Raw genomic sequence first — 288,358 nt, forward strand, 5'->3', positions numbered from 1 at the left:
TAGTGTTTTTGTTTCGTTTTAATTTCACCTTAATGGCTTTCGGGACACGGGTCGATAGTCTGCGCTACCGTTTAATGAACGATTAATTTTAGTGGCACTATTAGGGTCGGTACAGACTTACGACTGTAACTTTCTGTTGACGTATGTTGGAGACGCGAGTCGATAGTCTACGCTACCGTTTAATGGACTTTAATTTTGGTGGCACTATTAGGGTCGATACTACGGTAGGCTAGACTTACTAACTTTCTGTTAGCATCTCGGGGACACGAGTATTTAGTCTGCTCTAGTAGTTTGATGGCTCTACGACTGAAATATTATATAGAGTGACAATGCTTAGACTTTACTAAGAATTAAAGTGAGACAGATTTATGTCTCTTAGTAGGTAGGTAAAGTGTGAGAAAATTCAAAGTCCCTACGCTCAATAGATCTCTAAAGTTCTTACTTAGGCTTATGACTCTAAAGTTACCTGCCGTTTAACGTTTAACGCTTGATCTTTTTTGAATGATTACTTTAGGCAACACTACCTTTATAGATAGACTAGCTTATGCTCGCGACTTGCGTCCGCATGTACTACATAAATTTCAAACTCCCATTTAACCCACTTAGGGGTGGAATTTCGAAAAATCCTTTCTTAGTGGAAACCCACTCTTTACACAGAACAAACCCTCCAAATTTCATATCTCTAGGATCAGCAGCTTAGGCTGTGCGTATATATATAAGTCAGTCAGTCAGTCAGAACTTTGAATTTTATACATACAGATAACTAATAATTAATTAATTATTAAACACACATGATACAAGGAACAACAGAAAGGTGTCTTACCTTTACCACTGTCAATTTTTCAGGGACTCAAGTCGATGGTCTGCTCTACACTAATTAATATTGTGTCTAGTCTAGTGTCTACGCTATATTTTAAAATAGTAGGTACGTGAATCCCGACGTGATCTCTACATGTTTTTTAATAGAGCAAGCTTTATCGAGACTAATCTTTAATTGGACTGTTTTGTGTATTACCATGCCCAAAAGATATTTATGTCATCATCATCATCATCATCATCATGATCAACCCATGACCGACAGACATGACGGACAGACAGACAGACAGACAGACAAACAGACAGACAGACAGACACAATTTCGCATTTATAATATCAAATATAGTCATCATCATCATGATCAACCCATCGCCGGCTCACTACAGAGCACAGGTTTCCCCTCAAAATGAGAAGGGTTTTTACCATAGTCTACCACGCTGGGCAAGTGCGGATTGACAGACTTCACACACCTTAACATTATGGAGAACATGCAGGTTTCCTTACGATGTTTTCCACCACATGGTTGCATTGTATTGAAAACCTCGACTTTATAATTTTTACTCAAGCATTTCATTTTGAAGCGTTTTATATCGGGTGTGTCTGGGCATACCTTTGTTAATTTTTCCATATCTTATTCGTTTCATGGACTTGGAACACAGATGATATGGAGTAGGCTTCTTCTTCTTCCTAGTATGTTCTTGATTTTTAAGGGGGAATTATAAAACGAACGAATAATAAAAACTTAGCGACTGATGATGACTTAATAACTTGATAACTTCACTTAACTTTGATTTGATGTTTTAATAACTTGAGCGGTAACTATGAATTTGACTAAGCGAAAAATTAAATAAACGCATTGTGCTCGGTGTGGCACTAAAATTAAATAAACTAACGATGAATATTGAATAATAATAGAATCCAGAATCCACAACGGACGGATGTCTTCTTGTCCAAAATTTGTCAGTGCTTAAAGACCCAAAGTCTTTGAACAGCGCGTGTTGCCAGTGATGGCATTTATGGATCTGAGACATGGTCGCTAACTATGAGCCTCATAAGAAAGCTCAAAGTCACTCAGCGGGCGATGGAGGGAAGAGAGCTATGCTTGGAGTTTCTCTACCGTGATCAAATCAGAAATGAGGAGATCCGTAGGAGAACTAGACCAATCGGTCATAGGTCCATACTTAGATAATATTATTTTACACGTTAAATAAAATTATGCAACTCTATGCACGCTTTTGTTATTTTACTAAAACCACTTTGTAAGTGGTCTGCGTCTTTTATTTGCGCGATCGACTTGTACTGATTTAAGTTCTGTCTCGGGTTCGATTCCCGGCGCGGCCTATCTACATACACAATTACTTCTATCTCTTTAATTGTTATTATTTGCATTGGAATAAAGCCTGTTTTTGTTTGTTTTATTCCTTTTGTTACTCGTTCATGTCGAGACGGATGCGTGGATTTTAATGAACAGTACGCGGCTGAAAGTGATGAACATCGGCCTTTTGAATGACATTTCAGGTTTGTAGAGCGTTGTCTCTCACTCGTACCCATATGACGTTTTGTCGGTCTCAACGACCGAGACAGTGCTTTACAAATCTGCTATCTCCTTCTAAAGATCGATGTTCATCACTTTTGGCTGCGTAATGTAAGTTTATATTGTCTTAAAAGCCGGTGCTAGCTTAGTGGTTAAAAAGTCGACTTCTCATTTGGGGGTCCGGGTTCGAACCCAGGCACGTACCTCTAACTTTACAGAGTTATGTGCGTTTTAAGCAATTAAATATCACTTGCTTTAACGGTGAAGGAAAACATCGTGAAGAAACCTACGTGCCTGAGAGTTCTCCATAATGTTCTCAAAGTTGTGTGAAGTCAGCCAATCCGCACTTGGCCAGCGTGGTAGACTATGGCCGAACCCCTTCTCATTCTGATAGGAGACCCGTGCTCTGTATCATATATAACTAACTATACCTAGTTATAATTTTTCTTTCTAACATTGTTCGTACCCAATGACGCGGGAAAAGGCTCGTCATGAATAAAATATCGGTTAAGTGTAAGTTGGACTTGCACAGGAAGGGTTCCGTACCATCGTACAAGAAATAAGAGTTTTATTTAGTTTCACGGCGGCAATTTTGAAATTATTAGTATTTGTTGTTATAGCGGCAATAGAAATACACATTCTGTGAAAATTTCAGGTCTATACCCACTCTCTACCTATTATGGTTCACGACATATAGCCCGCTGACAGACAGACGGACGGACGGATGGACAGTGGAGTGTTAGTGGGCCCCGTTGGCAATCTTCGCGTACGGAACCCAAGAAAGAATAAAAGTGGGTAGGTATCAAACAAAAATGTAGAGAAACAAAACAAAAGCGCGTCGAGGAAGCCGAAAACCACGAATTCTTATAACTCCTTCCCAGACCAAATTCAATTTGTGCCCTTTTGGGGGACGCAGGAATTTGTGGGTTTTTTGAAAAATGATCAATGACAGCTCCACAATGACGGAATGAGATCCTTTTTGGGGATTTTTTTCGTTTTCAAGGCTTGGACAGACAAAACGCGAGGCTGATACTACGTACCCAATGTGACTCTTAAAAGCATTTTATTTGACAAATATCTAGGTATATGGTACAACTAGCCGAAATATATAAACTACAATAATTTCAAACCCCTATTTCACCCCCTTGGGAGTCGAATTTTCAAAAATCCTTTCTTAACGGATGCCTACATCATAATAGCTATCTGCATGGCCAAATTTCAGCCCGATCCGTCCAGTAGTTTATGTTGTGCGTTGGTAGATCAGTCAGTCAGTCACCTTTTCCTTTTATATATTTAGAGTAAGTTTGAGAGCAGCTGGATTCAGGCGGCACAAGACCGGGGCATGTAGAAGTCCCTACAAGATACCTATGTCTAGCAGTGGACGTCTATCGGTTGTTGTTGATGATGATGATGATTGGTCATTTTATCTGGTGGGAGGCTTCGACCGTGGCTAGTTACTACCCTACCGGTAAAGCCGTGCCACCAAGCGATTTAGCGTTCCGTTTAATAAAAACTGCCATACCCCTTCCAGATTAGCCCACTTCTATCTTAGACTGTGATAATCACTTACCACCAGGTTAAATCGTAGTCAAGGGTTAACTTGTAAAAATCATGATGGTGTGGCCTTCTGGAGTTTCTTATGTTGACGATATCGTCGCGTTTTGTCTGACCAGGCCCTCTCAAAGCCGCCCTTTCGGGGCTGGAGCGAGGAGACAATGGGCCAAGGGTCAGTAACCTTGGATTATAAAATTTGGAGGTCTCGCGGCGTCAGTTATTAGTGGTTTATGGACCTTATGCTTTACGCGTTATTGCTGAGTAAATTAGGATACACGTTTCATATTATTTTTAAACGCAAAATTTTGGTATGTTGTCATCGTATATTTTTTTACTAAAGCGTAAAGAAATACCTTGAACATCCATACTTCCATACTATCTATAAGACTAATATTATAAATACGAAAGTGTGTCTGTCTGTCAGTCTGCTAGCTATTCACGGCCCAACAATTTAACCGATTTTGATGAAATTTGGTACAGACTTACACCCCGGGGAAGGACATAGCCTGACATGGGTTACTTTTTTTTCTCGGAAAATCAAAGTTTTCACGGGATTCTTAAAGGTTTAGGAGATGGCTTAGTTAAATACGCAACATATATTCATTAATGAAATATGAATGAAAATTTATATTAAAACATCTTGTAATTTTATTACTTTTATGAAAATCCTCATCAAGCCTGCAGGCTAAGCAGATGAGTTAGCTACGGCGGCCGGCAATGACAAAGGGGTACAGACGCACGGGGCGACGCACATTTTTTTTGTGTTGTTTCGAATTGACTATGCTGCGTAGGCCCTACTGGCCGCTACAGCGTCACCGGGGGGGTTGGCGAGCGCGAAGCTCCGCCTGGGTGTGAGCCCTAGGGCTCGAAGAAATAATTCGAGAGGTCGGGGGGCAACGTCCTCCTAAGGGCGCCTCCTGTGAGGCTCGGACCACGGCTTAGGATGACGTTGGGATGGCGGAGTTGTTGGACTACTGGTTAGTCCGTACGCCCCCGAGGCCGTGGCGTGAGTCCACGTCCGGGTGACGTTAGAAATCGGGGACCTCGTCTTCGCCGGCGAACACGCTGTGATAAGGTTGGATTGTGTAACGGGGCGACGCACAACAATGTTCCCTTATTTATAGGTTTGTAGTAAAATTACTCTTTTAGCGTTTAAACACACACGCTCACACACAGTCGCTCTTTTAGCGACTAAACACGTGAGTACAGCCGGGACAGATATTATTTAAAATTACTCTTCTTAATTTTATTATTCTTATGAAAATCCTCATCAAGCCTGCAGGCTAAGCAGATGAGTTAGCTAAGAACGCAATCTACGGCGGCCGGCAATGACAAAGGGGTACAGACGCACGGGGCGACGCACAACAATGTTCCCTTATTTATAAGTTAAATATATCGTACATCCGCGCGATCGCGATGCCTTCACCCATACATATGAATTTTATGAATCGAGCACAGAGGTGGCGTGGAGTCGATCTTAGCACGCACACGCTAAAACAAAAAAAAGTTTGAAAAGCTTTAATTATTTGCCTGTGCTGTTTGTTCAGTATTAGTTTTTCGCTGATCATTACCATCAATCAATCATCATTATCAACCAATAGATGCCAACTGCTGGACATAGGTTTCTGGTAGGAACTTCCACACACAACGGTCTTGCGCCGCCTGAATCCAGTGTAAATTCGTTTGATTGATGTCGTCTGTCCACCTAGTGGGAGGTCTTCCAACGCTACACTTTCTAGTGCAAGGTTGCCATTCCAGCACCTTGGGACCCCAACGTCTACCGGCTTTTTGAACTATGTGCTCTGCACATTGCCACTTCAGCTTTCCGATGACGTAGTCTCAGCAGGGGCTCTGAAAGTCTGGAATACAATACTCTGCTCAATGACCTAAGCAGAGTTTCTCATGTACAATGATCATGTCCCGTCCAGTAGGTAATCATCCAGAAAAATCTATCAAAAAAAATCAAAATATATTGCGAGGCTACTGTAAGGACCCCTATTTCCTTAAATTCCTCTCGAAGGGAATCGCGTGGTCTTAAGTTATAAATTGCGCGTATTGCCCTTTTTTGTAATACAAAAATTCTCCCAATATCTGCCGCTTTACCCCATATTAAGATTCCATAAGACATAATACTATGGAAATAAGCACAATAAGTATTTTTTTTTTTTTTTTTTTTTTTTTTTTTTTTTCATTTATTTGGATCACTAACAGCTAATTATATACATCAAATACAAATTTAACAATACAAAAGTTTTAAGATAATATGACGAGCTAATTAAAAGTAATCACCGCATGCGAATGTGTCAGGTAATTTTACTACTAAAAAAAGTTACTTAATTAAAAAATAATAATAATATAAATAATATAAATAAATAAACTCTAAACTAATAAACAAATGTAGGTAAGTATACTATCTTTGCGGTTTCCACGTCAATTAACTGCCGAATCTTTCTAACAGCGTAAGCGGTTTGGACACACTGGCACGCAGCGTTCGGCACTGGTTCGGAATGCATTTCCTACCGAGAAGAAACAGCATTATGCACTCGTAGTTATAAACCAGTACATATGTATACCTGGGACACGCAATCCAGCTAGGTAGGCCCAATTTTGAAAGAGAAGTTAACCGCCGAATCCAACTCGGCCGGGCAGCGTTCGGGAAGCATTGAGATATTGTCTTCTCGACCAAAATTCCTCAGTGCTTGAAGACCAAATTCTTCTAACAGTGCGTGTTGCCAGTGATGAAATATGGTCTATGGATCCGAGACATGGTTGCTAACTGTGGGCCTCATAAGAATGCTCAGAGTCACTCAGCGGGCGATGGAGAGAGCTATGCTTGGGGTTACTATTTTTAATAAGTATATATCAGAAAAAATGAAAAGAGCTAGAGTAATGGAAAAGTTAAGTTAAGTTAGAAAAAGTTTCAGGCTTATGCCTATTTTAGGTTCTTATAAGTCCAACGATTCTGCAAGAAAAAAAAACGTACGCACCTAATTTAAAATGATCTTCGTACGCATCGACTCGTTGGTTGCGCGTGCGCCGCGCTGCGGCGGGCCCGCGGCGACGTGCATCGATTTATGCCGATACTCGATAATTAAAAACAATCCGCCATATTGCTTTTTGTCTCTCCTTTTATTCCCGTTTTTGTACGTCCCTCATTTGATTGTCTTACTTTTGCTTGTTTTTTGGCTTTTTTTCGAAATGTAACTTAAAGGGCTCGTCGTTTTTGCATTACGCGGTTGTTCGCTCGTTCGTTTCGCATTGAGACGTTTTAATTTATAATTTTTATCGTTTACGGGACGATTGTGCTCTGGGCCCTCTCTCTTTGTCCCGAGTCCTCTTCCAACTATACTACCTATACTATATATACATATAGCGCTAACATATCGTTATTATGTTCTTTCCTCTTGCATTCCATTCTTTTGTTAATTTATTATTTATTATTAACTAGCTTATGCTCGCGACTTCGTCCGCGTGGACTACACAAATTTCAAACCCCTATTTCACAGCCTTAGGGGTTGAAATTACAAAAATCTTTTCGAAATTTCTTGGCGGATGCCTGCGTCATAATAGCTATCTGCATGCCAAATTTCAGCTCGATCAGTTAGTCTTTTCCTGTTATATATTTAGACTAGATGACCTGCCCCAGCTTCGCTTGAGTTGAATTTCTGAAAACCCGGGTTGCTATTCTAAGCTGAAAACCCTTTCATAGGTCTTAGGACGCAAATTTCTGGAATGCATCGGTTTGCAGTGTTGTGCACAGAGTTCGCAGTTAGTTAACATATAGATAGATATCTTTGTATTTCCTGACTTTCGTAATGGAAAATGAGTATTGAGCAATTTACGTAAGCAGTGCTTTTGTGCTTCTCCTGGGTTCAACTGTACCTACGTTGATATTATAATTACTCAATAAATTTCTTCAACTATTTTTAGACCACTTATCCTAGTCTTTAAGGCATGAATGGAATGAAAGGACAAAATTCGGATCTCCAAAGTCCATCACCCATCCAGTTACCGATTTGGGTCAACATCGACTGATATGCATAACTAGGGCACACGTGTCTCATTTAATGTGAGTAAATGATATTTTTAGGGTTCCGTATCTCTGAAAAAGGAACCCCTTCGTTGCCTGTCAACTCGCAGTTGACTGATTTTTAGGGTTCCGTACCTCAAAAGGAAAAACGGAACCCTTATAGGATCACTTTGTTGTCTGTCTGTCTGTCTCTGTCAAGAAACCTACAGGGTACTTCCCGTTGACCTAGAATCATGAAATTTGGCAGGTAGGTAGATCTTATAGCTGACATTTGGGGAAAAATCTGAAAACTGTGAATTTAGAGTTACATCACACAAAAAAAAATTAAATTGTGGTCATGAACTAATAATTAGTATTTTCAATTTTCGAAGTAAGTAACTATATCAATATGAAAGTTCTTCACTTGTGCATTCTAAAACAGATTTTTATTTATTTTTATGCGTCATAGTTTTTGAATTATCGTGCAAAATGTCGAAAAAATACGACTGTAGTACGGAACCCTCAGTGCGCGAGTCTGACTCGCACTTGGCCGGTTTTTATTATTATTTTATAGATATTGAATGTAGTTCATTGCTTATTTCTATTAGAAAATTACTTATTGACATTAACCTTTGAAGCTAAGAGTAATGGCCTCATTTGAAGAGTCAGATAACGAACTCTCATTGTGCTGGGGTCGATTTGAACCCAAAAAAATCAATGTTGACCCCAAACAAAGCGAAATTTTGCACTTTTTTAAATTTGGACACAAAAAGTAGAGTATAAAAAAACTCGGTCCAGGTGCGGTAAAAGGGTTAACATGGTGTTCTGTCTCACTTTAAGGCTGAGGTTACATTTAGACGCGACGCGATTTTACCCTTCACTACCCGTAATATAAATGCGAAAGTGTGTTTGTTTATTGATTTGTTGGTTTGTCCTTCAATCACGTCGATGCGGAGCAACGGATCGGATGAAAGTCTCCGGAATGCAAGCTATTTTCTGTAGCAATGTATGCTAGTAAAGGGATACAATTCCGAAAACCGTGAATTTGTGGTTACAACACGAAAAAAAACCGGCCAAGTGCGAGTCAGGCTCGCGCAATGAAGGTTCCGTACTACAGTCGTATTTTTTCGAAGTACGGTAGTAGTGTAGTACGGAACCCTCATTGCGCGAGCCTGACTCGCACTTGGCCGGTTTTTTTAAGTCCATTTTACTTTGACGTTATTTTGTTTCGACTCTCGAATACTATCAACGTTGGTGAGAAGTAAAATTTTATGCTAAGCGTTTGTTTACAATGAAACTATTTAAAGGAGCTGCGCTATCGCTACGCAAATCGCTTCCCAATGTAGCCACAGCCTTACCCCAAAACAATCTGCCATCCCGCTCTTTAGTTAACCCTTTAGTTTAGAAGGGTGTAGTTTTTTGGGTCAAATCTGGTATTTTCTCATTGATTCCTCACAATAATGAGATATTGTATTGTGTTGGAGTCCTTTGTGCGTTTTAAAGTTTAGAATTTTGTGCGCTTTAGATTTCGTGCGCGTGATTTAGTTGTGCAAATAAAAAGTCATTTGGTGAGTGCAGCTTTCGTAGTTTTTTTTTTTTGTTCTTCTTCTGGCGCTTTCGTAGTTTGACAGCCTTTATGGCACAGTTTGACAGCCTTTATGGCACAGTAGCTCAAAAAACAGATTTCATTTTATAAGCAAGACTTATACCTAAGTCCCGCAAAATTTCTATTGCGCTGAAACCATATCTCAATAACATCGAAAAGACGTCATTCTGACGTCAGTCGAAATAAAAATATACCATCAGCTCGAACCTCAGTCTAGTGCTGACGTCACTAAAATGGCGGCCACGCGCATTAGCAATTTGCGGGACTTATAACACATTTGATTCTTGATTGCATCAAAGAAAAATTGTCGACGTGGCATTTTAGTAAAATAGGGGGTTTGGCGCAGTATTCAAAAAATTTGGCTACAAAAAATCATTTTACCCTTTTTGATTATCAAAGCTGTTAGATTAGTGGCGTAAACTTTAAACAAAAGCTACGAGGGTTCCAAACGCGCCCAGTCTGAGAGCCCACAACAAATTCAGTCGGGTAGGAAGCGGGTAGGTATTCTTTTTACCTACCTAAGCTGTGATAGCCTGGTGATTAGGACGTCCGCCTTCTAATCGGAGGTCGGGGGTTCGATCCCGGGCACGCACCTCTAACTTTTCGGAGTTATGTGCGTTTTAATTAATTAAATATCACTTGCTTTAACGGTGAAGGAAAACATCGTGAGGAAACCTGCATGCCTGAGAGTTCTACATAATGTTCTTAAAGGTGTGTGATGTCTACCAATCCGCACATGGCCAGCATGGTAGACTATGGCCAAAACCCCTCTCACTCTGAGAGGAGACCCGTGCTCTGTAGTGAGCCGCCAATGGGTTGATCATGATGACGATGATAAATTACCTACTCAAGTCATAAGTCATAACCCACGGATGAAAATCTGTATAGTCTTAAACAAAAGGAAAACGAACAATAATTACAACAACTAGTTTACACAAACCTTTGCCTCCTACGCAAAAAAATAATAAACGTCAATTCGAATTACAAAATTAGGAAAGCGAGTGCGGAACGACTTAGTTTAGTCTCAGTCTCAGTGAAGTGAACATGACATGACCCTATTTTCTTCTAATATCATTGCATGACACGTTAAAAACCTTCGATTGTTCTTCTTCGAGCAGTCCGCATAACACCCACGGATCCTAAATAACAAACGAGAAAAAATATAATTAAATAGAATTGTAATTGTGTAATTTTGTATGCCCCGCCATCTTATAGACTAAGCGCCAGTGGGTAATTTTAAGGAGGCTCAGACTAATAATCAAGGAGAATTGTCAGACGCGTATACCTGAAAGGGACAAAACAATAAAACAAATCATACTTACGTATGAAAGGTTATGTTTCATAATTTGCGTTCGCAACAACTTTTACAGAACAGCAATGCACCATAAATGGCTTCTACACCCCTTCAATACTAAATTTAAAACAGAAAACTAAATGAAAACTCGTAATAATTGCAATAAATTACTATCACAGAGGTTTGTTGGACACAGATGACAAATGTGCCCAACAAAAAAGCTAAACTATGACAAAGACAAAAAACTGTGTTTTTGTCTTTATAATCTCTTCAGAGTTTTTCTATACACCAAGCTTGCTCTAACAAGGTACCTATTATTATTTTGACGCCAAGTCTCCTTGATTCTTAGTCTGAGTTCTTCGACCAGTCTGCTTAACACCCACGGATCCTAAATAACAAACGAGAAAAAATATAACTAATTAGAATTGTAATTGTGTAATATGCTGATTGCCCTGCCATCTAATAGACTAAGCCCTAGTGGGTAATTTTAAGGAGGCGTTTAGTGGTCGCTGGGAGAGAGGTTGCATTTCGAATGCAAAGCTCAATGTCAATAAAAAAACCGGCCAAGTGCGAGTCAGACTCGCGCACTGAGGGTTCCGTACCTACTACAATCGACATTTTGCACGATAAGTAAATCAAAAACTATTATGCTTAAAAATAAATAAAAATCTGTCTTAGAATGTAAGGTAAAGCCCTTTCATATGATACCCCACTTGATATAATTATGTAGTAATCTTATTTTTGAAAATTGAAAACACCAATATTGAATCGTTTTTGACTTTTCACTATCTCAGATTTTTATTTCAAAAATCAGTATTTTAACTTTTAGCCTTTTAGCCTAAATAGAATTTTAAAAAATAGGTTAGCCCCACCAACTCTCCAGCTATCTTAACATCTGTTATTGTCAACACACCTGAACGAAAAGCATACTCTGTCTCTGTCAACCGTACATAAAATGTGTAAGACTGAATAAGATGCAACGTGTGAATCAGTTTGGGCAAGATGTGGAAGTGACAAAAAACTCACGCTTCCTGTGTCTTTGGTATCATTTGAAAAACGAATCATATTTTCATAGTACATGCAAGTTTCGAAGATAAAATCTGTTTGATCAGGAAGGCGAAGGCGCCATTGTTTTGAGCCAATGAGGAATTTTCCAGGGCCCGTTCCTTAAAAGCCTGTTCATGCCCTTTTTATGATGAATAATATTAATTATAGGTACTTTGTAGTATCAAAACCAGGTTTTAAAAACAACAAGTGATATTTTTCACAGTGTTTTAAGTTTCTTAAAACGCTAAATACTCTCAGCTTTCTTTAGCACAAATTTCCTTCTTTCTTTTCAGTAACCTCTAGGAGCACTTAATTCCACAAAACATTAGACGCTTTTTTTAGGGTTCCGTATCTCAAAAGGAAAAGGGAACCCTTATAGGATCACTTCGTTGTCTGTCCGTCTATCGTGTCTGTCATATATTTTGTACCTAGGTACGTACGCAAGGATAATAACGATTTATCTAAATATTTTCCATTTACATTCTAGCTACGGAGTTTTGACGTATTCCATACAATGTCGACTTTTTAACAATTCGAAAATAGAACGTTTTTAACTTAACCCTTCCATATTTGACAAAAAAGAGTTTTTATATTTGGAACACGACGCGGACGGAATAAGAATTACGTTCTTTTGAAATTTTGAATTTAGAAACTGTTCTAAAATGGAAAGATGCATTTAAAAGTTCGAAACTTCGAAATATGGATAAACGAAAATAACGGAATCTCTCCGTTTATAATATATATAGATTTGGTTTTGTTTCTTTTTGTGTAGACGTCTAGGTACTTTGTACAGCGAAGATTAAGTAAGATAAGTGTGCCTAAGTAATTCGAATAGGTCAGTTAGGTTGCCTACGAGATTTCTAAATGTGTGCTATGGAAAGTCTATATTAGTAAATCAATGACAATATCCGTGATTTCTTTTTTTTATATATAAAAGGAAATGTTGACTGACTGAGTGACTGACTGTCTGACTGATCTATCAACGCACAGCTCAAACTATTGGACTGACCGGACTGAAATTTGGCATGCAGATAGCTATTATGATGTTACACATCCGCTAAGAAACGATTTTGAAATTTCAATCCTTAAAGATGTTAAACAGAAGCTTGAAATTTGTGTAGTCCAAACAGACGAAGTCGCGGGCATAAGCTAGTTATAGTGTAAACGCTTTTTCAAATGAAAGTTGTTGGCACCTTACAATTATTTAGTAGTTATATAGAAGCAGACGTTACTTTGCGGAAGTCCATGATATACAATGAACGAAAAAGCTTAATTGGCTATAATCCGCTGAAACAGTTCGAATCTGTATAGTGCAACATGCAGCATGTGAAATGCACCGCCCGCCCTCCCACTGCTAAACAAGCAGGAAAAAGCAGCCACCAAGCAAGCAATACGCACCACCACCACGCATTACCAGTCACAAATCCCAAAACACACAAAGGTGAGTGTGTTTCTCAAAATCTCTGGAACTTCTAAACCAATTTTGAAAATTCTTTTATCAGTAGAAAGCTACATTATTAGGCTATATCTTATTTTAAAAAAATAGAGATCCCTACGAAAATTGTAATAAGCTACCCATGCGAAGCCGGGGTGGGTTGCTAGTTGTTAACAAAACAAAGAAACTTACCAAGCCATAGTGTCAAATCAAGATCGGAAAAAATATCAGATGTCTCATGTCTGATACTTAAGTGATAATTATATATTAACCCCACTAACCCTTTCATTCTTCAAGGGAAAAGGGGTAATTTTGACAAAAAATGTCTACAGTGTAATATTTTGACAATAATGCCGAGTCATGTTACCGCCGCGGCCGGGTGCAGGAAAACGTGTCATAGTCATAAAACGACACTTTTTTTGCAAAAAAAAACACGATTAAAGATTTTATCACTTTGTGCTAATAATCGCTCTGCTTTATTCGTAACTAGATGATGCCCGCGACTTCGTTCGCGTGAATTTAGGTTTTCTTAAATCCCGTGGGAACTCTTTAATTTTCCGGGATAAAAAGTAGCCTATGTCCCTCCCCGGGATGTAAGCAATCTCTACCAAATTTCATCGAAATCGGTTAAACTGTTTACCACGCTGGCCATGTGCGGATTGACAGATTTGAGATTTCACACACATTTGAGTACATTATGGAGAACTCTCAGGCATGCAGGTTTCCTCACGAAGTGATATTTAATTACTTAAAAACGCATATGAAAAAGTTACAGGTGTTCGGGATCGAACCCCCGACCCCCGATTAGGAGGTCCTCCTAACCAGTAGGATATCACAGCTTATTAATTTAGGTCAATATACTTATTAGGTTTTAAGTAGTAGTCATTTTAATCATTAGACACCTAACTTTAGTTGAAAGGAAGTTCAGTAGTTGCGCCACAAAACCCAATTTCAACCAAGAATTTCATTCCAAATACGAAACCGTCACTAAAACACAGATGAAAAATATTTCAATAGCCCAAAACCTTGTGCTGACGAAAAATCTAATATAAAAAAACAAAATCACGAAATATTTCTAATTAAAGCACCCGAATCGAGGACGCGCAAAAATGCGGCGGCGGCCGTCCGTTATTAATTTTCAAAATTTAAACAAAACTGACATTTTTCTCCGTTCGACAAAGTTATGTCGACAAAAGCGCGGCAAACATTTCTGCGTTCCATTTTTGAAACCGCTCCGGCACTGTTGTAACGCGATTTCTTCTGAATGAGACAGCTGCGGATATAAAACAGAAAAATGTGGTTTTAGTTCTTATACTCGAACAATATTGAATAGGTTCTGCGAGAAATGTTGGATAAATATAATTATTATAATACTACATGATCTGATACCCGCGACTTCTTCCGCGTGGATTTTCAAAATCCCGTGGGAACTCTTTGATTTTCCGTAATAAAAAGTAGTCTATGTCACTCTCTAGGTATTTAATTAAATATAGGTAAACCCATGCCAAAAATCATGTCGATCTGTTGCTTCGTTGAGACGTGATTGAAGGACAAACCAACAAACAAACACACTTTCGCATTTATTAATATGGGTAGGTAGTGATAATATTGTAATAATAATGTTATTTATTGGTCGTACTTACAGAATTTTTAATTCAACAGAAATACCTATTATAATTAAAAATTGAACCCCCGACCTCCGATTAGAAGGCGGACGTCCTAACCACTAAGCTATCACAGCTGCTTTATATAAATGATCTCTATAATCGAAATAAATGGTTTTTACTTTTATTATTTATCTAAACAAAATCTATATCTATATCCTTACCTATAGACTAAGTATTATCTACAGAGGCATGTGTAGTGCTCAGACAAGCCGCCAAACGCTTACGAGCACGAATAAACCAATAGTAAGTGTTTTTTCTTTTTGTGTGGAAATAAAATAAAATAAATAAAATAATATACCTACATAGGTATATTTTTTTTCAAAAAGAACTGAAAGTCAAAAAGCCTGAGTATCTGTAGTGTACCGGTTCTCCCGTCAGACAGCCTGGCACTTGGCAGTCCGTATTTCCAAATACGAGGCGTTTTTGTTGCGCGTAATTTTCTCAAAATCCGTGCGCGCCGCCCGCTTAGTCGATGTGTAATTATGCCTATTTTGATGGAGCTCTTTTTCATCGCAGCACATTATTAAGGTTCGTCATACTCAACGCAACGCCGCGGCAACGTGTCGCGGCTCCTAGAAGTTGTAATACTGGCGCCGATTCTGTTATTTTTCTCCAAACATAGGTTAGAGTATCAGCATCCTTTTCTTTTTGATATTGCTAAAAAAGGACAGAACATGAATTTTACATTTAAATACTTTAAATTTTAGTGCACGTTACAAATTTAAACAATAGGCTAGCAACTGGCAGCTAAAGTCACGCGATTTGACAGCTCTAATTAATTTAAAATTGTCAAACTGTGTCTGTCTTTTTCATACTACATTAGTAAGAAGAGGATGCGAATACTCTAAAAATAAGGTGCACTCAGAATCAGTACCATTGTGATAATAAAATTATCTGGCGGAGCTTGCTCAGGGATTCTATAACTTAGTCTGAGATCTACTCGTAGGTATTTTGATTTTGCTCAGACTTTACTCCGTGTACACAATAACAATGCATTCAGGATGCTGATGAGGTTGCCAAGATTCTGCAGCACATTAAGGATGTTCGCCGAAGCCCGTGTAGACTGTTTTAACCATCTTTATAAAAGGAGGAGGTTCTCAATTCGTCAGTTTTTTTTTACACTGACTAGTTTGCGAAATAGGTGTGGATCCTTGTTCAGTCTGGTTCAGTTGCAATGGTATCTTGAAGACTACCACTATCTATCACTGTTGTACGATACACGTACTGGCAAATCGATTCTGCCATAGTTATCAGATGAATAGGTAATAAGGAATTAATCAGGTTTAAGTTAATATAGCTTTTTGTTGATCGAAATAAAACATGACGTGCAAGCTGCACTACATTTTGTTGCTTTGTAGAGTTGCTTTTTATTTAAACGTAATTGCGGAGTTGAGTTGTTGTGCACTCAGCCTCATTGTGACGTCCTGCGGCCTGCCATGCCGTCGCCGATGCGCGTCGCTGCGTTCAAGCGTTCCGTCTGTAAAAGCCTTTACTATATTATAAGCCTTTAATATATCATTGTATATATTTTTATGCCGAATCGCGTTGACGATTTGATTGCCCTAAACACGGCAAAAGTTTCGACGCTAAGCGTTTTTTATCGATTCCATTAAACGTTTTAGCGCAAATGGCTTGTTGCAGCACTTATGAGAATGACATTACCTGTTCTGTGGCACTTTTATTTTTAATGGTGGGAACGATGATATGAGTCCCGCAAATTTCTAATGCGCGTGGCCGCCATTTTAGTGACGTCAGCACTAGACTGAAGTTTCGAGCTGATGGTATATTTTACTCAAATATACGTCAAATGACGTCAAAATGACGTCATTTTGATGTTAATGAGACATGGTTCCAGCGCAATAGCAATTTGCGGGACTTATAAGCGACTTTTGAGCCAGTAGTGAGAAGTTGAAAATAGTCGGTAGAACTCTAGGTTTTTTTTTTTTTTTTTTTTTTTATTTGGGACAGTAAACAATTGCATATTAAAAGTTAAAACTAGGTACGACTTAAATCTAACAAAATTGATAAATATGTAATCCACTACACTATCCACAGCTTACTACAAACAACTAGGGCGACACAACATTAACAAACATATACAATACATACATATATATAATAATATAAAAATACAAGCAAACGACTAAACTATACATAAAAATTTAAACAACTAATCGCGCTAATAAAAACAAAAGTCTTATTTACAAAATAAGGGAGACATTCAATACAAAAATACATAATCATAACACTGTTCTACATAAGTGAATTGAAAAATTTTTAATCGTTTATTGTTTCTTTTTTCAAAACATCAATAATAGCCTTTTTATATCTACCTTCAGACAGGGCAAAAATGTCTACTTCGTCGAAGTTTTTGTTATAAGTGTCCACAAGTCGACGCATAGGTGAGCGTACTCCAGCATTGTTTCGGCAGAATTTAACCGTGAATAAATTATAAGAACGTACCTGTCGTCGATTTGCGTACTTGAGAACGTTAAGAGATAATTTACTAACCAAGTCAATACAATCAAATTTGTTGTGAAACAGACCATGCAACACCATTGCCTCAAGCTGCTTGCGCCTAGAATCAAGTTTTAGGAGATTGTATTTTTTGAGGAGTTTAATGTATGGCAGTTTAGAGCGATGGCATCTGTAATGCGTTGATCGAAGGAACTTCTTTTGGACACTCTCAAGCTGGTTTCTGTATTTATCATATAGAGGGTTCCAAATGCAACAGGCATACTCCAGCTGGGGTCTTATTAATGACTTGTATAAGTGAAGGTACGTAGATGGTCTTGAGAAGTCCCTCGTAGAGCGCATCACGAATCCATACAGACGGTAAGCATTATTGACGATTTTGTTTATGTGTTCATCCAGGTGCAATTTTGAGTCGAGTTGAATGCCGAGATCACGAAGCGAGGAGACTTTTAATAATTTTGCATTATTTAACGTATAAGAGAAATTAGTAGTATGTTTATTTTTGGTGAAGGTTATGGCATTGCATTTCGGGAGACTTAGATGTAGTTTATTGGTTTTACAGTAATCCGTGAAGCGGTGGAGGTCTTCTTGAAGCAGATTGCAGTCTGACTCATTGTTAATTTGTAAGAAGATTTTTAAATCATCCGCATATAACAAGAACCTCGAATGTTTAAAGCAGTGGTGTATGTCATTGATATAAAGTACAAAGAGTAACGGCCCTAGAATTGAACCCTGTGGCACGCCAGATGTTACAGATACACAGTCAGACTTAAAGCCGTTAACGACGACGCGTTGACTTCTACGTGAGATGTACGATGCGAACCACCGCAGGAGATTGCCGCGAATACCATTGAAGGCAATCTTTTGGAGCAATAATTCGTGGTCTACTTTGTCAAATGCTTTACAGAAGTCAGTGTAAATGACGTCAACTTGAATACTTCTATCTAGGCTTTCGAAAAGGTGGGTTGTGAATAATAGTAGATTGGTGACGGTTGATTTACCTTTGACGAAGCCGTGTTGTTCGGGGATTATAATGTTACGTAGAAGCGGGTATATTGCATTGTGTACTAGTCTTTCTAGAACCTTGGATAATATGCATAAAAGGGAAATGGGACGGTAGTTAGTAACATCATTTTTTGAACCACTTTTATGGATGGGCATTATATTGGCTTGTTTCCAAACACTGGGCACGATAGCTTCTTTAAGACATTTATTATAAATGAAGTGCACAGGCTTGCAGATGGTATTGCACGTATTTTTGAGGAAAAGCGCAGGAATGTTGTCGGAGCCTGGGCCTTTAGAAGCGTCCAGGGATTTTAATGCCCTGCGCACTTGTTCCAAGTCAAAACACAGATTGTCTAATAACAACTCGTTAGAGGAATCTCCATCCGGAGGAGACCATTTCTCAAAACATAGTGATGAGGGTTCGTACACGGACTGGAAGAATTCCGAAAACATATTACAGATGTCTTCCGGGTCGCGAGACTGCTTAGATTTGTACTTCATGTTGGAAGGAATCCCTGCATTACGCTTTCGATTGGAAATATATGTGAAGAAGTATTTAATGTTAGTGCACACGCTGTCCTCTACCGACTTGGTGTAGGCGGCAAAGCATTTAGCACACTGTATCCTGAACCTTTCCCTACAAGTAGAAAAAATTTCGTAGTCTGATACGTTGTTGTACTTTTTCCATTTAATCCACGCATTATTCTTGTTCTTATAGATGTGAATAAGTGATGGTGTAAACCAGATCGGGAATTTAGAACGAGTTATTTTAAGGGGAACGTGTAATTTTATTATCCTGTAAATTTGTTCATAAAAAGTTTCAAGTGTCTTTTCGACATTTTGATTAAGAAATAAGGACTCCCAAGGTATTGTTTCTAAGCTTTTGTTAATAACTTCAAAATTAGCCTGTCGGTAATTGTACCTGGGAGCATTATGTCGTGTGAGAGGAATATCCAACTCGGCTGTCCTTATTATAAGTGGTGGGTGGTGTACTGACTCACTCAGTAGATGAACATCGGGTTTATTGACGGTTAGGTTGCCTGGAAAACTCAAGATCTTTTGATTCCCGGTAAAGTAGGTTAGGATACCTTGGTAATTAATTTACCACCGGGTTAATGCGGGGGCTGAGCGGCTGTGCGGGGCGTATCCACCCCGATTGCCATCTCGACCTGTCGCGCAATATAGGCACTCACTAAGGAAGAATTTTTGAAATTCCGTCCGAGGTAGAAAAGGTGGTGCATTGTCTCTGTCGTTGCCACCGACAAAATGTCACACAAGTACGAGTGTCAAAGACAACGCTCTACGAAGCCGAAATCTCTTTCTAAAGGTCGATGTACCTACAATATTTCCTGCCGGCTACTGTATGAAAGTCCGTGATTTTTCAAGTTATCGGTTGAAAATGAAAGGAATATGTTTATAGGTAGGTATGTTTCATGATTTTTAGAAACCTCTTCCCTTCCCTTTTTCAAAAATCCCATTCGAGCGGAGCCGGGGTGGATCACTAATCAGTATCATCATCATCATCATGATCAACCCATTACCGGCTCACTACAGAGCACGGGTGTCCCCTCAGAATGAGAAGGGTTTTGGCCATAGTCTACCACGCTGGCCATGTGCGGATTGGTAGACTTCACACACCTTTGAGAACATTATGGAGAACTCTCAGGCATGCAGGTTTCCTCACGATGTTTTCCTTCACCGTTTAAGCAAGTGATATTTAATTAATTAAGACGCACATAACTCCGAAAAGTTAGAGGTGCGTGCCCGGGATCGAACTCCCGACCTCTGATTAGAAGGCGGACGTCCTAACCACTAGTCTATCACAGCTTTTTGATCAGTATAGTAAGTAATTAATATTTGTAGACCATAGAGCTGTATTTCGTCAAATCCAACTTAGAAAAGTTGATAAAATTTCGCACATTTTTAATATGATAATTTGTGATCTAACACTCAAACAGCACAGGGGTCCCGTATGACCCACCTGCGGCATCTCAGCGCTACACAAAGCCGGGGGCAGGCACAAAGGGCTCGACCCTTCGCCTCCGTGTCTATCCTATCGCTCACCAAAAAACTGACAAAAAACGGGAAAGATGCCCAAGGTGTCTCAATTTTTAACAAAAAAGTTTCGCCAAGGTTAAGACCCATGGGAAAGAGTTAGCGAGATCCCTTTTCCCGAAAGATGATATATTTCGCGTTTTTTAGGGTTCCGTACCTCAAAAGGAAAAAGGAACCCTTATTTGTACGCCGACATGGCTAATGTGCTGGACTGTTTCTTAGATTTAACATCTTATGTACCACATTATGCAAATAAAGAATTATTCTATTCTATTCTATTCTAGGATTGCTTTGTTGTCTGTCTGTCGTGTCTGTCAAGGGTACTTCCATGGATGGGTACTTCCCGTTGACCTATCATGAAATAATGATCTGATTTCTACATTCTAATCGAATTCGAATCTAATCATAAAATTGAGATTTGGGCTAGGCTAGGTCTAGGTCACAAGTAAAGGAAAAATCCGAAAACCGTGAATTTGTGGCTACATCCCGAAAAAAATAAAAGTGTGTTCACGAAAAAACAATTAGTTTATTATATCCCACGTAGGTAGATGGCGCCGTCATTAACTTGCAGTGTTGCACATAATCTTGCACGATGGTACGGACCCATTCGTGTGCGTGCGTCAGATTCGCACTTGGCCGGTTTTTTATTTTTGTATTAACTCGCGTAACTGTTTCGCGAGGGTATACCGTTTCTAAGCGTTTTAAGAATTACGAAATTCACCCCTTTTAGGAAGTAACAGATGATACGCCGTGAGATACTTTTTTTAACACACATTTGTGCGCTTGATTTATTACTGTTTGCAGTAATTTGAGACTTTTATAGACATTTTGTGCCGTTGTGTAGGATTTTTAAAACGATTTAATAACGGTTTTGCGCAAAATGTGTGGCATGGAACGTTTGATAAATTAATGTAAATAATATCTATAGACAGTTACTAGCTTATGCCCGCGACTTCGTCCACGTGGACTACACAAATTATAAACCCCCATTTAACACCATTAGGCTTGATCTTTAACTATGAGATTTTAACATGAGCATAATAAAATAATTATGTCATACTGCTAAAATATTAACTACAAAACTTCTTTATTGACACTTCAAAACTGACAGAGTTTCATACAAACTTCAAACCCCTATTTTACCCTTTTAGGGGTTGAATTTTAAAAAATCCTCTCTTAGCGGACGCCTACGTTATAATAGCTATCTGCATGCCGAATTTCAGCGTGACCTGTCCAGTAGTTTGAGCTGTGCGTTGATAGATCAGTCAGTCAGTCAGTCACCTTTTCCTTTTATATATATAGATTTACTCTTCCATTATTTTAGTTTATTACTATCCGCATATTATTATTACATAATATTGTAAATGCGAAAGTGTGTCTGTGCCAAATACCTTTTCAATTTAGGTACGCGATAGCTTGAGATGACAATCGGGATATGAGGAGGGGGGACGCCCCCCACACCCGCACGTCACCCGCACTATATATGCCATTATTATAATGGAAAGGTGTCACGACCCTCAGCAATGAGGAATACGACCATAATAAAGAGTTGTTACTGTAATATACCTACATTACTTACTTTATTATCTACTTAACTAGATTATGCTTGTAACCTCGTCCGAGTGGATTAAAGTTTTTTAATTAATTAATAACTATTTAAGTAATCTGTAAAACAAAATTGTAATCCTATTTGGCCTTATTTTCAGTCTGTTATTATGTAAAATTATATTGTATGTATCGCTGTTGATTGCAAATAAACGAATAAAATAAAAATAAAATAAAATAAAATTCTAAGTTTGGGAATTTTTTCGAGATTAAAAGTATCCTATGTCACTCTCCATGCAAAAAATCAAATCTATCCGTTGCTCCATTGCAACACAATTGAAGAAAAAACACACTTTCACATTTATAATATTATTAGTATGATGATATTTTATGTTTCAATTTATTTTTTCATCCAAAAGTTTCGATTATTACCGCGATGACGGACAGACGCTAGAAAGTATGTTTCCAATATAGACAAATTACTTAACCTTTTGTCCACCTATTACGGGTCCACACGACCGAGAGTTTTTGTATTTTTTTCTACACATTGCTGCGTTTTTTGCGTTTCTCCCAATCAAATACCATTGTCCACTTCACAATAGAGGTGTTCTTTTTCGACCGCCTTGGTCAGGGAAGAAAAAAGGTCATTGGGGTCAGAAGTCGCACGATACGCCATTGTGTGAGCAAATAAATTATTTATTGGCCCATTTTTTAGGACATGAGGGTCAAATTTATTCAATATTGCAAATAGTTAGGCTTGAATTCCAGGATTGTGTGTTTCTTAAGGAAATACGATATTGGTGTGACCGGGGGTCATTTTTGATTTGAAGAAAGGGTTAAGGAAGTCAAAGGTTTAGATGATTGGCGATTGAAAATACTTTTTTATTGTTCAGTGAAGTTTTACAGGAATAGAAATGCAATATTTGTGTGACCCTTGACTTTCGGCAAGAATTGTAAGTTATTGTCTAAAAAAATATTAATAAAACAATTACAAGTTATTTTGCTTTATTTAGATTTACTTCAAGACTGATGATGGCAAAAGCAAAAATTAAAATGTTTTTTGGATGGAGCTTTCATTTTAGTAGTAATAATATAATATTTTAATAACTGTGAATTAAAATAATAATGAGTACCTATCAAATACTTAAAAAAGAAATTTAACGAAAGGAAAAATTACCAAACAGCTGCAATTAAAATAGTTTTTCTCTTATTTCATAAAAATCTTAATTTGAATAAAAAACAAAACTTTTGTCTCTTCTTTGCGATTAATCGCGCATAATTTTTATAGAGCTAAAAAACCATATTTAATGTAGTTTAACCTTGGCATCTTGCATTCATCCCGCGGTCTCAGCCACCCCATTGATCGTAACCAGTACCATTTCCCACGAATCACCCCAATTTTAGGGTTATCTCGAGGATTACAAAGTTGATACGTTTAAAAGTGCATCTTTTTTTAAAATCTATTTTTTTGTTTTTTTTTTAAATGATAAAAGTATGTGACCCCATTTCCTGATGAGGTCTCGACATTGTGAACTAGACTTAACCCTGGGTGTTTTTGAAATTCGATCCAGTTTTTTTTAAATATTTTTGCTGGTTATGCCGTTGTCGGGTAAAATTTTCGCGTGAGAGTATGACTAAGTAGTATGTACTTACCTACTTATATATTTTTTGTATAGATGTTTTTTCACTTTTTTATCAAAATTATTCCCGCGACTTCATCCGCGTGATTTTAGGTTTTCAAAAATCCTGTAGGAACGTGTTAAAAGTCTATGTCCGTCTTTGGAATGTAAGCTACCTTCTGTATGAAATTCCACCAAAATAAAATTAGTTAAACCGATAAGTCGTGAAAATGTAGTAAAGCAAGTAGACAGACAGACACACTATCACATTTATAAAATTAATATGGATTGTCAGTTAGTAATCCGAAAATGTCTTTATTTTTTGTTAGGTACTACGAATTTATATTGTAACTACTTGATCCACCAGCTTTGCTCGGACGGAATCGCAAAAATTAAAACTAAAATAAATTAAATTCAATCTAAAACCTCATCGAGACCACCGCAACGACGCATTGTACCCAAGATGCTGGCAGCATCCCTTAGGATGGCCAAACTAATTCTTTGCCCAAGGTAAGTAGCCGGTCCCCGGTTGACTCGATAACCCTTTTTGAAATTTCCTCAAAAAAAGCTCGAGCCCCCGGGCCCCACAGCCCCAAGGTCTAAAACCCCATAAAACAATTCCATCTTCTAAATGTATAAAAGGAAAAGGTGACTGACTGACTGACTGACTGACTGATCTATTAACACACAGCTCACTGGACGGATCGGACTGAAATTTGGCATGCAGATAGCTATTATAACGTAGGCATCCGCTAAGAAAGGATTTTTGAAAATTCAACCCCTAAGGGGGTGAAATAGGGGTTTGAAGTTTGTGTAGTCCACGCGGGCGAAGTCGCGAGCATAAGCTAGTTATTTATAATGTAAAAGAAGCTAACCAACATTTTTTAAAGAAAATCATGTTTTTCTTGCACGCCTTGGAGACGACGCATCAGAAAAATTCCTTTTTAAATGAATTCCTTTATCAGTTATTAAGAATCCGATATAATTGCTTCAATATTAAACAACTAGTACCCGTTCGGTGACTTTGTTCCTTTTTTCCTCACCATATAAAGTATAATAAAGTGCTTTGTAATAAGTACGAGTTATTACATGAAATATTGAAAATATTTTTGTGTAAAAACTTTTGCTTACGAAGAAGATAATGATGGATGTTTCTTTGTTCGAATAATGGTACCTAAGTTTTAGGATTCACTTATTAGCTGTGGGTAGGTTATAGTACAATATAGAGTCGTATAAAAACCGGCCAAATGCGAGACGAACTGGTACATGAAGGGTTCCGTAATATTTTTGTGTAAAAACTTTTGCTTACGAAGAAGATAATGATGAATGTTTCTTTGTTCGAATAATGGTACGTTTTAGAATGTCACTTAAGTATTAGCTGTGGGTAGGTTATCATCATCGTCATCATGATTAACCCATCGCCGGCTCACTACAGAGCACGGTTCACCTCTCAGAGTGAGGAGGGTTTGGCCATAGTCTACCACGCTGGCCATGTGTGGACTGGTAGATTTCACACCTTTGAGAACATTATGGAGAACTCTCAGGCATGCAGGTTTCCTCACGATGTTTTCCTTCACCGTTAAAGCAAATGTTATTTATTTTAATTACATAAAACACAATTTAAGCTCCTAAGATTTAGAGGTGCATGCGCGGGATCAAACTCTGGACCTCCGATTAGGAGGCGAACGTCCTAACTACTAAGTCTGCCAATCCACTCTTGGCCAGGCCAGCGTGGTTCACGCAAAAAATACCTACTTAAGTAAATTTTTTAATGTTAAAATGATTCAAAACAGTTTCTTTGTAAAAAGCACTCCATACACGCCGAGCTAAAAATAATTTCCATCCGAGTTCCATCGTTTAATACAAAAATCGCAATAATTAACTTCGTTACAGGCCAATAAATTACAATACGAGAAAGAAATGCAACACGAGACGCACACTAGCGTAAGTATACAATACGCGCGTATTGATGCACACATTGGTATTTGCTGTGAGTGATTAGGGATGTACATAATGCATATCGAAATCTAATTGAAATCGATAAGTGTATCGACAAAATTAATAATGATTGCTAAATACCTCAAATGGGATATCCGCAAGGAATTACGATGTGAGGCGAAATAAGTAAAGATTCTCATTCCAAAAATACGATATCTGGATAAATGGTAGGTATATCGTTTTACAAAAATCGCAAAAATAGCTTTGTTACAGGCCAATAAATTACAATACGAGAAAGAAATGCAACACGGGACGCACACCAGCGTAGGTATAAAATACGTACGTATTGATGCACACATTGCTATTTGCTGCGAGTGATTAGGGATGTACCTACATAATTTATATCGAAATCTAATTGAAATCGATAAGTGTATCGACGAAATTGATAAGGATTGGTAAGTATCTCAAATGGGATATCAGCTTGGAATTAGGTACGATGTGAGGAAAAATAAGTAAAGATTTGCCGACCCGCACACCCCCGTACTTCACCCGCGCTCGCCTACACCGGGCTCGCGCGAGGGCTGTGCGGGTGTGCGGTTGCCTCTCAGCTTATTACTTGCCTAGCCCACAGATATACCAGATATGCAACTAGCGTGGCCCCCTCAGTCCCTCTCGCTCAAGCAGAGGTACTTACTTGTGAAATGTTATTCCGTCTATTTTACGTTCGCTTCGGCTATTGTAGCCTAGTATACTGCGACCCACCATTGCACAATAACTTCAAAAACAAAAAACAACAAAACGAATCAATTGTTTATTTACAATACTTGAGTCAACATAACCTCACTTCACGTTGTTTGCTAAAATCTCACGTACAAATACATTTTGGCAAACAAAAAAAAGTGGCCACGGTGATAAGGACAAAACATATCATTTTGTCACGTTCTAATAAGAGCTTAAATGTATATAGCTATCTCGCTCTAACAGTAAGTGTCACAATAGGGTTACTTCTAAAGGTATTTATTCTGAGGCCTACCCTATTGAAATCTCATGCACCGCGCACGCCACTTTATCGATCCTATTATATCATCGCATATCGATGTCACCGACCAAAGACATCTCTATAAGGTCCGATCACAAATACATTGATATGATTTATTGCCAGCTCTGACCACAAGTTGAGTGTAATGCACACATACACATTATTATGTAGACGATTGAAGTGAACTGTTGGCTTGGAAAGTGTTCTATAATTATTACAATATTAATGTTATGTCGAATTTATTTAGTAGTATTATACATAGATTATTGTAGTTTTTAACCTCAACTATCATCATCATCGTCACCCATCACCGGCTCACTACTGAGGACGGGTCTTGAGTAACAAACATCCAAACATCCACACTTTCACTTTTATACTTAATAAGTATTAGTAGGATGATCATTGTTTCATACAAATAACTTAATAGGTACAAGTAAATATTAAAAAATGATTTCTTTTAAAATCAAATTTTATACTTATTTCAAAAGACTTAACTAACTACCTACCTACTACCAAATTATTTTTTTTAGAAATTGAAATTAATTTCGCATTTCTAGTTCTTGATTAGTCGACATTTCAAATCCGACATGGAAATGGAACAAAGTTGAAATTTGATCAATGTATTTATCTAATTTTTTTTTTATAATTCTTAAAATTTGAATTTAATTTAATGTAATTCAAGTAAAAGTAATAAATACGGAGTAGGTAGGTACTACGGACAATTTGTTTAGTAGACTAAGTATACTTAAGATTAGAGTTTTAGAGATTTTAGATTTAGAAATTGCATTGTAAATTAAAAGCTATTTATAAAGCAGGTACCTACGAAAAGTAAATTAATTGCATTTAAACGAATAGATATCGATTATTTTCAACTTAAATAATACTTAATACTTATACCTATTTATAAAATTTATATTAAAAGCACTAAGTTATTTCAACACTATTTTTCTACGTTATTGTTCGTTTATTAATTGATAAAAATAGAATAAGTACCTACTTATCATAACATTATCGTGTATGCACTTATGTGCATATTTTGTAAGTGTACTAATTAAATAAAAAAACTCATTAGTCATTTTGGAAAACGACAGCCAAATAAAATGCAAAAAAAAGGTATTGTGCATGCCCGCTCGGTTGCGTCGCCACGCGAGACAATCCGGGACATTGTGCGGCGAGCAAAAATAAACCGGTGACATTTACACGCTAAACAGAATCAAACTACTGTACTCTGCAGTGTGTTCTACGAAACTTACATATTAGTTATATCATCATCATCATCATGATCATGATCAATCCATCGCCAGCTCATAACAGAGCACTGGTCTCCTCTCAGAGTAAAAAGGGTTTTGGCATAATCTACCACGGCACTTTGGCACAATCCAATTTAAAAAATTATAATTAAATATATATAATAAAAAATTAAATTAAATTATAAAGAGATAAAGTTTGTAAGATTAATGGCGTAATCTCTGGAACTTGTGACCCTATAGTGAAAATTATTTCACTAATAGATACCTAACTACCTACCTACTTTATCCCGAGTGCTAAGAGTAGGCCATTATAATATCACGCGTAGGAAGTTGCTGGAAAAGGTAAATGTTATACATGGAGAAATAAACAGAATCAAACTAGGTGCTGTGCATTCTACGAATCTAATTATCTAACTTCTTCAATAGGTAGGTATCTACATATTATATAAAATGATAAACAGCTTGATAGGTATAACATGCCTACAGTTAAAATCGCTGGGTCTAGAGATTTGAGTCTCCATATGTGGATTTTCTCTAAGGTAAATCCCCATAGAACTCTAGCAAGTAGAGTAGACGCTGACTGTAAAACGATTTTCAGAATCTCTACCCAAGCAAAGACAGTACGGATTGCTATTACCTATGCTTATCTAATAGTGCTCTTATTGTACCTACCTACTAGTGAATGCTCGTAATGCGCAGAAATTAGGTATAGTTCTTGCATTTCACGAAGGCCACTGACTCATGCTTGTGTTTAAGTCGTATCGGTAATGGTATACGTAAGGTACACTAAATGTGTGCGTTTGACAGCGCTTGCTTGCGACTGATTGGTCCGACATGCACGCACACTTACGCAATGACCATGTAAATGACGTTACCACAAGTAAAGTTCACTAGCCTTCGTGAATTGCAAGAACTGTACCAAGGAACGGAAACAAACTCTAGAAGATCGTAGTGAGAAATACGTGCTGTTAACATAATATTTTAGGTGCGTTTTCTATTACGTGCGGTTGATTTTCGTAGAATTAAAACAGAAATTCCTGAAATGGAGACCTTTAGGATTTTTGTCTACATAAAGCTATCTACTTATTACAAGTAGGTCTGTAGTGTACAATCACAACTCTAAATTCACATAGGTAATATTTTAGTAGGTTTTTTTTGGAATATGTAGCGAATTAAGTAGGTATTATTTATTAATATAGAATCATGTAGAGTCGTATACCTGTTTCCGGATTGTTTGAGTAATTTGTTATTTTTTAAAACTACCAAACAAATATTGAGTAAGTAGGTAGGTACCTATTAAAGAATATTCTTAATAAATTAACTCTTTCTTCTCGAAGTTATCAGCTTCAGCATATAGATTTACATGAACATTAAAAAATACATACGCATTGATATGTGAACCTCCTTCGGTATTTGTCGATGTAGGTTGTAGATGAAATTTTATATTCTCTTATTCGTATTAAATTCAACAATGATAAAGCTTATAAACATGTTTGAATTCATCTCGATTACATAAACAAACAAAAAACTATACACATCGACATAATTTTTTTCCAATCAAGCAATATTGAAAACATTGGTCGGTCGAAGGTCGCGGTGGTCCATTGCGCTCCAGATTCCATCTCGATGTGAGCATGAAACATCGTCCGACCTTACGGTTAACCCTAAACTAAACAACTAAGGACCCTTTCTTACGTTTTTTGGCGGAAAAAAACGCTCCGAGCGCCTCTTCTACCCGCTTCAGTATTCGTGCCCCAGCGGCTGCAACGAGCAGTCGCATACGATAACACGTAACTCATATTTTCGAACATACAGGAGCGCGGGAAAATTTGACAGCTGTCATACAAATCATAGATAACGTACTAAAGAAATATTGGGAAGATCGCTCTGACGATTCAATAGCAACGCGTTTCGAAGAATCGAATATTTTCAATAACACAAGCCTCTGTTTATATTATGATTCGATACAATTTAAGCGGCGGAGCATTGTTTTAAAATAATTTCGACATTGTCGGTTGAACGTATTGTGCTGATTGTTTAATAAATCCCTGGGATCGAATAAGTTTACATTTTTGTAAGTTATAAACATTTTAATTTCGCGTTGGAATCGTGCGTGGTTTTTATGAATGTTTTTGCGTGTCGCGCGGTGGTGGGGGAAGGGTGGGGCCTCCGCTGACTCGTCCCTCTCCTATCGAGTATTTTGATTTAGTTTCCAAGTCTTACGCGGTTGTGGCAATTTTTTCAGTCGCGTGTGTAAAGCGCGCGCGGCTGTGTCCTTTCCGTTAAGTTCCGAATTTTATTTCGCGTTCTTTTTTCCCAATTTTTCGCGCGCTCCTAGAGCGGGCGTTTAGAAACTTTTTTGTTCAGTTGTGCAAGTTTTAGTACAAACTTTTTTCGTTACAAACTGTGTGTGTTCGAGTTGTGTGATCGTAATTGGATTTTGTGACAAACGTTTGTGACACTGTGTGACTCTAATGTTTGTTTCTTCTTTCTTTTCAAGTTTGGATGTCATAGAATAAGGTAAGAAAAAAATTCTGGTTTCATGTTCACTATGAAAATATTTTTTGACGAAACTTTAAAAAATGTAGAACCTAGTAAGATAAATTTAGAGAACTACAAAGATGAAGCCTAAAAACTTTAACTCCATATTTAAGATTAGAGTTTTAAAAACTAGTAGGTACAGGTATCTGCCTAAATGCGTTTTGTCATTTATCTACCTATTTTTGTAGTTAAATACAGAGAAAATTATGAATCAATAAAGAATACTGGATTTGGAACTTTGCTAAATTAGTTGTAAAAACTTTTTAGCTCTAGGTAGGTATACCTTTCTTTTTTGATAAAGTCTCTTTGGTAGAGATAAGTTTTCTGATAATAATCTAATAAGTAGATGTAATAAAGATGGATTAGATTTTGCGTAAAGAATATGAAATATGGGTTACCCATCAGAAATCGTGTGTATCTGACAAAACAATCTAAAGAGCATTAGGGTCACAGGTCGTTTAGAGATCACGCTGGCACGGAATTCAATTTCAAATTGAAATGTGTTTCATAATTTTATTACCATCTTAATTCTCCTCAAAACGTTTCGCTAGAAAAATAAATTATTCCAAACGAAATAGCTTATTAACGAATTTTATTTCACATCAAGATAGTAATTATAATCCTTATAAACAGTTGATTACAAAGAAAAAATGCTTTTATTAACTTAAAAGTTTAATAAAATAATCTCAATAATTAAAAAATCATACTTAATTAATATTGAAATTTCCATCTCAACATGAAGTACCTATTATAATAATTTATGTTGAAAATTCATTTCAACATTAATTATACTAAAAGTGATGATTATAGATTTTCCGAAATTTTATTTCAATAGGTAACGTTGATTATATTACCTATAATACCTAACGTTATACATATAACTTGATTTAATTATAAAAATAAAGGATAAGCAACATTGTATTTAAATAAAGGATTAACAACATTTAGCTCAACGGGTAAAGGAGTGGACTGAAAACCGAAAAGTCGACGGTTCAAACCCCGCCCGTTGCATTATTTGTCGTACCTACCTACTCCTAGCACAAGCTTGACACTTAGTCGGAGCTTAGGTACTAGCAAAGGGAATATTAGTCATTTTAACATGGCTAATATTCTTTAAAAAAAAACATTTTAAACTAAAAAATTACCTATGTCAACTTTTGGTTTCTTCGTCGTCGCGTCGCTGGCTCTACATTCTACTGAAATAGGGCTATGTTTAGTAAAAACAATTAGTATTTATAGGCTTTATCAAACGTAATTTACTCATTAAATACTCATTAAGTACCTACCTACTCAATATGTACTTTGTACCTCTTATAGACAGAAAATTCGACGATACGTAGGACTAGGTATAGAGTAGGTACCTACCTACTGTTTCAAATATTTTATGTTGCATGAATAATAAATCAATAAATGAATAAATGAGATGTTTAGTTGTATAAGTAGGTAATTCAAAATATGAAAAACTAGTTCTATTACTAGGTATGTACAGTAGTTATTGTTTTATTCCTGGATATCTTTCTTTCTTTTTCCATTAGTAAATAATTAATATTAATTAATATTACAACTAGGTAATCTGTCAGAAATATTTTTAAATGAAGTCACTAAACTAGGTGTAATTACCTGTCAAGTGGTCTTACATTTAACGGTTTTCCCGTTTGTAATAATTACTACGTACAAACAAAACTAAAAAGCAAAAAACTTCCATACTCTCCGTAGTTTTTTTACATTAAGTAATATATTATATTAAAATGTTAGACTAAATCCATCTAAGATACCTTTCTAATGGAAGGCAATCACCGCTACCAATTTAGGTAGAGTAATTACAGAAAAAGCGTAATTAACACCGCAGGGCAGAAAGTCGAGCGAATAGCGTTAACAAAAATTAGTTTTTTTACTTGCAGAGTCAGGAATCATTTTTTAGTTAAGTAGGTAGGTATGGCTGGAAAAATATTTATTTTACATTAGTTTTCATTGTCAAATAGCTAAAAATAAATCTTGTACCTACTCGTAAGAGTAGGTTTGTATGTTCATGATAATCCATTCAATCCCTATTAACTATTTCGATAATTAAAAATGTATTCTATCTTTTAAATCAAAATTTAGTTTTCGTTAAAATAATTTAGGGAGTTAGTTTATTATGTTCCATTTTTGGAATAACATAAACAAATTTTACGATTAAAATTTAATTTTAAATACTAAAAAAGTTAAGAGGTAAAAAATTAGAGTTATCTAGAAAGTTTACATTTATGTTCTAGAACTTGATTGTTGAAATAGAATTGAAATTTTGACATGACAACTTTAAATAGTCAATTTACCTAAATACTTAAATCTAAGTTGAAATATTGACCAATCGAAACAACTAGGTACCTATCTATCCTACAAATCTGATATATTTTTACTCAAATCTACTGATGATTTCATTAGATTCCAGTAAACTTAGTAAACCACACTATTTTCCTCATGTTTTTGTAACATTTCATAAGGTTCTATTTATATAATTAAAGCGGATTTTTTACTCATGCTTTTAACAAAATTAAGGAAAACCCGAGTTAAGTAAACTTTTGGCGTTGCATCATTAGTGAGTTTTTTGTTGTGTTCTAACTTCTAGGTATGTTTTATGTAGAATCATCTGCGTTAACGTCGGCTACAATAGATTTTACTTTTGAATTCTTTTATAAGGTCAGTGGTTCTGATTTTGAGCACAACTAAATTTTAGAGTAGGAACTAAAGTTTAGGAGTACATCCTCTTTTTACTAATATAATATAAAAAAGGATAGACACAGTTTGACATTTTTAAATTTAATTTAGAGCTGTCAAACCTCGTTACTTTAGCTACCAGTCGCGAGCCTATTGTTTAAATTTGAAGAGCGCACTAAAATTTAGAGTCTTTAAATGTAAAATGCATGTTCCGTTCTTTTTTAGCATTATTGAAAAGAAAAAGATGCAGATACTCTAAATTTACTTTAGAGAAAGACAACAGAATCGGTGATACTGCATTAATCTTAACTTTATGATATTCGTGTCTGGTATTAATTTATACTAAAGTTAGTAGGTACATTCGTATAGGTGTTAGTAATGTTCTGGCTTTAACTTTAAATAGGTAAGTACCTTTTTTTTTTACGTTAAGTAGGTACATCTATTAGAAGGTGTAGATTAAAAAATCTTGTCAGTTGTCAGTAAAGATACTAGTTTGTCTTAAAAACTTCTAAAAAAACGTCTGCGATAGCATAATATCTATTTATCCGTATAAAGCCAGGGCGGGTCACTAGTAAATATTGTCTATGAAAATTGGCTAAAAATGAAGAAATACGTGTTTCAGGATTTTCAGAAGAAATTCCACACGAGTAAAGTAGGGGTGGGTCTGTTATTATTTACATTTGCATCAGCTTTTTAAAAAACAAAAAACTCAAATGTTAGCATTTAATATAAGCGCCGGCATACAATGAAAAATGCAAATTCCTAAAATTATGCATGCATGCAAACGCAAACGCATCGATTGGTCACGCCCAGCCGTTATCAGTAAAAAGAGCCGTCCTCGGAACAGTCGGAACTATCGTATAAGGTCATTCATTCAGTCATTTCAATAATCTTCAAATTCGATTCTTCTTTGATTTCCGTCAAAGGACTTCGACGGAGGAAATCAAAAATCGAAATATCAATGTTGAAATAATGAGAAATCAAGAATTTGAAATCAATGTTCTAAAATTGAAATAATTTCCACGCACATTTTTAATTTGTTATCTTTAATTTTTTTATTCTTCTAAGTACCTAGTAGTAAAGTTGTAACTAATTAGTTAGTTAGTATGATAATGATTTTGTACTATTTAAAGTTTAAATACCTAGTATAAACTGTTAAAAATTCCCCTACCTACTGACCTACTAAGAAATTAATTCTAGATACGTATTTAAAATTTAAATTTTATAAACCTATTACTTAAGAAAGTCTTTTGTCGTGATAATATGTCGGAAAAATACTCTTATACTTGTACCAACGCTTTGGAACAATAAATGATTTATTTATTATTATTATTTATTATTATTACCTATGAATTATTTTCTTTCTATCCGTCGTAGGTATAATATAAATATTTCGATCCTTTTCGAGACTAATACACATTATAGGCTTTTACGAATTAGACATAATAGGTAGTTAGTTAATTATTTTTATTTGAGTTAAGACTATAGAGTATATACCTTCCGAGTCCCGAGTCCCGATACTTAGTAGGAAGATGTCTTAACTTAACCACTAGACTATCACGGCTCTTACTATAAAACTAGCTTATGCTCGCGACATCGTCTGCGTGGACTACACAAATTTCAAACCTCTATTTCAGCCCCTAGAGCTTGAATTTTCGAAAATCTTTTCTTGCCTACGTCACAATAGCTATCTGCATGCCAAATTTCAGCCCGATCCGTCGAGTAGTTTGAGCTGTGCGTTGATAGATCAGTCAGTCAGTCAGTCACCTTTTCCTTTTATATATTTAGATAATAGTTATAAGTTTATTATTATTCATTCATGTATACAGTATTTATAGGAGGGAGTTAAAACGTTTCCCGGTTTGCATTGTTTTACGGAGAAGTATTTTTTTATTTATACAACAATCACGTTCGACTCACATTGATTGTTTGGAGCTGTGACGTCACCTCCGCCCGCCTGATAAGGCCGGCTTCCGGTCGAAATCCTGACCGAACCAGTGAACGAATGGCTTGCGACCTTATCCGATACGTACTTCGAGGCAATGGCAATGCTAGAGGGTTAGACTTTAACAAATCTAACCCTCTTTAAGGTAAAAAACTAGATATAAGTTAAGTTAAGGTTAGATTAGATTATTGTAAATCTTAATATATATTAAAGGAAAAGGTGACTGACTGATTGACTGACTGACTGATCTATCAACGCACAGCTCAAATTACTGGATGGATCGGGCTATTATGACGCAGGCATCCGCAAAGAAAGGAATTTTGAAAATTCAACCCCTAAGGGGGTGAAATAGGGATTTAAAATTTATGTAGTCCACGCGGACGAAGTCGCGAGCATAAGCTAGTTAGAGCTACAAATGTTGCAATTTACTTTTACTTTATTTACTTTTCATCCCAGGAAAATTCCCACAGGATTTTTAAAAACCTAAATCCACGCGTACGAAGTCGCGGGCATCAGCTAGTTATGTATATGTCCGTCTGCAGGAGGAAAGCTATATCTTTGACATACTTTCGCATGTATAATATTAAGTACCTAGTACGGATTTATTCACATAAATCCCAAAATCCATACTAATATTATAAATGCGAAAGTGTGCCTGTCTGTCTGTCTGCTAGCCTTTCACGGCCCGTCCGTTCGACCGATTTTGGCGAAATTTGGTACAGATATAGCTTGCATTCCGGGCTTCTACTTTTATTTCTGAAAATCAAAGATTTCCCAAAGGATTTTTAAAAACCTAAATCCGCGCGGACGAAGTCGCGGGCATCAATCATCTCGTACTTAATAATTCTGAGCACTTCAATTTCTATAGGTAGTAGTATTGCTATAGGTAGATATACTTATCCATTTTATACTATATCAATGGTGTTTAAGCATAATTTAAAAAGTTATGACCATAAACAATAGTTTTCAGCTTTATTGTTCCGAGGCAAAGGTCTTTGTTATACAGCCGCTATGATGCGACCATAAACATTTCGTACGACACGCCGCCATAATAAGTTACATGCCCAGGAGTAGACAGCGGTTTTTTTATGTTTCTGGTGAAGGCTTCGGTTGTGGCTAGTTACCATTACCACCCTACTGGGAAAAACGTGCCACCAAGCGATTTCGCGTTCCTGTACGATGTTGTGATAAGGGATTTATTGTGTTTAATTAAACTGCCTATCTACTCTTTACAGGCTAGCCCGCTACCATTTTATATACTGCATTGTCATTTACCATCAGATGATATGCCTTGAGAACTTGTTAACGCATAGTAATAAATCTGAAGCGTTAATCCCACATGCAGCAGTCAACACTTTTGAGTTCTGATATTTCACATTCCTTATGCACTACTTACCAAACAAAAACAAAGTAGTATAAGTATGTAAAATAGTTGCTAATTTGACTGCTGCGGTCAACAACTTTCGACTGTTCAATCATGCATTGGCAATAAATTACAGTGAACGTGGTGGAACCACGAAACTGAAAATAAAAAGGATCTTGAAAACGAAATTGATAAGGATGCTATTTCGCTTTTTGTGTAACATTTGATTTTAATCATTTGTGATTTATGTCATTAAACTTAACGGGTATTATAGGTAGAGGTGTCATATTATTTGACATCATAAAACCCATTAAGTACACGCATAGCCAATTTAAACGTCATAAATGAGACACGCCTAGTCACAGAAAGTTGAGACGTTGTACTTATGCAACCTTGGATGCCACACATAAATAAACAAATTTATGAACTAGCCCCATCCTCTATAATTTTTGACCCATTGGTCTGGTTTTTATCAGAAGGAAACTTGCATGTAGCGCATCCCCACTCGAAGGCTATTGATCTTTAACACGCCGCTAAAGGGACATCGACAATATTCAAATACTCTCACGGTGCTAACTGGAAACGTACGTGTATCATAATATTATATCTCCCAATTGTAATTCCAAATGGATTTCCAATAAAAAAACACATTTCCTAATTTACTCGGACTCGTGTAACTACGCGGTATTGTGGTCGAGGATATTTGAATATCATAATTTTGTGGTAGATTAGCCACTAAAAATCATAAGACTTTTGACCATATTATTTCCATGCTTTTACCTTCTTTTCGATTAAATAATGTCATGAAAAGAGTGGTCTATTTTTAAGTGAAACCATGTTCAACATTTTTCTTTTTAACTTTAATTTGTTTTAATTATATTATTATTTTATACTGACACCCATTTTATAGGTAGGTACATATTCAGTTTAAAGATTAGCTTGCCAAAGGATCCTAGTTTCTGAACCAGAAAAATTTGCTAATCAAAATCATTGTTTACGTTTAATTTTTTGTGTAAGATTACGATTTTGTCTCACCGATGAAAGGCCTGAACATGATTAATTTATTAAGCATCAATAAACGTATAGTTATAAGTAACTAATTCAATATTCGCTATAATATCTAAAACACTCGATGACGGAAACACGTCATTTTTATTAAAGCCTAATAATTTTTATCAAATTTGTGAAAATGTAACTCCTAAGGGAATAAAACATGGGTTTGAAATTTGTTTAGTCTAAGCAAATGAAATTGCGGGCATAAGCTAGTTATTGTATAACAGTCTTATATGGATTTCAAATTAAAAGCATTTAAAATTATTGCAGTGGTAGATTAATTACCAACAAACATCACTATACTAAGCATTTGATAAAATTTATAAGCATGGAAAAGAAATAGAAGTTCCTCCGAAATTTTTTGGCAACATCTCTAAAGTCGAAGTAAAATACCCGCTCTACCAATTAAACATCTTTGATTGTAACAGAACAATGGTATTGAGTATTGACTCATATCACGTGATTCATTCAAATACAAAAATGATTTCGATAAGTGTTCGATTTTCAAAGTACCTACTCACTCAATCCTTTGATGGAGGACGCTAAAACTTTATCGTCCGTGGAATTCCAATTTCAAATGTTTCCGCTTCAATTTTTTAGAAAAGTGGAGTCATAGACAATATATTTTATTTTTACTATTATGTATCCCATATGGATAGGCAAAGGTCAAAATCCTTACAGCCTCATCGGATGTTATCTTGTAATTTGATAGATTCATTTTCTAAAATGAATAGCACGTAGGTATTAGGTTTTAGGTTGATATCTTGTAACAGTTTTGTTTGTTTTCCTAGCCAAAAAAATATACGCATAGTATGTACGTATTCGTACAATATAGGTAGGTACCTAATATTCTTGTTAGAACTAAGCAAGTAAAAAATATAATCTTATTACTTATCGTACGTATAGTTATCTTACTTTAAAAATTGGAAATACTAATTATGTATTTGTTCATGACCAAAATTTTTTTTTATTTAATCACAAATTCACCGTTTTTGGATTAATTCCTTTACTTGTGCTATAAGACCTACCTACCCTACCACATTTCATGATTCTAGGTCAACTGGAAGTATCGTACTGGAAGTTCCGTAGAGTTGATTTATCACTCACTGACTGACTCGTCAATGGCCAGCTCAAAGCCATGGATCTAGAAAGCTGGAATTTTGCAACGTAGACAAGGAATATGGTCGGATTATCCGAAACTCTCGCGATAGAGAAACCGTGGCGGGTCAACTACACATAGGATAGACCCATTATTAAAGTACAATGCATAATGTTATGACAATAACACACTTTCATTCGTAAAACTGTGGTAATAATATTATGAAGCACTCTCCATTCAGCATACATTCCTGACTGAAAACCATCTAACATCTAACCATAACCCGATTCCACTAAAGCTAATCAACTCACATCAACTCCACACAATAAGAAGCTCCGCTATCTCAGAAGCACTGGCCCATAATAAGCCGTCCGTCCGTCTGTCACAGCTCAACCCCACAACCATATACAGATCATTAATTGTTGCTTACAATTGCAGATTGGCAATTTATTCAACTGATGTCTCCATTACCGGATAGGGAACTATTATTTTTGACATTTGATGCTAATTTCTCCTTATTATTGCGCCTTATATTAAAAATTTATAAATAGACGTTGCGCGCGCACCTTTAGAGATGAATTGGAATATTTATGGTATGTTCTTATTTCGAAATGTAATTAACGTTTTGTTGGTGTTCTTTTTTTGAAATACTAATGAAGTTATTAAAGGCTTCCTTTTTAGTATGTTACAATGTAGGTGTATTAAGTATGTGTTAAAATTGCATTTGCGAATTCCTGTACTATTTTAGGACTCTTATTTTACCATCGAAGGTGATATCAATGATACCAGCGGTCTGTGGTTATGACGTCGCCCTTTTATTTAGGGCGGTCCGGAGTTAGATCCCCGGGCACGCAACTTCTAATTTTTCGCAGTTAGGAGCGTTTACGTGAGGGTATTCTATAATACGGTAATTGACTTTGTCAAAAATATTTTTTTCTCAGTGATTATATAAGTAGAGGATCTTTCAAAGTACGTAAAATCCTCGTCCTTTGTTTTTACTGAAAAATCTGCAAGAAAAGGAAAATCTTTCAAGGACTTTCAGTAATTGTGAGATGACCCCCATTTGTATAGTTTGTAGTCTTACAGTAGTTTGGCCGAAACTAGCCAATAAACGAACGTACATACTAACAAAGAAACGTAGACTTAAAATCAGACCCCTTCTGCCTTGTGTAAGACTCCTTCTGCCGGTCAAAAAATTGGTTGCATTTGAATTTGTCGTCATAATAATTATTATCATAAACACTAAACGAACACATTGCGGAATCGTGCATCTTCTGACCTCTCGTTCACACACTGTACCCGTCTCATGTCCCACACATGCAATTGTCATTAACCAATTAGCAAGCAATTTTCACTCTTAACTTGTTTTGATAAGATCTACATTCGCTTAAAGAAATAAGATATACAAAATCCAGCTGCTATAACTTACGTTGTTGTAAAATGTATTTTAAGTTTAATGTATTAAGGTTTGAATTCGATTGTGTATGAATAATCAATGAGGCTCTTGGTTATGAAATGCGAAATGGATTATTTTTTCAAAAATGGAATTAAGAAGAGACAATAACGCTCATTGTATTTAAAGATGGCGGCTCGGAAGGGTTCAAATAAGAAATTATTAATAAGCACTGGTTTTTGATAATGTTGTTTTACAAGCTTTTGTCTGATTCGTTTGTTAAAATAACGATCTAAGGTCCCACTGCTAACAATATGGATTGACGGGTTACATCATAATTCCAAGATAGGTAAAGTGATGATTATACCCTACTTCAATTTCAAAAAGCACTAAATTTTCAAAAAAAAAATTTAAAGCAAATATTTTTTGACAGATAAGCAAATATATTTTTTTTATTGGAAAGCAATGATGATTTTACGGGTTGTTCCGTATTCATCCTATGAAGTCTCATCCCAAATATTTTTTTTTCTTAACTCAACCGATTTGTATTCCTTACTCATCCGATAGCAATTATATTTTGTTTGACTACATAGATAAGCGTTTAACTTTAAATAGATTTTTTTTCACCGATTAGCAAGTGATAGTTATTACCTATTTCAAATAAGCTTAACTTTATAGAAAACCCTTGATCTTTGATAATTGGCAAGAATCCACGCATTCTAATGTCGAACCACAAGGTCTACCTACGGCTATAGTCTAATACTTACTTCAAGAAAAAAAACTGGGTAAGTACAGTTTCGTACCTAATTCATCAATCACTAAAAATATTTCTAATAATATAAGTAAAGTAATTCAAACAGACCGCAAAACTATAAATATGCTAATAAATTATTTAAAAAAAACACGTCAAGTAACACTTAGATACAATAAAACAAGTAGACAAAATAACCTTCAAATTTTATCTAAAAATACAGAAACTTTTTAATTAAGCACCAAGGCTGTTTGGCGTTTACCAATAAAATGCATGTTTATTTCCGTTCTATTAGTTCAAACGTGGAACTACATGACAGTGGTCCTGCCTACGACGATTCGACCTCGATAGTGTTTAAATAAAAAACTTTATTTGGCAATAGACTATATTTTTATTTTTGACCAAGTTTTGACCCGAGCTATGAGAGCTAAGTTGTTAATGCAACAAACGAAAATTGAAATATCCATTAGACCAATGACCTGTGAAATTATTGTGAACAGTAAGGATTTAATTAAAAAAGTTTAAAAATCTCGACTATGGTTTGCACTGCATTTTTTCAGTCGGTACTTTAAGAGCTTTAATTTTTTTTAAATTTAATGTACCCAGTGACACTCGCAAATCGCACGATCAAGACGATAAAGACGTAGGTATCATTTATGAAAATCGGTTAAGCCGTTGAATGAAAAGTTACGAGCGGACATAGGGACGGACACAGGTCAAACACGTAAGTTCACATAACCCTCCTTTCGGGCTGCACCGCAGTCGGGTAAAAGTCACTCTCTGTGAAAAATCACCAGTGTGAAATCTCTGTGAAGAAAATAATTAATTTACTAAATGAAAATTATTTAAAAGTAGCAATAATACTCATGAAGTTTCTTGTGGGCCTCTGAGGGACGAATAGATTAAGGTGATCAGAATAAACGATTTTTCTTAAAATCGCGAAAGCGAAAACTAAAAAATCACATTCTGCGTAAAATCACCTGTGAAATCACTATGAAGAAAAAAATTCACAAAATGAAAATTATTTAAAAGTAGTGAATAATGCTCATCTAGATAGTTTCCCATGGGCCTCTGAGGGACGAATAGATTAAAGTGACGTGTCAAACTTCCAGAAAGCTGAGTTATAGTACGGTTGCTCGTAATTTAAATAGAACGATCCCTCAATTGGGGTTAATTCCCGTGTTTAAGGAATATGGTGGACTTTAATTACGCTCTGACGTGCGCTTGAGAAATAGAGAGAAAAATGTTCATATATAAATACAAAGTAATTTTTTTAAAGGCCTTAACATTTAATGTTCTGGATTCTAGTACTTTTACAGTGCATTACCTAAACTGAATTGAGAACATTATGGAAAACTCTCAGGCATGTCACGATGTTTTCCTTCACCGTTAAAGCAAGTGATATTTAATTGTTTAAAACGTAACTCCGAAAAGTTAGAACCCCAGACTTCCTAAAAAGAGAGGCCCAAGTCTTAACCACAGGCTATCTACTACTTTCTAATTTAAATTATCAAGTAAACTAGGCAACATTTTTTTTTGCAATACAAGCAATTTTGTTTATAGCTTGTAAGAAATTATTTGATTTTATGCAAATTGCTCCATCGTGTTTGAGAATTCGTTTTTTTTAAAGATCACTTATAATATTTAATTAGCGTGCTACTTTTACGTGTTAACGAAACACCTAAGTACGTAAGATTTAATGATTTGATTTGATATAAAATTATTACGAAATATTATTTTACATACATAATAAATAAAATTCAAAACCATTAACATTAGTTTGGTTTTTACATCTATCAGCTACTCCGAGCACTATTAATATTATCATGTCGGTGACGCGACCTAGAAGTATTTGCTCACCCTAAAATCGCACAACCGCCTAGAAAGTTTTCACTTCAAAAGTATTGATGGTTCTTATATTATACTAGCTTATGCTCGCGACTTCGTCCGTATGGACTACACAAATTTCAAACCCCTATTTCACCCCCTTAGGGGTTGAATTTCCAAAAATCCTTTCTTAGCGGATGCCTATGTCATAACAGATATCTGCATGCCAAATTTCAGCCCGATCTGTCCAGTAGTTTGCGCTGTGCGTTTAATATATTTAGATTAGTTTAGTTTTAATACATGTTTTGGTATTGCGAGCACTATAAACATTAGCATGTCGGTGACGCGAGCTTGAAGTTTTTACCCATCCCAAAATCGCCCAACGCACTTCAAAAAATATTTATGGTTCTTTCAATCAGTACCCTTATTAATGCGAAAGTGTGTTTGTTTGTTGGTTTGTTGGTTCATTGGTTTGCCCTTCAATCACGTCGCAACGGTGCAACGGATTAACGTGATTTTTTGCATGAGTATAGATAAAGACCTGGAGAGTGACATAGGCTACTTTTTATCCCGGAAAATCAAAGATTTCTCACGGGATTTTTAAAAACCCTAATTCCACGCGGATGAAGTCGCGGGCATCAGCTAGTGTATTAATATATTCATGGGGAGAACAAATCAATATTTAAATAACATCAATTAAGCGAGCCATGACGCGTACCTACTTTCAATTCGAGCCGGAAACTTCAAATTCTAACTACATAAAGAGCACGTTTGCTACTCACTTACTTGTTACTACTTACATCACTACACCACAGACTAAAAGAAAAGTATAGAGGCCTAACGCCAGAATATGAAAATGGCTGAGTGAAGCCGATTAGAAATACATAATCTAAATATATAAAAGGAAAAGGTGACTGACTGACTGACTGACTGATCTATCAACGCACAGCTCAAATTACTGGACCGATCGGGCTGAAATTTGGCATGCAGATAGCTATTGTGACGTTGGCATCCACTAAGAAAGGATTTTCGAAAATTCAACTCCTAAGGGGGTGAAGTAGGGGTTTGAAGTTTGTGTAGTCCACGCGGACGAAGTCGCGAGCATAAGCTAGTTCCATATAAAAATCCACACTAATAAAAGCGAAAGTATATTCCACGTTTTCTTTATATCTTCCTTCAAATATTTTAGGACACAAGATCAGAAGCGGTCAAGTAATTTGATATGAATATTCTCCTTGAAACTAATTATAGGTACATACATCTACTCACATTGTTGAAGTTAATAAAGTTTATGGACAAAACGTAGGTATTGTAGGTAAGTATTAATTCAGTAGAAAAGTTAGAGATGTCATAATCAAGCAAAAAAATGGCTTTGTATGTTTTAAACAGGAGCTGATCTTGTAACTTATTCCGACGTACCACACACTCTACAGGCTTCACTTTACACCGCGTTAGTCTCAACACTCCATCTATCATATCACATTAGTCTCCACACAAGACCCGTTCGAATGAACTTTTTACCGAATCGTGATCCGTCTTTTTGTGAAGGAACACATATTCAGATGTGTAATGACCAATCTCCGGGCGTCGAACAAAAAAAAAGAAAAAAGGCAGAGATCATTCGAGGCATTAATGCATCAGTTACTAAACCGTCAGAGGCATGCTCTTACGCATCCTTAACCCTCGTCGAATACAGTTAGTGAAACTTCGATCCCGTATTAGGTGGGGTATGTCATACCAAAGGTCATTAAATCTATACTAATCCATACTAATAAGTAAATAAAATTGAAGTCTGTAATTTCGAAATAACTACCAATAAGTATTTTAGAAGACCCTCTATTTAATAATCACTGCTAAATAATTTATTTTTGATGTACCTAGTCAAATACCCAATTGAATCACACGTTTCTAAAATTATTGCCTGTCTGTCTGTCTGTTTGGACGGGCTAATCTTCGGAACGCACACACAGTACACACGGAAATCTGCGAGATTTCTGAATCGATTTAAGTTTTTTTTTAATCGAAAGAGAAACTTTGCGACATTGTTCCATAAGTGTGTTCATACTTCATGGTCTTTTATGGTCCAAGTATGTAAAAGAAACGCTAACTGACTGATCTATCGACGCACAGCTCAAACTACTGGATGAATCAGGCTGTTTTGCAGTTAATGGTTTTAAAATGTGCACAAATTAATTTTTGATACTAAAATTAATTTGAAAATCCAAAAAAAACCACTACTGTTTCATAGTTTAAAGTTTTTACTGCTGTTGGTAGACCCCACTGACTTCCTATATTTTTAATGCGTTGGGTATTTTGGATACCAGTCATTTTACGCGCTAACGATGATATTATCTTGTTCACGCGAGCGCAGGGTTAACGCATCATAATAAGAGCAAGACGCTCCATTTTCGAATTACAAACGGGGAGCGTTCCATCATCCAGCACGGGGTTCATATTCAAATTTCTGTTTTGAAAATAGAACAGGAACTTTCGGAATTAGAACGTTGTTTTAGAAAACTCACGTTTTAAGATCCCCGAGTCATTTGAAACGTTCAGGAAATTAGACAAATGCCAATTCTTTATTTGAAGTTTTTTTAAATGACTTCTTTAATTACATATTCTTTTAATACATTTAATACGTTATTTGATTTGAGTTTATGTTATTGATACTGTATTCGAATTTCAAAAGTGGAGCAGACATACGAAGAACATGAACATCGTTGGAATTCGAATGTAGTTTTAAGAATTTTGCGTTGAGAAATTTAAAAAGCTCTCTTAGAATACTGAGTCATTTCGATCCGTTCAGGAAATTAGAGAAATTCCAATCTTACCTAGACCTACTTAGCGGTAATTGAGCCAAGTGGTTAAGACGTCAGTCTCCTATTCAGAGGGTCGGGAGTACGATACCGAGCACGCTTTTCTAACTTTTCGAGTTATTACGAAATCAAATATCACTTGCTTTAACGGTAAAGGAAAAAATAACGAGGAAATCTGAATGCCTGAGGGTTCTCCATAATCTTCTCAAAGGTGTGTGAAGTCTGCCCAACTGTACTTGGTCAGCGTGGTGGACTACGGACTAAACCCATCTCATTCTGAGAAGACACCCTCTGTAGTGGGTTGTTAATGGGTTGATGATGATGATGACTTATACCTACTTAATGTAGGATGCAATTTTTAAGATTATTTAGAAAGAAAAAGAAAAGACGTTTATTTATGCAATTGTGCCACACATTACAACTTAAAGCTAAGAGCTGGTTATTCCGGCGCTTCTTCCACCTGAGAGAATTTACTAACTAGTTGAATTTTCTAAAATCCTTTCTTAGCGGATGTCTACGCCATAATAGCTATCTGCATGCCAAATTTGAGCCCGATCCGTCCAGTAGTTTGAGCTGTGCGTTGATAGATTAGTCAGCCTTTTCCATTTTTTAAAGTAAAAAAACCAAATAATTTATTCAAAATAGATAATAAATTACACTGTTTGATCATCAGTTGTTGGATTCGTAAGATATCGTGGTGATAATTTTTACGCAAACTCAAAACTAAAGCTACCTACTTAAAGATTTTAATTTTAATTAATGTAAAAATATTTAAATTCAAATGGCTTTAATCTGTAGATTCAGTAGAGAATAATGTTTGAAATAAAATAATCTTTTCCGAACTCATAAAAATGCAACATCTCAACTAAAACATTCAATCAACTAAACAAACTGAACGGATTTGAATAAAGAATAAAATATGAGTGGAACGTAAACTCATAATGTTGGACGGAGCTAGTTTCGTTTCGGCGGAGATATGATCCCATTGATTGATGGGTGACCACGCCGAGGGGTCTTGGGTAGGGCTGTCAACTACTCAATCACAAAAAAATAATTAAAAATAATAATTTTCACCTTAAAATCTCGTAGTGTCTTAAAGTCTCCCGTCTCCTAAAAGTGTCACGATGTCTATCATTAAAGGTTTTCGACACTTTAAAAATATTAAATGACATGAAACGTTCGTAACACAGCCTACGAGTAAGTAGGTCCTTCCTTGTGCTATAGATTTAAACATTATTCCCGGGAATTAAATCTCGGAAAAAGTTAGAGTTGCGTACCTATCTAACTTGTTGGAGTTACTTGAGTAAGTACATGTTAAGCAATTAAACTATCACTTGTTTTATCGGTGAACGAAAATATCGTGAGGAAACCTGCATGTCTAAGAGATCCCCATAATGTTCTCAAAAGTGTGTGTGCCAATCGGCACTTGGTCAGCGTGGTGAACTATAAGCCCTTCACAATCTGAGGAGGAGACCCGTGCTCAGTAGTGTACCGACGGTGGGTTGAGTTGATGATTATTTTTTTCGACTCTACCAAAAACTGTATTCTTTGTGTTTAAAAGCACTTGCACTTGAAAATCTTTCGTTATATTACTAAAGATATTAGTAAAGAAAAAAAATTAATTCGTAAAATGGCTGAGGAGCAGCTGACAACCCTAATCACACATCCAACATCGGATGACCCGTGTTTAGTATCACTTTGATGTATCTCCAAGGGTCAAAGTAGAACGGTAATCGCTTGATCTAAGTGTGTTGACCCCGAGTGTGTGGTAGAATGTACCGATGTTTTGGACTTAATTAAAAATGTATAAAGAGTATTAAGTTTTATTTTTCTATACACATGCCTAAATGTCTCCAACTTAGTACCAACTCCAACTTACAACTGACCAGAAATATAAAAAAACCGGCCAAGTGCGAATCAGACTCGCGCAACGTAAGGTTCCGTAGTACAATCGTATTTTATCGACATTTTGCACGATAAATCAAAAACTACTTACTAGATCTCGTTCAAACCAATTTTCGTTGGAAGTTTGCATGCTAATGTACATCATATTTTTTTTTTTAGTTTCATCATTCTCTTATTTTCGAAGCAGGGGGGGGGGGGACGACGACGACGACACACATTTTACCACTTTGGAAGTGTCACTCGCGCAAACTGAATCACTTTAAAAAAAATTATATTAGAAACCTCAATATCATTTTTGAAGACCTATCCTTAGATACCCCACACATATGGGTTTGATGAAAAAAAAATTTTGAGTTTCAGTTCTAAGTATGGGGAACCCCAAAATTTATTGGTTTTTTTTCTATTTTTGTGTAAAAATCTTAATGCGGTTTACAGAATACATCTACTTACCAAGTTTCAACAGTATAGCTCGTATAGTTTCGGAAAAAAGTGGCTGTGACATACGGACGGGCAGACAGAGGGACAGACAGACAGACATGACGAATCTATAAGGGTTCCGTTTTTTGCCATTTGGCTACGGAACCCTAAAAACTTGCTCTGGGGGAGTACTTAGGCGTTTTAAGCAATAGGGTCTTGGACTGTACTAATAAAATGACGTGATTTTTTGTATAGCGGTAGTTTATTGGGGTTAGAATTCATTATTAAATATAATTTTTTTTACCATGAACGTCACGCTGTACGGAAGGCGAATAATGACGTCACAATCCGTAAACGACATTTTTTTTCAATTTTAAAGGCGTTTGAAGTTTGCCAATCGGCACTTGGCCAGCGCGGTGGATTGTGTCCCAAACCCTTTTCATTCGGAGAGGAGACCCGTACTCAGTTGTAAGTCGGCGATGGGTCGATGCTAATGATGACGCAAGAGAGAGCAAGAGACGTGTTGGCAAGGAACTTGTCGGCACGTCTATAGTCGGCGTAAAAGAATGTATTGCATGTCACGACCGCCCCCGTGTTTGTAAGAATATTTAATTTCCAATCAATGCGGGATTGATTGGTGATAAACTATCGATCGTTGTGAAATTTAATTCTAATCCCGTGTACTGTTTTTCGTGATCTTACAAAGATCTCGAAGTGTGCTATAATTATAACATTATTACATTGTTTGATAGTACCGATAATCACACTAATATTGTAAAGGCGTAAATTTGTTTGTAAGTGTATGTGGGTGTGTGTGTGTACGTTTGTTACTCTTTCAGGCAAAAACTACTGGACGTATTTGGCTGAAAGGAATTGAAATAGCTTTTACCCTGTAACTCTTTGATTTTCCGGGATAAAATCCCGGAAGATTTTCCGCCGGATTAAAAACCTATATCCACGCGGACGTAGTCCCGTGTCATCTAGCACTTAATATTTCTTTTAAACGTACCAATAAATCTATAAACTTATCAAAAAAAAAACTGATTTACTGACGCCTGCCAACAGTCCTGCTGTACGTACGTCATAATCCATCCCGATGTCTATGGTCCCGATCGTCCCGACTCCCGACATTCGATATTTGAATATGGAACGCCTTTATAATAGGAAGTTATGCCGTTTCGCTTTTCAAATGTCTCACTCTACTCGTATTATTTTGAATATGGAACGGCCGACGACGAGTATTTGTTTTTAAGATTTTTTTTCTGTTCTTCCGCAGTTTCATATTCGAATTTTGAAGTAGACTAATAGAGTATCACATTATTGTGGCATTGTTAAATAAGGGCACACGCCCACACACTGCTTCTAGCATCTATGATCCACGATTTGATCGGTTTTCCGAAGTTAGAAGCTTCGATTGAGATTTTATATATTTTTAACGACCGACGAGTTTTTTAGACATGTGTTTTTAATTTTCATTATTTCATATTCGATTTTATAATAATTATTTTACTGTTTACTTCATCATGATCAACCCATCGCTGGCTCACTACAGAGCACGGGTCTCCTCTCAGAGAGAAGGTTTTTGGCCATAGTCTGCCACGCTGGCCATGTGCGGATTGGTAGACTTCACACACCTTTGAGAACATTATGGATAACTCTCAGGCATGCAGGTTTCCTCACGATGTTTTCCTTCGCCGTTAAAGCAAGTGGTATTTAATTATTTAAAACGCAGATAACTGCTTACTTATACCTATTATATTCATCTCGAGTGACACTGGCAATAATTTTTTTGGAAAAACTGAATTTGGCGGCTGTAAGGCGGCATATTCAAATGTGATTTTTTTTCTTTTCACCTCGTTTCTGGGTCGGGCAGTCGTGTTTTTTTTTTTACACATGAAATATAGTTGGATGGAGGACATATTTTATCAAAGCGTACCTACAAACGTACATATTAATATAATTATCGATATATCGCTTTATCAGTAAAGTACGTACGATACGCGCAAGAATGCGTGCCACCCCGACCGCGTGGCACGCGCCGGCATACACAATGCCTGGTTACGCAACCACACGCGACCAGAATTCACCCGACGCGATTTCTCTCACCTTTCCTCGTCATTAGTCGTCACTGGTCGACAGTACAATAGGTAGGCTCAATTTATAGATAGTAAAATTTGTCTAGACACGTTTTTATGGTTTGTCAATTGAATTTTTTGACGTGCGAATTTTTTTACAATTTTTTTACAGACAAGTTATAGTGAACGGCCTGTAAGCGTTTACATGTTTGAAATGTACAATGTTTGTGAAGACTCCATTAGAGGTCAGACTAAGCTAAGACAATGCTCAATGAAAGGGGGAGGGGTAATTACCCCCACCACGCCACGCCCGCCATTGTACGTTAGTACTGACGTGACGATGCTATCGAACGAAAATATAAATAGGCAATTTTTAGGATTCCGTACGTCCGAATGAAAAAAATGAAACTAATGGGATCACTCGTGTGTCTGTATGTCACAACCGAATCTAGGTAGGTCCTAGACTGATTACAGTACGCGGCAGAAAATAATGTATATCGACCTTTAGAATGAGATTTCGGCTTTTTAGATTGTCTCGGTTTCAACGACAGAGACAATGCTCTAACAAAATCGCTATCTCTTTCTAAAGGTCGATGTACATTATTTTCTGCCGCGTACTGTAAATTGGTAGGTATAATACACATAGAAATAGATGGTTCTATGACCCAAACACAAAATAGTTCTAGTTATTTAGTAAAATCGATGAAAATGACCCGATACGGAGAACTCTCAGGCTGCGGGCTTCCTGACGACGACGTTTACAGCAAGTGATGAAGAGTTGGAGGTGCGTGCCCGGGATCGAACCTCGGATCTTCCGAATAGGAAGCTGAAGTCTTACCACTGAGCTATATAACCGTTTCTAAATAAATTTAGGTATTTTTTTTTGTATGTTTCGCTGGCAATCCTCCGACATGGTTATCGGAGACTGTATATCTTAACACGGCATTTTTTTTTACTTTTTCTTTTTTTTAAGCACGTATTGAAATTTCATCTTTTCTTTTTCTTTCAGAATTCTGTGAATTCCATACACTCGTATTTTTTGCAAGTGTGTGCGTACGGCTTCATACAATTTTCATATTATAACACAGGATTCTGCGTATAAAATCGCACGGTGAAAAATTGCAGTGCGAGCTTACCCTACGAATGCATTACGAATATTACGGTAAATCAATAAAATGTAAGACCGGAAAAAATACATATCGATTAAAATAAAGCATCGCTCAAGTATTTCTTCTAGTCTCTAGTTCTGTACGCATTTAAACATGAATCGATTGATTGATCGATATTAAGGCTCACTAATCTTAGTACGAGTAACTTTCGAATACGCAAGAAAAAACGTAAAGCATTCTAAAAGTTAAAACTACTCTTGAAGTATAATATGTTCAAAATAATTACACGCGCTATGAATTAGTGAAGGAACACACTTGAGACTTTTTGTCTTGTCGTATAACTTTTTTTTTTTTAATTTATTAACTAGCACTTGGCTGCAATCAGAACTGCTTTTATTTACGATAAATGTCAAAGCATAATATTATGTTGATAGCGGCTGATTTGAATTTCAAAGCATTCTAAGAGGTACCAACTCTTAATCGGTTTCAACGCAGCGTAGTTCTCCAAACATTTGCAGAAGTATAGCATAATAAATAAGTGGAAATAATATGATCGTCATCATTATAATATTATCCTGCAGCATCAGTTAGATATGAACACAGAAAAAAACACTCCGAATGGAGAACCTCCTCCTTTTTTGGAAGTCAGTTAAAAATATATTTTTACAAAGTTACCAGACTTTGTTTTCTACTAAGAGAATATTATGGAAAATAAATTTATCCGGCATATCGTCAAATTCAAACTGTGAGCAACTGTACACTGTCAAATTGTGGATAATGATATTGACGTAATGGTGATAATTAATTACATAAACATAAAACAGTTAAAGCTCGAGGTTTCCAAACGCGTTCTATTTATTATCACCGATAGTTACCGTTAGCTATAGAAGTTTTCGTCGTGAATTTGTCAAAGGAACCCGACAATTTTGTCGCTAGTGTGCACTGTGCTCTTAGGGTAAGGTAAAAAAGCACGCCCATCTATCTAACTTATCGCGCGCACTCAGAATTCTATTTTTAAAAGAAAACGCCACGTTCGATATTCGAAATGTAAAAATGATACATGATTGATTTTATTGCCTTTCCGAAATGATGTTTTGAAATGGTTCGTGTTTTTGTGTTGGCAATGCGTTATTCCGGGAATGATCCGGTCCGCTCGCGGTTCGCTTTTTGGGTTATTGGGAACGATGACAGATTTTATTGTCGACGTTATTTAGTTTTTGTTGTAAATCTTTTTTAGCAAAGAAACGTTTTAGATATGTAACAGTACTAGTACTAACTGATGCCTCTGACTTCGATCGTTCAGACTTTTTAAGATTCCGTATCTCTAGAAAAAAACCGGCCAAGTGCGAGTCAGGCTCGCACAACCAGGGTTCCGTAATACAGTCGTATTTTTCAACATTTTGCACGATAATTCAAAAACTATGATGCATAAAAATAAATAAAAATCTGTTTTAGAATGTACAAGTGAAGACCTTTCATATGATACCCCATTATTATTAGTTTATGACCACAATTTAATTTTTTTTGTGTAACGTAACCACAAATTCACGATTTTCAGATTTTCCCCCTAATGCCAGCTATAAGACCTACCTACCTGCCAAGTTTCATGATTCTAGATCAACGGGAAGGTGTAGGTGGTGTACACACCCTGTAGGTGTCTTGACAGACCGACAGACAACAAAGTAATCCTATAAGGGTTCCGTTTTTCCTTTTGAGGTACGGAACCCTAAAAAGAAGATCGACTCAATCGGGCATCGAACCCTATACCTTGGGAGGCCAGTTTACTCTACTAGGACTAATTAATGCTCCAAAACAAGAATCGTAAGTTAATTAACAACTAGATATCGAGAAATAAGCGTAAAAAAAGATGGCCGTATATGTATGTGTAGATTACCTAATTGCTTTATAAACTAGAGTCGATAAGTAGGTACCTATAGTACCCGACAGATCGAGATGGCAATCGGGGTGGGGACGCCCCGTATACCCGCACAGCTCCCGCGCTAACCCTGTGAAGGATAGCGCGGGTAACGTGTGGGTGTGCGCCCCCCCCCCCCCCCCCCCCGCTTCTTCATACCCCGATCGCCATCTCGACCTGTCGCGAACTATAATATATCTCTATATATAAAAATGAATCGCTAAATGTGTTGCCGATCGCAAATTTCGAGAACAGCTGAACTAATTCTCGCTAATTCCTTTTTATAATATTTCTTAAAGTACGAGGATGGTTCTTACGGAGAGAAAACTTAAAAAAAAATCCTGAAAAAGAATCGACTGTTTGGCGGTACGAAGTTCGCCAGGGCAGCTAGTGTATATAAATATACTACTAGTACATATATAAATATGAAGGTACACACTCATAGACTAAACGCTGAATTAATATTATAGTAAAACTGGATTTCTGTCGCTTGGTATATTTTAATAGTAATAAATTGTATTTATATTTATGTTTATATTTATATTTATATTTATGAACTCAGTATTTTTTCTCTTTCATTTGACATCCCACTCGATACAATAGCAAAAAAAAGAACCCCACTTTTTTGATGTAAAATCTGTCAGTTCGATTTTATTCGTATAAAATGTAACCTATGTCACCCTTTTATCAGCAAAACCACGTGTGGTGGTATGTGGTGGTGACGTGCGGGTGTCCGGGGCGCCCCCCCCGCCTCATACCCCGTTTGCAATCTCGACCTGTCGCGGCATATACTCAGAACGTGAAGACGTTTCAATATTTGGTCGTAAACTAAAAAATATAATTATATTTAAGTACACAAAAACTACTTTGTTCGAACTCGATTTCGGAAACCAGAAAAACAACAAAAATCGAAATGGCAGCATCAATAAACCATTTCCCACAAGCTTATATTTATAGTTATATAAAATGACGCACACTTTACGATGTAGAAATAATCCAGATGCGTTATTGAGCAGGCCAGACGAGGGAAGAGTGTGCGTTTTTAGGGTTCCGTACCCCAAAAGGAGAAAAGGAAACCTTATAAGATCATTTGGTTGTCTGTCTGTGTCTATGAAAAAAAGGGGATCAAAATTTATAGGGTATACCTACTTACTTTCCGTTGACCTAGAATCATTAAGTTTAGCAGTAGCACTGTTTACACACGTAAAAGAAAAAATCCGAAAACCATATACCTATCCCAAAAAAAAGTGTGACACGATCAATTAATTAGTTTACTAAATCTCATTGAGATGGCGCTTTCGTCATTAACTTGCAGTTTTCTATCCATACTCCATACTAATATTATAAATGCGAAAGTGTGTCTGTCTGTCTGTGTTCTAGCCTTTCGCGGCTCATCCGTTCAACCGATTTTGACAAAATTTGGTACAGAGATAGCTTGCATACCGGGGAAGGACATAGGTTTTTATCCCGGAAAACCAAAGAGTTCCCTAGGGATTTTAAAAAACCTAAATACACGCGTACGAAGTCGCGCGCATCCTCTAGTTCTACATAAAAGTGTTAAGTATATTTTGTACGATGGTACGGAACACTTCGTGTGCGAGTCCGACTCTCATTTGACCGGTTTTTTTATGTGTTAACAATAAACCTGTAAATAAAATTGATTCTAGATAGGTACCTACTGTTTTACTTCTGTAGTTACGGAACACTCTGTGCGCGAGTCTGACACGCACTTGACCGATTTTTTATTTATTTTGTTTGTTTTCTCGAACGCTTATAAGTAAATTATGTCAGTCTGAACACGCCATCTAATAAAAACGTCTTTATCGACATAATCTGGGAATATTTTACAGCTGCCTTGATAACTTTTATTAATTAAATTTTATCGGAATAGGAACCTGCAATCTCTGCGCTGTTATTGGCTGAAAATGGCTGAAAGTTATGCTTAAACTTGGCTTTTTAAGAAAGTTTAAAGTTATTTAGCGGACGATGGAGAGGGACGATCACGATGGTTCTTCTCGGTAGAAACGGCATTCCGAACCAGTGGTAACTTATCTTGACGATTCAAAGCACTAATAATTGTAAAAATTTTCTTGAATAAAAATATATTCATCATCATCATAATCATCATCATCAACCGATAGACGTCCATTGCGAGACATATAGGTCTCTTGTAGGGACACGCCGGTCGGTCTTACGCCGCCTGAATTGAGCGGCTCCCTGCGACTTGTCTGATGTCGTACAGTCAACCAAATGGGGGTCTTCCAACGCTGCGCTATCCGGTGCAAAGTCGCCATACCAACACCTTGAGACCCCAACTCCATCGGTTTTCCGAACTATGTGCCCTGCCCATTGCCACTTCAGCTTCGCAACCCGTTGAGCTATATCGGTTACTCTAGTTCTCCTACAGATCTCCTCATTTCTGATCGTAGATCAACCATCACCAAGCATAGCTCTCTCCATCGCCCGCTGAGTGACCCTAAGCTTTCTTATGAGGCCCATTGTTAGCGACCATGTCTCGGATACATCAAAAATTCTATTTTATTCTATTCTAGAGCTATGCTCGGATTTTCTCTATAATTTACATGATCAAATCAGAACTTAGGAGTTTTGAAGCTGAACCGGAGTGATCGATATAGCTCGACGAATTACGAAGCTGTATGCAGAACAATGCAGAAAATTTGTAGCCTATGTCCGTCCTTGTGATTCAAGCTATCTCAGTTCCAGAAGTCAAAATCGGTTAAACGGATGGGTCGTGAAAAGCTAGCAGACAGACCGACACACTTTCGCTTTTATATAGGTAGGTACGGATTTTTAATTAGGTAATGGTACTGATTCTGAGCACAACCAAATTTTAGAGTATTCGCATCCTCTTCTTACTAATTTAATATGAAAATGACAGACGCAGTTTGACAGTTTTAAATTTAATTTTTAGATGGTAAAACCCGTGATTTTAGCGCACAGTCGCGAGCCCACTGTTTAAATTTGTAGCGTGCACTAAGATATAGTCTTTAAATGTACCTAAAGTTCATGTTCTGTCCTTTTTTAGCATTGTTAAAAAGATAAGGATGCTGACACTCTTAGTTTAGAGAAAGACAACGGAATCGGTGCCAATAACTTACTAACTAATAATTTATATCAATCAATTTATTTTCTTAGACATAGATATTATGTTTATTAGGCATACCTATGTCTAGATACAATTATACTTGGTTGTTTGTTAACAAAATGGAATCCATCCGCACGTCATAGCACGTCGAACATAATCTTTACGATCGTGGCGATGCATTGAAACAATCTCCCATATTTATGGAAGCTTTACTTGATTCCAGTAAACTCGCCACTCGCCGCTAACTGGAATCGCTTTATTTATCGAGCTTTCGATTGTAAACTTGCTGTTGGCAACAATTTTATGGATTTGTTTGTTTCGCTATTAAAAGTGTTAGGAATTTTAATGAGTCATAAATTAAGTATAATATTGACAAATTGATTAAAGAATTTGACAACTAGTCAAATCAGTAACTTTTATCAAACGTCAAATTAACTACAGTTTAAACTGTTGTCCTAGAGTCTTAATTTCTAGTATCTAAATTGTTTTGGTCCAAGTTGAAACACAAGATAAAATTTTATTTTATCCACATTTTCTGAATATAACAATTTGGAAAGATTGGAAACTCACTGCATTATTATCCCAAGAAACTCCTACCCTGATATGAATTAAGGGTGAAAGGGTCACGATTCTCAGCAAATAGGAATATGATAGAGTAATGATAATAATAAACACCTGTATTCTATATTTTAAGAAACTATGTACAGACCTAGATATTATGTTTCTACTACTTTGGTATGCTTATCAGTGATCACGAATACAATAGAATATAGTATAAGGATTAAGCAAGTAGATACATTAAGCCAGTAAAAATATAAGCTAGTAAGCTTCCACGTGTAAACGCAGCTTAACAGCGACAACCAGACCGGCAACAATTACATTTGCACACAATGAAGTGCAACAGAAAGAAAGTATAAGCTCTTCTAAAGTACACAAAGCGAAACAACGGGCGAAATATAAAGGCTTGGACGAACGTAGAGCGAGACGGCAGCGCCGCGCGATGTGGACTGCTATCACACTTCTTTGTATTAAATTTTCTTCGTCTTCTTCGAACATTGTGTTTTATTAGGGTTCCGTACCTCAAAAGGAAAAACAGAACCCTTATAGGATCACTTTGTTGTCTGTCTGTCAAGAAACCTACAGGGTAGGTACTTCCCGTTGACCTAGAACTATGAAATTTTGCAGGTAGGTAGGTCTTATAGCAGACATTAGGGGAACAATCTGAAAACTGTGAATTTGTATTAAGTACATCATAAGAAAAAACTAAAATGTGTTCATAAACAAATATTGCTATTTTCAATTTTCAAAGTAAGATTACTATACCAAGTGGGGTATCATATTATGAAAGAGCTTTGCTAGTACATTCTAAAACAGATTTTTATTTATTTTTAGGCATAATAGTTTTTGATTTATTGTGCAAAATGTCAATAAAATACGATTGTAGTACGGAACCCTGTGTGCGAGTCTGACTCGCACTTGGCGGGTTTTTTTTTTTTTAATTAAAATGGCGAGCAAATGAGCAGGCGGGTCACCTGATGTTCATGGGCGGCGGTAATCACTTAACATCAGGTGACGCGCCTGCTCGTTTGCTCGCTATCTCTATTTAAAAAAACACGTCTACATTCTGCCCCACAGCCCATAGATTCTGCGACAGACATGGCCTGCCCATGCCACACGCATTGTCACACATGTCAGTATCATCATCATGATCAACCCATCGCCGGCTCACTATTGAGAACAGGTCTCCTCTCAGAGTGAGAAGGGCTTAGTCCATAGTCCTCCACTCTGGCCAAGTGCGGATTGACTTCACACACCTTTGAGAACATTATCGAGAACTCTCAGGCATGTATAGGTTTTGTCATGATGTTTTCCTTCACCGTTAAAGCGAATGATATTTAATTGCCTAAAACGCATTTACGAAAAGTTAGGGGGAGTGCCTAGGATCGAACTCCCGACTTTTCGAATAGGAGGCGGAGATCTTAACCACTAGGCTATCACGGCTATAACCAGTAGGTATGCATTTAAGAATCTCATTGAAACATGCTCTTAATAGTAAAATCGCCTTTGCCAGTCAAGATTAGGCTATTATACCGTAACTCTTTGTATAAATATACAACATACATGGTCTATTGTACGGTATGCCGTTGGAACATGGAGATAGTTAGATACGTATCATTTACCAAAAATAATACGCAACGACCATTGATATACTTCACCTGAGACATCACTAACCATACTATAAAATATGCGGACGCATGTTTGTTTGTTGGTTTGTTGATTTGTCCTTCAATCACTTCGCAACGGAGCAACGGATTGACGTGATTTTTTACATGGGTATAGTTAAAGACCTGGAGAGTGACATAGGATACTTTTTATCCCGGAAAATCAATGAGTTCCCACGGGATTTTTGAATACCTTAAATCCACGCGAACGTCAAGTCGCGGGCATCAGCAATATTATAAATGTGGAAGTGTGTTTGTTTGTTGGTTTATTGATATGTCCTTCAATCACGTCGCAACGGAGCAACGGATCCACGTGATTTTTGCATAGGTATAGGTAAAGACCTAAAGAGTGACATAGGCTACTTTTTATCCCGAAAAATCAAAGAGTTCCCACGGCATTTTTAAAATCCTAAATGGACGAGTCGTGGTCAACAGCTAGGTACAATAATATGTTATCGCATGGAATCACTAAAAAATAACAAAAAATGTATATGTCCTTTATATCCTTTCTAAATTAATAATAAATAATCTTTATTTCCAAAAAAATATTTGTCACACGAAACTTATCAAATCAATCAATCAGCCTGTTTGCGTCCACTGCTGAACATAGGCCTTCCCAAGAGCACGCCACCACACACGATCCTCCGCCTTCCTCATCCACCCGAACCACACGAAACTTAAGCATGAATTAATTCAAAGTAAGATCTAGAGATTGTGTGTACTTAAAGAGTCGCGCTTTGCGGTCGCTTACCATAAATACTTTCCATACATTTCTATACAAAACAATGGGCAAATGTCGCCTCCCAAGTATAGCGTGTCGTGGTAGCGCGTCACAGTCACTGAGCTAGCGAAGTAAGTATCTTCGTTTCTTATATCAACAGCACATAATCCGACGTTCTTCATACGGGCTCAATCTTGTTGCGCAAGACTTTCCGCCTTCCGACAACTGAGGGATTATTTGTTAGTCATCGATCTCCAGCGACACCGCCATCCATTGTTCCCGTGACATTTGGACGAATTTATAAATAACACTATAAATTCTCACCTATACCCACTTATTTATACTACGAATAACAGTTTATAGTTTGTTGTATAGAAGCATGCGTTACCGGGTAAAAATCTTAATTCGTCAATCGCGGATTTAACACCTGCACAATTCGAATTAAATCCTGATTGAAGTCCGTAATCCAAGCCATAATCGGCCCGTTTAATCGCCATTAAAACTTAAAGGACGTCTTAAAATTCGTCGGTTGAATTCATCAAAAATAAGAAAATAATTAAGGCCTCCTACGCACTGGCGACCATAGACGCGGCCAGGCCGCCGCGGCTATGGTCGCCGGTGCGTAGGCAAGCGCGACATGTGGACGGCCGAAAAATTTGCAGTCGACTTCATTGGACTTTATTGGAGTAATCATTTGATGCTAAATCCCATAAACCTCTTCTATTTTCAACTTCAATTATGAACCTTTCCGTGTCGAAATTGGCCATTGTAAAATAATCACTCTGTAGCTAGCTACACGTCTGGTCGCCGCGGCCGATGCGGTAGCACTGATGAATTTTAATACAGAAGTGATGTTCTCGACGGCCACGATTGGTCGCTGGTCGCGTGGCATCAAATTGGACGCCGCGGCCAACGGTGGCCGCTGGTCGCTGGCCGCTAAGTGCGTAGGGGCTATAGCGATTGCCATATAAAGTCCAGAATTCACTGGCCGCCGCGGCCAGGTCGCGGCGACCATGGTCGCCAGTGCGTAGGAGGCCTAATACTCGCGGCCGGAACGCGAACCGCTGCGTTTAGACATTGTGTAAGAGCGAGTGAGAATTTAAAGAGGTTGTCGTCATCAAGCGATGTTAACTGCTGGATATATTATATGTACTAACTAGCTGATGTCCTCGACTTCGTCCGTGTGGAATTAGGTTTTTTAAAAATCCCGTGGGAACTCTTTGATTTTCCGGGATAAAAAGTAGCCTATGTCTTTCTCCAGGTCTTTATCTATACCTACCCATACAAAACATCACGTCAATCCGTTGCGCCGTTGCGACGTGATTGAAGGACAAACCAACAATCAAACACACTTTCGCATAATAGTATTTATTTATATTTATAATAAGGGTACTGATTGTATTTTTATTAGTTGTTGTAGTTTTTTTTTATTTTTATTAGTCTAATAGTTTTTTGTAAACACATTTTAGTGAAGTGACGTGTCGTGATGATCAACGCCTTCTGTCATAATTATTATAATCTCTCTTTGACCATTTTATAAAATCGACATATTTCTGACGCATCACGACGCAACATGACACGCTAGTATAATAATTATTGCTAATTATTTTTATTACTATTCCGGCATTACCGAGGTATTGTAGCGCGTCGGGCATGTTCGCCGACGCTGGAGTCCCGAACTACTGCGCCGTTATACGGAATAGAATTGCGGGTTTTTGGGAAACCGTCCGTAATTCTAATAATAAGATGATTAAAGTCGTCGCCCAGGCATTCCCTGACAATGTGTTTTACAAACACTGGCAAAGGATACACCAGATCCCTAACGTAAAATGACTATTCACTTTTTTAGATGACCTTAATTATTTGATATTAATTAATGTTTACACATATATTTTAGTTTTAATACTTTTAAAATATTCTGACTGAATTTAAACATGTTTTATATTACCTGCAATAAAATATTTTTATTTATTTATTACACTTGGTTTTGGTGGTTGGTTTTGCCAGCTAGCGATTCCTACCACGGGGTCTTGGAGCATTAGAGCGCGCACAGCAATAAAACGAGACGGCCGCAAATCGACAACAAAACACAGAAAAATATGAATTCCAATCGGAACGGCCGGGGAAACAAAAGATGGTGGATTTTAATGAAATGAAATAAAATATAAATTCCTTTGGGAAGCGAGAATTCTTACATTTTTAATTTGCGGCCGCGGCACGGGAATGATACTAAAAACGGGCGAATTCCAGATTCATAAACAAGTCCGCCACTCCTGATTGAGCCCCGTCGATTTTAACTAAGTGAATTAAATATTCATTTTTAGGGTTCCGTACCTCAAAAAGAAAAAGGAACCCATCACTTCGCTGTCTCTCTGCCTATCTGTCTGTCAATCAAGACGCATTTTCTCAGGAAGGCGGGAGTTAGCAAGTTGAAATTAATATGAAAAACTCAAGCCTACAATCTATTTTAGCTGTGAAAAATCAAACTTCTAAGTCAACGCAACAAAAAGTAATATGCCGCATATTTTGAGACAAGGGAAGGGAAAAGGACAAGGGAATCAAACCTATAGGTTACTTCCCGTTGATCCATGAGAGGAAAGAAGCAATGACTTATAGCACAAGTAAAGGGAAAATCCATAAACAATAGTATAAGTCCAGCAAATTGCTAATGCGCGTGGCCGCCATTTTAGTGACGTCAGCACTAGACTGAAGTTTTGAGCTGATGGTATAATTTATTGCGGCTGACGTCAAAATGACGTTATTTCGATGTTAATGAACCATGATTCTAGCGCAATAGTAATTTGCGGGACTAACACATTAAAATTTGCGATTACAAAACATACATATTTGCAGTTGGAGGCATTTCAAACAACAAAATAGTTACACGTCGTGTTTTTCCAAGGTACGGAACGGAACTCTCGGTGCGCGAGTCCGACTCGCACTTGACCAGTTTTTATTTTGTTCAGTTAGGCTTTGACTCTGTTAGATTTGGAGATTGCGAAAACGTTTCTTGTTGTTTAAATATTTTATGTTCTGACCGTATTAAATTATCTAATCTTAAGAATACATAATATAGCACGCGACAAGTCGAGATGGCAATCGGGGAGGGAACGCCCCGCACACCCGCACATCCCCCGCACTAACCCGGTGTGGGTGTTCGGGGCGTCCCCCCGCCTCATACCCCGACTGCCATCTCAACCTGTCGCGGACTATGCATTGCATAAAAATTAAATAATGGTTTGAGTTTGAGTTTACATCTAAATATAAAATAGGAAGAGGTGACTGACTGGCTGACCGATTGACTGACTGATCTATCAACGCACAGCTCAAACTACTGGACGGATCGGGCTGAAATTTGGCATGCAGATAGAACAAAATTCAACCCTTAAGGGGTTGAAATAGGGGTTTGAAATTGTGTAATCTACGCGGACGAAGTCGCGAGCATAAGCTAGTTTTAATATATGACCTTAGTCGTTCGTCATCTTTTTACCATTAGACCTCAAGGCGCCCTAGGTACGAGTTATACCGTGTTTCTGTAAGTACAGTCTTTAAATTAATTAACAACTTTAACTGAATATAATTAATTGTCAACAAAAACTTTATCATCGATGCCGATGGATGCCCACTTCTGGACACTGGTATCTTGTAGGAATTTCTACACTCCACAGTATTATGCCGCTTGTGTAATATTCGTACAGCGGCTTTCTGCGACTCGTTTTTTTAAAAATAAAAATGGCGAGCAAACGAGCAGGCGTATCACCTAATGTTAAGTGATTACCGTCCCCCATGAACATTAGCAGTACCAGAGGAACCACCTTTCAGGAATTTCTTGAATAACCCCATGTTGTAATGCCCAGCTGGTGTAGCTTCATTATATACCTAAAAATAATATTATTATATCAGTAAAATATTTTTCTAAATCGGATGATATGTTCCGGAGTTCTCCATACGTCCAAACTTTAGTAAGCCTTTATATAATTTTAAGAAATTAAACTCGTTCGACATAGCTCAACGGGTTGCGAAGCTGAAGTGGCAATGGGCAGGGCACATAGTTCGTACAACCGATAGACGTTGGGGTCCCAAGGTGCTGGAATGGCGACCTCGCACCGGAAGACGCAGCGTTGGAAGACCCCCCACTAGGTGGACGGACGACATTAGACGAGTCGCAGGGAGCCGCTCGATCCAGGCGGCGCAAGACCGTGGCGTGTGGAAGTCCCTACAAGAGACCTATGTCCAGCAGTGGATGTCTATTGGTTGATGATGATGATGATGAAACTCGTTCGCACAAGTTGGTTGGCAAAAACAGCCAGTTTTCTAAAAATGCCCAATCAACGTCCATCTGGGAATAAGCACGTAAACAGTGCATCGCGTCCGTGCCAACAACATACTGCCAAAACTGCAGATCACCTTTATTGTTCACGTCGCAATATCGTTCTTGAAAGACTACGTTACAAAGTTAGATTTTCGTATACGTGCCTAGATCACTATCACTAAGGCTGAAATCTATAGAGCGCACTTTGACTTTGCTTAAGATTGAGTTAAAACGAGACAGATTTATTTGAGAGATATAGCTCTGTCTTGTTTTAACTCTGTCTTAAGTCTAAGCAAAGTCAGTGTACCTACGCTCTATAGAGCTCACCCTAGGGCTGAGACTTGCCTTTGCTCCGACTCAGGATGAGATCTATAGAGCGCACTCTGACTTAGCTTAGACTTGAGACAGAGTTAAAACGAGACAGAGCTATATCTCTTACATAAATCTGTCTCGTTTTAACTCAAACTTAAGTCTGAGCAAAGTCAAAGTGCGCTCTATAAGATTCCTTATAGAGCCTTAGATCACAGTCTGAACTCAGAGCACTATATTATCGCTAACATAAATCCGTCTAGTCTCATTGTAGCTGATCTCAACCTAAGTCATCATCAGAATAAGAAGGGTTTAGCCATAGTCTATCACGCTGGCCAAGAGCGGATCGGCAGACTTCATACACCTTTGAGAACGTTATGGAGAACTCTCAGGCATGCCGGTTGCCTCATGATGTTTTCCTTTATCGATAAAGCAACTGAGTCAAAAAAGTTAGTGGTGCGAACCTCCGACTTCCCGAATAGAAAGCCGATGACAAAAACACTAGGAGAGAAAGGTATAGCAGGTACCTATTAAATCTTTAGAGATATCATTATCTTCATAGCTTCATTTTTGTCTCACGTAGGTAAGTATACGTCTTTTACCCATACTTTCTTCACTAAACTTTAAATAAATTAAATTTCAATTCAATTATAAAATAAAATTTAACAAAACAAAATGTCCTATATAAGTGACAATTTTAATTACGAATGCACAATGAAGCGAAATGACATAAAGATCGGCCATTAAGAATTCCTCAGCACGTCGTACCGGGACGTGAAATAGACGGATGCATTTTAAATATATCCGTCCACGTATCAAAAGTTATTTATCACTCGCGATAATTGCGAAGATAGATTTCGCGATTTGTCGTGCGGTGTCTTTTATATAGGACATTATTTTTGGCGCCCAACATCAATTGTTTGCTATCGGAATTTGTTCGTCTAGTTTGTAACGTTATTGACATACATTATAGGAATTTATTGTTTTAATATTGATTTTAATAATAAATAGGTAATGTTGTTACTATTGTTTTTTTATTCTAATGCAAATTAACCCTCGACTGCAAATGTTTTTTATAAAGGACATCATATTTTGTGGCGCTCAACATCAATTGTTCGGTATCGGAATTTGTTTGTCTATTTTGTAACGTTATTGACGTACATATAGGAATTTATTGTTTTAATGTTAATTTTAATAATAAATAGCTCCATTGTGGTCTAATGTTATTATTATTGTTTTTTATTCCAATACAAGTTAACCCTTGACTGCAAATGTACTTCGTAAAGGACATCAATTTTTGCGCTTAACATCAATTGCTTATATTATTATTATTACTATAGGAATTTGTTTGTCTAGTTTGTAACTTTATCGACGTACATATTAGAAGAATTTATTGCTTTAACGTCGATTTACTTCGGTTTAGGAATGTAGAAATAGTTTTTTATTCATTTACGTTTTCTGCACAGATTGTAGAACTTAGTTATGTCGTAACTGTATGCTTAAAAATTTAATTTGGAATACCATCATTGTTTCAATGAACTGAGTCAGCATTGTTTGTCTATAATTTGTTGTAACTGCATTTAAATGTAATTGTTGTAATAATTTGATAATGACTGTTTGTAGTCCAAATAATATTATAATTTTCTTAGTTTTCTTGCATTATTTTTGTGACTTTTATTTTGATTGTTTGTTTCATTAATTATTGATAATAAGATGATCTTTCACTCTCAATTAATTGATTAATAAGCAAATTCAAGGAAGCAATTATTGGTACGAAGAAGTTAAATTGGAAGTAGGGACTTTGCAGTTGAGTCACATTATAAGAATGATTCGATCACAACGAGAATTAAATCTATCTAAACAGTGTCGGCGGCTCGAAATAGGGCGCCTTTGCAATTATTTTAGTTCTGTCTTTCTGAAAATTGGCAGCGAGTACATCTTACAGAAAGGCATTCGGTTGAGAAACCAGTGACCAATCTAAGGAAACCCATCATTTGTATGCATTAGAACTGATGGATATCTCTCGATAAAGTGGACAGTTTGAAATGTGCAGACCAGTGTAATGTGGCCCTTGATACGACCTCGCGATTAAACAAATTTGTACCAAATGCAACTGAAGGATATGCCAACTTTAACTGGACGGTTGTATAAATAAAACCCTGTAATGTGAATAATAGACAAGTACGTGTGAAGTATTTGTGATTTATTTTTATTTTCCTATTTGCTTGTATGTTGAAGGATTTATAACGATGCAGTTAAAGGTTAGAGGTTTACACAAGTAGATATCTTCAAAGGCCCGTTATATCATCTAATTATTTAAAAAAAAATATAAACGTCCTTTCTTTAGGACAACATTTTTTAAGGTCTTTGTTACATAATATTAATTTTAGAAATTAGTCAGCCAAGGCGTTTCCAGTAAATAATTAAGCTTTTAATTGTTGCCTTTCATAATAATTATAATTATCTAAAATATCTAGAACAGTTGCGGTCGCCAAAATGATAATCTCTATTTGACACAATAACGCATTATGTTTAATGGGGACACTTAAAATAGTTACGCTCGAACGCCATTTTGTAATTCTTATTAAGAATCGTAAACAATTGAATACAAAAAAACAAACATCACGAGTTAATACAATTCCACAATTTAATACCATATTGAGCTCGCAGCGAAAAAACCGACCAACGCTGTCGCGGACTAAAAATTTACATTTGTAATCAGAACCATTAACGTCCACAATAAACTGCATTGACATGTGACCGAGTAGGATGGAGCTATCGCGAGAGAAAAAGATGGAGAGTTTTCTGACGTTCGCGACGGATACAATAGTCTCCGTGACTAAAGTGAAGACGTTTATCCATATGAACCGTTTAGTGAAATCGAACTGTAACATAACGGAATAGAATTCATATTCTAATTACAATTAAATATTGATAGGATAAATTGTGTTAAGCTATGTTGTCGGCGCGTGCACTCTTAGATAGAGACGTGTGTATATGGAAAGAAAGAGATGAAACGGTTTTCGTCAGTGTATTTCATTTCAATTATAGTGCGTTCGGATTTTATGCGTTTGCGAAAAATGCGCGGAGATTTATCGTTTCGCTTTCTGCGTAGTCTATTATCGCGTACGCATATTATCTTGCGAGTACATGTATATGCATGCAAGTTACATGTTGCGATGATATGCAAATGATTGTAATTTATTGATCCGTTCGTAATAACGCACGGCTCGACTGTGTTTTTGAAAATTAATGAGGCTCTCTCTTTGTTAAACTGTTTATGATTTCCTTGTAAGTTAAAAAGCCGGTGCGATTCGTTTCTGTTAAGTAAATTATGATACTACTTAAGAATCACGAGGATCGGTGATCAATTTCGTTTTTCGAAATAAATTAAGAACGACAACAGTTCATGCACATGCATAAAAATTTTAAATACGAATTATAAATTTATAATCAATATAGTGGAAGTTTGAATAATAGTTGTTAAATTATAACAACTATTATTCAAACTTCCACTAACTTAATATCTTATAACAATAAGATAGGTACACGTAGGACTTATAATTTGACTTTATTTTGTGATGACTTCATGAGCGTAGATTTAGGAGCAAAGCTATAGAGGATTTGGAAGTTTGTTGAAATAATAATTTTGAATGTCATGTTAAATCCAAATCCAATAATATTTCTAGTTAGAAACAAATAAGTACTTAGGTATATACTTCAATATCAGAAACATTTATCTCATAGGAACATAATTCCAATTTGTAAAAAACTAAAATATTCTAAACTTCAAATTTTAAACTAATCATAAAAGTCATAACAACAGACTTAATAATAACTAATCAAAATATATATAAAACAATAATCTTAGAACAAAAATTATAACAATAAAGTAATAACATAATACACTGCACAACAGGTGCGTGAGAATCCGAACACAAGTGAACACAAACGAACATAAACGAACACGTAAACCGAACACAACCAGTGCATATGAAATACGGGACACGCTCAGGTTAATTAATATTACTATTCTAAGTCCCGACGAAATATTGTTGTTATTTATGCGTCTGCATCCAATATGTGGAACAAAACGAGGAATGTCCAGACGTTGGTGCTTAAATGTCTTTTACGTAGGACATCTGTGTATTGTAGAGAAATGTGTTGTCCGTTTGTAATATTAATTCTATGATTCTTTTTTCAACAGGTACACTACATGCACTACATACTGAGTAATACAGTAAGATTTTTTTTGATTAAGATTGCTAACAAAAATTCAGGTAAAGTATTTGAAAAAGACAAAATCCGTTTAAACATAATTACCTATTATCTACGAGTAATTAAGTAGAAATTTTTACTAACTTATTTTTTTATTTAAAGCAGTTGTTTATCAAAATCATCATGAATAGATCTCTGGGATAGCCTAACTTTGTCTTTCTTGTGTTTGATATTACCCTACCATTTGTATTTCTATACATATATCAAATTAGATTCATTATAAAAAAATATTCCAACGGTGACTAATATTTCCTCATAATCAACCGATAGACGTCCACTGCTGGACATAGGTCTCTTGTAGGGACTTCTACACGCCACAATGTTGCGCGCCTGAATCTAGCGGCTACCTGGATTATATTATAATGATATGGATGATATTTATTTGATTGTATCTATTCAGAAGGATTGTATGAAATTATATAGGTTTTTTTATGTCTTCCCCATTTTACACAATCAGCAAAATATGTGATCCTTCTCCTTTGGTGAATATATTTAAAAAGACTGCCAAAAGCATATCTTTTCAGCTTTTCGATTCTTCTCAAAATTATAAAAGGGTGATATAATTTACAAACTGACTGAACTTATTAAATAAATAGGTAAAGCCAGGATTAAATGTGTGTTATAGAAACGTTATTTTCGACATTACAAACGCACTAGACGGCTGTCTAGCTATTTCCAGGCCACGTTTTGTTGTTTCACAAAATAATTCGCAATGTTACAACTCGCACACTTTTCAATGTGTCAAAAATTTTATAGAATAACAAAATAATGATTATAATTTATGATGTGAATGTGATATGCAAAGTGCGACCTCCCAAACGACCTCTACTAATTTTTACAAATAATTTCTAGTTACCAATATTTTTCTGATTTCAAGGTTAGTTAGTAATGAGCGAATACATACAAATGGATATTACGAAATAAGATTAAGAACTCTTTATGAAGATCTAAATTCGGGTAGGTTTTCATATTTCTGACGATAACGGATTAAATTGTGAAAAAGAAATTGTCAATAAAAAAATGTCCCTTAAAAAAGACAATGTGAAATTAAGCAATTTTTGATTAAAACCCGAAAGCATTTGAAGGTTTAAAATAGTGTACCTAAGTGATTATATTGTTTCAAATTTTACCTACCTCGTCCAATTTCGTCTTTTTAATGACTTTCAGATATTTCTCTGCATTAATTATTAAAAATTAAATTAAAAAATTCACTACGTTTATTAGATAGCTTAGTGGTAAGAGTTCGACCTTTTATTCGGGGAGGTCACGGGTTCGATCCCAGACCTCTATTTTTTAGAGTTATGTGCATTTTAAGCAATTAATTAATATCACTTGGTTTACCGGTGAAGAAACATCGCGAGGAAACCTGCATGCCTGAGAGATTTCCATAATGTTCTCAAAAAAGGGTGAAGTCTGCCAACTTTTTTGATTTTACGTCACTATAGCCTAATATTTGACATATCGTCGATTGAGGATCAAAGCCTCAATAGCTCAACGGGTAAATACTGAAAACCGAAAGGTTGACGGTTCACTATTGTCGTACCTACTCCTAGCACAAGCTTGACGCTTAGTTGGAGAGGAAAGGGGAATATAAGTCATTTAACATGGCTAGTAGGTATTCTTTAAAAAAAACCGAGAGTTCCCTCACTCTAGTTAACTCTGGCGACAGTCTTTCGTGTGTACCTACTTACTATCAGAGTGACGTTATTGGTGACACAGACTCAACAGTTATTCCGTTGCTTCATAATCTGGAATGCGTTTTAGATGACGATTCAAATGTCCCTAGAGTTTCGAATATCGAACCAAATGCGAACTACCTACTAACTTACGAAATTCCGTCGATTCGAAAGTACTTGTGAAAGTTTACTTGAATAAAAAATATTTATTATTATTATTATTAATTACCACCACCAATCCCCTCCACCAATCACCTCTAAGTAGATTATCACTAGCTGATGTCCACGACTTCATTCGCCTGGATTTGGGTTTTTAAAAATCACGTAGAAACTAAGGGGTGGTTCCGACATCAATGTTCACGGTAGTCTACTGCGACAGACAACAATATAGAAAAGTCTTTCGTGTGATAATGTACTATCAGAGACTCGGTGACGTTGTTCATGACACAGGCGCGGCAGACGTCTGGCTATTTGTAGCGTACGTTTTGTTGTTCCGAGACATAATTCGCGTGTTACATGTTCCTACGCGGTATTTTTATATTCCGTTACGTCACTATCCGGAATGCATTTTAGATGACGATTCAAATATACAGTTTTGAATTTCGAACTTAATTCGAACTACTAACTTTAGAAATAAATTAGAGACCATTCACCAATCACCTCTAGAACTTAGTAGATTATTACTAGCTGATGTCCACGACTTCATTCGTCTGGATTTAGGTTTTTAAAAATCCCGTAAAACCCTCTCTCTGTGACGTTGTTCATGACACAGGCGCGGCAGACGTGTGGTTGTATTTGTAGCGTACGTTCTGTTGTTCCGAGACATAATTCGCGTGTTACATGTTCCTACGCGGTATTTTTATATTCCGTGACGTCATAATCTGGAATGCGTTTTAGATGACGATTCAAATGTACCTACCTAGAGTTTCGAATTTCGAACTCAATTCGAACTGCTAACTTTAGAAATAAATTGGAGACCATTGATGTTAACTTTAGAATTTAGTAGAGTGTCACTAGCTGATGTCCACAACTTCATTCGCCTGGATTTGGGTTTTTAAAAATCCCGTGAAAACATTTTTATTTTCCGGGATAAAAGTTACCCCATGTTATTTTTCCTGCAAAAAATCACGTTAATCCATTGCTCTATTGCGACGACGTGATTGAAGGACAAACCAACAAATAAACAAACTTGCATTTACAATACGGGTAGTGATTCTGAACATGTTATTTGTATAAGGTTTCAATTATTTCTTATAACAAGTATAGTAAGTAACCATACTAACCCATGAAAAAAATTGCGTTGATCCGTTGCTCCGTCGCGACGTGATTGAAGGACAAACCAACAAATAAACACACTTGCATTTACAATACGGGTAGTGATTCTGAACATGTTACCTTGTTTAAGGTTTCAATTCTTTCTCATAACAAGTATTCCCCACAGTAATGGCGTCTTGCGCGTATAAGTAACCTCGTAAAAGTATAAGTAAAAGTGTAAGTAAAAGTAAAAGTGAAAAGTAAATGTGTAGGTAAGTAAAAGTGAAAGTAAAAGTAAAAGTAATAGTGTAAGTAAGCTCGTAAACGTATAAGTAAGTTAACCATACTTACCCATGAAAAAAATTGCGTCGATCCGTTGCTCCGTCGCGACGTGATTGAAGGACAAACCAACAAATAAACACACTTGCATTTACAATACGGGTAGTGATTCAGAATGTTATTTGTATAAGGTTTGTAATTATTTCTTATAACAAGTATTCCCCGCAGTAATGGCGTCTTGCTCGTATAAGTAAGTTCACAGTCACCATGAAAGGTTTACGAGCTACGACGGCGTTAACAATAAACAAGTGGGCAGTTATGTCGCTCTAAGTATTAGTAATGGTGGAAATGTTATTAACTATAAATGGTTTTCAGTTTTTTACCCGTGGTTACGCTAGTGTGAGAAACATTTGATAAAAAGTGTTGGTAGGTATATAATATTTTTTTAATCTAAATATATAAAAGGAAAAGGTGACTGACTGACTGATCTATCACCGCACAGCTCAATTTAGTATTATAATAAACTAGCTTATGCTCGCGACTTCGTCTGCGTGGACTACACAAATTTCAAAACCCTATTGCACCCCCTTAGGAGTTGAGTTTTCAAAAATCCTTTCTAAGCGGATGCCTACGTCATAATAGCTATCTACATGCCAAACAGCCCGATCCGTCCAGTAGTTTGAGCTGTGCTTTGATAGATCAGTCAGTCACCTTTTCCTTTTATATATATAGATTATATTTCAGTGCATTATTATTAATACAGAGCAGTGAAGAAATTGTAAGAAAAATCTACTCAAATAATTCAATTATGTGTTAAGTTAAACAATAATGCACTCAATATCATTTTACTTTAGGAGTTATATTTGTTTGAATGCTTGTGGCAGCTGTGTGCTTTCCTTAGCTTTTTTACTGGTGTGATCTAATACGTAATATTTTTAAAGGCTAGGAGATGGCGTTATATTTTAACTTTAAATTTTTCAGTAGTCATAAGACTAGTTAAGTGATTACTTATTATGAATCAATACTTTAGATTCAAAAGACGCGGTGAGCTGAAATGATTATTTGAAGTCATCAACCTAGCTACAGTAACTACATTTTTTAGGAAAAAAAATAGAAAGTTTTTTTGTATACTTATCAATTACTTACTTCGAAATATTACCTATATAATATGTAAGTTTTGACAGATTTAAAGTGATTTTGCTACAGCAATAAAATAGCATAGTTTTCGCAAAGCTAAAGACGAAATATCTAGAGTAGGTAAACAATGTAACAATCATAACTCTACCATATTTTGATCAACAACGTAAATTATAATAACAACTGATGAAATGCGTGTCAAAAAACACAAAACTGAGTTTCGAAGTCATGATAGTTGCCAAAAATTTGACGCTGATTATTTCATAAACAGTACCTACTTATTATTTCCCAAAAAACTTTCTTAGATCTCTCATAATCACTCGAGGAGACAAATCGAGAAAAAATCGTCGTGTTCAAGAAAACGTCTGAATTATTTGTTCTACATTTTAATGTCTGTGTAACTGCAGTGGGTTTCTATACTATACATTTAAAATTAAACAGAACTTACAGTTTAGTTTTTAAATGGCTGTGATAAACAGACAGACATACCGAAAGACAGACAAGTGAACTGGACAGAACTATTAGCGTTCTTTATACCTATGAGTTCGGAAACTAAAAAACCAAATTATAAACCGCAATAAAACTTTCAACCCCCATCTCTCGAACTATAATCGTAACAAGACTCTTCAAGTGAACATCCTGTAACACAACACATTCCAACATTCCCAACATTTCCTCATACATCGACGTATTACAACGGCACCCGTTCGCAACAATGTACACATAACAAGCAATGTATAGTCACATATTCGATATAGTTTGAACGTGACGTTTCAGCCCTTAAGGACATTAACCCTGCGTTTTTTCTTCGAAATGTATAGCTTCCTTTTTATCCCCGTACGGGTTTTATACGATTTTAATTGTGATGGTTTTCAGGGTTCCGTACCCGAAGGATGCCAACGGGATCCTATTACTAAGCTTCCGCTGTCCGTCCGTCGGTCCGTCTATCTGTCAATTCGCTATACCTCGTGAACCGTAATAGAAAGTTGAAATTTTCACAGAATGTGTATTTCTATTACCGCCATAACAACAAATAATAACATTTTTAATTGATGAAAATTAAAAAAAAAATTTATAGTGTTATTTCTTGTATGGATGGCACGGAACCCGTCGCGTGTGAGTGCGACTCGCACTTGACCGTTTTATTTGGTTTTTGTGTGCCTACGTCACCGTTGACAGGCGTTTTGATTAATCTCCCGCCGATTTGGAAGTTTTTGGGCCGTAATCGTAATAAATTGAAACAATTTGGAGATTTCACGTTTTGTCTTATAAATCGTATATCATACCTAAGTTATTGAAAACTTCTTTAGGCCCGTTGGGCGATTTTGGGTTGCGTAAAGTTATGTGCGTTTTAAGTAATTATTAGATTATATTTTTATGTTTTAATTATTAGATTATATTTTTATAATAAAATTATAAATTATATTTTTTGTAAATAAATTTTTTTTAGTGATAAGTTTTTTCTGTATCTATATACTATATATAGTTTTTTTTAAAGTAATTAAATATTACTTGATCATGATGATAATTACTACAATAATTTGATTATCCACAGCAAACACCACTTGTATTTCGTAGTTTAAAGTTTTCACTTCAGTCTATAGTCCCCACTGCCTGCCAGTTTTTTCTTTGTAGGTATTTTTGGTTTGTATTTTTATTTTTTTACTAGATGATGCCAGTGTCTTCGTCCGCGTGGATTTAGGTTTTTAAAAATACAACGGTTACTCTGATTTTTCGGAATAAAATCTAGCCTGTGTTAATTCAGGACATTAAGTTGTATCTATTCAAAATTTTATCCAAATCGGTTCTATCATTGTGGCGTAAATGAGTATCTAAACTTTCATATTTGTTACTTTCATATTTAAAAATGAAAATCCTATTACACGGAAAATTTCCTTAAGTATTTGTTAAGAATAAACACTATACACCTATTTGAAATTCAAGAAATCTCAAATGCAAAACCCACCTGCTAAATTAAAAACAACTAAAAAACATAAAAGCTAAAATTATGTAGATAAGGCAAGACACAAAAAAATATATATAAAATCTATAGCAAACAAATGTTTTTATTAAAACAAAGTAGCAACAAGCGAACAATAAGCAAGAAATCTAACTAACAAATAACACTTCATTCCAACAATCAAATCCAATCCCACTCTATATTTTTATGATAAAAATCAATTCGAAATAATGAAAGAACGCAACGTTTAAAACCCATAACTAAAAGAATAAAAACCCATTCAGAGTAGAGACGGCACGATTCGATCAATTTAAAAAAATAAAATTAGACGACGCCCGCATATAGAAATTGTAACCCTTTGTATACAAAAACACCTCCCCCTTCTAGGGCTGGCACATCAATGCAATGCTAAAAACATAGAGCCAACTTTTTCTTATTTTTCCATTTATTTTAATTATAATATTTCTATAGCAATTATAAGAATCAAAACTGTAAATAAAATTGAGGAAAGTTTCAAAATAAAATAGTTCATATAATTTTAGTTTATATTTTTTTGGGACGAATAAATATTAAGTTTTCACAGATTTTCTAAACAAAAACTGTCAATACCTCGGAATTATTATTTCTCAGATAAAAGTTATTGAACTATTGAAATATCAGTCCTTCACAACAAAACTAGAAAAGAAACAAATTAAACAATTTAACATCAACGTTCAAAGTTCGATTTTGTTCTTGCTAAAATTTGTAATCTCGACTTCCACTTAACCATTCTACAAAACATTAGTTTAAGTAAGAACTATTCTATAAACTATAGTATTAGGTTTGCTACTTTTAGTCAAAATACAACATACTATTTTCAATTGAAATATTCAATGTTTGTGCGTTAATGGTCAGCAAATATAAACAATGCTCAGACAAATAAACCAACAGACATTTACAATTTTAAAAATGGAAGAGATTAAAAAAACTTGCACTGGTGGCAACCCTACCCTCGCCCCAACTGAAAAATGTTCCAGAAATATTAAAATAGTCAAAAGAGTTAAAATTAAAAACGGGGGGGTAGTCACAAAAAACGTAATCCGTAAACTAACACAGCTGAGCGGATCCCACCAAATAACGAGTAGTTATATGTATTATAAATACTATCTGTCCCGGTTTACTCACGTGTGTAGTCGACGTTAGCCCGATTAGTTTCGGGTTCGAAACTAGTCGGGCTAACGTCGACTACACACGTGAGTAAGCCGGGACAGATAGTATTTATAATGGAAATCACTCACGGTAGTTTAAACGCTAAAATAGTTATATGTATATTTCAAGCGAACCAAGCGCTCTAAATCGCTTTTTTTATTCCATTACAAGTTAGCCCTTGACTGCGATCTCAATTCTCACCTGGTGGTAAGTGATGATACAGTCTAAGGTGGTAGAAAATAGAATGAATTCGAAACATAAATTTCTTACAAGTTACGTTATTTATTAGAGCGATTGCTATCGCTTCTAAAAATAATATACTGTAGTAGTTTATCTTAATTAAGTAAAATTCAAAAGTAAACAATGAAAATAAAAACTTTATTCTGAAACATGTGTTAGTAATTTTGGTTCAAGGTCATATGTTTATCAGTGGAATAGTTGCTTAAAAATTAAGAAATACTTAGGCAAGTAATTATAGCAACACACTTGACCTTTTTTGACATTGAAAACAAGATAAATACTTATCAATAAATACATTCTAAACACAGAGAATTCAACCTCATTCTATAGTATCTGTAGAGATAATGCAAAATCCAATTTATATTTTCATTGAAATTCTTAATCAAATAATTTCAAGGTAAAAAAAAGTATTCACCTATTATTGTAAACTCGATCCACGATACACGAACACACAACGAATTTTTTACGAATTCCAAATTCAAATTTCTTTGTGTCCAGTTACATTGATAACTCTTTGTATAGAAAAAGGCAAGGGAGCCAGCATGACGAACGCAATTTCAAAATGGTAGGGTTTCGCTTTACGTTCCAATTCCACAAAAATGAACTCGCGACGAGTGATTTGACGACTCGAACGGATTGTAAAATGGATGTGCTATGCAGTAACGTGCTAGCGATTAATTCTTTTTTTTTACCTATTTTTAACTGTTGAAAATATGCACGGGCGTGGCATATCAACGCGAGCGACGCTTGAGGCCTTAAGGCCAAAGGCCTTTCATACATTTCGGTACTCGCAAGAGACGAAACCGCAGTCGCATGCCAGTAGAATACATGTTCGCTACTCGAGTTTCGTAAATTATGCTACTAAAAACAAAGAATTCTTCTTGAACTGTCATGTCAAACTGCTGATCCGTCGCCATTTTTCCGAGATTCGAAGGAGACGCAACGCGCGGGCGACGACAAGGTGGGTATCGCGAGATTAGTAGCAGATACCGATACAGAAGTGTGCGAATCACCATACAAATGTATGTGAGATACTCCTCAGCGACTCATCTTCGAGACTCGCGTAGGATACTAGTTGTCTGTAAGTATCGTATTGTAAGAAGGGCCACACTCACAAGGCAGTTTGCAGAGAAACTCTCGACAACCTGGGCGGTCTACTTGACTTCTGCAACGAGCTTGGATGACTGGAGTGACGACTCCGGCGCACCTAACTGAACCTAACTTATACGTTACTATGGAAACGTTTAAGTGTGGAAACTAGCCTAGATAGAAGAAAGAAAAAACAGCCAAACAGACAACGAGGTAATCCTATAAGGGTTTTTTTCCTTTTGAGGTACGGAACTCTAAAGACTATTGAAAATAGGGACGTGTTTTAGGATGATTTTGAAACTATGCAGTTTATAAGATAGACTGTTCTGCCAAAATATTTCTAAACATGGAAACAAGAAAAAACTTGGATGAATAAGGACACCCGATTGGCTCAATCCCTAGTAATGTAAAAAATATGTATAATGGTGTTAATCAATATATATACTTATAATATATATATACTTATAATAAAACTGTAACAGGTCAAATTCTGTACATTGAAGATATTTTGAAAATTTTTTTTCGAGGGCACTCTATAATCGATACTGAACCCAAAACTGTAATTTTTTTCATTTTTGTCTGTCTGTCTGTCTGTCTGTCTATCTGTCTGTCTGTCTGTCTGTCTGTCTGTCTGTATCACGGCCGCGCATCACGCTGAAACTACTGAATGGATTCCAATGAAACTTGGTACGATTTGAGGTCATACTATGAGGAAGAATATAGGATACTTTTTATCCCGAAATTCAGCATGGTTCCCGTAGGAGAGGGGATGAAAGTTAAAATGTATACTGAGTTGTAATTCATTAACGCGTAGTCCGATTTCATTCATTCTTTTTTTGTTAGAAAGAGGATACTTTAAAAATTGTTCCGTAAATATTTCAAGGTCATTGGTTTTTAACCGACTGTCAAAAAGGAGGTGGTTCTTTTTTCTCCATCGATTTTTTCGAGGTTTCTGGACCGATTTGCAAAATTTTTTTTTAAATCAACAAAAAAAGTTTTCGTGGTGGTCACATAAAAATTCTGGATTCGACTCCTTAATCCTGATGCTGCAGGGTTACTGCCCGCCTGAGTTATCAAGATTCAGGAAATGTTCATAGTGAATTCATATTGTAGGTACCAAGCAACGACTTTATTCTCAGACTTCAAGTCTCAACTCCTCTACCCTGATGATGTAGGGTACAGCACTCCTAAACTATAATGTTTCAGGAACTGCGGATGATGCAAAATTATTTTAGGTACCAATCATAGGCTACATCATTGAACTTCGGATCCTCACTCCTCAATCCTGATGCTGCAAAGTACTGAAGTCCTAAATCGTGGGGATTTTAGAATTTCTGATAGTGAATTGATATTTAAAAAAAAATTTGAATCGACTGTTAGGCGGAACGAAGTTCGCCGGGTCAGCTAGTCTAAAGTAAAACTCATAATCTTGAAAAAGGAATGCTATTGCTATGATATGGTACTTCCTGTAGGTACTTATCTATTTTACCTTTATTAGGAAGGTCTCTGGATTATTTTACTAACTACCTAGCAATCTGCTGGAGCTTTAGCTGATACAGCTTTGTTTATAATGATCGTACCACCAGAATTAATACTATAAGTATGTTATACCTACACTCCAAACCACGCATTAAATGAAGAATTCCTTACTCAACCTAATCTTTACAAATGAACATTTCAAGTACAGCACACATACACGAACAAAATATTTTTATAATGAAAGAAGCACTCAAATCTAAAATTAACATGAGTGAAAACAGAGTTTGAAATGTTCCCATCCACTTGAAAGTGTTTTACTTTTAAGTAATTTCACTTGTGTACATAAAGGCATAAACCCCTCCGCACGCACACATCGCCGCCGCCGCAGATGTTGATTCCATAAAATAATATTTCATGTAAAGCACTAACCGCCCGACCGAGGGCGGAAGGATTGAGTTCTATTTTTAAATTTTTATATTTCAACAATTCACGGCGACCAGACTCTTTGTACCAGAACGATTTATTTACTTCCATTTCAATAAAAAAACGGTTTTCGTTTTGTCGTAATATTTTTGCTTTATCGCGCATCGCTAGTTCGACATTTGAAATTGGAACTAAATACGAAATTCCATTTATATATTTCCATTTCAATATTAATAATAATTGTTGCCTGCTCTTTAGGATATTGGAAATTGGAATTTCAATTTAATATAATTACTAAAATCTAAAATACATATTTTTATTATTTCTTTGCGTTTGACTTCCGAATTACTTATTAGTAGGCAATACAAAACTGGAATTCTGTTAATTGATGCAACATAATTATACATATTATATAGCTTTAATATTATTATGATTTGGATTCTTGTTTAATTCGTTATTTGTAAAATTACTCTTTCAATAAATTCACGGTAACCCGTCTCTTTGTATGAAAACGATTTATTTATTTCCATTTCAATAAAAAAGCTTGTCGCATATTTTCGCTTTATCGCGTAGGATCGCGACTTCGACATTCGAAATTGGAAGTAATTCGAATTTCAATTTCAATAATTAATTACGACACATTTTTTACATAACTATATTTTATTTTACTAAATATTGCGGAATTACTATTAATTCAATAGCGATGGTTGTCTAGTGGCTAAGACGTCGGTCTCCTATTGGAGAGGTCAGGGGTTCGATTCTGGGCACGCACTTCTAACTTTTTGAAGTTATGTGCGTTTTAAACAATTAAGTAGTTGATCACTTGCTTTTACGGTGAAGGAAATCTTCGTGAGGAAACACGATGAAACCTTCTACATAATGTTCTCAAGGGTGAGTGAAGTTTGCCAAGCCTCAGTTGGTCAGCGTGGTGGACTATGGCCTAAAGCCTGCTCATTCTGAGAGGAGACCCGTTCTCAGTAGTGTGCCGGCGATGGATGATGATGACCAATTCTAATTAAGTATATTCAAATTGAAAATGTTAAAATATTATACCTACAGTGCGACAAGGCTCTCTTGGCACTTGAATGACATTGACAGGGGGGCGTTGTTAGTGAACAAAGGGGGTGCAAAGGGGATACTTTAGTTAAGGGGCAACGTTAGTTCCGATTTTCACCACGCGCCAATATAGCCTTGTCGCACTGTATTATACCTACCTAGTACGCGATAGGTCGATATAGCAAACGGGGAGAGAACGCCCCGCATATCCGCACTGCCCCCGTGCTAATCCGGTGCGGGTGACGTGCGGGTGTGCGGGGTGTCCCCCCGTCTAATAGGTAGGTACTCCGATTGTAATCTCGACCAGTTGCGGATTATAGGTACCTATGTAGAGCTTACGTAAAATAGGTTTCTAAAATTTACTAATCAATTTGAAAGTAGTTCGGTAGCCACTAAACTTTATAAAATGTCAAATAAAGATTTGACCTCCAAAAACTATTGAGCTTTAATATTCCTCGAGATCATTCATCAATTAAAATGGAAGGGGACTCGTTATTAAAGAGAACAAAAAAAGGTTTTAGGGTCAGAGCACATGCGATACTTTTAACATAAATAATTTCCTACGAACTTTTTTGGTCCCGTAAATACAAAAATAAATTATTTCTCAGTTAAATAGAGCGTCTTTCAAAATATGTAAATTCCACATCCTTTGTTAGGTTTATGTGTGACAACCATTTTAAATTATCGATTAAACGAAAAGAAATAGAATTTCGCAAAAAAGTTAGTGATTTGAGTTGAGTGACTAGTGTTCAAATACCGTATTCAAGCGATCAAATCGCTGATCGCCGATCGTAAAGGTTGTGTGTGTGTTGACCCTAAGTCGCAGGCAAAGGTCTCGGGTTTAAAAAGCTTCGTTTCGAAGTAAAGAATGTTGTGTACAATCTCGGTTCAGACAAAAAAGTGACAACAGATAAAAAATAAAGCACAACACAACACGGCCCGGGAACAGATTATCAGCGCTAAAAGGGTTGCTCCCGCGCTCTCCTTCTTTTGTTGCTTCCAAATTCAAACTTCAAGCCCGTACAAGGAGCGTTCGAATGCGAATTCTATTTTTGAATATTCTACCGAGAATTTTTAATTAATGCCGCTCGACTGTGCCCGTATTTTTTAAAATTGGTATTCTGTTTTTAAATCGACTCCGATATTCAATTTTTTTCGCGTTCGATTCCCCCGTTCTTATTTTTTTATTTATGTTGTGCGATAATGACGTTTCGCTTTAAGTGCTTTATTTCGATTGGCGATTTTATTCCGATGTTCTCCTTGAAGGTCGGTAGTTTTAGTGATTAATGGACGCGATATGTGGAGTGCTTTTTAAACGAAATATTGAATTTAATGATGTTTTGTGGAACTCTCCGCGGATCCGTTTTTATTTTGCGCGTGGGCGGAATTCGATGCTCAATATCAATCGAGCAGGCAGTAGCACGTCTAGGAGTAGACAATAAGAGATATCAGTTGCATGAGAAATCACCTACGACATACCATGTATGGTCTACGTCCTTTACCTTTCTTGAGGGGGATGAATTGAGAACAACTCAGTAGCATGGGTCCCGTCGCCGTGTTCACGACTCATAACTAGGTCGAAATATCAGTAATTCAAAATCATCATATTAATCGTAGAATGTACCCGTTATTTATATTATAATATGTCGTTAAATCATAAAATAAGCCTTAAATAATTATTAGAGATAAACTAGCGCTCACATCTGATAAAAAAAAATTGGAATTAATTTTGGTTTGATTTGACAGTACATAAAATTCAAAGCACATTCTAACAAAGTTTAATATACTAATTGGTACCATACAGAATATACGTAAAGACTCTACACGAAAAAATAGGACAGTCCATCAATAATTCATTACACATACTACTGCCATATACTTCTTGACCTATTGATCCCATAATTTGGCAAAGAGAAGCATTGGTTATAACATCTCCCTTTCAAGTAATGTTGCTTTTTGACCAATCTCGATATTTCCACGTCTATGATAAAGACGTATTGCTCATAGATCGTTAGACTACGTTATTATGCGATGTTTCTCAAAATTTATTGACATTAATAAGAGAGTGCATATTGCGATAAAATTTTATACTTATTATATATCATCACATTCATCACAAAAGCTGTGATAGCCTAGAGGTTAGAACGTCCGCCTTCTAATCGGAGGTCGGCAATTCGATCCCGGGCACGCAGCTCTAACTTTTCGGAGTTATGTGCGTTTTAATTAATTGAATATCACTTGCTTTAACGGTGAAGGAAAACATCGTGAGGAAACCTGCATGCCTGAGAGTTCTCCATAATGTTCTCAAAGGTGTGTGAAGTCTACCAATCCGCTGGCCAGCGTGGTTGGCTAAAACGTCAAGGCTTCGACATCACTGGCAGGCGTCAAATTAGACGATAGGTAGCCCTATTTTTCTTTCTTTGTTTTCACGTCACCATAGCACACGAGTAGAGTCTACTCTGTGACCATAGTCCATATTCCAATATTTGACATAAAATCGTCGATTATGGATCATACCGAGAATTCCCTCACACTAGTTCACTCTGCTATATTGTTCGTTCATTGATGTCTATAATGGCTATCATAGAAGTGTCGATTATAATAGGTGTCATAATAAGAAGTCCCCATTCGAATCGGGGTCGACGACTTGCGTATGCCGGCGGCGTGCGATGCGTCAAGTGACCCCTTAATGCGACTTATTGGTTACTCATTGACACAGTATAATGACGCTGCACACTTAGCATCTGTATATACTGCTTTTTACGCACAATTTATATGAAGGAATTATTATGCTGTGCTATATTTTATATGAAGAAAATTTTATGCTGTGCAGTGCGACTTATTGGTTACTCATTGACACAGTATAATGACGCTGCATACTGAGCAATCTGTACATACTGCTTTTTACGCACAATTTATATGGAGAAATTCTTATGCTGTGCTATATTTGTATGAAGAAAATTTTATGCTGTGCTGTGACTTATTGGTTACTCATTGACACAGTATACTAACGCTTCATACTTAGTATCTTTATATACTGCTTTTTACGCACAATTTATGTGGAGAAAATTGTATGCTGTGCTTTGTTACTTATTGGTTACTCATTGACACAGTACAGTGACACTAATGGGGTAAAATAGGGATTTGTTTGTGAAGTCCACGCGAACGAAGTCACGGGAATAAGCTAGTCTCATATAATAATTATATTGTAGGTAAGAAAAAATAACGTTTGAAAATTTACACTTTTTTAAAAAACACGCAACACACTTTTTGTCTATGAAACAATAACTAAAAAAAAGCAAAAAAAATAACTCTATTCATCTCGTGTACAAGTACATTGTCTTGTCTGTCTCGTTATCGATTGAAACATCGTAAAATCGTAATGGCCGGCAGATATTACAAATAATTTATATGTTTCGTACACAAAAGTAGATATTAATAATAGGGTAACGTGTCTGATGCCCCTAGAGTGAGTTTGCACATCTCAAAAACTTTGATAGTTAAGGTGTCGTAACATAAAGTAAAATGGACCATAAAGACAGTTTGAGGAGAGACCGTGAGAGACTGAGCTTTGTGTTTCGTACTGCTATTTAAAAAAAATATTATATACTAGATGATGACTACGACTTCGTCCGCGTGGATTTAAGTTTTATAATCCCGTGGGAACTCTTTGATTTACCGTGATAAAAAGTGGCCTAGCTATGTCCTTCTCCGGGATGCCAGCTATCTCCGTACCAAATTTCGTTAAAATCAGTTGAACAAATGGGCCATGAAAAGCTAGAAGACAGACCGACACACTTTTGCATTTATAATTTTAGTATAAAATTTTTGTAAATTTATTAATTTATAAAACATTTTGGATACAATCTCGCGACAATTAGTTTGACTTTTGTATTGTGCATTGGGCAATTTTCAGATGAGTCATAAACTTCAAGGTTGCGTCACCGACATGCTAATGTTTAATAGTTCTTGGAGGGCCGATAGATGTAAAAACTAAACTTATGTTACTGGTCTTAAATAATAATAATTAAATCTTAATTTTTGTAGTAGATATAATTGATGTGAAAATTAAAAAAAAAAAAACAAATTATTTCGTAGTTTTAAGTTTTCAAGATTTTTTTAAATAAGTATTTTCATAATGCTTCGTAGATGTACCTAATGGAGGAACTCGACATCAAATTACGTTTTAGAAAACTTTAAAAGCTCGTACTAGATCACAGTAGGTACGCTTCCCAAAAAGCAATAGTAATCATTCGATCGTATAATAGCTTCACTTAATATTCCATTTTCAAAAATATTTGAATCGTCATGCTCGTTCCATTCCTTTGTATCGGCAATACGGCTGCTGTTGCGTCTATCAGATTTTAAATTTGGAATCGATTCCGATTGGGTTCGAATTCGAACTGAGAACGTACAATTTACAAAGAGATTTAACTAAACGATAGAATGGGAATTAGGAGCATCTTTATACTATGACGTATTTATAGTAAAACCATTAAGCGTTCTGTATTACATTGGACGAACATCCATACTAATATCTTAAATGCGATAGTGTGTCTGTCTGTATGCTGGCTTTTCATAGCCCATCCGCTCAACCTATTTTGACTAAATTTGGCACACAGATAGCTTGTAGTCCGGGGCATCTAAGGATTCATATTTCAAGTTTATAGCCTATTAAGTGGCTTAAACTAATTGATATTAATGGTTTGAGTCGCTGTCTTTTCTGCACTCTGTCACTTCAAATATAAAATGGTAGGTACGTATATCCAACCTATATCCTGCATTTAAGTATTACATACATTGCACAGGAATTCGATTTTCAAATTTGTATTTTTTTGTTTCCAGGTAACAAAATTCTAATCTCGTTTAGAAATTTGCGCCAGTCGAAGGTGCAACGGAAAGAAGCGAATCGTCACGAACTTTTCCGAGAAGACGTGAGTGATTACATTCTAATTGGAATAAAAGTTTTTAAACGGATATTTAAAAAAAAAACAGAATTACTTGTTCGAAATTCGAATTGTAGGATAATATGAAGTTTGTTTGAATAAACTTGATCGAAATAAAATAAAATATCTTATTATTAAAGCTTATTTTTTTTTCTTTGTAAGTAATAAATAAAATCGAACTTCTTCAAAGTATAGTAGGTACGTAAAAGTTCTGAAATTAAAAATTAGTACCTATCTCTTTCTAAAGGTTGATGTACAATATTTTCTGCCGCGTATAGTAAGTACCCGTGCTTCGAGATGTCTTCTTGTCCAAAATTCCTCAATGCTTGAAGACCAAAGTCTTCGAACAGTGCATGTGGCCAGTGCAGGTGACATATGGATCCCAGACATGGTCGCTAACTATGGGCCTCATATGAAAACTCAGAGTCACTCAGCGGGCGATGGAGTTGGTTTGGAGTTTCTCTACGTGATCAAATCAGAAATGAGGAGATCCGTAGGAGAACTAGAGTAACCGACATAGCTCAACCATCCATCGCTGAAGTGGCAATGGGCAACATAGTTCGTAAAACCGTTAGATGTTGGGGTCCCAAGGCGCTTGAATGGCGACCTCGCACCGGTAGACGCAGTGTTGGAAGATCGCCCACTAGGTGGACGGACGACATCAGACGAGTCGCAGGGAGCCGCTAGATTCAGGTGGCACAAGACCGTGGTGTGTGGAAGTCCCTACAAGAGACCTATGTCCAGCAGTGGACGTCTATCGGTTGATGATGATGATGACAGTAAGTACCTAGGTACATTTATAAAGTAAGTGAGCGAATACAATTTACTTACATAATATGTAGTTTCGTATAATACATTTTGTCCATACCTACTCTATAGTCTATACCCAGCCGGTCCCCACATGTAATTTTATTAGAGTCCCCCTTCAGAGTTTATTTTAAAAAATGGAAAGCTTCACATTCACGTAATAATTGATGGTGGAACTGGACTCACCCCTTTCATAATCCCATCGCTCTGAGGGACACGCACACATACGCACGGAAGAGATATTTGCGTATACGTACGATTATTTGATACCACTGCGTCTGTGTTTGACTCTAATTTTATTGTGCACTAGCTTATGCTCGCGACTTCGTCCGCGTGGACTACGCAAATTTCAAACCATTATTTCACCCCCTTGGGGGTTGAATTTTCAAAAACTCTTTCTTAGCGGATGCCTACGTCATAAATAGCTATCTGCATGCCAAATTTCAGCCTGATCCGTCCAGTAGTTTGAGTTGTGCGTTGTTATATCTCAAATGAAAATCTAAATAGGTATTTAAAAGGAAAAAGTAACTGACTGACTGACTGACTGAATGTCTGACTGACTGACTGACTGACTGACTGATCTATCAACGCACAGCTCAAACTACTGGACGGTTCTGGCTGAAATTTGGCAAGCAGATAGCTTTTTATGACGTAGGCATCCCCTAAGAAAGCGTTTTTGAAAATTCAACCCCTAGGGGGGTGAATTTTCAAAAAGGGGGGTTGGGGGGGGGTCTACACGTATGAAGTCGCGAGCATAATCTAGTAAAAATAAAAATTAATGTTGCATGAATAATACAGCATCAAACAACATCCGATTATAATTAAATTCCCAACCCAACACTTTTTCCAAAACGGTCCTGGATTATTCCGTTTCTTAGTACGTAAACGGAATCCGCATGTTTTCATTAATAAAAATCGGTCAAATTCGAGTTGGACTCGCAGACGAGTTCCGTACCATCGTACAAGATATCTCAAACTAGTATAATAAAAAAATTGCAATTTAATGCTGGACACCACCACCATCTTGTTATGATTTAATAAACTAATTATTTGGGGAATACAAATCTTTAATTTATTTTATGATGGAACCACAAAATTACGGTTTTTGGACTGTTTCCTTTAGTCTTGAGATATAACCCATTGCTACTTGCCAAACATGATTCCAAGGTGCTGGAATGGCGACCTCGCACCGGAAGACGCAGCGTTGGAAGACCCCCCACTAGATGGAAGGACGACATCAGACGTGTCGCAGGGAGCCGCTGGATCCAGGCGGCGCAAGACCGTGGCGTGTGGAAGTCCTTACAAGAGACCTATGTCCAGCAGTGGACGTCTATCGGTTGATAATGATGATGATGATGAAACATGATTCTAGATCAACGGGAAGTACCCTGTAGGTTTCTTGACAGAAACGACAAACAGACAACAAAGTGATCCTTAAAGGGGCTCCTTTTTTCCTTTTGAGGTACGGAACCCTATAAGCGGCGATAATCACATTGTTACCAAGTATCTCACGGAGCAATCATCTCGTATGAATGCGAGTTCGAAACTTTTTAACTCAAACTAAATATGGTATTCATAAAATCCCGAAGTTTTTCGTAGAAAAATATACACTGCCAATGTATCGCGAATCGAGTAAATATTCCTGTATTCTCAACTTGTTGATTCCGAATTCGAATATTCTGATCTCAATTTACAATAATCTTGTCTTTATTTTCATTGTATTTCGATCCTGATTTGAGAATCGTATCTCTAAGTACCTTCTAAAATAAGAATAACTAGGTACAGATAGAAAGAAAGAAGAGACGTATTACGTAAAGGCAGAATAGATCTATTTAAGAGGTATTTGTTTTCATTAGTATACTACCGTACTTAATTTTTTTAGGTTTAGCACATCTTAGCACAATTATTATAAAAATTTTAAAAAAGAATCCTGTAAAAAATAAATAATGTACTTAACCACAGTTGTCCTTTTGGAACTTACCTACAGGTTCGTTAAAGATGTCGGTTTTTGCTATAAAAGTAAAAAAAAATGCTTTCACAATCCCCATGATATTATATTCGTCCACTCGTTCCACATAAATAATGTTAATGCGTATATAAAAGGCGTTTTTCGAATGAATTTATATCCAAAAACGTTACCAAAAGGCCCCAGAAAGTGAGTTGTTCATAAATAATTCAGAACGTAAACTTGCCGATTCCGGAAAAATAAAACTTTTGAGATAGAGATGATCACAGGTAGCATCTGAAAAATCACGTGAAAAGCCTTTTTAAATTAACACTTGCTACTTTTCTTCAAAGTAGCCTGTGAAAAATCACAAAGTAAAGTCTCACAAAGTTTGTTTTTTTCCATTTAATCCCGGTTTGTTGATTAAATTCCATCGACCCGAGCTAGAACACTCGCATCGCTGCGTGTAAAAACAACTACTTAGTAGCCCTAATACAATAAAAATAATAATGTAGCATACCTACATTTTCCTTGAAAACCTACCTGCGAAATATCAGCGTTATTGATCTGATATATCTATTTGCTAAATTTATATTTATTTATTCATTTAATTGATATTAAATATTACTATATATTTACTAGTATATTTACTTTTATTATATTTTTATTATAGTATATTTATTATTAGTTAAATCAATTTAGCAAACGATTGTAAGTGTGAATATTGAAAAATCACTTTCCGTGAAAAAAAGACTGTGAAATCACTGTGAAAAAAATAATAATATCACGAAATGAAAATGATTTCAAAGTACCTACCTACCAATAATGCCCATCTCTGTTTTAAGATAAAACTTTTGGAACATCGAAAAATCGTTTTGAAATATCTCGTTCCGTATATGGGCGTCATTATAATCGAGTGACGAATCGATTTTCAAATTAAACCTCCTATTACTGGTACATCCATCTACATAATTATAAAACTGTTGCGTTACTGACAGGCTGACGGACAGCGAACAATGGAATCTTGAAATTTGTAGGAAAGGGTTTGAAACATGTTTGAAACATGTTTGAAACGGTTTGAAATACGATTGTTCTTTTTAGAACATAGACGTAAAGTTTTATTTTTAACCGATTTCCAAAAAGGAGGTGGTTCTCAATTCGGCCCGTTTTTTTTCGACTTTTTTTTTGAATAAATATTACTGTTCTCATATATACATAGATTTAACAATACCTACTTAGAAAAAAATAAACAAGTAGGTACATACTTATATAATACTAGCTTATGCTCGCGACTTCGTCCGCGTGGACTACACAAATTTCAAATTCCTATTTTACCGCCTTAGCGGTTGAATTTTCAAAAATCGTTTCTTAGCGGATGCCTACGTCATAATAGCTATTCTGCATGCCAAATTTCAGCCCGAACCGTCCAGTATTATTTAGATTCCTTTTATATATTTAGATTTACGTTAAATGAAAACTTATCACTAAAAATTAATATTTATAAACATATATAGGGCATTAGTGCCTAATACTACGTTAGTATCTACTATTATATCTGCTGTGCTAATACACTAGCGCTCTAGAATTAAATCCGGCAAGTGCGGGTGTTCGGGGTGTACCCTGCCTCATACCCCGATTGCCATCTCAACCTGTCGCGTACAGGCGTATCACCGTTGGAGTAAGTCGATAGCAACACCCAATCCCGAATACAATTATTAACGACAATTATCTATGATTAAAAAAAATATAGATAGGTTTTTATGAATACCAGCGCACAATGGCTACGAAGTGCAAGTCACTTCATACGAATTAGTTACCGACGCTTTGTTTCAGCTTTGGATCGGACAAAAACACGATTTTTAATATCAATACATTCTATTCATTTGGTATCGATATTCTTTATACAGGGTGGCTGATTTGGGAGCGGTCAGTGAAACAAAACCACAATTCACGCCAGTAGAGTACAACCTGTAACAAAACGTCGAGGCTTCAACATCACTGGTAGGCGTCAAATGTAGGAACATTAACCTACCTAAGAATCGCCAATTTTTCTTTGATTTCACCTCACCCATAGCCTAATATTTGACATAAAAATAAAATAAAAAATAAAAATATCGCCGATTCTCTCAACTCTAGTTCACTCTGAAAAAATATTATAAATGCAAAGTGTTTGTTTGTTGATTTGTCCTTCATTCACGCCGTAACGGAGTAACGGTTCGACCTGATTTTTTGCATGGATAAAGCTGCTAATGACCTGGCAAAATTTAGACAAATTAACAATTTTGACTATCAGTAAGCGTAAAATTTTATCGATTCTGAATAAATAATTTAAGTTTTGAGTTTGAGGCTGAGGTTTCTTTTCTTTTAGTTCGACGAAGTCGTGGGCATCAACTAGTTTCAGATAAATTTTAGTCTTACTGCCTTTTAATTTTCTAAAAATAATGCACGCTTTTCAACATGAAAATAGATAATTTTATTAAGGTTATTGACAAAATATGTTATTTTTTAACCAATCTCATAGCTAAAATGATTTTGGTAGGTATAATTTAAGGTTTTTTAAGTTTAATAGTCAACTTATTTTATAATGCATGCTTCTGTTATTAACGAGTTAAATTCCATAAAAGATTGTTAAAAATCTTAAAGCTTTGCAGAATACTATTTTCTCTAAAATCTATACCGTGGTTCAGTAAACTTATCGTCAAATCAAACCCTAATTTCACTCCTATGATCGCTCCCAAAATATCACCCTGTAGGTATAGTCAGTTTTCATCCATGCATGATATTAACTGCTAATACAAGAAATCGTTCATACAATTTTAGCCCTTTTAGCCATAATTTTAGTGCATATAATGGCTTGGTTAATTAATTAAAGTGTTGTAGGTTGTAAGCAGTTTGATTATTGTTGTGTAGGTACCTAACTGTAGTTGGGGTCTAATTAAGTACATAATAGTGAACATATCAGCACGTTTAAGAAATAAGTTGATTACGGCTAGTAATGCCCCTTCACTATATACCCACTTGCTTATGCTCGCGACTTCGTCCGCGTGGACTATATAAATTTCAAACTCCCATTTAACCCACTTAGGACTGGAATTTCGAAAAATCCTTTCTTAGTGGATACCTACTCTTTACAAAGAACACACCCTCCAAATTTCATGTCTCTAAGACCAGCGGTTTAGGCTGTGCGTTGATATATAAGTCAGTCAGGACTTTGAATTTTATATATAGAGGTAGTCGCCCACTGCTGGACATAGATCTCTTCTTATGGTGCGCTTACACGGGCAATTTTTAAGCGATTGTTGCTCAGCAATACGTATGGATCGATTCGGAGCAGTAAGTGGAGCAATTAAAAAAAAATATTATTTGACGATAAAATTGGGTCTTGTTTCACCCTTCTTCATATTAGGTATGTGCACTATATGAAGAGTCATAGTAGGTACTCGCTTATGCTCGCGACTACGTCCGCGTGGACTACACAAATTTCAAACCCCTATTTCACCCCTTCAAGAGTTGAATTTTCAAAAATCCCTTCTTAGCGGATGTCTACCTCATAATAGCTACCTGCATGCCAAATTTCAGCTCGATCCGTCCAGTAGTTTGAGCTATGCGTTGATAGATCAGTCAGTCAGTCAGTCATTCAGTCACCTTTTCCTTTTATATATTTAGATAATAGGTATGTAATCGCTGAGAAAGCTCAACCTTTTTCTTAAGATCTGAAAATCGTAACTCCGGTTATACAAACGAACTTGTGAACGAAACTCCGGAGTTACATGAAAACCGGAGCTCCGGAGTTTAAACCCTCATCATACTCATTGAGCTAATTCCGTCGAAGAATGGAAAGAATCTTTATAATATTAAAAGTAGTTTAAAATAACTGTGGCCCACTTTTAAAACTTAATATTCAATGGCCACAGCCTTACAACAATGGGCAGTAGGCAAACGTAGGATTATGCAAAAGCGACAAAATACATTTTTCGACCTATAATGGATCCTTGATACGCCGAAAACGGTATAGAAAGTCGTAATAACACATTATACGGTATACTTAATTTGTACAGGACGTGAGCGGGAATCGAACCTTGGTGCTGCATACTGATTGGCTTTGAATTTTCCAAATACTTTTGTATGGCTTCTAAAAACAATATGTAGGCACCATGGGTAGGCTTTTTCATGAAAGAAATGAAATATCTAGTGTAAAAATTATTAGAATCTAATGAAAATGATTTTTAAAACAGGCAATGATTTTTAAAGCTGCAGTGGACTCTCGAGTTATTTAAATTAACAGCTGTATATATAATTTATTATTGTTTATTTGAAGATTTAAATTTCCATAAAAATTCAAGATGAAATTTTAATTCTTCATAATTTTACATAGAATAAAATTGAATTTAGGTATTACATTGAATTAATTCTGAAGAATATTTATTCAAAAATTCTAAATTGAAATTGTATGACTTCAATTACTGATAGGATTTTTATTATGATAATCAATTCTTATCAGCAAGAAAAATGTTACCTATACTTATACCCATAAACGTCTATTCAGATAATAATTAAGTATTACGAATATAATGTATACTTAATTATAATTTTAGCATTTAAACTACCGTGAGTGATTTCCATTATAAATACTATCTGTCCCGGCTTACTCACGTGTGTAGTCGACGTTAGCCCGACTAGTTTCGAACCCATCCGGGGTCCTTTTTCAAGGGAGTCCGTCCGCGCACGCGCCGCGGTTTTGTCAAAACGTCGGGCTAACGTCGACTACACACGTGAGTAAGCCGGGACAGATAGTACTTAATTATAATATTATTTTATATCGTGTTTTTGATCTATGATATATTTACTTACCGATATTGACATTATGAATAATTCTGATAAATAAAATGGAATAATTAGAATCCTACGTTAATAGAAAAAAAGTTGTCGTAGGTGATATTTTACAAGACGGCAACCTTGAAAATACATTTTATAAAGTAAATCAATATTTACAAAGGCTAATTCCGTTGCGCAAGGGCACCCGTGACAAATTTAAAATTCCACTGACATTTCTATTTGGATCACGCGTGTAAAATGTCAGTGACTAATGCCACATACGGTAAAATATTAATTACTATCTGACGCCTGTGACTTTATCTGCTTATTATCGTATCGTAACCTTTGTTTAAGGGGACTCAGTTCAGTGCTTTCTTCATACAAACGTAGGAGGGAAATTACAACAATATTCGATATTGTACGCACAAAACTAAGAATTATTATATCGGCGACTATGTCGCTCAGTAAATCAACAAAACCTTTTAATAAAAACTAAAACACACAAAACCAGCACTCAAGCTAACTGGAAAGGAAAGGTCCAACAATTATATGGGCAGTAATTCTAGTAGCCATATTGCCCCATTGTGAAACTTCAATAAACGCGTAGCCCGCATATTAAAAACCATTGCATCGCTCGGACTAAACCGCCGGCGAAAACGGGAAACAATCGCCCAGCCATATTTGAAATCGGCGTTTGAATATGGAACTATTTAAAATTTCGAATCCGTTGCGTTATCGCCGCGACGTGCTGGCGTTTTCCGATTGTTCTTTTTTATATTTGAAATTGGAACGCTATGACAATATCCGTTTATGGGTATGGACGAATCTAGCGGAATTCCGCTCACGGTTGTATTGAAATATTGGTGAAGCGTCTTATTCGCACGGACTAAATGCTCAAGAGAATTTCCGCGCGCGGAAATCTGCTTTAATGCTTATGTTAACTTTGTTAAGTTTTTTATGGAACAAGTAAAGTTTTTTAAAGTCTATTACTCTTCTGTTGACTATCGTTTTCGTCTTCAATCGATAGTCTCCCCCCCCCCCCCCCCTCTTTCATTTTCAATTTTCTTCAGCGTGTGCATTGCAGTTCTTGCTATCCAGCCCATTATGTCAGGTAATCCCAGTGTAGGATGTAGTAAAACTAGATATCATCAAAAAACGTTAAATATATTATATGCAAAAGACGTGATATAAAAATCGGTAGCCGTAAAACATGGGTTTAGAATATTAAACAGGTTGTAGTGAATAATCATTGAATAGGTAGGTACTTAATATATGAATTTTCTAGGAAGTAAAAATATTTAACACTACAATAATTGACTAGGTACTTATTTACATGTAGGTACTTTAGTGAGTTTGAATTATATCATCATCATCATCATCATCATCATCAACTGATAGACGTCCACTAATGGACATAGGTCTCTTGTAGGGACTTCCACACGCCACAGTTTTGCGCCGCCTGAATCCAGCGGCTCCCTGCGACTCGTCTGATGTCGTCCGTCCACCTAGTGGGGGTCTTCCAACACTGCGTCTTCCGGTGCCAGGTCGCCATTCCTTGAGACCCCAACGTCTATCGGTTTTACGAACTATGTGCCCTGCCCATTGCCACTTCAGCTTCGCAACCCGTTGAGCTATGTCGGTTACTCTAGTTCTCCTACGGATCTCCTCGTTTCTGATTTGATCACTTAGATAAACTCCAAGCATAGCTCTCTCCATCGCCCGCTGAGTGACTGAGTGAATTATATAACTACATCTGAATGTTTTTTATAATTTTTTTAGTGTTTACCTACACTTCAAGGAAATTACTAAATAACTTTTAAGGTCAAGGCATCGGGCGCGAACCCAGAAGATACAGGTTCGATTCCTGCCGGTTAAGCAATTTTTGATATGTATTTAAAAATTATTTAGTACATCTGTATATTATAGTATTATAAAAGGAATAGGTGATTGACTGACTGATCTCTCAACGCAAAGTTCATACTAGTTACCGACGAATCGGGCTGTTTAGCATGCAGATTATGACGCAGACATTTGCTAAGAAAGGATTTTTAAAAATTCAACCCCTAAGGTGTTAAGAGCGTTAATGCGTTCCCACGGTTAGCATATTAAGGTATTTACCCGAGGTTCTTTGTTTGTTTACGTGAACGGACGTACCCAGTGCAGTGTAGTTTAACAAAACCATTTTGATCCTAAAGCAGTTTTGAAACGGATTATAAAAATTCAACAATAAATAGAAAAAATTGAAAGATGCGGACATACCTATTAAGTTACTTATAACATCATCGGTATTCATATAGGTAAACTAGCTTATGCTCGCGACTTCGTCCGCGTGGACTACAAAATTTCAAAACCCTATTTCACCCCCTTAGGAGTTGAATTTTCAAAAATCCTTTCTTAGCGGATGCCTACGTCATAATTGCTATCTGCATACCAAATTTCAGCCCGAGCCGTCCAGTAGTTTGAGCTGTGCGTTGATAGATCAGTCAGTCAGTCAGTCAGTCAGTCATCTTTTCCTTTTATATATATAGATATACGAGTAGATGATGCTTATCTAGAGACCTTATTTAGTGAGCCATGTAATTTGCTTGTAATTAGTTTCAGTGCAGATAACGGTATTGACGAAAAAGGTCCGGCAAATCAAGTGGCTTTTAGCGGTTTAGCCACACAATGTATGGAGTATCTTGTACAGTACGCGGCAGAAAATAATCATCAAAAAACATCGACCTTTAGAAAGAGATAGCGATTTTGTAGAGCACTGTCTCTGTCGTTGAGACCGACAAAACGTCACATAGGTGATATGAGTGACAGAGACAACGCTCTACCAAGCCGAAATCTCATTCTAAAGGTCAATGTACATTATTTTCTGCCGCGTACTGTGCAAGACACCCAATACCAATTTTGACCGACGAACTGCTGCACGTAGGATCTTGAAAAGATCTATATTTAAGTAAGGTTCAGTATTTTTAAGTATTCTGTGGTAAAACAAAATTCACGTAGTAAATTGATGTTACATGTATAATTTTACAATACCGTCTTCCTATAGAAGAATCAATATAAAAACCGTGCTCATGACAGCATAAACAATAATAATTGTCCCCATAAAACGGTAGACAATGGAAATTGAACTTTGTGCTTCTAGAAATAGGATTGCAATTTGCGTCGAGTCCACCCTATGGTACTTGGTACTCAAATTGGTGACTTCCTCGAGGATTTTTATTTTTATTGATAAAGCGACGGGACAACAATTGGTACAGATTTGGTCTTGAATTGACTTGAATCGGGAACGCCATTGTGAAATGTCTTTTACGTACTCGTAAGATGTGGGAGCTTGTACCTACTATCTGTTAACAGATTCTGTAATTGTTTGAATTTGATGTTAAACAAAACAAGAGTGAATAGGCATCTTCTAGGTAAACGCGTCCCATCTTAGGCCACATCATCACTTCCCATCAGGTGTGATTGTGGTAAAGCGTATACCTATAATGAATATATATATATATATATATTTACAAGATATATATATCTTGTAAATTTTTACTTTCTTACTAGCTGATACCCGCGACTTCGTCCGCGTAGTTTTAGGTCGTAGTTCTTTTTCGCACTTCTTTAATAAGAATTTTCAGTCTTTCAGATAGTGACGTTATGACTTAATTTTCGTAATTCATTATTTAGGGATTTAGGGTCGATTTTTTAATCGTCAAATAACTTATATCCGAGGAATGAATTTGAGGCTTAGACAGTTTTTGTATAGAAATAAAAGTAGACGATTGAAAAATCGGCCCTTAATCTAAATCTGGTTGTTTCACACTGAAATATCTTAGTAGAGTTTTTCTATGTACCTACTTTCTTATAAGAATTTGCAGAGTCATGACTTCGTCCGCGTGGACTACACAAATTTCAAACCCCTATTTTACCTCCTTAGGGGTAGAAGTTTCAAAAATACTTTCTTAGCTGATGTCTACGTCATAATAACTATCTACATTCTACATGCCAAATTTCAGCCCGATCCATCCAGTAGCCTGTGCGGTGTTAGATCGGTCAGTCAGTCAGTCAGTCAGTCAGCTTTTCCTTTTATATTATAAAACTAGATGATGCCCGCGACTTCGTACGCGTGGATTTAGGTTTTTTTAAAATCCCGTGGGAACTCTTCAATTTTCCGAGATAAAAAGTAGCCTTTGTCCTTCCCCGGGATGCAAGCTAACTCTGTACCACATTTCATCAAAATCGGTTGAACTATTGGGCCTTGAAAAGCTAGCAGACAGACAGACAGACACACTTTCGCATTTATAATATTAGTATGGATATAGACTACCTAGTGAAATAATGCTCTCTATATATTAATATGTGCCTACCTATTTCTATTACAGATTGATAATAGAAGCCCAAAATTTAGATGCGCGTCAGACTTCACCCCATTTTAGAATTTGCGTCAAAATTTCCACCGGACCCCGCGTCCACTTACGCAACCCTAACAAAAAATACTAAAAATAAAAAAAGGCGAAGGGGACTTTAAAATCGTTATTATAATCTCGGACGCCATTTTTGCCTACTACACTGGGGACGCGCCCTTCAATTTTAAATCTTTTTTCAAAAAACCCCTTTGATGTTTATGCATTTGGGCAATATCTCCCGCCCGGATAGATACGCGACATTTGGCCATTTCGAGGATTTTACAGATGCATATTTTAGATTAAAAACTTTAATGCCACTCGCTGTCCGCCCGTTCTTAATGGCTGTCTCTCCGTCACCCGCTCCATATAAACGTAAAAGTAAAATATGCTTTATTTTAGCGTTCAAACTATCGTGAGTGATTTCCATTATATACAATATCTGTCCCGGCTTTACACACGTGTTTAGTCAACGTTAGCGCTATGTACTTGCTTTACTGTACACCAAAACCAAAATAATAAAAATATAACAAAGATAGCATGTACAATAGGCAACCTTATCGCTAAAATAGCGATCTCTTACAGGCAACCTTAGGGTAGCGGATATTATAAAGATTAAAGAAAGCGGAAGTACATACATAGTTTCCATTCAAATCAAGTGAAATCAAATCAAATAATTTATTCAAAATAGGTAATAAATTACACTTTTTGATAAGTTTTTGAATTTGGTAAGTCATGAATGATACAATCTAAGATGGATGCGGGCTAACCTGGAAGGGGTATGGCAGTATTTATTAAACCCATACCCATATCGTAACGAAACGCTAAATCGCTTGGCGGCACAGCTTTGCCGGTAGGGTGGCTGCTATCATTTGAATAGGATCGGGTAGTAGTCGTACCTATTTAAATGAGAACCAAACTACGTTTGTCCGGAGCGCCCTACGAACAAACTTCTCTTAATGCCACTCGCTGTTCGCTCGTGCTTAAATTGCCCCGTCGACAATTTATATGATCACAATTAATCATTTTCACTTGTGTTGCACTCTCGAAAACTTCACGTCTCGATTGTACATTGGCTTAACTGTATCGTGTGTGTTCCTCGGACTGAAGCTTACAAATCTTACGAGTTACGATTGTAGGTACTAGTGATGGACATGATTGCTAATTTCAACTCCTTCGTTTGACGTCGTCAATCCATCTGGAGGGTGCGCTTTCCGACGCGAGGTCGCCATTGTAGCACCTTGAAACTAACAAACGTTTATCTGTTTTTCAAACCTTGCCCATTGACACTTTAGTTTCGCAACCCGCTGAGCTATGTCGGTTATTCTGGTTCTACGGATCTCCTCTACTGATTGTATATTTCAAATTAAAACTTAAATACGTCGTCGACAATTTATATGATCACAATAAATCATTTTCACTTGTGTTGCACGCTCAACAACTTCACGTCTGGACTGTACATTGTCTTAACCGTATCGTGTGTGTTCCTCAAACTGAAGCTTACAAATCTTGCAAATTACGAATGTAGGACATTTTTTTGTTTTGAAATGAAATGATTTATTTGTTTTATAAAGGTCTTTTTAAAATTGTGCCAGGGACCCTGAAGTAAGTTTGCAAAACCTGTATCGCAGGGTCCCCGCTCTCCCTCCTCCATCTGAATTTACATTACTAGACATCTTACCCATAAAAACCTGTGAGAAAGCTATGAGCTACATTATTTATAGCACCAGACGTTTTCTCTTTCTAACATGCAGCAATGCGAGTGGTATCGCTCGCGCGCTCTTTAGCTCGGGCTAATGACCGGGCGTATGCGAAATTTCAACAATAAAGCGGAATTAAATATAATAATTTTAAAACTTTTTGACCGTTGGCTTCGTGAATAGGTACTTACAGTCAACTTTAAGTAAAAGTCAAGAAAAGACTTTTCACGTGATTTTTCACATGCTACTTGTGAAATAGTCCGTCTTTAGTTACGAGTGTAGGTACTTGCTCCAGATATTGCTATAAGCTCGGATGCAAAGATGCCTCAACAATCGCCACTAACGCAGCCTCCTATTAATCAACTCATTTAAAAGACAAACAGCTCAAAAAGACGTCTGGGAAAACGTATCCAACGCATTCCGAATTCGAATGAATGTAAAAGGCGGGCGAGATTTGAAAAGAGAATGAGATTTGAAAATAGAACATGCCATTAGGAATGAATACAATGGTCTCATTGGTCGATTTGAAAAAGGAACAATTTGTTAAACGTCAAATATGAACTTTTTTATTTCCGTTGTAATGAAACGGCTCAGTGTGATGCCTAGTACCCCAGATATGGACATTATACAAATCACGCTAGATAAGGTGTGTGTCATGCAAAGTATATTGCATAAAATTTGAGGAAGGTCTTGCTCTATGTGTCAACTTTACTGTCATGTCAAAAGACGACCTTAGGCCTTATATCAGGGGTCTTACTGGGGTACTTTTGACATGACGACTGTCATAGAGCAAAAATGACAATTGCATTCTCTTTATGCATTAGTAACGACCCACCCCGGATTCTGATCACTAATTTTTTGAAAACAACAAACAAACCTACAAACCCCCCCCCCACAAACAAACTTACAAACTTTGCCTCTTTATAATATTAGTATAATAACAGCTTTATTTTTGTATCAATTCAGCGTACCGGGAATTAAAATTAACCCTATGTGTCAAAATATCTCATTACTACGTATAGGTCCGGGTACTTACGCTTACATAACGCTTACTATCTGCGCCAAAATGGCGAAAATAAAGTTGCTTCAAAAACAGATCGGCAATAGCAAGTCTAGCGTACGTTTTGCATTGTTAGAGATCAGTGCCTAGTACACATCTACGAGGTTTTTGTTGGATCACGGCGCTCGTTTTTCATTTGTTTTGTCCGTCCGTCCGCCGTACTTATTAATGTCAAAATTAAAATAGGAATCCGAGCAACGGCTCAGAATGCCAAAGGCGACAAGATTATGATGTTATTAAACTCGCCCAACCGCGAGAAACGTCCTAATTAATATACGTCGTACCTACGTGTACGTGCAAAAGAGTACGAGTAGGTGAACGCTCAGATATGAGCATAATAAGAAAACCAGTTAAGTGCGAGTTGCAATCGCACACGAAGAATTCCGTACCATCACATATTAAAAAAGCCGGCCAAGTGCGTGGCGGGCCACGCGCAGTGTATTGTTCCGTAGTCACAATTATTATAACTGACCTAGGATAGTGCTTTTATTTTATTTATGAAATATTGAGGATATTTTGAATCCCATGGTTTTTTCACGGTTCACTTCTACAAACGGGCCTACAAAGGACGATGGTAACTGAAGAAAGTCATAAAATCCATTTTGACTACATCAAAAATAAATTATTTCTCAGTGATTATTAAATAGAGGGTCTTCCAAAATACGTAAAATCCACGTCCTTTGTTAGTTTTAAGTGTAATAACCATATTAAATTATCGATTTAACTAAAAAAAGCTCGTCAAATGATTGTGACGTCACACACCGGTATTTCATAGAATCTCGCATACTAAGCGCGCGTTTTGACGTTTGATAGAAAGTTACTTACCTATTTGACTAGTTGTCAAATACCGTATTTCGGGTACGAACCCCTAAAAAGGTTGAAATAATAATAATTTACACATAATATTTTAACTAGGTATTAAAGATACAGAGATTGTGGGCTTCGAATTGTGTTTTTGCGTTCGCTGCCTACATAATTATAATTTTAATATTATCATTGTCTATTCTCTCATGCATTCAATTCTCTACTCGACAGACTTTCTATCTTCGAATCGTTTATCGGACGATCGCAAACACGAGCAATGACATGAAACTATCAATATTTCTAATAACGTTTAAAAACAAAGTATTAGTTTGGTATATACATGGTATATACGTAAGCGGCGGCCATATTAATCATTGGAACGAATTTCCGTGCGCCATGTCATATGGAGTTCGTTTATTAAAAATGTGACGTATCAAGATCAACATCTCATAGAATGAGATAACAATATACACAGGCTCGTAGAGAGAACGAGACGGATGTGTGCTGACATTTCAACGGGTCATCAACCCTACGAGCGTCCTTCTCTAACAAGAATTCGAATTTGATTTGAATTGTTCCAATTTTTTTTTTAAAATATTGACCCGTTCCGTTCGCTCCGGACTCCAGTGTGATCGTTTCTTTTTTTTTCAATTCTCATCGTATGGTTTATTAAAATTTATTTCGTCTACATATTGGGCTTCCGTTTGATGTTCTTAATGGTCTTGGTAATCCATAAAAGAGGAATAAATGGTTGTAAAATATCGTTCAGTAATTTTATATCTTTACAAAGATTGATAATAGCTCGCTTCTAACTAAACTAAAATCGCGCCGCTCAATCGCGTTTTGAGAATTGTACGTTTTTTTTTGTCCAACTGGTTTTGTATTAGTTAATGGCATAACTTTGAATATAATATTTTTAACTAAGTAGATGATACGGTCTACACGCAACTTCGTCCGCGTGGATTTAGATTTTTCAAAAGTCCCTGGGAAATATTTGATTTTCCGGGGTAAAATTAGCCTATTTCCGTATCCGGGAAGCAAGCTATCTTATTAAATAAAAGATGCCCGCGACTTTGTCCGCGTGGATTTAGAATTTAAAGAATCAGGTGGGAAGTTTTGATTTTCCGGTACCAAAAGTAGCCTTGTCTATGATATAATAAGCTGTATATTTGAAAACTTTTTTAAATAACAATTTTTTATATAAGTTTCCATTCCTATAAGTAGGTACATAACTTACCTACATTATAACCATTGATCAAAATTGGTTCGTATTACTGCAAAAAATATCTGCCTGCCTGCCTGACGGGGCTTTATGTTGTAGTATTGTAATATTATATAATATGTTATGATGTAAGACATGAATGCAAATAAATAAAGAATAATGAAAATTTAAGGGTTACCCCTTCTTAATGTTTTTGATGAAAAGTGCTCTACGAAGCTCTCCAAATAAGTTTGACAGTGGATAGGTATCAAGTTGAAACAAAAACGACTTGCAGCCTCCAAAGTCAACATTGGCTTTTTTATATTTATCTTCCTAATTCAAATTGCTTCCAAAATCTCAAAAAATGCATTGGAAAGATAAGGTAGGCAATGCCTTTATATCTCTATGGATTGCACGCTACTGGCGACATAATGAAACTTAAAATATTATTCTGTAAAGCATAAAGCCGTGCGCGCATTGACACAAAACGAAAATAAGGCTTACGTCGCATGCATTTAATTCATAGCCCCCTAAGCCCAAATTAAAATGCAAGAACACAAGTTCTGTTCGAAACAAAAGGTACAAAAATGTTAAGCATCGTATAGGAGAATCATAAGCGGTCATAACTGGTTATTCCGATCCATTTATGGCGATGTAATCCTATTGTAGGATACTGCCTATAATATGTACGTGTGCGTATGTTGTAGAGAGATATTTGATTTAGTTATTTTAATTATGAGCCTAGTTTTGTCATGATTGTCGTGTCAATCGATGACCAATAGAATCTCAACTTCTAAACATTTCGACTAACTTCAATTTGCTTGATATCGTCTGTTCACTAAGCGGGGGTCTGATCAAATAGTAAAAAGCACCGTCAAGGTCTGCATCTGTACGTACAGTACGCGGCAGAAAATAATGTACCTAAATCAGCCTTTAGAATGACATTTCGGCTTTGTAGAGAGTTGTCTCTGTCACTCATACCTATATGACGTTTTGTCGTATGAAAAAAATATTTTAGGAAGTCCATCGAATCAATGGATTGATCATCTTACTGTAACATATTATTCACATAAGTATAAAATGTGTTCAATCGTTAATTTCATCTGTAATGGGAGTTGAGATCTTTGCTAGCAAAAAATCGATGTTTCTTGGAAACAGAGCCTCATAAGTTAAGGACGTCTCATTCTTACAATTCTTCAGACAATTATAGATCAAGCTCTGCATGACAAAAATCCCAATGAAAAAATTATTTAGGAAGTCCGCTGAATCAATGAATTGATCCGCTTACTGTAACATATTATCCACATAAGTATAAAATGTGTTCAATCGTTAATTTCATCTGTAATTGAACGAGTTGAGATCTTTGCCAGCAAAAACGCGATGTTTCTTCGAAACTGAGCCAAGTACCAAAGTACACAGATCGGTTGACGGACGGACATGTGGAGTTTATACGTTAATAAAATTCTTTTGTCAAATTTACGCCGGAGTTCCCAATAAAGTGGCCTCGGCGGCGGCGGATTCTTTGCCGAAATCATCGTCTACTGACGTTTTTCTGCCGGTTATTAACTTACGTGTACGCATGGAAACATTTTACTTGTTCCCATTAGAGGCTATACGGCTTTGAAATTCCCGAAATTTGCGCTAACGTCGCCCTTGTTGGCATCCTTCGATTTTCTAATTATTTATATGGCTAAGGATTGATTTAATTGTACTGTGTTAGTGTCGTTAAAATGGTACTGTTCGCTGTCCACTTTAACAACAAAAAGACAACTCTGGCTAATTATTCTGTTGTATACACATGATATGTCTTCTCTTGCCCGAGGGAGTAATAAGAAAGGGATAGCAATTTAGTTAGACTTGTCTTTAGAAAAGTTAGCTGCAGTTGCCTACTTATTAATAAAAATCTCTAAGTACTTAATTACTCTGCTGTTCTTTATTCTGTGCGGGTGTGCGGGGCGTCCCCCCCGCCTCATACCCCGATTGCTATCTCGACCTGTCGCATATGTTTACATTTAAGTAATAATACACCTTGGTGATTAGGTACAAAGAGCGTTAAGTTTGAAAAGTTTTGATTACATTCCCCTTAACCCTAATTAATAATTATTAACTAATATTAACGCTAGAAAAATACTCTTATTTTAATAAGACCTATCAATATCAAAAAATCTCATCAGTGTGACGTGGCCTTAAATAAAGTACGTAGCACACAATCGATAATTACTCAAAAAGAAAAATCTCCACCGAAGAAACCCATTCATCATTTATCAGATGCCGATATCGGCTACTTGGACAGTCGCTTTTCTATTATTCATTAGCTCATTGTCTCCCCCCCTCGCCTCATCTCCTGATCGACCTGAAATTCGGTAACCACCAGTATGGTTAGTATGAGATTTTATAGTTATCTCACCAAAACGTTGATAGAATTCTAACGTTAAAATAATGTCAGAGTAAAACGGACCTAAATCGTACCTAGCTTTAGTTTTAAGTTCGCTTAAAAATTATCACCACTATATCTTACAAATCCAACAACCGATAGTCAAAAAGTGCAATTTATTACCTATTTTGACTAAATTATATGATTTGATTTAAATATCATTGGTTGCGCCAAGCTAAGCGTCCTTGATTATAAGTAAAAAAATAATTGTGGTGTCTTCTCGACAAACTGAATTCTGTCAGGACCTCGACGCCTATACCTCTTTGCCTGGAGATGACACAGGTGTCTTGGGCTATCTGTTCTATTTATTTCAGCCCTTTTCCAAATTTGGCTGAGACCGCGCCTGCCGCGCATTGAGGCAACTGGATTCATCTCTATCAAAAATTAAATCATTTTTTATTCAATTCTACTTTTACAAGTACTTTTGTATCGTTAAAAGCATTGGTTTGGAATGCGTTATGTGGTGCTTGGTGTAACATCTGGCGATTTGGGTGCCATATCTGTTGGATGGGATATCATATCCAATAAACCACCGATTTCAATCAGGCAAGATTTTCGCTTGGAGCGACGACTGTAGCTGTATGAACGAACTTGAGCTTTAAAACAAGGAAGTAGGACTTAAGGTCTATTTTACATTGACGCTATAGTGTCTCGACGATCGAATTCTACCAACGTTGGCGAGCTGTAAAATCTTGTACTACGGCCGCAGTACATTAATAATTACTTCTCAAAATAATGCTAACTGTGATGCACGACCGTGATAAGGAATGGTACCGTCGCCAGCTACCACGATACGGCTGCCACGGCGTATAACTAACAGTAGCTCTGATGTAGGTATTGTGAAGGATTCTTTATTAAACTATTCGATCGACATTTTTCAATTTCGAATTTGTTTTTTTTTCTTAATGTTAGTTTTTGGGGTAAATAATTTAAAAAAATATATATAAATAGTATTAGTAGATGACGCCAGTGAATTTATTCGGGTGTATTTTAGGTTTTTAAAAATTACGTATAGGGACGTGGGAACTCTTTGATTTTCCGGGATGACAAGTTACCTATGTATATGCACGCAAGTTTTAACTGTACTAACAAATGGACGGATGGTCCGTGAAAATGTAACAGACTGTCAGACAGACCCGTATGTAGTATAGTAGTATAGTAGTAGTATGCATGTATGGATTCAGTAGACGTTTTTCAATTATTATTAATTTTTTATGTTATTAATTTTACTCAGTGATTAGACGTGAGTAGTTAACTCTCAAATTCACTGTTACTCAATTTTAAATTACGAATGTCATTTTAATCAAAGTAATTTCCATAATTTATTTCGGCGATTAGTTTTGTAGTAGCTGGCGTATTCCAATTAATTGATTTATAGTAAATTAAAGCGATTATTCTATCATGTATAAAATCATGTTTAATTTAAACCATATCAATTAGGTAAGTACCTACTTAATTAATTTTAATAGATAAATTATTTTTGATTAATTAGTTAATTTTATTTGTAAAACATTTTTTTTATAAAATGCTTTTAATTTACTTAATATTTAATAACCCTCCTTTGGGCTTCGCCACAATGGGGAATAAATCAAAGTAAAATGAAATAATATAAACTCGCCCTCGATCAGCGTAGATTTAGGTTTTTTTTAAATCCCGTTGGAACTCTTTTATTTTCCAGGATAAAAAGTACCTAGCGTCTCCGGAATGGAAAATATTGCACCCGTAAAAATGTGTAAAGCGAGTGGGCAGTCAAAAGGCGACAGACAGACAGGGACACACTTTCGCATTTATAATATTAGCATGGATTTATCAAAGCGACTATGGGCGTGAAGGAATAGTCCAACAATCCTACGCGCAATTTTTAAGTATCTTTACATGTTATTTTTACAACAAAAACTAGAAAATCTTTTTGGCATATTTTTATCAATTAATCAAATGTGTGATTGGAAAAAAACACGTGTGGGCAGAAAAAAAGGGACAGCCGGTATGATAATTTCTATCCGGTGTTAAAGCCGTCATAGCCTAGTGGTTTAGACGTCGGTGTCCTAATCGGGGGTCTGGGGTTCGATCCCGGGCACGCAGCTCTAACTTTTCGGAGTTATGTGCGTTTCAAGATCACTCCGCTGTGCCGTCGTGTCGTGTCGTGGTGCGGGCGATGAGTTCGATCATGATGATGATGATGATTAAAGCTGTGTTAGGTAACATTCTAATGCTAATTACTGATAGATTATACTGCGGGATTTGGGTCCAATTTCGCGTCTTATCTCGCCCATTGTTTCGCTGTTTCATATATAAATTAGATCACTTATCTGTCACGGTAAGAATCCAAAGCCGATGGATTGTTGTACTGGTTTCTTAGAGTTCCGTACCAAAAACGGAACCTATCACTTTGTTGTCCGTCCGTCGCGTCTGTTGAAGCCCTTTTTTTTTTTGGAAACCGGTTGAGGCGATAAACTGAAAGTTATCTAAATATATAAAAGGAAAAGGTGAATGACTGACTGACTGATCTATCTACGCTCAGCTTAAACTACTGGATGGATCGGGCTGAATTTTGGCATACAGATAGCTATTGTGACGTAGGCATCCGCTAAAAATTGAATCCCTAAGGGGGTGCAATAGGGGTTTGAAATTGTCCACGCCGAGGAAGTCGCGAGCAGATGCCAGTACCTTATAAATACCTTATACCCGCGACTTCGTCAGACTTAAAAACCTTTTCCTTTTATATATTTAGATTAAGTTTAAAGAAATGCGATAGTTAATTTGTTTGTTGGTTTGTTGATTTGCTGGTCTGTTTCACGCCGTAACGGGGCAAGCAACGGATCGACGAGATTTTTTGCATGGATATGATATATCATAGAGCAGAAACAAAGAGGAGATGTTGTATTAAGATTTCCCTATGAAATATCGAGTGACATTTTGCGGGGTGAGGGGTTGTGGAACGCCGCCCACTTCTCAATTTTCCATCTGCGGGTTAGTAGCAAAACTACTCGCTTAGCGACCTAACATCGATATATTGATGTCACTACATAGTTCAGCTATCTCACACTAGATGTCATTTTCTAGAACTATTTTAATAATTACATATAAAATTACTTACAAATGAAATGTGATACCATTCATAGCATCAGAACGTCTGTCTGAATAACTTTGACACGATAAAACACAACACTTCATCCTTTTGTTCTTAAAAACGCGAAAACACACCGATAATACGAGTCTCAATATATGTGAACCTGACGAACGCAGACAGCATACTAACTAAGGCCCCGCCCACAGTGATGACGTCAGGACCTAGTTGAAAATCACAGTGCACAGTTGCTTAGGCCAACTCCTCTTTGTTTCTGCTCTATGTGATATATATAGGCGACTTTTTATCCCAACTACTCAAACAGTTCTCACGGGAATAAAAACAAATTTCACTCTGACAAAGTCGTGAGCATCAGCTTCTAAATAGGTAATTTTGGATTACATAGATTGTGAGGTTACTATTACATGTTTTACATGTAAAAGTACAGAACCCTCTTGAGACCAAGTCCTACTCGCACTTGACTGTCTTGTTTTAAGCTGGCTTGCGCAAGTTGGTTGCATCAGGTAATTAATTTCATGCGGTGTCCGGATCGATCACATAGGTTTAGCGTATGATCGGATGTTTGTTTGTTTGTTGACGTGACAAGTAACGTTACTCCGAAATCGTGATCTTGTACGGATAAAATGGTGCCACGCTCTACCAGCGATATGAATGTTCCACTAGATACGGCGTTTCATAGTAAGAACCTGTTCCAAGTTCCAACGAGCATCGCCATCGGTGTCGATGTTCGTTGGATTTGCAATCGTAATCAACTTTAGACATAGTCAATTTCTACAAACATAAATAAGTTAGAAAACAGACTATGACTACCCATATTAGATGCGAAAGTGTGTTTGTTTGTTGGTTTATTGGTTTGTAGGTTTATTAGTTAGATAGTTTGTCCTTTAATCACGTAACAACTGAGCAACGGATCGACTATATTTTTTTGCTAGGTACCTATAGTTAAAGACGTGGACAGTGATATAGGCTACTTTTATCTCCGAAAATCGAAAAGTTCCCACGGGATTCTAAGAAACTAAACCCATGCGGACGAAGTCACAGGCGTCAATCAGGTAGTAGGTACAGCTAAAGCAACTTGTACCTTAGGATCATAGGGCAAGTTTAATTTTTACAAATAGACTGCGTCTAAGGCGGATTGCTATTGACAGGAGTGCGGACACCGATGCTCGGTGAAACATGTCGTTACTGTGAAGCGCCGCATCTAGTGAAACATTTATGTCGTTGCTCTACCTAATGGTAAGTATATATGCATTATTTCGAAAGCGTAATATTCAAGGTCAATTAATTATTATTTATCTCGATTCATTGTCCACTTGGAATGAATTTTTGTTGTTTCTAATTGATCGTACAATTCGGGGAACTAATTTATTTCTTGGTAAATTGAACGCTTAATCTGTTATAGACGTGAGTTGTTTGAGAAAATGAATTTTATCTGAATTAACATAATGTAAAGCCGGCAAATTCTGTGATATATATATATCTATATTATATAATGTTAAAGTGTGTTTTTGTCGGCTTTTTGGTTGGTCCTTCAATCGCGTCGGAACGTAGCAACGGATCGACGTGATTTTTTCCATGAAACTTTACTCTTAACTTTCTGTGGTCTTATTAGTGGGAGGTCCCGGGTTCGATTCCTGGCAGGGATTTGGAATTTTATAATTCTAAATTTCTGGTCTGGTCTGGTGGGAGGCCTCGGCCGTGGCTAGTTACCACCCTACCGGCAAAAGCCGTGCCGCCAAGCGATTTAGCGTTCCGATACGATGCCGTGTAGAAACCAAAGGCGTATTGGTTTTATAAAAACTGCCATACTCCTTCCAGGTTAGCCCGCTCCCACCTTAGACTGCATCGTCACTTACCATCAGGTGAGATTGCAGTCAAGGGCTAACTTGTATCTGAATAAAAAATAAAACTTTTTCCCCGGAAAATCAAAGAGGTTACCATGAGATTTAAAAAAAAAAATGAATCAACGTGAGTGAAATCATGGGCATCAGCTAGTAGGTAAATATAGGTAAAAGTTCTCTAATAATATTTTATTTGTCATAATAGTTTAATATTATAATGTCTGCTAACTGTACCTTGACCACGTGTTCAAAACATGAAATTTGCTTGAAGCTATTCAGATTTTTGCCTATTCCAAACAGCTGATTTGCTTAACAAATACACCAACATGCATGAATTATAATAAAAATATTCCTTACTAGATGATGCCCGTGATTTCGTCCGCGTGGATTTAGGTTTTTAAAAATCCTGTGGGAACTCTTCATTTTTCCGGGATAAAAAGCCTATGTCCTTCCCCGGAATGCAAGCTATCTCTGTCCCAAATTTCGTCAAAATCGGTTGAACGGTTGAGCCGTGAAAAGCTAGCAGACAGACAGACACACTTTCGCATTTATAATATTAGTATGGATAAAATAAAGCAAACGTGGATTTAATATTAGCGAAAAATATTATTATTAGATTAATAAAGTGCAATATGGAAAATAGAATCCAATTAATAATTAGAGATGAATAAAAATGAATCAGATATTCAAATTAAATATTCATCATTTCATTTTGAACACAATAGCCATAAACATAAAACGGCCATCAAAAGTGACTTTTATATCAACAGTCGTACCAAACGGACTCCACTAATAAATGCAAATGAGAAGATTAACGCCATCTGAAGACGCGATGGTTACTCTGTTATCTTTATTACTTGGAAGCGTTTAAGTTAATATTTATTTTTAGAATTCATATTTCTATTTCGATAATTTATTGGCTGCGTACAAATTTGTATAATGTGCCCTAATAGATGTAAAACCAAGAATTTATTATGAATCAATTTAGAAGAATCTTTTAAGTTACGTAAATACTGAAAAGTGAAAAAATGTAAAATGTATATTTTACCTAGAAAAAATATTCCGTTTCGTCCGCATGGATTTAGGTTTTTGAAAATCTCATGGGAACTGTTTGATTTCCCGGGATGTCTCTTTCCAGATCTTTAATTGCGTTGCGTTAATTGAAAGACAAACCAACATACGAACACACTTTTATAATATGGGTAGTGATTATCTAGAGATGTATCTATTGGTACCCACTCTACTTATCATCATCAGAATAGGTACCTACAGTCTTAGCCGTGACGCGTGCGCGAACCGATTCCCTATGAAAAGGACCCCGGATGGGTTCGAAACTAGTCGGGCTAACGTCGACTAAACACGTGAGTATAGCCGGGTGAGAGATATTATATATGATGGAAATCACACAATAGTTTACACTGCATTAGACAAATTAATTTATCAGAATCTTTAAAATTATAGGCTATCAATTTAATAGATTCCTACAATAATAAGGTTTTATGTTAAATCATTAATCACAAATAAAATTAATTTTATTACTTATTCTTCTGTCTCTATCAGATTTATTAAGCTTTAAGATTTTGTTTGGTCTAATCTACTACATCAATTAGGTAATCCAACAAATAGGTAGGTAATAAAATTATAGATGGTGCAGTAATAAAATTACTAAGAAAACACCAAACTTTCCAAACAAGCGCTAATGTAATACAAAACGCAATTTCTATATTATCCACTTAAATTACAATCATCGATACGAGACTTGGTAAAAAGTTAAGTAAGTGTAAACATGTTGGCCGCCGCGGGCTGTTACGGTACTAACTACAAAACTTCGCTCCAAATTCTTATGTCAGAATCCGATTAGAAATTTTGGTTTGATGGAAAACTGTGGCTCGTTCACACTATGTACTTAAGTGTAAAAAACGAGATCGATCGGCGTTTTGCTTTTATCTGTGTCAAATTTTTGTTGAATGTAAAATTGTAGCACGTTTGCAGTGTGACGTAGCGACGCGACGATGGTAGAAGCAACAAACAACAACCAATTGATAATTTGGTACAATTCTATCTTCGAAATATAAAATATCAGTAATTAGAAAATATAAGAAATGTTGTATTCAGGCAAATAATTTCCTGATTAAAGTAGTTTTTAATTAAAAGCGTAACTAATAGTTTATATATGCGATAACTGCAAAGTGTCGCTTCTAGATGGCATTAAACAGTCGCTGCAGTACTTAGTGCACATACATAATATCACTAATTTCGTCACTGGCAGTAAGCGAAACCGTGGCCGAGTGGTCAAGGCATCGGGCGCGAACCCAGAAGATGCAGGTTCGATTCCTGCCGGTTACGCAATTTTTGACATGTATTTAAAATTATTTGGTAATTTCCTTGAAGTGTAGGTAAAAACACTATTATGAAAATTATAAGAAAATGGCGTAGTTACGCTATTGTTGTTCCCTTTGTTTTTGCCAGGTCCTCTGCTATTTTATTTTAGAGTGTGGTTTTGTGTTTGGTTCGCTTGGTAACTTAGCTAATCTATCATTAATTTAGAATTATTTATATGGTTTCGATTTGATGTAAACGTGGTTTGAAGCCACGATTTCTATCAGCGTTCTCGGATAACACATTCCGTGTGAAACGATTCATAATTACCGACATTTACGCATTTTTATTGTGTGTGCGAGGTAATAATTTTGTTGCTTTTTGAGTTTTGATTGAGATAGAAAGCCTATGATTTCTATAATGTACCTATGTAATAGTTGTGCTTATACCTTATAGCTAAAGATAAGTTAGGTATACATAGTTACTATATATATATATGTACTAAATATACAAGTACACTCAATAAACTACTAAATATTTGCTTTAAGTAAATATTAATAGGTATTTCCTTTTAGCAATAAAAGATACCTAATAAAAATAGTATTTTTTTTGCATAAATATCGGACGAATATTTTTAATAACCTCACATAATACTATTATTGGTCAAGTACTTGATCATTACATTGATCAAACAGTAGTTACTTTTTGTTTACGCATTGCGTGTTTACATTAAAAACCCAGCCGTAAAATAAATAAAAAAGTCAAAAAGCAGGCGTCACTCAGTATGTTTGCATTTCTCCCAAATCTTTGTGTCAATACTCAGAAAATGAGAAAAATGTAAAATAGCTATAGAGATAGGTACTTTAATTGGAAAGTTGGTTTCTGAATTATAAAATTGATAGAAAACACGTTACAATAAACTTTAGATAAGTATACTGGTCGAGTCATACATTGATCTAACAGTAGTTAGTTAGGTACATATTTTGTTCTTTACGCATTGCGTGTTTACATTCAAAACTCAGCCGTAAAATAAATAAAAATGTCGAAAAGTAGGCGTCACATTTCTCCCAAATCTTTGTGTCAATACTCAGAAAATGAGAAAAATTAAAAATAGCTATAGAGCTAGGTACTTTAATTGGAAACTCGGTTCCTGAATTATAAAATTGATAGAAAACACGTTACAATAAACTTTAGATAACCTACTAGTCGAGTCATACCTTGATCTAACAGTAGTTAGTTAGGTACATTTTATTTTTTACGCATTGCGTGTTTACATTCAAAACTCGGCCGTAAAATAAATAAAAATGTCGAAAAGCAGGCGTCACTCAGTATGTTTGCATTTCTCCCAAATCTTTGTGTCAATACTCAGAAAATGAGAAAAATGTACATTTTTTTCGAGTGTTTGATTCCGTACTTGTATTACGGGCTTCGGATTTTTGAAACAACATCATTAAGGGCCCTCGAGTGTGTGTTGTTTTGTACTCAAAAATATGGTTAAGAGCAACATATTATAGGCTTGATACGTAGATACAGTACCCGGCCGAAAGTAATGTACATCGGCCTTTAGAATGACACTAGCATCTGCTCGCGACTTCGTCCGCGTGGACTACACAATTTCAAACCCCTATTGCAACCCCTTAGGGATTCAATTTTCAAAAATCCTTTCTTAGCGGATGCCTACGTCACAATAGCTATCTGCATGCCAAATTTCGGCCCGATCCATCCAGCAGTTTAAGATGTGCGTAGATAGATCAGTCAATCAGTCAGTCACCTTTTCCTTTTATATATTTAGATTTCGGATTTGTAGAGCGTTGTTTCTGTCACTCATACCTATATGACGCTTTGTCGGTCTCAACGACCGAGACAGTGCTCTACAAAAAATACTATCTCCTTCAGAAGGTCGATGTACATTACTTTCGGCCGTGTATTGTACAATAGTACGCAACAGGTCGAGACGGCAATCGGGGTATGAGGCGGGGGGACACCCCGCACACCCTCACGTCACCCGCGCTGCCCCACATCGGGGGGTTAGCGCGGGGGCTGTCTTCAAGTAGATCTATGACTTAAAGATAAATTTTATGTGTCATCAAAAAAAACAAACAGTGTTAGTTTTGGTCACAGAAATTAATTTTTTTTTTTTTAATTCAGATACAAGTTAGCCCTTGACTGCAATCTCACCTGATGGTAAGTGATGATGCAGTCTAAGATGATAGCGGGCTAACCTGGAAGGGGTATGGCAGTTTTTATTAAACCCATACCCCTTTGGTTTCTACACGGCATCGTACCGGAACGCTAAATCGCTTGGCGGCACGGCTTTGCCGGTAGGGTGGTAACTAGCCACGGCCGAACCCTCCCACCAGACCAGACCAGAAATTTAGAAATTATAAAATTCCAAACCCATGTCAGGAATCGAACCCGGGACCTCCCACTATTAAGGCCACAGCGCTAAGTTTAGAGAAAGACAACGGAATCAGTACCATTATGCAACCATGTGGCATGCTGTTAATGGAAAAATTATTTTTTTGGCCCTAAAGTTTTGTTTTGTGAAATCCATAGTCAACGACAGACGTCAAACGACGTCAGACGACTTTGCCGGTAGGGTGGTAACTAGCCACGGCCGAAGCCTCCCACCAGATATTACCAAAAAACTCTTCGCTAAGAAAATCAAGCTGACTTAAGAAAATAGGAAAGATAAGTACCTAGTTTTCTAAATCGTGAACCTGCATGTCTGAGAGTTCTCTATAAAGTTCTCAAAGGTACCTACCTACCTTTGAGAAGTGTGAAGTCTGCCAATCCGCACTTAACCAGCGTGGGTGGATCATGGCCTAACCCATTTCATTCCGAGAGGAAAGTGCTCAGTAGTAGGCTGGCGACGCGGACGGGTTGAGATAAAGATAAGAAAAATCTTCTAAGAATAATCTTAGGCCAGTTCAGAAATCTTACTGAGAAGGACCAACAATAAACTCAAAAAACAATATTTTAGCCGTGTGCTCGATCTTTCCTAAGTACAATTTCTAAACAGGAATGAAACCCGGGTCCTTTCGCTTGTGAAACTAAATACCACTGCGCTAAAGAGTTCATTAAACTCAGAAATAAACCGTTACAAAAATTACTAACACACTTCATTAAACAAAAATAATATGTAAGTAACTAATATATTATTATTATAGGTACACAGTATGTTCAAATTGATCGAATCAAACGCGATGGAATTCGAATTTCAAAAATATAATGATTGATTGTCAACGAATGACAATCGCGCGTATTCAAATTCCTAACTAATTTAAATGTCGAACGAGTTATTTTTAGGGTACCGTACCGTCACAGTTCACGACAGCTATGCATAGAGTAAAGTAATATAGACTGAAACAGCTATGGAGCAAAACGTCGAAGCTTCGACGTCACTTGCAGGCGTCAAATGTTCATACATTTGACGCTAGGTAGGCTATGAAACGACTATTTTGTTTGATTTCACGTCACCCTTAACCTAATATTTGACACAGTCGATTCAGGATCAAACCGAGAGTTTCTTCACTCTAGTTCACTCTGGTACCGTACACGAAGGGTAGCAACGGGATCAAATACGGTATTTGACAACTAGTCAAACTTTTTATCAAATGTCAAAACGCGCGCTTAGTATGCGAAATTCTATAGGATACCGGTGTGTGACGTCACAATCATTCGACGTGCTTTTTTGATAATTTAAAATAGTTATTACACTTAAAACCAACAAAAGACGTGGATTTTACGTATTTTGGAAGACCCTCTATTTAATAATCACTGAGAAATAGTTTATTTTTGATGTAGTCAAATACCCAATTACTAAGCCTCTGCTGTACATTCGTCCGTCCGTCTGTCTGTCAGCGGGCTGTATCTCGTGAACACTAATAAGTAATTAGAGAGCTGAAATTATCACAGAATGTGTATATCTATTGTCGCTATAACTACAAACAATAAAAAATGCCCGCCATTAAAATTAAGAAAAAATAAAAAGCGTTATTATTTCTTGTACGATGGCACGGAACCATTCGGTGCGAATCCGACTCGCACTTGAACAAGTTATTTTTCCTGTTGCTGGTGTGTGTTGCCAGTAACGTTTCCATAGATAATACAATAAGCAATTAGATAGCTGTGTACCAGCGATATAAATAATCCACTAGATGAGTTGTTTCATAGTAACAACATGTCCCAACGGATATCTATGTCCGTACTGCTGTCAATCGTGATCCGGTTTAGACGAAGTCCGTTTACAAAAAAATATGATACCACCATGGAAACTTCTACTGTTGTTAAAAAAAATTAGCAAATCGGTCCAGAAACCTCGAAAAAATCGATGTACATACATTTAAAAAAAATAACGGGTTGAATTGAGATCCACCTCCTTTTTGGAAGTCGGTTAAAAATTTAACTTGTGCAATAACTCTATTTTTATTTACGAAAAAAGTAGTGCGTTTAGGTTACGACTGACAGGAGTGCGGATACATCGATGTTCGTTGGAACATGTTACTTTCATAGTAACTAACATGTTCCAACTAGCGCCCATCTAGTGGAACATTTAAATATCGCTGGTGGGTCCCTACTTTATTTTTCTATTCATTGGAAGGCTATTGTTTAAAGTAATAAGTTTTTTTGTGAAGCTCATTAGGACGTGTGGTGAATGGGTTGCCTTATGTGGATTTAATAAAACACTTCAAAAGGACGCGAAATTAAGTTTCTGTTTGCAAGTCAGCTGTGTTAATAAAAAACGAATGTCTATTAAAAACTTTAAAAAACCGGCCAAGTGCGAAAATTTGCACGATAAATCAAAAACTACTTACTATATCTCGTTCAAACCAATTTTCGGTGGAAGTTTGCATGGTAATGTACATCATATTATATTTTTTTATTGTATTGTATCATTCTCTTATTTTAGAAGTTACAGGGGGGGGGGGGGGGACACACACACATTTTACAACTTTGGAAGTGTCTCTCGCACAAACTATTCAGTTCAGAAAAAAATTATATTAGAAACCTCAATATCATTTTTGAAGACCTATCCAAGAAAAATAAGTACTTACGCTGTACGTACGTACGTACTGTACGTACACAGCAAATGGCGGATTGTGCCGAAACCCTGTTTTTATAGTTATGTTGAAATGTACACTACATTTCTCATACATTTCTGTCTCTTACACACTTATGAAATTTTTGATAACCGTGAGCTAGTTTCCGATCTGCTATTTTCTATAGGTCATTAGGGCAACTCTTGAACCGCGGTGAAATGCCTCGTAATTTTTTTTTCAACTTAAGTAAATAATTTTGTTTTCCTAAAGATTAATTAATAAAGGCTTACATTTTTTCGTTCAATCAATTCAATTTCGAGAAAGAGGTCAACCGCCGAATCCAACTCGATTGGGCAGCATTCAGGAAGCTTCGAGATGTCTTCTTGTCCAAAATTCCTGAGTGCTTGAAGACCAAAGCATTCGAACAATGCGTGTTGCCAGTGATGACATATGGATCCGAGACATGGTCGCTAACTATGGGCCTCATAAGAAAGCTCAGAGTCAGAAGACTCAGCGGGCGATGGAGAGAGCTATGCTTGGAGTTTCTCTACGTGATCAAATCAGGAATGAGGAGATCCGTAGGAGAACTAGAGTAACCGACATAGCTCAACGGGTTGCGAAGCTGAAGTGGCAATGGGCAGGGCACATAGTTCGTACAACCGATAGACGTTGGGGTCCCAAGGTGCTGGAATGGCGACCTCGCACCGGAAGACGCAGCGTTGGAAGACCCCCCACTACGTGAACGGACGACATCAGACGAGTCGCAGGGAGCCGCTGGATCCAGGCGGCGCAAGACCGTGGCGTGTGGAAGTCCCTACAAGAGACCTATGTCCAGCAGTGGACGTCTATTGGTTGATGATGATGATTGAACTTCAATGATACCTTTTTAAAAACAGATGGCAGCCCTGCGCTAGTGTGCGTAGCACGTAAGTACGCGTATCATAATTATCAACGTGGGTGCGTATGTAATTAAAGTATGGAAATAGTTATATGTGTTTTGAAGTGTTTTCTTTATAAAACTCGAGTGGCTGGGAACACTCTCGGGTCGATGGCCCCGTTTTTTTTTCTCCTACTGTTTACTGGCGTAGACTGGCCTTATTTGAATGTTTGGAATCGTTTATTTTCATTATAAATATATCGGTTGGTGCGATTGACAGCATCATTATAATAATTATTATATCAGTCACCTTTTCCTTTTATATAATCAACGATTAAAAGGTCTAGTCCACAACTTTTTGTGTATCTACTAGAGATGTTACGAAGGTCTGATTCCCATTCCGAAAGTTCGGAACTTCCGATTTCGGTTCCGATAAATCTTAATCGGAAGTTAAGTTATATCGGAGGTTCCTGCAGAAAAACTGGCAAGGTTAGCATCATTAATTGATTTCATTTTTATTACTTAACTTCTTCAGTTCCTATCTACTGTTTAAGATTTTAAATTCGATTGTTTTTATTTTCAACACCCAGGTATTTGTGTGACCCTACCGGTGGGTTACGCTACACCCACCTGTATTATTTTTGTTCATTGGAACAACCAAATAGTTTCGGCCTGCATTCAAATTCCGATTTAAAGAGTTAGTGATGTCATATTATTGTCATGGGTAATTATTATCGATGCAAAATGTGCAGGTACTTTAAAATCTTCTAAGAAAATAGTGTTCGAAAAAATATGTCAATTCGATTCTACGCCCTTTTCTTCATAGTAGTTCTAAATAATTAGGAACTTTTATTTTATATTTATTAAGCATGTAACTACTACCTAATTCTTTAAAAAAATTGATATTTTTGTAGTCAATGGTTTACAATTTTTAAAAAAATACGTACCCACATAGCTACTGTTCGTAAAGCAAGGAGTGTAAACTGCTAGTTTATAGTTTAGACAAATCATTTTCAAATAGTATTAAACGTATGAACGCACACATGTTTTTGTAATGATAAAAATTAAATAGTAGATACAAAAAATTGTTTATTACAAAATTACAAGAACTTAGCAACCGGTTAGTATTCGTATTAAGAATGAGAATGTTGCGGAATTTGAACGGTTCGTGGGGGTCATTAATCTGCCGTGATCCGAAACTGTCTGTTTGTTTGAAAATGTACTTGTATGAAACGTGTGACGTCATAATTGTATGTAAGAACGCCTTGTTTATCTTTAACTGACTCTGTAAACTAAATTGTCTCTTGTCTGGTCTGGTAGTAGGCTATGGCCGTGGCAAGTTAGCACCATATCGCGCCGCCAAGCAATTTAGTATTCTGTTACGATGCCGTGTAGAAACCGATAAGGGTTTAATAAAAACTATACCATACCCTTTCAAGTTAGTCCGCTTCCATCTTAGATTGCATCATCACTTACCACCAGGTGAGACCACACTCAAGGGATAACGTGTAATGGAATACCTAAAATTAAAAAAGTGGTGATAGAGAAAAAACTCTCCCAAAAATTGTGATTTGTGATGTATGTGGTAAAATTGATGATGTGTTACACTTGCTATTGGCATGTATTATTTACAACCACTATTTAATTCAAACGAAAGTTTAGCTTAGAAAGAGTTGGTAGGTAGTTACTTACATACTCTTATATAAAACCAATAACAACAACGAAAACTGATATCTAAACATTATATAAAAATCACAAATAAAAAACTTTAATACTAACTCCTTTTAAAACCCACGCAAAACACGCATCAAATCAAACTAAGCATGCAAAAGTCATTACAATCATGTCAATCTCTCTCAAAATCTTATTACAATATAATGTAGTTTTTACCATAAATACAAGATCATTGTTTCATAGAGAACAAACAAAAAAAAATCTAGGACAATAGTACATGGCTCGACTCACGACCAAACCGACCCACGGTAATTGAAAATAATAATTGAATTCGAATTAAGAATACGAAATCAGAATAGAATGCGTTCCATAATGGTTCCATATTTGAAATTCGCGTGGCCGCGTATTGTAGGTTCCTACGCTCTCGGTTCTTTTTTTAAAGTTTTTTTGAATTTGGCATCGTGTGTGCACTATAGATAGTCTAATGTGTGGCAAATGAGATTCTAGTTGCGTATTTCTGTTACTTAAACTCTGTAGTTTGTAACTATTTTATGTTGAGCCCTATAAAGTAATCATAGACAGTGAGTAATTAGTTCAAAGTGTTGATACGCTGGTTTAAGATTTGCATGTAAACATTATTAATATGCGAAATTAAAATTATCGATAACTAATTTATAGAACAACCCTAGAGGTTCTCAATATTTTTCAATTAGGTAACTAATCCTAATATGTAAAACAAAAAATATTTTTACCTATGTCTGTTATAGGCTTAACCATTAAATCTGTTCAGATAACATCACACAAAAAAAAATTAAATTGTTGTCATGAACTAAAAATTAGTATTTTCAATTTTCGAAGTAAGATAACTATATCAAGTGGGGTATCATATTATTATGACAGGGCTTCACCTGTGCATTCTAAAACAAATTTTTAGATATGCATCATAGTTTTAGAATTATCATGCAAAATGTCAAAAAAATACGACTGAGTACGGAACCCTTGTTGCGCGAGCCTGACTCGCACTTGGCCGGTTTTTTGGCAGTGTCTAAAAATTCACCAGTTCTTGGTATATTTCAAAAGGTCTCTGTAAATTGGTTGTCTAGTAACAAAACGATACTTTTGCAAAAAATGTACCAATACAGATCGGTACAGATAAAAAATGTGCGTTCCATTGCGTAACGTGAATTACGTAAATTGTGTACCTATTGCTCAACTTTGGCCTAGAAATAACGGACAAAACAAAATAGTCAATTAATTTCAGTTCTGCCCCAAGTTAATTGACTACAGGCAAACAAAACTATATAAAGACCTTATTTACATATTTATCTTTTTAAGTCAAACTCAAAATCAAAGTTAAAATAGGTACCTAATAAATAACACTTTTTGATGATCGGTTGTTGCATTTGTAAGATTATATAGTCGTGATAATATTTACGGGAACTTAAAACTGCTCTACGAGGGTTCCAAACGCGTCCAGGTCTGAGAAGAGCCCACAACAAACTCAGCCGGGTATTCTGTTTTATTATCATAAAAGCCTGAATTGAGAACCACCTCCTTTTTGGAAGTCGGTTAAAAATATATAGCCAATGATCAGTGGCGTGCACAGGATTTGAAGCCAGGGTAGGCATTAGTTAGGTAGGAACCTGTTTACTGGCAGGTCATAATGAAAAATATACAACTGGGGTAAGCAGTGCATATATGCCTCTATGACCTGCACGCCACTGCCAATGATATACTTAATATGTTACTATATTTGTTAGCTCCCAGTTAATAGAGCCCTTGAAGAAGAGTAGGTAGGTATACGTTGATTAACCTACTTTAGTAGTCACAATGTCCTATAACACTATACTCTATAGACATAGATAATAATCGTACGTGTCTAGGAATGTGTCAGTGTGTGTGTGTGTGTGTGCAATCGGTCGAACGTGCCCAGTATCACAATCGAAACTCACTTTACACCGGAAATTTATGAATTTAAATGAGAAAAGTGTTAGGAATTTAATGGCAGAGTTCTATGTAAACCGTGCGCTGTCTTCCTGGTGAACTATTACATAAATATTGAATAGTTTCATTGTTTATGGTCAAGCGACGTCGCATAGATAATTTTCTACACTTAACTGTCAAGTGCCAACGTTTCCTTCCATTATTTATTGTTTGTACTTTTTATTCCACCACTTACTAATAATACTACTATAGAGATACTATAGTGTCACTAGGACATAATATAGTATTACTATACATAATATAATGAGGTCTAGTTAAATTCTAGTTTAAATGTTCCTAGTAATTCGCATGTCATAAGTTATATTGTGACGTCATAACAAATTCAATATAGCGCGTATGACAAACTTAAATCCGACATGAAAATAAAATAGAGACGAATGAAACGTTCGGAAACAAATTTAAATGTTAAGAATTTAGTGGCAAAGTTCTAACTAAAGACCGGGTGCTGTTTTTCTGGTGAACTACATAAATATTGAAGTTTCATTGTTTATGGTTAAGCGACGTCGCATAGATAATTTTCTTCACTAAATTGTCACTAGACTCGTTACTACACGAATGTGGTCCTGAATTAAGCGGACCTACGAGGCCAAGCGGAGGGAAGAGGAGAGCTTGCGATCTATTGCTACTTTTTATAACCAATTTTACTTGCAAACTTATTAATTTTTATTCTTTCTATTTCAGGCACAAACCCCATATCACATGCAGGCCAATAGACGTAAGTGTGATTATCATTAACTCTGGTTTGTGTACCTTTAAGTTTTAAAGGGTTTCTTTGAATATTTAAAATCAAAGTACGCTCTATAACCAGGTGCTAGATCTCAGCCTAAGTCACAGGCAGTTGTTTCAAGTATTTATAGCTAGTCTATCTCATCTGTTACAAGCCAATTTTTTCCATATTCACTAAAAGCCCGATGCGATGAAGAAATTCCAAGCGGGTTTAATGCAAGATTACAATTTGGAGGGGCTAGATAATTCACTATTAGCATACAAAGGAGAATTACTGCGCGCGTCCGTGTGTCGCAGCTTACGAGTACGTTACGAATATGCGCCACGCCTTGTTGCTGTCATATGTAGCCCAATTAGGAATGCGTTAGACTGTACTGTATACCTATTGTTGTTCAAATCGTTACGAAAAATTATAGACGTTGCTTTAACTACAATAACGCGCTTAGGTTCTACTTATTAATACGATCTCATATCTGTACTTATTTCTCACAGAGAATTCAACTTCAAGAGTAGACATATACAAGGGTTTGGATGAAAATAAAACCGTAAAGTGTTGGCGGGGGACAGGGGAAAGTGCTTTGTTGTGATTGGTGGAGTCAAAACTCACTTAATCAAGACAATGCAAAAATGCATTAAAAAAGTAGCTGTCGCAAAATGTATTTTATTCTGTTGATGAATATTTTTTTTAGAATGTGCGGAATGAGGGTACCGAACGGGCGTGCGCCGATTTTTATGCTAAGTAACTGCCTAAGCTTGGCGAGGGGGGGTGTCCGGCTATTATAGGCGTCTTTGCTTATAATGTGCCCCTATAGGCATTGGCGTGCACAGTGTTTGAAGCCAGGGTAGGCATTAGTTAGGTAGGAACCTGTTTACTGACAGGTCATAATGAAAAATATGCATTGAGCTATTACAACTGGGGTAAGCAGTGCATTTATGCCTCTATGACCTGCACGCCACTGCCTATAGGTATATCGTTAAAGCAAACAGACTTTCCAATCACCATCCCAATACTGAGTACGGGTGGAGACCCGTCTCAGAAGGCTTTGGCCACAGTGTACCACGCTGGCCAAGTGCGGATTGGCAGACTTCACACACCTTTGAGAACATTATGGAAAACTCTCAGGTGTCCTCACGATGTTTTTCTTCGCCGTTAAAGAAAGTAATACTTAATTGCTTAAAACACACATAACTCTCTGAAAAGTCGAGGTGCGTGCGCGGGATCGAACCCCCGACGTCTCGAATAGTAGGCGGACATCTTAACCACTAGGCTATCATGGTTCTTAGTGCGCTTAAGTTCTACTTATTAATACGATACTAATTAAGGAGCTGGCTGGCGAACAAGACTGTGTAGGTCATCATCATCATCAACCGATAGACGTCCACTGCTGGATATAATATTGGCGGAATGTAAAATAATAATTGATTGAAACCAAATTCTAATCACTTTGCCAGCACGTGGAGGAAGCCGCGATCAAAATGAGATTTAAATATTCCAAAATATGTAACTTAACATAAGTAGTTAATAAGTTATATATTATAAAAAGTATAAGAGATAGATAGAAGTGTTCCGACTAACTAATTACTTGTCACTTTTTTCATAGGCCTACTTGAGACAATTTTATAAATTATACACAAAACAGTCAGTTACGTGTAAGTAAAACTCTAATATCCGGTTATAATGAGCTGTCAGACAACTGGTTCATTGCCAAAGCACATCCGGTTTACGAAATCTGGATTTTGTTTGAGCTTTTATTCTTACGCCGCCCGCCGCGGTTACATTCTCATTTCTCGAGAGTTAGAGATTTGCCTCCTTGAACAGTTCACACAATTAATTAATGCTAGTAGGTACAAACTATATCTGCGATTACTAAAAAACCGGCCAAGTGCGAGTCAGACTCGCACATGGAGGGTTCCGTACCATCGTACAGGAAATAACACTTTTTTTTAATTTTCATAATGATAATGGGTCATGTTTATGACTTCACTAGCTAACGCCCGCGACTTCGCACGCGTGGATTTAGGTTTTAAAATCCCGTGGGAACTCTTTGATTTTCCGGAATCACGTAAAAATCACGTCGATCCGTTGCTCCGTTGCGACGTGATTGAGGACAAGCCAACAAACCAACAAGCCAATAAACCAACAAACCAACAACAAACACACTTTCACATTTATAATATGGTTGGGTAGTGATTTGCGTGGATTTAGGTTTTTAAAAATCGCGTGAATTTTTTTGAACCGATTTGGCTGAAAATTGGAGTGGAGATCGTTTATTTAAACCCTGAATTAACACAGCCTTTTATTTTAGAAAATCAAACAGTTTCCGTGGGATTGTCTATGTCCACGCGGATGTAGTCATGGGCATCATCTACCTACTCTCTATAAGTAACGTTAGTAAGTATAAGTACCTCTATAAGTATACTTAAAGTCGAATCTTGCTAGGTTTCGGATTCCGTTAAAGTTTATATCATTTAAAACTTTGGTATCCATTCGGTAAAAATGGTATGGGTGTCATAATAATATAATCACAGATTATAATACAACTCATTGAATGTTTACCATATATTACAATGTATCAATGATTAGTTCCTATGAGTCAACACATCAATTGAAGGGATCATAACAATTATACTCTAAACAATGATGTCACTAAATAGCTATTTTGTATAATTTCGATACCACTGTTAACGCCTTGCGTCTATTGTTTATGTGACTTCTTCTCGGTAGAACAAAATACATGCCAAAATGTTTATAGATATGATATTCATAAAAAGCAAATTTTTTGACGAATAGGGAACGGGTATTGTAACAGATACATGCTCTTCTTAATTTTTATACTAATTAACGATTTTTTTAATGAAAATAATACAATAAAACTTAAAGCTAGCCTTATCTAATTACTATACAAACCATGCCCACGTGGAATGGAGCCAAGAATACTGGCTGCATTTCCAAAAATGAGCCAGCCCTTAAATTAACCAGCCCTGCCCAGCCGAATTTCTTGAAGATTTAACCTACATTTTCTTATAGCGTAGGTACACAGGTTTGTATCATAATCTCAATTCACAACCCATCGTCGGCCCACTACTGAACACAGGTCTCCTCTCAGAAAGAGAACTGTTTAGGTCATAGTCGTAGAGAGTAGGTAGAATGGCCACACTTCACACACTTTTGCAAACATTAAAAGTAGCCTTTCGTCATGCAGCCCGAAATCTCCTTAACGTTCTCTTATCAAAGGTGTGTGGTGTGATATGTGAAGTCGGTTATTCTCCACTTAGCTAGCATAATACTTAACTCATTTCTCATTCTGAGACAAGAACCGTGCTCAGTAGTGGATCGGCGATGGGTTTCAAGATGGTGGTAACAAAAGCAATATTAAAGTACATGTTTAATATAATAAAATGTTAATTTTCCATCAAAACGATCGCCATTTTCCTGCCGCCGAAGGTTGCGACGGACGCGGGACGCTTAGAATGCGCTCGTCTACGCGCCTGTGCCCGGAATGCATAATTGTTGACATCACGATGAATTATTGCAATATCGGCTAAAACTGGGCACTCACTGGCTGTGTTGCCGCTGCGATCGTGAACAACAAAAACAATTTGCAACGACGAATCCCTACTTACCACGAAATTCGTAATTCAAACTTCGCAATCTCAACTTACAAAATTTTAACCACGCAATCTCAAACTTAGGTAAGTCCAATCAAATTCCATCAAAGAAATCGAAATTTCCTATTAATCAATTGCTCCTTGCGTTAATTAATCATTAAATTATAGAAAACTGAAACATGGTATTTTTTTTATATTTTTTAGCCAATGAATTACAATATAAAACATATCTGCTACGTGTTAAGCTAATTTCAAAAAACGGGTAATAATTTTATGTTGTAGAAATTTTAAACTTTTATTGCAACTAAGCGAAAGTCGTCGTGTACAGTTTGCAACAGCTTACAGTACGCGGCAGAAAATAATGTACATCCGCCTTTAGAATGACATTTCGGCTTTGTGAGCGTTGTCTCTGTCACTTATAACTATATGACGTTTTGTCGGTCTCAACGACAAAGACGTTTCTGAGCACAACCTAATTTTAGAGTATTCGCATACTCTTCTTACTAATGTAATATGAAAAGGACAGGCGCAGTTTGACAGTTTAAAATTTTATTTTTAGATGGTAAAACCCGTGATTTTAGCGCACAGTCGCGAGCCTACTGTTTTAATTTGTAGCGTGCACTAAAATTTAGAGTCTTTAAATGTAAAGTTCATGTTCTGTCCCTTTTTAGCACTGTTAAAAAGAAAAGGATGCAAATACTCTAAATTTAGTTTAGAGAAAGACAACGGAATCGGTGTAAATGCTCTACAAACCCGCTTTATTCTTCTAAAGGTCGATGCACATTATTTTCTGCCGCGTACTTTACCTAATCTATTCTGGCTTTCGATCCTGAACTCTGTAAAAGCTCGAGACGATTACGCAGACCGTTGACTTATCGGTGCGATAAATTCCACGGTGTACACCACCCGTTATTGCAATAAAGGTTCGCAAGGTGTTATATGTATTTTTAATTAATTAATACGCTTGTCGTTTTGTATTTTATGATGACTGATGCCGTACATTTTAAAGACCTCAGTTATTGTACACTAAATAATATTATAAACGCGAAAGTGTTTGTGTCTGTCTGTTTGTTATTGGATAGTGATAAATCCTACTGCTAACAGTCCAGTACGGCGATTTCGTAAAACCTGCATCAATCATTATTACAATCTCAATTGTTGTGATTGGCTGAATTTGTGCTATGCTTGTTGCAACAATGCATTGGTAGCTAATAGTGAGCGAGCGTCAACCAATCAGAGATGATTGCAATCGTAACATTGTAGCTGTCATTGTACCGCAATCTTCGTACGCGTGGATAGATAGATATATAGATAGATAGATACATAGAAATACTTTATTGCACACAAAAAATATTACATAACAAGACAAAAACAAAGAAACTAAAACTAAAAAAATAATTGTATGCAAAGGCGGCCTTATTGCTCACAGCAATCTCTACCAGGCAACCTTTGGTGAAAGGAGAAACTAGGTGGATTTAGGTTTTGAAAAATCCCGTGGGAACTCCTTGATTGTCACTCTCCAGGCCTTTAACTATATCCATGCAAAAAATCACGTCAATCCGTTGCTCCGTTGTGACGTGATTGAAGGACAAACGAACAAACAAACACACTTTCGCATTTATAATAGGGGTAGTGATTTTCGTACTTATAATATTACTATATAGTAGTAATAGATACAAAGAGACACAACGAGAAACAGGCAAAGTTGTGAGAAATAACTAGTGTTTAGTTAATAGTTCAGTCTTTTTGTACTTTATGAGGAGTGATGGCGGACATTTAAAAAACCTAGAGTTATTGTACAAATATTTTATTCGCTTGTTCGATTACTCATAAATTTGTGATATAGTTTTTTGTATTGAGCCATTAATTTGTGTTTAACTGCAACTTGTATGCAGTTTTTGCTGTACCTGTTTTGTGGTGTTTTATTAACCCTTTTACATTTTAAACATTGTCATCACCATCGTCAACCGATAGACGTCCACTGCTGGACGTAGGTCTCTTGTAGGGACTTCCACATGCCACGGTCTTGCGCCGCCTGAATCCAGCGGATCCCTGCGTCTCGTCTGATGTCGTCCGTCCACCCAGTGGGGGGTCTTCCAACGCTGCGTTTTCCGGTGCGAGGTCGCCATTCTAGCACCTTGGGACCCCCAACGTCTATCGGTTTTACGAACTATGTGCCCTGCCCATTGCCACTTCAGCTTCGCAACCACAACTAGTAATAATATATATTTGGTTTATCTCTAAATCTTTTCGAGGCAACGTACCGGAACGCTAAATCATTCGGCGATACGGTTTTTTTATTGTTTTCCATTAAATTTTCGAGTCATATTTGGAAAATTCGTATCAAAATAGATCTAATAAATTGATATGAGCTGTTAATTCAATAATGGAGCTCATTAATTATTTCTGTTAATATAATCAAGTCACTATAACTAATTTCTTTCGTCTACCTACATAGCCCATCTACATAATTGATGCATACTCAAAAATGTATTGTAAATTATGTAGACATTTTTGTCTTTATGTTGAAAACTAGCTGATGCCTGCGACTTCGTGGATTTAGGTTTTTAAATTATTTTTTTTTATTTTTTTTTCTTTTTTTTTCCGGGATCTATCACTATCCACTATCCAGCTCTTTAACTATACCTACTCGTGCAATAATCACGTCAGTCCGTTGCTCCGTTGAGACGTCATTGAAGGACAAACCAACAAACCAATAAACCAACAAATAAACACACTTTCGCATTTATAATAATATGGATAGTGATTTGGGCACTTTTTTGTTGGGGTATTTTTTTTTTTTTTTTTTTTTTTTTTTTTTTTTTTGTTTATTTGAAAGTAATCAACAGCGTAAATACATAATTATTATTTAAATTTAAATCTAGGTATAACAGAAGGCCAAAAGAGATTACTTAAAATTATAATTAAACTATTTTAACAGAATAGAGTTAGAATAAATGTAGGTATATACAATAATAAAATAAAATTACAACAGTGTGTGTATGATTGTATGTGTGTGTGTATGCGTGTGTGAGTGTGTGCTTATGAGTATGTGTGAGCGTGAGTGCATGTGTGTGTGTGTGTAAATGGGAGTGTATGATTGCATGCATATTTAGATGTTAGCTACTTTTTTTTTGTTTTACGATGATAGTTTCTTAATTCCTTTTTAAATTTATTGTTTGATAGGTAAAATAAGTCAAACTCAGCGAACTGATTGTTATAAGTACGTACCAAGCGTGGAATTATAGAATTTCGCGCATAATTTTAACTTTGGGTTGAATGCCTTTTTTGAGGTATTTTGTAAATTCTTTAAACGCATACTTTAAATCTTTTCACAGCGAAATAAATAGTGTTAGATATAATTATTAATATCTTTTCAACCAACAGGGTTGATTTTGGGACCTAATTAATCTAAATATATAAAACGAAAACGTGACTGACTGACTGACTGACTGACTGATCTATCAACGCACAGCTCAAATTACTGGACGGATCGGGCTGAAATTTGACATGCAGATAGCTATTATGACGTAGACATCCGCTAAGAAAGGATTTTTAAAAATTCAACCCCTAAGGGGTAAAATAGGGGTTTGAAATTTGTGTAGCCCACGCGGACGAAGTCGCGAGCATAAGCTAGTGCTCTATATGTCAGTAAATTACTCAGTAGAGATATACTATCTACTAGAATATAATAACAATGAAGTTACAGGGGAGTCGAAAACGTCCTGAACTGCTTCGAGAAAAGGATGGTACGGTTGTGCCTTTGTTTGCTCGACTTGGCGGGGCACTACCGTGCCCCCAGATGAACTACATTTTCAATTTTCAAAAAGTTCGAATAGTAGGTGCCTACGTTACTTTCTTATTATGATAAGTATAAAGAAATACAAGAAGAAAGTAAAGCCGAATGAATCTCATAGCGAATAGTTTACAAGAAACCGCCGATGGCTAGTAATAAATAACGACCAAAAATCCAACGTTTTAAAATTAATATCAAAATGGAAAACAGGCAGAACCTAACACGCTCAACCTACGCGCCGACGACTAATTAAATTATGTAGCGATAGTGATTAATATTACATATTGCTGTGACCCGCGACTTCGACCGCTTTTTGATCATCATGATCATCAACCGATAGACGTCCACGGCTGGACATAGGTCTCTTGTAGGGATTTCCACACGCCACGGTCTTGCGCTGCTTTGATGTCATCCGTCCACCTAGTCAACTTTGAAAACATTATGAAGAACTCTCAGGCATTTAGGTTTCCTCACAATTTTTTCTTCACCGTCAAATCACACACACACACACACACACACACACACATAATTCCGAAAACCTAGAGCTTAATAAGTAAAGTGTGTGTTTTTCTACGAGAAAATGGTCTTCTACGTCTTGATTGTGATAAGGTAACCAAATATAGACATGCTCTTGCATATTAACCAGTTTTTACAAAATTGGTTCATACTTAATGTGTAAAATTAAAATGTAAAACAGCCAAAACCTACGCGCGTTCTACTAATTAAATAACGTAGTCATTAATTACAAATAAGTACAGATTATTATTATTAGGTTAAGTTATTTTATATGCGGCATCGATAACTCATTAACTCGCTTTTTATTGAGAGATTTAGAGCCAGTTGCATATAATGTGGTTAAAGTTAAGTTACTTATACCTACGGTTAAAGTTTAAAATACGGGTAAAGGTTAAAGTCTAAAATAAAAACCTTTTAAGGATTTTTCATCTAACGTTCGAGATTTTAATAATGATAACTAAAAATATTAATTATACTAGACTAGCTCATGCTCGCGACTTCGTCCGCGTGGACTACACAAATTCCAAACCTCTATTTCAGCCCCCTAGGTGTTGAATTTTTAAAAATCCTTTCTTAGCGGATGCCTACGTCATAATAAGGCCACATAATAAGGAAAGGATTTTTTGAAATTCCACCCCTAAGTGGGTTAAATGGGGGTTTGAAATTTATGTAGTCCACGCGGACGAAGTCGCGAGCATAAGCTAGTAACTTTATACGTCGTTGGTAGACACACAAGTGATCATTATAGGCCGTAAAGTCACCGATAAAATAGATTAGTGCGGTCTGAATCTTGTTTGAATATTCAAGCACGAGAATATAAATTAATGCCGACGTGTGTGTGGACGTAATATTTAACTGTTAAACTGTTGATGTATTCATTTAGGGCTGACTGTTGGACGATCGATTATTTTAATTATATTTTATCGATTTTAGCGTTTCTAATCTGCTTTAAATATAAAATTCAAAGTCCTGACTGACTGACCGACTGACTTATTTATTATCAACGCACAGCCTAAACCACTGGTCCTAGAGACATGAAATTTTGAGGGTATGTTCTTTGTAAAGAGTCCATTAAGAAATGTTTCTTCTAAATTTCACCCCTAAATGGGTTAAATGGGGGATGGAAGTTTGTATGAAAATACATCGACTAAAATTTATATTTAAGCTTTTTGTGAAAAATAAAAAATACATATTTCAAGATTTTTGAAAATTCTAATACCAAAGGGGTTAAATAGGGGATTAAAGTTTGTACGAAAGTCCCTCATTTTTCAAGTTATTTGCATGAAAATTGGTGATTGGGTTTTCGGTTACAAATGAAGAAATACGTGTTTCAGGATTTTTTGGAAATTCAACCCCCAGCTCGATTTTCAAATTTCTACCCGAGCGAAGCCGGGGCGGGTCAGCTAGTAGGTCATAAAACGTAAATCTTAAGTGTTCAGTAACAACAAGTTAACTACTTATCTACATTATAATATTATTGTCATTTAAGGTATTACTTATAATAGTAGATAATTAAATTATTATACCTGGCGCCGTAGCGTCTACGAGATTCGTAGCTCTACATTATCACTACACGGAAGCGGATGTTAGAACTTGAGCTTCTATGTAACTACTACAAACTACATGGTACTACTGTAAGCAGCTTCCGCGAATTTTAATTCAATTCAAGTAGTTATTTACGGTTTTTTTTAAAGTACCTAAATATAATTTTATCTTTGTGTAATATTCTTTGTTATTTTTACTTTGAACTTAAACTAGCTTATGCTCGCGACTTCGTCTACGTGTACTACACAAATTTCAAACCCCTGTTTCACCCCCTTAGGGTTTAATTTTCAAAAATCCTTTAATCTAAATATATAAAAGGAAAAGGTGACTGACTGACTGACTGACTGATCTATCAACACATAGCTCAAACTACTGGACGGATCGGGCTGAAAATCCCTAAGGTGGTGAAATAGGTGTTTGAAATTTGTGTAGTCCATGCGGATGTAGCTAGTCCTTCCATAATATCGATCTACATGCCAAATTTTAGCCCTATCCGTCCAGTAATTTGAGCTATGCGTTGATAGATCAGTCAGTCAGTCACCTTTTCCTTCTATATACTTAGATATATTTAGGCTAGCTTTGTGTTAAATTCTAATTAAAAAAAAACTGGCCAAGTGCGAGTCAGGCTCGCGCAATGAGGGTTCCGTACTACAGACTTATTTTTTCGACATTTTGCACGATAATTCAAAAACTATGATGCATAAAAATAAATAAAAATCTGGTTTAGAATGTACAGGTGAAGACCTTTCATATGATATCCCACTTGATATAGTCACTCACTTCGAAAGTTGAAAATACTAATTATTAGTTCATGACCACAATTTAATTTTTTTGTGTGATCTAACCCTAAATTCACGGTTTTCAGATATTTCCCCAAATGTCAGCTATAAGCTCCTACCTACCTGCCAAATTTCATGATTCTAGGTCAACGGGAAGTACCCTGTAGGTTTCTTGACAGACAGACAGACAGACAGACAGACAACAAAGTGATCCTATAAGGGTTCCGTTTTTCCTTTTGAGGTACGGAACCCTAAAAACATTACATTTAAAAAATACATTTTATTTTTTATGTCCTACCTACATATTTTTAAAAACGTTGGTAACACTGGTAAGTAGATTGGTAATTAATATTGCTAGCTAGAGTTGCTAGCAATATGAATTACCTACCAACAATTTTTAAACCAAAACCCACTAAGTTTCTAACGTGTGTTTGTTTGTTGGTTTGTCCTTTGATCATATTATTTGTCGTAATCAACGTGATTTTTTGCACGGGCGTAGAAGACTTGGTGAGTAACATATAGGCTACTTTTTTCCCGGAAAATCTAAATCTACGCGGACGTAGTCACGGGTATCAACTAGTTAACACATAATAGCATCTAGAAATTATTATAATCTAGACATGGCGATAAATCTGTGGTCTTTTAGATCGTGAAATCTTTATTATTATCTTAAGTCTTAACTATAGTTCTAAATGATAAAATGATTCACGATTACGTAATTTGGAACTAAAGCAATTAAAAATGGTAGCCCAATTAAACGTGCGTGTGTAATAATAGATATTACATACCACTTCGTATTCTATACACTGACTACGGAAAAATATAGACTGAGCAAAATTAGGTTTTTATAAATGTGAAGCCACTCTGCTTATGGGGACACGCTTGCGCAAAATTATTATTGTGATTATTGCATTGCGGCTTTTTTTTAATTTTTTATTATTCGTTATAGGCGCACGCTTGACCACGATCACACCTGATGGGAAGTGATGATGTGGCCTAAGATGGGACGCGTTTGCCTAGAAGGTGCCTATTCACTCTTGTTTTAAAGATACCCGGATTATAATTGACAGGAAACACTGATCTAGGAAGAGTATTCCAGACCCTAGCCATGCGTATAAGGAATGATGACGCAAAGCGTTTCGTACGCGATGATGGAATCTGACGACATAGGGGTGGAAACTCGCCCGGTATCTTGCGGTACGGTGGCAGAAAGGTGAGGGAGGGGCAAGATCGAACGGCTCCTGAGCACACTCCGAAATACATCCTGTAGAACACCGATAGGCCGGCAACTTTTCGGCTTATATCTACAATGTACTCGTAATGTACTTGGCTAATTAATTAGGGTAGGCTTGACTGCAATCTCACCTGATGGTAAGTGATGTAGTCTAAGATGGAAGCGGGCTAACCTGAAAGAGGAGTGACAGTTTTTATTAAACCCATACCATCTTTGGTTTCTACGCGGCATCGTACTGGAACGCTAAATCGCTTGGCGGCACGGCTTTGCCAGTAGGGTGGTAACTAGCCACGGCTGAAGCCTCCCACCAGGCAAGTTTGGACAGGGATAGTACTAGATTAAAACTTGTCAATTATTATTAACTAGATGATGTCCGCGACTTCTTTTGCGTGGATTTAGGTTTTTTTAAATCCCATGGGAATTCTTTGCGTTCCCAAGATTAAAAGTTGCCTATGTCCTTACCCAGGATCTAAGCTAACTCTGTATCAAATTTCATCAAAATCGGTTAAACTGTTGGGAAAAGCTAGCAGACAGACAGACACACTTTCGCATTTATAATATTAGTATGGATTTAGAGATTGTGTATAACAGACTAAGCCACAATATCTAGTGTCACTAAACTCAAGTAAAGCCTACAAAAAAAATGGCATGACTTATACATCTGCCTTTCTTTAATCTATGCTCCAAAGTAGTTAACTGTCCGTACCGAATACCGAAGCTAATCTATTAAACGCTGTCAACTCAAAGCGTACAACTTAAAAGTAATATTCCTTTGCCTATAAAGTAAAAAAAAAACACGTGCACAGATAAAAAATGCCAGAAAAACTTAGGCCCGTGCTTGCTCGTTACGCTACGATAATAATTATAAAAGCTCTAGATATTAGTTACTCTACGTATCTAATACTGTAGTACGATTATTTTATAAAGCTAGATTTTTTTTACAAAGTTGTTCACCTTATCGAATTATTATATTATTTATATTTATATTATGCTATTAGTTTATATTACTTAATAGTACTTGTACTTATAAAGTCAAAAAGTACTCGTCTGTTTGTTTGAAATTACCAAACTTTACGCTTTAACTAAATAATGAACAGCTTATTTCAAATTTTAATGGAATTTGTACCTACTAATATTATAAAGAGGTAAAGTTCGCAAGTTTGTTTGTAGGAAGTAATTTCTGGAACTACTGAAGCGATTTTGAAAATTATTTCACCATTAGAAAGCTACATTATTCCTAAGTGACATAGAATTTATTTTATTTTCCCTTCGGAAATTATAATAAGCTACCCGTGCGAAGCTGGGGCGGGTCGCTAGTGCAGCACAAAACTTAAGGGCAAAGAAAATCATTAAGTAACTTACCCCGATTTAGTGTCTATGTTAAAAATCTTAAAAAAGTGATTCAACACTACGCGACAGAAAGTAATGTACATCGGCGTTTAGAATGACATTTCCGTCTCTGTCACTCATACCTATATGACGTTTGGTCGGTCTCAACGACAGAGATGCTCTACAAATCAGCTATCTCCTTCTAAAGGTCGATGTACATGATTTCCTGCCGCCTACTGTACAGTGTTTATTAGATTAACTAAAATATTCTAAACCTTATTTAGCTACCATGAACTGCTTCGCTTATTTATAATAAAGCTCTCCTATTACTCTATCAATCTAATATACTTAATTTATTTAACGATATCTGAACATACATTTTAATCATACCATACAATCGATGTTCTGTATTTAAAAATTGTTACTCAAACATGTATTAGAGGCCAAAGATTATAGAATAAGATTTAAAAAGTCAACGTTCTAATTCAAAAATGGCGTTCGAATTATGATTTAAAACGTGTTCCGGAGAAACTCGACGTTTCTAAAAACGAACATCTAGCGGCGACGACCGCCGTCATTATACATACGGGTAATGAGAGACTTACACACGATCAATTCGGACATTCAATGAATTAAAAAAACCATGAAAATTAAAGAAACATGATCTTTTCCTTCCAATTTTAGATTTCGATTTCTTGACAGTTTATTTGTGTTAGCATCACACAAAAACTACTTTATCAATCTTCCGTAGTTTGGGAGGATAGCTACAGACCAAACTTAACACTGCTCCATAGCTTTAATCAAAACTAGCTTATGCTTGCGACTTCGTCCGCATGGACTACACAAATTTCGAATCCCTATTTCACCCCCTTAGGGGTTGAATTTTCAAAAATTTCTTAGCGGATGCCTACGTCATAATAGCTATCTGAATGCCAAATTTCAGCTCGATCCGTTCAGTAGTTTTAGCTGTGCGTTGATAGATCAGTCAGTCAGTCAGTCATCTTTTCGTTTTATATATTTAGATTGGTATGCTAATAGGTGATTACAATTGGACTCAGTTATAGCTAAATGTGCCAACCCACAAATTGTCTAGAAATGAGAAACTGATCGGAATATGATAAAAATATTGTTATTCAGTTAAAACAACCCAAGATAGACATAAACTAACCCACACTTAAATAATAAAAATTAATTAGCTTTTGTACCTAAACGTTACTTTCTCGAAATAAAATGTGGCTTGGAACATGATGGTATAACTAAGAACTGGGTTAATTAATCTGATTATCATGATCTGATTTTTTTAGGTATTATATAATACATTGCGCGATCTATAATACATTTGTGCTTTTTATATTTAAATACATCAAGTTTTACAAAGCATTTTTAATAGTCAATCTACTAGATATGGTGAATAAGTTAAAAAAAAATTATTATAAGTTCTATATTTTAAACTTATACTCTCACAAATCATACGAAGCAACTTACATTTTCAATAAAATATAATGTTGTACTAATTATACGCACTGAGAAACTACGTGAGTAAAATACTATTTTCGTAAAAAGTTAAAAATATGAACACTCAAATAAAATACAGATTTTATTATCTAGTGTTGGTATAAACAAAGTGTAGCAATAAATAAATCAAAGATAAAATGTGCCCAGATGTGAGCAATAAAAAGCTCGTAATCGAGCTTTTACTTCAAATAAACAAATAGCCGTTCTGCTCGTGTGTTCACCGAAGATAGTGTACTTCATAATAATATAATGTTTCAAATATTTCAAGGCTAACCGTTCTCAGCTGTCAATCATAACACACTATCTGTCTCTTTCTGTTACATGGTTTGTTATATTTCTATCTCGCTCGGTCGCGCTCGATCGGTCGCCGCGCCTTTATTTGAAAATTTGATTTTAAATGTGGAATGAATAAGCATTATCTTAAAGGAATCCATTCTTTTATTTGAATTTTTAATTCCTTTTTTATGGTCGACTACCGCTTTTAATTTTTTCTTTTCTTTTCTTTTTAATCATTTTTCGGGCAGGATTCGGTTTTTTAAGATTTATTAGATGTGAATGCGTTGTAGCGCGGACTCTTAAAATCGATTTTAACTTTTTGGTATCGGATAAAAATTGTTCATTACGAGAGCTTTTATTTGGTTTCAAATCAGCTTGAAATATTGTTTCTCAGTTTTGTGGGTTGAAATATCTCGATTTAAATCGATTCAAGTAATTTATCGCATTTTTCGCTTGTAAACGATGGGTTATCTTTAATTTTAGGGAGCCTAACTGAGGATGCAGTTTATGGGGCACTAACACATTACCCTACTGGCCGGCCCTACTGGCCGTTACAGCGTCACCGGTGGGTTGGGCGAGTGTATGTGGAGTTTTTTTATAAATAAATTTCACTAGCTTATGCTTGCGACTTTGTCCGCGTGGACTACACAAATTTCAAACCCCTATTTCACCCTCTTAAGGGTTGAAATTTCAAAAATCCTTTATTAGCGGACGTATACGTTATGAATTATGATAGCTATCTGCATGCCAAAATTCAGCTCGATCCGTCCAGTAGTTTGAGCTGTGCGTTGATAGATCAGTCAATCAGTCAGTCAGGTTTTCCTTTAGAAGACTAACTGCCGTACTCGCTTAATCGTTACTTAAGTTTATCGCGACAGAGCTATATCTCTCACATAAATCTGTCTCGTTTTAACTTAATCTTAAGTAACGATTAGCGACTCTGAGTGCGGCTGTAAGGAAAACTAAAGTATAGTTAGTAGGTACATACACTGGAACTACCTATTCTGTAAAGTTAATAGTCCCTTATCATAATAGTGGGCGCAACCAGACGCTTATTCCGCAGTCCGTCTCATCTGAGAGCTCAGCGTATTTTTCTAATATAAACAAACTCGACAAATTCCAGCCTGACAAATTCCTTAATATGCATCACCACAGAAATATTGAAGTGTCGTGTTACATAAACAATTGAAGACGATATGAAACTTAATAAAACCAGCCAAGTGCGAGTCGGATTCGCATATGAAGGGTTCCGTACCGTCGGACAAGAAATTACACTTTTTAATTTTTTTGATTTAGTACATGGTGGTCATTTCAGAATTTTGATTGAATGAATTTGATTCATTTTTAGGATTCCGTACCTCAAAAGGAAAAGCGGAACCCTTATAGGATCACTTTGTTGTCTGTCTATCTGTCTGTCTGTCTGTCAAGAAACCTTCAGGGTACTTCCCGTTGACCTAGAATCATAAAATTTGGCAGGTAGGTAGAACTTATAGCTGACATTTGGGGAAAAATCTGAAAACCGTGAATTTAGGGTTAGATCACACAAAAAAAATTAAATTGTGGTCATGAACTAATAATTAGTATTTTCAACTTCCGAAGTGAGTGACTATACCAAGTGGGGTATCATATGAAAGGTCTTCACCTGTACATTCTAAAACAGATTTTTATTTATTTTTATGCATCATAGTTTTTGAATTATCGTGCAAAATGTCGAAAAAATACGACTGTAGTACGGAACCCTCATTGCGCGAGCCTGACTCGCACTTAGCCGGTTTTTATTATTATAGATTACCAAGAAAACATTATTATTTTATTATTGTCAAAATATAATTCGTAATGTAACCATTACACCTTTAGTTAACCGAATTGTATCATGGTAATGAAAATTTAAAATACAGTTTTCAGTAGCAATAAAAACCGAGCAAAGGACACCTCCGTGTAGCCGTTCAAAAACCTACACTTTTCGCACCTCTTAAAAGCTTTACTTCCGTAATTTAATCTTTATTCCATAAACAGTAAAGTCTTTATACTATTTTACGAAGTGCAAACGATGTGTTTGTAAACGCACGCGTTCCAATTTCTAACATTTCCACTTAAATTCAAATCTTTATTACGGCAAAGTTACATTTGCATCTATTAAAACTTTTTATACATCTCTATTTTGTTTGTACTAGAGTTTAATTTAGTATGGCAATTGTTTGACGAGTATGAAGATAATTGTAGTTATGTTTTGATATGGAGAACGGTTCTGAGAAGAAACTGAGGTCCTCTGTTATAACAATAACAGTTTTGTTTATATCTCGGGTGTTAAGTTACGTTTGATTAGTCTCGATTCGCGGATTTGTGCGTAGGTTTTTTTCTTTGTTTGGCAAACGTGGTGGGTCCAGAGTTAAGCCGTTGACAACGCTTTCGATCTATGTACCTAATACCTAACCTATAGTAATTTATATCTATTACCTACAGCAGAGTCTTATAAGTTTAGTACCTAACTATTACGCATCATTGACTCAACTCAAATCGCTGGGTCGCTAGAATCTTAGAATTTTGCATGTACGTTTAACGCATAACATAGACTGAAGATCTCTTAAAAAGGATTCTCAGAATTTCCAACCGAGAAAAGCCGGGGTCCCGGCTTTTCTTAGTTAGCTTCATACCCGGCTGAGTTTGTTGTGGGCTCTTCTCAGACCTGGGCGCGTTTGGAACCCTCGTAGCTTTAGTTTTAAGTTCGCGTAAAAATTATCACCACTATATCATCTTACGAATCCAACAACCGACTATCAAAAAATATAATGTATTACCTACTCGTATTTTGAATAAAACATTTGACTTTGACTAGAGATCTTCAAAAACCCGAGCGAAGCCGGGGCGAATTAGCTAGTTCGTTAATCATCATCTCAATCCATCGTCGGCCTACAACTGAGCAAAGGTCTTCTCTAAAAATGTAATTTATTTATTTATTCAGATACAAGTTAACCCTTGACTGCAATCTCACCTGGTGGTAAGTGATGATTCAATCTAAGATGGATACGGACTAACCTGGAAAGGGTATGGCAGTTTATTTTAATTTTATTAAAACCTTTGTTTTCTACACGGCATCGTACAAATCACTTGGCGGGCTCTGCCGGTAGGGTGCTTTGCCTATAGTAGCTAGGTAAGATATACTTAAAAAAACTATTATATGTATAGGTACCTAATACCTATGTTGACAGGCAGTTATCTAAACTGTTGTTTATAAGTACCTACGCTAAAAACGGCTAGTGTAATAAAATATCTAATTAATTAACTAAGTAATCACTAAGCTATAGGTAGGTAGAATTAGTTAATAAAGCCATAATATTAATAAGGAATCGAGAATCCATCACACGCAATAACCACGCAATGGCCAATCGCAAGGGCCACATTATCCTCAGCACGTCCAAACTAAACCCATAAAAGTGATAACCGTCACCCATAAATGTTGGACAAGCCTTTTTTGTGCCAACCTTGGACCAAACAATATCCAATAATAACAATAAAACAGTCACAATTACGCGCGCGCGCATTATCAATATTGATCGCGACGAACATGGCCGACGCACGCACATACCTAATCATTCTATAGTTTTGTGTAAAAATGCTTTGTGACATTGTGTGGAAATATTACTAACAAGCATTTACCCGCAGCTTCGGCTACGTAAAATTAACTTTGATTTTGATTTACTTAATTTTTTATCGTAATGTATTGACAACAGCTAACTGCCCATAGTTATTTATGCCAGCTATATAACGCGACCAGTGCGTGTTGCCAGTGATGACATATGGATCCGAGACGTTGCTAACTATGGGCCTCATAAGAAAGCTCAGAGTCACTCAGCGGGCGATGGAGAGAGCTAATGCTTGGAGTTTCTCTATACGTGATCAAATCAGAAATGAGGAGATCCGTAGGAGAACTAGAGTAACCGACATAGCTCAACGGGTTGCGAAGCTGAAGTGGCAATGGGCAGGGCACATAGTTCGTATAACCGATAGACGTTGGGGTCCCAAGGTGCTAGAATGGCGACCTCGCACCGGAAGACGCAGCGTTAGAAGACCCCCCGCTAGGTGGTTATTTAACTTTGAAAATTGTAAAGACTAATATTTGCTAATTAACACATTATTTAATTTTTTTTCTGTGATGTAACGATGTATTTCACGGTTTTCAGATTTATTCCTTTACTTATATGCTATAAGACCTACCTACCTACCAACTTTCATGATTCTAGGTCAACAGGAAGTACCCTATAGATTTTCTTGACACGACGGACTGGCGGACAGACGGACAGTCGGATAGACAGACAGTCAGACAAAGTGATCCTATAAGGGTTCCTTTTTCCATTTGAAGTACAGAACCCTAAAAAGCAAAATGGCCGAAGGACAACGGAAGTTACATAATAGGTTCTGTTTAAAACATAAGAATTTCGACTACACGAATTTTATTGTTCCGTTCAGTAATAAAGGTTTTTTAACGATTTTATAAAATTATTGACCGCACCTTATTAGGTATAGCAAGGTCAAAGTCAAAGTCAAATGATTTATTTAAAATAGGTAATAAATTACTCTTATTGATGGTCTGGTATAGTGTTAGATTTGTAAGATATAGTGGTGATAATTATTACGCAAACTTAAAACTAAAGCTACGAGGGTTCCAAACGCGCCCAGGTCTGAGCCTTCATAATCATACTAGTTTTTGTTTTCGCCTGCACTCGGATTTAGTTCTTTGTGAAATATTTCGGCTAAAATAAATCAATATTTTGATTGAGAACACTTAAAGCACGCTCCCCATCAGCGCTTTCCATACAAAGGTAGTTTTGTTCTCATCTGAATACTAACCACATCATCATGATCAACTCACGGGCACAGTACAGAGCACGGATCTCCTCCACCTCCTCGGATGAGGAGGGTTTTGAGAACATTATGGAGAACTCTCAAGCATGTAGGTTTCCTCACGATATTTTCCTTCACCGATAAATCAAGTGATACCTAATTATTTAAAACGCACCTACCTCCGAAAAGTTAGAGGTCCCAGAATCGAACCCCCGACCTCCGATTAGGAGGCGGACATCCTAACCACTAAGCTTTCACAGCTTTCTACTAACTACTACATAGTATAAAGGTATTATTACGAAATCGGTAATTTTAATTGCAATAACTAATCAGTGAACTTAGCAGTTATTGTAATGAAACAGTTAAAATATTTAAGACAAGATATTCGGGCGTTTCTTTTGTACAGTTAAATTTTACATAACACCCTGTCACCTTTACCCCGTTTTCAAAATGATAAGCTCAAATCTGTCAGTCGCAGATCATCACGATATTCTGATAACAATCACACTGGTCATTTATTTGGTGATTAATACAATCTAACGTGTTACGCCCTGTATAAAAGCATCTATAGACGTGTCAACTTGCAACTCCAACATAAATATACACGCGTCACAACTTACATGCATTTCAAGGATTGTCTCTATTTTTATAAAGTACCTAATAATATATTATTGTCAGTTTAGTTTTGTCTACGCGTATTTCTTAAAAATACTTATTAATACTGATTAAGGCGTAATTTTCGTAGAAAGAACGTATAGTTTAACTTTAGATACCGACGGAATTAAATCCAGGTTACTACTTGGATTTTACGTAAGTGAAACTGTTGAAAAAACGCTGGTTGAATATTTTATTAATAATTAGGATTACTAGGTAGTAGGTACGTAGACGACAGCAATAAATAGATTTCAAGGGGGTATACCTTTGGAACACCAGTATAACCTGTCTCAAACGCGAATAATTTGGTGGTCTAATGGTCAAAGTCTTATAATCCTAATATTTAAAAATCACTCACTGATTGACTCATCAAAGCCCAGTGCTTTGAACCTAGAAAGCTGAAAGTTTGCACAATGTTTTCCTTTTTGATGTACTTAAGGATGAGGCTGGATTTTTCGAAAGTCGTGGATGTTTTCTATATGTATATGACCTGTACATAAGTAGAAGGACCGACAAGCGGCTAGTTGGGTGATGGTAAACTTCCATAAATAAGTTCTATACCTACAGGCCGTAGCTGTATAAAATTGGAAAAAGTTTGGCAGCCGACAATGTTGGCGCATCTATAGACGCTTTAAACGTGTTACGCCCTGTCTAAGTAGCAGACACTAGGCACTATGCTAGCAGAGGTCAGATGGTAATCGCTAAAAGAACTGGTAACCTAACAATATGGGTTACGAAACACAAAATATCTTTCGAGTAACAGTAGAATGGTATTTCTTTAATACTTCAGACATAAGGAAAAATATGGTTACGCAATAACTTAAGTATATATAAAAACTAGATGATGCCCGCGACTTCATCTGCGTGGATTTAGGTTTTGTAAAAATCCCGTGGAAACTCTTTTACTTTCCAGGATAAAAAGGAAGAGTCCTGTTACGGATTCCTGAAAAGATTTTTTTCAAAATTCAGGTTTTTATCTTTATCTTGGTTTTGTAATACAGTAAATAATTTAACAAGGTCTCTGGCGCAATAGTGAGCGCTGTGGTCTTGGGTGCGATTCCCGGCAGGAGCGATTTGGGAATTTATAATTTTAAATTGTCTCCAAGCCTAGCCTATGTCCTTTCCCCGGGATGTAAGCTAACTCTGTACCAAATTTCATCAAAATCGGTTAAACTGTTGGGCCGTGAAAAGCTAGCAGGCACACTTTCGCATTCATAAATTATTAGTATGGATATATGGATATGGAAGTATGGATGAAACCAGTGATCTGTGCCTGTGTATGCTATTCATATTAAAAGACTTGTCCTGACTGACTATCATTGCACAGCCTAAACCTGGGGTTCGCACCTTAAAATTTTGACCTAGGTTCGTTTTATGACCGGCAGTCACCTCACTAAAAAAGGTTTTTTTTTTTTTAATTCAGATACAAGTTAGCCCTTGACTGCAATCTCACCTGATGGTAAGTGATGATGCAGTCTAAGATGATAGCGGGCTAACCTGGAAGGGGTATGGCAGTTTTTATTAAACCCATACCCCTTTGGTTTCTACACGGCATCGTACCGGAACGCTAAATTGCTTGGCGGCACGGCTTTGCCGGTAGGGTGGTAACTAGCCACGGCCGAAGCTTCCCACCAGACCAGACCAGAAATTTAGAAATTATAAAATTCCAAACCCCTGCCAGGAATCGAACCCGGGACCTCCCACTAATAAGACCACAGCGCTCACCACTGCGCCAGGGAGGTCGTCAGATCGTATCGTTTGTATAAAAGTCCGTAATTTTTCAAATTTACCCGTGAAATTGGTTCAGGAGCTTCCAGCTTAAAATTAATATACAGTGTGTCAGGATTTTTGTAATTTCCACCTCCTCAGTCCTCGGCGATTTTCTAAAAATTTACTCTTCATAAGGAAAATATTGAAGCAAAATAACAAATGAAATATTTTTAAAATATTAGAAAAAAATCTACTAAAATAATAAGTAGTTACGTAGTACGAGTACATCATCCTACGAAAGCTGCCTACATCACAAAATATCATCTATTGTTTAAATCAAGCTAGTGACGTGCCATGTCGACATTCGATGTCCACGTCAAACCTTGTGATGTGACAACTAGAGACGGGATTTTATCGATATGTGTCAATCGGCATTTTTCAGAACACGTTCCGATAAGATTTAGCCTTAGAAACAGATTGTGAGGCAATACACCACATTAACTCACTAATGAGTGTTTGTTTAGTTGTCTGTGATTCGTTTTAAAAGCTACTAATATTAATATAAGCTTTTAAAAGCTAATAAGCTGTGATAGCTTAGTGGTTAGGAGGTCCGCCTTCTAATCGGAGGTCGGAGGTTCGATCCTGGGCACGCACCTCTAACTATTCGGAGTTATGTGCGTTTTAACTAATTTAATATCACTTGCTTTAACGGTGAAGGAAAATATCGTGAGGAAACCTGCATGCCTGAGAGTTCTCCATAATGTTCTATATCAATAGTACAAAATGATAGATTTTTATTTAAACAACTGGCTGGTCGGTGACGTGATTGAAGTTTTTTTTAATTCCATTACAAGTTAGCCATTGACTGCAATCACAACTGGTGGTAAATGTTGATGCATTCTAAGATAGAAGCGGGCTAACCTGGATAACCCCATCTTCTTCTTCTTCTTCTTCTTCTTGAAATGCCGTTTCCTATCGGAGGTTGGCAATCATTAAGGCTATCTGCACCTTGGACACTGCTGCTCGGAAAAGAGATCGGGTACTCTTCCCATAGGTAGGTACCATTGCCGTAAATTCTTTAGCTGCGATGTTCTTTTCGGCTTCCGAATAATGAGCTGAAGGAGGTTGTATTTGCTATTTCTCATAATGTGGCCTGAGTGGAAACCCCATATAGGAAGGTTTTCAAAGAACTTTGATAACATAAGAAGGTTCATCAAAATTAGAGTACACACGTCATTTTAAAGAAATAAATGAGATTTTTTTAGTCGAATATTTTTTTCACAGAAGTCGGAAAAAACTGATTTACCGTATAGAGTAGCCGTTAGCTAAATTGTTAATGTTCAAAAACATACATTTACAAAGTTTTTGCAACAATAAAACAAGGCACGAACAATCATCAGTGCGAACAATTTTTTCCGCCGTCAATTTAATTCTTTACTCGGAAAAATAATTTATTAAATGTTTAACGAACTGCCGACAAAAAGTTGAAGAATACGTATCGTGTTCGCCATTTTGTAAATATGTAGCTACAAAGACATTTACCCAAAATGTAGAGTAGAAAATGGGATCCAGTCATCATCATCAACCGATAGACTTCCACACGCCACGGTCTTGCGCCATGTCTGATGTCGTCCGTCCACCTAGTGGGGGGTCTTCCAACACTGCGTCTTCCGCTGCGAGTTCGCCATTCCAGCACCTTGGGACCCCAACGTCTATCGGTTTTACGAACTATGTGCCCTGCCCATTGCCACTTCAGCTTCGCAACCCGTTGAGCTATGTCGGGATCCGATAATCCGACTTTAATGAAAGAAAAACGATTTCTTAATAGACTGGTAATTTTTATTTAAACTTTTTGTAACTAAATGCTATGATGTCTGAGTTACAAGCTATCTCTGGGTTAAATAGATGAAACCCGCGACTTTGTTCACATAGATTAAGGTATTTTAAGAATCCCGTGGGAACTCTTTGATATTCGGGGATAAAACCAGCTCATGTCTACCAAAATATCTAATAATCACCAAATTTCGTCAAAATCGGTTGAACGGATGAGCCGTGAAAAGCTACCAAACAGACTGGTACACTTTCGCATTTATAATATTGGTATGGAAGTTTGGACAAATTTTACACATATTTATTAACTACAAAAAGTAGAGCTGCGTGCCATAAAAAGGCTTTATAACTAGGTACTACTAAAATTAATTTTATCCTATCTATTACTTATACAAAGTTTAAATATCTTCGGTAACTATATTATTTGAATTTGAATGATAGCATATTTCTGTGTAAAAAATCGTGAATTTGCATATACAAAATTTGCATTCAATGAAATACTTATTACCCATTTATTATCCTACGTAGGTTTGTATTACTAATATAACATTTTTGAGACGTGAATGTATGCATAGTACGTAAGCGACGGGTTGAGATGCCAACCGGGGTATGAGGCGGGGGGACGCTCTGCGCACGCGCACATCACCCGCGCTATCCCACACCGGGTTAGCACGGGGGCTGTGCGGGCGTGCGGGGCGTCGGCGTCGCCACCCCGATGGCCATCTCGACCTGTCGCGTACTTACTAGTACTAGGTACTTGTATGATTTTCTTAAGTACAGCAGTGGTGAAATATTCTAAGCAAACAAGAAGTTAGTTATAGGTTCGATTTCAGGTTATGTCAATTTCGGAACTTTTCTAAATTGGCGCAAATGTCAATGCTAAGTGTTCATAATTTACCAAACTTTGAAACCTGTTATAAGATAAACATAAAACTGTTTTTACTTCAATTAGATATTTCCGTACTTAATTGAAAATCACTTATCTATTTAAAAGGTCAAATTCCTGCAATTTATTACTTGAACTAGTTAGAATGTTGAAATTTTCAAGACCTCAATGGTACGTAGTTAGAATACTCACTTTACTTTGGTGTTGTAAGGTTCAATCCGTAGATGATATCGTGCTGTGCGGTGCGGCGATCACGACGGTCTTCTATTCGGGAGGTCGGGGGTTCGATCTCGGATACGCAACTTTTCGAAGTATATGGGCGTTTTAAACAATTAAAACATCGTAAGGGAACCTACATCCCCAAGAGTTCTCCGTAATATTCTCAAAGGTATGTGAAGTCTGCCAATCCGCACTGGGCGTCGCAGACTATGACTGAAACCATTTTCATTCTGAGATGAGACATGGGTCTCATCATCATGATGATGAGGATGACGGAGTCCTAAGGTAAAGTGCTCGTAAGGCAGGCAGACAAAGTAATTTCAAATTGGGTAAGTTTTGATTCTAAATCTGCCAAAATAAATCATCCACTCCCTTCCGAGGTGTTCCCATTACAACATGGGATTATTCAAGGAAGGCCTGAAAGGCCGGTAACGCATTGGCGGTTCCTCTGGTACAGCAAATGTTCATGGGCGGCGGTAATCACATAACACCTGGTGACCCGCCTGCTCGTTTGCTCGCTATTTTTATTTTAAGAAAACCGGCCAAGTGCGAGTCAGACTCGCGCACCGAGGGGCACGATTACAGTCGTATTTTTGCGACATTTTGCACGATAAATCAAAAACTAATATGAATGAAAATAAATAAAAATCTGTTTTAGAATATACAAGTAGGTAAAGCCCTTTCATTGGATACTCACTTGGTATAGTTATCTAACTTTGAAAATTGAAAATACTAATATTTATTCATGAGCACATTTTAATTTTTTTTCTGTGATGTAACCACAAATTCGCGTTTTTGGATTGGTTCCTTTACTTGCGCTATAAGACAGACAGACAACAAAGTGATCCTATAAGGGTACCTTTTTTCCTTTTTTTTACGGAATCCTAAAAATCCGCGTTCCATCGTAGTTTAGTCTTCACCATTACGAATTAAACACAGTTTACTGAACCTGTCAAAGACAGTTAAAAAAAACTGTAAGTAGATACACCAAAAATATGTTACCAATTTCAACATGAATATTGAATACCTATGTTATTTTTTCTCGCGCTCCGCTTAAACCAATCTCGTTTTCTCGAGAATAGATCTAATATGTTGAATATAATTAATTTCATACGGAGTTGATCGATGCGTGATACTAGAAATACTTGCCGGGGCCGAGTTTTTTGTATCATTATCTTTAAATTACGGGCGAATTACGTCAATTCGCCTAGAAAACGGAACGGTGTATTTAAGGAGCAACGCAGACGAACGACTTTATTTAAAAAAATCTACGACTTTATTCGCGTCAAATAAAGGCCAAGCGTTACCTCTGGTTATTTACTGACTTTGATCAAATTTCATACATAGCTAAAATAATAAACAGAAGTCCCGTATATTAAGCATAATTTCTAAAGACCCGTCAATAGCGAAAGACCCGTTTAAAGTCATATTATATTTTGGTGTAATGAGAGCACAATCAAATACGGAAAGAATTACTTAATTTATATATTATAAATTTCTGCATTTTAACGTTTCTTAAATTGCCTTAACACAGTCGAAAAGTACAGTACCTACTTGTTAAGAACTTCGAGTTAATATCATATATATTTTTAAAATTTGTTTTTATATAACTCATGGTAAAATTTGTAATAAGATAAACGATGTTTAAGTCGTATGTCTGCGTTTGACTTTATACGATATCGGTTTACGTGATTTTGGCATGTTAGTCGATTTTGTTTAGAGCACTTAATTCCTTGGCCACTTCTCTAAACATTTAATCATAGCCACAATCTCGTTCTATAATAATATAGCATTACGAAACTAGAGTAATTATCTACCTACATGATTTTCTTTATTACTATAGATTACGGAATTATTAAAGTTTTTGAGAAATTGGTATTTCTATTCACCGTTAAGTTCATTATGAGTTCAAACTAGACTCATCCATACTAATATTATAAATGCGAAAGTATGCCTGTATGTCTGTCTGTCTGCTAGCTTTTCACGTCCCACAAGTTTAACCGATTTTGCTGAAAAATGGTACAGAGTTAGCTTATATCCCGGGGAAGGACATCGGATACTTTTTATCCCGAAAAATGAAAGAGTTCCCAAGGGATTAAAAAAAAACCTAAATCCACGCAGACGAAGTCGCGGGCATCATCTTTGTAGATAATTTTGGGCTAAAAAGCGGTGACCGTGTAGTGGTTAAAACTTCGGTCCCCTATTCGGGGAGTACCGGGGTTTTATCTCGGAGTTCCCGGATACGCATCTCTAATTTTCAGAGTTATGTTCATTTCAAACAATTAATTATCAGTTGCTTTAACGCTTAAAAGGACAATATCGAGAAGGAACCTGCAATCCTGAAAATTCTTCATAATGTTACTTACACTTGCAGCAGCGTGGTGGACTATAGTTATTAGTCTCTTTAACCTTTTCACACCCTATAATGCCTCTTTCGTAAAATACTAATACTGTGGAGTTTATTTTCTTGGCAGTGGAATGCTTCAAGTAGTTTACAAGACTGAAATTCTATTTTCTTGTTTCAGGTTACAACGTTGGCTGATTTGGAAGACTGAACAATTTATTTACTAAGCCAACTAGGATGTGACGTTCAAGAAATTAATTCCTGGGTAAGTTAGACAAAACTACCTAATAAGGTCAAAGGTGATCGAGCAGTCGAGGTCAAAGATACATTTAAAACGAGAAATCGATACAGTTTTATTATTTTACAAACAGCAGCGGGAAAACTTTATAATTGAATTCAAAACATTCTACAGTATTCAGCTAATCTCACTGTCAACAAAGGGCTATTGTCTCCTCTCGACACATTGTCTCCATTTAAAACGAACGAAAATGAATCACTGTTATTATTGGACGCTAAAATGTGTTGAATTCAAATTTGATTGTTTGTAATCTTGCTAAAGTAGCTGACTTGGTATTGTTACAGGTCGGACTTGCTTCGAGTCGCGGTGATCAGACTCCAGAGATGACTACTGCGATGGCAGCGCACCAGGAATCGATTCACGAAAGACTTCAAGCTGGCCCGGAGGAACCCCTATACTTGCACCATGCAGGGACGTGGAATACAGACGCTGCCGACCACCAAGAAGAGCACAGTACCGATTTGTCATCGTACTACAATATGCCAAAAAGAAACAAGAGAAAGAACTTCAAACCTAGATGTGCTCCCAACGCCACAACGTTTTCCGACGAATCAAACGGTCCAAATTGTGAACCACCCAGTCCTGTAAACGGAAACGATAGAACAACCCCCGAACAAGCAGATGACGAAACAGAAAGCAACTACGCTAAAATAGGTGTTAAAAATTTTAGTCTATTAAAAAGTGGTGCTGTCGACTTAAGTCGACGACTGAGCACCGATTCAAATGAAAACATAGAAACGAATTACCAAAACAACTTATCAGAAAACAAGAAAGTGGACTCGTTCCAGCGTTCGTACATACATAGCTTACAAATTAATCAACACGCTGATCGTGATCGTACTGTGTTAAATTTTAGTAATTTACAAAACAAATCTTTCTGTGCCAAAAATCCTTTTGCTATATCTCAGTTAATAAAGACTAACTCACCGCCTAGACGAAGGGATTCAGATTCTGATGATGAAGGGAAAGATCAGGATGTGAATGCAAATTCGAGATTAGAAAACCCCCAAGCTTTAGAGACTAGTGAGCCTCAACAGAATGGAGATGCGTCTAACGCCACGAATAGAATTTTAAGGGATTATGCAATGAACACGATGAAGGAGTTACTAGGTATCTATGGTTTATCATCGAATGAAGTAGCTGACGCTATAAGTGGGCAAATATTGGCACTGCAGGCACTTCAAGGTAAGTGTTACTGATTTGCACTTATAATTGTTACATTTTTTGTTAGCTAAAATCTAAACTAGGTACACAATTTTAAAATTGAATTGCAAACACTTTGATAAAGTTTTTGTAGCCAGTTTTATGCGTGATTATTGATTTGTTTTTAGTATAATTCTCAACAACAAATTAAATTCTAACCGCCGAATATTTGAAAGCTTTTCAATAGAAGTCTTTGTTCCCGTTAAAAAGCAAATAGAAAAAACAAAATTCACAATGTTTTTGATAGAAATTTTTGACTGAATTCGAAGTCCCTAAACTGAATAACATAATATTATGTATAATCCGTTGAGACAACTAGGTACCCGCCTGTTTGCGTCCACTGCTAAGCAGTATGATATCAAGTTGAAAAAACGTTAAACTAGTTTAGTAAAAAAAAATAGGTACACATTTTTTATTTCAAACCTCGATATTTCATATTATTTCATTCCTACTGGCTTCTAACTTTCTTAATTTCTTATTGACAGTACCCAAACCATTTACGGAACTACCTCGAAGTCTGAAACGACGCCACGACTCAGGAGATGGAACAGAGAGGAGCCTGCGAAGATCCTCATCAGCTACCGAGGACGAGGGCTCCACCAACATCACTCCACCGAAAACGCCTGACAACTATATTAAGTCTACAATGTAAGTTACTAACAACTGGTTAAATCATGACTTCTCATGTTTTTTCCTATCTATGTCTATGTTTTAACTTGAATATTTTAAATGGAATCCATACTAATCTCTGTCTTTTTTCATGGTCCCTTTGCTAAACTGATTTTGATGAAACATCAAAGAGTTGGTTCTTATCAGATTTTTATAATCCAAATTCCACATGGGCACGGGCATCATTTAGTCTATAGTGATAATAATGATTACCTGCCAATACTAACTACATATATACCAGCCTGAAAATTCAATTTCTGAGAAGGGCAATTCAGGTAAAATATTAGTTTTAAATTGGTAAAGGAAGGTATGCGAATCACAAGAAAGATTTCATAATTTTTTTTTCTTCAGGCAAAGAACGTTAAACCTGATGAGGCTGCTAGGTAAAGATGACGAAGGAAGTTCAGACGACGGAGAACAGACCCTGGACCTCAGCGTGTCAAAGGATGCTGATGGACAGGTCTGTATAACCTTCACAGTTGATGAAAGTAACATAGCATATTTGTAGTGTCTTTGAAATCTCTAGGTAAAATGTCTACCCTAACATCGGTGGAGGGTCCGACTCGGTGGAGGTTGCTGGCTGGGCACGGTAAAAATGCTTCGGTGTTCCCGTGACCCAGTCGCCAGCGCAGCGCAGGAGCGCCGTTGGGTTTTAGTGGGTATTCCGGTCACCTCTCGGCTTGCGAGTCTCACGTACCTTGCCCGTTAACGGGAGGGATGCGTAAATGCGTTTCCCAACGAAAAAAAGGCCCTAACATTTGACTGTAAAAGAGTAAAGTAGTTGCATAACCCAGATTGAACAAAAAAAAAATTTTTTAGATAGGATCGGGCTGAAATTTGGCATGCAGATAGCTATAGCGGATGCCTACGACACAACTTGTGACGTAGGCATCCGCTAAGAAAGGATTTTTGAAAATTGAATCCCTAAAGGGGTGCAATAGGAATATATATAAAAGGAAAAGGTGACTGACTGACTATCAACGCACAGCTCAAACTACTGGACGGATCGGGCTGAAATTTGGCATGCAGATAGCTATTATGATGTAGACGTCCGCTAAGAAAGGATTTTTGAAAATTCAACCCCTAAGGGGATAAAATAGGGGTTTGAAGTTTTTGTAGTCCACGCGGACGACGTCGCGAGCATAAGCTAGTGCTTAATAAAAAGCAATGATGAGGTCTAGGAACGCGCTTGCCTAGAAGATACCTATATTCACTCTTACCTTGAAGGTTTTAAAACATTAATATTCACCACTGAGTACTATGTAAAGTACATAAGATACTGAGTGTAGTGTTGGTAACTTTGGAATTTTATTTTCATATTTTTCATGAGATTCTGGTCTACCTGTAGTTTAGTTATAAAAAGCTTATATTCAAATCTAACCTTTATATAGGAACAGTCAACGACATCAAGCGCGGGCAACAGCGTCTCTGAGTTCGACCAAAGCATGATGATGAGGAAGAACCTAGAAGACTTATCCAATTTACAAATGCAGGTAAACAAAGTCCACTTATTCGTCCCTTGATCGTTCTTCGTATATTCGCAAATAATTATTATTTAAGTATCTCTATATTTAAAAATGAATCGCTAAATGTGTGTGTAAATCGCAAATCTCGAGAACAGCTAAACCGATTTCGCTAATTCTTTTTTTATAATATTCCTTGAAGTACGAGGATGGTTCTTACGGAGAAAAAAATTTAAAAAGTTGCCTGAAAAATAATCGACTGAGGCGGTACGAAGTTCGCCGGGTCAGCTAGTAGGTATCAAATAAAAATTTATACATTCAGTCATATTAGAATTAGATAGGCTTTCTCCCCTGATCGATGCATAAATTATATGTAAGTAGTTTAACATTTTTAATTTATCATCAATGACCTTGATTCCTATCGTGCATAAATAAGACGATGCTTGATAAATAATAGAGTTTACGAGTAGGTACGTAGGTACTACGTTCCCATGAACTTTAACGATTTTTGTCTTGTCATAAAAGAGCTAGTCTACAAATTAAAAAAAAAAACTACTGTAATTACCTATCTCTCTGTAAAAATTATAACGTAGATTTTATTTTCCACAGAATTTCTTCCAGAAGCAATCAATGATGGACGGCGAAGATTCTCAAGAACGAAAACTGCAAGCCAGTGGTGAGTGTAGTTATTAGAAAAATCGTGATTTTTATAATTTATGTCATTTATATTTATTAGGCACCTTTCATATTTTTTTTTTTTTTTTAAAGAATATTAGCCATGTTAAATTACTAATATTCCCGTTTCCTCTCCAACTAAGCGTGAAGCTTGTGCTAGGAGTAGGTACGACAATAGTGCAACGGGCGGGGTTTGAACCGTCGACTTTTCGGTTTTCAGTCCACACCTTTACCCGTTGAGCTATTGAGGCTCAAATTATCCGCATCATTGCTCCGTTTCTCAAGCATGATTGTCGTCAAGCGCAAACCTATGACCTCTCAATAAAAAAAATCAAGTACGGATATCGTAATGAATTTTTAGTGTGGGTAAACTACAAAGCAACAAAACCATCTTAAAAAATTGTAAATCTACAACACATTTATTGACCATTCATATTATACATTATTTTTATTATGCGAAAATTAATTATAAGTACATAATCATAAATTAAATTCAATGGTGATTAGGTACTGATCATTTTTATAGAATAATAAGGAACATTATCAGATCTTTCTGTCTTTACTATAAAAAAATCAAGGACATTTTTTGCTCGCAGTGCCTATGGTTCCTATAGATATAATTAGATGCGTACAGTACATTGAACTAATTCGTCATATTTCTAAGTCCTAGGTTATTTAGTCTGTAGAGCAAACTTTCCACAACAAAGTAAAGCAGCTGCTAATTCGTGTCCTTTACACCAATTATGCGACGGACGAGAATTGGCTTAATTAACACAAAAATATGTCACCCCAGTCGACACTAACCGACGCGACGGGCTCTCGTGATTGCACAATCATAGTGTTTCCTATTATTATGAGATTTCACTTTTTAAGTTCCGTAGTAAATAAAAAATATTCTTTACTAGCTGATGCCCGTGACTTCGTCCGCGTGGTTTTAGGGTTTTTAGGGTTCCGCACCTCAAAAGGAAAAACGGAACCCTTATAGGATCACTTTGTTGTCTGTCTGTCTGTCGGTCTGTCAAGAAACCTACAGGGTAGGTACTTCCCGTTGACCTAGATTATTTATAATATTTAATATTTTGACCGTGCCATGTATATATATTTATGAGACTATCATTTTTATTAAACAAACTTGAATTTATATGAAAACTTCAATAGTAAAAGGCGTGTGCTTAAACTGCGGCACCCTCCTAGTAGAACCGCTCATTTCTCCAAAAGTTTTTTTGCCACTGGGCCACTCTTGTATAATCACTTGCCCAAACATATAATTGAGACACGAGAACTTCCTTTATTTAAGATAAAATTGAAAAAACTATTGTTAGAAAAGACATATTATTCGATTAATGATTACCTTGTAGAGAAATTTTAGTTTTATTTTAATTTTTGACATTTGTAACATTATCATTTAAATTTGTATTTTTTTGTGACTAAGTATTTAATTTGACTAATTTTATCAAAACTATGTACACGTTGTTCGGTATATCATAAGTCATAACATATTGCATGCTAATAGGCAGAATTTGGCTGTACCTTTTTGTTTTGTAATATCTGCACTGTTTACCCATATTGGCAATAAAGAAATTTGAATTTGAATTTGAATTTGAATTTAGAATCATGAAATTTGGCAGGTAGGTAGATCTTATAGCTGACATTTGGAAGAAAAATCTGAAAACCGTGAATTTGTGGTTACATCACACAAAAAAAATTAAATTGTGGTCATATCAACTAATAATCTAAAATTTTCAATTTTCTAAGTAAGATAACTATATCAAGTGGGGTATCATATGAAAGGTCTTCGCCTGTGCATTCTAAAACAGATTTTTATTTATTTTTACTATCATAGTTTCTGTTATCGTGCAAAATGTTGAAAAAATACCACTGTAGTACGGAACCCTCATTGCGCGAGCCTGACTCGCACTTGGCCGATTTTTTTAAAATACCGTGGGAAATCTGTGATTTTCCTGTATGTCCTTCCCCGGAATGCAAGCTATCTCTGCACCTTTCGTCAAAATCGGTAAAACGCATGGACCGTGAAAAGCTAGCAGACAGACAGACACATTTTGGCGTTTTGAAAAATAATATGGATTCGTAAACAGTAGAGTTCCTGAGCTCTACTTTGGGAGTTCGTTTGAGAACTGAACTGTTTAAGAACTCGAAATAAAAATCGATTCCTAAAAATTGAAAGATACCGCATAGTAAAAAGAACAAACCAATCACAAATCCATCACAAATAGACAATTTCCCACCTTACTCCACTACACCTCAACATAACTGTCCCAATAATCGTATGCAACGCAAACAAAATTAGAATATCTCAGAGACCGACACATCTTACTTATGGAGCAAGATCCCGGAATCGCCAGACCTTACTTATTTTCTGAGAAACAAAATCTGTGGGATAGAGTACTGCTAGTCTATATATATAAAAGGAAAAGGTGACTGACTGACTGACTGACTGACTGACTGACTGGCAGACTGACTGACTGACTGACTGACTGACTGATCTATCAACGCACAGCTCAAACTACTGGACGGATCGCGCTGAAATTCGGCATGCAGATAGCTATTATGACGTAGGCATCCGCTAAGAAAGGATTGTTCAAAAGTCAACCTCTAAAAGGGGTAAAATAGGGTTAAAGTTTGTATGAAAGTCTGTCAGTTTTGAAGTGTCTATAAAGAAGTTTTGTAGTTAATATTTTTGCAATTAGCAGTATGACATATTTTATTAAGCTCATATTATGTTAAAATCTCATTGTTAAAGATCAACCCTAAGGGTGTAAAATAGGGGTTTCAAATTTGTTTGGTCCACGCGGACGAAGTCGCGGGCATAAGCTAGTGTGTACTATTAACGTCCACATCCTTGGCCTTGTACGTGGCACGGCTCGTGTCCGCCACTTGTTGGTAAAATCATCCCTTAAAGCTCGCAAAAAATAACACAGTTAATTTTACATATAGCCTGAGTCGTAATTTTCATATCATAAATGATTCTAAGGAAATATACATACCTACCTAAAGATCATTATTCATACATTAAGAAAAATGAGGAATGTTTTTACATACTGCAACTGATATCTTTAAATTGGCCCGCGGTTCAAGTTAGCATATATGCGTACATTAAAAGTACACACTAGCACTACTCTATCCGACACGTTTTGTTTCTCAGAAAATAAGGAACGTCTGGCGGCAGTGGGATCTTGGACCATTATGACATTTTTGAAAAACCATGGATATTTTACACTCGGCCGTGAAAACTGACATCTCTCTAATTTATTCGGTGGTCGGAGCGGTTCGGTTTTGTTTTAATTATCGATACCGCATCACCGAACATAAATATTTAGTTTTGTGTACGTTGAACTGAGGAGTATAAAGTAATAAAGTGTTTTAAACATAAAAAGGAATCGATCGAGTTATTTTAACTTCGCATTAGAAATGGAATAAATCAATATAGAATTAATATTATCGTAGGCATCCGCTAAGAAAGGGTTTTTTTAATTCAGATACAAGTTAGCCCTTGACTACAATCTCACCTGATGGTAAGTGATGATGCAGTCTAAAGGGATATGGCAGTTTTTATTAAACCCCTTACCCCGTACCCCTTTGGTTTCTACACGGCATCGTACCGGAACGCTAAATCGCTTGGCGGCACGGCTTTGCCGGTAGGGTGGTAACTAGCCACGGCCGAAGCCTCCCACCAGACCAGACCAGAAATTTAGAAATTATAAAATTCCAAACCCCTGCCAGGAATCGAACCCGGGACCTCTCACTAATAAGAAACGAGAAGAGAAGAGAGAGGGTTTTGAAAATTCAACCCCTAAGGGGGTGAAATAGGGGTTTGAAATTTGTGTAGTCCACGGAGACGAAGTTGCGACTTGCGAGCATAGCAATAAACGCATATAACCCAAAATTTAGGGCTTTGAACTCTGAACCTGCTGAATACGGGACTGAAGTCTTAACCATCACCACTTTTTCCTTACTAATACTTAGTGCAACAAGTTTTTCGACATAAACAAAATCATTTAATCCATCTGCGCTGTAAAAAATCCACATCCACCTAATAGATATAAACGATCTAACACTGTGTCATATAGAGCATTACGAAACACTATATTAGGTCGCTCCCAGCGCACTCAATTGAGTGAATTCGCTCCATTGAGGAGATTAGCTGAGGTTTCCACAATTACTGGCAGGGGCCATAGAGGAAGGACCTAAAACAACTCAATTGCTCTTTTTTCATTGCTCAACCAGATTTATAAATGGGCCTAAACGTCGCTCTAGCTGATATTTTGTCGGTTTTGAATCAAATGAAGTGTAGACGTTACAGAAGTCTTATTTTATACTTCCTACTTCGATGGGAAGTGCACATATAAATTGGGTAGATCTAGGCTCAATTTTATTTTGTTTCATTGCTCAACCAGATTTATAAATGGGCCTAAACGTCGCTCTAGCTGATATTTTGTAGGTTTTGAATCAAATGAAGTGTAGACATCTAAATATATAAAAGGAAAAGGAAATAGGGGTTTGCAATTTGTGTAGTCCACGCGGACAGAGTCACGAGCATAAGCTAGTCTAAATATATAAAAGGAAAAAGTGACCGACTGACTGACTGATCTATCAACGCACAGCTCAAACCACCAGACGGATCGGGTTGAAATTTGGCATGCAGGTAGCTATTATGACGTAGGCTTCGATAAGAACGGATTTTTGAAAATTCAACCCCCAAGGGGTCGAAATAGGGGTTTGCAATTTGTGAAGTCCACGCAGTCGAAGACGCGAGCATAAGCTAGTCTAAGTAGGTATAAGTAAGTTTGACACTTTTCAGTATTTGTTTAGGAGAAGCATGAGAAGATTAGCTCATACATAAATTCTTAGCTATAAGTCCCGCAAATTGCTAATGCGCGTGGCCGCCATTTTAGTGACGTCAGCACTAGACTAAAGTTTCGAGTTGATGGTATACTTTTATTTTGGCTAACGTCAAAACGACGTCATTTCGATGTTAATGAGACAGGGTTCCAGCGCAATAGCAATTTGTGGGACTTACCTACTACGTTAAAAGTAAATCAGAATTGTATGAATAAACTCAAACTCAAACTTAAATTATTTATTCAGAATAGGTAAAATTTTACGCTTATTGATGGTCAAAATTTTTATTTGTGAGATGATATTATAGTGGTGATAATTAATACGTACTTAAAACTAAAGCTACGAGGGTTCCAAACGCGCCCAGGTCTGAGAAGAGCCCACAATAAACTCAGCCAGCTATTCTTTTTATTATCACCACTTTACAAAATCACTTAGAACTAATACAATAGCTGTCTAATTGTAAGATCAGTGGTAATCACGATTAAGGTGACCCGCCAAACCGCGACGCAGCGGTGCGGCTGCCAGTCGCACGACAATAAAGCAAATCGCCGCGCACCGGACGCCCCGCCACTATTACATTAAATGGGAAACTATTTGCCTATTGCGTGCCCCACCGTCCTCGGAAACTTTGGTTTAGGCTGCTCGCACACGCGCTACTTAGTGCTACTGCCTTAATAATTCTTAGAGCGGTTACGCACTCCTCCGATCCGAGTCCGTGAAAATACGGATATACAAAACTCGGACCGAACTCGGACATTCATCATCATCATCATCATCATCAGCCTGTGGACGTCCACTGTTGGACATAGGCCTTCCCTAAAGAGCGCCACCACACCCGGTCCTCAACCTTCCTCATCCAGCCACTTCCCGCCAGCCTCTTTATATCGTCGGTCCATCGTGCTGGAGGGCGTCCCACACTACGCTTGCTTAAACGCGGTCTCCACTCAAGGACTTTCCGGCTCCAACGGCCATCGCCTCTACGACAGGCATGACCTGCCCACTGCCACTTCAGCTTGCTAATAGTTTGGGCTATGTCAGTGACCTTGGTTCTCCTCGGACATTGCTTACGCACAAATCCAATATTTGATTCAAATCTAAACTGTTCAGTGGACTTCTTTGACATATCTACGTCATACGTCCGATTTGAATCCGAGGCACATCCGAAAATATATTCCCACGGATGAAGGAGAGAGAGCACTCAGATGACGAAAGTCGGAGCTAGTACGTAAGCTACGTTCCTAATACGCAATGTTTGAATATGGAATGCCCTTCCAGCTTCCGTTTTTCGCGGTTAGTATTGGTACCTTAAAAAAAAGATAGAATTCTTCACCAGAAAACCCCCTGATATTTGTTTTTCAGGGTCCATTAAATACTATGGAAAGGTTTTTAATGCAATGAAAAGATTGAGTTTTACTTCCTAGGATAAATTGCCTTCATTACAATTATCTAAGATCAATGCTCTTGATTATCATGAAATTATATACCTATTTAATCATACGATTACATCGTGGTGACATTGTAACTTGACATTAATTTCTCCGAAACTCAGAACGGGTTAGGTCTAGCCTCTAGAGTCTAGACTTACATGCAAATGAGTCTAATGACTGAATATTCAGTGCCTTGCAGATATTTGCGTAGGTATTATGTATTCAAAGCTTGTTGTTTATAGTGCATAATCCAGATTATAATTTAGGTGTAAATTCTTTGTAATGTCCCATTGTCAACACTTCCGGTTAGATACATAATACAATTTTACCAACGTTTTACGGTTATCAAATTTATTCGTTTAAGAACCTATCAACTGATAGAAATATCAAAAGAATTTACTAATGGTTTGGAATGCGATTCCTACCGAGCAGACAAGTACTCGCAAGTAACTCGGCGGTTGCTCTTTTCAATTGTTCAATTTACAATAATACTATGCCATAATGTATTATTCGCGATATTTTTAATAATTTACATAATGTTCGATTGTAATGCTTTTTTAGGAGCATACTTAAATACAATCATCATCATCATGATCAACCCATCGACGGCTCACTACAGAGCACGAGTCTCCTCTCAGAGAGAAGGGTGTTGGCCATAGTCTACCGCGCTGGCCATGTGCGGATTGGTAGACTTTACACACCTTTGAGAACATTATGGAGTACTCTCAGGCATGCAGGTTTCCTCACGATGTTTTCCTTCACCGTTAAAGCAAGTGATATTTAATTAATTAAAACCCACATAACTCCGAAAAGTTAGCGGTGCGTGCCCGAGATCGAACCACCGACCTCCGATTAGAAGGCGGACGTCCTAACCACTAGGCTACCACAGCTTTTTTAAATACAATAGTATGGTTTAAAATGGTGTAAAGGCAAGTCTAAAAACAAAATATGTCAGATAAAAAAAAAACTTTCCTGAGCTGATTCCTACATAGTTAAAAGTTAAAACACTAACTAAAACTAAATAGTTATACATAATACAGAAATCTCAAATCTCACGGAATTTCCACAGATCTATCTCTCTCCAATACAACTGCCTACTCTAACGTGTTTTGAACTAATCCCGAGGCGATGAAGCCATAAGTCATTGGTTAAAATTGTTAATTACGGTTATTAAGACACTGCTTCTATCACATAGTGATTATTAACTTTTTTTTTGATTTCATAAAATATTGGTTTCCATTCCGGTAATCTGTGGGTTTCCGTAACGAACACGGATTTGTATTTGGAGTTGCGCGGGATGTCTGGTAAATCATAAAAAAAATTAATGATGAAAGCTACAGTGCGACATGGCTATCTTGGCGCGTGGCGAAAATCAGAACTAACGTTGCCGTCAAGTGTCCCCTTTGTTCTTGTTTGAATATTCTAAGCTCAGAACAAGGACTATTAGAAGTAGCCCTTTTGTGACACTTACTGTTAGAGCGAGATAGCTAAATGCATTTAAGCTCTTATTAGAACGTGACAAAATGATTATGTTTTGTCCTTATCACCGTGGCCACTTTTTTGTTTGTCAAAATGTATTTGTACGTGAGTATTTGACAAACAACGTGAAGTGTAGAAGAAATGACATTTCACAAGTAAGAAAATCTGCTTGAGCGAGAGGGACTGAGGGGGCCACGCTAGTTGCAAATCTGACATATATCTGTGATTCTAAGCCTTTGTTCTCCAACAGCGCCCCCCTGTCAATGTCATTCAAGTGCCAAGAGATCCTTGTCCCACTGTAAACTATGTCAATTTTATTGCCTCTATATTGCCTCTGAGTAATAACTTGGTTAATTACGTGAAAACTTAACTTAACTTTACATAGATGGCGCCGATTCTGTTGTCTTCAAGTCAATTAAGTCAAAATTAGTAAGTTAAAAAGCTAAAACTTATACCTACGGAACACCGTTTCCAAAAATCGTGTCACTCTACAATTAATCTTTTTAAATAATCCAAATTCCAAATAAAATCCATTCTAATTTAGGCTCATAAGCGAGATAACGTTCATATAATCGATTAACCAATCGATTAAGCTTTTAATTAGTGATCGAATTTAATAATCGATCGTCTGTATCGATTTTCGAGTCATAAAAACTCAATTATTAGTTGATCGTTATGCTGTTGTAAATCTCGCAGATAAGCTATAAAAAGCTATAAGGCTTGAAATCACTAGTAGCTGTTGCTTCAACGGTTTATATTGTGTGACTATTTACTACATGCGCCCAGTTTTTTATTGTAAAGTGATACCTAGGTACTTATCGCTAGTATATAGATACAGGATGTTACCAGAACGCTAGCAAAAACTTAGCGTTATATAATAACCATTTGCCTCATTTTGTAGTTTTAGCGATTTAGTATTTTTCAAACCCGCAATGTATAGCGTGCAAAACTCGGGTCAATACCCCACTTACGACACGGCATTGACTCCGAGTGACCTACTTATGTAACGTTCGTTGACCTCTGGCATCAGTCAGATGTTTTATTTGCAATATTATATTCAAAACTTTTTAAAAAATATAGGATTTATTTAATTATTTTTTCGCGTTTTTTTTGTGGTATCATATCAGTAAACACCATCAGTACTATCACGTGTCTTCGTTTCTGCCAGAGTTCTAGTTACACCTGTATAGGCTTTTAAAAAATCGTAAAAACCTTCTATTAAGTATTCGATGCGATGTTTAAATTATCCTAACAATTTAATCGATATAATCGAGCAATTCGATTTCCTAAGCTTCCTAACATCTCAGAGCGTTAAAGGAAACGAGGTCCATTCAGAAACATGTGTCTGTCTTTGTTAATTAACATCGTATCCTCTTGTTGCTTGAATACGGAATGAATAGAGTCGATTAGAACTTTAAAAAATCGGTAGGTACTGAAAATCTCTGCTTTCCGCCAATTTTAATTTTAAGTTTATATTTTGTGGAAATCCAGTAATAAAAATAAGCTTTTAATAAAATACGAACTAAAATACTACTTAAAATATTTGTTGCTATATAAGACCCGTGTCTTTGGCTTTGTGGATTTAAGCTTCTTCAAATCCCGTGCGAATTTAAGGATTTTCCAAGACGAAAATTTTTGAGAAGATGAAATTTCCTGTCTCCGGATACAAGTTATTTCTGTACCTTTCGTCAAAAATGGTTAAACAGATGGGACTGACATACAGACACACTTTAGTAAGATGTCATTTTACCCAAACCATTGCTGAAAAATAATTACCTTCATTAGAACTTAACACTCAAACAGGAAATATAATATTTTATCTTTATAATATTAAAGTTTGTAAGAAGTAACCTCTGGAACTACTGAACTACGTTTACATGTGATGTTCCGCTTACCCTTACCTTGTAAAAAAAACTTCGACAAATAGGAAATATATAAAAGGAAAAGGTGACTGACTCACTGACTAATCTATCAACGCACAGCTCAAATTACTGGACCGATCGGGCTGAAATTTAGCATGCAGCTAGCTATAATGATGTAGGATCCGCTAAGAAAAGATTTTTGAAAATACAACCCCTAAGGGGGTGAAATAGGGGATTGGAATTTGTGTAGTCCACGCGGACGAAGTCGCGAGCATAAGCTAGTAGGAAATATAAAAAGAAAAACTGGAATAGAAAAGTAACAATACCGAAAAAGAAAAAAAAATATTAAGATTTTTCAATCATTCAAAACAATTTTGTTCTCATTTCTACAGCATCTCAGTCATTTACATGTGATGTTCCGCTTATCCTTACCTTCTTAAAAAAAATAAGCAAAAAGCGCTCGCTCTCTTTGAATATCAGAATAAATCGTCCTCGCAGTGATATCGAAGCGAATCCAGGATACACTAGTTATTGTATACGTGTAGGCATGATAAAAAGATAATAAACACAACCGGTCAAGTGCGAGTCTGACTCGCACACGAAGGGTTCCGTATCATCGTAATACAAGATAGGTAAACACTTTTATGTAGAAAACTGTTAATGGGAGACTGCGTCATCTACCTGTGATTTAGTAAATAAAATCACTACCCTTATTATAAATGCGAAAGTGTGTTTCTTTGTTGGTTTGTCCTTCAATCTCGTCGCAACGATGCAACGGATTGACGTGATTTCTGCATGGGTATAGATAAAGACCTGGAGAGTGACATAGGCTACTTTTTATCCCGAAAAATCAAAGGGTTCCCAGTTCCCACGGGATTTTTAAAAACCCAATACCACGCGGACGAAGTCGCGGGCATCAGCTAGTAAAAAAAACTGTTTTAGAATGTACAGGTAAAGCTCTTTCATATGATAGCCCATTTGGTATAGTTATCTTACTTGAAAAATTGAAAATACTAATTATTTGTCACATTTTTTTTTTGTGATGTAACCACAAATTCACGGTTTTTGGATTTATTCCTTTACTTGTGCTATAAGATCTGCCTACCTGCCAAATTTCATGATTCTAGGTCAACGGAAAGTACCCTGTAGGTTTTCTTGATAGACACGAATGACTGACGGACAGAAAGACAGACATCAAAGTGATCCTATAAGAGTTCCTTTTTTCTTTTGAGGTACGGAACCCTAAAAATAAAAAAAACATAACACCTCCACGGATTTAATGTGCGTATAATTTCTTTGTGGCACCGCGAGAATGTGCGCAGACATCATAAAGTTTGCATTTCTTCCTACATATAGATAGATAGAGAGCCAGTGAGGGCTAGACCTTCGTTGTTTTTAAAAGCTAAAAGTTTTTCTAACAAAGTATAAAGTGTAGTGTTTTTATATTTTCTTCGGAATAGTATTAGAAACTTGCTGATGCCCGCGACTTCGTCCGCGTGTAATTAGGTTTTTAAAAATCCCGTGGGAACTCTCTGATTTTTCGGGATAAAATGTAGCCTATGTCACTCTCCAGGTCTTCATCTATACTCATGCAAAAAAATCACGTCAATCCGTTGCACCGTTGCGACGTGATTGAAGGACAATCCAACAAACCAACAAACAAACACACTTTCACATTAATTATAATAAGGGTACTGATCACGTCATGCATTGCCAGATACTTAGTATCGTAACATTCCCCTGCCAGATACTAATAAACTTTGACAATTATTAAAGTAGCCTTTGTTACCTGTTATCTGTCAAAGCCACGATGATCCAAACGTCATAGTCGCTGATCGTTCCTACCTATGTTGGGGACAATGCGCAGAGAAACTTTCAGCTTTTATAAAACAACGAAGGTCTGGCCCTCACGGGCGCTTAGTCCAATATCTGTAGGTATGTGTGTGTTACAGTTACACATACAAGGAATTATTCTTCCCATGTTTCTGTGTTTGTGATACGATACATTCTCATACTATTCGTTTATCATACTGCACACATGTGTAGTCTTTTTAGTTACGCGTGGCGCACTCATGCGCATAAAGATAGGGTTGGTTAACTTTTTTAAAGAAAATTAGCGTTATAAGTACAATTTTCTTTGAGAGAGAAAGTAAGAAAAAATTGTACCTACCTTCTTTTTGTAAGAAAATGTACCCGTTTCTTTATTTTAAACTAGCTTATTCCCGCGACTTCGTCCGCGTGGACTACACAAATTTCAAACCGCTATTTCACCCCTTTGGGGGTTGAATTATCAAAAATCCTTTCTTAGCGGATGCCTACGTCACAATAGCTATCTATCTGCATGCCAAATTTCAGCCCGATCGGTCCAGTAGTTTGAGCTGTACGTTGATAGATCAGTCACCTTTTTCTTTTGTATACATATTTAGATTATCCAAATAGTCCAAATTATTATAATATCAACTTTTAAGTTTTGATACGTCATAAGAGATGACCTTTGTTTTTTTGCGTTGTGGCGTTGTGGCATGCAGCGCTTCTTTATTAGATTCTTTATAGAAAGAAGACAGAAAATGCATTTATTTGTTGTTGGTGTCACAGATAAAAACAAAGTACAAATGTAACATTTTCATCTGTGACACCACCCCAAATGTGTGTACAGCTCAGCATAATGTCTTGCATCATATTATGCGTTAACACACACGTATAAGATGCATGACGCTGATTTTCAGCTTTTTGGCGAAAACAGTACGATTTGTTTTTAAAAATCTTTAAAAAATAGTAATTTTGAGATAGATTTCTAAAACAACATTGAAACAACCCTACATTTAGGTTCTTTTTAGTGTACACGATGCACTCATACAAAGCAAAAAGGTCCTTTAACATCGGCCGGAGGTTGTGCTTTTTGTACTTTTATTAATGCATTCATTATAACTGACCTTTTATATAGTTAAATGGAAATAAAGAAATTACGCTCCAATGAAAAGCAAATAATTGAAACGATTACAATTTATTAATATGGGTCTGTCTAGTTCTCAATGCGAGCAGTTCAACGTAATATGTTTATGTTTATTTTCATTCACCTACTAAGCTATTTTAACTCGAGACTCTAGTTTAACAAGTTAGCTTTTACCTGGACTTCATCAGCGTGTGTTTTACACGACTTCCCAAAAAACCGGTTAAGAGCGAGTCAGACTAGCGCACCGAGGATTCCGTACTACAATCGTTTTATTTTCGACATTGTGCACAATAAATCAAAAACTATTATGCATAAAAATAAAAATAAATCTGTTTCAGAATATACAGGTAAAGAAAACCCTTTCGTTCGGTACCCCATTTGGTATAGTGATCTTACTTTGAAAGTTGAAAATACCTACTAATTATTTTTTCATGACCACATTTAATTTTTTTTGTCCACAAATCACGGTTTTCGGATTTATCCCTTTACTTGTGTTATAAGACTTACCTACCTACCAAATTTCATGATTCTAGGTCAACGGAAAGTACCCTATAGGTTTTCTTGACAAACACGTCGGACGGACAGACAGACAGACAGACAACCTCTGGGCCAGAGATGCCCATCAAGCTCACAGCATTGCATTTGCTCTTGTGTGCTGTTGTAGAGCATCTTAGTAATCCCTTTACAAAACATTGGTCCAACCTGCATCGGTGCGACAATAACACCTTTACTTCGATTAGTTTTTTAAATTGTTAGCTCCATTTTTTTTACATTTATATTCTTATTCTATTCAATTTTAATATTAATTTAATCCGCTTCATATTGTGTGTATATTGTTATGGGTTGTATTTTCATTGCCTGAAATAAAAATTATTTATTTATTATTATTTATTTGAATGGTGATGGACAATCTATGGACCATTTAGGCCCCAGAGCGTGACGTACTAGAAATCGAACCTTGGACTTTTCTTCAAAGATGAGCTCTCTATAATAGTGAGGTAAAGAGGTCGTCAAGTCATCCTCCTTAATGTGAAAAGTGCCCGTCAACATAAAGGCGCACGCACACTACCGTAGCATCAACAATAACTCAATCGTACCTACACACATCTTTTGCATATTCATTTGACTCGCAGTTGTATCGCGATATAAAATTATAATGCATTATGTGACCCGGCGATGCGTCGCTCTTTTTGTTAATAATAAGCCTAGTAAAGTCTGGACGCGTTCAGAAATTTATGATTGTTATAATGTAAGGCTGAAGTTTTAATACTTAGAGTGAACCAGGTGACCTGCCCATGCTTCGCTTACGTGAACTTTATAAAAATCCTTCATTAGTAGGGGTCAACGTTACAGAAAAAACCTTGACATGCGAAATTCCATTTTTAACCCATCAGTTTGAGCTATGCGTTCATACCAGTCAGTCAGTTCCTCCTTTTACATACTTACTAGATATGTTTAAATATGAAAAAAAATCACGCAACCATTGACTTATATATTACTTCGTATGGACAGGGTTGTTGAACAAACAAAATGTCACCGACTGCATTGGTGCTTATGCACCAATGCAACCTCAGTGACGTCTGGATTTCAAACGGGTCGTTCATTAGTATCTATGAGGTGGCGCTGATTTATTTGGTTTCTAAACCGTGAAAAATTTTGGTCGCTTGACCATATCTTGTCATTTATATCAATACACGCGACTGAATACCGAGAAAAATCAGAGCGAAAAAACAAATACCATGTTGGGCAAATTAAAAAAGCATTAAGAATAAGTACCACGAAAGAAGCGAGGAATCTCCACATTTAGCGTGAACCAGTCTTAGCCACAAGGTTATAAATACAATAAATATTACACACTAACTTTAACATATTCGAAGAAACCCAGAGTTATTGCGTCGGACGAAAACTTTTAATCGAAAAATACTCGACTTGATTTTACAGTTTTTTAGGGTTCCGTAACTCCTGAGAAAAAAAGGAATAGGATCACTTCGTTGTCTATCTGTCTGTCTGTTAAGACCCGACAATGAATCAAAATCTATAGAGTACCTACTTCCCATTGACCTAGTGGTTAGGTTATCTTCTTTCGGGAGGGCGGAGATTCGATCCCGGGCACGCTCCTCTAACTTTTCGGAATTATGTGCGTTTTCAGCAATAAAATATCACATGCTTCATCGGTAAAGGAAAAAATCATGAGGGAACCTGCATGCCTGAGAATTCTCCGTGTTCTTAAAGGTATACGAAGTCTGCCATCAATCCGTGGTAGACCATGGCCGAAGCCCTTCTCATTCTGAAAGGTCTCCTTGCTCAGTAGTGTGTTGTGCTCAGTAGTGGGCCGACAATGGGTTGATCATATATGTCTTTTAGCAATAGTAAAGGGGGAAATCTAGAAATCGGAAAACCTTGAACTTGTTGAAATTAAAAAGCGTTATTCCGTGTTATTGGTACGGAACCCGTCACGAGCGAGACCGACTCGCACTTGCCTCTTTTATTTTTATCTTGTCCAAGTTTTTAGTTGTTGTAATACAGAGATTTAAAGTGAGAAAAGCCATTTTTACAATTATCGTAAGTCAAGTTAGCGGGGTTAAAGATGGATGCCTTCTGATAACGCAGGATAAAAGAGATTGGACCTAAAATACTTTTTAATACACTCTTTAAACAGATTATTTTAACAAGACCGATTCATCTTTTTTACAGTGAACTTTTTATTTATATGCGACTAGCGACCCGTTCCGGATTCACATGGGTAGCTTCTTACAATTTTCGTAGGGGATCTATTTAAAAAATATATAGCCTATGTCACTCGGGAATAACTTTTGAAAACTGAAGGCAGCAGTCTACTGATGAAAGAGTTTTCAAAATCGGTTCAGTAGTTCCAGAGATTACTTCCTATAATAACAAACTTTACCTCTTTATAATATTAGTATATGGGGGGGGGGGGGGGGGGGGGGTATTGTAGTTCGATCAAAAAATCTCTGATCAACCCATCGCCAGCCCATTACTGCGTTCATATCTACTCTCAGAACGTGCAAAATTTAGACCATAGTCCAAACAAAATATTGTACTTATTTAGGTAATTGCATAAAAGCTAAAATCCCTATCATTATTGAAAAGGATCACAATTCATAGCCCAATAAGCGACAGAAAGATTCTCTACAACTCTTTATTTCTTAGAAATCCTATAGAAATAACCTTTAAACCAAACAATGAAAATCAACTTCTTATAAATCCACAAACGGCCAAGTTAACGCGCGCCGCGTCCGTATATAAAATTAACATAATAAACCATTAACATTCAAACGCGTGTATGTCTGTTTACGTGAGAATCATTTGACACCATTATTTCAAATCGTGAAATATGAATGCAAATTTTGTTTTTACTGAGAAATTTATTTCACTTGATTCCTATTTATTTCACGTAGACGCGGGTGTAGAAATTAGCAACATTATTTACTAAGCTTATGCCCACAACTTCGTCCGCGTGGACTACACAAATTTCGAACGACTATTTTACCCCCTTAGGAGTTGAATTTTCAAAAATCCTTTCTATCTCTCGTGGAAATGTAACCAAATCAGACAAAATCACGCTCAAAACCAGTCGCTAATGCCTACTATAATAAGTGGGAATAGATACTTACCCAGTAAATAAAGTTGTTCAATCATAATAAACTTAACGGTGTTTTTCGCTACAAGAAATTTTGATAATAATTGATTTGTGTTATGCGGAAATTATAATCGACGGATTAAATTAAATCGTTCGTTCGATTTTATAGGTTTACCTTCAGCGAAATTATTGGATGTAATTATGAATTATCTCGATCGAATCGAAAACATGGTTCGATTATTATTATCACCTGCTTGGGAATCGATTATAAAGATAAACCCGTTGAAAGACGGCAATTCGGCTTTGTAGACGTTGTCTTTGTCACTCATACCTATGTGACGTTTTGCTGGTCTCAATGACAGAGACAATGCTCTACAAATCTGCTATCTCCTTCTAAAGGTCGATGTACATTACTTTCGGTCGCGTACTGTACTAGATTTTGTTGCATTCGGTACTTTTTGAGTAAACACTTATTCACTATACTTTTTTTCTATATAAAGCTGACTAGCTGACTGACTGACTGATCTATCAATGCACAGCTCAAACTACTGGACGGATGGGGCTGAATTTTGGCATGCAGATAGCTATTATGATGTAGACATGCGCTATATGAAAGGATTTTTTAAAAAATAATCCCTGAAGGGGTAAAATAAGGGTTTGAAATTTATGTAGTCCACACGGACTTGCGTCCTCGCAAAGTCGCGAGTATTAGCTAGAAGCTTTTTTAGTTTGCTCATTCCGTCCAAATTCGTGACAAAATTTTCGGTTACTCACTTTTTTGTATGATTGAGTTGAAATTATTTTTGACCCAACCCAAGAATCGAACCCAGGATTTCGTCATCCGCAGTCAAAGATGATGACCACTATACTAACGAGGCAGATGTAACTAGTAAAAGACAGTAATTGTAATCAACGTACAAATTACAATAGAGTCGACCGGTAAATCTTCGGTTTAACTCGGTCATCTCCGCTCCGCTCCGCCTCGCTCCGTGATTGGCGTAAATGACTCCACGTCATCTTGTTCGGTTTTTGCTCTGTTTTACCTTGTCGTCTACTGTGAGTTTTTCGTTTTTACACTCGCTATCGGAATGGTAGTCAATTAGAGGACTGAAACCAGCGTTTTTTATGTCTAAGGCTGCCCGTAAACTAGCAACTATTGCGTGAGCAACTGGTTGCTCCACTAAATTTTATATCAGCATGGATCGACTTATGTGATCATTCACATTGTGTTTGAAACCTTTAGGTTTCAGCTGAAGAAACCATGCAGCAGTGATCCACATTAGTACATTTTATTTTATTTTATACATACTAATACTATAAACGCGAAAATCTTCTATTATGTTTTCATGGCCTAACCATTTAATTGATTTTGATAATATTTGGTACATAGATAGCCTAGCATGCCAGAAAATCTAATACTTAGTTCCCCCGGATCCTAGGTGAGAACTGTAAAAACCAGTTTAAATTGCGGAACTAATAAACAAAAAAGAACATTGAGTAGATAATGCTGTGAACATAATCGTGATCGTTCCGATAATCAAAAGCAAGTTAAAGTAAAAAGTATGTAAAGTTTTTCCGACTTGAATTAATAAAAAACTATACTTTTTACCAATTTGGTATTTAAATACCGACCCACTTTCACATTTATATTATTAGTATGGATTGTATATATATCTAACGTCGCACGCTCTCGTTGTTTTGAGTTTTTCTTGAAATGCCATGGTTGCTGCATTTTTGCCAGTGTGTGAACACCCTTAGAGCTTTAGAAAAACCTGCCTTTTTTGTCTAATTCCACCTAATAATTGGTTTTAATTGGTAACGGACCAATTTCAGCTTTCAAGATAATTAAAAAAAATGGCATAAGTTTTTTCTTTAAATGTCGTGGTTGCTCACTAGTTGCCAATGTGTGAACGCCCTTAGAGCTTTAAACTCGCCTTTTTTGTCTAATTCCACCCGATATGTATCGGAATCTCGGAACGACGTAAGTGTTTTAATTGGTGACGGACCGATGTCAGCTTTTAAGATAATTGTATTGGAGCGGTTACTTCGTGTTTTTGTTTGTATGTTATTTCAAATTGTTATCTTGTGTAATTACTTCAAAATTGTTTTTAGTATTTAGGTAGATAGCTACTGTAAGAAACTTAAGACAAAAAGAATACAACTTTTTCATTGATTGGTGGTAATTGATTTTCATTGACCACCCTTGATGGTCAGGAATGCATTAAATAAAATTGACCAAGTGTGAGTCAGACTCGTGCACCAAAGGGTTCCGTACCTTGAAAGGAAACGTTTAAAATATTTATTTGATAAAACTAAACCTAGCCTCCAAAACAAATCTCTGCTATTTGGTATCTAGCTTAAAAAGGCTTATATTAGTGATTTTTAGGGTTCCGTAGCCAAATGGCAAAAAACGGAACCCTTATAGATTCGTCATGTCTGTCTGTCTGTCCGTCCGTATGTCACAGCCACTTTTTTCTGAAACTATAAGAGCTATACTGTTACAACTTGGTAAGTATTCTGTAAACCGCATTAAAATTTTCAGATAAAAATAGAAAAAAAACCATGAATTTGGGGGTTTCCCATACTTAGAACTGAAACTCAAAAATTTTTTTTTCATCAAACCCATACGTGTACTATGGATAGGTCTTCAGAAATGATATTGAGGTTTCAAGTATAATTTTCTTCTAAACTGAATAGTTTGCGCGAGAGACACTTCCAAAGTTGTAAAATGTGTGTCGTCGTCGTCGTCGTCGTCCCCCCCCCCCTGTAACTTCTAAAATAAGAGAATGATACAACTAAAAAAATATATGATGTACATTACCATGCAAACTTCCACCGAAAATTGGTTTGAACGAGATCTAGCAAGTAGTTTTTGATTTATCATACAAAATGTCGATAAAATACGATTGTACTACGGAACCCTCAGTGCGCGAGTCTGATTCGCACTTGGCCGGTTTTTATTTTTAAACTGTATGTTAATGTAAATGCGAAAGTGTGTCCGTGTGTCTGTTACCTTTTCACAGCCTTTCCTTTTAACTGATATCGACAAAAGGTACAAAGATAGAGTGCATCCCGGAGACGGACATAAGCAACTTTCAGTCCCAAAAAAAAATCCCGAAAAATCAAACAGTTTCCTCGGATTTTTTAAAAACCTAAACTCTCGCAGACGAACTCGCGGGTATCATTTTATCACTAACCAATCTTAAAACACCGATTTCCACCGACATAAAATCGATTTTAAGGTTCAACCATGATTAAAACTACACGTCCCTTCTGTCAGCTACGCTACTTTATAGATAGAAGAATTGAATAGTATATTGTTTGGTTAATATAAAATCGATTACCCATCGATTTGATCAGCCCTATCGATCAACGTTCTTAGATCTTTTCTCTTAGAACGTTTCATACAACTATGGCTAATTGGCGCGGGCGCTTGGATTTATTTTCAATTGTGAGCTTATTTTGAGCATGCTCAGGTTCTGCTATAGGTACAAGCATAGACGAGGGAACAAGTCTTTCAAGGTAGCCCTAGGTATAAAATCTAGTTAGAGTAGGCTGGTCTTTTTAAATGGTTTTCTGTATAATATTTCCAACCCTATGCTAATAATTAAATTGTTATAGTAACGTAACTAATAAATAAAACAATTACAAAAAAAATAATCTACTAGAAAAATTAATATTCTTATTACGGTAGGCATAGTTGAGTTTGTAGTTTAACTGTAGCGTTTTCCCGGTATTTTACAGATCTTGTTATAGAAAACTAAACCAATTTAAAAGCTTTTAAAGTTTTGTAAAAATAATGTCGAAATCGGTTCAGATTATAGTAAACTCGTCAATAAAAGAAATTGCGTGACAATCAAAACCTACTCCTCTGAATCGGCTAAAAATTTAGCTATATTAGTAACATCCATCGATATAAATGACAAGATATGCCCAAGCGAACAAAATTTTTCACGGTTTTGGAACCATATAAATCAGCGCCACCTCTTAGATACCATGAACGACCCGTTTGAAATCCAGACGTCACTTCACGGAGCTTCGTAAATTGAATCTAAAAAGATTGGAGAAACACAGAATTAAACAGGCACTTATCTACCCAATCTCCAAAGAATACAATTTTGTATTACTTAGCTTATTTTCAAAATAAACCTATACCTAGTACATACAGTGGCGTGCAGCTCATAGAGGCATAAACGCACTGCTTACCCGCGTTGTAAAAAATCAATGCTTATTTTTCATTAAAACCTGCCGGAAAATAAGTTCATACCTAAATGCATACCCTGGCTTGAAATCCTGTGCACGCCACTGAGTACATAAGTACCTTTCCAAGCTACTACATCATCTAACTCCACCATGCCTCTCTATATTTCTATCCCGCTTCTATTAAATGCAACAAGGCATCGATCTGAACATAATCTAGATCCTTTATCGATCGACGTATCCCGATTTGATCTACGCATGCGTACGTTCATAATTATCTTTCCTTTCATCCGCCGCCCGAAGTTTATGTGCGCCTGGTACTGTGTAAACGTCTCCCTTCATATTGCCAAGTAATTAATTGTCTTTACTTAATACGTATTATAAAGTATCCATTAATACGATTGATGGTCGATGGTGGTAATAAGGTACTTTAGTTTCGAAGGTCGGATGATACAATTTTATTTTTAAGTATAAATATGCATATTTTTAGGATATATGCATATTATTGTGGTCATGAATTAATAATTAGTGTTGTCAATTTTCGAAGTAAGATAACTATATCATGTGGGGTAGGTATCATATGAAAGTTCTTCACCTGTGCATTCTAAAACAGATTTTTATTTATTTTTATGCATCATAGTTTTTGAATTATCGTGCAAAATGTCGAAAAAATACGACTGTAGTACGGAACCCTCGTTGCACGAGCCTGACTCGCACTTGGCCGGTTTTTTTTACTACGAGAATATTCTTCGTATTATGGTTCCTTTGTTATTTTACATTGCATAATTGGGAAGAGATCACTTCAACTCTTCGTTGGGCCCACTAAACTAAGCACGGGTTATATGAATGTCATGTCAATCTCAGAATGAAGGCTTAGGTCCTCTACGTTGGCCAAGTGAGGAAAGAAAACGGTAGGAAACATGAAGGATTCTCAGCATATTCTCAGGCATGCAGGTTTCCTCACGATGTTTTTCTTCACCGTTAAAGCAGGTGATATTTAATGCTTTATACTTTGTGCAATAATATTTTGCATCAAACAAGCGACAAGCGTAAAATTCGAGTTAGCAATTTTAATAAAATTAAGTTTCTAGAAATACTGTTAGATTTAGACAAAACCTGAAGTTATCAAACTTAGATCGGCCATAATAAATCATGTGTACTGGAACGAAACTGGTAATTTTTTAGCCGTGAGCAAACAAAGATTTATCAGAAAAATGATACTATACGCTAAGCATGGAGATATCATAGATATTACTACTAGAAGAGCGAACCTTATCCTAATTACCGTTATGTATTACTAATAATAATCTATTTCTATACTTACTTAATATTATATATAAAAAAGTGTGTTTTTTGTTTTGCCTTCTTTCACGCAACCAATCGACTTGATTTTTGGCGTAGAGATAGTGTGAAATGACGGAGACACAGGTAACTTTTATCCCGGAAAATCAAAAAGTTTCCACGGGAATTTTTTTTAACCCTATAAATCGTCATAAACAGCTTCGACTTGTTATTACAAAGACGTAAGACTAACCATGGAACTAACTAATAAACATTATTTATAATCATATCAATATATCAATATAGCTCAAACCGTGGGGTCTAGAACGAATAGATATCACGGAGAACGGATTTTTAGAAATGCATAAATTCCACAAAAGTGATGTCGGGGCAAAGTCAGCTAGTAAACATAATTATTAATATCTTTATGTATGTTACGGAACTGTTTCATAATCGCCAGATAAACTTTATCTGACTAATAAATTTGATGGACAGTTTTTGTTTTGGGAATCTGTCAAAATGAAAAATATATTCGAAGATATAGTTTGTCTGGCGGTTATGAAACAGGCCCTTGAAGTTGCGTTATATCATAAAGATAGCGACCTTATTGGCAGACAGAGTAAAAGCAGGTGCAGCGCTAATTTAGTGATCGATTGATTGACAGAAAGCACAACTGGTGTCTTTCTACACACTGTGCACACCAGCCAGATTGACGCCATTACTTAAAATACGCTTGACATAAAAAAAATGTATATTTTTTCCATGTAAATTGTAACTAAATGTGTAAAATTGCGCGCCATTGCGTGGCTGATTGTAATTGGATAATTAATTCTAAGACCCTATTGTACATACAATTTAGTAATTAATTGTGCGGAACATTGCTCGCTCTATTGATATAACATCTCTCTGACTATACGCTACAAAGATTATAAAAATTAAGCAGATAAAGCAAAAAAACGACGCAAAACAAGCCAACAAAAAGGTTCGGCATAAATTTGAATTATTACCGAACTCGGTATTCGAACACAAAAAGATCTCACGGTGCGAAATAACAATGAGATATGAGTATTTTTATCTATACAGGAAAACGTAATATTATTCCCAATCTCAGATCGACAATACTTCAACCGATAGAAATAAATACTTGGCCTTTTATCGCTAAATCAGCTCTGAAAGAAATATCATACTTCATAATATTACCAACTGGTATAAATTCGAAAGTTTATCTGTGATTTTTGTTACTTCTTGACTCTTCACCTACTTTTCCGATTTCTAGAAAATACATCGTGAGAGAAGAATGCTTGAAATTAAATTAACCTCATAGTTATTAGAGGATCTCATAAAGAATTAGCAAGCCTAAGTAGAAGCCTAAGTACGACCAGCTGGTCAACTACGGGAAAAGTAAAAAGTCTAAGTAGAAATAGAACCAGATGACCAATTGCGAAAAATGTTGTATAGAAGCAGGCGTTAATTTGCGGAAGTCCATGATATACAATGAACCAAAAGCTAAATTTATTAAATATATAAAAGGGTGTCTGACTGACTGACTGACTGACTGACTGAATGACTGACTGACTGATCTATCAACGCACAGCTTAAACTACTGGACGGATCGGGCTGAAATTTGGCATGCAGATAGCTATTATGACGTAGGCATCCACTTAGAAAGGATTTTTGAAAATTCAACCCCTAAGGGGGTGAAATAGGGGTTTGAAATTTGTGAAGTCCACGCGGACGAAGTAGCGAGCACAAGCTAGTTTGCTAATCCGCTGAAACAGGTAGAATCTGTATGATGCAACATGCAGCATGCGAAATGCACCGCCCGCCCTCCCACTGCTAACCATGCAGGAAAAAGCAGCCACTATAGGCAAGCAATACGCACCACCACCACGCAGCACCACACAAATCCCAAAATAAACTCGACGCACGTTTCGCCCCGACACCGGAGCATCCTCTGCAGGGTTAGCATGGGCGGGGATATAATTTTCTCCCCGGGGAAAGGATAAAATCTTTATCCCCTCCGACAGCTTTATCCACTCTCCGAGCATGGGCCCACGGGTGGATATAATTATCCACAGTGAATAAAACGGGGGACTTTTCGGTTTTTGGATCTTTTCCTTTACCTTTATTGGGTTAATGGTAATTGGTATTTGGGACCTATGTTGGGTTTATGTTGGGGTTCCCAACCATATTCCAAACATAACCCAAACACAACCCAAACATAACACAAACACAACCCAAACATAACCCAAACACAACCCAAACATAACCTAAACCCAACAGGTACCGCGAGACATGTTTTGATTTTTAAGTTCTATGAGAATAAACTTAAACCCACGTCTAATGTCGAGGATAAAATTGTCCCCGAATTAGGGATAAACTTCTCCTCTCCCCTGTTGCCGTGCTTTGAGAGGTGGACAAGTAAATTTTATCCCTCGTCAGTGGATATAATTGGGGGATAAAATTTTTGTCTCCTGCCCATGCTAGGGGGGCAGGAGATGTAGACCTTACAATGTACAATGCACCATTGTATTGTGTTGTACATGGTTCAATCACGTCGCAACGGTGCAACGGATTGACCAGTAGGCCGATTGTCTAAAACCTGCATCAATCATTATTACAATCTCAATTGTTCTGATTGGCTGAATTTGTGCGATTCTTGTTGCAACAATGCATTGTGGCCAATAGTGGGCGAGCATTAACCAATCAGAGATGATTGCGATCGTGACATTGTAGCTGTCAAACAACCGCGGTAGGGCCACTGGAGTGTGACATAGGCTACTTTTTATCCCGGAAAATCAAAGAGTTCCCACGGGATTTAAAAAATCCTATTTCCACGCGGACAAAGTCGCGGGCAGCAGCTAGTCTAAGCTAAAGCATAAAAAACTTAAAATTGAAGACAGCAAACATGATATGGGCATCACATATTGACGCAATCAACATGGATCATTATGATTCATCTCGTCCGTTCCGTACAAAACGGGCATGAGAATCTATTTCAATTCAATTACATATCAAGGAACTTCCATAAACGTTTTCATACTCATCAGAAATGTTATTGTATTTTATATCTAAAATACTAAAACTGGACTTTATTATTATAGTCCGATCAATTTAGACATAAAAATAGTGGTCAAATAACAAAATTCCCGGAGACCCAAATATTGGTAGAGAGCTGGGGTTTACCATTACAAATAAAGTTTTTAAAATCCCCATCGCTCGTATGTGTGCTACAAAAGTTATTCGGGGTCAAAGGTCTAGGTAGGTCAAGGGTAGGTTTTTTGAATTTTTCTTGAAAACGGTAAGTTTTATCAAAAAAAACTTCAAACCAAAGTTGTAGACATTAAAATTCTCTACGAAAATGGTCTTCATGATTTTTTTCCTAAGAGTTACCATTCCTGAGATATCGCGATTCTAAGAGTCTAAATTGACCGGACTATTATTATTACTTTGCAAGAATTATGTACTTTTTTACTAAAAGTTACTGATGCCTGATATTTCGTCTGCGTGGATTTAGGTTTTTTAAAATCCCATAAAAACTTGTCGATTTTCCGGAATAAAAATTACCCTATTTGCGTCTCCAGGATTAAAGCTACCTCTGTGCCAATATCGTTAACATTGGTTCAGTGGTATATCCGTGAAAAAGTATTATACTGACAGACAGACAGACACACTTTTGCATTTATAATAATATTCATAATATGGACACGGATACGGATAATATGGATAATCTATGAATCTTTAAAGCTTATTTCACACTACGGGATGTAAATTATATTATAGTCCGGTTGATATTGGTGATACCAACATTTTTATCATTTCATTCGTACCAAAATATAACTGACTATAATATAATTTATATCCCGTAGTGTGAAATAAGTTTAATACTGAGACAGCGTATCTCCGAAGCCTTATTCATACAGAAATAATAAAATTCAAAATCAAATTATATTTATTTACGCTGTAAATATCTTTTACATTACCATGAACAACTAAAGAATCACTTATCATCTGTAACCTCTACGCCATGATCATAATGTTCCACACCTTGGATGTTCCACACTCATTCCAAATTCTGTGACAGAGCCATATTATAAGCCAAAGTCAAAGATTTATTAAAATCTAATGATCAGTTTAGGAGAAACGAGGGAACAAACAAAAAGTTTAACACAGTTAAAATCATAAAACATCCATAGCTGGGTAAAGATTCGCATACTTCTGTTACTCGTTTTCCTTTGTAATCTTTATCATCAATAATATCTTCGACCATTTTTAGGGTTCCGTAGCAAAATGGTAAAAACGGAACCCTTATGGTTTGATTTTCTTCATGCGTCCGTCCGTCTATCTGTCACACTCGATTATTTCTGTAACTATTAAAGCTATCGACATGAAATTTTGAATAGTTGTATTATAGTGGCCAAACATCATTGGTATCAAAAAGTTTACCAATCGAAAAATCTGAAATAATTATGGTCAATAATTCAAAAAAAAAATCAAAAATATTTATTTCGGTAAAACAATTTCACTTAGTACGTAGTAGGTAATTGGGACCATCCCAGATGACTAGTATTACTACTCGTACTTGTGGCAGGCGGCCGCGCTGTTCCATAACATCTAATACAATTGGAACAAATATTAAGTAGTTCCTTTAGAATTACAGTTATATAAAATTAAATAGTAAACCTACTGTAAATAGAAGTCTATGTATATTTTACAGGAAAAATAAAAATAGAACGCTCTAACTATCATAGTTTTTTATATTAACAATAAACCTTTACAAACACAGTTAGTTTTGCGGTTCGCTAACAAAAGTGATTCTTACCGTTTTACTTCTTCTATAGCACGGAACTCTCAGTGCGCAGGACTGACTCGCACTTGCCCGATTTTGTTTTACATTTTGCTTTGTTTCATGTAGTTTGAGAATCTTGGTATGCTGTTCTGTCTCGAGTGGAATCCATTTTTGTTTTATTAATGTCAATTGAATTAAGTTCAGCGCAGTAATTGTTTTAAATTTATAATAAGCGAACCCTATGGATCATTGTTTTCTTTGTTAACTTCTTGTTTGGGTTTCAATTTATGCTTAGTATGAAATATCATAAGAGATTTCAATCGAATTAATTTCCTTTCGTTTCATCGTCATCATCATGATCAACCCATCGCCGGCTCACAGCTGAGCACGGGTCCCTCATAGATTGAGAAGGGCTTAGGCCGTAGTCCATTAAACTGGCCAGATTGGCAGACTTAATACACCTTTGAGAACATTATGGAGAACTTTCAGGCATGCAGGTTTCCTTGTGATGTTTTCCTGCACCATTAAAACAAGTGATATCTATTTAATTCCTTAAAACGCACATTTAGAGGTGCGTGACTGGGATTGAACCCCCAACCTCCTCGATCGTAGGCTGATATTTTAACCACTAGTTTATCACCGCTCGCAATATCATAAGTTAATCGAACTTATTTCGTTCATCTTGTTATGGTAATGTACCTACGGTTAATCGATATCATCACTTCTTCCATCCCCCTCTCTCTTCCTTGCCCCTCTCTCCATTTCCATCTTCTTTCTCATAGGTGAAGGTTATAATCCCTTCTACTAGTCACAAAATTGCAGTTTTCTTGAAATCTCCTTCTTCTAGTGACATCTCTTATCTGATGTTGGCAATATTGTTCACCGATAGCCTAGCCCTACTTTTGTCATTTATCTTGCTATGATAAGTTTCTTGGGATATATCTCCCCCTTCATGCAACTCAACTTTAGAAAAAGATTTTGACTCTTAGATTTACTGATATGTACGATTCGTAGAGATTGATAGTCCTTTGAAAGATTTTCATAAATAAAGCCACTCATGCAAGGTAAGGCATGTAGTCTAAGATAAAATCGAATTCCAGTTTCTATAGAAATATGATCAAAAAAAATTTGACAGCGCGTTTAAAATATAATAATACCAAGATTCCGGAGAAGCCATCAGTCAATTGAAACGTTGTTATTAACATACGTAAGTTCATTAATAAACCCAAAGTAGGTGGTTATTCTGTGTGTCAATAGCTACATCTTTGTCAGTACGTATATCTATCGCCCCGCCTCATTGCCTCTTTCATAGCACTGTGAAATTTACTATACTACCTCACCAATGTAGCATGAGCCCTGGATTCAATACATGATCTTAATAAACCAATCAATACAATGTATCAAGTTACATCAGACGCATGAGCTAAAATACAAGATTGTATTGCAGTTGGAGATAAAGGAATTAGTCTTTAAGATGTTGGAGTAGAGGTGGAAATTGTGTTTGGTGATGGCAAAGTTAGGTGGTTGTGGGTTGGTGCGTATAACCGCATTTACATTTTAGAGATACTTGCAGGGAATAAATGTCAATTGAGATGGAATACCGAGCGCGGATGCGAGGAATTGATGATGCAGTTATTGAACTCGTTGATAATAATCAGATTCTAGATGGGCAGGGGGAAATAAACGTACTCTTATTAGAACCATATTACTTCATTGTGAGTGGAGATAATGACTTCGGATTCATAAAAACCCGACTAAGTGATGGGAATCTAAAGAAATAGTAATGTATATTTATACTTAAATCTGATTATTTCATATCGCGTTATTTCTTTCATTAGGAAGTAAGAATGCATTCCAAACCAGTACAGTGCAGTTAGTAGATACATACCTTAGTAATGCTTATTATGACGATTCAAAAGCGCTTGTAAGTAAAAGTTTATTTGAATAAAAGTCATATTTCTATTATAGGAGTTATGAATTGTTAATAATTTACTTCTTGCAAAGTTTTAAATTTGTAGGAATTAATGCTATAAGATTTCCTTTTTTAGGGTTCCGTACCTCAAAAGGATAAAGGAACCCTTATAGGATCACTTTGTAGTCTGTCTGTCCGTCTGTTCCTCGTGTCTGTTAAGAAAACCTACAGGCCTTCCCGTTGACCTAGAATCATGAAATTTGGTAGGTAGGTCTTATAGCACAAGTAAAAGAATAAATATGATAACCGTAAATTTGTGGTTACATCACAGAAAAAATTGAAAAAAATTGTGGTCATGAACTAAAAATTAGTATTTTCAATTTTCAAAGTTAGATAACAATACCAAGTGGGGTATCATATGAAAGGGCTTTACTTGTACATTCTTCAACAGATTTTTATTTATTTTTGTGCGTAGTTTTTTATTTATCGTGTAAAATGTCGAAAACATACGACTGTAATACGGAACCCTCTGTGCGCGAATCTGACTAGCACTTGGCCGGTTTTTTCTCTAGAGATATGGAACCCCAAAAATCACAAGCTATTTTACATTTATACCTGTTGTCTCATTTGCTTCACCGATTTTGTCTATTGAAAAGTTTTCAAATAAAAACTGGCGTTCACGTGTAACATGACCTTTAAAGATGTTTTTATCTAAACTAAGTACAGTTAGCAGAAAACGAATATGAGATTTAGCACAAGATGTTTCAACGACACTGACATTTATTCATTTTTCACTTCGCCGAATATCAGAAACGGATTATGAGATTGTAATTTATGTGTCATATCGCCGAATGACGTGGGAATGTGATATTTTTGGAGAATTAACTACTTAAAACCAAAGAAGAATCAAAGTAACCGACAGCTCAACGTATTGTGAAGCTGAAGTGGGAATAGGTGGGACACATTAATTAAAGTGGTGGTGGACACACAGCCTAAGCCGTTGGTCCTAGAAATATGAAAGGGTGTATTCTTTGTAAATAATCTACTTAAGTATCCACTAAGAAAGGATTTTTCGAAATTACACCCCCAAGTGGGTTAAATGGGGGGTTAAAATTTATGTACTTAGTCCGCGCGGACGAAGTCGCGAGCATAAGCTAGTCTCTATTTTAAAAAAAACATTCAAGTACGATATTTGATCTGAATGCAAGATTTCCTAATCTTCCAAGAAAAATATTCAGCTATAATCACCATTATATCTCAAATTAGGTTTAATTTAACATTCCGCTCATCAAGCAAATCATTTTTCATTATTGCAACCCAGATAATGATGACGCAATACCTCCCAAAGTTGATTTAAAATTAAAACATTTAAATGATTACTTTTATAATGATACAGAACGAAAACAGGAGCGTATGTTAGCGCAAGTAAAAAACCCGGCCAAGTGTGAGTCAGGCTCACGCAATGAGGGTTCCGTACTGCAGTCTAATTTTTTCGACATTTTGCACTTGCACGATAATTCGAAGACTATGATGCATAAAACCAACCTTTCAACCTTTGCAACCTTTCATATGATACCCCGCTTGATAAAGTTATCTTACTAAGAAAATTGAAAATACTAATTATTAGTTTATGACCACAATTTTATTTTTTGTGTGATGTAACCACAAATTCACGGTTTTCAGATTTTTCAACCAGGTCAACGGGAAGTACCCTGTAGGTTTCTTGACAGACAGACGGACAGACAGACAGACAGACAAACAAAATGATCCTATAAGGGTTCCGTTTTTCCTTTTGAGGTACGGAACCCTAAAAACGGCCAAGTGCATGTCGGACTCGCACATGAAGACAAGATTAGGTAACCTAGGTACTTTTTAATTTACATGGCGGCCATTTTGTTTTATTTATTTTTGTCGTTACAGCGGCAATAGAAACACCTACACAATAGTCTGAAAATTTCAACTTTCTACCTATTACTGTTCATGAGATACAGCCCGCTGACAAAGAGACAGACTCACAGACGGATAGACAGACGTACGGCGGCGGCTTAGTACCTACCTATAGGGTACGGAACCCTAAAAATGAACAGTCTAACAAATTATCTTCTGCTGATTAAAACGAGTACAAGTAAATCCATCAAACATTTATCGTAGAGTCAATCGCTTAGGTACTCCATTTCGAATTGGTAATTGGGCAATCGTAATTATAATATACGCATAGTTTTCTATTTGCTTAGCTGAATTTGGTCTGAAAGGAATATATTATTTATGTGCAAGAAGATGTGTAGGTAATGATGATCAAAGTCAAAGTCAAAGCCAAATTATTTATTCAGAATAGATAACATCTTACGCTTACTGATGGTCAAAATTGTTAATTTGTAAGATGATGTAGTGGTGATAATTAATTAATTACGTACTTAAAACTAAAGCTACGAGGGTTCCAAACGTGCCCAAGTCTGAGAAGAGCCATCGAAGGGTTTAGGCCATAGTCCATCTAACTGGCAAAGTATGTATTGGCCAACTTGTCGAAAACTTTGTGAAAAACTCTCAAGCAGGTTTTCAATTTACAATGATGCTAAGGCTAAATTGCCGCTGTATGATGAAAAAGCTGTGATAGCCTAGTGATTAGGACGTACGATGATGATGATGAACTGAGCCTAAACTAGCAACAGGATGTTAGTCTCAAATTTCGTCACGGAACGCCAAAACTTAGGTTCAAACGGGTCAGACAAAATCATTTGTAACTTTCAATCTGATATTGATTGAAGCATTGTATTAAAATAAAGACTTCCGAACCGGTAGCCGTCGTAGTTAGAAAAGTATCGATTGGTAACTTTGGGGACACACCCGTTTCTTCGAATCAGATGCAAACTTAAGGCTCTCTGTACATTTACTTAACATTAATTACTCTTAAAGATAGATTTTTAACTACACAACTACGACGCGTGACACTGAGGCAGAAATTTATAGACTACTAGCTTATGCTCGCGACTTCGTCCGCGTGGACTACACAAATTTCCAACCCCTATTTCACCCCCTTAGGGGTTGAATTTACAAAAATCCTTTCTTAGCGGATGCTTACGTCATAATAGCTATCTGTATGCCAAATTTTTGCCTAATTCACCTTTGACAGTCACCTTTTCCTTTTATATATTTAGATAGAGTGTAGACTTTGCTCAGATTTAAGTTTCAGTCAAACCGTGACAGATTTATGTCAGTGCTATAATGCTGTCTCGATTACACAGTGTCTTAAGTCTGAGCAAAGTCAAAGTGCACTCTATAGATCTCAGCGTTAGTGTCGCGCGATTGTATGCATTGTCGCATGTCCCGGTCGCTCAATTCAAATGCTTTCCATACATTACTATACAGAGAAGTATACAAGTATTGCTTATAAATATATATAATTCTGTGCTATATATATAACTCTGAAGCTGTGATAGCCTAGTGGTTAGGACGTCCGCCTTCTAATCGGAGGTCGGGGGTTCAATCCCGGGCACGCACCTCTAACTTTTCGGAGTTATGTGCGTTTTTAACCGACTTCAAAAAAAGGAGGAGGTTCTCAATTCGTCGGAATATTTTTTTTTTTTTTTATGTACCTATGTTCCCCGATTACTCGAAGACGCCTGGACCGATTTTGAAAATTCTTTTTTTGTTTGAAAGGGTATACTTCAAAGTTGGTCCCATTTAAATTTGGTGAAGATCTGATGAACATCTTCGAAGATAGATACTGGAAGTCCTCAACGGATAAGAGTAAATTGCTCGCGATCAGTGTAATAGCTTAGTAAACAGTAGATTTTTAACCAGTCATAGAATAATTCCACGGGGCCACTAAAAATTGTGAAATAAATTTTTTTTACAAAAAAAATAAAAACCGACTTCGATACACAAACACTAAAAATTGAAAAATAATTTAATTTATTACCGAATATATTATGTATACAAGAGTGATGAGAGATGTGATTAATAAATTAAATTATTTTTCAATTTTTAGTGTTTGTGTATCGAAGTCGGTTTTTATATTTTTTGTAAAAAAAAATTAATTAATTAAATATCACTTGCTTTAACGGTGAAGGAAAACATCGTGAGGAAACCTGCATGCCTGAGAGTTCTCCATAATTTTCTCAAAGGTGTGTGATAGACTATGGCCAAAACCCCTCTCACTCTGAGACGAGACCCGTGCTCTGTAGGGGAGAGTGTGGATGAAAGAGCCAGTTTTAAATAGTATTAAAAAAAACACACTTTTATTATATTATTTTTAAATGAAACTAGGTTTTCTTATAATCACTTTAATTGGCAATGTTATAAAATGAAAATAAAGAGGATAACAACGCTGATAATCTCTTATATAAATAATTTAAAAAAAAAACGAAATCGGCTCTTTCATAGCAGCAGGTCAATGAAAGAGCTACCATGTGTTATGAAAGAGCCGATACCTACTTTTGAGGTACTAAACGGTTTTTTATCAATTAAAATTATGTTAAATATTTAAAATCAGATTAATACTAAGCTTACTTTGGTAATTCTATGAAAATCACAATTTTTAAACAGTCTCAGTAATAATTAAACATTGTCTTAATCAACAATTAAAACTTTTGAACTTTGTCTTAGTCAAAAATAAAATAATTAATAAAAATTTGTCTAAAAACATAAAGCCGAGCCCTTTTTCGTATACTCTATAACTTAAAAAATAAAAACAATATAAAAACAATTTAAAATTTAAAAAAAATTGGCAGAAGAAATTAATCACCCCTTTGTGGCCACACGATTCATTTGCCCACCCGTTACATATACACACACACACACACACAGAGACAGACACACAGAGAGAGACAAAGTCAAAGTCAAATGATTTATTCAAAATAGGTAATAAATTACTCGTATTGATGGTCTGGTATGGTGTTAGATTTGTAAGATATAGTGGTGATAATTATTACGCAAACTTAAAACTAAAGCTACGAGGGTTCCAAACGCGTCCAGGTCTGAGAAGAGCCCACAACAAACTGAGCTCACAACAAACTGAGACACACAGACACACACGTCAAACTTATAACGCCCCTCTTTTTTCGTCGGGGGTTAATTAAAACTAAACGATATATTGAATGAGCCAGTTTTCGTGTCATGAAAGTGCCGGCTCTTTCAAAGCATAGATAACTGGCTCTTTCAAAACACGACGCTTTTAAAAATATAACCTCAAAAAAAAGGCACTATACCAGAACGCTGATCTGATATTAGTTATGCAAAACAAGGGCAAATATATAGACGCCAATACTGTATATCAGTTTTGTCAACTTATGCAATACCCTTTTTGAAAAAAAAAGATGAAAGAAACACAAAGAAACTTACTTTTTGGCTTCCGAATTTTCGTAACAGTCCTGTGAGACCATTTGTCGTCGTAGAACTGTCAAATGTTTGTGGGTGACAGCTATCCAGTGTTGCCATTTAAGGAGTAAAATTAAACTTTGGTAGAATATCGATAAGTAATGGAAAATCACATCGGCTCTTTCAAAGCCTGGCTCTTTCATGCACACTCTCCCCTAGTGAGCCGGTAATGATGATGATGATGATATATAACTCGTCGCTGTCGCAAAGTCTACAATGTTATGATGTATGAACGGCCTTAAAAACTTTCGATCACAACGTATGGTTCCACTGAGTGAATTCAAAAACCCATTATGTTGTGCATTATGAGGACCCCATTGTCTCGGTTGAATGAACCGGCACAATATCTTACGAAATTTCCTAAAAAACCACCTTAGTATAAATGTTTATTATGTCCAACATTATCTGATGTGGTCTCGCGTTCACCATTGTCTTTTTTGTTTTCCCCCATCCCGTAAGACCGCTTTCAGATTGGTGAATTTATCGCGCGACATTATTACTAACTACTTGTCTATATAAAAATCAATCACTAAATGTTTTGCTCATCGCAAATCTCGAGAACCGCTGAACCGATTTCACTAATTCTTTTTTTATAATATTACTTGAGGTACGAGGGTGGTTCTTGCAGAGAGAAAAAATTAATTCAACCTCCCCCTCAATTCTCTAAGATAAATGAGAATCCTATCAAACTTCTTACAACAATCATAGCTTTAGTTTTAAGTACGTATTAATTATCACCACTATATCATATCATCTTACAAATAAAAATTTATGACAATCAGGAAGCGTAAAATTTTAACAATTCTGAATAAATAATTTGAGTTTGAGTTTGAAATCAGAAGTTTTAATTCATCATCATTTCAACCCATTGCCGGCTCACTAATAAGTACGGGTCTCCTATCAAAATTAGAAGGGTTTGGGCATAGTCTACCACGCTGGTTAAGTTTGGCAAACTTTACACACCTTTGAGAACATTATGAAGAACTCCCAGGCATGTAGCAAGACATAGATATTGCAAAAGAGTCATGGATTCGAAATTAAAAAGCTGTTGCATAACACGATAGAATCGCGCGGTAAACGTGTTTATCTGAAAGCGATCTTATTTTGTATCATGGCAGCCGTCAAAATGAGATGATGTGAATTTACATTTGAGAAAATTAGATGTTCGTAAAGTCGGAATTGGTTTAGCGGTAACGCAGACAGTCGCTTTTTATCTGAGACTGATGTTTATACAACATTTGATAACCCTCGTAGCTTTAGTTTTAAGTTTGCGTAAAAATTATCACCACTATCTTACAAATCCAACAACTGACAATCAGAAAGTGTAATTTATTAACTATTTTGAATAAATTATTTGGTTTTTGATTTTGATTTTGAGATAGTGAGAGTGAGAGTGGTGTCCAATTTTATCGGTCTAAATAATTTTAAGTTTATCTGTAATATGTCGACAAGTTACTTAACAACGTTATAATTTGTTGAAAATTGAATATTTTTTGTTGACAAATAATAACTTTGCTATATTATTATCTATTAGATTTTTTTTTTAAATTTATTATCAAATCAAAATACATACAAATAAAAGCTTAAACTAAAAACACTGAAAAAACCACAGAGGTTTGTCCTCGGTGCCTAGCTGCAACGAAGGTACCTATTAACTACTTAATTACTTAAAGAAATAATCTACAGTAGGTATATAACGCGAAGAATCACGTAAGTATGTAACATATAATCGTGAGTAGGTTTATTAAATTTAAGGTTTATTATGTGAATAGGATTAGCACCACCGAGTATATAAACGCCTGTGATTAGCACTAATATAAATAATTATATAATCGATGATGCCCGCGACTTCGTTCGCGTGGCTTTAGATTTTTTTTAAATGGGAACTCTTTGATTTTCCGGGATAAAAAGTAGCCTATGTTAGCTATCTCTGTGTCAAATTTCGTCAAAATCGGTTTAACGGATAGGCCGTGAAAGGCTAGCAGACAGAAAGACAGACACACTTTCGCATTTATAATATTAGTATAGATAAGTAACCTATGCACAGATTACAGATAGATTGACTATAAAAACCCGGCGTAGCTACTAACAGAGTGGGTCTTAAACGTAAAGACTTCGAGCGACGCTGCCGTTAAATATTTGTCATCTTTCTTAACTTCTTCAACTATAATCATGTCGGGTCAGAAAAATTGGGTCCATTTCCTTCAATTTCGCTGTAAGGTCTTGGTTGAATTAGTAAATGTCTCAAGTTGTCATTTCGCCGATTTTTGTCGAACCGATGTCGGTCGGTTGTCTGCGATAAGTCTTAAAGTTGCCGGAATTTTTTAACGCTTGATGAATTTCGTTTATGATATTTTCGTCTGGGATTTTTGTTTTAAGTTCTTGATGTTTTTATGGTTTTAACTCAATATGGGTTGATTTGATTTTTAATATTTCAGTGGGATTCCAACCTTACGGTTGTTTTTTTTTATTTGACATATAATATCCGTCATTTGTGTTATATTTGTTGCATATTTTTGAACTATGGTCGAATAACATCGATGTAAGTAGTCTCGCCCCCCAATTATGTAAGAATAACCATTTCATGGCTATCGCAATCGTCAAGAAATTCTGCCCTTTGATTGGTTGATTCGCTGTTTACATTTTTTCACAGCCAATCAAAGGGCAGAATTCTTGACGATTGCGATAGCCATGAAATGGTTATTCTTACACAATTAGGAATAGGGGGTCGGTTATCTATCTCGTTCGTATAGATGTTTCGAGGTTATAATAGTAACCCCATAGATTAATAATTGGTTTCGCTACGACTGTAGCCCATAGGTCCTTTACCTAATTATATACTTTTTTATTTATATCACGTGGATCCGTTGCTTAGTTGCTGCCAGGATTGGACAAAAAGCATTTTTGTTTAAACAAATGTTTAAAACTATTACTGATATAAACATGTTAAAAACACTTGTTTGAATCTGGTTGCTCAAATGTCTTAAATCTTTTGTCCTGTGGGAACTCTTTGATTTCCCGGAAAAAAGTATTATATGTCTGTCTCTAGGCGAACTCTGTGCCGAATTTCGTGAAGATTGATTCAACGTGTGGTCCGGTCCTTGAAGATATAGGTAGTTACTTAACAGACAGACAGACAATTTCACATGTATAATAGGTATTTGTTGTGATATTAATACGGATAGATAGGTATAGCTGGTATGGATTGTAGACTTATATAAAACCATGATAAACTATAAGAACGAATAATTTTAAAACTAAAGAGTAAGTTAGAGGGGGGCGTGCCTCATAAACAAAGAGAGGCGGTCGTGGTTATAGGTGTGTAGGTAATTTTGCATCTAGGTACGCCCGTATCTGCTACATAGGTGGGGGTAACGCACTGGAAACTTTCCGTTCCTTTTCATCTTTCCCTTGAAACTTTTCGCTTTTTAATGTTTTACTCTCATTATAGGCGTTCATTATAGGTAGGGAACTAGAGTAACCGACATAGCTCAACGGGTTGCGAAGCTGAAGTGGCAATGGGCAGGGCACATAGTTCGCACAACTGATGGACGTTGGGGCCCCAAGGTGCTGGAATGGCGACCTCGCACCGGAAGACGCAGCGTTGGAAGACCCCCCACTAGGTGGACGGACGACATCAGACGAGTCGCAGGGAGCCTCTGGCGGCGCAAGATCGTGGCGTGTGGAAGTCCCTACAAGAGACCTATGTCCAGCAGTGGACGTCTATTGGATGATGATGATGATGATGATGATAATTTATAGGTTTTCATTTCAATATCATCACAACGGAGTAAAATAGGCACTCTTTTTTAACGTTGGGAAATGCGTTTACGCGTCCAGTGTCTTTCAAGTTTACTTGATATGAGCGTTACGGCGGTTACGCACTCATCCGATCCGGGTTCGTGAAAATACGTTACTTTTTGTTTTGTATAGTAGCTTAAGACATACTATGTCGTAGATATTTTTATATCCGTATTTTCACGGATTTACGGAGACACGCTGTTTAAAATGCACATAGCATTTAAAACAGTAAAACATCACTAATTGCTTTATCTAACGGTGAAGGAAAACATCGTGAGGAAACCTGCAAGCCTGAGAATTCTCCATAATGTTCTCAAAAATATGTGAAGTCTGCCATTCTGCACTTGACCAGTGCAGCGTGGTAGACTATGGCAAAACCCTATTCACTCTGAAAGAAAAACCGTGCTCAGTAGCGAGCCGGCGATGGGTCATGATGATGATGAGAATATCTGGTTAGTTCTCTGCTACATCAATCATTCATCAATTCATCTATCATGATTGACGGAATTAACTGATACAGGACCTTTCATCTAATGGAGGTCATACATCACCGAGCGGAAATGTAATTAATACTCATACATCAACTCTATACAGTCCACACGGATGGAGGTCCGAAAACAAAGACGCCATTGTTCCAAAAAACTCATAATATACTCCATATCATTCTAATCGAATCCACGAACTAAAGGCAATAAATACACTTCACACACATATCGACGTAACAATACGGTTTAGGTATATTTCTGTATCGTTTCGCACAATCACTTTTACAAAATCGTGAGCTATTACGACCGTGTTCCCATTACACGGCTCCGACTTTGCTTCCGGACCGTCTAAATAGACGGAAATGTTGCTAACAATTTTCTGTAAACAAATTCACAGAAGTTTCCATTTGACCTTCAACATATTAGTAAGTTGAAGGTTAAATGGAAACTTCTGAGCAAACAAAACTTTTATAAAGAACGGTCTGCAAGGATGGTTTTCTTTTTTAATCTCTCATCGAGTGGTAAATGATGATGAGGTTATAGTGATGATCTGGTAAGATAGCGGGTTAACTTGGAAGCGATATGGAGCTATACCTAGATACGCAAAAATTAATCGAACAAGTTCCTACCTACCTGAAAAATTACAAGAATTTTGTTAACTTATCGCATATATAGAGCGAAATAAGTTACAGAACGCGGCAGAAAGTAATGTAGGTACATGGACCTTTAGCAGGAGACAAAAAAAATTGTAGAGCATATTGTCTCTGTCTTTGAGACCGACAAAACGTCATAAAGGTTGAGTGACAGAGATAGCGCTGTAGAAAGCCGAAATGTCATTCTAATGGCCGATGCACATTACCTACTTTCTGCCGCGTACCTGTACTGTACCTACACATAAGGTTCAAAAATCAAAATATTATAGTTATTAAGAGTTCTTTGCATTTGGCGTGTGCGACGCGATTTGTACAATCAGCTGAAAAGTAACTGTCGGAACGTCATAATGGAAACTGGTTCGTAACGCTCGAAACTTAAGAACAAGAGATCTCTCTCCCTCATTTATAATAACCTGCTCTCTAGTCCCTCATCTATTATTACGTCGAATATCCACGCGTCTTATGTAACACGACAAATTATCAGCCCGTATGTTAACGTCCATTGTGTTGTGCACGCTAATCTACATAAGTATAGGTATTAATTCGTCTTACAAAACTGTTATATAGGCTTAGCACCAGTGTGCGGATCTCGAGAACGGTGGTAGATTTCGAGTATCAAAACGCGATGTCGTCAAAGTAAAAATCTTTCTTGTATTTAGGATTAAGATCGTCTTTATATCAACAATCATTGGTCTCAAGTGGAAGCGTCGTGAAATGAAAATCAGGAACTGAAAATGCATGCTCTAAAATCGCGGTCATTTTGACTGCGATTCGTGTATGAACTGTACTCGAAAAACGTGTCCCTCTAAAAAAATCTGTTCGCGGTATTTTCGTAGTCTAGTTCGCGAGCTTTCGGTATTAAGTATTTTGTGACATTCGTGGACTGTTGTGGTGAGCGTTTACTTTGAGGTTATTCCTTCGAAATCTATTGACGTTGTCGAAACGTATGCATACTTATACTAATGTATTTTGTTAAAAAACGAAGGAGGTAGTGTTGCGACATGGTTCAATTGTTGTAAAACGGGTAATTCAAATTCTCTAGTTTCTATAGGTTGGTACTATTTTTTGAACACACAATGCTGTGCCTCGCATTCAATGCTAACTTAGTTACGTCAGTAAGTGAAGTAAGTATTAACACAGGATTTCAATGCTGTCTAGGCGTCAATCCAACAGCCCTCGTTCTGAATTTTGAGTTTAGAGTTTTGCATTATAATATTCACAGCAATAAAAATAGGCGAAATGTGTACCATCTGGTCTGTCAAGCAGTTTTGACGGCGACAACGGTTGGTAAAGAAACTATCTACCTACTGTAGACTTTTTTAAATTCAGATACAAATTATACCTTGACTGCGATCGCACCAGCTGGTAAGATAAGTTCAATCTAACTTGTGAGGGGTATGGCAGTTTTTATTAAACCCTTATCGGTTTCTACACGGCATCGAACCGGAACGTTAAATTGCTTGGCGGTAGGATGGAAGCCGTGCCGCCAAACGATTTAGCGTTCCGGTACGATGCCGTGTTTTCTACTCGGGGGTATGGGTTTATTAAAACAGCTATATACCTCTTCCAGGTTAGCCCGCTTTCATCTTAGACTGTATCGTCACTTACCACCAGGTGAGATTGCAGTCAAGGGCTGACTTGTATCTGAATTTTAAAATAAATTGCCACGGCCGTAGCCTTCCACCAGACAAACTCGACAATATTTTTGAAGTAGCTAGGTAATTCCAAGCTACATACTATATATATAGCTCGAACGCAGTTTTTAACTCCATAGGTATTATACACTCACACGTTGCCAAATTGCTATTAATATTATCTCGATAAGATCATAATAATTATTATTGTTTTAATTCCTCCGACGATTGAGAAATACCAAACTCCAATCGTAATACTAAAAGGAATTGTAAAAACTTCCAACAATACGTATTTCTAGAAGCCTTCCGAATGTATTAATTTGTTTCGCAATGACTATGTGGAAACAACTCGGGCGATATAGTTCAAAACGAACGATAAAGTAATAAAGTATCACTACTAATAGATACAGATTTTTTATTAACTGATAAAATCGGCCGTACTTAGAGGTGTATTTTTACTAGAGGAGTCAACTTCATACTTTTAAAAAGCGCATCATACATAATATAAGCATTTCCAGTTAGTAAGCTAATATTTATATAGTACTTTGACTTTACTCAGACTTTAGGTACTTGTAGCTAAAACAAGAGAGAGAAAATTAAGTATGAGCAAAGACAAAGTACGCTCACATTTCAGTCTAAAAAGTAAACTAAACCCCTTTAATTTTTTATTTCATTTTTAAATTTATATTTTGCATATTTGCACTCATCTTTTGGTGTACAATAAATCATATTTCATTCATTCATTCATTCATTCATAGTTCTCTTTTACAATAATTGTTGTATATTGACATAATATGTATACATTGCGTCCTTGGGTTGCATACTATTAAATAAATGCATTTAGTATGTAATGCATAGTATTACATACTAAATAAATAAAAATAATTTTTATTCAATTAAACTTTTACATGTACTTTTGAATCGTCAAAAAGTATAAAGATAGCTATACATATTATTGACAGACAGAGTAAAACCGAGTCTAACGCTAATTTACTGATTTATAAGAACACAACAAATTCTTACATACGAGTACGTATTATCTTTTATAAATATATGATGGCCTACAATTTTTTATTTAATATAAATTGTTTAGGCTGGTTGAGATTTAAGCAAATTTGCTGAACATTGCACCCTCTGATAATAATAAGTATGATATCTCCCTGGCCACCCGGTTTCATAAAAGTTGATTTATAAAAACAGATCTGTGATGTAATAATGTATGTAGAGGAGTCAACGATCACTCACAATGGCATAGCCCAGAGTGACTTGGAGAAAACATTGATTAATTACCATAATAATTTATTTGATACTCCAAAACTCGATGTTGGGAGGGGCCCGTTCTATGGGCTAGTTTAAGTTCCTTTTGAACTAAAAATGTACGCCGCTCCGAAACTATGAGTTAACGCAGACAACCGATTTAGATTTGAGGCATCGAGGTAAAAATTAAATCAAATCAAAAAAATCAAAGGCCAGATTTTATGTTGTCTCAAATAAGAGGTTTGTATTAGCGTGTATGCATTGAACTTTACTTATACAGAATATGGTGGATCCTTCAAAAATCCTTCTATAAGAAATCCTAATTAATGATCCTTTAATTCTGTAAGAAAGTTGCTGGTCATACTTACATTGATATTAGTTAAAGGAGCACTTTAATGTAGTTAGGCATTTGTAAAAAATATAAATTAAAATTAAAAATATAAAAAAATAAAAATTTACACACAGCCTAAAGAAATGGTTTATTATGAAATAATATGTGACTCTAATGTGTTTAAGCAGTGATAAATTAATATTGTGTAATTTTTGATTAGTAAAAATAAGGAAGTAAATGCTATGTCAGTTAATTCTGTTTTCACCGAATTTCGTCAGAATGACTAATCTAAATATATAAAAGGAAAAGGTGACTGATTGACTGACTGACTGACTGACCGATTGACTGGCTTACTGACTTACTGACTAACTGACTGATCTATCAACGCACAGCTCAAACTACTAAACGGATCGGGCTGAAATTTGGCAAGCAGACAGCTATTATGAGGTAGGTATCCGCTAAGAAAGGATTTTTAAAAATTCAAACCCTAAGGGGGGAAATAGGGGTTTGAAATTTGTGTAGTCCACGCGGATGAAGTCGCGAGCATAAGCTAGTTATGAAATAATATGTGACTGTAATGTGTTTAAGCAGTGATGAAATAAATGAAGGAAGTAAATGCTATGCCATTGTGTTCTGTATTTACCGAATTTCGTCAGAACGAGTAATTGTAATAGTAAAGTGTTCAATTGTCGCCGAATTTTGTCGATTATTATTATCGGTTGTCTGCGTTAGGCGTGTTTTGAATGATAGTGACTTGGAACTTGGAAGTTATTAAATATTTCCTACACGATGAAAACAGTACATTGTTCGTTTTGAGTATGATGCATCGAGGTGATTTGGCTGTTCCAAACAAAAGAATAAGTTTTGAGGAAAAGGAATGGTTGAACGTATCGTTGCTTATTGTTGTATCGGGTATTAGCATAATATGTATTTTTGTTACAGTCTTTCTTTACTTCATGAGAGGGTTATTTATTTATAAGTGATGTAAGTTTGCAGATCATTGATTTCCTAATAATTGTTTAACTACTTATTGATAAAGTAGTGACCCACCCCGGCTTAGCACGGATGCTAACTGTTTTCGTCAACTAAGCTATGAGCTGGTTTAGTCAGCTTTTACTCGTAGTTTTAGACCTTATCTTTTTCTAACAGCCGATTATTATTTTTTAGACCTTATCATATTATTTCTAACAGCCGATTATTTTTTTGTTCAGGTCTGCTGTCCGCCTTGAACCATTTGGACCAAGCCCGCAAGAACTCCGTGCAAACGACCGTGGATTACTCCAGATACGTCAAAAGGTAAAGATTTAGTGTCAGAGATAATCTCCTTTAATAGTATTAAAAAATCGGCCAAGTGCCTGGCGGGCCACGCGCAGTGTAGGGTTCCGTAGTCATAACTTAGCCATGATAGTTTTCCTTTAAAATTATATATACTACTACTGTGAATTTATTCACGTTCCTATATACTACCATTTGGCTGATAAAGGGGAGGGGGCACACTTGACTCTAATAAAAATTAGCACTTTAAAACATTAGGTAGGTATATTTTACAAATGGATCTAGAAATCGAAAAATGATGTAGATGGGGTAGACGAGAAAAAATTATCCCTACTTTACATGTAGGGGAGCTACCATAAAAAAAAAACACAATTTTATTTCACCACTTTGTCGCCGTGATTAATATTTATACCAAATTACAGATTTCTAGCACTAATAGTCTCTGAGATTAACCGAGGACGGACGGACGGACGGACAGACACACGGACATGGCGAAACTATAAGGGTTCCTTGTTTACTACGGAACCCTAAAATGCTTTTAGAACATTTACATAATCCTACTATTATTATTACAGTTTCTATAGAATAATTAAATTGAATAGATCAGGCACGCCTACTTACGAGTGCGTCTAAAGTGCTTAGGTATTATTTTTAACGGATTGCTTTCTATTTCTAGTGTTCCGTACTTGCAACGAGGTTCTCATTTTATACTTCATCATCATCATCATCATCACCACCATCATTTGCAGTCCTTTTGCGTATAAATATTTATCATTTTCATCTCATTTTTCTTAATTTCGGATCTTTTCTGATGATTTCAGGTACAGCTCAACTCTAGAATGTGGTTCCTCATATTGCAAAGACCTGGGCTACCGGGAGCACTTCCATTGCATGGACTGCACTGCAAGGGTCTTCTGCAAGAAAGAAGAAATGATCAGACACTTTAAGGTAATACTCTTTTAATTTTGTTCTCTGTAAATGTACAGTCAGACAAGGCTATCTTGACGCGTGGCGGAAATCAGAACTGACGTTGCGGTCAAGTGTCCCCTTTGTTCTTGTCAGCGCCCCCCTGTCAATGTCATTCAAGTGCCAAGAGAGCCTTGTCGCACTGCAGCAGCCTAGTAGTAAAGACGTTGGCCTCCTATTCGGGGGTCCGGGGTTCGCTCCCTGGTTCGCACTTTGAACTTTTCGGAGCTATGAGCGTTTTAAGCAAATTAAATATCATTTGCTTTAAAGGTGAAGGAAAATATTGTAAGGAAAGCTGAATTCCTGAGAGTTCTCCATAATGTTCTCAGAGGTAGGCTAAGAGAATTAGGTAGTAGAATTTTCACATTAAGTGACATAAAGTTTACATAAAGTTCATAAAGTTAATCTGTTAGTGCCAAGACTACTAGCTGGATTTTTGTATTAGACAGCCAGGCTGATCCTTTGCGAAATAAATGACCCTTCTGTCATCAGATGAGGCTTTTACCTATGGCCGTTATAGACTTTGAAACCATCTAATCGATGTGCCACAAACCGGTTTCATTGGAAAGGCAATAATGCGAAGATGATTTTAGGGGTTTTTAGCGTCGTAGCACACGCTGGGTATTATTATACAATAACTAGCTGATGCCCGTGACTTCGTTCGCGTGGAATTAGGTTTTTTAGGTTTATCCCGTGGGAACTCATTGATTTTCCGGGATAAAAAGTAGCCTATGGCCCTCTTAAACTATAGCCATTCAAAAAATCACGTCGATCCGTTGCTCTGTTGCGACGGGAATGAAGGACAAACCAACAGACCAACAAACAAACACACTTTCGCATTTATAATAGGGGCATAAGGGTACTGATAGTTAATCTCCATCATTTCACATTTCAGTGGCACAAGAAACGCGACGAATCCTTAGCGCACGGTTTCATGCGATACTCCCCGCTGGACGACTGTTCAGAGCGCTTTACTGACTGTCCCCACAACCGGAGTCAAACCCACTACCATTGCATTCAAGATGGCTGTGATAAGGTAAATAAAATCCTGTTAAAACGTTACAGTGGTCGCAGAACAAGAACAGTAGCCGGCAAGAAATATTGTATATCGACCTTTAGAATGAGATTTGGGCTTTGTACTTTGTAGAGAGACAAAAGATGAATGATGAGCAAGAAAAGATGACTGACTGACTGAACTATTAACGCACAGCTCAAACTACTGGATGGATCGGCCTGAAATTTGGCATGCAGATAGCTATTATGACGTAGACATCCGTTAAGAAAGGATTTTTGAAAATTCAACCCCTAAGGGGGTAAAATAGGGGTTTGTTTGTGTGGTTCACGCGGACGAAGTCGCGAGCATAAGCTAGTTACTTATAATAATTTCAATTATTTGCCAAATTTTTAGGTATACATATCCACATCAGACGTCCAAATGCACGCAAACTACCATCGCAAGGATTCAGCGATTCTTCAGGAAGGCTTCCAAAGGTTTAGAGCGACTGAGAACTGCTCAGCGCCACACTGCATCTTCGCTGGCCAAAGAACCACCCACTTCCATTGTAGAAGACTTGGCTGTACATATACGTTTAAGAACAAAGCTGATATGGGTAAGTTGAAATGTTTTTCTTTATACACTAGTGCTTGAAGACCAAAGTCTTCGAACAGTGCGTGTTGCCAGTGATGACATATGGATCCGAGACATGGTCGCTAACTATGGGCCTCATAAGAAAGCTCAGAGTCACTCAGCGGGCGATGGAGAGAGCTATGCTTGGAGTTTCTCTACGTGATCAAATCAGAAATGAGGAGATCCGTAGCAGAACTAGAGTAACCGACATAGCTCAACGGGTTGCGAAGCTGAAGTGGCAATGGGCAGGGCACATAGTTCGTACAACCGATAGACGTTGGGGTCCCAAGGTGCTAGAATGGCGACCTCGCACCGGAAGACGCAGCGTTGGAAGACCCCACACTAGGTGGACGGACGACATCAGAGGAGTCGCAGGGAGCCGCTGGATCCAGGCGGCGCAAGACCGTGGCGTGTGGAAGTCCCTACAAGAGACCTATGTCCAGCAGTGGACGTCTATTGGTTGATGATGATGATGATGATGATGACTAGTGCTTGGCTGCAATCAGACCTTCTGGTAAGTGATAATGCAGCCTAAGAGGAGCGCGCTTGCCTAGAAGATGCCTATTCGCTCTTGACTTGAAAGTAAAATATTAAAAGTGGAGGAGAAAACTGAAGGCATAGCGTTCCATATCCTCGCGATTCAAAATAGAAACGAGGAGGCAATTAACTTCGTACGTGTCCGTGGAATATCGACTACGTACAGCGACAGCGACAGCTTCTTGATGAAAATGCTAGAGCATTTTCATCAAGAAGCTTCTAAGCTTATATCTAAATATATATAAATAAATATTTTATTTGCAAAATTGTGGGCATAACAAGTTAACAATAACACAACAGTCCCTTACACAATCGACTGTCACCGACAGTGTGCAAATATTTAGGTTGGAATTAAGCCGTTAATTAGAAAAATAATATTTGAAAAACAGTTGGAACAGATCTATTACCGAATTCGTATAAAAATGAAATTAATTAAGAAAAATTAAGATTGAGTTAAAACGAGACATATTTATGTGAGAGGTATAGCATCTGTCTCGTTTTAACTAAACTTAAGTAACGACTAAGCGACTCTGAGTACGGCTGTAAGACTATTCTCAATTGTATAACAATCAGCTGACTGAGGATGACGATGCATAAGAATTCTAATAAGATCTGGTATACAAGTGTATTCACTTGGGAGTAAGCAATTTAAGCAATTGATCATTTAAATTTTATGATTTCGAAGAACTCAGGAAAATTGCACGAGCAAAATAACAGGAATGTAGTTAATTGAAATACTCTGAATGACGTATTTACGTAGTAAGTTCGAAATAATCTGACGAATAAAGTTCATTTTAATTTATTTTAAACATCCGATTGACTTGCTTTCAATACATAATATTGAACCCTCATTTATGAACCCAAATGAAGAATTTTAAACTAATCTTGTTTCATGTTATTCCTTTTCTTTTTCGTTATAATCCTCTTCCTATCTTTCTTCTTTAAAACGCTTTTCTTTTCAGAAAAACACAAAACCTACCACATCAAGGATGAAGCCCTCTCCAAAGACGGTTTCAAGAAGTACATGAAGAACGAGGCCTGCCCTTACCGCGACTGCCGCTTCAGTCGCACCTGCAACCACATCCACTGCATCAGACCTCATTGCAACTACGTGTTGCATTCCAGCAGTCAGATCTTCACTCACAAGAGAAAGCATGAGAGGAAGGAACAGGAGATGAGTTTTGGGTAAAATTTCTTTTATATCTTCTTTTTTGTTATCTAAATATATAAAAAGAAAATGTGAGTGACTGATCTATCAACGCACAGCTCAAACTACTGTACGGATCAAGCTGAAATTTGGCATGCAGATAGCTATCGAGACGTAGGCAACCGCTAAGAAAGGATTTTTGAAAATTCAACCCCTAAGGGAGTGAAATAGGGGTTTTAAATTTGTGTAGTCCACGCGGACGAAGTCACGTGGATAAGCTAGTTAGAAATAAGAATGTAATTTAATTTAGCTCTTTTCTTTCGGTTAAAAATAAGAGTTTGGGCATAGATTAATTATTGGTCTCGCTCCGCTCTATGTGTTTTAATGATTTTTAACGACTCAGGGCCGATTTCACCAACATAAAATAAGTCCTGTTTGAACGTAAATTTCATATTTTACCAGTATTTTCCATATAAAACTGTCAGAACGCCCAATTTATTCCTCGAATATACGTCATTCGTCATTTAGATCGAATCAATCAGTAAGGATTTAGCCTTATCTAAAAATCATGCCCACATTTGGATTCTGCTTCTACTAATTTATATGTCTATCCACAGATTACCACCATCAGTAATCCAAAGTGCACTGATGCAGCAGGGCGCAGACCTCAGCATGTACTCTCCCGGCAGCACCATGCATGGGGACGACGATATGTCCAGCTCTATGATGGATGATTATTCTCAACCATTTGTATGTATAAAGATTTTTGTTTTAATTGTTAGTCATCCATCATCACCATCATCTCAACCTGCCAGCCCATTTTTGGTCTCCTCTCTAAATGAGAAGGGCTTAAGATATTCCATTACGCTGGCCAAACGGATAAGCAGACTTCGCACACGACCATATTGTTTGTTTTTGCCAAAATTTTAGTGCTGGGGCAGACGTGTTCTTGAGTGGAGACCGCGTATCGACAAGCGCAGTGTGGGACGACCTCCAACCCGCTGGACTGACGACCTTAAGGAGGTAGCGGGAAGTGGGTGGATGAGGAAGGCAGAGGATCGTGTGTGGTGGCGCTCTCTTGGGAAGGCCTTTGTCCAGCAGTGGACGCAAACAGGCGGATTGATTGAATATGTTATGATGGCTAATGGCACAGTCATTCAAATTACAAAAATAATCTGTGAAAGCACAGATTATTTTTGTAATTTGAATGACTGTGCCTAATCGTAAACTAGGTTGTAAACGGCTTGTAACTGGCTTATAAAAATCCCAGCATTTAAAAATAAAAGCGGTCAGAAACATCAACCACATAATCGCGTATATAAATTCTTAAAAATGTAGCCCATTTGTCATAGCTACTCCTTCAATGCTCCTGGACATAAAACATTTTCCAAATTTCAGAACCAGTCCCTAATAGACGAGGTATCACGCAAGTACATAGAAACCTTCAATGGTGGTAAGGACCCTGAAGACAAGTGCAACAAATGCAGCGCTTGCAACAAGCACTACCACTGCTTGGCTGAGGGGTGCAAGTTAGCTCATAGGTAAGTTATTAATACTATCGCTTCCTAATTTAATATCATAAGTAATTACTAAACTGATGATAAATTCTTTGAAATCATGCATCATCATAGGCATATGTTTACTAGGATTTTGAAAACCGTTGAGTGTTAAGAATTTTTCAAATAAAACTTCTTCAGGTACTACTTGAGTGTAACTAAGATCTTTCTTCCGACGGAAATAACCGTCGGAAGGAACTATCTATGGTTGAAGTTTACCATAGATTAAATGCTCTATTTTTTCTTACCAATTATTCATCATGATATGATATGAAATCTTTTAGCTGGCTCATTTTCAAAATGAGATGCTGCGCGCGTTTAGTATCACTTCGACTACGCGTAAACGTTACATACAATTATTTTTATTTTATCACTGATCTAAGACGACATTTCTACCTTTGATGCCAAATATAAAACTTTTTGCAAACCTGTAGGGCGATTGTCTAAAACCTGCATCAATCATTATTACAATCTCAATTGTTCTGATTGGCTGAATTTGTGCGATTCTTGTTGCAACAATGCATTGTAGCCAATAGTGAGCGAGCGTTAACCAATCAGAGATGATTGCGATCGTGACAGTGTAGCTGTCATTCTCCCGCAATCGCGCAGCAGGATAGCAAATACAAAAAGTTAACAAAATGTACTTTATTACAGTTGCCACAACACGATGGTGAAGCATGTGATGGAGCACGAACAACAGAACCAAGTGACTGAGGCATACTTCATCACGTACGCGAGGAACAATCCCTGCAGTAACTCCGCCTGCCAGCACATCAGGGATATTACCCATTACCATTGTACTTGGGTGAGTAATAACGCACCAAATTGAGAACCTCCCCCTTTTTAGATGGTTTAAAAGGGCTAATACCGTAGACTCTTTCTATAAATCTTTATAAAGTTAACGACCTCTTTGCGTCTCTAATGATGAGATTCGTGACCCTTTTCCGATAATCATAGAACAGTAATTCTTTGTGCGATGAGCTCCTAGATCCTTTCATAAAATTCACAAAGTATAAGTAAGTAGGTACATGTTTGTATTTCCATTTCCAGGAAAATTGTGGAGCAGTAATACTATGCTCAGAAGAGCATCCATTTAGACGTCTGGAACACCACCGTCAGCACGCTATTTTGAGCCCAATGTCTCCAAACTTAGCGGCCAGATTTGCCCCAAACTTTACTCCTCAATTATCGGCACAACTACACCCAAACATGGCAGCGCAACTCGGTCAAGTACCAACATTGCCAAATCTTCCAACAAATTTGGCACACTTGGCCCAAATGGCCCCAAGTCTATCTTCTCAGTTGGCTCCAAACTTGCAAGCTCAGCTAAGCCTTGGTCCGAACCCTGGTATAGTGCCACAGCATGTAAATCCGTCCAGTTCCTTGGATGAAATGTTTAGCAGGAAGAGGGGAAGACCTCCTAAGAACCGAGTTGTAGAAGTTTGGACTGATAATGTAAGTTTGCACTTTGATAATATTGTGATTATGTAGTTCTTGAGCAACGACCTCTTTTGTAATACCACGTACTAGACGGGTATTTCAGAACAAACATTTTTGCTGGCTACAACTTGTTTTTTCTTACAACTTAATATTCAGTTTCATATTAATTTTGACAACTTCATAGAACATGACTTTTGTTTTAAATAGCTTTTCTATAATTAGTTCAATTTTTTTGGACCTAGGGATAATATAATAATTTTACTAAAATGGAATAATGAATTAAGTCATCATGATTTTTCCATTTTAGATTATTTATTTTGATTGCCGTCCAAATCTTCATTCCTTACCATTCTTTTAATTTCAATAATATTTATATATATTTTTTTAAGAAAAACTATTTATTTCAATACAAAAAAAAATACATTTTTGTTTCAGATAACACCACAAGCCATATTCACTTCATTCAAACTTCCAAAAAGCAATCAACTACCTCCAATCATACAATCACCAGTAATAACAACTGTAGAGGAATTTCCTGTAAGTGCTTACTACCTACTTCAAAAAAATATTTTTATTTTGACTTTACATCTTACGAATCTCTTTAACTTAGTATACCTTTATTTACAGCGTATCAGATTCCAACATTTCGAAGTTTTTACCGTTTCGGAAACATGCAGTCAATACTACTCGAACTGCCAATTACGATCAACGAGGATCCATCTCCATTGTTTCAATTGTAGCTTTGCAAGCGAGGCCCATATTACAATGGAAACACACATGAGAGAATCCCATGCAGTCAGTCCACTATTGGACGGTTTTGACTACTTTGCCTCTTTCGACCAATGTGGAGGAAAGAGTTGCTTCAAAAACCAGTTGAGATCACATTTCCATTGTGCGCAGGGAAATAATTGTCCAGCAATTTTGACCCAATATTCGGCATTGGCTACTCATAAGCATGGTAGAGGAACTCCGATTATAAAGAGTGAGGAGCCAGATAAATCTTATGATGAAGCCAAAGATTATTCAATAAAAGAAAGGGCTTCGGCTGATAGTATTGCGTCTATGAAAGACCAAATGGATTATGGTCCAACTAATTTCTCGATTAAAAACGAGTTTGATAGAGAACAAGACAATGTTTCGGGTAAGCGTTATTCTAAACTATAAATCGTATTAGATAACTGTAAATTTAATAATAGGCTACTTGACAATTTTTTTAAGTTGGTCTTAAATGGTTAATATTTGTCCTATTATATCAAAAAAATTAACACTATATTTTTTTGCGCCCTAAAAACCGTAAAACTTTAATTTAAAAAAATATTTTTCTTAGACAGGTGAAAACACTGTCGGCCATGTTTGGCCGATAGATTATCTGTGCTCTGACGTCATGCATTTGTAAACAACTGTATAACCACAGGGTTATACTGTTGTTTACAAATGCATGACGTCAGAGCACAGATAATCTATCGGCCAAACATGGCCGACAGTGTTTTCACCTGTCTAAGAAAAATATTTTTTAAATTAAAGTTTTACGGTTTTTAGGGCGCAAAAAAATATAGTGTTAATTTTTTTGATATAATAGGACAAATATTAACCATTTAAGACCAACTTAAAAAAATTGTCAAGTAGCCTATTAGGCACAGTTGGATGAAATATTTGAATAAATAGATACAGACCTACACAAACGTGAAATATCGATCCATTAAATCAATTATGTTTATGATTCTTATCACAAACCAGTATTCATATCTCATGGAGATGGAGACTGGTTTGTGTAACCCACTTTGCTTTTTATTGATAGTTGACTTTAATTAACCACCTGTCATGCAACTGGACCTAAGTCTACATCTTAATTTCAGTAGTAAAAGCGACGGGAACATTTTATCCATCGTCTCACCTCCGAAGCAATACATCTTCACCTTCACCGAGAAGCATCTACGACGCGTCACCATCAAAGGAGCTAAAAATGAGAGAATTTGAAAAGAAACCTTTTGAAGCTGCAAAAATGCCAGGACCAACAATACCACCATCATGTCACGATCAAGCTTGTCCCTTGAACAAAAATGCTGGTGGTATGAATCTTCACTACCATTGTCCTCATTGCAGTCAAGCCTATGTGGACCTGAAGCTTCTATTCAGCCATATGGTAAAGAAGCATAGCAATTCTATGGATCCTGGACCGATAGGATTGGCTGCTACAAAGGTGAGCAAAGTAAGTCTTATCTCAACTATGTAAGAATTACATGTTTAGCTTTGTAGAATGAGTTGGGTTTGATTTTGACAGTAGGTACATGGATTCCCTACTTATTAGATTTTAATGAATTGGTATCATTTAAGAAATTTAGCATGATGAGAATTCCAATATAGCGAAAACGCTATATCAAAATACGACAATAAATAAAAAATATTATTTCAACTCTTTTTTTTACCAAGCCTAACCTAAATAAAATTAAATGAAATAAATTAAATTATTTTATTAAATTTCCTATGTATTAATTTTATTCTAAATTCGCATCTATTTTTAGGAAACCCTTGAGAGAGAATATCCAGAAATATCAATATTACCTTCGACAGCTACATCATCAAATGTACAATCACCGTCGCCAAATCAAAGACCACCGAATCCAGCAGAACAAGCAAGTTTGAAACAATGTTTATCACTTAATTAACGTCTTCTTCTTTTGTTTCACTTATTTTTCTATTTTCTTCTAATCTATTTGAATCATAATTGCTTCTGAAAATATTTATTTTATTAATATCTGTATCAAATAGTTATTTTACTTACGAATAGTTTCCCTTTTTTCTTTCGAAGCGTCTACTACTTTAGACTTACTTTAGAATTATGTTTAAAATATCTTTGTCTTTTTAAAAACACTTGTTTCTTTTTGTATCATTATTCTTGTTTCTTTAGGTTTTACATTTTACATCTACTAACGTTAGCTTTAACTCTTCTAGGTACAAGCAGTACAAAGTCTCCTCTTGCAGCAATATTTGGCAGGGGGTCGCAAAGGCAGTCTTCAAGAGCAGCTGAAGATGCAACAGCAATACACCGCTTCTCTTGCAGGTCTTCCAGGACTTGCTCAAGTTGCGTTGTTTTCACAGGGGTAGGTTTCAGAAGATTTTTACTGTCTTTCTACTTTATAAGCTTGTTCTTCCTTATTTTTCCCCTTTTTTACTAAATAAATAAATAATTAGCATAAATTTTAATTTAGATTCCTCATGAAAAATTAATTTAACTTTTTTCACTAGTTTTTTCTTGTGTTCAACCATTAATTTTTACTGAGTTCAGTGATTTATTAATTGAAATAATTTCTGTTGGCAATTCATTATAACTCTTTTCAATATATTTTTTGTGATCAACTATATTGTTTAGTAAGTTCCGTTAGAATTACTTATAAATAATTTAAATGTTTTCTACTAAATGTTTACTAAATGGCTACATAGACAAATCTGACAGATAGACATTGTTTTATGGTAATTTTATAATTTTTTTTACAGTGCCAATGCCTTCCCACTGTACCCAACGATGATGTACCCTCCAGAGCTGTTACTAGAGCAAAGTCTTCTTCAAGGTCACGGTCTTCCTCCAGGCTTGGATAAAGAAGCCGAGCTTATTGCAAAGAGGTATGTAATTTTGTTTACCTTCTTAATTTACCTCAAATTAATGCTTATGATTACTTACCGTGCTTTCAAATAAGGAAACATTTTTTTTTTAACATTTGATAAAGTACAGTTACATTAATAACAAATGACAAAATATTTTATTAATTACAATTAAACATTTTTGTTTGAGTAAAAAGGGATGTTTTGGTATTGCATTAAGAAGTTACTTTGATGTTAGTAAATCGTTGAACAGAGCTTATATTTATAGACAAAGATCTGATAAAATGGGTTATGAATTAAGTGGTTAGTGTGGTTTAAGATCGTATCACCACCGTGATTTCATCCTTTATTAAGAAATAGATAAGTGTAATAAGTAGAATAATTCTGTGTTATAGCAGACGCACGCACACTCCAAGAGGCCCACACATGAGGGTTCTAAAAGATGAGCCCATCCCTGAAGGGTACCTTCGATTCCGGTTCAATGAGGACTGTGGTTATCAGCAATGTGGTTACAGGTATGTTTGAAACAAAATTAAAGTTACTATACACGAGGTCTCGAAATATTCGTTTCTTATTAATATTTTTTATAAGTCTCTCTTTTTGTTCTACTTTTGTTTGTGTTTGTATAAGAACTCCATCTCCTTTCCTTTTTCATTGAATAACAAATTACTTAATTTTTTCCCCTACATTTTTTATATTTAGTTTAATTCAAATAAATTATTTTAATGTTTGCATTTTCATTTTGCAGAGAACACCAAACTCATTTCCACTGCACAAGGAAAGACTGTGGCTACTCCTTCTGTGACAAAACAAGATTCGTACAGCATACAGCCAGACATGAACGGTAATAATTGTTGACTATTTTCTTTAAGATTGAAAACTTTACTCATTCAATACATTTTCTTTATATGAATGAAAACAAATCTTATCGATATCTTCTATGCTTATGTTAAATGTTACGTTGAATTCTTCAAGTCTGTATATTGAAAATTTTAAAGATTTGTTTTTCTTTAACAGGTTAGATACGTTGATGGGTGGTGATTTCCAACAGTACCGAGCGAATGTGTACTGCCAAAGACCTGAGTGTCCACACGCTTCGACTTTCGGTAAATATCACATGATTATCTACTATTTTTACAGTGATATCTTTCATATATTTTAGCAATAAATTCTTTAAATTTTAAATTTAATTTTTCCTCCTTTTTCCTTTTCCTGTGCTATTTGCTTTTTCTCATATATTTCTGTAAATATAACTATGTCTTTTCTGTTCTCCTTTTTTGCAATATTTTATTTTTCTTTTACATTTTTACCTTTCTATTTATTAGTACATGCCTAATTAACTTTTTCTAATATTATATATCTGTGAAGATAAAATTTCTTCTTTCTTTTTCCTTGCTTTCTTTCATTCGTCTGTTTTATTTTTACGTAACACCATCTTCTTAAATTATACATTTTTCTTTGCGTTCTTATGTTCACACTGAAAACTTGTTCACTACCTATATTTTTGAAGTTAAAAACAGTTATTTTTTACTATTCCGTGAATTTTGTTGTAGGTACAGGTCAAAACAAGGCCTCCCACTTCCACTGCCTCAAATGCGAGTTCGTGTGCACTGACACTAACAAAGTGGTGGCGCATCGTCGCCAACATCAGAAGCTGGACTCCATACAAGCCGCCGGCTTCGAGAAATTTCAACCTAGCAAAGGTAAGAATGAATCAACATCATCAGCCAAATGCCAATATCATGCATCCACTACTGGACGACCTCTTCCAAGTACTGTTCTTTTTCTCAGTTTTTTTACATACAAGCGACGAGAATCGGTGTATTTTTTATTCATTGACATGTTACAATATAAGCATTATTATTTTACTGTGATCTCATATACTTAGCAAGTGACTGCGCAGTCTATGAAAGACGCGTGAAAGGATAAATTCATTAAATTCATATTACCTAGTACCACTTATCAGTTTCTACATGGCACTATGTGTACTTATAACTGAACTTAAATCCCTTGGAGGTACGTCTAGTACTACTACTACTACTACTACTACTAGTACTACTAGTAGAACTATCACTACTAACTAACGGCTGTAGCAGCTGTAACCTCCTAACAATTGGATGTGATATTATTATTAATGGCCGTCATTTTGGACATTTTTGTTTGTTAATGCAACTTTAACAATAATCCTTTATTCTTGTTCACAGGTTGCGGCTATGAGCCTCAATGCATCCACAGCAAGAAGCAAACCCACTACCATTGTCTACAATGTGGTTTTGCTGTGCTCGGTCTCTCTCAGATGACGTCCCACAAGTACAAACACCAGGAAGCGAACCTTGGACCCTCCACAAGTGCGACCAACTGACCTATTATATACCAGTTCAAATTGTGTCTTTGGGTTTTTTCATATACCTAAGTGACTTTATAGTGCAAAACATTTGAATAGAACACTAGACCATCAATAAATGTACTATCAAATTGATTTTGTCTTAACTGGATGTTTTCAAACAAACTCTTGTGAATATTTGCTTAGATTTCTATAAAATATTAAACTACATCAAAAGCTTTATGATACTACTATACTAATGTTAACTATATTTAACAAAATCGGACTACTATACCAATGTTAAATATGTGGAACAAAATTGGATCTAATAGAGTACCCTGCACCACTCCACGCAATAAAATTGTAAATGTAGTAGTATGCTCGAAGAAAATTCCCTCAAAAATTGTGCCTTAGACGCAAAATAGTTTCTGATATTAAATTTTAAGGTGTTTGGTGAATTATGTGCCAAATTTTATGAAATTAACAATTTGTACTTTGTTGATAATGATAATAATATGACGAATTATACTCAACACATGTATATAATATATTATACGTAATTCATTTCTCAAATAACTTTTGCAATGCATTTTTACAACATGACACTTTCTCGAAGCGAAGTGATTTTAGAAATGATTCTAATAATATAAGTGCATGTCATAAGTGTGTATCCTAAATCCTGACCAATGTAGATGATAGTTAATATAAAAGTATTTATATTTATTACTTCCCCGTGAAAAAGACATTTTTACGAATAGTATTATTAATTTAGGTTTCGTAAAATTATAGAAGGCGATAACAATTGGGTTAAGAACACCATTTTGTGCCTCCCAGGTGAATTCATGACAATACAATCTGACTTTGAAATAGTTTTCAATTAAAAAAATTACTTATGATATACCTAATACAATTAAATTTCCAATAAATAAATAACATATTAAGGTCCAGCACTGGACTCAAACAGGCGATAATGATGATGATGAAAGTTTCGGTAAGACAAAAATATTGTTATAAAATAACGCACTATATCAGAAGTATTTATAAAATCCTTAGATATATTTTTGAATATTATTGAAAACTATTTCAAACAACAATTAGTTTTTACACACAAATTTATATATAAAAAAAACTTATAAACGTATTTAAAGAAAGGAGAAAAACCGTCAATTTTATAAAATGTAAATAAGATTAGCTATATATTAAAAAAAGATATGTTAATAAAAATCTTATTGTTATACGAATATTGGTATAAAGATTAATGTATAAAAAATACAATAAATTTTAATTGGACTCTGTACAGAAAACAAGTGCTAACATTATGTGATCCATGAGGTAGCCATAAAATGCCATATTATTTCAATTTAATTGTTTAAATTAAAATAAAGTTCTGCACTATCAGATCAGTATTAGTTACAGTTAATTTTATAACCTTTGCATTCCTGTTTTATTCCCGGCTACATGTATAGTCCATTCCCGTATTAGTTTTAGAAATTTTGACGAACTGTTCCATACGTTCTGTTTCGACGAATACTATACTCTTTTCGACGAACTTGCACGTTACAGTTCTACAATTCCTAGCTTGTATCAGTATTTGTTTTAGTTGTAGACCTTTCCTATCGTTCCTACGACTCTATCTCATATCTCTAACAGTATGATTCAGTTTTTATTTCATTATTAGAAGTTACTTATTTTCTCGTGACTTTTCTTACTTTACGTTAGCAGTTCTTTCGTTAAATACGATAAAAAGGCCGTGCCATAAATATTTAGTCATCGTTTCAATTTATTTTGTATACTTTAATGTATTTTGTGTGTTCACTCAATGTAGAAAAATACATTTTTACTCTCGCAATTACATTATTTTAAAATATTTTGTAGTACTCTTACATTATTAAGTTAATCCTTTTTATGAACGATACCAATACTTTCATTTAAATCAATTCTTTTGTCTCATACTATTTCTTTGCAATAAAGTTAATAATATTTCCCACATTATTATTGGTTGTTATCTTTGTTATGTTATCTAATTTTACGTTCATGTTTTTTTTTTTCGATTCTTTTACGTTTTCGTCTTTCACAAACTTTAATTACTCGAGTATTTATGTATTTTAGTATTACGTAGTGTAAATTATTAGTGTTTAAATTAAATTCCTTTATTAAATGCAGTATTGTGCCCGTACGAGTATTACACATGGATTGTTTTAAAAAATGTATACACCTACCTGTCTTACATTACATACTTACATTGTAAGTGTTTTCGTACAAAATTTCACACATTTCGTAAGTAAGTAGTAACTTTGTATCTGAATGCGTACGAATTATTACCGTAGCAGTTTGTTGAGATTAAAATCGATTGGTATGACAAATAGTTTAGTGTTGTTTACCTCATGAGTTTTAGGAATTAAATGAGAATATATAAAGCTTCCGACTTTTCTTTCTTACCTATTCCTTTTCATTGTCTTATCTACTATGCATTAGTAGAATAGAATAGAATAGAATGTTTTTTTTATTCATGTAAACTTTTTAAAAGTGCTTATGAATAGTCAGGTTTAATTTACCACTGGTTCGGAATGCCGTTCCTACCGAGAAGAACCAGCAAGAAACTCGGCGGTTGCTCTTTTTAATTTTTCAATTTACAATGTTATTATACCGTACTATACAAGCCATTGCAGCCCCGTGCATTGCTGGAGCGAGTCAAATCCAAGCTTTTTTATCGTTTACATAGTCTGCGACTGTATAATATGCTTTTTTTAGGAGCATACTTTTAATACATTTTTTAAACTTGTGTAAAGGCAAGTCTAAAATTGCTTGTGGAATTTTATTATAAAATATTACACTCATTCCCACAAATGACTTTCGCACCTTCCAGAGGCGGAGCGCAGGAGTAGCTAGCTTATTTTTGTTTCTAGTTTGCCTATCATGGAGATCACTGATTTTTTTGTAACTGTGAATGTTTTGTCGTACAAAAATTATATTATTGTAAATATATTGGGAAGCTACTGTAAGAATACCTATTTCCTTAAATATCTCTCGTAGGGAATCGCGCGGTTTTAAATTATAAATTGCACGTATTGCCCTTTTTTGTAATACGAATATTTTCCCAATATCTGCCGCTTTACCCCACAGCAAGACTCCGTAAGACATAATACTGTGGAAATAGGCAAAATACACAATTTTTGCAGTTTCCACGTCAGTTACCTGTCGAATCTTTCTAACAGCATAAGCAGCAGAGCTGAGTTTACCAGCAAGTGTTGATATATGGGCGTTCCATTGAAGCTTTGCATCTAACGTGATTCCCAGGAACACGGTGGTCTCCTCCACTTTTAACATATCATTATTTATCATTAAGTTAATGTCCTTGGTCGCCTTTGTATTGGGCAGAGAAAATATAACACACTTGGTTTTCTTTGCATTTAAAAGTAAATTGTTGACAGTAAACCAATGAGTGACCCGCGATATGGCATTATTTACATCGTCAAAATTGTTTTTATTTCTATCGACTTTAAAAATTAGGGACGTATCATCTGCAAATAGCACAATATCGCAAGTATCATGAACGAAATATGGTAAATCGTTTATATATACCAAGAACATGAAGGGACCTAGTATAGAGCCTTGAGGAACGCCCATTAGTGAGGGTGATAGTGATAAAAAGCCTTACATAAAATTCCAATCCAATCCATCAGCCTGTTTGCGTCCACTGCTGGACATAGGCCTTTCCAAGAGCGCGCCACCAAACACGGTCCTCCGCCTCCCTCATCCAACCGCTCCCCACCACAATCGGGAATAGCAGGGCTGCCGGGAACTGGGGGCCTTTGTCTGTTGGCGCTGCTCATTAAAAGTAGTGCCCATACTGACCACGCTGGGCAGGCGGGTTGGTCAGCGCAGGGCTGTAGGCTATTTCGCACCAGTGACGCTGCTGCCCGTCTCTGGTCTGTATTTAAATAAAATTCATTTATTTATTATTTAATAAGCTACTTTTTATCCCGGAAATAGTTCCCACGGGATTTTTAAAAAACGAAGTCGTGGGCATCAGCTAGTCATGTATATTTATATACTTATATCTGCGAGTCCATAACGAAATTTCAAAGTTAGGGTCAGTCTCTTTAGATTGTTTTCCTAAAGCTGAAATAATAGTTGACCTGGCTAACCCATCTCAACTTGCCACCCCGCACATTCGGGTCAGTCGATTAAGGAAATCCTATTATAGCCCCGTCATCCTGTCCGCCAAACGACTGACGCGAGGCTATTGAGTCTGCCTGATTGGAAATCTATCTATCCGATAGATTCAAGTGCTAATGAAAATATAAACTTGTCAGAGACCGAGGCAGTGGTATGCGCTGTGGACTGTGGGAGGTCCTGAGTTCTATTCCTTTCTGAATCAATTGAGATTTTTTGGTGCGCGAGTCTGACTCGTACTTGGCCGGTTTTTTCTTCTTTTATAACACACTAGCTGATGCCCGCGACTTCGTACGCGTGGATTTAGGTTTTTAAAAATCCAGTGGGAATTCTTAAATTTTCCGGGATAAAAAAGTAGCCTATGTCCTTCCCCGGGTTGCAAGCTACCTCTATACCAAATTTCGTCAAAATCGGTTGAACGGTTGAGCCGTGAAAAGCTAGCAGACAGACAGACAATTTCGTTATAATATTAGTATGGATTGAACTATTCCTTTTCGTTCGTTCGTAAAACCGATAGACGTTGGGGTCTCAAGGTGCTGGAGTGGCGGAAGAAGCAGTGTTGGAAGACCCCCCACTAGGTGGACGGACGACATCAGACGAGTCGCAGGGAGCCGCTGGATTCAGGCGGCGCAAGACCGTGGCGTGTGGAAGTCCCTAAAAGAGACCAACATTATAAGTCATTGCAAGAGACCTATGTCCAGCAGTGGACGTCTATCGGTTGATGATGATGATGATGAACGATTCCTGCAATAAAAACCCGTAAACGTCATAGTTCCTTTCTTTAGGACATATTCAAAAGCCTTAACTTAGAAGTGCATTATGAAAGGATGTTAAAATATTCCGACATAATCCTTAAAAACCTGAATGCACGCGAACAAAGTTGCGAGAGTCAGCTGGTTTAGGTATAGTACGCGACAGGTCAAGATGGCAATCGGAGTAGGTATGAGGCGGGGGTCGTCCAGCTCACTCGCACGTCACCCGCGTTAGTCCGCACCGGGTTAGCGCGGGGGCTGTGCGTGTGTGCGGGGCGTCCCACTCCGATTGCCATCTTGACCTGTCGTCTACATAAGGTAATCTGACAATAACCTACAGATGTCGCCCTGAAATGTAGGTAGGTAAATTATGCTTACCTAGTATTTTAATTAGAAATGTACCTACGTACCAACGTAATTATTTACCTTAGTATTTTAATTAGTTAAAACTCAGAATGCTGAGTTCCTGTGAGAGTTAGTAGGTACGCAATGTGGAAAGTAATTGAGTAAATAGTCATTTTTAATGTATAAAACGGGTACATACCACGATTAATTTCCCGTCACGTGGTCCCGTGGTGACCACGACCCGTGCAATTGGGTTGAAATATCGACAAACTAGCTTATGCTCGCGACTTCGTCCGCGTGGACTACACAAATTTCAAACCCCTATTTCACCCCTTTAGGGGTTGAAGTGTCAAAAATCCTTTCTTAGCGGATGCCTACGTCATAATAGCTATCTGCATGCCAAATTTCAGCCCGATCCGTCCAGTAGTTTAATCTGTGCGTTGATAGATCAGTCAGTCAGTCACCTTTTCCTTTTATATATTTAGAAGAAGATAAAAACAAAAATTAATCGTGGTATGTACCCGTTTTATACATTAAAATATGTCGTTAGACCACGAAATAAGCTTAAAATCAATAGTCATATTTTCAAACACTCTTGCAATATTCATGAATGAGTAGGTAAGTAAATAGTGGTTAGTTAGGTTGGTAAACCTGTATAGTGACGTCTACGTAATAATAGCTTTCCGCATGCGAAATTTCAGCCTAATCGGTCCAGTAGTTTGAGCAGTGCATCGATAGATCTGTTAGTCAGTCAGTCAGTCAACGTTTCTTATTATACATATAATTAGATACTGATTCAAACATCAAGGCCTCCCGGGTAATAATATGCAGAAGTGCGGTAAAAAAGCTCATGAAAGAGCCATTCTAGCGCAGAAGCGCTGCTAAAAATATTAAACCGATATTTATGGTCAATAAATTGCGATATGTAGGTAGGCGCTGTATAAACGATATACTACGTAGTCGCTGAAAACGTAACATTCCGGGCGGGGGTGCTTGTCCACTGGGTAGCGTGTCGCGTGTCGGACGACCATTGTGTCGATAGACAATAAAAAATTGGCAGTTGGAACTTTTGACGACCTCCCTGGCGCAGTGGTAAGCACTGTGGTCTTGTTAGTTTTAGTTTGATTCCCGGCAAGGGTTTGGAATTCTATATTTTTTAAATTTCTGGTCTGGTCTGGTGGGAGGCTTCAGCCGTGGCTAGTTACCACCCTACCGGCAAAGGCGTGCCGCCAAGCGATTTAGTGTTCCGGTACGATGCCGTGTAAAACAAAAAAATTCGACACGCCCATCGGCATCAAACTGATCAAGTGGAAACCGCCGGCGCCCTCCACGCCCGCGGTTAAGGATCGATGTCGCGCCTGCGCACTCCTCGCCGCATTATTGAATGGACCCATTCATGGCGCAACTAGTGCCTTAAGAATGAACTGCCATCCATACAGCGTATACCTAGGTATACTATATATAGTACAGGGTGGAAATTTGGCAGCGCTCTGTTATAGCATTTATGACACTACATCATGATTTTAGCCTGTAGACGGATGTCCACTGTTGGACAAAGACCTTTTTTATTGTGAGGTCACAGAACTGGTTCTTACCCTTATTCATCCAGCCGCATACCCTCGTTTTATTGTCAGTCCATCATACTGGGATTAGATCCCCGGGCACGCAACTTTCCGGAGTCAGTGTTTGTGCACTCATCCGTATTCAGTTCGTATCCGTGATTCTTCTATTGTGACGTAGGCATCTGCTAAGAAAGGAGTGTTGAAAATTCAACCCCTAAGGGGGTGAAATAGGGGTTTGAAATTTGTGTAGCCCACGCGGATGAAGTCGCGAGCATAAGCTGGTTGAATAAAGTGAATCGTTATTAAATGAAATGAAAAAAACTAAATCATGGCAATATTTTCCATTAAAGCAAAGTCCGCACTGAGTCCATAAGTTGAGTGCAATCAACGATATTTATTGCGAGCTACGATATTGGCTTGGCGGTTGTAGATGATCGTAGACATAGGTCAAGAGATAGCGACAATCTATATGTCTTTTGCAGTAATATGATGTCTACAGGATCCATACTTTCATACTAATATTATAAATGCGAAAGTGTGTCTGTACCTATGTCTGCCTGTCTGCTAGCTTTTCACGGCCCATCTGTTCAACCGATTTGGACGAAATTTGGCACAGAAGAACTTGTATCCCGGGGAAGGACATAGGCTACTTTTTATCCCGGAAAATCAAAGAGTTCCCACGGGATTTTTAAAAACCTAAATCCTCGCGGACGAAGTCGCGGGCATCATCTAGTTTGTAATAAGTGCTTCAAAAGTGGCCCGAAATAGACTTATTGCATAGGTATTAAGTTTTATTTTAGAAAAAATATTTTTGTTCTCATTTATCTAAAAGACCTGACCACGTGATCTGTTATCTATACCTATCTACTATTATATTATATCAAAGGTATTTCACGTTTAAAGTATCGCGAGGGATTTTCAATATATATAATGTAAAAGCCGGCTAAAGTTCACTTTTTTGTAAAGGACCAAGATTTGTGTAAAACAACTTAAGGTTCAACACTTTCTTGAATGTGATTGACATTTTCTAGAATCTAAGACTTGGTCCCGTGGACAATTTAGGTTACATTTAAACATAAGGAAGCCTTCTCTGAAAGACTTTCTATTTTGCAGTCCAAAGCCAAAATTTTCAAGCAATTTCTCAAGAACACACACGAAACCTGTTGCATCATCATTTCTCATCCGCATGGCTAAGGTTTGGAATACTCTTTCGCGATCTGTGTTTCCTACCAATTATAATGCAGTAAACCTTTAAAACCATCAGGTGTGATTGTGGTCAATTGGCCGAGAGATCTCAGTCAAAGTGCCTCAAATCTCTCTTCTTAAATAACACCATCTCTTAGCCTATAGTGTCCACAATAGCGGCATTATTACGATCAACAAAATAAGCTCACTATTTTCAACTCCGTCTCGTACTAAACTGTTTTTTATTATGTATGCACCCATATAAGTATCTAATATTACGAACGTGTGGGATTTATTTACTTACTAAGTAGATGTCCTAGACGATGCCCGCGACTACGTCCGCGTGGACTAAGGCTTCTAAGAACTAAGATTGATAATAAAACAATAAAATATTAATAATACTTTAATAACCTTTTTTTTTTTTTTTTTTCGCTGGGAAATGCTTTTACGCATCCTCCCCGGAAGAAACGCAGCTGAACCACGTTTCTTCCGGGGAGGTATGTGGGACTCACTGTAACCCAGAATACCCACTAAAACCCAGCGGACCCGTCAGCGCCATGATGAGGCGGCACAGGAACGCAGTTTGCATACTACTATGCCGTCTCAGCGGTACAGATGCCTCACAGGGCTTCCCTACAGGATGCCCCTGCCTTCCTCCTCGGGTTTACGGCCCGAGGTAGTGAGCATATCGGCGCCTCCTTTGCCCTTGGCGTTTACGGCGTATGGGATGAGCGTTGGGATCCAGCTCTCTTTCTCGTTCAGCCGCCTCCTTTAATGCGAGCACTTGCTCGCAGAAAGACACTACTGCCGTCCAACAAGTCTCGCTTGTGATCATTGCGCTTATCACGCTTGGGAGCGATAGATCAGTGCCCAAGGTGAACGACAATAGATGCCTCTGCGGCGCCCAGGCTGCGCATTCCATCAGGGTGTGCTGTGCCGTATCGGATGGAGCACCGCATTCGTGACAGGCTGGGGTCACTTCCCGCCTCGCAATCTGGTGCAGGTACTCACCGAAACAGCCATGTCCTGTAAGCACCTGCACCAGTCGATAAGTTAAGGTCCCGTGACGTCTTTTCAGCCAGCGCTCTAGTTGAGGCTGTATTGCTTCGACAGTCAGTGTGCCCGCAATAGGGTTTTGCAAGTCCTCCTTCCATCTGCTGATCAGGACCGTGTGTGCAGTGGCTCTCATGCTTTGAACCTCCTCCGCACTTGGCCACTCACCCCGAGCCCTCAGTCCAGCTCGGTATCGGTACACCTCCGCTTGCACCTCAGCTTGTAGTTCCCACGGTGGGTCACCCGAGAGCAGCGTAGCAGCGGTCCATGACACTGTACGGTACCCCCGGATATTGCGCACAGCTATTATTCTCTGCGGTCTACGCAAAAGGATCTTATTTTGCGGAGTCAAGGCGTGGGCCCACACAGGCGCCCCATACAGTGCCATACTCCTCACAATTCCCGCGTACAGCCGTCTGCAGTTAGACCCAGGTCCTCCAATGTTTGGCAGCAGTCTACCGAGGGCTGCGGCGGCGTTAATAAGCCTGGGACTGAGCTGCCTAAAATGCGCTCCGAAGCCCCATCGTCCGTCCAAGGTAAGGCCCAAGTATTTCATACAGGCCTTAACCTCCACGACTGTGCCCTGGACGGTAATTTGTGCACCCCGGGGTGGACCTCTGCGTGGGCCGTGGAATAGGAGAGCCTCTGTTTTGGTGATTGAGACCTTCAGGCCCAGCATCCTGATCCTGTCCACCACCATGGACGTGCCAACTTCGGCAAGGCGAGCCGCTGCCTCGTAATTCTCCCCACGGGCAGTGACCAGGGTGTCGTCAGCGTAGCACAGCACCCTCATCCCTGGAAGCAGTGGACCCCGCAGGAGCCAATCGAAACCAACGTTCCAGAGCGCCGGCCCCAGTACCGAGCCCTGCGGGACTCCACTGCCTACGCGGTGCCGGTACAGTCGTCCATCGCTACCTTCCCACATGACATCCCTCTCTTGAAGGTACGCCTCCAACAGTCTCCTGAGATAGTGTGGCACTTCATGATACCGAAGCGCCTCTCGTAACGTCTCAAAGGGGAGACTATTGAAAGCGTTGGCGACGTCGAGAGAAACCGCAAGGACCACATGCCCTCTCTCTGCCGCCTCCGTGGTTAGGCTCTTCAGGGCATCTAGAGCATCTAAAGTCGAACGGCCCGCCCTGAAACCATACTGCACCTCGGATAGACCTGGTCCCACCGTTTCAAGATGCGAAATGAGACGTGCGGCAAGGATCCTCTCGAAAAGCTTGCCCGTCTCACTAAGCAACACAATCGGTCTATATGCCGCAGGGGAATCTACCGGGCGGCCTTCTTTCCGCAGTAGGCACAGCTTTCCATCCTTCCATGACTTCGGGAACTGTCCGGAGCGCAAGCACTTGTCAAACAGTTCCCGAAGCCACTCCGCCAGATATTCCAGTGCTATGTGGACCACCTTACCCGGGACACCATCAGGCCCCGGTGCCGTCTTTTTAGTCCGCAGAGGTTCGCGGGCAAGGTCCATCTCCTCCTCCGTGACAAGAGGAATGTCCCTGTCACTTGATTCGCTTCTAGACGGAGGAGCCATCACTGGAGGGACGTGACCCAGGGAATTCGGAAACAATTCATCCACCACCTGCACTAGGAAGTTCGGCTGTAGGGTTTCAGTGATCGGTGCACGTTGGGCACGCAGTTTGTTACGCGCCATACGATAAGGGCGCCCCCATGGATCTCTGTCCAGCGTCTTTAATAATTCCTCGCGGGCCAGCTCCTTAGCCTGTCTTATGGCCAGTTGCAGCGCTTTTTTTTGCTTGGCGATAGGCATCCTGCAGTCGGTTCACCAAGTCCGGTCCTAATCCGTTCCGTCTGCGGCTTCGGACATACTCCCTACGGGCTCTAATGCAGGCCGTGCGAAGGTCTGCGATTTCTTCCGACCACCAGTACACGGAGCGACGATGAGGTCGTCGCCGGGCTCTCGGCATAGCTGCATCGCAGACATTCACAAGGGCATTGCGTATCAATCCCGCGAGTTCCTCAACGCCGGCATCAGCACTGTTGCCGGAAGTGGACCACCGCTGCACAATGGCCGCTTCTTTGGCCAGTTCTCGGTCTAGTTGGCTAACGCACCACCGTGGGAAGTTACTTGGACCCCTAGGAAACGCTGATGATACCGGAGTGTTGGAAATCTCAAAGCGGATATATCTGTGGTCTGAGAGAGTCTCCACATTTTCCTCCACTTTCCATTCGGTGACTCTTCCGGCAACTGCGGGCATGGCGAACGAGAGGTCTACTACAGAACCACCTTGCTGCCGCACACAAGTATGCACCGCCCCTCTATTGAGGAGAGATAGACCTGAAAGGAGAGCCCAGACCTGCACAGCCCTTCCTCTTCCGTCGGTAGAGGGGCTTCCCCACGCCCGAGACTTGGCGTTAAAGTCACCAAGGACGATGACATGCCCTCCCGTTTGTCTGAGGACAGCCGCTCCGACTGTGTCAAGATAGGTCTCGAACTCCGCCAGGCTGCGATTGGGTGAGAAATACGTGCCTATGATAACGAGTTCTCCCCATTTTGCCACCGCATAACCCGAGCCTCTTTCTACCACAGAGAGTTGGGTACCGGTGTTGTTCCCGGTCAAAACCACCACCGAACCATCTAAATCTCCCACCCAATGAGATTGGGTAGGGATGTAGTAGGGCTCGCATGCCACCGCCACATCTATTTGCCACTCTGCTATGGACTGTAGCAGGAGATCCTGAGCCGCTGCACAGTGGTTTAGATTCGACTGAAGGAAGCTGGTATGGCACAACTGGTTCATGATGACATACCAGCTCCCTCCTGCGTTTGGCTACATTCAGCGTTGGCAGTGGTCCGATTTCCCGGAACCGTCCCGCCCTTTGTGTGTGGAGGACTACAGTTCTTTCTTCCCATTATGTGGTTGGCAGGCAGCCCTGCATCCGCGCACACTGCACAACGCATCTCTTTCGAGCAAGTCACAGATTTGTGGCCGTCACCCCCGCACCGGAAGCACAGATTCCCTCGGTCCACCGTAGAAGGACAGACAGGTCTAGTATGTCCAATGCCAAGACATTTGTAGCAGCGCAAGGGAAGACGCTCGAGCAAGCGAACCTCGGCTGAGCTCCAGCCAACACGAAGTTTGCCGGCATTTGACAGTACTTTGGCCACCTCTACGGGGCAATGCACGGTTTATACTTTAATAACCTGAACCAATTCTGTGCCTGGACTAAGGTTTAAGAATCACGTGGAACCTCATTGGTTTTCCGGGATAAAAAGTAGCTTTTATCTTCTTCAAGGTTTTTAGGGTTCCGTACCTCAAAAGGAAAACGTAACCATTATAAGATCACTTTGTTGTCTGTCTGTCTATCTGTCGGTCTGTCAAGAAATCTACATACATCCCGTTGACCTAGAATTACTATTATATATTCTGTGCTAGAATCATGAAATTTGGCAGGTAGGTAGGTCTTATAGCAGACATTCGGGGAAAAATCTGCAAACCGTGAATTTGTGGTTACATCACACAAAAAAAATTGTGGTCATGAACTAATAATTAGTATTTTTAATTTTCGAAGTAAGATAAACATATCAAATGGGCTATCATAATATGAAAGGGCTTCACCTGTGCATTCTAAAACAGATTTTTATTTATTTTTATGCATCATAGTTTTTGAATTTTTGTGCAAAATGTCGAAAAAATACGACTGTAGTACGGAACCCTCGTTGTGCGAGCCTGACTCGCACTTTTTTAGTCCATGCAAAAACTCGCGTCGATCCGTTACTTCGTTGCGGCATGAGATGAAAAAGCTTTTTATTACCTAGCACATTGGTATTCCGAATGGATTCATAGCCAGACATAATAACCGACTTTACTGCATTCACGCCAAAGACAATTCTAGCCAGATTTCCATTCTGAATATGTAATATCCACGTTTGAATATAATATCCCAATCTCTTTTGGACTAAGATTCACAAAATATTCTTATGAATTTATGAATGAACGAATACTTCTTTGACGAGAAAAGGCATTGAGTCAGACAATGGAGCAGCAAACTTTGTATGCTTCATTCATAAAGACGTGAGATTAGTACTAATAAACATATTTTTTGAAATGAAAACTTCTTTAGGCATGTTGGGCGATTTTGGGATGGGTAAAAACTTCAAAGTCGGTCGGCTTTGCTTTCAGCAATCCACAAGGTAGTGTATCTACCTAATACTTACATTGCTTATGTATTGCATCTCTAAATATAAAAATGAATCGCTGCTGTGTTGCTGATCGCAAATCTCGAGAACAGCTGAACCGATTTCGCTAATTCTTTTTTTATAATATTCCTTGAAGTACGAGGATGGTTCTTACGGAGAGAAAAATTTAAAAAATTTGAATCGAATGTTAGGTGGTACGAAGTTCGCCGGGGCAGCTAGTATTTACATAATAAGTATTAAGTACAATAAGATAAAATTTAAAAACTAAAAGCCAACGAAATGACCCGTGCTCAGTAGTGAACTAGCGATGATAGTGACTCGAATCTGTAGGTATGTCATCACTAGCAGGTAGCAACACGCACTGTTCGAAATAAATTATGTCAAAAAATACCCTACTACTCATAAAAAAACCGGTCGAGTGCGAGTCGGACTCGCACACAAACGGTTCCGTACCATCGTACAAGAAATAACACTTTATTTTTCAATTTTCATGGCGGCCATTTTGAAATTTTTATTATTTGTTGTTATAGCGGCAACAGAAATACACATTCTGTGAAAATTTTAACTCTCTATCTATTACAGTTCACGAGATACAGCTCGCTGACAGACAGACGGTCGGAATGACGGTCGGGCGGACAGCGGAAAATTAGAAATAGGGTCCTATAGGCACCCTTCGGTACCGGAACCCTTACAAGATGGCTGGTAAACTTGTAAGCTTCCAAGGGTCCATTGTGAGAGACCATCGCCGCTCTAAAGTAAGAGTATAACTCTCGGCAAAAAAGTAAAAAGTCACGGAAATTAACTAATACAAGTTCGCTGGAAGAGGTGTGCTAAACCAAATGAAAATTATTTTTTACCGAGCGTACCGGTCAGTTCCGAGACTCCGAGTACGCTCAAGTGATGCTCACTGCCAAAAAGGAGAAAATTAAGTTTCTACAAAAACAGGTCGGCAACCGCAGGTCCAGTGTACCTACTTACTTATATTAGTTGAGGTCACTGCACACCCACAGTGGGTGACATTTCAGATATTATCTAGATATGTGCCTAATATCATTTGCGTGGGAAATTCGGGAAAAAATATCAAACTCTAAAATTAGGATGATTGTCGACATGTCATATTATATTAGATACACGTAGGGCGTAGGTAGGTATTGTACAAGTTTCACGCTTCACTTAATTTCTTATTAATTTATATGTAGCTTTATATCTAAGAACCTGGTACACGACATTTCATTACTATACGGTATTTGACAACTAGTCAAATCAGTAACTTTTATCAAACGTCAAAACGCGCGCTTACAATGCGAGATTCTATGAAAAACCGGTGTGTGACGTCACAATCATTTGACGTGCTTTTTTAGTTTAATCGATAATTTAGAAGTCGGTTAAAAATGGTTATTACACTTAAAACCAAAAAAGGACGTGGGTTTTACGTGTTTTGGAAAACCCTCTATTTAATAATCACAGAGAAATAATTTATTTTTGATGTACCTAGTCAAATACCCAATTGTACTTCTGTGTTTATACGCACCAAGGGACCACTAAAGATCATAGCTGATTGGGTATTTGACTACATCAATAACAATAGATTAATGTTATTGGAAATTCACCTCCCATCTCGCAACAATACAGTGGATGCTCACATAAATATACTTGTCAATAAACTAAGGGCTTCAAATTAATTGAACAATAGGTACCTCCCTAGCTTAGCAATATTACAGTTGGGAAACTTCGGCCTTTGATCGCGGGAAACCACAACCGCCGCAAGAACTAAAGACAATTTCTATATAAATACTAAATAGTTGGCTAAGTTTTTGTTGTTTCAGTCCTTTTTATATGTATCATGTCCTGTATAAAAGCGCGGTAGTATCCTTAAGGATTTCGCCGCGAGAAACAAACATCATTATCATGATGATGTATCCATAAACACTACCAACATCTGACTTCCTTAAAATCATCATCATACCTGGTGGTAAGCGATGATGCCGTCTAACAGGGTCAGGGTTTTGGAATTTCCACCCACTTACCAAATTGCAAAAAGCTAAGCCGGGACCGGTTAACTACTAACCCGGATTTAAATCTTTAACTTTACGGTTGTCCGCCCACTAAACCGAAAGGCTCTAAATGTCTTAGGAAACTCGTGCCGATGTGCTTTGCGCTCTAAAGGTCAAAACTGCGACATAGTTTAGACGACGACCTCCCTGGCGCAGTGGTGAGCGCTGTGGTCTTATTAGTGGGAGGTCCCGGGTTCGATTCCTGGCAGGGATTTGGAATTTTATAATTTCTAAATTTCTGGTCTGGTCTGTATGAGTACTCTTTTGGATAGGGTTAATATTCAGATGACTGAATATTAACCCAATCCAAAAGAGAAATTTTCCTCGAGAATTTTTATCGAGTGGGATGTCAAATGAAGAGGAGACAATTGTAAGTTCATAAATACGTATTATAAATATACCATAGAAAATATATCAAGCGACAGGAAAACAATTTTAGTATCAGCTGTTTATTTTCAGCGTTTATTATGAGAAGTTTTGACGACCTCCCTGGCGCAGTGGTGAGCACTGTGGTCTTATTAGTGGGAGGTCCCGGGTTAGATTCCTGGCAGGGGTTAGGAATTTTATAATTTCTAAATTTCTGGTCTGGTATGGTGGGAGGCTTCGGCCGTGGCTAGTTACCACCCTACCGGCAAAGCCGTGCCGCCAAGCGATTTAGCGCTCCGGTACGGTGCCGTGTACAAACAAAAGGGGTATGGGTTTAATAAAAACTGTCATACGCCTTCCAGGTTAGCCCGTTATCATCTTAGACTGCATCATCACTTACCATCAGGGGAGATTGCAGTCAAGGGCTAACTTGTATCTGAATAAAAAAAACAAAAATAGTATCAATGTTAAAAGGGGAAGTTCCATAAACTTTGCTTTCCCACACTCATAATGTTTTTAGACGAGTTACTTTGCGTTTACCGGACGATGCAAGGGTCGGTTGAATTTCAATGAGGACTAACAATAGGCCACATATTTTAGAAAATGTTAAGATGTTTTTAAATAAACTGCGTAGGAACTTATCACATGGATTTTCGTTTTTGAATTTTTGAAAAATAGGGACTATTCCTTTGATTTTATACAAAAAGTTTTAAATACGATATACCTGTAGAAATTTTGCGTTGTTTACGAGACTTATTGGAAACACCAAAAGGGATGGTTTTTCATCCCTATCTTCAATTTCCACCCTGTAATTTAATAGGACTCGACGGTTTTTTCTTCTTTTGTAACTCATTGAAGGATTCAATAAAAACCAGTGAACGTAGTTTTAAGTAATTAAATATCACTTCCTTTACAAACACGATACCTAACGGCGAATTAAAACATCGTGTTTGTATTATTGTTTACTGTAAGTATATGTGTTTTAATTTTGTGTAAAATAAATAAAATCGCGAGGATATCTGCATACCTGAAAGTTCCCTGATGTGTGTAAAGTCTGCCTATCCGCCCTTGGCCAGCGTGGTAGACTATGACCTTTCGCACTTTGAGCGGAGATCCATGCTCTGTAGTGAGCCAGCGATGGGTTGTTCATGATGATGAATATATTTGATGATGATAAAGATAAGTAATTTTAATGTAGTTCTTATATTATTTTTAATGTTAACTTAAATAAAAAAAGCCTAATACAAGCGACATAAAGCTATAAGGAAAAGGAGAAATAGAACAGAAAATCCCTTGAACAATAACAAAATGTTGAACAAAAACCTTTTTGAACAATACGTAATATATTGTTCAGTAAACGCTAAGGAGTGGAGAGAGCTGCTTATCAGTGCACGAGTCGCGACTACTAATGCTGCACAAAAAGGGACGCAACGAGTGGACAAGAGAGATCGACCATTTCATAGACAGCATGTGAAAAAATAATCATGTCTCATGCTTATGTCCCGCCCCAGATGATGCACGAGAGATGTTTTACTCTTTCTGTTAGAAAGAGAAAAACATGTGTAGAGATGTTTTCTCTTTCTGTTAGAAAGAGAAAAACATATAGCAAACGATTGTAAATGCAAAAATTCACTTTCTGTTAAATATCAACGCTATTGGTAATATCATCATAGCTCCTAAATTTTTGTTAATTTGAAATGTTAAGTACAATAAAACTTAAAGCTAAGCCTCATCTAATTACTGTAAAAATCATGCCCGCGTGGAACTGCGCCAAAAATACAAACTTCATTTCCGCGCTGGACAGTTCGTATACCAGTCGTGTTCCAAACGATCGTAAGTGCAAAAATTAAAAAAATCACTTTCCGTGAAAAATGACTGGTAAAATCACTGTGAATAAAAATAACAATTTCATGAAATGAAAATTATTTATAAGTAGCAATATTGCGCCCGCCTCTAGAGTGGACCCTTCAGAGAACTTTATGGCTGCTATAAAGGGAAGTTATTTTCCTTACACGTTCCTTACCAAAGAAAATCGGATAATAGCCTTGCGCGGTTTGTATGGCTTGTTGGAAAGACCACTCGGCCATAATAAAATTTACAGGACACGCCTTACATAAATCACCACATACAGGGAACCAAAAGTTTCATTTGCTACGATCCGCTGAAATAGACAAATCTGAATAGAATAGAATAGAATAGAATGGAATAGAATGGAATGGAACAGATCAGAACAGAATAGAACAGAACAGACTAGAACAGAACAGAACAGAATATAATAGAACAGAATATAACAGGATAAAATAGAAAAGGATAGGATAGGATAAAACCCTTCTCACTTTGAGAGGAGAACCGTGCTCTGTAGTGAGCTGGCGATGGGTTGATCATGCTCATGATGATCTATTTATCTTCGTAACAGGTTTTTTTTTTTCAAAATATCTTTCTTCTTAAAGGTTCCAATATTGTATACCCCTCGTGTTTGACGGGCTTGGTATTGTTTGTTGATTCCGAATGTAAATTGCATGACTGCCTACAGCCTACAGGTTTGACCTTTACCCACGCGCTTCTGTGTAATAAACATTTCGTACGCGAAATCCACTGAAAAAGGGTGAAATGAATGTTGAATGGGCGTATGATGTTCGGACCTTATTTCACGACTAATATCGTAATTATTTGAAACTAGATGCCCGCGACTTTGTCCGCGTGGATTTAGTTTTTTTAGGTTATAAATTTCCCATGGGAATTTGATTTTCTCTTTGATTTTCCGGGATAAAAAGTTGCCTATATCAATTTTCGGAATGCAAGCTACCTCTGTACCAAACTCCATATACATCGGTTAAACAGGCCCACCTTTAAGAATCCCGTGGGAACCCTTTGATTTTCCGGGATAAAAAGTTGCCTATGTCCTTCCCTGGGATGCTGACTCTGTACCAAATTTCATCGAAATCGGTAAAACTGTTGGGCCGTGAAAAACTAGCAGACAAACAGACATACACACTTTCGCATTTATAATATTGATGGATATGGATAGAAATAGAAGATTTTTATTCAAAAATACCTTTACATTGGTGTTGATTCTGATGTTTTATCTGACTGCGGCGAAGCTCATTTGTTCTCTAAACTAAAAGAGTATCTGCATCTTTTTCTTTTTAATATTTTATTTTGAGTAATTAAAAGACTCAAAATTTTAATGTAAGTTCTCTACAAGTTTTAACAATATATATATATAGAGAGCTAGCACGTGCCAGACCTTCGTTATTTTATAAAATAGGGCTAACTTGCACCTAAATAAAAAACAAAAAACTTGTCCCGTCCCGGAAAATCAATGAGTTCTCGCGGGTTTTTTAAAAACTAAATCCATATGGACGAATTTGTGGATGAAGATTTATTTTTATTCCGTCCATTTTCCATTTTCCTAATACCAAATAATACGACTTTCTCATATATTCAAGGTAGACAGACAGACGTAGTCGTAAAAACACAAATTACGAATTTTGGTGCTACGCAAGTGCTACGAAAAATTTCGGTTTCGTGGTCTACGAAAAATGTAGAGACCTCAGTACATTCTGTATGGGACATAAAAATATATCTAAATGAGAAATGACTGTTCGACGAAACTCCACGTTCAGGCCTTCATGGCTATCATTATGATCAACCCATCGCCAGCCCACTACCGAGCACGGGTCTCCTCTCATAATGAGAGGGGCTTATGCTATAGTCTGCCCAGTGCCTTACATACTCCTCTGAGCACATTATGGAGAACTCTTAGGCATGCAGCTAGGTGATTCGCTAACTCAGTGCCTAACACTAAATGATTGGTTCTACATTGCTGCTTCACTGAGCGATAATAAATTAAAAATTGAGCTCGGTGGCTATCATTCAGTGTTAGAAACTGAGTTAGCGAATCACCCCGCTTATCATGTTTTCCTTCACTGCTTAAAACGCACATAACTCCGAAAAGTACAGGTGCCCGAAATCGAACCCCCGACCTACCGAATAGAAAGCCGACGTCTTACCCATAGGCTAATATAAAGTAATGACCTTCTAGTATAACAATAAATTAGGTATTCCATCCATTTACTAACTTCCACCAACGCTGCTTTACCATCATAATCGTTTATCACGTTGTATGAACGTGTTAATGGAGCTGCCCCGCCTTCAACAAAGCCTATTCAGTATCACCAAAAACCTAATTGCCTTTTATAATATTAGTAGTGTTATCTCTAATACAGTGACGTAAAGACCACCAAGGCCTACAAATTCCCTTCAAGAGCCTACTACGTGAGCAGGCTCCCTTAGCTTTCCTTCTCTATCACACTACAACTAGTCCTAGACTTCTATCTCTTTCATAAAGACACCCACTCAAGCTCACTCCTACGTGAAATCGCTTCAGCCCCGTTTCAGCCCACAGTATTGCCCTGGCAGTGGTGTCGGACGCATGTCATGCGCCCAAAACTGACAATAAATTAAATCGGATCGAATTTTAAACGGGCATGTCTATTTGACGCCGTTAAAAAGGACTTTTGACAATAAATTGATCTTCTGTGGTTTGTTAATTTTTTCGCGTAATTTTGGACGTGTTTTTTTTTAATTTTGGAAATTTTGTTGCACGAGGTGGCGCTAGTGAGAACCAACAGGTGAGTTTCCATTCAGTAAAATTTTCAGCATTCAGTTTTCGTACGACTGATTTTTTTAGGTAGCGTTGCGATCGATGGCAACTGATTTTCTTTTATGTTTTTAATATTCCACTACTGTAAATTGTATACGCATATGTCCATGATGCTTTATGTTTTAAAATAATGGAAGAAATACAATTAATATTAAATATAATTACTTGACATTCTATTACCAAAAAAAAATATCGCATTACTTACATAGTGTTCATTCTTCATGCAATATTAATTCGACGTTATTCTTGAAAAGTTAATTAATAATAAAACTTTAAAATCATGTTTATTTGGAAATAAGACAATAAATATAATTAATAAATTAGTTTTTATTAATCTAATTCAGCAATTTATGTAGTAACACACATGTTGTGTGTGAAAATTTGCAGAAGAAAGAAAATGCAGTAAGAAGAAAACACTTATATTTCTAAAAAAAAATCTGTTCCACTGATCCTTTTATTATGGACGAGGTTAAAATGAAAAATAATCATTTCAAGTATTATGATTATTTTATTCAGTACTTACACATTTATTTAAATTTGCCATCCCATTTTCTTAATGGAAAATTTTAACACTGTTGCTGCAATTTGACTTGCATCTTATGCTACCAAGGACCAATTTTTCAACCGCCAAATAATTTTTAACTGGGGAATGACGTATTGACAGTTTTTATATTGGAAATATTTCATAACTCGTCAGTTAATGTTCATACAACGATTGAAAATTGGCCCCACATATTACTAAAATACCCTACGAATATTCTTCTCTACTTCTTCAGTTCATTCCTGTGCCCATTTAATTTATTTTAATTTAATAAGAAGTCAACGGTACCTATACAAAGAAATAATAATTTTATGACACCTTCACTTACAGGCTAACTCAACAAGCGTTATCTAAAACTTTTAAATATTAATACTTAAACTAAGACAGTTCTTTGCATGAAATCTATAATTTAAAATGAAAATATTACAATAAAACTTAAAGCTAGCCTTATCTAATTACTGTACAAATCATGCCCGCTTGGAATGGTGCCAAGAATACTGGCTGCATTTTTGCTGCATATATAATTAAGTTATAACATTTCTGAACTTGGATGTTGCCCGTTCGTTGTAACTTACCTATAAATGAGACCACAGATGCAGCTCCCCGACGCGGGATCGCTTCAGCCAGCTGAACTCACTCCCACCAACAAATATGGTAAACTCCAAAAATTAATTATGGGGAAAACGGAATTCGACCATATTTGAACGACTTATTTCGATATTTATTTAACTTTAAAAGTGGACGGTAGATTAAAGCGTTTTAAATTAATTTTTCCCCAAAAAAAGTAGCATTCAAAACAAGGAAATAGCTAGGAAATGGGACGTCTAGAAGAACATAGGATGAACTCACAGTTTGATGAAGTTGTGAATTTTCAAGTCACCTTCTCACATGTTGCACCAAACACTTGTCCTTATTTTGCGTCTTCTGCCTGGCCAGGTCTTGGTTTTTGATGATTTTTGGATAATTTTATGCGCGATTATCGAATTAAGGTTATTTTATTTTTCACAAACACGTTGGCAAAAAAAAAAAAAACCTGAACTCACTCCAGAATCCAAGCAGCCCACCCATGTCGAGGATAAACCAGTGGTAAATTAAACTAGTTGACGATTCAAAAGCACTTGTAAAAGTTTACTTGAATTAAAATATAAAATATTTAAAAAAAGAGAATAAGATATTTAAATAGAATAGGATAAATAGATAATTAGACAGACCTCTACAGCTGGATATAGATCTCTTTTACGGGTTTCAAGAGATTTCCAGTCATAGTCAAAGTCAAATGATTTATTCAAAATAGGTAATAAATTACTCTTATTGATGTTGTTGTTATATGGTTGAGATAATGTATCATATTGCACCTCTAATTCAAAACTATTTCAACTGATATAAGCATTGCCTTTTTCATAGTAAGTAATTGTGTATTTTATCACGAATGTAAAGCGCATTCTTTTAAGTCGTTTGGTAACTTGAAAAGTTACAAAAAAGTCATCAACGTAGTCAACACGAATTTGTGGTTACATCACACAAAAAAAAATTATGGTCATAAAATAATAATTAGTATTTTTAATTTTTGAAGTAAGATAACTATATCAAGTGGGGTATGATATGAAAGGGCTTTACCTGTGCATTCTAAAACAGTTTTTTATTTATTTTTATGCATCATAGTTTTTGAATTATCGTGCAAAATGACGAAAAAACACGACTGTAACACGGACCCCTCGTTGCGCGAGCCTGACTCGCACTTGGCCGGTTTTTTCCCCTTATGTCTGATATAAGACCTACCTTCCTGCCAAATTTCATGATTCTAAGTCAACGGGAATTAACCTGTTGGTTTCTTGACAGACCGACAGACAGACAACAAAGTGATCCTATAAGGGTTCCGTTTTTCCTTTTGAGGTACGGAACCCTAAAACCCTAAGTATATCCACGCGGACGAAGTCGCGGGAATTATCTAGTGATGAATAATAATTATAAAAAGCGCTGTATCGTACCTACTGGTCGTTAATTTTGATTTCAAAATGCAACATTATTACTCCGTAAAAGTATAGAGTAAGCCTGAGGTTTCAGGATAAAAGATTTTTACAAAAGACAAATAGATTACATGCCCGATAAGCCGAGATTATTTCCAAAAGGGTCGCATTTCCTTTTCGTATACGATATACCTACATAATTTTTTAATTTATCTATAAGATTTGGTGATAACCTAGTGGTTAAGACTTCGGCCTTCTTTTTGGGAGGTTCGAGGTTCGATCCCGGGCACGCACCTTTAACTTTTCGGAGCTATATGGTGAAGAAAACATCGTAAGGAAACATGAGTCCTGGGAGTGCGCGTGGCCGCCATTTTAGTGACGTCAGCCCTAGACTGAAGTTTCGAGCTGATGGTAGGTATATTTTTACTTAAATATAGTCAAATGACGTCAAAATGACGTCATTTCGATATTAATGAGACATGGTTCCAGTGCAATAGCAATTTGCGGGACTTATACGCTTGTGTGCGTGACATATTATACGCGTAGCAACACAGCCTACATAGATATTGGCCCGGGGTTTAAGCACCTTTTGACACCCACGACCGTACTTCAAAAAATTGCGGTCCGTAACCAAGGTTGTCTTTAAGTAGGTGTACTTTGTTTTGATCAAGCCCTCGGTCCCCGGAGCCTTCATGCGTCAAACAACCTTCTTTCAATAAACTTCACAATACCTATTGCGTAGTTTACCACAGTGTTTTAATTAAAAAGAAATTGACCAACAAATCTATTAGGAATGGAAAAGTTTTTTCTATTCAACAAAACTTTTAAGTTTTACTACTTAAGTGCTTTTGAATCGTCAAGTGAATCTACTTTGCAACTCTTCTAAAGTTGTATATTTTCTTTTTGAAACTAGTTTTTACCCGCGACAGTCGTGTTTTTCGCTTTTCTTGATTAAAATCATTATTACCCTTATTATAAATGCGAAAGTGTGTTTGTTTGTTGATTTGTTGGTTTGTCCTCCAATCACGTTGCGTCGGTGCAACGGATTGACGTGATTTTTTGCATGGGTATAGATAAAGACCTGGAGAGTGACATAGGCTACTTTTTATCCCGGAAAATCAAAGAGTTCCCCCGGCATTTTTAAAAAACTAAATCCACGAGAACGAAGTCGTGGACATCAACACAATATTTTATCCGTTTCCAAGGTGCTATCTTGGAAACATCTATGTATATAATTTGGTACTAATACTAAAGTTGAAATCGGTTCAAAATCTCTATTTATTTATGTCAGGTAGAATAACTAGTGGTAGATATCTTATTCAATACGTTTGTGACTCGAATGTTCGACCGTTTGTTTAGATCATAGGGGCTTTGGGAGATAACAGGTAATAAAGATGTAAAAAATCTTACGTCAAAGTATGAAGTCAGTTTTTTTAATATCTTCTTCAGAATAGTATTAGAAACTAGCTGACCCGCCCCGGCTTTGCTCGGGTGGAATTTAGAAAATAGAGGTGGGGGTTGAATTTCCAAAAATCCTGGAACACGTATTTCTTCATTTGTGACCGACAACCCAAATACCAATTTTCATGCAAATAACTTGAAAAATGACGAACTTTCGTACAAACTTTCATCCCCTATTTAACCCACTTCGGGGTAGAATTTCGAAAAATCCCTTCTTAGTGGATACCTACGCTTTACAAAGAACACACCCTCAAAATTTCATGTCTCTAAGACCAGCGGTTTAGGCTGTGCGTTGATATAATATATGTCAGTCAGTCAGTCATGACTTTGAATGTTATATATACAGATCACGTCATGCATTGCCAGACACTTAGTAGGTATCATGGCAATTGGCAACCCCCTGCCAAATATAGGTACTTAAAGTTTAAAAGTTTTTTTTTAAGTTTAAAACGTCACCCGCGCTATCCCGTACCGTGGTAGCGCGGGGGCTGTGCGGGTGTGCGGGGCGTCCCCATCCCGATTGACATGTCAACCTGTCGCGGACTATACCTACAGACGCAAAATCACAGGTCGCAGTTGTTAAAAGCACGACCTCCCTGGCGCAGTGGTGTGCGCTGTGGTCTTATTAGTGGGAGTTCCCGGGTTCGATTCCTGGCAGGGGTTTGGAATTTTATAATTTCTAAATTTCTGGCCTGGTCTGGTGGGAGGCTTCGGCCGCGGCTAGTTACCACCCTACCGGCAAAGCCGTGCCGCCAAGCGATTTAGCGTTCCGGTACGATGCCAAGGGGTATGGGTTTAATAAAAACTGCCGTACCCCTTACAGGTTAGCCCGCTATCATCTTAGACTGCATCATCACTTACCATCAGATGAGATTGCAGTCAAGGGCTAACTTGTATCTGAATAAAAAAATAAAAAAGCAGCATGTGTGCATTGGCCTTTAATATTCAGTGGTTCGAATAATTTCATTTGAAACAATTTATTCAATTTCGTACGAAATCATTCATTTGAATATGAGATAGCATATAATGTATTTATATTTTATACAGTATATGGATGGTTAGATACAATAGAAATTAATTACTATAACAATATGATATTAAATTCAAAGTCATAAGTAGGTACTCATAAGTCGGTATTGCAATTAATTACTCGACAAAACGGCTTCAGTTAAGTATGCTTGGATACAAAATTATAAGTAAAGTAAAGTAAAATATTCTTTATTGTACACCAAAAACAAAACAATAGAAATATAACAAAGATGTTTGCAAGTACAATATGCGGCCTTATCGCTAAAACAGCGATCTCTTCCAGGCAACCTTAGTAGTTAATATAATACTAATTACTGTTGAAACGGCGATAGCCTAGTGGTTAATACATTGACCTCCAAGGTTCGACCCCTGGCTCACACCTCTAACTTCAAAGCAATCAGGTAAGTATCACTTGCTTTAACGGTGAATTAAAACATCGTGATAAAATCTTCATGCCTGAGAGTTCTCCATAATGTTTTCAAATGTATGTGAAATCTGCCAATTCGCATTTAGCCAGCAAGGTAGATTATTGGTCCAACCCGGCAACCAGTGCTCAGTAACTAGGAATCTAGCGGTGGGTTGATGATGATCTACTGATCCTGACTCCACTCACATCTGATGGGAAGTGAAGATAAAGCCAAAGTCGAGACGCGTTTGTCTAGAAAACTAGTTTTAGTAAATTACCTCGTCTTCTCAATTTTATGAATGAAACTGTGATCAATTTACATGTTTACAAATCGTATCTGCGCCGTTTGACGTCATTTCCAATAATACCAGTGGAACTCGTACGCATACGTCAGTATTTACGTCACGCGTTACAAAAAACACATCTTGAGTTGCGACACCAAGCAAAGATCCGCTGCGATACCCAGGGACAGATCCAAATTGTAATTTGCCCCTGCCGGGAATTGAACCTATGACCTCTCACATATGAGCAGCATCAACGGCTAATTCAAAAATGATTCAAATTTTCTTCTGATTCAAAGTTTCTTGCTGGTTCTTCTCGGTAGGAACGGCATTCCGAACCAGTGGTAAATTAAACTAGTTGATGATTCAAAAGCACTTGTAAAAGTTTATCTGAATAACTATATATTCTATTCAACGTTGAAATCCCAACGTGAAGATATTCACGTCTCGCGCGTGAAACCGACAATATCTAAGGCGGATTTTATCCAATCCAATATGGAAACGTAGGTACAAAAAGTGATATGGTAGCTATGCGTTTTTTTTAATTTATAGACCTACTAGCTGTTGCCCGCGACTTCGTACGCGTGGATTTAGGTTTTTAAAAATCCCGTGGGATCTATTTGATTTCTCGGGATAAAAAGTAGCCTATGTCACTCTCCAGGTCTCTAACTATACCCATGCAAAAATCACGTCGATCCGTTGCTCCGTTCCGACGTGATTGAGGGACAAACCAATAAACAAACAAACAAACACACTTTATAACACACCTATAATAAGGGTACTGATTATATTTATAGACTTATTATATTTTGCAATTAGACCTGCTGGCAAGTAATGATGCAGCCTAGATGGAGCGCGTTTGTCTAGAAGATGCCTATTCACTCTTGACTTGCAGGTACCCTAAAGTAAAAGTGGAGGGCGGAAGGAAGGCATTCTATATCCTAGCAGTTAGAATTAAAAACGAGGTGGCAAATCGCTTCGTTTGTGTCCGTATCGACTATACGTACGGGCTCAGACCTTGATGCCTTGCGGCACGATAGTAGAAAAGAGATGGAGGAATCAGGTCAAAAATTTCAGCCACTTAGAAGACTAGAGGCTTCAACGCTGCGCGATTTCTGGCCCGTTTTCCTCTCTGACTCGAGTTACCCAAACTTAATTCCAAACAACAACAAGAAACTCGGCAAGAACTTCATCAAAATTTCATAACACTTCAATTTTGTAAGAATTGCTCTTTCGTAATTCAAAACAATAGGTTATGAAAAAAAGTTTCCAGTGGAATTTAGAAAGTTTCAAAAAGTTGCAAATTTTTTTTATTGCCAAAACTTTATTTGTACTTACTTACTACTTGTTTTGCTTGCAAAAAGTGTGGCTGCTTTGTAGGAGTTCTCTATAATAGTTTGTACAAAAAATTTATCGAATTTTATTTTTTGCGAATTTATACTTATGTAAGAGAAACTTTCCAGTTTGTTATTTTGCTTGGTAATTAAGTATTGTTAATTATTGAAACTTTTAAAACGTTAATTCCAAACATTTACAACATATTCGATGATACAGAATATTTTACTTTAATTTTAGGAATTGGCCAATTTTACAGTTTACACCGTTTACACTGACATTACTGTGATTCGACTGTCGAAAATTCTATCAACGTCGGTTGTCGGTCTTGTACTAATCACACAGGCCTTTAACACGCACTCAAACAGTCAAATAGTGCCTCAAGAGGCACTGAAGATTGAAAGCAAAGCGCTTGTTAAATTTCTCCTCATTCTGACCCGTACTGTATCCGTAGGGGCCGGAAATGGTTTGGGATGGTGATGATGATGATGACTTGATAGTTGATGAGTATTTTTGCAAGTCTGGGTAAGTATAGTATCCAAGTTATCTCATAGATCTCAATGAATATAACATTTCGAACTAGACTTAAGGGATGATTTATGCTAGACCGTGCTACATCAGGTCACATCAGACCGTGCCGTATCCGAGTCATCCGAGCCTCGTCCGTGTTACGTTTCTTCATACAAAATTATAATCCGCGAACTGTCCTTTCTCCATACAAAATTATAATTTACATAATTTTAAATACATATCAAAAATTGCGGACCGGTAGGACCGAACCCGCGTCTCCTTAATTTGTTGGCAGTGGCAAACTGAACTGTACAGTGGTATTAACGTTGAAGGGTCCCAAAATTTTACTACTTAGTTTAAAAGCTTCTGAAGAGCTTTGATTTCTACAAGTGGAAGTATTTTTTAGCAACCGACGCGGCCTCTTTTACATTAGCAGGGTTCATCTATGGACTGAGAGCTTGTACGAAATTTTGAAGTGCTTGATCTAAAACAATATGAAAGCATTTTTATGAATACCATGTCCAATTATGAAATTATATGAATTTTAAAATTATGTAATATTATATTTGACGTGCCGCGTGGTGTCGCGTCGCAACGCGCCGCTTAAGTTCGTTTTGACCTTTAAGTATAGGGTCACTTCGTCGTCTGTCTGTCTGTCGTGTCTGTCAATTTGGGGATGAACACCGTGAATTGGCTACATCCCAAAAAAAAACAAATGTGTTCTCAAACAAGTAATTAGTTTACTAAATGGCGATGGCGCTGTCCGTCATTAACTTGCGGTGTTTCACATAAGTGTTATTTATTTATTTATTTATTTATTACTATTATTTAATTAGAATGGGCATAAAGCCCAATTACACTAATTAAACTACTAACTAATAACATACAATTCTATTAAATAAACTTAAATCTAAATAACTACTAACATAAATATACTTACAAAAAATTTAAATTGAATTAAGTTAAAATTACAATTAATAGTAAATAATAAATTTGTCATGTCAAAAAGCAAAATTATAAATTTTCACAGAAGTGCAGCATCTGACCCATGAGGTCAGCCCATTTGTCAGCAAATATGTCACAGCGAGGGGACTCCTTCAGCAGCGCTTTGAGCGCAGCCAATTTTATATCTTTTACGTGTACTTCGTGTGCGAGTCCGACTCGCACTTGACCAGTTTTTTTAATATACTTTTTTTTGGGAAATCCGCTTATTTTAAATAACTCAGAAAATTCCTACCAGCTCTTAGAATAATTCTAATCTAAGAGAGTGTCAAGATGTGAATCATGTGAAGCGTACACCTGCCTCCTATAAATAGAAAACCCCTAGACTTTAGTGTGGCCTGAAACATTTTTAAGCCCCGGGGCAAATAGAGGGGCGTTATTAGTCTGACCTCTTGATTTATTTTAGTTTATTTGTCACATCACAGCGCTCAAACGGATGAACAAATTTTTATTTTGCATGTGAGAACTTTTCTATTATTTGTAGTTTTAAACTTAAAATTAAGCCTGCAGCTCGATTGCGGTAGAATGACAGCTATAATGTCACGATCGCAATCAACGGTGATTGGTTGACGCTCGCTCAGTACCTATTGGCTGCAATGCATTGTTGCAACAAGAATCGTTAAAATTCAGCCAATCCGACAATTAACATTGTAATAATGGTTTTATTATTATTTATTATTATTATTATTCAGAAACAAGTTAGCCCTTGACTGCAATCTCACCTGATGGTAAGTGACGATGCAGTCTAGGAGCGGAGCGGAGGTAAGGAGGAGGATTGATGCCGGTTTTACGAAATAGACCTACAGATATCGATTTATCTCTTCGTAATCTACGCCCTACAGTACAAACTACTTATATTTATATTGAAAGTTATGTACCTTTAACAATTTTATGCCAAATTTTGAAGCAAATTTGTGAGTAAATAAACCACGTAAGAAACTACAAAACTGCAAGGTGATTGGTTTTAAGGCAAACTTTACTTACTTAGTAATGATTTCAAATGTCTTTATTTTGTTACAAAATATTAATGAATTTGCAACATAATAACGCGCCTCTCGTTCTTGAGATGTCCCGTCCCGGTTCATGAATGTGGCCACTGAATTTTTATTAACCTAAATCCACGTGGACAAGGCCATGGTAATTGACTTATATATTACTTTGTATGGACAGGGTTATTGAACAAACAAAATGGCACCGACTCATTGGTGCTATAGCACCAATGCAACCTCAGTGACGTCTGGATTTCAAACGGGTCGTTCATTAGTATCTAAGAGGTGGCGCTGAATTATTTGGTTTCTAAACCGTGAAAATTTTTGTTCGCTTGACCATATCTTGTCATTTATATCGATGGCCACGGTCAATAGGTATATTTACGGAATCTTACCAAAGCCTTTCGTTCCTTTTAACTCTACGTTTCCCGATCCCTTGGGGTACTCTTATCTTATCCAAGGGGTTTAAATTCTCGTTTATTCCTGGAATAAGGTTAAACGGAACATTCTAACGATGTGCAATCATACGACGTCCTTTACCTTGAAAATACACGGAAGTGTTTTACGTTTAGCATCGCTTTAGAAACGCTACTGAAACATGCATACATATTATAAAAACTGCATAGGTGATAGGAGTAAAGCCGCACTATGCGTTGCGTTGGCGGTGCCACTGCGACGTCATCTTATATAGAAATTGCTGTACCATGCCATACGATGCATTACGTCGTGCGGTGCCTACTCAGCTATGCACTCTACCATTGATGTTGGAATCCCCCTCTTATTCTAGGCACTCTACCTAATAGAACTCAAGAGCTTCTTTGATTAATTATGAGACTGCTTTTCTTTCAGCTTTCTTTATTTTTAAAGCTCTTTTCCTACCCTTTTGGGTCCTCTTATCTTCGACAAGAGGTTTAAAATCTTATTTATATCTAAAATAAGAGTAGATGGACAGTTCTCTAATGATGTACAAATCTTGAAAATACAGCCGAGTCTTTTATTATCACCGCTTTTTAAAGCGGCGATAAAAGACGACTTTTTTGCTGACTGACTGACTGAGAGTTTTCCATGATGTCCTCAAAGATATGTGAAGTTTGCCAATCCACACTTAGCCATCGTGGTGGACTATAACCAAACTTTTCTCTTCTGAGAAGAGACTTGCGCTCGTTACTGAGCCAGCGGTGGGTTGATGATGATTATAAGCAAAAGCTCATACACACGTGTTCCTAAAAGTGAAGACAGATTCGTGCGCTTGTGTGTGTGACGCGTATGCGCGCGGCGATATGGACTGGCGTGATTTTACACAACTGAAGGTGTCAATGGTACTTTCCTGACTCTACATTTCCCGATCCCTTAGAGTACCTACTCTTATCTAAGCCAAGAGGTTCTAACTCCCATTTATATCCAGGATGAGGGTAGACTGAATAATTCTCTAATGATGTGCGAACTGCGAACACACGACTTCCTTCACAGCAGTTTGTTCTGAAAACACACGGGATTCTAAATGATTTTAAATACATATCAAAAATCGCGGACTGGCAGGAATCGAACCCGCGTCTCCTGGGATCGTGCCCGACGCTCTGACCACTAAGCCACGGCTCGCTTGCTGCCAGTGACGAAATTTGCAATAAGTATGTTCACTCAGTACCTACTGAAGCGACTATAGTTGTCTAGTAGCGACATCAGTGATCTTAAAGTGTAGTAAAACACTATAAAAATTATTAAACACAGGGGATTGTTTTTTTTTTAATAGATATAGCGAGCAAGCGAGCAGGCGGGTCACCTGATGTTAAGTGATTACCGCCGCCCATGAACATTTGCAGCACCAGAGGAGCCGCCGATGCGTTGCCGGCCTTTTAGGAATTTGTTGGTCCGCCCCTTGAATAACCCCATGTTATAATATTATCTAGTGGGAACACCGCCGATGGGAGTTGGTTCACAATTTGCACGTGCGTGGAAAGAAGGATTGTTTTACATTTGTCACGCTTTTTATGTATAGTAGGCGACAGGTTGAGATGGCAATCGGGGTATGACTTGGGGGGACGCCCCGCATACCCGCAGGTCATCTGCGCTCGCCCGCACCGCAGACACATGTCTTCTGAATCGTCCTCTAAAGAAGCTCCTATCTTGATTACCTATCAAATCCGGTGTTAGACAGTGACACGCGTATAACGTATTATTTTAAAAAGTAGCTGTGACATACGGACGGACAGACAGACAGACACGACGAATCTATTATGGTTCCGTTTTTTACCATTCGGCTACGGAATCCTAAAAAGAATGTATCACCCTATCTTGAAACCGAAAATGGATGTAATTTTCGTAATGAACTCTCTGAAAAAGTTCGAAAAAACTGCCGTGGGTGTATTGAGTAACGGCCCGTTCACACATGGGAGTCCGTTTCACTGATACGTTTTTAACGGATACGTCATAAATTTATGCTCTGTTTACAGATAGGCACCGTATAACGTTCAACGGATCCGTCATTACTGGATGCGATGTGTGAACAGTACCCGTAGTACAAGATTTTACGTCTCACCAAACGAAACCAAATTCGAAAGTCGAAATACTTCCGCGTTACAGTAAAATGGACCTAAACAGCCTTGAATTGAAGTCAAATATTCAATGCCACTGATTTTAATTTCGCAATGTTTCCGCTTGGAGCGCTGGCTGTAGAAGTGTAGACAAACTTGAGCTTTAAAACAAGGCATTTAAGATCCAGTTTACTGTAACGCGGAAGTATTTCGACTCTCGAATTTGGTTTGGTTTGGTGAGACGTAAAATCTTGTACTACGGGTACAGAAAACTCGCAGTATACCACACAGTAAAACACACAGTATCTATCCGTTAAAATGTTACGTATCCGTATATTTCCGTTCCGTCCGTCCAGTATTCGATGACAAAACGGAATGTAAATTTTTTACGGAACGATATTTTTTACTGTATACAGAATACTGTGCCATGTGTGAAGTCGCTTATACAACTACATACGCCATCGACGAAAAAAAACGTACATGATAAAACGGAACAGTAAAACATGTGTGAACCGGTACCGGTAAGTCGTCTCCTAACTTATTTTTAGAAGGAAAGCTTTCAAACGGTGTAGGTATGTATGCTAAACTTACGTAAAAAACCAAAAAGCGCAAAACACCAATTTCCCACCTATCTTACGTAGATGGTGGTAGATATAGAATAGTTACTTCCAAAATAGATTCCATAACGGGAAGACGAAATTCTATATAGACTATATAAAAAGAAGTTGTAAGTAGGTAGGTACTTATACTACTTATATCCGGGTAAATTACGCCTACGCAACCTTAGGTGGTAAAATATCTCGTCTGCCTACTCATATAGTGGCATAAGAGCCAGCGCGTGCCAGACCTTCCTTATCTTATAAAAGCTGAAAGTTTCTCTGCGTATTGTCCCCAACATTGGAAGGAACGTTTGTTTAGATGTTTGTTTGGATCATGATGGCTTTGGGAGAAACAGATAATAAAGGTGTAAAAAATCTTACGTCAATGTAATAAAGTCAATTTTTTTATATTTTTTTCAGAATAGTACCTATTAGAAATCACGTCATGCATTGCCAGACACTTCGTATGGTGGCAACTCTCTGCCAGACACATGCCAGACACCTTTAAAGTTTAATAAATTACTAGCTTATCTACTACTATAAGTGCGCGTGGCCGCCATTTTAATGACGTCAGCACTAGACTAACCATAGGCATAGAATTTTTACATTCTAAGCCTATGAGACTAACTAACTTAAACTGAAGTTTCGAGCTGATGGTATATTATTATTTCGGCTGACGTCTAAATGACGTCATATCGATGTTAATTAGACTTTATTCCAGCGCAATAGCAATTTACGGGACTTATACTAGCAACTTTCAAAGCAAAGTCTGCAACTTAAAAAGCAAGTCACATTTTCTTATTTAGATTGAAAATTTCAAAAATTCAATGAAATCTTGTAGCAGCAATAATATAGCCAAAGAAATTTTCCATTAGATAGGACGTTGAATGCAATTGAAATAAGAAGCTTAGAGTGTTTTCTTCGGTGTCCAATAAAAAGTTACTAAGTGCCTTTTTAAAATTATGCTTTGGAAAAGAGTTTACTTTTCCTTTGAAGAAAGGATTTTATTTATTATAAACTTGTGTCCGCCATTCCGCCTACATTTTTAGGGTTCCGTACCTCGAAAGGAAAAACGGAACCCTTATAGGATCACTTTGTTTATTTTTATTTATTTTATGCACAATAGTTTTTAATTTATCGTGCAAAAAGTCGACAAAAACGACTGCAGTACGGAACCCTCAGTGCGCGAGTCTGACTCGCATTTGGCCGGTTTTTTGCAATTTCGCTAACTTCGATCTAAACTCAGTCTAGTATATTTTCGGTATGATTACTTTGACAGCAGAGTGAACTAGAGTGCGGGAAGTCGGGAACTCTCGGTTTGATCCTGAATCGACGATGCTGAGGCAGTAGCCCATTCAGCTCAAACAAGACATCATTTTTGTTTTTAGTACTTCGAGCTCGTAGTTTTTAAGTTTACCTAGTTTTAATTTTGTAATTTTTATCATTTGGTTACATACTTATTTTATGAGCTGAATAAACTTTTATTTATTCAGTAACCGACTTCCTTTAATACACATTATCACACATTTATTCATTTATTTATTACTTAATATACATGAAATCAAAGACAAAAAGGCGGTTCATAGGCTACCTAGCGTATATATGTAGGTAACATTTGACGCCTGCCAGTGACGTCGAAGCCTCGACGTTTTGCAAGTTCCACAACTGTAGTGAAATGTGCTATAAGTTTTTGAAGGCAGGTCATAGGACTTTTCAATTAATTATCTTTCATTGAGAATTTATGTGACTTTTGATATCGTTTGAAAACTACAAAGGCAAGATTCTGTCGTTTTTCTCTAAACATATTTACAATAGGATCAAGCTTTCGTAGGTAGGTATGTATACACTAAAGTTAACTGCTTAAAGTACTTAATGCGTTTATTGTTGCAAACATTTTCTAGACTCTTACCCCGGATGATTGTTTGTTCTCTTATAATAATTATGGTAGTAACATAACATAAACAAAACAAAATCAAAAGTTAGCTCATATGTAACTTTCTTAGGAAGCTTTTAGTTGGAAACAAAGCAAAACAAAAATGATTTTTTTTTTCTTCTGTCTTTACACAGATTAACCAATGTCAGAACAAGAAAATTATAATTTGCACTGCTTCGTTATTCTTGATTCTGTGGTTTAGTTTTCGTTGTATATTTAACCTTTTGCCCGTGACTTCGTTCGCATGATTTCAGTAATTACAGCTTATATATAGCACTCGGAGATAACGTGGCTATGTATCAGTGAAAGAATTTTCAGAACCCAGAGAGATTTGCGCATTTTTTTCATTAATCGATAGAGAAACTTTGCAAAACTGTCACAAAAAAATTTGATTCCAAATCCTCAATCCTGATACTGTATACGGGACCCTGACCACCAAAACTGATGGGATTTAGGAACTGTCGGGTATAAAATGATACTGGAGGTAGGTACCTACTTGACAAGTAAAGACATTTTGAACTCGAGGCTAAATTATTAGGTACATATACTACTAAGGAATCCTGATTTGATGGCATCACGAAGTAACTAAAACAATAATACGCGTCGAGATGAAAACCAAATTTTTCGAAGTCGGTTTTAAAATATTTCTATGCACGTAATAAACTAAATTAATAAACTAGAGTGCCCGTATAAGTTAGTTAAAAAGCTTTTGGCACGGTATTACAACACAATTCTATGTTTCACGAGTTTTCCCCGGGATGTTATAATTTTACTAGAGCGTTGAAAATGTATAGCACTAAGCAAACGGGAAACTGCGAGTATTTAACTTGTTCGTACCGACTTTCATGCGGTAGTAATTCAACCGGTCAGAATTTAGGAACTTAGTTTATACGTTTATACGAACATTTTGGTGCGTAGCATATTGCGGTAATTTTGCTGCGGGTCAGTAAATCAACTTTAACATAATATCTATCTAATAACATAGACTTATATATAACTTTAATAACGATTTAATATTAATACGTTAATTGATATTAAAAATCCATCAGTACCCTTATTATAAATGGGAAAGTGTGTTTGTTTGTTGGTTTGTCCTTCAATCACGTCGCAACGGTACAACAGATTGACGTGATTTTTTGCATGGGTATAGATAAAGACCTGGAGAGTGACATAGGCTACATTTTATCCCGGAATTTTATCACAGAGTTCTCACGGGATTTTTAAAAAACCTAATTAAAATAAAAGGTTATTTATTAATTTATTTATTTATTTAATTCCACGAGTACGAAGTCGCAGGCATCAGCTAGTACTTAATATTACAAATGCGAAAGTGTGTCTGTCTATCGGTCTGCTAGCTTTTCACGGCCCAACAGTTTTACCGATTTTGATGAAATTTAGTACAGAGTTAGATTACATCCCGGGAAGAGACATAGGCTTTTATCCCGGAAAAATCAAAGAGTTCACAAAATTCCGTGGAATTTTGTAAAACCTAAATCCATGCGGCCGAAATTGCGGGTATCAGCTAGTTAGGTTATACAAAACTCTAATAAATGCCAAGAGTCCGATATTTTTTCTTATTCTTTAATAAAAAAAATATGATTTTTAAACTATTCTAATCCATAAGTTTGCACTTGACTGCAATCACAATCAAGTATAGTAGGTAATGACGCAGAGTATAAAAGCACACACACTCATCCGATACGTATCCGTGAAAATACGGATATAAAAATATCTACGTCATATGTCTTAAGCTACCATACAAATAGTTCTATGACTATGACAGAACGTATTTTCACGAACTTGAATCGGATCAGTGCGTAACCGCCCTAAGTCAAACGCGCCTGCCTATTATAGTGCATATTCACTGTTCTTTTGAATTTGACATTTCAAAAGGACAGCGCAGTAGCGACGAATGCGGTGTAATGCGAAATCAGCAATAAACAGCAGCTAAAGTACGTATTCGGCTAAATTCAGCCCGTTTGTGTACGCGCTAATCCTGGCTAAGCCGGGCTAAGCCGAGATGACGCACGATCTTAGTCAAACATCTTTTACGTAATCGCCTAATTAGTGCGTGAAATACTATTTTGTTATTTGATAGCAGTCAAAGCGTATCTATTTTTAAACGTTCGCTACTAAGCGAAATGCCAAAATAAGACAATACATTTTAAGGTGTAACAGGGTATATAACCTACTTATTAGATATGATCTATGATCATTAGTCTCTATTCTCTTCAAGGAGGAAGAACAACGCGTATTAATCGTTTATGATTGTTAAGCAACGTTGACCCTAGTCAGTAACAGACCGGCTAATGCCGAAGGTTTCAGATTTTCAGGCTGGCACCGTCCACCGTAGTCCAGACATGCGGAGCTACAGTGCGACAAGCCTCTTGGCACTTAAATGACATTGACAGGGGGGCGCTGTTGGAGAACAAAGGTTTAGAATATTTAAACAAGTACAAAGGGGACACTTCAAGGCAACATTAGTTCTGATTTTCACCACGCGCCAAGATAGCCTTGTCGCACTGTAATGCATGGTGTTCGGTCTTACATGTAGTATGCCTCTCTTATCGAGTGTTACATTTTGTTCCGTTTGCCGTGGAGGTCCTGGGGCCATGGAGTCTTAGTGGTTGAAAAAATTACGAAACATTTCACCACGATTAATAGCCTCATCTGGTGACAGAAGGGCTGGTTCATTTTTCGCGTAACGGATCAGCCTGGCTGTCCAGCGCGGAAATGCAGCCAGTATTCTTGGCACCATTCCACGCGGTCATGATTTATATAGTAATTAGAGCTTTAAGTTTTATAGTAATATTTTCACCAATAATAAAAAATATAGACTTGTTGTTCTACTTACATGATTTAATATAAATAAATTTTAATTTTGAAGGTAGGATACTAAATGAATTACTTAATTAATTTTGAATTTAATTAGCGTCGCCCCTAGTGTTTACTTAAACAAATTTAATAATACCCAATTCTCGTTTGCGAACAGTTTTAAAGTAGAAATTACATAAATCAGTGGAATTTATTTTTAGCTCAGTTTCTACGTCAGTAGGACGGGCTAGGGTTACCAGGCAATGAGATTTTTTCCAGCATATTTTAAAACTAGCTGATGCCCGCAACTTCGTCCGCGTGGAATTAGATATTCTAAAAATCCCGTGGGAAATCTTTGATTTTCCGGAATAAAAAGCAGCCTATGTCACTCTCCAGGTCTCTATCTACCCATGCAAAAAATCACGTCAATCCGTTGCACCGTTGCGACGTCGTCGAAGGACAAACAAACAAACAAACACACTTTCGCATTTATATACCTACTGATATACACAGTAATTTTTGCCTGGTCTAACTTTTTAGTTATTTTTTATTTGAAATAAAAATAAAAGTTGCCAAGTCCCGCGCATTGATGGAGCGAGCTGCAAGTCGAATCCACCCTCTGTTATCGGTTACATAATCTACGATATATTTTAATAGATCCTTTTGAGATTTTAAACAAGAAAAATTGTCTGAAACACGGGGTGGTGTAAGGGGCGGACCAACAAATTCCTAAAAGGCCGGCAACGCATTGGGGTTCTTCTGGTAATGCGAATGTTCATGGGTGGCCGTACCTAATCACTTAATATCAGGTGACCCTGCTCATTTGCTAATATTTATTTAAAAAAAATCTCATTCTTAATTAAATATGGTAACCCTAGACCGGGCGGACTGGGGGTCAAAAATGTAGGTTCATAATTTGCAGCCCACGCGCAAACGCGTTAAAATACTTTGAATAAAGAAAATGTTTCGACGGAGCCCAAGTGTAATTAAGTTGAATATTTGAACTTGGACCCAGTGTCTACATGAATAATGAAAATGTAACGTACTTGTAAAGAGCCGTGATAGTCTAGTGTTAGGACGTCTGCCTCCTATTCGGGAGGTCGGGGGTTCAATACCGGGCACGCACCTCCGAAAAGTTCGCTTTAAACAGGAAAACATCATGAAGAAACCTGCATGCTTGACAGCTCTCCATAATGTTCTCAAAACACCGAGTGTCTCAAAGGCATGTATAGTCTGCCAATCAGCACTGGGCCAGCGAGGCAGACTATGACCTAAACTCTTCCCATTCTGAGAGGAGACCCAGAAAAATGACATGAGTTCTCAATATGTATGCGCTATTATGTATACTTGAGTATGATGTTTTTATTTTGTTCTAAAATTTTGTTATTAAGTTCAATAAAATTAAAATAAACTTAGATTTTCCGTGGAATGAGGGAACATCAATCTAACCGAAATCAATTTCTTTATAATCGGCCGCACGCAATTCCGTCATCAATCATCGAAACGAAATCAATGTACAAACACATTCACGTATAATCAATACCCAGTTTATTTTCGTGATCTATGAGCTAGTTAGTCAGATAAGTACTATGGGCCCGAATAGAAAAAGTAGTACAAGTTTTAATAGTTGTCGCTAGTGCTCTATAAAGTTACTGCAATGCTACACATCAAAATGCAGTTCGCATAAAGTCAAAGTAGCTAAATTGTGACTGGATGAATTACAACTGTATTAAAGTCGGTATGAAGTGAACAAGTTAAATCATCGCAGTTTGTCGTTTGCTTCGTGCTTTATGTACTTACATTTTCAACGCTCTAGTTATATTGTACCTAAAATTCGGGGAAAAATTCGTGAAACAAAATTGTGTTGTAACACCGTGCCAAAAGCTTTTTAAGTAACTTGTATGGGCACTTTTGTTAATAAAATAACTAGCTATTCATTTTATCAGCAACTCGATTTAGGTTTTGTAAAAATCCCGTGGGAACTCTTTGATTTTCCGGGATAAATAAATAATAAATAAATAAATAAAAAATTTTATTCATGTAAACTTTTTACAAGTGTTTATGAATAGTCAGGTAGTTTTAATTTACCACTGGTTCGGAACGCCGTAAAAAGTAGCCTATGTCACTTTCCAGGTATTGGACTATTACCCATGCAAAAAATCACGTCAATCCGTTGCTCCATTGCGACGTGATTGAAGGACAAACCAACAAACCAATAAACCAACAAACAAACACACTTTCGCATTTATAATAGGGGTAGACGCATATAGCAACGAAAAGTTAAAGGTGCGTGCCCATAGGATCAAACCAGATCTTCGAATAGGAGACCGAAGTCTTACCCGATTGTTTCGTCTACCAAGTTTCATTAATTACCTATTCCCAGTGATTACTGTCCCAAGGCAAGGTATTCATTAACGAAAGCCCTCCATTATGTTCGCACCTTGTGTTGAAGACTCAAACATCCGCAGGGATTCAACAGACGATGTTGAAACTTGTTAACTATAGGGTTGTCACCTTTTATATCCAACTTTTGCTAGTGACAACGTGTTGTTTCCGAACCTTATACAAAACCGGGCACTCTCAAGAACCTTTATGTTCTCCAATTTATTCACCATTAACATCGTCTAAATACTTATACAAAAGCAAAAGCTGACTGACTGCGTGACTGACTAACTCACGACTCATTTTAACTTTTGACTCATTTTGACCAGAATTATACTGTGACAGAAAAATATTATGTTCAAATATCAGTACCCATATTATTATGGTTGATTTGGTTTTTTTTTTTCAAACGATTTTTTTTTCTGCGTCGAAATCCACGTCCAAGTCGCGGCCCGCACGTACGTACGTACGTTAAGGTTTTTATTTTAATTACATGTAAGCTGTACGTACTAACATAGTTCTTAAGTTTTTAAATATTGTGTACTACTATTTACTAACACCACATGGGCCACGGCCTGAAATAAAGAAATGTATTTATTTATTATTTATAATGTCAAAGGTGTGTGAAGCCTACCAATCCGCACATGGCCAGAGTGGTAGACTATGGCCAGAACCCTTTTCTTAGCATCGCCCGGCTCTGTAGTGAGCCGGGCGATGGGTTGATCATAATGATTAATGAATTGACTGATCGAACTTTCCGTATATTTCACTAATCTATTCTGTCACGGAAATTTTTCAGCAAGCACTTATAGCTTAAAGAACACAGTATATAAATGTCACCCGCAAGTTTCAACACGGTCACTAAGGCCAAAGAAAATGTAGACATTTACATAAAGGTTAGAACTTAGACCTAATGGATGCGATCCTCAGTAATCAAGACCTTGGAATACTAAGCAGTAGAGATGGCATTATTGCTACTTTTGAATTATTTTCATTTGGTGATTGTAATAAAACGAGGCTGGTTGACCAACAACTGAATTTATTTTGAGAATACCCTCATGTTCTATAATATAATTACACTACATCTTTCTTTTTCTATACTGAAAAACAATTGATGTTTGTGACATGCATTACAATTCTAATACATTAAATTTCTATTCATCTCCTCATATTACAAAATCCATACCATATAACACATTCCATTAATAATCCGATATAAAATAACAATGCACAATACAAAATAACATTACTAGTAGTACCCACTTAAAATAATTATCATTGCTAAAATTCATCAATAGATAAAATAAAATAAAAATTATGTACAAGTTACACTACCAATCTACACAACAACAGTACTATTCTGAATTATTTTTATTGTTTAAACGGCAAGCCCTTCTCGTGCGACGAGGCAAGGCACAATCCTGCAGCAAAACAGCGTCTTTCGACGTCATTTTGGCTGGTCCCGTACCCATGAGATTAGTATCTGCAACCGTACCGGACTCACCTGTACTCGCACTAGTTTCAGTTGAACGTGTCTCGCAATCATTGTGCCTTCCCTCGGACGTCTGTTCGCCCTTTCTATTTACCAGATGTCGCCTATTGCGCCTATATATACGCCTGGTTTGGTCTTCTACAAAATAAGACCTAGGTTCCGCAGTCTGCTGAACCACTTTCGCAAGCTTGCGTTCCTTGCCGTCTACTATCACAACCTTATCATTCGTGTGAAGCGGTGGAAGGGGTTTCGCAGACCTATCATAATTTAGTTTTTGTTTTTGTTGATGCTTCAATATAGCACTATAATTTCTTTTACGATCGACTGTTTCATCCAAGAGTTTGTGATATGTAGGCAACCGCGTGTTTAGTCTCCTACCCATAAGAATTTGCGCGGGCGAATCGATATTTTCTCGTGGCGTAGTTCTCAAATTTAACAGCCCTATGTAATAATCTTCGCCCGAGTCGCAACATTTCTTTACACTAGCGGCACGCTATGATGGCCGGTTTGACACATTACAATAGTGATGTGGAATGTCAATTTATTCTCGAACAAAAAACAATTAAGTTTTGTTTTTGTACCTGATTAAATAGGTTTAATAAAACAAAAATGTATATGTTTATTTAATTTATTTGAACGAACTGAATATTTGAACGAAAATGAATATACATACTTTATATGCACACAAGAAACATATGAATACAAAAGATACCGAAAAAGGTGCCACAAAAGGCCATAATTAATCAGATTCGTCCATACTACTATTTTCACTGTCGTCACTGCTATCATCACATACATTAATAATTATATGTTCGTTTTCTATAATATTATCTATTTTCACATCTCTTTCATAATCTTCCCTTATTAATTTAACAGTTCTATTCACAACCTTTTCCCAGTCTCCTTTAGTCACATGTTCACAAGCTTCTTCTAATAATTTTAGCATTTTTTTTGTGGTAAATGGGGGTTCTGTATTGTGTCTTGCAGCATATCCCTTAATTTGAGCCCACACCAACTCAATCGCATTATACTCACAATGGTAAGGCGGTAACCGTATAACTCTGTGCCCATGTTCTAATGCTATTTCGTCAATGACGTATCGGATCTTGGTTGGTTTGTTTTCTTTTAAAAGACGTACTAATTCCGCTTTTAACATATTCATGTTTGCATCTACGCCATTTTTACGAAGCCATGCGACGATATCAGCTTTCTTTTGGGATTGGGCAGGTGGCTTGTCAATTTGCATCGAGTGGTATGGGGCGTTGTCCATAATTATAATAGATGGTTCAGGGAGGCTACACAACATTGAGGTAAACCATTCAGTAAACTTTTCTCCATTCATGTCTTCATGATAGTCTCCAGTGGTTTTTGACGCAAAAGCCATGAGAGAACCTTCGACAAACCCGTTGATGGTTCCGGCGTGACAAATTATAAGTCGCGATCCTTTTCCTACAGGAACTTTGGAAGTAGATGCTGCTGTGTCATCGTTCCAAGAACGGCCTACAGTATGGTTAGCATTAAGCCATGTTTCATCCAAGAACACAACATTTTGCCAATTTTTGATTTCTTTCACTTGCCGTAAAAAAGTATACCTTGCCATCGCTATATCAAATCTTTCCATCAATATTTTGCGTTTGTTACATTTTTTGTATCGAAATCCAATGGTCTTCAAAATCTTCGTTAAAGAACTTTCCCCACCGAAGAATAATCCAGCTTCCTTCAGTGAATGCACCAACTTTTTTCTTGTTGGATACTCCTTCTGTAAATAGTAGCCGTAAACATGTCTTCGGATAGCATCGGCATCAAAGCTATCGATGCCTACGACTGGTTTTGCTCGTTTTCTCTTTTTTGGTGTGTGAAGTTTATTTTCTTCTGTGCCAGTCTCGCCATATTTTTTTTAGTTATCCGTCTAACAGTTCGTTGTCCAATATTAAGCGCATCAGCTACGCGTTCAACCACTGACGTTATAGGTAAAATTGGCCCTCCATTTTGAGCTTCACGATCGAAATAGTTACGAAGGCGTATTAGGAACTCACGTGTCTGACTATTTAGAACAGTTCTCTGCGTACGTTCGGTCATATCGACGAAATCCACAACAAAGGGCTTGAACAGAGTCCAAATTAACGAGCAAGGGTCAACAGTAATGCAGTATCAATATTTGAAATCCAAAGCCAGGTCAAAACTATATCACAATCGCATTGCACTGACAGTTTATACTTTTCGAAGCAACGTCAATTCGAAACTGCTTTGTTTTGCATTGAGCATTGACGCGAGTTTGCCGGAGGTAGTAGTTGTGCTAGCCAGCGATCCTATGTGACGATCGTATTAGATTCCATTTTTAAAAATTTATTGATATTTTTTTGCGATTTCAGAGGTTTGTCCACATAGTGAAAATTGTTCATATTCACAAGTACATTCACCCCTTAAATGGTGCAAACTGATTTTTCTACACTTGTATACATTTAAGAAATCAATTTAATAAATAAATTTTGAGTCCTAAACCTAAAACTACATTCGATAAAATTTATGAATCTCTGCACATCACTATCGTCAATAAAGTAATACAATTATTTCCTTCAAAGTCGTTATCAATTAATACGGAACTTCATGAGCGGACAAACGTCAAACCGGCCATCATAGCGTGCCGCTAGTTTAGTAAGTTTTTAACAGTACGGACACTCCGTTCACTTTTACCATTACTCTGTGCATATAAGGGAGAAGATGTGACGTGTTTGATATCCCATGCACTAAGGAAGGCCCGAAATTCACTAGATACATACGCAGAAAAATTGTCAGTCACTAATTCGTTTGGTATTCCATGTCTTGCGAATTGTTCTTTCATAGCCTTTATTATAGACTTACTATTTATAAGATTTAATTCTGTAACTTCAACAAAGTTAGAGAAATAATCTACTAAAATGAGATAATACTTCTTCCTATACTCGAATATATCCGAGCCCACTTTGAGCCAGGGTACATCAGGAATAGAGTGCGGCAACATCGGCTCCCGGCCCGGCGCCGGCGCATACCGCTCGCACGTCGCGCACTCGCGCACCGCGCGCTCGATGTCGCGCGACATGCCTACCCAGAACATCACTTGTCGCGCGCGCCGCTTGCACCGGTCCATACCGAGATGCCCCTCGTGAATTCTCTGTAACATATCTCCTCGTAAGGCTCTTGGGATATACAACAAATAATCCTTTAATATTAAACCATCCACATATTGAAAACTTTCACGATAAGACCAAAAAACTCTAAGATTAACTTTTACGTCGTATTTATTTCTAGGCCATCCTTCTACTATATACTTCAGTATTTCTTGGCATTCTTCATCTTTTTCTATATGTTCTTTTATCAGCCTTAGCTTTTGATTGCTGAACTGTAAATTATTAATCATAAAACAAGTCTGAGCCTCCAAACTTTCATTAAATTTTTCATACATATAATCTGATAACGGCGCACGAGATAACGTGTCCGCTATATACATATACTTTCCCGGAGTATAAGTGACCTTAAAATCATATCTTTGAATCCTTAACAACATGCGCTGTAGCCTCGCGGGAACCGAGGAAAGCGATTTTGTAAAAATAGCTTCGAGCGGTTTATGATCACTCTGTACCGTGATGTCACATCTCCCAAATATATACTGGTGAAAACGTTCACACGCAAAGACGATGGCTAACATCTCTTTTTCTATTTGTGCGTACCGTCGCTGCGTGTCGGTGAGCGTGAGCGAGGCGAACTCGACCGGGCGGCCCCCCTGCAGCAGCACCGCGCCCAGCGCCTCCGAGCTCGCGTCCACCGACAGCACCACGGGCAGCTCGCTGGAATACAACGCTAGTACCGGAGCCGTTGCGATTTTATTTTTTAATAAATTCACTGCTTCCGAGTGCACCGAATCCCAGACCCATTCAGAATTTTTCTTTAATAGATACCTAAGGACTGCTACCGACTGTGAATAATTGGGAACAAACTTCGATAAGTAATTAATCATACCTAGAAACCGCTCCAACGATTTTCTATCCCTAGGCTCAGGCATTTCTAAGATAGCTTTCACTTTATTTACGTCCGGTCTCATACCGCGTTCATCGAAAATATGCCCCAAGTACGTTATTTCTTTAACTCCGAATTTACACTTATCCTTATTAAATCTCATGTCTATTTCCCGTGCCCTCTCTAGTAATCGTTTTAGACGTAAATCATGCTCTTCGCGAGTTCTACCCCAAACTACTATATCATCGATAAAGGAATCGACCCCTTCCAGGTCTTCCAGATGTTGTCGCACCCTCGAATGAAATAATTCTGGCGCACAGCTTATTCCATACGGTAACCGCAAGAACTGGTATCTGCCGAAAGGTGTGCTGAAGGTACACAGGTCGGCGCTGGCATCGTCCAGCTGCAGCATCCAAAACCCACAGCGAGCGTCGAGCACGCTAAAGAAACTCGCCCCGCGAAGTCGCGACGCGAGATCGGTCACCGTCGGCAGAGTGAAATGCGCACGCTTAATAGCGCGATTTAACGGTCGCGGGTCTAAGCACACACGTATATCTCCGTTCTTTTTCGCTGTTATCACAATAGCATTAACCCATTCAGTCGGACGGTGCACTTTACGAATCACGTCCAGTTCCTCCATACGCTGCAACTCACTATACAGTTTATCTTTAAGCCCTAGTGGAACCTTGCGAGCTGGACATATGCTCGGTTGCACCGTTTTATCTATGGTTAATCTGTGTACTCCCGGTAATTTTCCCAGGCCCTTAAATAGATCCCTATAATCATTATCAATATCCAATGCGTCTACCCGCTGTATCAAGCCTAACTTCACACAAGCACTCAGACCTAAAATATTTTGACATTTCATATTACACACTACAAATTTTAGGTTATATTCTACTTGTTTATACTTAAATAATACATAACACTGTCCTATTATCGGCACAATATTACCCGTGTAAGAATGCACACGGCCACGGTAGGGACTTAAATTTTTAAAATTAAGGCCTAATTCCTCATACTCGAATTTTGACAAAATATTTATCATCGATCCTGTATCTAATTTGAATTCTAATTGCTTACCACTAAAGTCCAAAAACGTAGTCCATTCCTTCGGCTTACCATCGCTAATCACATTCACATAAATTAACTCATCATTAGATCCGTCCGATTCACTACTCTCACTTATTTTGTGAACCCGCTTTCCCACTGATCTACACTTCCGGGAAAAATGCCCCCGGGATTTACACGTAAAACAAATAGCTTGAATAGCTGGGCACCGCAGCTCATCACAAAAATCACGGCCGCACCGATAGCAAGCGCGGCCCTCCCGGCGCGGGCGCACGCCCCGGCGCTCCTCGTCGCGCGCCCCACTGGCGGCGGCGGCGCCGCGCCAGGACCCGCGCGCGCTTCTCGACGCCGACCAGTCGCCTCGATCACTGCCTCGTCCAGCCTCGCGACCGCTCCGACCAGCCACTCCATCCACCCGTATGCTCGAACTTGCCTCCTGTATTTGACGACTTTCGTGCCTGGACGCCTCATCAGCCTCGCAAATTTGCACCGCCTTCGCCAGATTTAAATCGTCCGTTCTCAACAGTCGATCTCGCACGACATTGTTAGATATGCCACATACGATCCGATCTTTTATTAAATCATCCGTGAGATGCTCGAATTTGCAATCTTGGCTGAGTAATCTGAGCGCGGTTACATATTTACCTATAGTCTCACCGTCGCTTTGATTTCTTGTAAAAAACTTAAATCTTAACATCGTCACGTTAGCCTTCTTGGTTCCAAAAAAGTTATCAAATTTACTTTTTAAACATTTCAGGTCGTCTGCACTTTCACCTTTATTGTACGTGAATGTAGAATAAATTTCATAACCGTCTGGCCCGATGAGGTTTACCAGCAAGCTGGCCTGTACATCCTGAGTTTCTTTTATTATCCCGGATGCCTTGAGGAATATTTCGAATTGCTTCCACCATTTTGACCACGCCTCAGCCCGCACGGCTGGACTTCCTTCTATATTTAGCTCCGGTGGCGGTCGTGCGTGCTCCATTCTTACTTATTTTCAATAATCACTTTACTAATATCACTTTTATTGCTTATTATTTAATTATCACATTACTATTACTCTTTAATTTATCATTTTTCACTCTCGCCGCTGCCACCATGTAATAAAACGAGGCTGGTTGACCAACAACTGAATTTATTTTGAGAATACCCTCATGTTCTATAATATAATTACACTACAGTGATTTTGTTTTTCTTCGCTGCGATTTCACATGTGATTTTTCACGGGAAGTGATTTTTAGGGTTCCGTAACCCAAAAGGAAAAAAGGAACCCTTATAGGATCACTTTGTTGTCTGTCTGTCCGTCGTCTCTATCAAGAATACCTATAGGGTACTTCCCGTTGACCTAGAATCATGAAATTTGGTAGGTATGTAGGTCTTATAGTAAATGAATAAATCCGAAAAGCGTGAATTTGTGGTTGCATCACAAATAAAAAAATTAAAAGGTGTTCATGAACAAATATTTAATTAGTATTTTCAATTTTCAAAGTTAGATAACTATACCAAGTGGCATATCATATTATGAAAGCGTTTTACGTGTACATTCTAAAACAATTTTTTATTTATTTTTATGCATAATAGTTTTTGATTTATCGTGCAAAATGTCAAAAAATAAGACTGTAATTCTATAGGTCAACTAATAAGGGCTAAAATCGTGCTTTTGACATTAAATTTAACATAAAAAGTTAAAATGGCGCGTGAGGAGTCATTTTTTACGCATTAAGTATACCTATAGTTACATGTGACACACAGTTTGAATACCACGCTGCCGAATTCGCAGAAGCTAGAGGATAATTATCAGATAATTCAAAGCCTAGAGTAACGCAATAATCCGTTCAATGTAATAGCTCCGTTTAATCTAACCAGCATAATTATAGGAACTGACGGAGATATATTTAGTACCTATAGTACTATGGGCCCGAATAGAAAAAGTAGTACAAGTTTTAATAGTTGTCGCTAGTGCTCTATAAAGTTACTGCAATGCTACACATCAAAATGCAGTTCGCATAAAGTCAAAGTAGCTAAATTGTGACTGGATGAATTACAACTGTATTAAAGTCGGTATGAAGTGAACAAGTTAAATCATCGCAGTTTGTCGTTTGCTTCGTGCTTTATGTACCTACATTTTCAACGCTCTAGTTATATTGTACCTAAAATTCGGGGAAAAATTCGTGAAACAAAATTGTGTTGTAACACCGTGCCAAAAGCTTTTTAAGTAACTTGTATGGGCACTTTTGTTAATAAAATAACTAGCTATTCATTTTATCAGCAACTCGATTTAGGTTTTGTAAAAATCCCGTGGGAACTCTTTGATTTTCCGGGATAAATAAATAATAAATAAATAAATAAAAATTTTTATTCATGTAAACTTTTTACAAGTGTTTATGAATAGTCAGGTAGTTTTAATTTACCACTGGTTCGGAACGCCGTAAAAAGTAGCCTATGTCACTTTCCAGGTATTGGACTATTACCCATGCAAAAAATCACGTCAATCCGTTGCTCCATTGCGACGTGATTGAAGGACAAACCAACAAACCAATAAACCAACAAACAAACACACTTTCGCATTTATAATAGGGGTAGACGCATATAGCAACGAAAAGTTAAAGGTGCGTGCCCATAGGATCAAACCAGATCTTCGAATAGGAGACCGAAGTCTTACCCGGTTGTTTCGTCTACCAAGTTTCATTAATTACCTATTCCCAGTGATTACTGTCCCAAGGCAAGGTATTCATTAACGAAAGCCCTCCATTATGTTCGCACCTTGTGTTGAAGACTCAAACATCCGCAGGGATTCAACAGACGATGTTGAAACTTGTTAACTATAGGGTTGTCACCTTTTATATCCAACTTTTGCTAGTGACAACGTGTTGTTTCCGAACCTTATACAAAACCGGGCACTCTCAAGAACCTTTATGTTCTCCAATTTATTCACCATTAACATCGTCTAAATACTTATACAAAAGCAAAAGCTGACTGACTGCGTGACTGACTAACTCACGACTCATTTTAACTTTTGACTCATTTTGACCAGAATTATACTGTGACAGAGAAATATTATGTTCAAATATCAGTACCCATATTATTATGGTTGATTTGGTTTTTTTTTTCAAACGATTTTTTTTTTCTGCGTCGAAATCCACGTCCAAGTCGCGGCCCGCAGGCATCAGCCAGTTGGTTATTATAAATATTTATCTAAAATTTTATTTCTGAGTTTTATATAACAGACCTCTTCAAATAGCGCAGGTGAACAATCGTTGTGATAACCCGAAGATCTAAAAACCCCTAAAATCTTTTAATACTGCGTTGCAATTTCTATGGCTCCATTAATCTTTTACAATTTTCCCTAGATTATAACATATTGCACATACATAAGTGTGTGTATTGTGTACCATCTATTAACATGGATCAAGAAATAGGTACTTATATTTTCTTTTTCGAAAAGTTTTTCAAAGTGTCATCCCTAGCTTCGTTCACGGCACTCGATTAACGCCTGCATCTAAGCGATAGCACAGACATAATTGCTGACGAGTTCACGCGACCTTCTCCTACACTATAAAAGCAATTTCTTCCACACTGAACTTTATCTCTATCAAAATAGAAGACATTTTTGTTTACACAAAAATTGAGAGTGGTTTAGCTTGGAAAATTCTACCGGATTTTATTATTTGATTAACTAAAACAGGCGGCCCCTCTAAGAGATCTTAATCGAGGTTCTAGATTTATGCTTAAGTTACCTTTTTTTGGAAAGCTGGTTAAATTAGGAGCATAGTGTGAGGTCCCTTGATTCAAGCAATCTCCTCGATCTTTCAGGGCAATATCTCTTTAAACTCTTATTGATTTATTTATATTTTTTATTTTAGTTGTCACAGAACCGCCCACGTTTATGGGTTCTACAGGTTTTTTTTTTCTATGCGTTTCTATTTGATTGCGTTGATATAGAAGGTTGATTGTTAGGGTTTCATACCCGAAGGGTGCCAATGGGACCCTATTACTAAACCTCCACTGTCCGTTCCTTGTAGTATGAAGGAGTAACAAACATCCGAATTTGCAAAATTTCATATTTAATATATTATTACGATATAAGGATTAATTTCAACTTGCTACCTTCACGCGATCCTGCAAAATGGTCTTGACAGACAGACAGACAGACAGTTGGTTTGTTGGTTTATTGGTTTGTTGGTTTGTCCTTCAATCACGTCGCAACAGAGCAACGGATCGATGTGATTATGTGCATGGGTATAGTTTAAAACTTGGAGGGTGACATAGGCTACTTTTTATCCCGGAAAATCAAAGAGTTTCCACGGGATTTTTAATAATCTAAATCCACGCGTACGAAGTCGCGGGCATCAGCTAGTGCTTTCATATTAGAGACAGGTACATACAGAAAAACCTTTTAAAAGCCTTACTTACAAGTACCTTCCTTTTAAACCCTTTTAAACGCTTGTCGGATATATAGCAAACGGAGCTCCCAAAAAGCTCCCATTCTCACACGCCTCAGAATAATGGTGAACATTTACATTCTAATTCAAGGTACGGCCTGATAAATGTATTCTAAAGTCTGATAAGCACGACCCTTGTAATGGAGACCTTGGCAAAGTAATCAGAGACGAATGAATGAAGGTCAGACATTCCAGCGTTCAGGTGTCTAAGCTATAGTACGTTTTAATGGAATTTGAGCCTCTATAGCTCAACGGATAAAGGAGTGGACTCAAAACCCCACAACGTGGTGAACGACGAAGTGGTCGATGGTTCAAACCCCGCCCGTTGCACTATTGTCGTACCTACTCCTAGCACAAGCTTGACGCTTAGTTGGAGAGGAAAGGGGAACATTTGTCTTTTAACATGGCTAATATTTTTTTTTTTTTTTTAAAAACAAAAAAAATATGTTAAAGGACAACGTCAAGAACCTTTTTTTTTTCTATCGGATTGTGTTATACTGCTGGCCCTACTGGCCGTTAAGCGTCACCGGTGGGTTGGGTTTGAAGTATGGATTTGAGCCCTCGGGCTCGACGGCATCGGAGGGTAACGTCGTTCTAAGGGCCCTAATGTGAGACTCGGAACTCGGCTTAGGATGACGTTATGACGAATGGTGTGTGGGAGATGATTTAATCCGCACGCCCCCAAAACGTGGTAAGGGTCCACGGCCGGGTGACGTAAGAAATCGGGGGCCTCGTCTTCGTTGGGAAGACGCTGTGTTGAGGTTGTGGTTGGTGTGTTACCTAATCCTAACTGTAATACTCCCTGTATTGTCTGTCGTTATTTGGTCGTTTTGAACATGGAGAGCGTGCCTAGGTCGTCTCCTATCTGGTAGGGAAATCTTCTTTAGTACGGTTGTCATTTGAAACACGATGATGATGAAAAAGCGACACAAGGTGAAGGAAAACATCGTGAGGAAACCTGCATGCGTGAGAGTTCTCCATAATCCTCGGGAATCTCCTATGGAAGACATTCAGAGTTACATTGAAAAGAAAACTGGTAGGATATACCTACCAGTTTTCTTAGAAAGCGTAAATATGAAACAGAAAAAAGGTTATGCGGCATATAAGTTATATATTCCTAAGGATAAGTTAAGTGTTTCCATGGACGAGAGCATGTGGCCTACTTTAATTTTATATCGCAAGTTTGTCATATTTAATAGCAAAACCGAGATGTGTAAGAATCTACAAGAAAGTAATCTACAGAGGAGTAATTTGCAACCGAGTATTTTACCTACGAATAGTTGAAGATATCATAAATAAGGAAAGAATGAAATTAGTTTATTTTAATTGCAAGTCTCTTAAGAGATCTATAGACTGTTCGGGGATTTATACAAATTAAGGTTTTTATTTTAATTACATGTAAGCTGTACGTACTAACATAGTTCTTAAGTTTTTAAATATTGTGTACTACTATTTACTAACACCACATGGGCCACGGCCTGAAATAAAGAAATTTATTTATTTATTATTTATAATGTCAAAGGTGTGTGAAGCCTACCAATCCGCACATGGCCAGAGTGGTAGACTATGGCCAGAACCCTTTTCTAAGAGGAAACCCGTGCTCTGTAGTGAGCCGGGCGATGGGTTGATCATGATGATTGATGAATCATACACTGATCGAACTTTCCGTATATTTCACTAATATATTCTGTCACGGAAATTTTTCAGCAAGCACTTATAGCTTAAAGAACACAGTATATAAATGTCACCCGCAAGTTTCAACACGGTCACTAAGGCCAAAGAAAATGTAGACATTTACATAAAGGTTAGAACTTAGACCTAATGGATGCGATCCTCAGTAGGAATCAAGACCTTGAAATACTAAGCAGTAGAGATGGCATTATTGCTACTTTTGAATTATTTTCATTTGGTGATTTTGTTTTTCTTCGCTGCGATTTCACATGTGATTTTTCACGGGAAGTGATTTTTAGGGTTCCGTAACCCAAAAGGAAAAAAGGAACCCTTATAGGATCACTTTGTTGTCTGTCTGTCCGTCGTCTCTATCAAGAATACCTATAGGGTACTTCCCGTTGACCTAGAATCATGAAATTTGGTAGGTATGTAGGTCTTATAGTAAATGAATAAATCCGAAAACCGTGAATTTCTGGTTGCATCACAAATAAAAAAATTAAAAGGTGTTCATGAACAAATATTTAATTAGTATTTTCAATTTTCAAAGTTAGATAACTATACCAAGTGGCATATCATATTATGAAAGCGTTTTACGTGTACATTCTAAAACAATTTTTTATTTATTTTTATGCATAATAGTTTTTGATTTATCGTGCAAAATGTCAAAAAATAAGACTGTAATTCTATAGGTCAACTAATAAGGGCTAAAATCGTGCTTTTGACATTAAATTTAACATAAAAAGTTAAAATGGCGCGTGAGGAGTCATTTTTTACGCATTAAGTATACCTATAGTTACATGTGACACACAGTTTGAATACCACGCTGCCGAATTCGCAGAAGCTAGAGGATAATTATCAGATAATTCAAAGCCTAGACAAGCGCAATAATCCGTTCGCTTTGCCTATTAATAGCTTCGTTTAATCTAACCAGCATAATTATAGGAACTGACGGAGATATATTTAGTACCTATATATGTATCTCATCATAACAATTAAAGGTATTACAAGCTGTGATAGCCTAGCCTAACTTTTTGGAGTTATGTGCGTTTTAATTACCTAATTGAACCTTGCATCACCTTATTTTAACGGTGAAGGAAATATCGCGAGGAAAGCTGCATGCCTGAGAATTCTCCATAATATAGTCGAAGGTGTGTGAAGTCTGTCAATCTGCACTTGGCCAGTGTGGCTCTGTAGGGAGCCGGCGATAGGTTGATCATAATGAAGGGTGAGAAAGGGGGTGGAATAGCGGTGATAGCCTAGTGGTTAAGACATCGGCCTCCTAGTTGGAGGGTCTGGGGTTCGATCCTGAGCACACGCACCTGTATCTATTCAGAATCAGAATCAGAATCATTTATTTTGCTCGAATATGGTATATGGAAAGGCCTATGTCCAGCTGTGACCGACTGAGTCGCCGGGCGACTAGTCGTCCGTGTGTAATGGGGTCTTAATCCAGCAAGTTATGCACTGTACATATAATACAATATAATAAAATAATGTTTAACTGAAATTAAAATAAAATAAAAATTGAATGAATAAATGAGTATAAAAATTTATTCAATTGTCAAATTACGTTTAACTAACGGGTAGAGGGTAGATCTTGAGGGTATCGTGACTGAATGAAAAAAAAATCCGAGCTTTTGGACCGTAGTTTTATTTACATATAATAAATTGTAAAATAAACTACGTTAAAGAATAACGATGGAAAGATACAAGTCGGTGACATTTATCTTGAAAGGCGAGCGCTGTATTTCAACCCCCAGGTCACTTGAGATATTGTATACCTACGTCCGAAGAGACAGTATAGAGTGTAGATACCTACCTACATAATAATATAGAACTGCCAGCCATTTGGTGGGGAATAGAGACGTTTTAATATTGATTATTGGCCCGTAGTTCTATATGGTTGCGAGGCATGGACCCTAGTGGAGGACTTGAGGAAAAAGATCGAAGCCTTCGAAATGTGGACGTATCGCAGGATGCTCCGCAAAAGCTGGACGGCTAAAGTATCCAACGCTGAGGTTCTTGCCCGGATGCAGAAAAAGACCGAGTTGGTTAAAACCATCAAGCAGCGTAAGATCTCGTACCTGGGTCATATTTTGCGACACGATATGTACCGCCTGCTGCAGACAATCATGATGGGTAAAATAGCTGGGAAAAGAGGGGTGGGAAGAAGAAAGAAGTCATGGCTACGTAACATCAGAGAGTGGACTGGTATAAAAACAGTCGGAGAACTATTCCGCCTAGCCATGGACAGGGAGAAGTTTAAAAAACTGACTGCTTACCTTCAGTAATGGAGAGGCACTAGAAGAAGAAGAAGCAATTTAAAGTTAAAGCAGATTTTACAATCGCACGAATAAAATAAAATGGATGTTGTAACAGTTTTTGTATGAGAAATCTGACTATATTTGGTTCTTATCGTGGACATAACAACCAACCAAATTGCTGCGTCTAAAAACTTATAATTTTGGTACGAGGTGGTACTAGGTAGGTAATGTACGCGACAGGTTGAAATGGCAATCGAGAAGGCAACGCCTCGCACACCCAGACAGCGGGCGGGCGAGCGCGGGTGACGTGTGGGTGTGCGGGGCGTCGCCCCGCCTTATACATCGACTGCCATCTCAAATAGATGTAAAACCCGACTTCCAAAACCACTACAACGTAAAAAATATTTTTTTGGGAAACAGGTTTTCGTCATAACGTAAACGGAGACCCCTCTAATACAGAATTTTCAGAAATTCTACCCAAGCGAAGCCGGGGCGGGTGAGCTAGATGTACTTATTACACATTATTTAATTGGAATTGATTGACATATCAACACCTCAACTCAAACCGCTCAAACTGTAGGTAGATAGGTACAGCTCAAACCGCTGAGTCTAGAAACTTGACCTTTTGCATGCAGGTTTTCTTTCTAACACAGCTACGTAAGGTCGCAAGACGCAAGCCCTTTCTAGGAAAGGATATTTAGAAATAACACACGAGCGAAACCTGGCCAGGTCAACCAGTGCACAAATACTTAAAACACAGTTAAAATAACTTATGGAAAATATGAGTAGGTATAACATACCTATAAGAATTAAGTGGATAAACTTTTGCGTGGGTTACGCCTTGTATAAATTTGCAAGAAGTTTCCAACTTACATATTGCTCAAGTTGAAAAAGTTTTCGAGCACCTGGACGAATATGAAACTTTGGGCCCTTGTTTTAATAAAAGCAAACTTTTATGAGTGTTGAGTATTAGGTAAACCTCTTTGGCGCAAAAGTACAGGTGTTATAGTCATATCAAAATGAAGTCATCGTCAACAGATAGACGTTCGCCGCTAGACGTATAGTACGCGACAGGTTGAGATGGCAATCGGGTTGGGGACGCCCCGCACACCCACGTCCCACACAGCCCCCACGCTTACCCGCTGCGGGATAGCGCGATAGGATACGATGAATCGCGAGCATAAACTAGTTGATTAAATATAGGTTGTATGCATGTCGGTAGAATGCCATACCCCATTGTCTGAAGGTTCGTCATTTTTAGGGTTCCGTACCTCAAAAGGAAAAACGGAACCCTTATAGGATCACTTTGTTGTCTGTCTGTCGGACTGTCAAGAAACCTACAGGATACTTCCCGTTGACCTAGAATCATGAAATTTGGTAGGTAGGTGAGTCTTTTAGCTGGCATTCGGGGAAAAATCTGAAAACCGTGAATTTGTGGTCACATCACACAAAAAAAATTAAATTGTGGTCATAAACTAATAATTAGTATTTTCAATTTTCGAAGTAAGATAACTATAACAAGTATCACGGGTATCATATGAAAGGGCTTCACCTGTGCATTCTAAAACAGATTTTTATTTATTTATGCGCATCATAGTTTTTGAATTATCGTGCAAAATGACGAAAAAATACGACTATAGTACGGAACCCTCGTTGCGCGAGCCTGACTGGCACTTGGCCGGTTTTTCAAGTCAAATTGTACCTACCAACGGTTGTAAGATGTAAAATCGTATAGCTAAGTACTACGCCCACTGAACAGTCCTGTATCGTTATTTTCCGCTCAATCAATTCCCTCTTCTCGCACTATTTGCTTTGTCGATGAAACTCGAGATAACCGCCCTCGCTTTTCATCACTATGCGAGATAATTATATCCACAAAGCTTCTTATTACTAAGGGGCTTAAGAGAAGCAATGATAGCATAGCTAAACTTTCCTAGTCCTCAGTAAAACCCACTAGGAACTCATATATGGACTCCACGTCACAGGTTTAACCTAGTGTGGAGACCACTAGTAACCAACGCCAAAATAACGTGTTTTTGTTAAATAAAGTTTTTTTTTTTTATAGTAGTTAAGTCTTCGCCCTTCTATTCGGGGTGTCCAGAGTCCGGATCGATCCGGGGCACGCAGTGCCACTTTTCGGAGTTATGTTCCTTTATAATCAACTAGCTGATGCCCGCGACTTTGTCCGCGTGCAATTAGGTTTTTTTAAAAATCCCGTAGGAACTCTTTGATTTTCCGGGATAAAAAGTAGCCTATGTCACTCTCCAGATCTTCACCTATACCCATGTGAAAATTCACGTCAATCCGTTGCACCGTTGCGTCGTGATTGAAGGACAAACCAACAAACCAATAAACCAACAAACAAACACACTTTCGCATTTATAATAAGGGTACTGATTAAATATCACTTACGTCAATGATGAAGAAAAACATTGTGCGGGACATATTCAAGCAAGAGAAAAAAGTCGAAATGCACTCGGGGAGGGAAATCCCCGCACACCCGCAGATTTGCCGCACTAACACAGTGCGGGCGAGAGCGGATAACGTGCAGGTGTGCGGGGCGGCCCCCCTCCTCATACCCTGATTGCCATCTCGACCTGTCGCGTACTATATCTATTACACTCTCCAACTGTGCTGGAAAATGGTAGTACAAGCCCCGCAAATTGCTAATGCGCGAGGCCGCCATTTCAGTAACGTCAGCTGAACGACGACTGAAGTTTCGAGCTGATGGTATATTATTATTTCGGCTGACATCAAAATGACGTCATGTCGATGTTAATGAGACATGGTTCCAACTTCCAGCGCAATAGCAATTTGCGGGACTTAACCTGGAAAATAGTAGAGATTATTAATAGTAAATTACTGTAATTTATCGCAAATGGAGAACATCGCCAGTCACAAACAGCAGTACCTACTTAATCCAATAGATGTTCGGTGTATTGGAAAATGAGGGCTAACAATGTAAAAAACCGGCCAAGTGCGAGTCGGGCTCTCGCAAAGAGGATTCCGTACTACAGTCGTATTTTTTCGACATTTTGCACGATAATTCAAAAACTATGCATAAAAATAAATAATAATATGTTTAAGAGTACACAGGTAAAGACCTTTCATATAATACCCCACTTGATATAGTTATCTTACTTCGAAAATTGAAAATACCTACTAATAATTAGTTCATGGCCACAATTAATTTTTTTTTGTGTGATGTAACCACAAATTCAGACCACAATTTTTCCCCGAATGTCTGCTATAAGACCTACCTACGTGCCAAATTTCATGATTCTAGGTCAACGGGAACTACCCTGTAGGTTTCTTGACAGACCGAACGGAACCCTAAAAAGGTAAATGGATGAAAAGACCTTTATGAGGCCTTTATAACATTCAGCTTACAAGTAAATGATGCTCGTTACTTTATATAGGCCTCAGAGAATTTATTAGAGAGAATTACATAGAAGTTTTGGGATGCGAAAATTCTATCAGAATTCCATGAAGACGAGATAATTTAAATACGACATCATCTTTACAAAAACCTCTAACTTTTCGGAGTTATGTGCATTTTAAGTAATTAAATATCACTTGCTTTAACGGTGAAGGACAACATCGTGAAGAAACCAGCATATCTAAGAGTTCTCCATAATGTTCTCAAAGATGTGTGAAGTCTACCAATCCGAACATGGCCAGCGTGGTAGACTATGGCCAAAACCTTTATCTCTGAGAGGAGACCCGTGTTCTGTAGTGAGCCGGCGATGGGTTGGTCATGATCATGATGATCATCTCTACAAAGAAAATACTTTTTAAAGACAAAATCTTTTAAAAAAGCGGTGATAGATGTCCGTTTCCTTTTCGGGAGGTCCCTGGGTTCGTTCCCGAACTTCTAATTTTTCTATAGGTATTATCCAATTATTTTCATAGGTAGTATAGGTAGACATCATAATAAAGGAGATCGCCCGTGAACGCCCTCATTTGTGGCGTCGGTGTCAAAACTTAAATTTTTTTTTTAATGTGTTATTTTTTTACGATTATGTTTTATAACGACTTTTTTTCACTCTATTAATGAAAATATCCACAATTACAGTTAGAATCGTAAACATGCATTTATTTTGAAGAAATATTAATTAAATATAACCTCAATATCAGCAATATAAAAAATAAGATTTCTTTATAACCAGGGTGAATAAATAGAAATCGTTTGCAGAATATAAAGAGTTAATTATTTTTCTACAAAATAAAATTAAAACCATGGTGACACAACAATTATATTAGGGGGGGCCCAAAGCTCCTAAGAAAATGGGCAATCTCTTTTAGTGCCTTAATTTTTAACGTTTCAATATAAAACAATTTAGGACTAATCATTCACATTTTCAGTTTTATTTTTTCTATTATATATCTAATTCTATACTTATAAATAAAATTGAAGTGTCTGTCTGTAATTTCGAAATAACTACCTCATATTATAAGCTCATATAGGGGTTTGAAATTTGTGTAGTCCACGTGGACGAAGCTAGTCTATAGAGGTAAAAATATAATATGCAGAGAGTACCTAAGTGTAATAGGTACATATACGACGACATACGAACAATAATGAAGGTCGTAACACAATGAAAATGCACTTAGCCGTGAAAATTTCGTTATTCGAGTATACATCGTAAATTTCCTGTGTTATATAAGTTACGCCTACGATATTATGTCTATCATGGAACATGTTTGTATCATGATTTGTATATTCAACTAGCTTATAGCTATATTTTTCAAATTTGCCGCGCTTTTCCAGTCTCTTCTTTCATTAGACTACTTTTTATCCCGGAAAATCAAAAAATTCCCACGGGAATTTAAAAACCTAATATAAACGTACCAGAAGTGAAGTTAAATATTAATCACGACGCGCACAGGCTTATCGAGAGTTTTACCTTTTATAATAACCTTACTGCAATATTTAACTTGACTGGGGTCCAATTGCTATTGTGACCACTCAGACAAAATGGCGACCTAAACACGAAAAGTATTTATTAGTCGATCGAGTCTTGCGTCGGAACGAGACTAACTTTAAAAACCATCAACCACCCGTATTTATACAATCGACTCAAAACGTCGGCGCAACAGAACACGTGACGTCCGTTTCAAAGGCGGCAAATATAAGCGATAACACTAAATCCACGCGAACGAAGTCGCAGGCATCAGTTAGTATAAATTATATGGCAACCCTACCGAGCAGTAGTAATAATGTCAATACAATTGAAATTGTCCCTAGTTTAGGATTATCGCTCAAATAGAAGCACTTTACATGCAAATTGTTTAATGCTTTACTTAAACCGATTAAGGCTTCCTCTACACACGTAGTATTTTTGGTTCATAAAACACTTTCGAACCAACGAATTTTATTTACATTTTTTCAGAAAAATTTATAAGATACTAGCTGATGCCCGCGACTTCGTCCGCGTAGAATTAGGGTTTTGAAAATCCCATGGGAACTCTTTGACTTCACGGGATAAAAAGTAGCTTATGTCACTTTCCAGGTCTTTATCTATACCCATACAAAATAATCACGTCAATTCGTTGCACCGTTGCGACGTGATTGAAGGACAAACCAACAAACCAATAAACCAACAAACAAACACACTTTCGCATTTATAATAAGGGTACTGATCTCCCGTGCAGTTGGTTAATCTCCATGGAGATTGGCCGCAGTGGCCGAGATTCTTCTCGAGATCATACTTTCATACTAATATTATAAATGCGAAAGTGTGTCTGTCTGTCTCCCGTCTGTCTGTCTGTCTGTCTGTTTTTGTTAGCTTTTCACGGCCCAACCATTTAACTGATTTTGATGAAATTTGGTACAGAGTTAGCTTACATCCCGGGGAAGGACAAAGGCTTTTATCCCAGAAAATTAAAGAGTTCCCACGGGCCTAACTTTACGGATGAAGTTGCGGGCATCATCTAGTTATTAAGTATTATTTTTATATTTTGTCTTTGGGACTTGTGTCAACGACAGTCGCATTAGTGTAAGCAGCCTATCAAATGGGAAAACTCAGCGTTCCAGCAAGTGCTCTCGAACGGCCGCGGACCGGAGTGGGCGGGAAACGTCTATATTTAGATCCCTTTACGAGGATTATAATATCGAATGTTTATTTGTCATTCCATTATTTCGCCTAAAGCGTGTAAACTACCGCCTGTTCAACCTGTATTTCGATAGTCGGGGACTTGGTTGGTTATAATTTAGATGAAACGCTTTTTTTTCCATTACAAGTTAGCTCTTGACTGAGCTGAGATCTCATATAATGGTACAGTTCTTGCAATTCACGAAGGCTACTGAACTTTACTTGTGGTAACGTCGTTAACATGGTCATTGCGTAAGTGTGCGTGCATGTCGGACCAATCAGTCGCGAGCAAGCGCTGTCAAACGCACACATTTAGTGTACTTTACGTATAGTAAGTAGGTACCTATACGACTTAAACACAAGCATTAGTCAGTGGCCTTCGTGAAATGCAAGAACTATAAGTGTTGATGCAGCCTAAGCTGGAAGCGGGCTAACTTGGAAGGATTATGGCAGTTTTTTAGGAAACCCTTCTCTTTATCGGTTTTTACACGGCATTGTACCGTGATCGATCGTGGTCGATCCTTGATCGATCCGTTGCGTTGCTCCGTTGCGACGTGATTGAAGGATAAACCAACAAACAAATACACTTTCGCATTCATAATATTACTAGCTTATTCCCACGACTTCGTCCGCGTGGACTACACCTATTTTTAATCCTTTAGGGGATGAATTTTCAAAAATCCTTTCCTAGCAGATGTATGCGTCATAATAGCTATCTGCATACCAAATTTCAGCCCGATCCGTCCAGTAGTTTGAGCTGAGCTGAGCGTTGATAAATCAGTCAGTCAGTCAGTCACCTTTTCCTTTTATATATTTAGATATAGTGATTTTAATATAATACATTCATCGTCTATTTATCTATGGTAGGTATAGGCTCCCCGTGCGAATCTGGGGCGGGTCAACTAAATAAATTGAATGAAACTTAACAGGCACTACAACTTTGTGTCTAGGCTTACCTATTTGAGTTGAAAGTTGTTAAGTATAAGCGAGCAGTTATGTGGGCTCTACACTCGCGGCGCGAACGGCCGCGAAAGAACGCGACAACTGCGAATCACGAGTGTAGATGTTGTTCACGCCTTCGCGCTACGGGCCTTTCCCCGATCAGTGTGTCGGTTTTTTGGTCCGCGACAAAGGGTTAGCGGCGCGCGAACCTGAACTCACGCAGAAATCACGTCGTTTTCGTCCATAGTCACGAACAAGACTGTGAAGATTTGCGAGTGTGGAGAGAGACGCACAGTTCACGCGTGGATCGCGGCATACATTCACGGCGTGAAATAACGGCGCGACTTCACGTGCGAGTGTAGAGCCGGCTGTTTACAACAGTAAACATTAACGAGTTGTCAAAGAGACTCTCAGAAATAACGCCTACGCTATCATACGAACTGTTTATACCCTAGTTTATACAGTGCCTTAAGATCTAATTTTAGACAGAATCGATGTAGGTATAGAATTAAATAGGATGGAATAGACGTTTGTTCATTGATGTTGGAAGGCCAGTTTTACTTTCTATGCGTTTGTTCGTTGATTCAAAACTACAGGACGCGGCCGAAAGTAATGTAGGTACATCGACCTTTAGAAGGAGATAGCAGATTTGTAGAGCACTGTCTCTGTCGTTGAGACCAACAAAACTTCATATAGGTATGAATGACAGAAAAAACGCTCTACAAAGCTGAATATCATTCTAAAGGCCGTACTGGACGGAGAAGAAATAGAAGATAAGTAAGGTACCTACCATTTTACTGTGACTTTTTGTGAGGTGGGGCGCTGGAAGGGTGACAGGTGACTCAAAATCAAGGAATTCAACGTCACTGTCACCCTCCCGTTAAAACTCATAGTACCTATGTCTATATTTGCTGTTATAGCGGCTATAGTAATACACATTCTGTGAAAATTTCAGGTCCATTACCTATTACGGTTCACGAGATACAGCCCGCTGACAGACAGACGGATGGACACACAGTGGAGGCTTAGTTATCCATACTAATATTATAAATGCGAAAGTGTGTCTGTCTGTCTGCTAGCTTTCCACGGCCCAACCGTTCAACCGATTTTGATGAAATTTGCTACAGAGTTAGCTTATATCCCGGGGAAGGCTTACTTAGGCTACTTTTTATCCCGGAAAGTTGAAGAGTTCCCACGGGATTTCAGAAACCTAAATCCACGCGGACGAAATCACGGGCATCATCTAGTTTGCTATAATCCGCTGAAACAGGTCGAATCTGTATGGTGCAACATGCAGCATAAGTGTGGATTGTAAGGTCTACATCTCCTGAGGATGCTCCGGTGTCGGGGCGAAACGTGCGTCGAGTGTGTTTTGGGATTTATGTGGTGCTGCGTGGTGGTGGTGCGTATTGCTTGCCTGGTGGCTGCTTTTCCCTGCATGTTTAGCAGTGGGAGGGCGGACGGTGCATGTCACATGCTGCATGTGGCACCATACAGATTCGACTTGTTTCAACGGATTATAGCAAATTAAGCTTTTGATTCATTGTATATCATGGATGTCCGCAAAGTCAACGCTTGCTTCTATACAACATTAGTTATATTGTCCCGTTTTTAACGTTCGGGCACAGAATATCTAATAGTACTAACGTAGTTCGGGTACTAAACCCAAAAAATCTTTTTTTTTATTTTTTATTCAGATACAAGTTAGCCCATGACTGCAATCTCACCTGGTGGTAAGTGATGATGCAGTCTAAGATGATAGCGGGCTAACCTGGAAGGGGTATGGCAGTTTTTATTAAACCCATACCCCTTTGGTTTCTACACGGCATCGTACCGGAACGCTAAATCGCTTGGCGGCACGGCTTTGCCGGTAGGGTGGTAACTAGCCACGGCCGAAGCCTCCCACCAGACCAGACCAGAAATTTAGAAATTATAAAATTCCAAACCCCTGCCAGGAATCGAACCCGGGACCTCCCACCACACAGGCGCTGTGGACCTTCGACCACAGCGCTCACCACTGCGCCAGGGAGGTCGTCGTTTTAAGTAGATTCTGACGTTTGGGTAATATAAAAGGCGGTCACAGAAAATCAGCGTTGGGGCGTCTGGTGCCTCAGATATTTGCTATAGAGGTTTGTGTCTGAGGGGCCCGCGACGTCTCAACACAAGCTGAGTGGCCTACCTGTTCGAGGTGTTGCACTGCTGTACAGGACGATATTGCGTACACCATGTACCACCTATATGATGACTCGAATAAACATTACTCTAGTCTATTCTATTCTATATTATTATTTCCACAGATTTGTAAGAGTTCCGAACTTGCCCTTTCCTGATTGATCTAAGTATATGAATCGTCCGCGCTCGACCGCTTCGACCGACCGGCAGACATAAGTCAATACAATATGTGTTTTACGCATGATCCAACTTTTATTTGATCCGTCCTTCGTAAAAATGAAGGGGGTTGCTTTTTATTTCGTTCTAAATAACCAACTCTTAGGAAAGAATCATGGGTCAAACCATTTTTATAGATAGCATACCATAGATTTTTGTAATCGATAAACACTGAAAGCTCACAATCTACTAAACTGATTTTAAAATAATTTTCTCAACATTAGAAAACTACTTTATCCAGAAGTAACATAGACTATAACATACAGGGTGTAACCAGAACGCTAGCAAAAACTTTGTGTTATTGTTTTGCTACCAAAACACAATCCAATACCAGTAACCTCATTTTGTAGTTTTAGTGATTTAATTTTTTTCAACCCCGCAATGTATAGCGTGCAAGACTCGTGTCAATGCCCCGCCTACGACGAGTGGCCTACTTACGCAACGTTCGTTAACCTCTAGCGTCAGTCAGATGCTTTATAACTTTTACAAAATGTAGGATATTTTTTTGAAACTTTTCGCGTTTTTTTTTTCGGTGTTATCATATCAATAATCATCAGCAGTATCACCTGTCTTCGTTTTTACTAGCGTTCTGGTTACAGCCTGTATAGTATGTATGCATAGGTAGGTATCTATATCAATTTTCAAATATAGGTAGCCGGGCAAATCAGCTAGTATTTAATACAGATAAAAGTTTTGGTAAACCGTATACCTACTCGTATTTAAATGGATGTCAAAGTTCAGAAACTAGTTAGCATTTAAACTGACAATACAATTCATAGAATTTCCGAGCTCCAACTAACTGGTAGCGAAGTCAATGCTAAAACTAACTTATTTTATGTGTTAAAATATCAGAGCACATACCTATTATTATACAGTACGCGGCAGAAAATAATGTACCTACATCGACCTTTAGAAGGAGATAGCGGATTTATAGAGCATTGTCTGTGTCGTTGAGACCGACAAAACGTCATATAGGTAGGTATGAGTGTTAGAGACAACGCTCTACAAAGCCGAAATGTCATTCTACCTGTACTGTACACAGTATTCGCAAAACCCATGCCCTCTAACAAATAAACCTGGAATAGCAGTGGAATAGTTCGAATGTCAAATTACTGATGACAGAGAAAGACAAAACAGAGTATAACTATTCCACCGCTATTCCAGGTTTATTTGTTAGAGGGATGGAGTAGAAAATATACATAACCTAAACATAGACGTTAGAATCCCAAGGTGCTAGAAGAAGCTAGAATAGCGACCAATACAAACGCAACTATGTTTTCGAATTGAATTTCGAATGTTTATTTAAAACATGTTTGTGATTGGTTGGCCACTCAAAATGGTTAACGCCCACTGAGTTTTTTGTATAGGATTACGTAATAGAGAGAACCCTATTGTAACTCCTCTCCGTGGATAGAGGAGGAGAGTCACAGGGAGTCGCTGGATTCAGGCGACACAAGACCGTGACATGTGGAAGTCTCTACAAGACCAGTCCAACGCAACGCAACGCAACGTATCGGATCGCATCGAATCGCAACGCAACGCATCGCATCGCATCGCATCGCATCGCAATGCAACACAACGCAACGCAACGCACGAATATGTATCAAAATGTATCAACTTAAATGTATGTGCGTGTGTGTGTGTTGTACACAATATATGAAGCTAGTCGGCGAACATCTGTTACTGATGGTGGGCAACGACTCGTGAAATGGCCGCCACGAAGTCTCCGAGCGACGGAACCCGTACCCGTAGTACAAGATTTTACGTCTCACCAAACCAAACCAAATTCGAGAGTCGAAATACTTCCGCGTTACAGTAAAATGGACCTAAACAGCCTTGAATTGAAGTCAAATATTCAATGCCACTGATTTTAATTTCGCAATGTTTCCGCTTGGAGCGCTGGCTGTAGAAGTGTAGACAAGCTTGAGCTTTAAAACAAGACATTTAAGATCCAGTTTACTGTAACGCGGAAGTATTTCGACTCTCGAATTTGGTTTGGTTTGGTGAGACGTAAAATCTTGTACTACGGGTACTGATTTCAAAGTAACTCAGTCGAAATTAAAATAGGGTACACATATCAACGTGGGTAATGATTTATTTTACTTTTTTAATCCAGCCAAAGACGTCAGTAGGTAGGTAGCTTGTACATATAAATCGCCGAAACCTTCTGTGAGATTTACTTTAGTCTAACATAGAGAGTTCTACGCATAATTTGAAAAAACTGTGATAGCGGTCAAGACGTCTCGGCCTCCTAGTCCGGGGGTCTAGTCGCGCGTGTGCACCCCAAACTTTCTAGAGCCACATACGTTTTTCAAGCAATTAAATATCACTTGTTTGAACGCTGAATGAAAACATGAGGAAACCTGCATGCCTAAGAGTTTTGCAGCATGTTCTCAGAGAAGTGTGAAGTCTGCCAATCCGCACTTGGCTATTGAACATTTCTATTATTACCTACTGAAAATATCTAGCGTAGAAAGTAGTCAAGTAGCTTAAGGAAATAAACCTTTGAATGAAATAGCATCGTGAATTTACTTTGGTTCAACACAAAGCTCCAGGTAATAGAAGTTCCGCGAACAATAACCATTCGTCAGATTACGCCGAAAGCTCTCGCGTTCTCTGCGGAGTTTAACGAGCTGTCTAGATCTCCCAGCTAGCTCGCTTTTGTACCGCTGTGGCTAGGAGAGATTAATTGATAAAGTGAATTAAACAACACGGGTAAAACGTTTCCCACTACCGCCACTTCCGAAACTAATTAATAAGTATTTATTGTTTTTATATACGCGGGATTTAGGTTTTTAAAAATCTCGTAGCAACTATTTGATTTTCCGGGATAAAAGTAATTTATGTCCATCTGATAATATCTCTTTTTTATTTTTTATTCAGATACAAGTTAGCCCTTGACTGCAATCTCACCTGGAAGAGGTATAGGGCAGTTTTTATTAAACCCATGCCCCTTTTGGTTTCTTTCTACGCGGCATCGTACCGGAACTGCACTAAATCGCTTGGCGGTATGGCTTTGCCGGTAGGGTGGTAACTAGCCACGTCCGAAGATTCCCACCAGACCAGACTAGAAATTTAGAAATTACGAAATTCCAAACCCCTGCCAGGAATCGAACCCGGGACCTCCCACTAATAAGACCGCCGCGCTTACCACTGCGCCAGAGATGTCATCTATTTCTGTACCTTTCGTGCAAAACAGTTAAACTGATGGGCCGTAAAAAGTTAGCCGACAGATAGAAACACTTTCGCATTTATAATACTAGATGATGCCCGCGATTTCGTCAGCGGACATTTAGGTTTTTAAAAAATCCCGGGGAACACTTTGATTTTTTGAGATAAAAGTGCCTAACTACCTACTAAGTACTAGCCTATGTTAGTTCTTAGGACGCAAGCTACCTATGTACCAAATTTCATCAAAATCGGTTGAATGGATAAGACGTGAAAAGCTAGCAGACATACAGACACACTATCGCATTTATAATATTAGAGTGGATAGTATGGGTAAACTACGTTGCTCACTGAACACTGAAGTGTGAGCGCAAAGTGCAAACCAAAAACAAAAACAAAAAGTAGTGAAGTACCTAGCAATAAAGTTGGAAATTAAATAATTAAAAATAACTAAGTTAGAGTACGTGCGGGGAAATCTGTCTGGAATGGAAATGGATTTATATAAACGAGATTTAAGTCCGCCACCAGACGGCCGCCCACGCCACAGAATATATCCCACGCGCCAACGTTTCTGCTTAAAACCAGAAAACCCTTAGTACGACTTGATATATCTCGACTACGTTGTTAGTTTTCGAAATAACGAAACATCAATACACTATAAAGTCAAAGTAAAAAAGGATTTAAGAGAGTGCGACCCCATACAAATTATGTACCTAGAAGGGTATGTAAAAAACTAATCAAAATATCGATTTATCTCGGCATTATCGCGGCTTATCTTCTTTGAATATTATATAATATATTTTTTTAATATTTTTTTTAAATATTAAAAATACAATAAGTATTAGGAAAAGGTCTATCAATGCACAGCTCAAATTGCTGGACGGATCGTGGTGAAATTTGGTATGCAGATAGCTATTATGACGTAGGCATCCGCTAAGAAAGGATTTTTGAATATTTAACCCCTAAAGGGGTGAAATGGAGGTTTGAAATATGTGTAGTTCACGCGAACAAAGTCGCGAGCATAAGCTAGTTCCTAAATAAAACTGTGAAAAATTGATTTAGAAGTTATGAGCCTCAAAAGATCGATACTGGGGCTAATTCCTTTGTACACAAACTCTAAACTAAACTAAAATGGCACGTCTAAATCTATTGCTATGCCTTTCATAACGTTGCTTGCGGAAAAGGACAGCAACTAGATTTCGACCTCTCAATTTAGTTTAGTTTAGAGATTGTGTACAAGACAATCGGCCTCAATAAGTAATTATTTTTAACACTTTGATTACAACTTTAGGCATTATTTATTATATTATTTATTTATAGGTTTAAGTCACTTTATTTTGCTTACATTAATTTAGTTTTTTGTAAAAACATTTACCAAACGGCACGGCTATTATATACTTGCGCTCGATTTCGGACGAATCAGTTCTCATCCTACTGGTCAAACTGCAAATCAATGCTAGGTAAAATAGCAAGTTTTTCAGCAATATGCATTGATAAGTTCGTTTGAGTAACATAGTACTCTTATGGGGTGTTTATTTTTAGAGTCGTTTATTCAGCACTAACTAGGTACTATTATTGCTTTGAAATTATACCTAGCTGTAAAACTTGAACTTAACAGAAAATATCCATGAATTTTACTGACGTTATAGAGTTTCGATATTCGAAATGTTTGAACGTTGTCGAGACGTATCAACGTTGCAAACTCGTATTAAGCCTACAGACTCTTGATCTTCGCCTCCGTTTATTATGTAGGTACTTTACTAGACTCAGCAAAACCACGCGTACCTATGTTTTCTTCAAAGCATTCTGCATTGTTTAACCAATATAATAGCTCAACCGGTAAAGGAGTGGACTGAAAACCGAAAGGTCGACGGTTCAAACGGACGAAGTCGCGAGCATAAGCTAGTTAAAAATAAAACGGTACGCGGCGCGTAAGTAAATACTGAAAAGCAGGTTAGACAGATTGGTCGGATTTAATCGCACGTCACTATCGTCTATCCAAAAACACTGTTTTATGAAAACCTACCTACTATCCTTTACATAATGTGCCTGTAAACATAAATGAAATCCTTAATTTGGTGCCTACCGTAACATCCACACGTTGCTAGTAAATAAAATTACGGTCGTTTTGGCGCCAAAATAAACAACGTCCGGTGTACGCGAGGCGGGAATCAAGCGATTTGCATAATGTGCTTACTTGTGGGGGCTGTTTGGCTTGAAACAGCTCAATTTCGCCTAAAAATGTAAAAAAAATAAGAAAGAGACCCGACTTCATAATCAATAAACTTATTTATTGTAAGTAACCATCTCAACTAAAAATATGCCTTCGAATAAAAAACTATCGCATTAATCAAGCCATAAAGTGAGATAATCACGTGCATAGGTATAGTCCGAGACAGGTTGAGATGACAATCGGGATATGAGGCGGGGGGGACGATCCGCACCAGTCATCCGCATTCCCAACCAGATTGCCAGCCCGACCTGTCGTGTACTTATACATACATATTACAGACAGGTAAAAGCTATAAAAATTACCAGGTAGGTGTTTTTTTTCATAAGAATGCTAAGATCAGAGTCACTGTGGGCGATGGAGAGAGCCTATAAGTATCCTTGGAGTTCTTCTACGTGATCAAATCGGTAATGAGGAGATCCGTAGGAGAATCAGAGTAATCTCGCTCGCTGTCATTATTGTTCGAAAGAAATTTTGCAATTTCGAAAATAGAACTCTTTGTCAAACGCTATTAGAATTTCGAAGCTGTCAGTTGTTTTTATTTTTATTTTAGTCGCAACATGTTCGCTGAGTTATCCAGAGTACTATTATACCTACCTCCTACATATATTCTGTGTCCAGAGTCCAATCTGCCAACCCTGATTTATGTGCTGTCGCTACAAACTCTGTAACTAAAAAAAATGTTTTCCGTTTAGTCAAAGTTCAAAGCTTTGTGTCAATGTAACTTTGACATAATCATGATTTAGTGTGCGCTAAATATCCATGCTATCCCATACTAATATTATAAATGCGAAAGTGTGTCTATCTGTCTATCTGTTTGTCTGTCTGTCTGTATGTCTGCTAGCCTTTCACGGCCTATCCGCTCAACCAATTTTGACGAAATTTGAGATATAGCTTGTTTCTCGGGGTAGGGCATAGGCTACTTTTTATCCCGGAAAATTAGAGAGTTCCCGCGGGATTGCCTATGTCACTCTCCAGGTCTTTATCTATACCTATGCAAAAAATCACGTTAATCCGTTGCACCGTTGCGACGTGATTGAAGGACAAACCAACAAACCAATAAACCAAAAAACCAACAAACAAACATACTTTCTCTATTTAAATAAAATTAGAAAACGTTTGTATCATTTGTGTCCTACATAATGCGAAAGAGGGTATCAAAGTTGTTAAAGCCCGCAATTTCCTCTAACTTTGAATGCTTCGTTAAGTTTTAATGAGCTGTCAAGATTTCGAGATAGCTCATTTAATTAAAGTATAATTAACACTATCAACCCCAAAGATACGAAATTAAATTACTTTCAGAATTTCAGCAAAAGTTCTTATAATATAACACAAAAGAAATTGGGCAAAAGCGAGACGGACTATCGCACTATAGGTTCCGTGTAGAAAAAGGAAATAAACTAATAATAATAGTTCCAGAGTTCTAGGTACTTTTTAGTTTTTACTAAAATATCATCTGCGATTTCGCGACTTCATCGTTTGTTTGTTGGTTTGTACTTCAATCACGTCGGAACGGACCAACGGATTGAAGTGATGTTTTGCATGGGTAGCGTTAAAGACACGGAGCGCGACATAGGCTACTTTTTTATCCCGGAAAAACAAAGAGTTCCCACGGGATTTTTAGAAACCTAAATCCACGCGGACAAAGTCGCGGGCATCAGCTAGTATTAGGTATATGTATATACCTACCTCTCGCTTCTAGCTCAAAATTATCCTTCTTTGGTTCTCGGTTCATAAAGTAATCAATATTGGTTGAGTTTCTTACGGACCCCAAGACTAAGGAACCCTAAAGCCCCTAATTACTCCCCCCAGATGTCACTAATGTGTTCCAGCACTAATTACACTCCCAATTTACTGCTGAATTGCTAATGGCCGAGTTTTAATCCGACGCGGGCGGGACGTGAATAAAATACTCAATTTAAATTAAAGCTTGATTAAACCTGATCGCTTATCTAGCAGAAAGGGGTTTGAATATTTGTCCGCCATATTTTTTTTTCAAAATAGCGGCCACGCATAAAACCTGCATTAATTAATAGCTGGCATCAATACAAACAAGTATTGTATGAGTACAATATCCTCCAAAGTGTAACGTTTCCGGGATGTAAGCTATCTTTGTACTGGTGGCTAGACTGTTGTAGGTACTGAAGGCTCCAACTTTGATAGCTTACATCTTGGAAACGTAACACTTTGGAAGAGCTATCTTTGTACTGGTGGCTAGACTGTTGTACTGAAGGCTCCAATTTTGATAGCTTACATCTTGGAAACGTAACACTTCGGAAGATTTTGTCTCTCTACAATACTTGTTTGTATGATGCCAGCTATTGATTAATACAGGTTTTGTACGTGACCGCTATTTTGGAAAAAAGTAATATGCCCGACTACTAAGTTAAAGTTACATATTGAATAATAAAACTTATAAATCAAATCATGCAGTGCGTGCAGTGTGCACAGTGCGTTATGGCTTGTGATAGATGTGCGATCATCTTTAAAGGAAGGCTTGATTAAATTAACAGAAAGAAGCTTAATATAGAATTTATTTAAAATCAACGTGTAGTAAATCAAGAATTGTTTACTTTTCCCTTTCGCTTAAAAATAAACCAATGTTTTCGAGAAAAATCTTTCGGTAAAAAAGTGAATCTTAAATCAAGTTTACTCCGATGTAGTTATAATACGTTTTATTTTGTAATATTTAATTTACTTTTTATTGCTTGTAGCCTGTAGGACCTATTTATGTTTTTTTTTGGCCACACCAACTCGTTTCTTAATAACGACTGTTCTCATCAACGGTTGTCTGGAAGAGATCCTTTAGCGACAAGACCGCCTTTGTACCCTACCCTGGCCAAATGCAAATTGGCAGACTTCACACACGTTCCCTTCCCTTCCACTCCGAGACAACCCGACACAACCGACTCATGCAAGTTAGGGCAGTGGTTCGTCTGCTTTGGCCTTTGGGTCTGAAACAATAACATACATTAACACCTCGGCTTATATGACAGTCTTATAACAAAGTTAAGCTAAATTCCTTGAGAATTTTAATAATGAAAACGATTGCAAAAAGGAACGAATTAACGGACTTTCAAAAGCTTTAATTTTTCGAAAGACTTTCATTTCCTTTCTCTCTAATAAGAAGGGTAAAAAGAAATTTAACAACTTAACAACCGGAAATGTTCGCTTTTAAGTGAATTTAAAGAAGTTTCCTCTGTCTTTTGCATTTTATTTAAAAAAGTATAATTTACGATCTTTGTTTATATCCGACATTTTAAATGAGAATTGAACATTTCCTCATGATCAACCCATTTCCGGCTCACAAATTCTTTTTAGCCATACTAATTAGTCTACTAATTAGGCAAACACCTTTGAGAACATTATGGAAAACTAGCTGATGTCCGCGACTTTGTACGCGTGGATTTAGGTTTTTAAAAATCCTGTGGGAACTCTTCAATTTTCCGGGATGAAAAGTAGCCTATGTCCTTCCCCGGGATGCAAACTATCTATGTACCAAATTTCGTCAAAATCTGTTGAACGTTTGAGCCGTGAAAAGCTAGCAGACAGACAGACAGACACACTTTCGCATATATAATATTAGTATGGATTCTCAGGCATGCAGGTTTCCTCTCTTCACAATGTTTTCCTTCGCCGCTAAAGAAAGTGACATTTAATTGCTTAAACGCTCATAACTCCTAAAAGTAGAAGTGTGTGCCCGGAATCGAACCGCTAACCTCCCGAATAGGAGGCGGACGAGTTAACCACTAGGCTACCACGGGTTTTCACCACTTGTATTAGTCAGTGGGCTTAAACATTTGTTCGAACTTTCCACAATGATGTTGCCATATAAGAATTAGGTACTTTATTTATCTAAAACCTCCTTGGATGTTATCGAGTAAAATAAAACTGTTCTCTTTGTCCGGGTTCCATAACACGGAGAATAAAAAACGGCTATTTCCCATCTTTTAAAGCGGTTTGTAGCAAGATAAAGCAGAAGAGCCGCCGCTCCGGGGCTGCCACAGGCAATATCCGGATCGTGCCCGCGTATATCCGGTGGGAGATAGGCTTTATGGATGTTGGACGTAAATGAAAACGTTCATAGTATAGTTGCTGTTCTTATTTATTTTTTATTTTTCCTATCCCGAACGCATTTTTCAGTCTGTGCGAATATTTTGTTGACCAATTCTCCTTCGTATTCTTTGTGTTTACTAATTTCATACGTTCGAGCTGCCCTTAAAAATAAATAAATAAATGTATTTGTATAGGTAATATTGTAGGTAAGCAATGTGTTTTGTTACAATAAAATTTCATAGGTACTACTACTAACTAAATACCTACCTAATTTTAATTTTTACGCGTCGTATAATCTTTCAGGTACAAGTCCGAGATGGGCTGCAGACCGCAAACTAATGCGACACCAATTTCAATGAATCTGTATAAAATTGATTCCGAGCGCTGCAACACTGCGGCCTGCAGCCCACCGCAAACTGCATATATGACGTTTCAGTCTAAACGACAGAGACAATCTCTACAAATCTGATATCTCCTTCGAAAGGTTTTTTTTTTAATAATGAAAATATTACAATGAAACTTAAAGCTAGCCTGATCTAATTAATTCCTATACAATGTCCGCGTGGAATGGTGCCAAGAATACTGGCTGCATTTCCGCGCTAGACAGCCAGGCTGCGGCTCCCGGTCTTGATACTGTCTCCCTGATATGACACGGGGTCAATATTATGTCAACCTATAGTCTGATTTTTAATTCCGTGGAATTCTGACGTTTCTTAATGTTACCAGAGATAAAACAATTCCCACAAAGAACAAAACTTTAAATATTGTACATAGGTTAATTTAAGTACATAAATCAATTGCCGCATGTATGTAAGATCATCACTTGAGAACAAATCAACCGATTTTACCGATTTTTTGTTGTTTTCGTAAAGAACAAGGTTTTTGTGAAAGAATTTCTTAAAAAATCCTAAATCATAATAATAAGCGTGTACTTTTAGGCACATCAAGATGATTAAAATTAAAAGGAACTAAAAATAAACTTAGAAATGTTCAACATATAAGTCAAGATTACATCCTCAAATCAACCGCTCCCATTACTGCCAGTTTCCGCTTTCCATTGTTAAAGATTGCACGCTATTTTAGTGCGAAGTTATGTCTTAGGGCTTTTTATATTGATAGGGATTTAATGTAATTTGGGGTAAAATCGAACTTCAGGTGGTGGTCACACTGTTATTCATACAAATAACTCCCCTGATTTATAAAAATGACAACGTCAGAATTCCACCGAATTAAAAACCAGCATTGAGTATAAGTTGCGTCCCACATTAGCGCCCGTCCCCGTTCTAAAGGTCGATGTACATTACTTTCTACCTACGTTCATACTATACACTACGGTGGATAGAGGATGATCGTGGCTATACGACGATGTCTAAGTTATCGGACGTGTTGCGAACTTTGAACATGTCCATTGTCCATGTGTGAGACATGTTTGACTGAATGAGAACGGCAAGACTAGTATTAGGTATCCCATTATAAAAATTGTAGCATCAGACACCAGATAGTTTCGTATTGAGATTTTTTTTTTTTTAATACAATAAAACTTAAAGCTAGCCTTATCTAATTACTATATAAATCATGACCGCGTGGAATGGTGCCAAGAATACTGGCTGCATTTCCGCGCTGGACAGCCAGAATTGAGTTGAATTGGATAGTAAAAGTTTTAAAAATATACTTAAGTGGTTAAGACCAGAAGTTCCACCTTTAATTTTTCGAAGTTGCTTAATATTATGTGCGTTTTATGGTTTTAAGAAATTAAGGTACCACTTGACAAACCCTTCCCGTTCTCGACACGTTCTCATTAGTGGGCCGGTAGTCAAGATGAAATAAGCTATAATAGCAGAATATAATACAATCATAATAATATATAAGTCAATGAATACAATAGTAGGTACCTACCTAAATAAATTGGATAAAAATATCACCCCTTTTTTAGCAGACCCAAACATTGCTTAAAATGGGTGACGACTGTGAGCGACCGAATTATTTTCAAAAAATAATCCATTCAATATGGAGATCGTATTTTCCCTTTGTGCCAACAATGTAGATTCCGGGCAAATATCATGATAGCGTAACATCAATACTCTTTGATTCAATTAAACCATTGATTGATTTCAACCGTACACAAACGAATCGCTCCATAGTATAACTCCACAATGGCCATTATTGAATTACTTTAGCGCTCACAGGCTATTCAAATTATTAACATCTATCTATCTTCTTTTTTAGGGTTCAGTACCTCAAAAGGAAAAACGGAACCCTTATAGGATCACTTTGTTGTCTGTCTGTCTATCTGTCTGTCTGTCTGTCCGTCTGTCTGTCAAGAAACCTACAAGGTACTTCCCGTAGACCTAGAATCATGAAATTTGCCAGGTAGGTACATCTTATAGCTGACATTTGGGGAAAAATCTGAAAACTGTGAATTTAGGGTTAGATCACACAAAAAAAAATGTGGTCATGAACTAATAATTAGTATTTTCAACTTTCGAAGTGAGTGACTATATCAAGTGGGGTATCATATGAAAGGTCTTCACCTGTACATTCTAAAACAGATTTTTATTTATTTTTAAGCATCATAGTTTTTGAATTATCGTGCAAAATGTCTAAAAAATACGACTGTATTACGGAACCCTCGTCGCGCGAGCCTGACTCGCACTTGGCCGGTTTTTTTTTTTTTTTTTAATTAATAGACTAGCGCTTGGCTGCAAGCAGACCTGGGTACGTTAGTACTACTATATATTCTGTGCCTGGGTGGCAAGTGATGATGCAGCCTAAGATGGAGCACGCTTGCCTAGAAGATGCCTATTCACTTTTGACTTGAAGGTATCCATATTATAATTGGAGGGGAAAACTGATGCTGGAAGGGTGTTCCAAATCTTGGCGGTTTGAATTAGAAATGAGGAGGCAAATCGCTTGGTACGTATCCGGGGAATTTCGACTACGTACGGCTGCAGACCTTGAGGTACGATAGTAGAAAGGTGAAGGAGGAACCAGGTTGAAAAGTTCTTCGGCACGAATCGCGTCGGGCTTAGAATATGATGAATTGACAGATATTGATTGTAGATATAAATGTTATCTAATAGTTCGGTTGATACTACTATCCGTACTAATATTATAAATGCGAAAGTGTGTCTGTCTGTCTATCTGTCTGTCCGTCTGTCTGTCTGCTAGCTTTCCACGGCTCAACCAATTTTGATGAAATTTGGTACGGAGTTAGTTTATATCCCGGAGATGAATATAGGCTATTATCAAGGAAAATTAAAGAGTTCCCACTTAAGGATTAAAATGAACTAAATCCACTCGTAATGTATTGGTAGTGGTTGCGCCAAAATATAGTCAACTTTTGTACTTTTTAGCCAGCGTGGTAGACTATGGCCATAACCCTTCACTCTGAGAGGAAACCCGTCCTCTGTAATGAGCCGGCGATGGGTTAATCATGATGATGATTGTACTTTTGACCACGTGTATAGGTCTTAGAGCTTCCAAACTTGGTAATTAATATATAAATATGATAAATTTCTTTGACCTTTGTACACTTATTCCGATTTCTGTGGCTTATCCTCTATTTCTTGTTTCAGGATGTGGTCGATCTGGCGAGTATGGAGCGTGGCGGTGTGCATATGCGCCTGCTCAGTGGCCCAGCGCATAGACCAGGAGCCCATACTCTCCCCGCGACCCGCGAGGGTGCGCGACCGCGACATGAAACCTGACGAGCCGACATGCGACCAGTTGAAAGCTATGTGGAGGTGAGAAAGAGAATCTATCTATTCCCCTCTCGCCAGGCGCTATCAGAGAATTACAAAGAGTCCGTCCTATAATCGTATAATCTCCACGGTACAACGGTAATTCCGCCAGCGTGTCGTCACGACTCGCAACGAAACGTCACGAAACTGCAACGGATCGCCACGTGACGTGACCGCAACGCCTCGTTGCGCCTCTCATCAACTGTGGCGTAATATCGCCGCGAGACTCGATGGTATCGTCGCAAGACTCGATGGTTCGTCGCGAGACTCAATGGTATCGCCGTAAGACGTTAGGAGTCTGCGACGTTAAAGTTTGCACTCTGCAGAGTCACTCATCGTATCGCCGCGATAGTCATATAATTACCTTGGATGAATTTCATCCAAGATAATATTATATCATCAGGTGACACGCCTGCTCGTTTCCTCGCTATTTCTATTTTTAAAAAACACCTAATACTATTCAAAGGAGCTTTGGAGAGATTTGGGGGAGGCCTACGCCATGGAGGCGACTAATGCGTGAGTGAATATATAATTATGAGGGACTTAAATATAACATATAAACATAAATTTTGTCATTAAAAACTAATTTTATTATGACGATGAATGAACTGATATATTTTTATGAATTGATATTGTTTCGAATACGATGAATTTATGATCAAAAATGATGTAAAAATAAATAAATAATTGTAATAGGAGATATCATTCGAATTAACGCATTAGACAATAAAGGCTTTTTTATTTATTATTTATTTATTTAATACTATTCAAAACTAATGACGGAATTCCATTTGATCGCTCACTCAGATTTGGGTGTCTATGGAATTCGGGTTTGCGATCAAAATGTAAATGAACGATAAGTGGGTAATGTAAATAATTAGGTATAGGTAAAGGTCTTCTCGACAAGTCCTTTGGATCAAGCTCGATTAATTAATTTTAAACTTTCGAACAACCCAGCGATAGTGATGTAGAACAGTCCCAGCGCTTTGCGTAGAGCCACGTAGAACTATCGATAGTTCTACGTTGCTCTACGAACTGAACTACGAAGTTGCGGTCTACGTTTGAGAATATCTAGAGCCATTACAGTACCCGTAGTACAAGATTTTACGTCTCACCAAACCAAACCAAATTCGAGAGTCGAAATACTTCCGCGTTACAGTAAACTGGATCTTAACTGCCTTGTTTTAAAGCTCAAGTTTGTCTACACTTCTACAGCCAGCGCTCCAAGCGGAAACATTGCGAAATTAAAATCAGTGGCATTGAATATTTGACTTCAATTCAAGGCTGTTTAGGTCCATTTTACTGTAACGCGGAAGTATTTCGACTCTCGAATTTGGTTTGGTTTGGTGAGACGTAAAATCTTGTACTACGGGTACTGAACTACGAAGTTGCGGTCTACGTTTGAGAATATCTAGAGCCATTACAGGAAGTTGCCGAGTCTATGTAAGTACTATAAGCACGAAGTTGCGGCGGTGTATAAATTTTACAGGTTCTTGAGTTGCCGGGCAACTATCGACCGTGCGTTACAGCCATATAGATAACAGAATTAATTATCTGTGGTTAGAGCCATAAGGCGCTGAAGTTACCAAGTATTCTAACTTTTTCAATGATTGTGAAAGAATCAGTACACTTTTAACAAATGTGGCTCAGTATGGGCTCAGTCAAGTCCTAAACAATAAAATTAGTTCAAACACACTGAAAAAATTTTGAGAAAGTCCAACGGAATCTTTGAAACCCT

The 288,358-nt window shown here is 37.2% G+C and overlaps 4 protein-coding genes across 12 annotated transcripts in view; 3 read left to right on the top strand and 1 right to left on the bottom strand.

Moving 5' to 3' along the window:
- Positions 1–30,057: 30,057 nt before the first annotated feature.
- Positions 30,058–211,376, top strand: LOC117993089 (zinc finger protein castor homolog 1-like). 9 transcript variants are annotated; one of them, XM_069506463.1, is made up of 28 exons: positions 30,058–30,408; positions 121,150–121,183; positions 148,460–148,543; positions 148,861–149,761; positions 150,265–150,427; positions 150,800–150,908; positions 151,840–151,941; positions 152,521–152,587; positions 195,699–195,783; positions 196,584–196,710; positions 197,624–197,764; positions 198,137–198,338; positions 199,855–200,077; positions 200,657–200,789; positions 201,438–201,580; positions 202,250–202,400; positions 202,646–203,050; positions 203,471–203,572; positions 203,663–204,176; positions 204,892–205,244; positions 205,558–205,668; positions 205,988–206,136; positions 206,531–206,656; positions 207,034–207,150; positions 207,384–207,479; positions 207,653–207,740; positions 208,185–208,338; positions 208,840–211,376. In XM_069506463.1, exons 4-28 carry the CDS (start codon positions 148,900–148,902, stop codon positions 208,995–208,997), a joined length of 4,881 nt encoding a protein of 1,626 aa, XP_069362564.1. In that variant the 5' UTR covers positions 30,058–30,408; positions 121,150–121,183; positions 148,460–148,543; positions 148,861–148,899; the 3' UTR covers positions 208,998–211,376. The 9 variants fall into 9 exon arrangements, with proteins under 9 accessions (XP_069362564.1, XP_069362561.1, XP_069362565.1 ...); XM_069506460.1 differs by having other exon boundaries at positions 30,059–30,408; positions 207,031–207,150; XM_069506464.1 differs by having other exon boundaries at positions 30,059–30,408; positions 204,892–205,235; positions 207,031–207,150.
- An 8,382-nt stretch (positions 211,377–219,758) lies between these two features.
- Positions 219,759–220,802, bottom strand: LOC138403959 (uncharacterized). The gene has a single exon (XM_069506336.1). The coding sequence runs from the start codon at positions 220,800–220,802 to the stop codon at positions 219,759–219,761; it is 1,044 nt and encodes a 347-aa protein (XP_069362437.1).
- An 8,241-nt stretch (positions 220,803–229,043) lies between these two features.
- The window catches only part of LOC117993136 (uncharacterized), an 84,505-nt gene continuing 25,190 nt past the window's right edge, over positions 229,044–288,358 (top strand). The window contains exons 1-2 of the mRNA XM_034980881.2: positions 229,044–229,256; positions 286,456–286,623. Of these exons, the coding sequence (XP_034836772.1) occupies positions 286,457–286,623 (167 nt within the window). The 5' untranslated portion in view covers positions 229,044–229,256; position 286,456. The remainder of the gene's footprint in view (positions 229,257–286,455; positions 286,624–288,358) is intronic.
- On the top strand, positions 262,956–264,028 carry LOC138403960 (uncharacterized). The gene is made up of 2 exons (XM_069506337.1): positions 262,956–262,962; positions 263,631–264,028. Exons 1-2 carry the CDS (start codon positions 262,956–262,958, stop codon positions 264,026–264,028), a joined length of 405 nt encoding a protein of 134 aa, XP_069362438.1.

This window comes from Maniola hyperantus, chromosome 23 (assembly GCF_902806685.2).
Source record: "Maniola hyperantus chromosome 23, iAphHyp1.2, whole genome shotgun sequence".
Classification (NCBI taxonomy): Eukaryota; Metazoa; Arthropoda; class Insecta; order Lepidoptera; family Nymphalidae; genus Maniola; species Maniola hyperantus.

Excerpts from the sequence above, each read along its gene's own strand:
- LOC138403959 (XM_069506336.1), bottom strand. The coding sequence starts at position 220,802 with ATGAACCAGTTGTGCCATACCAGCTTCCTTCAGTCGAATCTAAACCAC.
- LOC117993089 (XM_069506460.1), top strand. The coding sequence starts at position 148,900 with ATGACTACTGCGATGGCAGCGCACCAGGAATCGATTCACGAAAGACTT. Across the intron at positions 203,573-203,662 it reads CAACTGTAGAGGAATTTCCT|CGTATCAGATTCCAACATTT; the intron begins GTAAGTGCTTAC and ends CTTTATTTACAG. Across the intron at positions 206,137-206,530 it reads GTTGCGTTGTTTTCACAGGG|TGCCAATGCCTTCCCACTGT; the intron begins GTAGGTTTCAGA and ends TTTTTTTTACAG.